At 31.0% G+C, this 288,358-nt stretch overlaps 1 protein-coding gene across 1 annotated transcript; it reads left to right on the top strand.

Moving 5' to 3' along the window:
* The first annotated feature begins 54,038 nt into the window (after positions 1–54,038).
* LOC142318315 (uncharacterized) lies at positions 54,039–286,572 on the top strand. Its single transcript, XM_075354888.1, has 6 exons — positions 54,039–54,174; positions 171,412–171,617; positions 178,853–178,988; positions 219,571–219,704; positions 273,111–273,318; positions 286,209–286,572. Exons 1-6 carry the CDS (start codon positions 54,096–54,098, stop codon positions 286,292–286,294), a joined length of 849 nt encoding a protein of 282 aa, XP_075211003.1. The 5' UTR covers positions 54,039–54,095; the 3' UTR covers positions 286,295–286,572.
* Positions 286,573–288,358: the final 1,786 nt, after the last annotated feature.

The following is a 288,358-nucleotide window of genomic DNA, read 5'->3' as shown; positions in this document are numbered from 1 at the left end:
AGGTTACCATGAGGTGTCTTCTTTCAATCTGAGTAAATTTTGTTTAGGTAATTTTTTTGTATTGTGTGTAGTTTACGAGAATCGCCTGGGGCGATTAAAATGAAACAGTACATTGTATATTTAGTAAAAGTGATTCATATTTAATATAAAAAATGGCATACATAAAATGTGGAAAAACGTCTTCAAGTTGTTGAAATTTTGCGTGGTGAAGAAAATAAAATTGCACTGGAATTGTAAAGGAATGAAAGAAGCGGTCATATCAAATAAGAGACAGAAAAATGTAATGGAAGGGGACGCTATGGCTCAACGTCCACGTTAGGGCGTTTACTAAGAAAATGACTATAAGATTTACAACGCCAACTCCACATGGTTTATTGTACTTGAGTCACTGAATAAATAAAATATTCAGTTTGTTGAAAAAATTGTTAATTTCTCGAGACAGATACAAATAGTATCTATATAAAATATTCTACTAAAGCATTTAAAGTAACTAAAGTACTAAAAGAATATAAAGTAAACAAACAAATAGTTTTTGGTTCTAAGTAAATTTTACATTTTTAAACTCAATTTCCTGTTAATGTAACAGTAAAATAAATTAAATGTTCTAATATTGACTTATAAAATGTTTTAAAATTCTGAGGTTATCCTTTGCATTGTTCTTCAGAACTACACCTAATTAAAGTAAATTATAAATTTTTTTCCATTAGGCTTCTATAATTATAAAAGTATTATAGTCTTATATAAAGAAAATACTAGTGCATATTTCAGGAATTATAAACCATTAGAGATTAATTGTGATATATTATTTAAACAATTTTAACAAGCGGCACCGGTAAACTCAAATGTACGAGTGAGTTAGTTGTTATAAAAGAAATGTTTTTTGGTTTAAATTAAGGAGATTTTATATATAAAGAGAGGGTTTCACGCTTGACTTAGTAAAATACATTTTGACTAGACAGAAATCTGTATGGATTATATAGGTATAAAACCGAGGATGCTCAATTTCCCTTTCATATATTTTAATAACAGAGTTTTATAATCGGATCACTCTCATAGATTCGGCAAATTACTTAGTGATAACTAGTATGATATAGTTGTATGTTGTTGTTTTTGAAAAATACGTTTGGAGTGAAGAATAAAAATCTCATTTTTGATTTTTGTGGAAGACGTTGTTAGTTTATTATTACTATTATTATTAATAGACCGTCATTGCACTACTGTAAAACTAAATCCTGCAATTTCAAATAATGAACCAATTATATTGGATACACTCAGCCATTAATTTTCAGTTTCAACAGATGGAAACAAAAATCTTCGCAGGAAAGACACAGTGATCTTTAATACTATGAACTAGCTCATCGTAGATAAGATATCTTGCAGCATCCATGTAGATCTACAACCTCTTTATAGGAGAAAGGAATATATTTCAGATAATTTTATGGCAACTAAATTTTTTTAAATTTTATATATTTAAACACGTTTGTATTATAAATTCAATGATTTCTTTATATTTATAATTACCGACAAGTCCTTTTCAATCAATAGCTTAAGAACTCATTGAAACACAAATTAAAACTGAAATAATTATACGTAAAATTAAACAATATTATTAAATAATTTATTAACGCTCAGAAACGTTCATTGTTAGGAGTTTTATTCATAAAAACCAAAAAAAAAACTTTCTGCATCAACAAACAAAATAAAAGAATATTTTATTTGAATAAAGTATAATAAACCTGACTTTGAAATACACGACCCTGTCCTCTTAACGATACACTTCCTTACACTCCACGCTATAATTATTACTGACTGTTAAATATGTTTCTAAACGATTCACTGGCGTTCATAATATTCATTCATAATATCAATACTCATCCTTAATATTTTAAATTACTACATCTTGACGATTCGCGTTACATCCGCCGTTAAATTATAACATTTTTTCTTATAGTATACAAATCAAAATTATTCGTTCTTGGCAAAATTACAGCATTCAGATCTAAAAAGGTCATTTGCATTAATATGTATCCCACAATTAATTAATAGATAATTTGTAATGAACAAACTCATTTTACAATTACAATCACAATTGCGCGTATCTCCCTTTTCTGTAAGTAAAGTAAATGAATCTCACACCTGGTACTTAATGAATTTATATTCTCTACTTTTTACTTGCATGATAATACATTATTAAAATTTCAAACTGGAAACTAAAGGAGAGATTAGCTCTGTTTCCAAGGCGTGAGATGACCGACATACAATTTCCAGTAAACAAAGAATTTTTAGTCTATTCTTTTCCGTAAGTTAAATGTACTGTTAAATCTGTGTAACGTGATTTATGTCAAATAATAGAAAATAGCAGTGAATATTTTGTTTTGAACATTTATTGATCCACTACTTTTGAAATCATCATGGATAATATTGTATGAACCCTCAAAAGAATAAATAGATGTAATGCTGACCAAAAGTTGAATTAAGAAATGATCAAGGAATTTCAAATTATTTAAAACGATTGACTGGTTGTAACATTTTCCGTCTGTTTAAAGTTAATATTTTCTCTTCATGATAAAGAGAAAACCGAGAAACCGAGAACGTTCTTATTTCACCCACAAATCGCTTTTCTAACAATCATTGTAATATAAATTCATTAATATAATTTTACTAAGCAAATAATGAATTCTAAAAGTAGTACGGAACTAGGCATACTGGCGTCAAATCCAAGATTGCGGACTGTCCGCCATCGTGAAACGACGCTAGAAGCCCGTCAGTGTTGCCAACATGATTTATTCTGTCAGTGTTGTCAACCAGGTTGTATATTTAAATTATTGAAGTAATATTTCAAAGGTTGGTAGCACTGTCGAACAGCTTTTGTGTTGCGGTCTGCTTAAAATAAATAAACACATAATATTTGAAGTGAAAAGATCTGGTCGACTAGGAGTCGAACCGTGTGATGACGGGTCGGAACTGACTAACGCCTTAAACCAATCGGCTACAGCGGCTCCCTGATGTAATGAGTGAAAAATGTTCTACATCAGCGGCGAAATGCTGAATTGTGAATTTTAACGTCACATCAGTCTGTACACACACACACCCACACTCCCCGGCACAAAAAAATACACAAACCCACACCCACCCAATACCTAGCGACCAACAGTAGAATTAGTAACGCAGTAACAGCTCTCTGTGTGTGTATGTGTACAGACTGACACCCTACCGACCAATCCCAACGTCGAATTCATTTTAGGCTACAACTATAACTGAGACCTCAAACCAAAGATATAGTTTCGTCAGCAGACTGATCTCTACAGCGACAGCCCTCTTCAAGGTACGATAGACTCTAATGATAGCGGGATGTTTTCCTTTAAGAAATTCCTACATTTTGGTGAATTGTGCATGTTAATCGGTTCGTTGCACCAACATCTTATGCCCAAATCGTTGTAGGAATTGTAAAAACCGCTCTTGGACAATTTACGTTTGTATTTTCAAACGACATCAAACGATCCGCTTCTCTTGTCAGAGAAGCGGAAAAGTTTTTCCGGTACTTACGCTTTTAAACTGGTGAGAAAATTCGTAGTCGTTTCTTAGAATTACATTTTGTTACATGATATGCCGTTTCCGGTTATTTACGCTATTAAACTGGTGAGAGAATGCATAGTCGTTTCTTTGAATTGCACTAATCAGAAATGTTCAAGGTTACTCGTAATTGATACCAATTTATTGTAAATTTATTTCATTACTTCTTAAGACGTTGAAGTGTTATCATCGTTGTGACTGCAGCAGCAGCGGTGGTGTTATGGAGCTAATTAAGAAGGTTGTTGTGGTTGGTAAACGACAATTGTCGCCGATGTGTTTCAAATTAAAATACATTGTTGATCTAAGCCGTCATGTTTTTGATAAAGATTGTGATAATGTAATTATAAAAATGTTCTTCGATCCCATGAATGATGATTTTGAAAGTTTTTATTTTGACTATGAATGTAGGGACAATTCAATTGGTCTTATCGGTAGCAACGAAATGGTATTTTCTGGTTTCTACGGTGGTTGTTAAAAAATTATCGGGTAAAGGCTTTTAAGTTAAATGATTCCTTGAATATGCAGTTGGATAAGATTACTTTAAACCGATTATCTACGTCTTGTCTAAAATATAATGTTGTTGCCGTTAACGTATATACCGCAAAGGACCGAAGACGATTCACCACTTCTTGTATTGCGACCGATGGATGGAGAGCTGCTTGTGATGAAACTGATTATGTTGCCGATAATGTAAAACATGAACCTCAACAGAAACAACCGCTACTTGTTGCATACGATACGGAAGAAGATTCTCAAATAAATTACCACAAGAGTTATCGGTTTGAAAGGGAACGGTTTTTAGAATCGATTTCTTTCATAATGTACAAAGACAATTTAAAACGTCTAGTACATTCACTTACATCCAGGAGGAGGAGGAGGAGGAGGAGGAGGATATTTTATTAAGAGTAAATAAATAAATAAACAGGACACATTACACCTACAGCATACAAAATGTAAAAATACATAAAATAAAACAATCTAAACCCCCATTCAATAATGTAACCTAATTGTTTTTTTCAAAAAAAACAATATTCAGTTATATGTATTGAATGCAATGGTTCCAAGGTCCGTTACATGATCTGGTAATAGATTTATCCAATATCAGGTTATGTGACAAATGGTGAGGAGAGTGTTTTATAAATTTAGTTTCTTTTTTGGGTTGGGGAATACACAATCTTTAAAAATAGAGAATTTTTTGATTTCTGTTCAGAAATTTCAAAGTTGCTCGTAACTGATACCACGTTATTGTAGATACCAGACACATGGCTTCAGCGTCGGCTTGGGTGTGGCACTTTAGGCGGTTTCGTTCCTATTAATCGTGACGTGTGTGTGACTTCAAGTTTTTTTCCTTAGAATTACCTGATAGTAGTCGTTACTTGGAATTACACTTTGTATAACATGATATGCCGTTTCCGGTTACTTACGCTATTAAACTGCTGAGAGAATACGTAGTCGTTTTTTATAATTACACGATAGTAGTCGTTTCTTAGAATTACACTGTTCAAGGTTACTCATAACTGAAACATGGCTTCAACGGCGGTTTGGGTGTGGCAATTTGGCGCATGTGTTCCTATTAATGGTGACGTGTGTGTCTGTGTGTGATATCAAGGGCAATTTACAGGTAGTTGTTATTTGTGTATGATAGATGTTTTCCGGTAACATATACCCCCTAAACAAAACTGAATTTAACCTGTTACAACTAACTTGGTGAGGTTTTTCTGGGTTTATACGGTTTTAAACGTTGACAAATAAAACAATTGATTGAATTTTTCTTAGAATTTGTATTCACACTGTAGTGCGAATGAGAATTCATGCGCCGACACGAATTCCAACGTCACGACCGGGCGTGGCACTTTGGCGTGAAACGCCGCGCCGACCTCGGATCGCGGTGGTCGGTCGATTCTTCGGTCGAGCGCCGCCATCGGCATGGTAAACATCCCCCGTCGCTCTGTTGACATACGCACGCGAACATACGCGTAGACGCCGCCACCCGGTGCCGGATCTACAATGACCAGGATCATCTCGAGGTACGTCTAAATTTTTATTCACACACACACACACACACAAATTAATCAAAAAACACTTTAAACCACCATATAGCAAATGTGTACAGGCTATTGTTTTGTTTAAAATGATAGTCTTAACAATTACTATATATAGTGGTTCCAAGGTCCGTTACATGATCTGGTAATAGATTTATCTACTATCAGTTTATGTGTCATATGGTGAGGAGTGTGTTTAATAAATTAGTATTTTTGTTGTTTCCGGGAAGACACAATCGTAAAAAAATAAGTGATTTCCGATTACTTCCGCTATTAAACTGCTGAGAAAATTCGTAGTCGTTTCTTAGAATTACACGATTAACACTGTTCATGGTTACTCGTAAAATGAAAACAAAACAAAAACACTGGCTGCAACGTCGGTTTAGTAATGGAACTTTAGACGGTTGTATTCCTATTAGATGTGACGTTTGTGTGTGTGTGATATCAAGGTGAAACTAATCGTTGTGTTTGTGTATGGAAGTTATCCTGTTCATACATGTTTGAGGTCAACCGGATGCGTAGGCATTGTAGGAGAGGATACGAAGGCCTTGTATCTGTTTTGCGCATGCGCGATCGCTTTGAATCCGACGTTGTGATTGGTCGGCAGGGTGTCAGTCTGTATACACACACACACACACACACACACAGCTGTTACTGCGTTACTAATTCTACTGTTGGTCGCTAGAAGTGCTAGTGTCGCAGCGGCCAGCTCAACCTTAGGTCATGTTCGTCAGCTGTTCTTCAGTCACGCGTCACACTTCGAACTGTAAACAACCTGCGCCGGTACGTCAACGCACGCAGCCGCAGCCGCCTCCTGGTGAACAAGCCACTTCTGGGTGCTGGAGTAGCGTGGCAGTTGCAACCTCTCGGTGCAACTGCCACGACGACCAGGATCATCCTCAAGGTACGTCCATACTTACTTAATGGTGGTGGCAGTAGTAACGGTCTACGTTATGCGTATGTGCGGACGCTTTGAATCCGGCCTGGTATATATTTATACCTCTAATTATTTTTCCGATCTATAAAATTGAAAAAAAGAAATAGTTTTATTTATTGAAAATAAATTTGTGAGATAATTCTATTATATATATATAAATTTACTTTTCATACAATTATTTAAATAAACTTATTAATACTGCATAAACTCAAGGTTTTTATTTCTTATTCGATTAAATAAAATTAAAAAAAAAATATAAACTATAAATTTTTCTTCTGTTACAATGATACATGTTAGGTATCACGTTTATATTACATTTGGGAAGGGTGTTAAGAAGCATTTTATTTTTGCTTAACAGATTTCAATTAATTGTTGCAAACTTTGTGTTCATCATTTATCTTCAATTCCTAGGGGTAAATTTACTACTTTATTTGTAATAATACAAAGTTAAATTATAGTGTGTGTGTGTTTGTGTATACGTGTGTGTTGCGTGAATCTACTGATGATCGTGGAATCGATTAACACACACACACACACACACACACACACACACACACACACACACACGAACACACCTAGATATTTTATTTTTTATATACAGGCATCATATAAACGATTTCTTAATGCCGAATGAATGTTTACGCGATTTATTAGTGAAAGTTTACGAACACACACACACACACACGCACACTCACACACAGTGAGAGTGAGCGAGGGAAAGAATTTGGCATTACGATAATTTAGCACATTCCTATGTTTGTGATTAGTGTTAAGTTTTAATTTACATATAGGGTCGTGTCCGCAGCGGTGGTGGTGGTAGCAGCAGTAACGGTCTACTTGTTGCGCATGCGCAACCGATTTGAATCCGTCGCTGAGTTTGGTCGGTAGGGTGTGGCTCTTTTCGCGCCTACCGCTCTAACGGATGTTCAAAATAGGACGCTAAACCTTAGGCCATGTTCGTGAGATGGCCATCCGTAGCGCGCCACACCTCGCACTGTCAACAACTCCGTGCCGCTATGTCAACGCACTCACACGCAGCCGCGGTCACCGCCACCTCCTTGTGAACGAGCAAAGTCTGGGTGCTGCAGTAGCGGGTGACGCCTCCCGCTGCAACTGCCATGACGACCATGATCATTCTCGAGGTACGTCTAAATATTTATTCACACACACGCACACATACAATGATTATATATTTATTTTTTCACAACACATTTCACTGAATACAGAAAAACGAAGAAAAGGAAATTCCAACGGTGAGAAACGGAAAAGGGAAATTATCAAGGGGAAAAAATTAAATTCCCACAGGGAATAAAGGAAAATTGAAAAGGAAAAGTGGAAATTTACACTGTGAAAAGGGGGAAAAGGAATTTGCCACAGAAGGGAAAAGAGAAATTTCCACAGGGGAAACGGGATATTCCAAAAGGGCCGACGGCGTCATATTGGAATCCAATTTGGTGGACTGTCCGCCATCTTGGATTTTGACGCCGTTCTCCTACTTGCGTACTACTGTGTGCGTGTATATATATATATATATACACACATATATATATATATATATATATGTGTGTGTGTGTATGGGTTTGGATGGGAATGTGTGGGTTGGGCTTTTTGGGGTGTGGGTCATGGGTAAAGAGTGGTTGGGCTGGTTGTGTTGGGGTATGTGGGTGCGGGTGGGTTTAGGTGGAACGTTAAAATTTACAATTCTTCATTTCACCGCTGATGTAGAACATTTTTACTCATTACATCAGGAAGCCCCTGTAGCCAATTGGTTAAAGTCGTCAGTCAGTCGCGCCCCGTCATGACACGGTTCGAGTCCTAGCCGACCAGGTTTTTTCGGTTTAAATATTATCTATTTATTTAATTCAAGCCGACCACTACACAACAGCTGTTCAACAATGCTACCAACCTTTGAAATATTACTTCAATAATTTAAATATATAACCAAGTTGACAGCACTGACACAAAATAAATCAAGTTGCCAACACTGACGTGCTACTAGCGTCATTCCAGGATGGATTTGACGCTAGTATGCTTATTTCCGTACTACTTGTAAATAAATGTACTCCTTTTGTCTGTCTGTAAAAGTAAATTACTTATAAGAGTATAAAAATACTGGAGCGTAAAAAATACTCTAATAATGTCCTATTAACTGTAAAAATTTTAATAATTTCTTATTGAACTCACCTAGTTTTAGGAAAAAATTATTTCATTTTGGAATGGTTGTTTAAAAAGGAAGAAATAATGAAACAACCCCTAGTAAATTCCTTTTATTAACTGTATAGAAAAGTGCGTCTATTAATTAGAATCGGCTATTAATACAACGTCACTGAAATAATATTATTAAACAAAAGAAATTGATTAACTTTTTTGTGTTGGAGCGGACTACTTTAAGCACTACTAGAAAAACCTTCAAAAGGAAGGAAAAAATCTGCAGATAGGCTTAATAGAAAACTGTATAAAGAATCCATAAAAATAAATTTTAAAAGATCATGCTATGATAAAACTGAATATACTAGAGTTTTTTTCTTTTTTAATAAGTGAAAAAATACTAAAAAAAAAAACAAATTATATACGAAATATATATATTTATATATATATTTAAAGGAGTTATTAAAAAACACACAGTTCTGTAAATACTGGCACAGTAAGAAAGAATGTATAAAAATACACCTTGAATAACAATAATAAGAAGAAGAAGAAGAAGAAAAATCATATATATTTTTATAAAATAAACATTATATAATATATTGTATATATATATATATATATATATATATATATATATATATACATACATATTGTTATACAGAGTGTCTAGAACGTATTCCCCGAACTACAGGAACTGATCCATAACACCAAAATGAGAAAAAATTTCATATCGACATAAATCCTAATTTGCTTTGTTTTCCATGTGGATGCCATTTAGTGATTTCCAACAAAAATATAATTTCTCAGGAATTGGTAAACGAACCATAATTATGTTTGGCAAATTTAAGACTAGTTAATGTCTTGTCCTACAAAATAGAAATTTTGAAAAGTCACCTTCAAAAATGTAGAATGGCCGTCAGCATAATTTTTAATCTTCAATATCATTGTTACTATTTGTTTGATCGAATTTTTACTTTTATAAAATTTATTAAGCATTTTATTTTGAACAAAATGACACCTCACATTTTAAAATCCTCTTACAAACAATAGAGTTATTGTAGACAATTAATTCTGTTTTTATTTCCTCTACTAAATATATTAAACATTTATTAATAATAAGTAACAATAGTAAATGAGTAAATTAACGATAATACAAATTATCAACTTGAATTTTGTTGTGCAATCGTACTGCCAGGTTAATTTTCTGCAATAACTCGATTGTAGTCAATGGATTTTTACGAATTAAGTAGCATTTTGTTCAAAATAAGATTCTTAGTAAATTTTGTAAAAGTAAATATTTGATAAACAAAAAATTACAACGATACTGAAGATTAAAAAATTAATATGGCCGCCATTTTTGAAGTTTTTAAAAGTGACATTTTCAAGATTTATTATTTTTTAGTACAAGATGTGCAAAATCTAATTAAAATAGGTTTACCTGTTCCAGAGAAATAACTTTTTTTTGAAAATCACAAAATGGCGTCCGGAAGGAAAACAAAGAGAAATAGGACTTATGCCCATAAATTTACGTATACTTCTTGTCGCTAAATATTTCACCTCTTATTTCAATATTAAATGATAACGTTTGAAGAAGAGATAAACTTTTCAAACTTTTGATTGCTAGTTGAACATTAATAATAATATTATCACAAATATGAAAACAACCAGTGTACTACATCAACTTTAAGTCCGTTACCAGATATTAGAATATGGTCTAAAACCTACTGTTTTATGATTTCTGTACATTTAAGTTAAAATTCCAAAAAAAACCAATTTATTCACAACACCAAATATGAAGAGATATACTTGTACATCTTTCAAACCTGAAAGATCTATAAAAGACAACTTTTCTCAAAATAAACTCAAGTATTCATGCTCTACATAGCATGGCATTATATATATAATTATAATATGTTCATAACAATGGGATTCCTTTAAATGTGTTTCGTTCCAGTGTGTTTCCTTTAAACCGAACAAACATTTAACAAATTTCTTACCAACTGTTATTATCTAAAAAAAAAAAAAAAAAAAATTGTTCGAGTGAGTCTCCCTTTTTGGTTGTCCCACTCTACTTCTACACGGACGCTTTTTTCGTCGATTATTGAGAACTGGCTATTTACACTGAGCAACTTCGGAATCCAAGATATCTGATGCATATTTCTAACTTTACCTATTCTCATTTAATCAGATACTGAATTTAAGTTTAACTCACAATATTTTATTACGTGTTTTTACGTGGTATCTATATAATATTATATTAATGTACTTTGATGTTTTATTTAAAGATTAGTTAAAAATAAAATCAGTAAATACATTAATCAATGTGGAGAATAAAACTCAGACTCACTTGGGTTTTTATTTAATTTTATCTCATTTTATAACACGGGAGGAATCTGGGTAATCAGAAGTGAAAATGCACGAATTACTATTAAAACTTACATAGTTTAGTTTACTTCGTATTTTTGTTAAACAAAAAGTCTTTTTAAAACACAAAACAAGAACAAGCTTTTATGTTTTAGTGTTGACGAAATGGAAGGATATACCTTGCTGTCCACGAAGAATTTTGTGAGAGTTTTCTTAAACCTCCACCAACCTGTCAGCATTTTTGTAACCTGAAACTAAAACTTGAATGCACTGGTGAAATTGGAGATACTTCACGATCGTTGTATAATCATAGAACTAGATGAACTTTAGAAAACAAACAATTTGTAGCTGAAATATTAATACATTAATAAAGAGCCTCTAAATATCACCCACAAAGGCTTTCTTGTCCAAAAGGGCTGAAAATATTCAGTAAAAGTTTACAAATGATTCTAAAGAATCCGTTTTTTTAAATGTTACCTGCGAAAATTACATCGTAGCGTTTTGTATAAATTTTTGTATTTACTGTTCTCTTATTAGTAATTAGTGAGACTAATTTTAGTCGGCTGGTGTTTCACTAAGCAGAAATAAAAGGATAATATCTGGTACTTCTTACAGAAAAAAACAGTTTACCGTATTGCTTTATTTGACTGCTTCAAAAATTTAAATTTAAAAGCTATGGGAAAGTAGTAAAAATGGCTTTTCAAACTTCGGTTTTAAAGTTAAAAATTTCATAAGATGATATTATTTTTGGTTATGATTGTTTACTGGATTATAGGTAATTGTTAAAACGTATTTGGATATTTTACAACATTTGTAGTTAATAGTTTGGAAATAAAGTGAAACTGAAAATCGAATTAAAACATTCTAAAATTTAATGTGATATGACAAGTTTGGCTTAAACTTGCTGCAACACACTGAATCGTTGTTAATAAAATACACCGCTTTAGATCAAGTGGTGCATGAATAAAATTCGGAAATATTTCTGAGTTAAAAATTTAAATAATTTAGTAGTGACCTAAAGCTTAATTTCATTATGATAAATTTTAATTTTTAAGTTAAAATTTATACCTTTGTTTTGTTATATAATTGATTTGATTATATAATTGAATACTTATACGTTCAATGTTTCTAATACCTATAAAAAAATAAAATTACGTAAAAACTAAAAATACAGATTTTTAATCACATAATACTTTTATTAGACACAGTATAGGCGATTATACTGTGCAGTATATAAGGGTAATTTTTAATGAATTCTGAAAAAGATATACACCTTTTTCCGTACTGCAGCAATGAATATGTTATAATTAATTATTATTCTTGTTTAATTGTTTGACATTATCTTATTAAATGCTCTGATTAAGTTTTGTTACCGTTCATATTTCTTGGCTTAATTTCTACAAAAAACTTTGCATTCTTTAATTCTGTAAATATTTAAGTTTAGTTACTTTTGTCTATTTTAGTTCTGACCTAGTTCGTATTACGACTTTTTGTCTCCATCTTTGTTCTGAACTTCTTCAATTTATTACTTTTACTTAATTCTTAAAAAAAGACCCAAATTTAGCTGTTATACACGTGATAAGGGAGCTTCAACTTAAAAAGTCTCTTTTTGTCATTCGTAAAGCAGATGCAGGCTATCAAATGAATTATTGAAAAAAAATTGAATTAAAAATGAATTAATTAATAAACTTTAAGCCTATTTAAGGATTCACAACTAGATTTATATATTATAGTTATGTTCGAGTGTTTAAAGTTTACAAATAAATAACTAAAAGTTATCCGGTCGGATAAATTTATTACATGTGTTACGTTCAAAATCATAAACTCCTGTATACAGGGTTTGTTTGTGAGAAGAATAAAATAAGTTCACCAATAAAGTTCTGTGCAATATAAATTGCCACTCTACCCTCACAGTCTATATGGAATCTGTCTGTTCCACACATGTACCTTTCTTTTAGATTGTAATTCAACAATAAGTTATAGAATTCATATACTACATTAAATAAAATTGGTTCTGTATCAGATAAAATTATATTGTCCTTGAAAAATAGTAACACTAGTGTTATGAAAATATTATTGCGGTTTTTATTATTACAGAGTTACTGAACCCAAATGCGAGATGGCGTATAACATTATTAAAACTTTGTTCTAAGAAAAATTAACCGGGATGGGATTTAATTAATTGTTTTCTTTATCCCATGAAAATTGTTTTATTATGGACCAGTTACGTAAATAGGACTTCATATTGCTAATCAGCCCTACTGCATATTTTATTTTGCTTTATTAAAGTACTCTTCCTTTGAATAGAAGAGTAACATTCGATTAGTTGTAAAACGGGGAAAATTGTTTGATCACTTAATTAACGTCCAATAAAATCAGGATAGAAAAGGGATATTACTTACGCTTTAGTTACAACAGATATTTTGACTCGCAGTATTTCATACTAGTAAATAGTATACTTTATTCGTGCAATGTGTTTTTAAGTTCTGGAAACCGGAAATTTTCTCATTTTATTTTCAATTTTATTTTCTCATTAGTGAAGTTTTTTAATCGCTTATATATGCTAATGTATCCAAACTGACTAACACTCTTTATCATTTATCTAATCGCAGTACATATGTGCGTTTTGTAGGAGAAGAAAAAAGCTCTTCCAGCAACCGTTTGCCCGCGCAAGACGGTAATGTTGCGCTTTCACCGACTAAATATCTCCCCCTTAAACAGGAGACCGGATATCCCCTTTCAGCAGAACTCATGGCCTGTTGTTTAATCCACAGGCTTCTTGTTTTGTGGTTCCTTGTGTTTTCTTTCAACTCTAGTCGTTCCCTTCTCTCGTTTCGGACCTTCTCAAGATGGGTTAGGAAGTCTCAAGCACCTCATCAGCAGCGCCGATCCCTAGGGGCTCCCGACTAGGCTCCTTGCCAAAGTTATCCTTTCCCTCATCTATTCTTATTTTTCCGGTACAGCGCACAGGCGATCCCTCTATCCTACGCCTGTGATCTCTTACAGCGGATAATGCTATTCACCATACCGGAGATGGTGTTCCAAGTCCTCTCATTTTGTAGCATCTTCTGGACAACATTATCAGGCGTCAAAAGGCCCAAATTACCGTAATTATTTCTCAAAGCCTCCCTTCTGTAGCAGTGGAACACCACTTGCACTACATCGTCAGGCTTGCCGCAGTATTGGCACGAGATGTCATCTGCTCTTCTTCAATAGATTAAATACTGTCGGAAACAGCCGTGGCCCCTCATGAACGGCGTGAGCTCATAACTGAACTCACCAAAACCCCTAAATACCCACGGCCTAAGTTTCTCAATAAATCTACGTGTCCATTCTCCGGTCATTTTGACGTTCCATCGTGTCTGCCAGCTCTTTAGTAAAAGGTCACATGAGGCCTGTCTGTCCGCACCCGAATACGTCCCACACCGCTTCTGGGCAAACAATCCAATGAAAGGCGTGTCTGCGAGGAGAAATGCTGCCTCCGCTGAGAGAGTTCTATAATCTGTACAGACTCTCAGAGTTGTACGGCTCTGTACGCTCTCTAACCGATGGCAGTTCCTTGCAGCATTCAAAGCTTTGTGCCACACAGATCTTTCATACAATAGTATAGAATTCACTAAACGGAAGTAAACTCTACGTATGGACATTTAAGGACCTCCAACTCTACACAGCCAACTCAGACCCCGAATAGTGCTCTCAGCCTGATTTGCAACTTGATCGACATGTGTGGTAAAGGAAAGCCGTCGATCCAGCCAGATGACCAGACACTTAACTTCGTTTTCCGGGACGACGACATGTCCATTAACCACAAACTGAGTCGGTTAGAGATGCCTGCTTCTCGCCAATATCACCGCTTTGGTCTGAGGAGCCAGGCGTAAACCCTGCCTAGAGAACCACATATTAACCACGGCAATGGACCGATATGATATCTGCCTCTGCCTTGGCGACAACAACTAGCGCCAAGTCGTCAGCAAAAGCGATGGAAGAGACTCCTTCTAATTATGGCAATTGCAGAACTCCGCCATACGCGAGATTTTGACAGAGAGGGCCCAACAACAGAGAACTTTTGGACCCTACACTTAAAGTCGAAAAACAGCTTCTGTTCACCCAACTCTTAAACAAATTCCTATCTTTTAGGTATCTGACTGCCTTTTGCTTTACCAAAATATATACACACTTTTATTTAAAAAAATAAAAGCAGCTGTTTTAAGTAATAAGTTTGTTTACAATAAGTGTTTTGTTTCAGTGTATTACTCTAAACAATGTGAGTTGTACTAGAAAAGTTAAAAGGTTATTATTTTAGATATTTACTTTTTATTGCTTAGTAGACATTTTCTTTTTCCCAGTGTTAAATCGATGGTCGGGTTAACCTCTAATCCTTTCGGTAACGGCTTCATGTATGTATCAGCTTCTGCTCTACCCTTCCATGAAAATGGGTCAACAAACGGTAGTTCCGGCGCAATGTCATATAGAAAGCATGGATCCTTGTCGGCTTCTGGTAGAGATTAAAGAAAACAGTCCCGACGCAGACTTATCAAGGACGATATTCTATTTGATATTACTGATGACAACGAATCGAAATTAATCACAGACCCGCATGTAATACCTGTACATTGCAGATTTTACCGGATTTGCGAGGTCTAACACATCTCAGTCCTATGCATCAACTGATGATTTACCTCTATCGAACCGATTATATGATTTCGCAATGGAGGAAACCAACGCAGAAGCCGATCAGAAGGACGCAATTAAGCCCTCACCTACAGTCCTGTATGGCATCAATGATGTTATGAGGCAATACGAATTGATGGAAACAATAACCGACAAATGCGACTACAATATTAAAATATTCAGCCCTAAACAACTAAGCATTGTTTCAAACGAAGTGGCAAACTATAATATATTAATTTACTTGGTGAGGAAATACATTCACTAGGAACGATGACAGAGCCTTTCTGGACGTAATTAGGAACCTACATTTCTCTGTTCCATTTGATTTTATCAAAGAAGAACCTGAAAATTTCGGTCACGCTGTTCGTAACATTGTCAACGCGAGGTAACGAATTACAAAAGAGCCATAACCAAATTTCTTTGTAAATGATGAACCGAGAGACAACAAGCAGTCTGAGTTAAAATATATTGCCAATTGTGTAGCTGTCATTGAGGCTCAGACGGTTTCCAATGCTGGTGCAGTGTGTGATTGTCAATTGTACGACTATACAAGAAATAACTGTATGCGGTCTTACTTATTTGTGAAATTCATTGAAATATACTGCTGATTTTACTGAAGATAGGATTACTCCAGCTGTTCGCATACTATGTTGTAGCCATTCGGCAAACTACCTGTGATGGAGGGTTTACAAGATATCTTTGAAACAAGAGACAAAAGAGAGAAAATGGGTTACATCGATTAGATAAATTACTACTCCTACTGGAATTCAAAATAGGCAGGCTACCGTCATCAGTTTGGATAATTTAACCTTCCCATCGTTAGGTAGGAAAAGTGTGGTTTTTCAGTCACGAAGTCCTCTACTCGTCCAAGATATTACACTAAGGCTCTTGGTAATGATGTCAGAACATATGTGAGGACTAGCTACGTATGTTAAAATCCAATAATAACTAATAGAACTTCTTACAAAACTAATTACCGAACCCTGTTAATAGCTAAGTTCCAGAGAGTTGTAATGTGGAACATTAATGAACTAACAGGTTGAAAGGAAAAACTAGAAGCTTTATTGGTTAGTGACTCCTTAAACTTTGTCTTTCGTTTGGAAACGCATTTCACTGATCGGAGTTTCCTTTGAAAGCGAATCACGTGAAATACCGCGTTTATCATTGAAGAGGTCGTACAGCATCATCAACTGCCAGAATATATAACACATCACACTGAAGCATGCTCAGTAGATATCCAGCACCGGCTTGGACCATTTTGTAGTATACAGTACACTTGATACTTGACGATGGTTGCCACTTTGTACGACTTCATCTTATCTCCTGGTTCACGTTTTATTATGGGTGGCGATTGGAATGCTAAGCATCGTCTCTGGAGATTTCGAGTAATTTCACCTACAGGCAGGGCTGTGAAGGACTGCGTAATGAACATGCATCTAAGTGTGATCTTCGGAATGCAGCCTACTGACTGGCTGCCGAATTCTAATATGATTCCTTACTCGTTGATTGTTTTTGTCGACTCGGGAATTTCACATTACATCGAAGTTCATAACAACATCGATTCAACATCTCACCACTCAGCTGTTATTGTTACTGTCTAATCGTTAGTAATTACGAAGGCGATGTCAACAGTACTTTACAATAGGACATACTGGATTCGTATAGTGGCTGGATTGAAGATGAGTTGGAAGTGCCTGTTCGGTTGGGATCCTCAGATGATATCGATAACCCTACGAAATGATTAACCTCAATCCTACGGGAGACTGCTTGGCGATTGACATCTGAGGTTAAAGGTGAGGTTTGAATGAATACTAGCTTCCTGTGGATGGTTTTAGACCTTATTTCTACAAAAAAAGATCAGGTGAATGTGGAAACTTTACAGCAGAGCCGAGGATAGAACGTTTCTAAACAGTACTGCTCATTAGTTCAAACCGCGGATAAGGGAGTGGTTGCCTTCTGATCCACCTTTACGGCGTTGTAATTCCGCAAACTGAGAGTGTGAGGGGCGTAGGTCTACACTTCGATCTTCGACTAACGTGGAAAGTTCCCATAAGAGAGAGGAGAAGGCAACTTGAGAAAAAGTTCCAGGAAATGTTCTAGTTATTAAGCAGAAGTTCTCGTTTGTCCTTGTCTAATAAGTTGCTGCTATACTCAACAATTCTCAAACCTACCTGGACTTATGCGATCGAACTATGGGGCACCTCGTGCAGAAGCAATGTCGACATTTTACATTGGTTTCAGAATAAGCTTGCAAGGTGTTTATCAGAGGCAGCTTGTTTCAAAAGGAACAATGAGATCCAGTATTATTTAGGATTTCGATTCGAGCCTGGAGGAAATACATTGTTTCAGTTCCAATTACGAACTTCCGCTTAACTACCATAGAAATCACTTTGCAGTAAACCTTTTAGACAATGGAGAGACATTAGAAACTTGAACCGATTAATGATCTAGACCTAAGTATCCTTACAGTGTCTTAATGAGTCTATAGTAACCACAAATTTGATTACTGTGTATTATTTATTCCACTCTTAATATCCAACTTATTATATACAATTTTCTTTTTTATATTACATTTTTATTTTTTTACTTATCATCTTATTTTATTTTGTTTTATATTGTTGTATTAGTGTTGAGTGCAATTCATAAATTGGTAATTCTACGGGCTTGGCATAAAAGTTTTTGTTATACTTGCGTGTAATTTTTTACCATTTTCGCTGAGGATTCTTTACCGTGTGATTTGGGATGTGATCCAATTACTAAATGTTTATCTAAATGTAACCGATTGTGAATAGGCTTTGAAACTTTAAAAAAAACGAGATATTTGATGTAATTTTATTGCTAAAGTAATTAAATTTTGGAACAAATTCTTTTATTGAAAATTTCATGTCTGTTAGAGTATTGATTACGATTACGATATGAGTTTACGGAAACACGTTTTTTTAATTTTATTTGCTGTCACTAGTTTGAAAAATATGTCTTAATTTTTATTTAAATAGTCACGTTACTTCTACAAAGTCCCTATAATAGATAGATCGTCTACCGGAAATATTCCTCCGAGACCTTCTCAGCAACTTTTACAACACACAGAGACACACACATATTAACAAAACTAACGTTTGTATATATAATCGTATTTACTGCCATTCCCTCTGATAAAAATTATTTTTTTATAAAATTAAAATATTTTAAATTGCCTTCTTAAAATTTTTATAAAAATCTTTAAATATTCATTTGAATTATTAAAACAAAATCATTTTCATAAAAAAACTACTGGTAAGAAAAACTTATATATAATTTATATTAAAAAGTATTCGTTCTATATTACCATATGCTATACAGTAATTACATTAACCACATATATAACTCCGTAATTTTGTTTCCTTTCTTACATCTTCATAATAGTAAAACTAAAAAAAAAAAACAAGTTAAAAAGGTAAAGTTTTATTTTTTAAAAAAATTACGAGTATATAACACATCTACTAAATTTTATAATTTGGTTTCACTGTTTCAAAAGCGTACTGTTATCAATGATTTAAAAGATTTCAAACTCCCTTAATCCTTTCGGACCCCCTGATCTAATCTTATAAAATAATTATTAATGAGATATTAAAGCTTTTCTTTTTCACCATGCATTTTATATAGAAAAATATGCCCCATAGAATAAGAAGATCAGGCACCTTTTTTTAGCAACAACCAAGCACCCAAGTTAAAAGAAAAGTTACCTGCAGTGTTTCAACTATTTATTAGAAAAAACTTACAAACCACTAGGATAAGAATGTTTAGTCACCCCATAAACTGCTCCATAGTCCTTTCAAGTATAAAAGTGGAGATATTGCAATTTAAATTTCTTTCTTATTATCAAAAAGTGTTTTTAGGGGTAAATCATTAAAAAACAAGACATAAATATCTTACGTCTAAGATATTTTTGCGCCATATTACCCAAACGCCACTTACTTTCTAGCCCTCTTAAACAAAAAAAAAAAATGGATTATTGCCATATTTAAATTATTACTTTTCAAGACTTATTCTACAATTATAACAGTTCCAAAAAAGTAAATACTGAGATCATCATGGAATGTAACCTCTCAGAAACTCGATTAATAAACCGTGAATATCGTAGTTTTCTGACCATTATTTCCTAACTTGATTTACATTAAAAAATACTTTACAAAAGGTATTGGTGTCAAAAACATTCGGGCTTCGTGACTTCCATGAGCATCCATGAGCATATATAGACCATATAAATTTTCAGAAATTGGAATAATACAATATTTTTTCAGACAGGTTGTACCCAAAAGTATATTTAAAATATTTAAGAAAAGGTTATTCAGTTTCTGTCCTCCAAACATCTAATGTCTGCTTACCTTCTTAGTAATCAAATATTTAAATATTACAAAATTAGAATTGATCTTTTTAATAAATTGCTTTCAAAAAAGTGTAAAAAAGCCATCCAAGGATCTTTAAAATCATTTAATTTTAAATATAGATGATGTTATTGTTTTACATCCTAATTTTGTTTACGATCATGTTTTTGGAGTAGGCAGTAAAAACATTAAGTACTAAAATTTTGAGCCATTTTGCACAACCATAATAAATTACGAATTTATTAAGCTCTTTATTGTAAAAAAATTGATTCATTAATATTTTAATTTTATTAGCAATCAAGATATATCTTCAAGGAGATATAAAGAATCTCACTGATGGCAAACTAAGCAATATTGATGATGGATCCCCGGGCTGTCAGGCTAGTGTACCGGACGAGCGAAGCGATACTCGATCGGTTACTACATATATAAAATCCTATCGGTATGGTATCTGAGGATTAAAAGAATTTGATGCAAAAGAAGTCTATTTTTATTAATTTTTATATTTTTATTAATATAACAACAGTAGTTATAATAGTATAAAAATTGCATAGAAAATTAATGCCATTCATTAACTATGATGAGAATATATTCTAATTTTTAATATAAAATATATAATAGTGTTGATTTTCAAATTTTCACAAATGGAAAAAATTAAATGTTTTATGTGTGTGGCAAGTGTTATAGAGAATATTTATAGTAATCTAAGAATTATTTGGTGATATGTCTGATTTTTAAATATAAATAATTTTTTTAAATAAATCTATTATAGATAAGTTTTCGAAATTAATAAAAAACCCGCTTTTTAAAAGAGTATCATAGGTAACCTTGTACATTATCAACTTGTCTACAGCGAAAGAAAAGGCAGTCATTTTTACAGAAAAAAGTAGTATTACAAAATATAAGCAGAATTTAACTAATTAAATAAAATATCTCATATATTCCTGTTATCAAAACTAAAAATTTAGATTTATTTCTGCTAATTCCCTTTTTTAGGAAAACAATTTGCATGACAATTAATTTAATACATTTTTATTTCCATGGTCTGATACTTGAATTAATATGAAATTTGACTATTTTTAAAATGTGTTTAGTTGTATTAGAAATATAATGCGATGTTTGTTTTATGATTTCACGCAAAATTATAATCTCTGTGAGAAAAAAGCGTATTTTGATTTTAACTGAACTCAGCTACATTTATCTACAATATTTTAATTAAATTGGTTTTGTTTATGTATTATATTTTTAACTTTATTATTATTATTCCTTGTGAATGCAATTTTGCAGTTAACTAAAGTTTATGTGTATTTGCCTGGTTTGTTGGGTTTTTAATTAAAAACGAAGTAGTTTACTTGTTTTTTAATTTAGCTTCAAATTCGTATAATGTATACTGAACATTTTATTTTTTATAATGTCAATAATTTCTTTAATGTTTTATGTTTGTAAAATAAGATTATCTAATACCTTACCTTACAGATACATTTTAATTTCATCCAATGGATTTCCTTATCAAAATGGAGATAAAATAATTTAAATTTCCACTTACCAGTCAGATTTTATTTATTCTTAAGGTTAAATAACAATACTCAAATAATTTATCTGTAGATATTTCTGTTTTAAAAGGAAGTTTCAAATACCTTCATGGTTTTGAAATTGGAAAATCATATTGTGAAATTTTTCAAAAGATTTTTCATTATATATAAAAAAAAAAAATAGGCGTATAGTGTGCGGTTTCAAGGCGGCAAATAAAATGACTAGTTCTTTGAAAAACACAGTGGATGCGCCGTCTGCCAAGAAATTATGCAACAGTTATTAACATCACTGCAAGAGGATGAGCGTGATTGCTGCTCGCTCTAATATATTGATCTACAGAATTTTTTCGGGAGAAGAATCATTTCTAAAGTTTATGACCACTAAGATCTTCTTATCTGACTATTTTAGACTTATTTCTGTAGAATTTTTTAAAAGAAATTGTATATAGGTGCAATCCACACGTTCGGCAGGAATTGAAGACAAAAATTGCCAGTGTCATCCAGGAAATAGAGTACAGCTAAAAAGAGTAACCAGGAACATGGTCAAGCTTGTTGACAAGTGCATAGAAGTGGATGGTTGTCATTCTCATCACCTCTGTAAGTTACTACGTAAGAGTTTGCCAACAAAATATTATTTACAGAATAAACTAAATGATGGAGCCCCTTTAAAGTTGTAGTTAATGTAGTAGATTAAGCATAGACGAAAACTGAAAATTTTATTTATTTTCCAGTTTACTGTAGCAATTTTTTGACTCGTACTGTTTTGTATAAACATACGTGAGAATCTTAAAAAAAAAAGTTGATACTTCATGTAAAGGGACGCATCTTCCTACCAGACCAAATTGACGAAACTTTACAAGATATCTGAAGATTTCCAGAAGATTTCTAATTAAAAATAATTGATAAAATATAACCAAATTTAATTTATTGAGAACAGCCTACTGTCTAAAATAAAAATGATCTAATTTCTATTTAAAACAAAAATTGGTTAGAAGACTGAGAATTTTTGATTAATAGATAAGACGTAAATGATCAGTTATGGTTAAGTATAAATTAAAAGAGATGGAATGGTCCTCAAATGTGAAGAAAATTCTATTAATCACTATGATGATAAAAAATAATAACAAAAAACGAATTTACTGTGATAAATTCTTACACCATAATGTAATTATAATCTGATCAAGAGATTTTACTGAAAAAGAAAACTTAATCTGAAATTGGTTTGCAATTTGATTCAATTTTATATATATTTTAGGAACACGCAGCATGAGGACAATTCAACAGGATTCTTCATTTCCACTACTACAAAAATTTTTAAGTGAACATTAAGTAAAATTTAAAATAATATGTAAACATTATACTCGTATGTTACTAATTTTTGAAATCGTCTTAAGTTTTTATGAATAATTTCAGCCTGTTATTAAAACAAATGAGAAAAATCCATCAATGTGTGCTGAATATTTTCAGACATGAATATTTTATAAATTACCAGCAATTATGTTTTTGAATGGTAGGAGAATTTTCAAATGTCAACCAAAAATTTACTTATGAAATAAGTCAAGTTGCTTGAATACCAAATGCACGTATTAAATATGTCATAGAAGGCGTAATTAAAAGGTAATATTTATATTTCAGTATAGGTGAGTGGTGATTATCTAAATTGTTGGTAATTGCTGAAGTTCACGATGAATTTTTTAAAGAAAAGTTATGTGTACAGCAGGGACCTGTAAAGGGTGATTCTATTTGAAAGAAAGTGGTAACGTAGAATGGGGCTAGAGAAGCATACTCGTCAGCAGGTTAAAACTTTGCGCCTTGTTTACGCTGCTTTAAGTTTCATCCTAAAACTTCAACGGAATGGTTAAAAGAAAACATAAAAGAAGATCTTATATCTAACAAACTTTAAACGGAATATAACAGTTCTTTACAAAGAAAGTGAAATGGTTCTCTTACATTAGACGAAATTTAACACGTACCTTTAGCTGCTGAGAAAATCATTGGCGCTTCTCTATCCATTTTTCATCGGAAAATATTCTTCTTTAACTATTATCATAACATAAATTCTCATATTTTCATCAAATCATCCCATATATATATATATATATATATATATATATATATATTAAGAAATTAAATAGCTAACTTTTTTATTTATTTATTATTGATATTATTACTACTATTATTTTTTTTATTTTTTGAAGCTTCAGGCGCATCGACTGTTGTGGTCATTAGCCCCTTCCACAACAACAAAGAAAAACATACTCTTCCATCCAGGTTAAAACAGCTATAAACAAGAAAGTCAATAGACTTTTCTTGTCAGTAATTATCATCTATCAAACAGACAACAGACTTCTCATGGAATTAAAACCCCAAAAGAAACACAAAAATGGCAAGGATGTAAATGGTCTTTGCCGCTTAAAAACAAAACCATTTCTTACGAAACGTTGTCAAACAATCAAATTTTCATCAAATAACACTGTGAAAATCATCATTACAAAATATTAGAAAACACTGATATAAATATATAGTGTCAAATACGTAATGAAGAGACTGTAAAGGCCCTTGCCACTTCACATCGCACATCTTTTACAATAGAAGATGTAAAAAAGACACATCAGCATACATACATTAGCAAAAAGACAAATCTTAAAATTTCACAAATAATAAAAAATAAAAAGACAAATTATATTAAAATAAATTTTTTATAGAAGTATAAAATCGATCTGTTGTTAAATTTTATCGCCTCGATTCCCCTTTCGGCCATCCTCTTTTACTTATTCTCTCCACCTTCAGAAAGGCATCGATGTCGACATCAATTGTATCTGAGTTCTCAGAGATGGCGTATTCATTTCTACCGCTGTAAGTCTCGGATGATCTCCTGCTGCCAGGGTCGGATGACACCGGTTCCGCTGACGCAGTCAAAAGTACATCGCAGTCCAGACTGGATGTACTCACTGCTAGAATATATGGACGGTCTAAAGGCGGTCTATTTTCTCGTCCTGTCCGCTAAAGGCCTTCGTGCTTTCCGAGGCTCCACTGTTGGATTTTAAAAGTCTTCCTTTTCCAGAATCATTACTTCTGGTTTCGCAGATCCTTCGGCGAGGATCTTTACCTACTGCACTTTTACTTATTTAGATCAATCTTCCTCTCAGTTACTGATTTAATTGTAGGCTGACTTTTGTACTATACGGGACTGTTTTCAACAGATCTTTCTACTTTCTTCTGCGACAGCTTCGAACGGATTCCTCTTGATGGTCAACTCTTCATTTTATCCTCAATGATACGTTCGATCATGTTAGCTAAAGCTGGTGACAATTCTGACAGCATATCTTTAGACTCTATAGTAGCTGCAGGAGCAGCCGCAACTTGCGCGCATGAAACTGTCCTTGGCGTTCTCCCATGCACAACTTTCCTTGCGTCAAAGTAGCTGACTTTCTGTGTTGTCTTAACCTCTTGGACAGCTACTTCCTGTTTATAAAAAGGACAATTGCTAGACCTTGCAGAATGGTGTGCATGACAGTTGAAACAGAAAGCAGTACACTGCACGGGTCATCTGGATATTATAGTTCACCGCACACACATATTAGCTTCCTTATACAACGCGGCGCCGTTTATCGTTGACACCCAAAGCAACGCAAAGTTGTTGGGATAAACAGACGCACATCCAACCTGTGAAAACCAACTTTAATCTTCTTCTCCAGATACTTTGATTTATTGAAATTTAACACATGTAATGGGAAGGGTTGAACTTCTACGTTCCGCCCCACGTTTAAGCGACCACGCAACCACACCTTGTTCCAGGAGTTCATCTACTATCTCCACTTCAATGAGTTTAACAAATCCCTGCATACAATAACGTCCTTTGAAGTGTTCAAAGTACCATGAAAAGGTAGCTCAATGTCCATAATTCTGATCTTCTTGGCTTTTAACAATCGCAAAGATTGGACGTCGCTGACTGTTTCTACAAAAAGTCCAACTGCAGTTTTCCGTGTCTCATTTACCAATCCTCCAGAAGGTTCCATGGTGCCACAAGCTATCACGAAACGACAAGTTTTCGAAAAATCGTCGACTTTCTCTTTACAACTAAATACTTCGGTACTGAACCACCACTATTCTTTGGTCTAAACTTACGTGTTTCCTTCTTTTTTTCCAGAACTATTACTCCTTCTATATCACTAAATTTTACTCTCTTCCTTCTCTTTGAAGAGCCTACGGAGAGTTCTGGAGAGCCTACGAAAAGAAAGGCTCTCCAGAACGAGAGTTTTTACGTGGACCCTCTGCCACTGAAAGTGTGGATAAAAAGTTGTCCATACATCATGTAATACGCCATTTATGATTTCACAAGGTGCGGGCGGAGGGACGGTTGGACGTGCCCCAGATCATTGATCCTGTCTGGGTTCCCCCAGTTATCCGCCTTCCACAAATTTAATCCGAGCCGGGGATTTAGGCAGACCTGACCCTCGATACCGACATTGCAGGGCTCGCACGTAGCAGTAAGGGCTCCGATGCCCTTACCTATAAGACAATCCCTGTCAAGAGCCGAAGAGTCTGACTTACGCTGGACGGCGCAAGACTTAGACATGCAAGCTCACAGAGCCCAACCTCAACCCGGCATCGCAACTGAGAAGAGGGATGGACACTCTCCGTCCGCATTCCATCCAGTGTTGGCAAATATATCACGGTCCTGCCTCCAACCCCCGCTGTAATCAGCGAAACCGAGAAGCACAACCGCAACCAGCTCGGAAACCTCGGAACCGCCAATCCCGTACTCCATAGGGAGCTCCTGAGCAAGATAATTTTCTTTTGGCCTACATAAGTGCAGGTTTCGAAGTAATATGTCACTGCACGCCCCGGACATGTGCATAGATATTATTTCAAAGATGTGGGGATAGATTTATGCGGGACATTATTGTCAATTTTATTGTTTTATTATTTTTTTTGTTACATGTGCATCGAATTCTACCGTCATTAGCCCTCAAAACATTCATTAAAATAGTAAGTAAAACACCATCAGTTTTGTCCTATATAAGGATCTTAAGGGCCCTTACATTTTATTTAAAAATTCCAAAATACACAAAACATTTAAACACAAACACTGATAACACTTACAGAGTGAAAATGACCCCGATATTAGAATTAAAAATAAATAAAATACAAAATATAAATGAAAAATAACGGCTTCACAATACCGACATTTCTTTTTTTGTCTCCTTATATTATTTAAGCACTCCGGCGAAACTGGAACCACCGTTAAGCAGCACATCAGTCACCCTAGGATGCCATGGCAGTTGACTCCCTCCTACAAATAGTCCCGTAGGACGTAACCCATGTGGGTCCCCTCGCGTCAGGTTTGTAGTCCAGTCAGTCCAGTCAGTTTGTAGACTGGTTTGTAGTCCATTGGTGTGTAGATAAGAAACTATTTTTTCTTCTTTCTAACTTTCCAAATCAGCAGCAGTATTATTTATTAGTCCGAACCTCTTTCTGAGGTCCTCATATATGTGGTACACATTTACATTTGATGCTTGACTCTAAGTGCTTTATTAAACTATATCTGTATTACTTACCATATCTGGCAGTTTGCAAGAGTGGCCTTTTCCATTTACGTATATGGAGCATCTAACTCCGAGTTCGGTTTTTGAACCGTCAGTATATATTTTAATATATTCTTCATAAACACTGACGATTGATAAAATTTCCGGATGAATGATTAGTGTTGGCTTCTCTTTATTTTTCCACAAGAAAGAACCAGTATTTTATTTATAGCTGGTAAGAGCCGTGGCGGTATTTCTCTTGTAGAAATTGCTAACGTCTCTTGTAAAGAAAATTCATATTTTCTTGACAATTCATGGTACCTTAGTCCTACTGTAATAGAATAGGTAGCAAGACGTTCGTATAATGCAGGCAAATGACAATTGTTCAACATTTTATTAATTATATGGATAGGAAAGTCCCATCCATATATTTGTCATATATCTTAGCAATAGGATCTCACTTTTATAACGTAGTGGCATTATTCCGGCTTCCAACATCAGACTAATCGCCGGTGGTGTACGGACAGCGCCTGTGGCATATTTTATTCCGCTGTTGTACACAACAGCGGAATAAATTCCCATTTAAAGCGAAAAATTCCCATTTATAGGATTTATCTAGTAATAGACTTAAAAATCGGATTTATCCTTGTATTCTATAGGATGATTGTCGATGGTGAGAAATTCTCTTCCAACAGACGTGTACACAGCACGTTTTCTCTGGTGAAAATATAAAACCATTATTCCTCCCAACTTCTTTGAGAGCTTTTATCGCACGTTGCAATTTATACTTCACCATAGCTGTCGTGTTGATTGTATATACAATTGCCAGATCATCGACTAAACACTTTTGCTAATTTCTTCTAGAATGGCTAATAGCAGTTTATTAATAGGGATCGTAAACAAGGTACCGTTCGACATTATATGAATAATTTATTTCAGTTCTGAAATTTAGTAGACCCTCAAGTTCTGTTTTATTCATTCAAAAATATTCATCGTAGTTAAACGTCTTGCTGGCTTCTCCAAAATGATTGTCTAGTAGCTTTGCAATTTCGTTTGGTGTACCTTTAATGTCATTTTCATATTGACGGCAAGTTATGGGAGCAAAGCTTGCACGCCTACAAATCGCCTTCACATTCTTCAAAACGTCTGCTGTAGTTGTGTTTCTGTCAGTGGATGACATGTATTGCTGCCAGAATCGTTTTTAAGAATCAATCATAATTCTTTTTGCATACATCCTCTATTTTTTAAAGGAAATAAGATTTTCTAGTATTGGCCGTTTCGTAAAAGCGTTATACGATTTTTTATTTCTTTTAATATCTTCACATTTTCATCGTTCTACCACGGAACGGGTCGCTTCTTGCGTTTCCCAGATGTTTTGGGAATATTTCTTAATGCCGAATCAAGTATGGCATTATTTATTGCTTCGATATCTGCTTCCATAACTACAGTTGTTTCATGGAGTATCGTCCTAGCTGTGAAGCTTGTCCAATTTGATCCTTTTCAGAAAGATCCTCTAAATTAAGGAAATTATCCTTCGGTACTCTCGATCCACTTATAAATGTTAGTTCTATACAGGACATCGTTCCATCTCTGGCACTGAAAAAAGTTCCTGAAACTTCATTTAAGATAATAAATCAGAATTCAGCAGGAACTTTCCAACTTTCCCGGAGATCTACTTGATCCGACCCCCAAACAGAGTTACGTGCATTAGTCACCCACCAATAGTATGGGTGGCAGAAGCTGAGGAATTAATCGTGTTATGTCATCCTTCTTCCAATAAAAATTCGGCAAGTACATGATGCAGATAGGGAACTGAACCATTCTGATTGTGACCGCTTGCAGATTTGTGTTTAGATCAACTTTGGTAGCCAAAGATACAAAATGTATTGTATCTTTTTGATACTCCATTAATATTTAATTTTATTATTCCATTAGTATTTAATAAGTTTATTGCCTGGGTTTGCCATTCAGCCATATTTTTCTCCCCTTCTTTTCCATTTTACCAACAGTATCGTGTTTGTTAAGAATGTCATCACCCGCATAGCTCCCGGTCTCCAAGTCGGAGACCATTGAAGCCTTGGACGAAGACAGACATGGATCGGAGCTTGGTTTAGGCAACGATTGTGAGGCGGGAACCTGGGTGACTCCCGCAACAGGTGCCGCACCAGGTTGCCGCCTCAGGCAGGAAGAAAACAGACTCCTTAAGTGGTTTTTTGTGGTCTCTGTGGTTTAAAGGCCACCTGGGTTTTAGGAGGCTTGAGAGACTGAAAAACAGTCACTTTCTTTGAACCATCATCCAGTAGGTCACACAGACGACCACCGTACTTAACGTACGTAAACGTACTTAATGTACGTACTTGAACGTCCACCGTAATATCTGTCTTCTTGTTAGTGGATGTGCTGTTGGTCCAATTTGAAGTATCATTAGGAAGCTGTATTTTTATCAACACTTTGCGATTTATTTACAACTGAGAGACTTCATTTTCGTTTCTATATTTCTCTCAGTCATATGAACCAAAGTGAGCCCAAGTTTACAAAGAAGCTATTTGCATCGACAACAGCTGGACCAGGAGCAGGAACAGCAGCCACAGCCTGAGCATAAGATGTGGCTGCTGTAGTCCAGCGGGCGTTTACAATTTTCTTTGCCTCTAAGTAGCTGACTTTCTGCAAGGGTTTTGACTTCCTAGACACCTGCTTCATCTTTGTAAATAGGACAGTTTCTTGATCTGCACGAACTTTGTCCTTTACAATTTACACATAAAGAATTGTCCTTGCATAGCTCCCCTTAATGAACCTCTTCACCCAAGAGGGTTCACGGAAAAATCCCTCTGAAGAGGGTGTTTCCGTGAACCCTCTGCCACGTTTGGTGATTTTTACGGTTTCATGATATTTTATCTCTTCTGTAGCAAGGCAAGTCCCCGGGGAACACCCCCATTTCAGGTCCACCAACCTTGGAATTCCAGTCCGGTTCTCCGGTGCAACCGGCATATGTCCTGGCAGAGAGCGGATGCACAGTCCCTGCACTGAATCCAGGCCCCTACAAACTTAAGCTTTCAGGGCTCCTATGCATCAATATACATGGTCACCTTAACTACAAGCGTGCCACCACAGGGAGTTTGTAGACAGCGGAAAGGGCTCCGCTACGCCTGTAATCACTTCGACCCTGGCCGCCAAATCGCCAGCTCTAAAGATGGTGTGAATCCATTTCATAAATCATTAAAGTTTTTCGTATGTGCAGATGGCCGAAAATTCCATCTCCGAGGGAAAAACTCGGTGCTCCGTTAGCCACCATTAAGAATAGTACATATGTGCAGCTTTTTTCGCCCTGAACGTGGAACGTAGATGTTATGTTCTGGACCTGGGGATTATCTACCTCAGGGCATTATAATTTTTTATTTTTTTGAAGTTGAAGGGCATCGACTGCTAAGGCTATTAGCCACGTCCACATCAAAAAGAAAAAAAAAACAGAAAAAGTAGACGTAAATCTTGACATTTCGCACCAACTAAACCCTGTTACTTAATTCCTGATTATGCATTAAACAAATAAAGAAATACGATCACGAAAAAGGTTGATTCTTGAAAATACCATTTTGTTTTGGTTTCCTTCTAGGTTTTCCTTTCGGCCATCCTTTCTTGAGTCTTTTTTCCATCCTCCTTACAGCTTCTATTTCAGATGAAAATGTATCTGAAGCTTCGGACATGGTATCTTCCTCCCGTTCAGATACCAACGATGCTCTGCGGCTTACATCTGGTGATGAAAATTTAGGAGTGGTCAGCATGGATGTTACTGAATCCAAACTTGATTCAATCTGTAGTGGTGTACTTGCAGCGGCTGGAACACTCGTACTTGCCTTTGATGTTCTCTGGGGTTTTAGAGGTTCTGTAGGTGCGTCTTCTATAGTGTCCAGGTCAGGTACTATCTCTATTATTACTTCCACCTCCGTAGGACTATTTTCACGCTTTTTCTTCGCCCTTGCCACACCCTGCCACGCCCTGTGACTGGTCAAAGGAGTGATATTTTTGGCTTTTTCAGATGTCCCCTTATCCTTATACACAACATAAATTGGTGGTACCATCATCGCGGGTTTTTCTGTTTCTTCACGAGTTCAATTATATCCTTTCGCTGACTAGATCCAATCACGGTTTTGATGATTATTTCTATCAAATCTGCAAGATTTGGTGCAAGCATGGAAAGAGACTGCTTCACCATAACTTTGTTGACGATGAGGCAGCAGCTGCTTCAGCATAAGTCGTTGTTGGTGATGTGTTCTAGTACTAACAATTTTCCTCACTTCAAGGTAGCTTATTTTCTGCAACGTCTTGACTTCCTGAATTGCGCTCTCTAATTTGTACAGACAGCAGTTTCTTGAATGACAGTTATGATGTCCTTTTCAGTTAATGCAAACTGGAGGATATTTAAACGGATCGCCTTTGAGTTTCAACTACGCACACACAGATTTCTTGCCTTACACATCTGACTGCAGTGTGTCTGAAACCTTGGCATTTAAAATATCGAGTAGGTTGCGGGATAAATGTGCGTACATCTAGAAGATGGATGCCCTCACGTATTATTTCAGGCAAATTAGGCCTCTTGAAGGTCAAAATATGCAACGTTGAAAGAAGAACCTCACCATTTCTCCTCATGTTTAACCTCGGCATTGAATTACTCCTTGATTCGACATTTCCTCTACTATTTCTTCTTCCGTACAATTAAGAAGGTCACGCAAACAACGACTACTGATGAGTTAAGGGTACTGTGTGGTTGAAGAGACACAGAGAACTCACCGATCTTGTTTAAAGCTGGAACCTTTAAGCTTTGATTCTCGTTCACGGTTTCGATATACAAACTGTTAAAAGTCTTTCAAATCTCCTTGACAGGATCACCAGTATAATTTGTAATTTCTCGAGCAATTAGGAATGGACTGACTTTCTGGAAGTCATTCTCTCTCCATCCTCTCTCGTTATCACTAGATATCTAGGTTTCAGCTCGTTGCTGCTGAACATGGCTTTTCACAAATCTTTTTTAATTTTGTCAGTATCTTTCTTAATCCTTTCAGATTCCTTACTGCATTTCCTCTTCGCTTCAGGCGATTCGTCTGTTGCTAAACGAGGGTGTTTACGTGCACCCTCTGCCTCGTTGACTTGTTTAAGATCTTCCACTAAATTTTATCCTTTCTGTAGCAAGGCTAGCCGCCGGGGTACAACCCCACTCACGAGCTACTAACCTTGGCAGTCTGATCCGGTACTCCGGTAGAACCGACTGATTTCCTGGCAGAGACCAGATGCGCAATATCTCCACTTATTCCAGGCCCCTACTCTCCGAAGTCTTTAGAGCTCCCATGCACCGACATACATGGGCAGTTTCGCTACATGCTTGCCATCGCAGGGGGCATGTGGACAACGAAATGGCCTCCATTACACCTGCAATATCATTGAACCTAGCCGCCACATCTCCAGCTCTAAATGTTATAAGTTCATTTCCAAAAAATTAACTGTACATGGTCTGCAGGTGGCCGAAAAAATCTAATCCAACTTGTTGACCTGAAAGTGTAAAACAGGTCAAATAAAAGAACACATTTCCGAGGAAAATACTCGCAGCTCTGTTAGCCGCTATATTTATTGTACGTATGTATTGCTGTTGCCGCCTTGGCGTGAAACGTAGGTGGTGGGTTCCGGTCGTGGGGATTATCTACCTTAGGGTAGATAATCACTGATATATAAAGGGTATTATTATTATTAATTTTACGTAGGGTTATTTTTTATTAATTTTACAGGTATTTACTAAATTTCACAGTTCATTGTAATTTTTCTCATAACCAAATAGTTTTTCACAGATTCACCACGTAATACAAAAATTTCACTAGAGGAGTTTAAAAATTTAAAACTTTTACTGAATGAATACCGTATGTTTGTTGTGTAATATACAAAGTATTAAATGAAAAATTTCTGGATGCAGCAGAGATTAAATTTACTCAAACGCAATGAAAAGCATTGCATGTATACCATATTTATTTATTCCAAGCTTCTGGTTTTTTGGTAATAAATAATGCAACATTTGGCATCGTAAATGTGGTTAACATTCTACATTTATTTTTTTACCTTTATTTTATTCATTGATTAATTACAACTTTTTTGAAAAAAGTACTTTTAGGCCTACTATTTAAAAGCGAAATCTATCTTCTCTATAAATGTTTTACGTTTTTATCGAGTAAGAAGTTTGCTTATATTTTAAGTACGGTACATTTATTAACCACTTTAACAACTTTTATTTATTAAATAAATAATTTTTAAACCACAAATAGATTTAATCACTTGAATTACTTCACATAAAAAAGGTTTTTTACCCTAATGTGCTTTTATTGTTGATATTTTAATATCCGTTCTATAGTTTTCATGAAAAGTTTCATTTAAAATTTTCATTCCATCTTTTTTATAAGTAAATTTTTTTTTAATTAATTTTTTATCCCATAGATAAACTAATTCATAAGAATGATATTACATTTCCTTAGGAATATATTAGTTAGGCCGTGATTCAGAATTTAAAAACTTTTCCGTTCTAAATTTGTTATATTTTCTCTTTTTAACTTCTACACACAATAATAATTCATTTACTGGAGAAAATTTATATAATCATTTTTATTTATCTTTTCCATAATATAAGTATGATTTTATATAAAATTTATTTCATATTTATATTTTTAATCTTTTTCTCTGAGATTATGAGCTTACTAGCAATTATTGTATTAAATTTTATTAAAACTAACTTAATGAGTTATATCTAAAGATCTATTATACAAATTCCGATTAAACTTAAATTAAGCGTTGATTTATCTTTATTATACTTAGACTTTCATATTTTTTATAGAATGTTATATACTTTTTGTTTTTAATGCCAGTTATATTACCTTCACGTTTCAGTGTCTAAGTAAGCAAGCAAGATTGTAAGTGGAAAAAGAAGAACAACTTTTACCTAATTACCCCCGAGCTCCGTGGTGGAGTGGTAGTGTCTTGGCCTTTCATCCGGAGGTCTCGGGTTGGAATAAATATCAGGCTTGGCATTTTTCACACGCTAAAATATTCTATTTCCATTTTCCACGCTAAAGCTTGAACCTTATTTGACGAAACCATCAAACCAAAAAAAAAATTATCTACATATTCAAATGGTGAATAGCAGGTTAAATATAGCCAAATAAGTCACTAACGATACTTTTTCTTGATATTAATTTCATAGTTTATATAATTATTGTGTCTCACCTGTAGTGAAACCCAGAACCTTACGGATGAACCTTACGTCGTTACTACTCTGTCTTGGAAATCACCCTACGTAACTCTTTTTCATTTTCTTATTAATACAGTTTAAATATTTCATTAATTCATGATACTAATAAGGATTTTCTATTAAAGAAATACTGTTTTTACCGTGATAAAGATTTCTGAAACTTATTTCTTCCACATCGTTTTCTCCAGTCTCCATAATATGCATGCAGAATACAAGCAGAAACTAAATATCGTCATATAAATTAAATATTATTATTGTTATTATTATTAAGTATCAAGTGGACAAGTATTTATTTTTTTTTGGATACTTGGTGAGGTGCAGTCGTTTTAAATAACAGAACAATTGTATTACCAGAAATGAAAGAGAAAAGCTTTTGAAATGAAAAAAAAAATAAAAAAAGGAGACAGTACATTGTGAACAAGTTTCCAGGAAAGAGCAGGAAGGAGTAAATCTACGTTTCCTAATTTTGATTTATCATAAACTGTGGTATGATCAACGAATCTGATTAGCCAACCCGATATCTATAAACATATTCTTGTTCAAAATAGCTCATTTTAGCAATATTTGCTAAATGCTGTTAATGAAAAGTTATTAGTATCTCTCTACCTAGTTTTACACAGTCAAGGATAAAACCTACAATTATTAGAACTCTTAAGTAAGGAAAGAGAGAGTGTAGACAAATGAAAATTTCGAAAACCTTTTTCGTTTTCTGGTAAAAAGTTTAATTCAACATTTTTTTTTTTTTAGAAAATCTGAAATTCCAGAATAAAATAAATACTAATTATGAAAATTCTGTTATAAAAATAGTGGTATAATAAGATAGGATTATTTATGGCTAGTCATAGATTACAACAAAATAAATAAGAGGAGGATACGTACTCCTCTTAATAATTTTGTTGTAATCTATGAAACTTATGACAACGTTAGATTTTATTAACAAAGTTCTGAATAAAAGTGTTTGATTTGATTTTGTGGTCCATGAAATTTAATTACCCCAAGGAAATTTATTATCTAAAAATTACACCCAGAAATTTCGCAATGGGGACAACAGGAGAGTTATCATTATCATTAATAGGAATACTGTCTACAAAATTAAAAGTATTATGTATTCTACCTGAAAAGCACAATGAAAAAAGTTTTTCCACATCGAATTAACAGTTTGTAAATGTTTTTCAGCTGTTAACAGAAAATTTGGTTATAATTTTAATTAATATTCTAAGGAAATACATGCATTTATAACATATGGAAAAAGTGTAACGTGAAAGTTTTGTATTTTGATGCATCATACGGAACATACCATCTACGATCCACGTCCAGGGTAACAACAGCTTTACCAAAGTACTATACATACAGCTGACAAACGGGACACCGAGTATTTTTCTTGGAAATGAGTTCATTCATTTTGACCTGACTTGCATCTTTAGGTCACTGTTTGGATTGGATTTTTTCGGTCATCGGCAGATCATGTACTTTGGAAATATGTTTGCAAATGTAATTACATCATCATTTAGAGCTGGCGGTTTGGCTACCAGGGTTGATTTCACGTGTAACGGAGACTCTTACGTCATTCAAATGCTCGCCGCGATTGGCAGGTATTTGTATCTATGGTGCCTGTGTGTTGGTGTATTGTAGCCCCGAGGGCTTCGGTGAGAAGGGACCTGGAGTGAATGCAAAGACTGAGCAGCCCTTCTCTGTCTGGACACATGCCGTTTCTCTCGGAGAACCGAGCTAGACCTCCATCGTTAGTAGTAGTTAGTAGTCCTAGAGTGGATGTGTACCCTAGCGGCTAGCCTTGCTAGAGAAGGGATCAAAATTCATGTCCATTCTTGAACTACTTAACGAGGCAGTTGGTGAACGTAAACACCCTCGTTTAGAAACAGCCCATTGTTCAGAAGCAACGATGAAACGAAATAAAGAAACAGATAGACGTAGAAAAGATTTGGGAAGTCGACAAGCTTTCTGTAGTAACAATGCCCCCAGACGAAGACATGTAGTGATTACGAGAGACAATGGAAACTTCCAGAAATAAGCCAGTTCTTAAATGTTCGGCACATAACAAATGGTGCTGGTGGTTTTGTCAAGAAAATTTGCAAGACATTTAATTGTTTGTACTTCGAGACCATCATTATTTATTGACGGTCTGATCTTAACCGATTGTAAGTATGTCCTCTAACTGCATGTGAACTAAATGTTTTGTCCGCAAATAACGGTACTAAATTGAATGATTCCCTCAGATTGTAAAAGGGGGGAATTTCTTGTCGAAGCTGTTTGAAAAGGATTCTAAAAGTTAAAAAATACTTTTATCCCTAGAAAACCTTTTATTAAAGTCATGATGTAAAGGTTTGCAAACAATAATGTTTTGTAAGAACTTTTAAAAAAGATTTTTCCAAGTTCATTAAAAAATATGAATTTTTATAAAAGTGGTCCATGATTAAATTATGATCAGAACTCTATTTTTATAGAAACGAACTACGAAGCATAAGGTTAGGAGAAATACTCCTTTGTTAAGACTTTACTAAATTGATTACATCAATTTTTATTCCTCTACCATTTATAAGAGGAGCAATTATAGGATTTACGACCGCTTTTAAAGTAGGTGTTGGAATTTCATTTATACCCACTGAAAGTATTAAAAATATAATTCCCAACTTCTTCAGTATCAATGGGAAAGATTGTAACAAGATCATTATAACTGACCTGAGTAACAGATTCCTTTCAAATAAAAGGAATGAATGAGAAAATATTTACGAAAATAATCCAGAAGGATACTAAATGGGATCCATTTCTCAAGCTAACCGGTTCGTTTAACAATTGTTCTTTGTTATACTGTGCACACCTCCAGCAGCCGTTGTTTGACGAAAATGGTTACCGGACCGTAATAGGAATTAATGGGAAAGTTTAAGGGACGATGAGAATTCTCATGCTTCAACAGAGTATATAAACACTGCTCGGATGAGTGGGAAGAAGAATATGAAGCTAGTATAGGCAAGCGCTGCGAGGGGTGTTCGACATGATTGTGATACGACCTTATTAGTCAGCATATAGTAACAACGAATAAAGTGACGTCACAAGAATTCCAGTGTGGACAGGTGTGAATACCTGATTTTTTTCAGTGAGTTAGTGTTAGAAAATTGTGATTGACAGTATATTCATTCATAAATTGTTAATATTATTAATTGTAAATAGGAAAGATAGTTGTAGTGAATAGAATTGTATGAAGTTAGATTTGTCTAATCTTATCTTGTTATTAATACAATACTAATTGTTAAAGGTGTCAATATTAGCGGCCATTATAGTTTATTTAGTCAGTTGGACTGTATGCTGGTTTTTATGGTTTTAAATAAATCCTGCCCTTATTTGAAATAAGATTTTGTATGTAATTTATTATTAATGTTATTATTCTTTTGTCATTATTATTATTTAAGTATTTATTTAATTTTCCCTGTTCTTAAACTATTAAATTGTAATTAAATAAACATTTGTATTTGTTTGTCTCTCAATATCCTTTACGAGACACGAACTCGCAAAAATATGAGTTTTCAACTGAACTGTATAAGGTGAATGTCCTTGATCTAGATAGACAAATATCATTCTTATTTGAAAAATTTTATTAAAATATTTGATTCCCAGAACAATAGGAGTTGAGATAACTATCCCTCTCAATGTACTTTTCTTGATGTTGATACTAGTACCTTTACCCAAAAACCACTTTCTCTTTTCCAACCTCTTCCTTCATATTTTCCATCATCTAATTAAACTCGATGATAAATCGTTATTATGTAGCCAATGTTTATTTTTATTACAAATAAATTCGTTTGTAAATTTTCAAATAATTCAAGAAATTAACAAAGAAATTGAATATTGAAATTTCAAAATTTTTCATTAAAGTAGGTTTTATCCGTAATAATCCATGTATCTTTTATTTTACCTTTCTTTAATGTATAATGCATTCTGAAAGTATTAAGACAATAACTAATTACGACTACTTTTTTTTTACTTCAACTAGGGTTGATGCGATTTATTCCTAATCTCAAACAAGAAGATTTTCTAGTTAATGTATAATAATTTTCATCACCCTTATAATAGAAAAAAATGATTTTTATATCATCCTGTGGTTTTGTGATTACTAATCTTTTACCGTCTTTTTCAGTTCTGCGGACGAGAACTGTATAAAAATTGAACAATTATCATTAATAAATAATTTTGAAAAGTCATTATTTGTGGTGATGGAACAGATATTTGTAATTTTAGATATTAGTAATATTAATCGCTAGGAAGATACAAATATTTAGTCTCCTAATTAAAATGTATAACAGCATATTCATCAAAAGATTAATTAATTGTGTATAAAGTTAACATAAAAATTGCTACATACCGTGACATTGAGTTTATTAGGAATCTTCAAAAGAGTTTCTGGCTGCTTATTTAGAAAGGTATACAAAAAAAAAAAAATACGTTATCATAATGAGCAATCTTTTTTATTTCATTAGGCATTTCTGATCATTTTTTTTTTTTTATCCAGTACTAAGCTCAGGTGTTGACAAATTTATGGTAATGTAATTAAAATAATTAAAAGGAGAATGTTACAGTTTAAGGTAAAAACATTCAAAAGTAAACCCTATTCAACAAATGTGTTTTGAAAATCGAAAAAATAAATTAATGAAGCGATTGTTTTATGGCTTGTATGAAGATATGAAACGATGAAAGTTTTTTAGAAGATAAGTTAATAATTGCAGATGGAATAAATAAACACTACCTCTTGCACCAGGGTTTAGTATTTGAAAGTAAAATTCACATTAACACTGATCATATTTGATAAACTACATTTGTATTGTAGGGTATTACGCCAATAATTTTATTCTCACAGTTTCTGCAGTGATAATAAAGCGTTCTGAAAAATTACAGAAGTAGGCGAATATTTTATAAAGATTACAGTGGCAAAAAGAACTCCTACTAATAAAAATAATAATGCAAACAAAATATTCATTTGAGTTCAAATTAATAAATTTTTAATTTTACTTTATCAGTTTTATCTACTTCATAAAAGAAGGAAGTTATCAATTCTAGTCCTACATGACCTTTTTTTACTTCCTTGTATGAAGTAAAGGAAGTATTGTGATCACGAAAAATTTTGGTTTCAGAATTCAACCGAAATATCCATCTTGACCATCCGTGAATCCATTTTGACTAGTTTCAGCGTGACGTCTGTCCGTACGTACGTATCTACTCGCATAACTCAAAAACGATTGGCTGTAAAATGTTGAAATTTTGGATATAGGATTACTGTGACATCTAGTTTTTCACCTCCTATTTGATTGCAATTACTGGATCAAAAGTTTCCAAAAAAGTCCAAGATCAAAAAGAATTTGGATTTTGGACTTTTTCTTAACTGCAGTAATAAGGTTTCATTCAGCACTTTTCAGCGATATATCATAAGTGGTATATATGAAAATAATTTGATTTTCATTTGAACCAATGAAAATAATTTCATTGGTTCCACTGTTATAGCAAAATAAAATTTTGCTTAATGAAATATTTGAGTCATAGAAGAGAAAGGAAGGCACATCGGTTTGAATCACACTTTGAAACACATCTTCTATTTTTTTTTTTTTTTTTTTTATTATTATATTTTTTAATTTAAATATACTGATTTATTAATTAACGTCTGATTGTAAAAACAAATTACAATAAATAATAATCCAATAATATAAATAAAATAAAAAAAATAGAAAAAAATATCAGAAGTTATTAATGAAATAAAATTTAGTGTACTTTTCATTTAAAAAAATACATATATGTAATTTAGTAGGCGTACAAGGAAGTCATATGATGTCCACATCAGATTTTTCTAATGTATGTTTAAATTATAAATTTCGTAAAAATTTATTGATGTCAATGATTTTTTTTTTTTTGCATAGAACCTTTGGGCAGTCATGCTTTAGATAATTTCTCCATATCCTAAGTGGAAACATTTAAAAAATAAAAACAAAAGTTGTTTTCATTCAAAATTTTTTGATTTTTTCAAGTTTTGTCGTGTCGTATCTTCTTACTGTATTGTTGTATAGTAATAATAAAAAGTATTTTCCCCTGTAAATAAAAAAAAAGTTAGTTGAAACATACATTAAAATATAACACCCCCATTCAGGATATTCTTACTGCAAGACTTTGGTAGGAGTATGTTTATCTCATTTCTCTGCCTTTCTTTTCTTACTTCTATCATGAAGCAGATTTCTGGTCATTGAATTCTTTAAGATTTTTTTCCCGCTGCTTTTCCTACAGGCTTATCCATATTTTGTAGTCATTTTTTTCCTTTTAGATTTTTGGTTTTTAATTCGTTTTATATTTGTATTTTGTTTTAATTAAAAGTATTTAAAGTAATAAAAGTATAATTCTAATTCCCTATAGCAGAACAGTTAACCAATCGTTTAAATAACGTACATCTTAGTAAATTCTGTCATTTGTTTATTGTTAATTAGGCTCTCAGTACAAAATATTTCGCATCTCGAGGATTCCAATATTAATGTAATATTAACTTCGGTGTATGTGCAGCAAAATAATCTTAAAATATTCAAATAATTAATATGTATTTTGTCTTCTTATTTGTATATCTCTCTGACGCAGAAGACTTCAGAATTTGTAGTAATTTACTGAAAATATATTCTTTCGTTTAAAAACAGCTGCTAAAATCATAATCGTTATAAAAGCGATATCGTAAATGTTACTGAATGATTCTGTATTTTTAAGAGCTGCTTCTTAAACAACTTTTATGTTCAGTAGTAATATTAGAAGGAAATTAAATATACAGTTAGTAATACCAGTAGTCTGGTTTCGCAAAAGCTTTGATAATATTACTACTTGATAAATAATTTCAATATTACCGGTATATATTGTCAATATACAGTAAGGTATTAGGTTACTATAAAGTAAATAGAATTTAACTAAAAAAGAGAATGAATTTATTTAAATTGAATGTTGCCGTATATTCTGTTTGGAAACACGTCTTTATAACATGTTTGATATTTAATAATTTAATACAGATTTTGGGCTTTGCAATTAATTGAAAAAAAAATCAAGGAAATTTGTGTACTTATTTATTTATAAAGAATTTTAAAATCAAAATTAATATTAAAAATTAAATTAAAATGAAACTTTTAATAATTTAATTCCTTGTCTTAATAAAATATTTTCGTTTTAAAATTCTTAATTGAAGCAAAGAATTTAATTCCTTTATTTAAAATACTGTTTTCTAAAATTTTTCTTTAATAAAAATAATAATGAATAAAGCGGTTAATCAATGATGTTATAGAAACGGCAACAAGCAAAAATTTGTTTTAAACTTGAGTAGTAATAACATATATATGAAGTAAGAAATAGCTTCAGGGATGGATGGATCGGTGAAGTTCTTAATTGGCGTACCTCTACTAACATGTTAACACAGAAAAGGGGAGCTTTAATTAGGCCAGGCTTTTCTTGTTAACTTGCTTTTGTTAAATACACAAAACCCAAGAGAACTGCGATACTTAGTTCAACTCTGCTTATATTTTTCACTTAAATAAAGTCTTCCTCTCAGCCGATTAACTCGTATTATATACAGAGTGAAGATGTAAACGCATATCATAGAATCGTACTTCTACCGTTCGCGATTATTACGTATTATCAATTTTCACCTTTTTATTTATGTGATTGAATATGTTGTAATAGATTTTCAAAAGGCTTAGTCTTTTTCCGTTTGAAAGTTAATATTAATGCATTTAAATTACATTTTAAAATTACGTTTGATAATCTCAGCTTATTCCTTCATGTTTAAAATATAATTTTTATGTTTAACCGTAAATATTAGTGAACCTTAAAATCACTTAAATCAGTCAACCGGTGTAATATTTTAATTCAATAAAATCTTATTAAAATTATTTTGTCAAGGTATCTTTTGTTGGAGAAATTTAACGGCTGATAAAAATTCACAAAAATAAACGATTCATACCGTGTACACCGTTCTACATTAGATGGAATAATATTATTATATTTTCCATACAAAAATATACATCTTTTGTTGTATACAATTTAACAATTCCGAAATGTTTTATATGAAATAGTTTAAATTTTTTTCATTTCTAACTGAAAATATATAAAAAAGGATGTACACCATTTTATCTTACATAAATAAAAAACAAAATACTTATGTGGACATCACATGACTTCCTTTAGGCCTATTAAATTACAAAGTGCAGATTTGTAAAGTTACATTAAACTTTATTTCACTAATAATTACTATTTTTTTTCATATAATTTTTTATTAGAATTGAATAATTATTAATTGTAACTTTTTTTAAAATATGAGCTTAATAATTATTAATAAATCATATATTTAAATTTAAAAAAATATAATTAAAAAAAAAGGAAATGAAGACGGATTTGAACCAGTGTGCCTTCCCCTTGTAAAATACAAATATTTCATTAAGATTTCGTTTTGCTGTAACCCTAGAATCAATGAAAATAAGTACGATATTATATATCGTTGAAAATCTCTCAATAAGGGCTTAATACTGAAGTTAAGAAAAAGTTCAAAATCCAAAAAAATGGATTTTGGCCTTTTTTTGGAAACCTTTGTCCAGTCGAATGCAATTAAAATGGGAGGTCCACAACTAGATGTTACAACAGTCCTAAATCCAAAATTTCAAAATTCTGCCACTAATTGTTTTTGAGTTATGCGAGTACAAACGTAACGCCTAAACTTGCCAAAATGGATTCAGGGATGGTCAAAATTGATATTTCCGTTGAAATCTGAAACCAAAATGTTTCGCAGTTACAATACTTCCTTCATTTCTTACAAAGAAGTAAAAAGCTTTATAGCTTCTTTTTATGTCTATCACATAACTTACAGGAACGTTTAAAAAATTACAATTATGAAAACGCACTCTGATAATTGTGAGCACTCAGCAAGAGTCATTAGTGTTTGATAGTCATGCAGTCATAAACTTATTTACTTTTTTTTTAAATTATTTTTTCAATTTGTCTAATTTTTATAGCAAAGCCTTTTGAGAAAAATTACAAACTATGCAATATAGTTTTAGTTGTTAAAATTAGACCTCCAGGCGCTACAAAGCAAGATAAAATTTTATTATTCTAGACAAAGACTTCGGAGTATGGCAACCAGTCCACTGTTTTAGAGCAAAAAAAAAGACTGGCGATCTTCCTGTTTCAAAGAATATGTGAAACTTTTGTTGTCTACCACGTTAAACCCCAAGGAACATTAATTTGATGCGATGCTATCAAATTTTCACCTCAAAAATAGTAAATTGATGTAAAAGAAGGTATCCGAAAATAAAAATAGTGCCGACATTTTCCTTTAGAAGCATCTTAAAAATTTCACAACCATTACCAGACATATAGAAAGCTCAACATCAGGGTTTCAACCCTAGAAAACATTTTCTGTTTCAGTTTTGAATTTGGTACAAAATTTTAACACCAAAGATATTCTTACTAACTGAAAATCACACAGGAAATTAGTATAGCTCAACCCATAAGCTGCGGATAATGTTTTGAGCAAAAATAAAAAATCTTTTAGCGCAATATTGATGAAAGCCGTTATTGATCGCTAGCAAGGAAAATTTAATAAAAAATAAAAGATGATAGACAGCAATTCCCAGCTGAGCTAATTAATTTGTTTAGTATTTTATAACTTTGGACTTTATTTACAAAAAAAGGTGCCCTCACAGAAAATGAGATTATTAATATTTTCGATGTCCTTTAATGTTTTAATATATATATATATATATTTGTTTATTTATTTGATACTTTGATTATGTGTCTTTTAATGTCATGCATATTTTTGATAACGGTAAAATGATTCAAAAATATCCTTTGAAATCATTTTTTAGTGTAATGTTTCTGTATTTTGAGAAAATAACCATAAATTTATTGTTGCAATTACAACTAAAAAGAAATTAAAGATAAATAAATAAGGAATAATATAAGAGTATTAATAATTTAGGAATGAATTTAGACTATACTAATATTTACATAAAATCTTTGTATATTTAAATACAAGAAGGTTTCATTTTTTTTTTTCTTTGGTTTGGGGAGTAATTCCATTTAAGGACAAAGTGTCGGGCTCGCTAACATGTTCCGCAGACGTTACAGCGTATGTAGCCTGCGCCCTACCGACTAAACCTCCATCTAACCAGCCCCCCTCCCGAGGCCGGAAACCGCATTTAAGCATTAGTTCGCCCCAGGAGGTGCCTTCGAGTTCATTGTGTTCAGAGTCGTGCATCATCACTGTTGCCCATCCATGCAAGCACGAACGGACGTCAGCTCTGCAGAGGGCTGTCTGTCCTCCCTTCGCTCTCCAGTCCGGTATCCTACGCCTCAATTCTTGAGGTTGTCGCTGGTCTTCTGTGTTCTGCTGGACGGTTTGCATGTTATTATCGGGGAGCCTCCCCTCCTCATATGAGCTGAGTAAGCCATGGCACACTAGATATGGTTGCATCCCGTTTCTTCTCACTATCTGTTCAGGTGTCCACCCTGCTCCAAGAAGATTTGATTTAAAACAACATAAATTACAAATATTTTCAGCATAGATTTCCAAGCTAAAAGATAACCATATAATATTGCCTTATTATATATTATTGCATTGATATAAAACTTTTTTTACATAAAAAATTACTCCAGCATTCATTGCTAAAACCCAAAAACAAATTTAATTTAATTTAAACAAAACTAAGCAAAAAATCAAGTTCTCAAGTGGTGGTAGGATTGAAGGTCAAGTTACTGACTGTAAGATATAATTCATGTTAATATAAAATTCAGCAGTGTAATTGTATCTAATTCAATTTCTTGTTTTTCAGATAATATACGAGCGCAATACCACTTCACGTTTTTTTCACCGAAATATAACCTTCATATATTTTTTTTTTTGTAATTTTCAAGTTCGAATTTGAAACGTTTAAAAATAGATCATAAAAAAATTTATGTTACTATTGAACACATTTTTATATTCAATTTTTTATTTGTAACTGCTGCACAAACTTTATCTCAAACTAATTAGTTTTAAAATTTAGTCAACCTGCTATGACCATAAAAAAAAAAATTTATGGTCATAAAATAATCAAAAAAAATAGATCATAAAAAAATTTATGTTACTATATGAGAACACATTCTTATATTCCATTTTTTATTTGTAACTGCTGCACAAACCTTATCTCAAACTAATTAGTTTTAAAATTTAGTCAACCTGCTATGACGGAATAACCAATCATTAACAACAAAATTTTGCACTCAATATTATTATAACCTGTTTATAAACGGTACATCATGGAGACATTTGTTTAACCACGCTCTTCTAAATTTATTAAATAGCTTCTGAAAAATCTTTAGTATACTAAAATTCTAGCTATTTTGTTACTTAAACCGGACAATGTTAGGAAATGAATCGAAGCTAATTTCATTTTAACTGTGAACTTGTCTGAATGTTCATATTTAGAATTTTGTGAGAGTACTCGAGAGTAAATTTTTATCATGCAAATGTAGTGGTCATTCGTTAGCATATGTCTGAAAAGGAATTAGACGTATAACTAAAAGTAATGTATCTAGCATTGCCTAGCCTTTTCATAGCAACTGGTTACATCGTACCAGGTATTTAGATAATATATATATATATATATATATATATATATGTATAATGTATATTTATATAATGTTTATAATCCAAAAAAAAAAGTATAATGTTTGTATATCTTAAAGGAATATGAATTTCCGTAACGATTGTTTACTTTATTACTTGTAACGTGCAGAAGCCAATACTATAAAATCAATTATATTACGGTAAAACTATATAATTTGATTAATTTTTTATTTATAATTCATTTAGCTTGCAGTAAAAGTTTGCTTATTTTACCAAAAAAAAAGAAATACATAAATAAATTACAAAAATAATTAATTGAAGAAATGAAATTATTAAAAAAAATATGTATAAAACATGATAAATTTGCAATATGAATAGATGGAATATAAATAATCAAAATATCAATTACTAAATTATTATTTTAGCTCTTATTTTTTCTAAGCCAATCAAATCATCCTTCTTATTTTGAAACGATCCCATTCTCTAATTTATATGAGAAACCTTTTTTTAGCACTTTGATTATTGTTTAATGCTGTTTTGTTTGCGATAAATAATTTAATCATTATTTTATTAGTCGATGTAATAAATTATTGAGAGATTATACTCTGTTTTTGTTTGATAAATTTTAGTGGTATCTCCAATTTCAGCCTACAAGTGAGAAGCTGTTGTAATTTATGAACGCAGCTATGATTTATTTATGAAGGACAGCAGTTAAGGAAATGAAGTCATCGTAAATGACATATCACTGCAATAAAAATAACAATAATTTCAGTTCAGATTATTCCATTTTATTGCAGATGATTATTATCAAAATCATATTGAAGAGTGGTCTGAAAATATACGAGTATAGGTATACTCGTATATGAAAATATACGAGAATTTTTATTATTTTTTTAGTGGTTAGACTCTTTCAAAAATCACTATATAAATAACAAGCTAATAAACATGTATTAAAAAATACAAACTTAAATCTGAACGAATTCAATATTATTTTGAATGGTATTTTATAACATTAAAAAGAGATTAGCGATATAAATTGTGTTTAAATGTGGAAATTACTGAAATATTTCGGTTAATTAATCATATAAATACGAATTGGTTTCTTCACGGTTGCAGTATTAGCAGCGGAAATGAAATAATATGATCTTCTAAATTTAGCTTTATTCAACTAAAAATTACACTTGCATTATATATTAACATAAAAAATATACTGGCTACATAAATACTGATACCGTCCGTGATTAATGATCAATAAAAATATATGATAGGATCACACTCAACTCCCTAAACTTATTTTCTTTGATAACTTAGAGAATGGAGTAAGATGAAGCAGATAGGTTCTGAACTCCATATGATGGTTCTGAACCATCCTATAGACGATTGTTAGCTAATTATTCCGATTGTATTCGGAATTAGATTCAGTTAGTCTATTTCCAAAACCACTGAATACCTTCCAGATGCACAGATTCGTCGGAACATTGCTTTCTCCCAACATTTAATACATATCCAACTAGTTCACTGGTTAAAAAATGGTAAAATATATGTAGGGCGTCTTATTTTCGGACAGATGATAAATACACTTGAAACTTTGCATGAGTACTAATAGCCTGAATACTCATCCAAAACAAATTCATCTATATTTACCTGGACAAAAACTCTATAATATATTCTTCATTCTCAGTAACACGGTTTTCCATTTCGTTTGCCGACAGAAATCTGTGACAATACAGTGCCCCAGTGGGTAAATATTTAAAAATATTTCTTATCCATTTTCAATAATGTGTAGTTGTTCGAATGGTCTGTTTTAATTTTTTTTATGTTTTTGAGCAAATTCAAAGAGAGCTCTAAATGATCAAGGTCGGGCTTATTAATTCCCCAATTTTAAATCCGAGAAATTTGAGTTAGTGTAATTAAAACGTTTTTCAAAGCTTCACGCATTATTACTGGTAATTAAATCATACTTCTAAATTAATCAATTTTGTGAACCAACATCAGGTTTTACTTGATTTACTTTGCAAATAATAACTTTAGTTAAATATATTAAACAAGCATATGAACTTTCTCGTTATATTATGGAATTTCTTACCATTTGAAAACGACTGATGTATTAATTACAGAAAGTTGTATAATTCTGTGAATACTGCAAAATAAAATGGTTTCTTCATTTACAAAAAATGAAATTCCCTTGATCGCATCGGATTAAACTTATTAACTGTCTTTAAATAATCAGTCACCAGTCATTTTTTTTTTTTTACTGGGTAGTTTAGCGTCAGATTTTTAAAACGCATGGTTTAGCAGATCATATAATGTTACTTATTGGAAGAGCTAATTCACTTTAACATACTAACGGTCTTGAAATTGTGGCCCAGCAAAGTTCTATGCACCATTCTTGTGTTGTCAAAGCCAGATTATCACTGTATAGTCTCATCATTGAAGTAGTTTTAGTAATTACACAAACACTTTTTTTCATGTATTCGGACTTGAAATCTAATGGCAATAGAACCTGAAAATTTATTTTTTCCATTTTTTTTAACACATCCACATCTCTAGCTTGAAACAGTTGTCAGTTCTTCAATGTCTCCGGTAAGAAGTCCATTAAACTATAGTATAACTATTTCTAAATAAACCAGTAGCTGGTCTTCATCGTCAAAGTGAATGTTTCTTTCATCAATATTTCTTTTGTAGTCGGAACATTATTTTTTGCAGGATTTAGCTAATTATCCAATCAACTGATATTTAAAACAGATTTTTTCTTTCGTCAGACAAGCACGGCCAAACAAATGATCGAATTGACAAATAAACAGGCCTTTTTTAATCAGGAATAATTTACATGCGGCCTTTACGATATCTGAGCTGTAAGGTTAAAATTATCCTTAAATTATAGAAAAAATAAAAATAGTTGAGTTTGTGTTAGATGCACAAACTCTTTTTTTATCAAAATTTTAACTCAAAATTTTTATTGAAATTAGTATAATCTCATAGACTTCTAAGAAAATTTCAGTACTTCTAAAGCAATTTCACTAGTTTTCTGTAATATTATTAATTTATTTTCTAAAATTGTTGCCTAATTTTTCTGATTATAAGTTAAGAACAGATTCACTCTAACACGATCATTCTAACAATTATTGCATAACCCATCTTTTACTAAAAGTACGTAGGAAAAATTTTTTGGCAATACACTCGTCATATTGTAATCGTCTGCATGCAATGAAGTGGACTCAAGGTAAAATTTTTAGATTGACATTAATTATTACCATATTATTTGAAAAAGAGATGTTTTAGCAAATATTTAATTCTACTTCAAGGTATTGATAATAGAGTCCGAAGAAATCTTAAGACTAATTTGAGATGAAAGAAATTTGTGGTAGAGTCTTGTAGAAGGAAGAGCAAGGAAGGTGGTGGATCAGACACTAAGACTTCCTGAGTGAGTAGAATTGATTCAAGAAAAACCAAATATAGAGGACAAAAACGGTAAATAAAGACGAAAAATAGAATACATGAAAAAGATGAAAGTTACGAGAACTATGCTGAATCAGGTAAGTTATAAAGGAAAATATTCTTTACCAAAAAACAAGTATTTAGTCTATTTTTTTAAATGGCAAATCGGTAATTTTCATGTATACGTTATTATTACATTTTTCTTGTGAAACTATTAAAATTAGATTGCTGGAAGAAGAAGTAGATCCTACAAAACGTTAAGTTAGCTATATTTAAATCGTTTTTCTTGTACTGTTCTGGCAAAAATTGACTACCGCTTTATACGAAAAATACCTTGGATAAAATCTTTTATATATTTTGAGCACTTAGATTTTATAAAGATTTGTTTTAAAATAATATTTTTACTTTACTCACTACTTGATGTAGCTACATATTCTGACGTACACGCACACACACACACACACACACACACACACACACACACACACACACACACACACACACACACACATATTATATATATATATATATATATATATTTCTTGTGTGCGTGTGGATGTTTCTGAACTCCTCCTAAACGGCTGGACCGATTTTGATTAAATTTTTTGTGTGTGTTCAAGGGGATTCGAGAATGATTTAGATTCACAATTTGGTCCACTGGAAAATGTTTTTTTAATTAATTTTTTATTTATAAGTAGTTGCTGATTTTGGAATGTTTTACATTGGATCCGGCAGACTGCGCTACCATCGCAGTATCGAATATTCAATAATATTCTATTTTAATTTTAGTTTGTCCCGACAGTTGGTGCTGCAATCAAATTGAGAAAAATATTTCGTAATTTTGTGTTATTATTGTGTTACAAAAAATCGCGAGAAAACAGTTTTTTAATAAATAAGAGGCTAATAAATCAGATGGAAATGTAAACAAAGGAAAACCAATCAGATCAATGCAAGATGGCCGCTGATAAACACAAGGACCAATCACAAAGAGCCCGTATGGCCGTTGCCAGTGTAAACAAAATCACAACTGATTAAGTAACAAGTAGGCAGCACTGCGATCGCGTTTAGAATTGTGCGCGTATTGGGAAATATGATATTACATTATTATTTATTGAAATAACGTTTAAAGTGTAATTAAAAAGTATACATTGTGCAAATTTGTAAGGTGTACAGTATTGAAGTGAAAATATTTTTTTAAATTTATTTATGTGCTGTTGATCTTGGGATGGTTAAGGTTCACAATTGGGCCCGGTAGGCAGCATGTGGATCCGGTTGGCAGAGCTGCAATCGCGTTTTAGAAGTTTTTTTTTCTTCAATTTTTTGTTTATCAGTCAAACCCGGCAGTTGGTGCTGCGATCGGATTCTAGGAACTTTTTTTATTTTGTTTCTTTTTCGCATATCAGTTACTTGGGTCGTAGCTTAGTGTTGCTCTTACATTAAAATTCGTATTTTTAACGGACTACTGTGTTTAGAGAATAATTCGGAATTAAATCCGATAGGTAGTGCTGTTCTGACAATTGGATTTATTTACATTCTCAATTTTATAAAGATGAAATTTTATAAGGTTCCGTAATGTTTTGTAAGTTTCTTAATGTTCAGTATTAATTGTAATGATTTTGCAGCCACAACACTTCGTTAAAAAATTGTTTTCCACCGAATACTGTGATTAGAGAGTGGTGTGAATTAAATCCGATAGGTAGTGCTGTTGTTTTGCCATTTGGATTTATTTATATTCTACTTTTATAAAGTGAAAGGTTAAATTTTGTTAAATTGCTAATGTTCAGTTTTGTAAGGTTTTATGAAACTTTCAATTGTTGTCATTTAATCTGTATGTATACTCAAATCTAGCAATAGCGAAGCATTGCCGAGTCTGCTAGAATTGCGCGCTTATTGAGAATATTATATTATATTATTATTTATTGAAATAACGTTTTAAAGTTTAATTAAAAATGTACATTGTGCAAATTTGTAAGGTGCAGTATTGAAGTTAGTATTTTGCATTATTTTTCATGAATTTTAATGATGTACACACGTGAATTCAATAACAATCAACTTAACCTACAAATTTAAATTGTCAGTTCTCATTTGATTCTATGTAGTATTGAACGGCTCTTTGAAAATAAAAATTTGTTTGTAAAATAAATTATAACATTTTAAAATTAAAATATAAGTTACTTATAATATAGTTTAAAGTATATTTAAAAAATTGAATTTATAATGTTTTAGCCGATTAATTTTATAAATTTTTTTTTAAAATTATTTTTAATTTACAATTATCTAAAATTTGGTAAAATAGATGTTAAAATAAAGAACGAGAAAAATGAACAAAATTTCTACTAAAATTTTAACTACGTTGCTTTTTTACAGTTCTTTAATTTTTTTATTAATTGATTAATTAAGCTGTTACATGGTTATGAAACATCAAAATTTTTAAATAAAAAAAAAAAAAATGTAGGAGGTACTTTTTCAGAATGATGTTAAGTAAAAATTAGTAGTAATGTGTATGAATATTTATTAATTATACTAATTATTAATTTTACGACGTTTCGATTTTTTAATTCAATTTTCATCGGACATCTCAATATTTAGTGAAAATAAATATTAACCATACTACACATAATTAATCAATAAATCCATTACAATAATACAACAATCACAAACTAATAATATCATACTAATAGTCATTTTAATGAAATTTAGAACACATTCCTGCTAATTTTAACTTAATTAAGTTACTTATATTTATGTGTGTGCATTTATTACACTCTAATGCCGCGTCAGGACAACGTCTGACGGGTCCGCTAGTATATATATATATATATATATATATATGTGGTAGTTAATGGTAGTTAAGCATAGTTTATTTAATGCATGTTTTATTCACAGCCTGTACTTTTAATTTCATTTGATGGTTAAAAATCTCAATCATTTCATCTAACTCGTTTTTCTCATTAAATTGCATATGAGTATGACCATGCTCACAATAAAAAAATATTATTTCAGCTATTTTAAAAATATTAAATAAAATAAAATAAAAAAAATTCGCTTGAATTATAGTAGTTGTTTTTAGAGTATTAGTGAAAATCACCTCCTGAATCGATTTAATAATTAACTCGTGTATTCAATGCAGTGTGGTTTCTACAGCATGGTTAACAGATAATAATCGCGAAAGGCCGTATATGAAGTAATTCGTTGCTGTTCGTATTAAAAATCGACTGATGGGATTACATGTTCTAGTAAACATTTTATCACCTCTAACATGAAACCATTAAAAACCAATGCAAATTAACGAAGTATTTGTGTATAGATCGTTAACAACATTTTTCGAATTATCAAAATTTCGCTATAAATGTAATCTTGAAAATATTTGTATTAAAAATTTCAGTAAAACATAAAGCTTTTCAGCTACATTAAACTAATTTGAATTGAATATGATTTTTTTTTTGTTTTGTTTCTGTCACCATTAAATGTATAAAACTATACTTTGCAAGAAATTAACTTCCAAAATGTAAGAAAATATGTTTTTAATATTACTCTAAAAGAAAATAAATAGACAGGACATACCCCATATAAATTTTGTGCATAAACAAGTTTTCGTATTTGAAATGAAAATTATTACAAAATTTAAATTTTTTTAATTTCTTACTCAGTTATAGAACCTTTTTTGCTGTTGATGAGGATTATTTAAATGCTTAAGGATAAACTCTTTCTTTAATTCAAACCCAACGCGCCGAATGAGAAATCAGCATGCTAACTGCTGCACCAACTATATTATTAGACATATAGGATGCAATAATTTGTACTCATGAAATGCACTTTCATTCATTTAATGAAAACATGGAGGACTTCAAACATTATTGAATCTTACATGTAATGAAATTATGAAAGTAATGTACAAAAAAGTTTATTCTGTTCAATATAATTACATCTTAATACTGTTGAACATTAAATCTCTAAACTTTTACATACATTTGAGAACATTATCTTCAGTGATCTAAATTTATAAATAATAAATCGGAAAATCAAAATCGGCGTTATGAACTGGAATTTTTTTCTTCTTGTCTTCCTTCAACAATTTTTACAATTATATAATTCATACAATTTTTACATTTAACTAAAATCTAAATTTTTGATTAAATCAGTTTACATTTACCCTGATAAAATTTAAATTAAATCTATATATAAACTAATAAAATCCTCTCCAATAAATCTTAGTAGAAGAATTTCAAGAGGTTTTCAGTTTAATATGTATGTTCTAAAAAAATAATTATAAATGAGGATCATTTTACTAAAGTAGATTACGAGTATGCAATATATTTTTTACTAAGCTGAATATAGAATTTGTGCAAGTGTTACGCACGTTTAGCTTAGCCTAAGTAATTCCTCAAATATAGAGCAATTAAGAGATAAGTTTTCTTTCAATATCCTAGTAGAATATATTATAAGAAATATAGAAACTTGTGAGTTCATGGTGTGAATGTGTGAGTTGACCGCGCGCAGGCGAGTGTGCGCTTTGGTGAGTCATAGAGTACGCCAGTCTGACTCCAGTTTCCCAACTGACAACTACTTTCGTGCCGCGGGCGATCAGCCACATGTGACATGGATGTCGAGGTTTCTAAACGTCTTTTGTTCAAACAATTTTTACGAATTACTGTCATTTTTTTTCTCATCATTAAAGGTAAATATTTGTTTCATTATTTTTAAAGCAAAAGATGATTCTAAAACAAATTATTTTCCTTTTTTATGTAATAATCAGAACTTAATTGCAGTACCAACATTAGAAAATAAAATATTTTTACCATGTTATCCAAATGTTAAAAAAAATGTATTTTTTAAACTTCGTACTGAACTTTCAGATAAAATAATGTACTGAATATGTTGTGTACACCATTTATATATGGGTACAAGATTATATTAGGGACATTTAATGTAGCAAAAATTGCGTCGCGCGCGACACACACACACTGAGCTTCTGTGAGCATACTATATGCTATTATGTATATTTGTAATAAATTATAATTTTATAATTATACTATTATAATATTTAAATTACAATATAAATTAATTTAAATTATAATATTTAATGTGGAGGAAATTACCTTCCTGAAGCACGCAATTATCGTTCTGGTGTATCAATGTCTTACGTGATGATAAATTTTTTTTCTCGAAATTTAAGTCTTATTTTTTTGTTAAACCTGGCAAATTTTTATAAATTTACCTACAAAAGATATAATTTGCAATTCTTTACGGTATTGTTTTTTTTTTTGAAAAATATTTTTATCAATTTGCTTTAGTTCGGCAGATTTGTTAACGTGTGTAATTTTTATAAAAAGCAACCGTTTTTTCTGAAGCACCCCTGAAGTTTTATGTAATTGTTTAGTAGAAGTTAATGCGATAAAAAACTCTAAAAGAAAATTCTGATTCAGAGTGTAACATCGTTTTCATTACTTATTTTTCGCAAATATCTATTACTTCGTTCATGCTTAATATAGATAAAAATGATTAAAAAATATGATAATAATAAAAATCGTTTCAATTGTCATATGTACCAAATAATAATGAACTGTTCTTCCTTTATCATTAATTACTTAAAAGGCCTGTTTTGATTTTTGTCACCTGAAAGTATGTTTACACTAGTATATTTATGTTTAGGAATTGTTGGACGTTGCTAAAATTTAAACTACGGAACAAGTAAATTTATCTCCAACATATATTTACATCTAAATGATATATTTATCTATTCTTTTTAATTTGGCTAAATTTTTCTAGAGCTATTATTTTTTTCAGTTAAAAATAAAATAGATTGCATGAGATTATCTCATGACCTTGATTATCTTATGATTTATCTCATGTACTAGATTACTTAATTGTCTAATATGAGAAGTTAATTATTATCTAATATTTATTGTTGTAATTGATGTATTATTATATATAATAATTAATGTTATTTATGCACTTGAAATAGTTTTGAGTCTCATGTAATTTTACATCCATACTTTATTACGTATAATGAATGTTTTTATTGCGTTAATATTACATGCTTAGATTTTGTAGGAAATGATTTGAAGCCCCCTTTAATTAATTTGATTTTAGTTTAAACAAAATGTAGTAGATTTTTTTTTTGTGAAGGTGGATCCTAAACTAACCGACCAATTTGTTTTTAATTGTGTATGTCCCACCAATTGAAACCAGAATAAATTAACGGTTCTAAAGAAAAAACTGACAGGTCAGGTACTGGTTTGTAAATCAGCAGAAAACCTTTCAGTTTTATTTTGTATTTTTTGTTTATAACAGCTAAATAATTAATTTCTAACCAGCCAGTAACAAAAAAAATTCTCCTTGAAATACAGTAGGTAGTGTTGAAGAAAAAAATCTCAAAAGCACTGTTATTAGTTAGTTCCTAAGATTTAATTATTTACCAAGTATGTTCAGTTATAAGAATCATAATTTTGAATTTGCTATCGGAATAGTCTATTTTATAAAAAAAAAAGTTTTTATAATCTTTAAAATAAAGAATAAAAAAATTTCCACAAATCTATATTTTTTCATTCAGTAGTTTAAATCTCTATTATCGCTATATGATCAAATGAGGTGTATACTTTCTACTTGATTTTCTTGTTATTTCTTCTTTTTATGTACTTTTCCTAATTCATTTTTTTCTAATTGTCTGTATTCTACTATTATTATTTTATAAAACTGTAAATTAATTTATGCGTTCCCTATCTTTCTTATGTTACCTTTATGATCCCGTTATTTTTTCAAGTAAATTGCTAAACGGAAAAAATGAAATATAAATAATTGATTGTGGTCGTTAATATTATGACGTACTTTTTACTGAAAGGTATCATTTAATATTAACACACTAATTTTATATGAAGTCTCTTAAAAAACTTAAATGTATTCTTGAAATTTTAAACGTTTTTAACATAAAAAAATAATTTTTATTTAATTTGTATTTTTTTTAATAAAAGACTGAGAAATACAGTTTTGTTAAGCGGTGTAGTTCCTTTACAAACCGATAATGTTTTTTAATAAAAGTTTGTTTAAATTATGAAATAGGTTAATAAATCCGTACAGAATGTTTTGAAAAGGTCTACCATAATACGTATGTGAATGAAATGGAAAGATTTATGTCATCTTCCTTTTCACAATTAAATGATTTGGTACAAAATATATAATGCTTGATATATTTCATTGTAATCATTACTTTAAAATTAAAAGTAATAAGAGATAATTTTGTGTTATAATTTTATTATTTTTTTATTTATATCAATAGATATTCAAATATTTAGTTGTTGTTGAGGTCCATTATATTGTGACGATTGTGTAGAGTGGTAAGTACTGTTTGTAGCGCCTAAATAAGTTGAAAGATTAATTAGGAGTAGGTTACGTACGAACAATTTCAGTTTACCGTTTATCTAATTAATGATTAAATGTATTAGATAAAAATATTAGTAATCAACAGAAATTTATTTTTTATTGTTAACCGATTTTTTTCTAATCTGCCAAAACAAATTTTGAATTATGAATTTCCTCACTTCATTTTGAAATAATATCATTTTCAATCGCTTCCTTTGCAAATTTTTGTTTATTTTTAAATGGTATTAATTCGGAAGAAACAGAAAATGCAAAGTAAAAATATTGTTAATAACTGGGTGCGCAGTCATACCAGTTTTACTTTTAGTTAAAAGAATAACAGAAAATATAAGTATTTAAGTCAAAAAAATACCAAGGTTTCAGTTTCAGTCATACAACCTATTTGACAAATAAAAAAGTAGATTGATTATTAATTCTGAACGTTTTTCGTCTATTGTAGACTAAGATTACATTCAGTAGTCTCCATTTTCAATAGTAATTCAATAATTTATATGATAGAATTTTAAATATAAATCCAGTTTGATCAGTTCGATTAGTATTAACTGAATGAAATAATTACGACAAATAAAATATATTAGCAGCGTAATTAAATTTATTAGTGTAATTAAAGTGTCCGTTTCAGAAAAATGTAATAGGTAATAATTTTTTAGAAACCTTTCTGTACTGGAAGAGTAAAAAGTAAAATAAGAATATCTACAAAACAAAATTCTATAGAACAATCTTCACATTTACTTTTTTAAGTGAAAGAAATATATTCTTATAATGTTATTTTACTCCATTGTTTTCTCTTATTATTATATTACAATGTTGTAAGATCACCCCTACAGCTAACAGGAAGATTTAGGAATTGTGTCGAACTTTTGATCCAGCTGTCCCTTATTGATTCAGACATTATATAAAATTAAAGCAGAGATTTTCTGTAATATCTCGTGGAAGTTTATCTAATATATAATATTGGCTTTTCGTTTTTCAGGAAGTACAAAATACATCTATTCTTTTATTCAATAAAAATGTTAGATAACAAAATACCTTACTGAAACTAGATACTACAAAAATACAGTTGTGTAAACAAACGTTGTATGTGATTGCCCTAAAGTTTGGTCCGATGGCTAAAGTAGTTTATTATGGAACAATATTATATTTTCGGCAAAACAGTTTTAATTTATCTACTCTTGGAAAAATTGAAAGGAATAACGGCAATTTATTTAATTCGCATATTGATAATTATAATAAATTTTGTTTACAAAAAACATTTGTATTTCTGATTTACGTTGTTTTGTTTTTCTATTCTTAAAATTGTCGATTTTAAATTAAGTTAAACAATTTTTTTGTGGTTTGTTTCTACTTAAAGTTATCCAAACAACATTACTGAGTAAATACAGTTCGCATGTAAATTTATATATGTATATACTGTATATATGTATTAGAACTGGAAGGAAAACAAAGAAATTAATCGGTTAAACTAAATTTTAAATTATAATAGAGTTCTCGAGTATTAAATAACGCAATAAAATTTTCGATTTTCAAGTAGCGATGGATTTATTGCCAGTTTATGATTTGTGACAAAGAATTTTTTTACGTTTTAAATAGAGAGCAATGGTGCTGTTTAGGAGTTAGTATGTCAACGTTTTATAGTTCTACACTAATATTTTTTAGAATGTATATAATTATAATCGACAATGGAATATTGTACAATTCATTAGCCTTCTTCAACAGTCGGTTAAAATACATCTTATGAATATTTAGTGTTAGGTTCATTTTAAGGATGTAGAATGAATACAACATATTTAGTGAAACGTAAGAAAAAGATTTTGAACATAAAATATGTCAAGTTAAAATATGAATTTGGGTAAACGTGAATGTTGTTTTTAAGGGAAAACATATTTCTTTAATTTATGGTTTACCTTTGGTGAGATATTTTTGAAGGTAAAATCGACTGTTATCCAGGAAAATTAGAATCTTCATCAAAGTAGTAATAACATTTCTTTTTAATTTAAAAAGTTTCCTTAAGGATTTTACTACTTTACGTTTGTAACGAAAGTCCTAATTTAATTAACGTTACCTTGGTTGTTGGGAAAGTTGCAGGCCTGACTTTTTCACAAAAGAAAATGCAGGAGCATTATTATGGTGAAGGAGCAATTTCTTTTGGGCAGATGTTGAAGTTAAGTCTAAATATTATCCTTCAGCTGGTTCTTTCCTTTCTTTAGGAAGAGTTTGAGCTTCACACTACGAAAATCCTCAAAAACCACTGCCACGACTTCTCAGGTGTACTTGTTTTCTCTTTCTTTGGCGTTTTAAGAAACAGTTTGTTTTTAGAAACAGCGGAAATTCACAAAAGTAAATCTTAACACCCTTGAGAAGTGTTCAGTCAAATCCGTTTTTGGTCAACTATTAACAAGCGCTTGAACCATCGTGTAAAATTTACGAGTATTATACCCGGTCTGTCAAGATATTTAAAAAGTCGCGTATCTTCTGTCAGCGTTTATTTAATGCGGTATTATAGAATCTTCTGAGGATTTCGTTGATGGTAATGGTTTTTAGGAGTCCTAAGTGTTTACATCTTGGATGGATGTAAGACCACGTTTAAATTCAAAAACTTTATCTTCGAAAACAAAAGGAATATCCTCTAAAGTGGGATATAAATTAGTTGTTATGTTCGTCGAAGTTAAACCTTATCAAATTACTTTATAAGACATCGCGTGTGAATTAGATTCATTTTTCTTAAAATGTCAAAACCGACTTGCTTTACTCGATCCCCGGCAGTACGCCATTTAAAGGAGCGTACTCGACAAATATCATAGTCATTTAGTCATAATTGTGCCATATCTATGTCAAACCAAGAACTTTCCGAATTACTCTTACTACTATACGGTTTGCTTTTATTCATATGTTAACTAATAGATTCAACGTAGTTTACTATTGGGGTACTCAAGCCACTGAAATATTCATTTGATAAAAGTGTTATGTAATTTACATTGGTTTGCAAGAGTGTGTTTGTGTGGGTATGTCATTATCATAAAATATTCAGTAGAATGAAAGATGAATTTCTTTTAGACAATAGGAATTGCTGTTTTGAGGTGCCTTACAATTATTTAAAGTTTTTTCGTTTTCAGCAAATACAAATTCTAATTGAATAGTTATTAGGAAAATATTCGATGACCAAAATCTATTCATCCTAAAATCCTGATTAATATAAAAGAATAAACTCAACTGTAAGTTGTCTTTTATGATTTAAGATTACATTTCTTTTATTTAGGTTTACCTTAAAATTTAAAATGACTAATAGTAGTGAATTTGTTTTTTAGAGATGTTTCTAAAATAACTTTACCTACGTATTTTTTAATTACATAATAGTATCTTTTTCAGCTATTTTTTACTAATAAAAATAAAAAAGCTTTTTTCCAATGCAAAGGGGTCATTCACAAATAAAGTAATACTAGAGAAGGAGTGTAAAGATTTTCGTTACAAAATATAAAAAAAAATTATCATAAATTTCTTTAACACACTTTACAACCAAACTTAATTTGATTTTTAATCTTATACTGCTAGCCAGGACTCACGTAACGCTAGAAGGGTTATAAAGATATGTCAAAGCCTCAATCAAAGTAGGAGTCCAAAGTGGAGTAGAAATTCGTTTCATCACTTCGAAAAATCACAAACTTTTATTAAAAAAAAAAAAAAAAAAATGTTAATCTGTTTTCTTTCTTGAATATACAATATCTTGTAATTTATCTTAATTCTCTCTCACACAAACACACACACACACACACACACACACACACACACACTTACTAACAAATTATGTATGCAGTTTATAATTTCATGTATATATATATATATATATATATATAAATATAAAATATGCTTGAAAAAAGATAATAGTGTTATTTAGATGTTTTCTTTTTTTTATTTAAAATATTATCGTGATATTATTTTATATAATTTAAGAATTTATAATTTTTTTTTTTAATAAATACCCTGTAAAATGTTAAAAGGTAACTTTTAAAAGATAATCCTCTATAAAGTTAAGAGGCACAATAAAATTAATTTACCAAATTTTTTTTCATAGAAATTATTGTTATATCTATATATCTTTTAATTTTTCTCTTTCTGATTAATTTATTTGTTCGCAATGAAATACAAGAGTAAATAATAAATGAAATATAATTTATACACCACATTTAACTAAAGAACTGAAGAACTGAAATAAGTTACAGAAGAACTGTGTTTTTAAATTGTTACATAAACATAATATTACCTTATACCGCTCGTCATTAAATGATCGTGTGCTCAAACGTAAGTCCGTTGCACAGTTTCTGCTCTCCATTCTATTCTATTTCCTGCTAAACTTCAAAATTATTAATAGAGTCCATTTCCCTTTAGATCTTCTATCATTTATTTTATTTTCCGGCCTTTCTCTTTAAACCGTCTTTGGAACCTTCTAGTACTGAGTTCATTAATCGTTATACTCGTATGATAAGTCCTAACCGATCAACTTACTATCCTGAATTGATCTGAATAAGATTCTGTTCTCATTGAAGAAATATGAAGGCTATATCGTAAAATTCTAATTTTGCAGTTGAATAAAAATATTTTTATTTTATTATTCAGTTCGTAAATTATATAAAGTTTAGTAATATCTAAATAATTTTTATAAACATTACAAACAACCTACTTTTTTTACATACATATAATTTTTTAACAATATGCGTTAAAAAAATTATGCAAATATTCAGTTGATTTAAAAAATATATATTTAAAATTACAAACACTGTAATTATAGCGTATAATAATCATTAATATTCACATAGGTAATATAAACAGATATTTTTTTATATGGTTTCGAAGTCAGTTTTTGATTTCAGGAATTACAAAAAAATATTATTTTTCTATTTGTTTCACATTAGTTACATAGAAAAATACAACAAAAGTGGTATTTTTGAAATGTATAGATTATATAAACATTTACTGGGATTGAAATCCAAGTAAGGAGCATTCTTTATGTGCAATCATGTGATTGCACATAAAGAATGCTTATTAAAGGTATGTAACTTTAATGAACTAAATTTATTTATGAATATATATCTGTATCTAAAAAGCAACTTGTCCTGACCGACTGACTAACAGATTCATCAACACCGAACAAAACTACTGAAGATAAATTGATGAAAATGTTTAGACGTGTTCTTACAATGTAAGTACCCACTAAGAAAAATTTATTGAAATTCCCAGTTTAAAAGTTAAAATAAAGTAGCAATGCTATTAACTATTTTTCTAATTTCTCGGTAATAAATGAAGATATCAGTATAGTTTTTAGTTGCATGGTAATCATATGGCTATCTAAAAACTAGTTTGTAGATTTTTGAAATTCCGAGTTTAAAGGGATAAAATATATTTATTTTTTGAATTTTTGATTTTTTAAATATCTCTGTAACAAATGAAAATATCAACTTGATTTTTGGTGCTGTAAATTTCATGTAAATATATAAAAACAATTTCTAGATTTTTCAAATTTCGACCTTAAAGGGATGAAGAAAGGTAAAATATATGAACAATCATTGAAACATTTCCACGTTTCCGATAATACAGATAGAGATATTTACTACAATAAAGTATGCAAATGCTTTTAGGATTAATACCTAAAAGCAATTTTCGGTTTTTTTTTAAATTTAGACTTTTTAAGCGCTGCGTTGGTGTACGTCGTGCCGATTCAACCAACACATCCCTGTTACTGTATGAGCAATGCGACTGGCTGCACCTGCCTCCGGTTGCTTGATTAAAACACATAAAATAAAAGTTATTAAAAAATTGATTAATCAATTTTGAGTTGTTAAAAAAATGGGTATTTAGTTAGTTATAACTAACATTTTTAAGATGGAGCCTGACTGTTTTGAAACCCACATTCTTAGATCACTCAATATTTCAGGTCCTGCACTAAACCAAGTGTTGCTCTGAAGAAATTACAATACACTTGATAGTTTTTATAAACTAAAACTACTTATTCTCTAGATTTAAGCTTAAAAATATTCTTCAAATATCTAAAACTATTTTTGGGTTTTGTGAATATCTATTTTTAAGGGGTCCGGCGGTGTACGGCTCAGCGGCTTAACTAACACTGCCGCTGCCACTGTTACTGTGTGTGCATCGCGACTAGCTGCACCTGGTTTCGGTTATTTGATTTCAAAACTTAGATAACAAAAAAATTGACCGCAACGGGAGTCGCCATTAATGACATAGAGCGGGTGAAGCTGTGACGGAGATGCTAATAAATAAATATATATATATATATATATATATGTGTGTGTGTGTGTGTGTGTTTTTTTAATACAAGTATTGTTTACAGTGACAGAATATGTCCAGCGGATTGTCCTGGAAATTTCCGGAGCATTTAATAGTAGCCTTCTGCTATTTACCAACTCCAAAAAAGCGAATTTGCTTTAAGTGAATTGCAAGTTCTTTCAGTCGTCGGGATATGCTGCTCCACGAGGGCATCCATGAGGTTGCCAAGACGCTGTCCAAAGGATATCCCCAGGTCTGCGTGTTGGGTTCTTTATTGTGGGTGGTAGAGTTTTATTCTTTATTGCGGCTGAGATTGCCCAGCGGATGTTTCATCGTGGGTTATGCTAATTATGGGCTCCTGCTGGTCGAAGGAGGCTCGCGGAGGGAGGTTAAAATCCGAGCCACTTAAGCTTGCAGGGTGCTTGAGCTGTGGACGTCATATGACCCATCAACACAAGATGACGTTTAACCCGGAAAAAACTACGATGATGCTCCTCAAAAGCCGTTTGGCAGTGAATCAGCGAGTCCGTGTTTCGATGGCAGGTTAGCGTATAAACTATGTTCTGCTTCAAAAGTACCTCGGGGTGTTTCTTGATGAGAAACTGCAATTTAAAAAGCACCTTCAATGCGTCGCGGAGAAGGCTTGCAATGCCTTCGGTATTCGACATGTAGTCAATCCTGATTGAGGTCTTAATTTTAAATTTTCAAGCATTCACCATAAAGGCTCGTGCCTTTATATTAATATGGAGCGTCTATTTTGTTGGATAGGCTAAAATACAAAAGTTATCGGAACATATTATTAACGGCTCAAGGCCTAATATTGTGAACGGTAACGGGTAGTTACCGTACTATTTCACGGAAGGCAGTTTAGTTATTGCAGGAGTGAAACCGATAGACTTGATTACGTCTGAATAGTAGCAGCGTATGTTGCTATGAGTTAACTTCGGATAAAGTTAAAAAAATTGAACAATATGGCAATGCCTTGTGGTAGGCGGAAAGAATGAGACAGAGGATAGGCGTTATACGCATTATCTCCTTCTAAATGTTGTTAGTTTGCGGAACGCCTCTTGGTTACACGCTAATAAATATGTGACGCAATTTCTTTCCGGCCATGTTGCTTTTAGGACAGAATACAGAAATTCGGCTTGGTAGATTCTGGGATGTGTCTTCAGTGTGGACAATTGGATGACACCTACTATGTTTTTATGAGTACTTGAGGTACGAGCTAATGTGCACGGAGACCATCTGTTGTACTGATCTTATCGGGTCGACGTTGGATTTCCGTGTCAACTGGAGGAGCCAGGCCGAATGGGCAATAGTGGAAAGTTTTATAGTTTACTTGGCAAAGGAGAGGACTGCAGAGTGGATCAAGAAACCTACTTGGATTTCTCTTATATTTTGTTTCTGTTGATATTATATTTTATAAATTGTGTCTGTTATTTTTTGATATCTTTTGTTTTACTTTTTTATTTTTATTTTTTTATTAAAAATATTTTTGTTGTTTTTCTCCTTTGTTTTGTTTTGTTACAGTGTTACTGTGTTGTTGTTGTTCCGTATAATATTTTTATATTTCTTGTTGCATGTTGAACTCACTTTTGTCTTCTACTGATAGGTAGAGGTAGAGGTAGGTTTCAGCTCCTTTGTTTCGTTAAGTCCTTTCAGTCTTACTTAAGACTCGGTAAGATGCTACGAGTGACATTCCTATCGGTGGTATCCAAGCTGAGGCGGACTGGAATATGTCAAAAGCCAAGGATTCGAAGATGACCTCCGGTAAAGCCCATAAGGGCTATTAACGGATGGGGTGGCAGAAGGTGACTTCCCCTTCGGGGGTTAGGACATCGGAGATAGCGATCAAAACTTGTCTCTGGGTTGGTTTAGTATGCTGTTAATACACAAATACAGTATGTATATTGTTTGTAATTACATCGGTTATAGTGACAAACCGGTTATATGACTTATTTCTTCTACTGCAATGCAACATTTTATCGCTTAAAATATCGGACCAAAGTGACTCGTCAGTAACGTAGTATATCTATTGTAGCTACAGAAATATTTTGACGGTTAAAATGAGTCACCTTTTCCTTTTTAACTGCATATGTACTGTAGTTCTGGTTTTTCTTGTCTTCTTCCTGTACCACATTAACCTGTACCAGTAAACTAAGTAGCCACATTCAGTTTTTATTAATCTTTCGCTGTGAGTGTAACATACCGTGTAGGTACGGTACATTATTTTACGTATCCTGTGTAATTCATTTAATAGTGATTTAATTATGACTTCGCGAAAATCATTCACGATAGAGGAAACGGCGTACATTATCTGCCAATTAGAGAATGGTGAAACTATTAAGGACATTGCCTTAGAATTAGTCGTAGGTCATTCGACAATGTCGGTGATATGGAAGAACCGTGAAAAAATTAAGAAAAATGTTGATACAAATTCTATGAAATAAAAAAATTAACGGCTTCCACAACATAACGATGCAATCCAAGCGCTGTTAAAATGGTTATATACTAGCGGTCTAGTGATATCCCTATTAGCAGCCCTATATTGCAAATTAAGGCGAACAATTTTCCTGAAAAATTCGGTAAACCACGTGAAATAATTTCAGCTTGGATACAACGGTTCCGCCATCGTCACGAAATTGTGTTGGGAGAATATGCTGCGAGGCCGCAGCAGCACCAACCGCAGTGTCAGAAAAATGGCTAGAAACCATTTGGCCAAAATTAAAAGAAGGCTATTTGGACGAAAAACCTGTAATACGGATAAATCTGATGTTTGTTTTTAACTGACGGCAATAGTGGAGAGTTTTGTAGTGTACTTAGCAAAGGAAACGATTGCTGAGAGAATTTAGAGCTCTGCTTGGATTTCTCTATTATTCTATTTTTGCTGATGTTTTGTTTTATAAGTTATGTTTTTGTTGTTCTTGTCCTTGTTTTGTTTTTTTTTTCCCAGTGTTATTGTTCCATGTAATATTTTTTATGTTACATATTTGTTGAACTCCTTATTACCTTCTAAGGGTAGATAGTTCAATTCCTTTGTTGGTTAGGTCTTTTCAGTCTTGCTTAAGACTCAGTGAACAGTGTGGGATTGTTTTGAGTTCATTAATTAGTATTACACCGATGTGAATGTCACTCGTGGCATCCTGGCCGAGGCAGACTGGAATATGTTAAAAGCCCAGGTTTCAAAGATGACCACCGGTAAAGCCCATAAGGGCTCGGAACGGAGGGGGCGGCGGAGGGTGTCTTCCCCTACGGGGTCAGGATGACGCCAGGAAGAACCCTTTGGTTTAAAGGCGTAACGTGTTTGGGGGCAAAATTATTAAAGAAAAACTAACAGTTATAATTGCTGCAAATATGACTGGAACTACAAAAAAAACTTCTCGTTATAGGTACAAGTGCTAAACCCCAATATTTCAAAAATTTATAATTGCTTTTATTATGTACGAAAGTAACAAGAAATCTTGGATTAAAAGTGATATCGTTACATCTTGGTTACAAAAATGAGACTGTGAATTAAAGATTGAAAACGACAAAATACTGCTGCTCCTTGACAACTGTCCAACTGAGCCACACTTTGAGAATCTTTCGTGTATAAAGTTAGTGTTTCTGACCACCGAAAAAAACAGCAGGCTCAAAGCCATTTGATCAAGTCGGTAAAAGTTCACTACAAAAACACCTAATTTTATAAATGATAAAGGATTTAAATCAAAAAAAGAAACACAAATAACTATTCTGGATGCTATAATTATATTAAAAAGATCATGGAATGAAGTTTCTTCGCTGACTGTAAAAAATTTGTTCGACTTGCAGGAATTTTACCACAGGCTGGCAAAATTACTGACATCACACGCGAAGAAGAATTTTTAGCGGAATGGGGGGCAATAGTCTACAAAACCAATCGTTGTCAAATGCATTTTTGAAGATTATTAAGAGGATGACAAAGATTTAGAAACGCATGAAACTATAACAGGTGATGATGTAGTTGCTTCAGTACTGGCAGTAATAGATCGGGACGTAGGTAATGACAACGAAGGTAACGATAGAGACAACGACGAAGACAGTAACTCGCCAAATCTTCCAGAAATTTTAGCGCCAATGAAAACGCTTGCCGGTTTCTCAGTTTTACAGAAACTGCTAATAAAGAAACAAAGAGAGTTTGTTTTGATTTAGAAAAAGACCTTCAAAAACTGTACTACAACACGAAATGTTAGAAATAAAGCAAAATAACCGACTTTTGGCAGAATAAGTAATTTTTACAATTTTTCTCTATCTTCTTTTACGCTAACATATTTTATTTATTACTGCATATTTTTTTATTTTTTTTTTTACTTTATTACGGAAATAACTTATTATTATTATTTTTAATGATCATTATTTTACTGCATTACAATACCCTTGTAGATGGCATATTAAAGTAGTACCAATAAGATACCTAAACATCAGTTATTGTGACTATCGGTTATAATGACCTAAAATCGTTGGTTCATTGGAGGTATAAACGATATTTACTGTGTATGTAAAAATATTTATCTTAGAAATAACTTTGATTACACTTTAACTGAAATTTAAGGGAGAAATATTGCAAAAAAAAATAACCGTTTACGAGCAATAAGAAGTTGAATTACGAACAAAACACAATAAATTTACCAGTATCATTATAAATGGACAGATTTAACAAATTGATAAGCGTAATTTTTATGAATAATAATTATAAATAAATATAATAAAAAAAGTAATATATTAAGTATTATATATAAAAACATAAAAATTCTTTACATGAATAAATAACTAATATTTTATTGTATTTCATAATATATTAATAATTTTGTGTACGGTTTTAATAATTTTTATTTTTCAAATTTTATCTCCTGCCGAACCGTTGTTAAGAATGTGTCCCCATATTCTTAATACGACTCTGCATATTTTGATATAAAAATGTAAAGTTTATACTTTATTCAAACTCGTAATAAAAATTCAAGTAAATTAAAAATGAAGCAAAAGACCAAAAACATAAGATTTCCCGTTCTTTGTTACCTTATTTCGTTATCAATGCAGTCTTCTTCGTTGGTCCTGAATGACTCTTCAGCAATTATTAAAAACATTATTATATTAAATAGTTTTGTTTAAGACTGAAGTAGTTAAACATTCCTATTACTAGCATTAGATGTAGAAACTCATTTCTAACTCACATACGCTATATCTAATTATGAATATGAATAGAAAATTATTTTTACTCATAACATAAATTTAATTATAAAAATTGTGACGCAAAGAATTCCTGTTGCAAAATAATAATTTCAAATAAACTTTCCCTTAAGTTTAAAGAAAATATTTGCAAAGTCACGTGTATCTTATAATCTAAATATATTTGCCACGTAGTAGTCGTATTCGTGATTTCCTGATCGACATCCTGCCAAACCGGATATCCTTGATAAAAAATTTGACAAAGTACATTTTCACAAACATTTGCTGGCACAAACTTATTAATTGCAATTATTTATATAAGTATATTAAAAATTAGGAAATAATTTTTTGAGTTACGTACTATCTAATAATTACCGTTATTAGTAAATTTGTTTGCAATTTTTATGCTTATGTTAAAAATCAGTGAAACTAAAATTTTCACTCCATTATAAAAAGTATGGTATCGGTATTGATTTCAGCAAGTTTAATTAATCTGGGGGTATCTCTTCATTAGTCTACCGCGTAGGACTTCCCGTTAAGGTATCAATGCCGTTTTAATAAACCTATAGAGCAAGAGTTTCATGATCTTTTCCACCATCAAAGGCATGCCATTCTGTTGTATAATAATACTACTTTCAGGTTAATTGAGTAGAAGACAATCCAATAAGCAAGTAGTGAACTGGAAATGCTATTTTAATGAGACAATATTTAAAGGAAGATAATTCAAACTTCTGAGAGTAATTTAATTGAATCGTCAAAGTAAAATAGATGTAATGTAAAACTTCTAATTAAATAAAAATATTCCTTGCGACTGAAACAAGTTGATTTTAATAAAATAATTATAAACCCTATATTTAAGAATATGAGAGTTAGAAATTAATTTTTACATTTTTTTGAAATTGACAGTTTAGATCTATAGATTGACAAATTAACAAAAAATAATTTGTAAAAATAATAGTCAAATAAAAATATTAGAAGATAACAGGAAATGAAACATAAATCAATTAGTATAAATGGTATAAACAATGGAACACATATTGTATTTTATTTTATATTTCTTAACAAAGTTAAGAAATATAAAATAAAATAAATTGATTTATACTGAACAAAGAAATAACTTTTATCTATTTTTACTTTTTTATCTATTGAGTTTTACTTTAACTAATAACAATTAGTACTCAAAAACTTTTCTTTTTATTAATATAAAATCTCTTTTTTTTTAACTTCCGTTCTAACATTTTCGATCTTAATTATTTCGTAGCCAGCTTTAAATATATATTTGTTATATTACGCTGTGGTCAGTATAATATAAAACACTAATGGCTTCATATTTAATTTTGGGTGAAGTATCACTTAGCATATCAAAGTATTCCAAATGGTATCCAGCTGCTTTCACAATGGTTCTTAAACAGAAAATAATTTTTGTAGGTTCCAAGTTTTTATGTTTGTTTAATGTTACAAAAATACCGTTTTAGATTCTATTTTGAGATAATATTGGTCATATTTTACCTGAACCTTCTTAGGGAATAGATATTTCTCCAATTTGTTTGACCATAAAACAAATATATCGTGTAGTTTTAAACACATTACTAATATACTTACAAGTAAATCTATAAAACCAACTGAGATGTTTTGGATGAATTCCTAAAATGAATCTCTATTTATAGAATATTACTGTACTTTTAAGGTTCGACGTAAGGGTAATAAAATAAAAAAATGAAAAATCATTCTATATTTAATAAGTCAGCATGTATTTTTATAATAAATTAGGTAAAATGGCAAGCTGACTACTGTTATTTTTTTTTTTCTAAAACGCAATGTGTTTAGGTAAAATGTTATTGCACTCCATGATCTGTTCAATATAATAAAGTTTAGGTGAGGAGTAATTGTGCGATGTTATGATTATATTTTAGATAAATATAGGTAAGTAAATTTTAAATGGGGAAACAATGGAGGTTTTAAGTGTGGTGGATAGCGTGTGAGTAAAGTTTTTACTATAAAAAAAAGTATGATTTTGTAGAAAAATATCTCTAATCGAAAACTTGGGTCAGGATTAATTAGTTTTCAGAATTTTGAAGGGAGATGTTTTTGAACGTTTCTTTTGTCATCTGGTAAAATCTTTTGAAATTTTAGTAGATATTTTTTTTTAAAAACAATTATACGATTTATCTTTATGTATTTGATTTATTAGGTGTTTTGATTACTACACTTTTGCTCTCGCCAGTAAACACCGAATCTTTACTTAATTTGGTGTGATCAAAGCTCACTTCGGGTTCCTCCTCAGTGTCAGTTCGGCCAATAGGTCCCATTCTATTCCTTCTCTGAGGCCTGAAATAATTGAGTGCTCGAATACCCGAGTACTGGTCGTTCTAGATGAGAGAAAAAGGCCCTGGTACATTATGATGATTGACTGAAGTGAGGGAGATGGCAAAATCATGGCAAGCCATGAGGAAACGCTGAGGGAATACGCATGCATAGACTTTTCTATGATCACGGGTGCTAACTATACTAATCTAGTACCACAATTGTGTAGGTTTACCCCCATAATCCTTCGAATACTTTAGAGTGGGCTTCACGGGAAAGATGTGGGAGGAACTATCCTGCCGGATAGTCTAGACCAGGCTACCTCCGATGTACGAGGTGCTAGGTGTGGGTATGCGATGACAACGACTCACAGGGTTATAGGATGCTTTGCTTCCTAAATATATATGGATAATTGTTCGAGGCTAAGCTCTAGTAAGGAGACTGCAGGATGTGATTGATGTGCGCGGTAAAATTTCAACGGTGGTGATCTATGATCCAGTTTGGTGCTGTGATCAGAGTCACCACGTTGCTAAAGGGGTCGATTTGTTGCGCCAGGAACAAAACAAGGTTGCCAGCGATTTTTTCCTGGATGTCAGGATCACAAATGAACAATCGATCCTGCAAACAGAAGCATAGGAGTAAACCGGCCTATTTATGAAGCGTTGTGCAGGCCTCTCTTTTGAGTAGGAAAATTAATGTGATAACGCTAGATCGGGCTGTAAAAAGGGGTGGTCCTCAAGGTTTCCTGTTTGGACCACTGTTATGGAACATCATTTTCAACAACCTGCTCAGGAAGGAATGGTTAGAAGGTGTAAAGCCTGTGACGTTTGCAGACGATTTGGAGTAAGTGGTCTTAGATAAATTGCCCCACGACCTTTTACCCTTTGGCCAACAGGTTGGTGGAAATAGCACTGACATGGCTAGAAGACAAGGAGTTGAGGTTGGCTTTGGATAAGATGGAGAACCTTATCCCGGCCGGAAGGACGAAGCTCCCTTGTATGACCGTACGTACAGGCTGGATGGTACACTTAAGTATCTGGGTGTGTGGCTGGACCGTAGGATGAAATTTACAACCCATGTCCTCAAGACGTCTGAGAAGACAGAGAATTTTGGAAGTCAAGGTCATCTAAAAGGAAGTTCTTATCTATCGTAGTTGAGTCGGTAGTTGAGTCCGTAGTTACATAAGTAGCCCCGATATGGTAAAGAGGGTTGAACTTCTCGAAATGCAAGCAAAATTATTCTAAATGGAATTCAGAGAAGGATAGGGTTGAGTTGCTTCCGCTTATAGGATAATATTCAGAAAGGTAGTATTCTTGGTTTCAGGTGTACCGCCAAAGGATCTTAAAATCCGTGAGAGAGAAAAATGAAGTGGCATCCCGAAACAACAAACCTGAGATCTAATGATAGAATGGTGGCCGCAAAGAAGTGATGGTACCTCGTCTGGCCGCTGGACGTATGATATCACCCCAAAAGTAAGAAGGCTCTGCCGAGGGCAGAAGAAGATCAACTTTTCACTCACACAGCTCCTGAGAGGCCATGGAGCTTTTATTGCCCATATGCCTAGAAAGAGATGAAGAGATGACACCAGATTTTATATTGTGGCTTGTAAGATACAGTCAGGCACACCCTTTTCCAATGTGTCAGGTGGGCGGAAGATAGAGGAAGATGTAAAATCGTGACTGAAAGGTTGACCGTAGATAATCTCATCGATCTAATGTTCGAAACGAACGATAAATGCCATCTCAGATATAAGCAGGTATATATTAAAAAAAGAAGATGACAGAAGAATCAGAAGAAGAAGAGGTGGATTATGGGTAGAGAAATAATAATAAGAACAGAAATTTAACTGCTACCGGATATAGGTGAGAAGAGGATACCCTGAACAAAAAAGATAGTTGGGGGCCCCTAGCTGTCTTTACTGTTGTTGATGTGTCCAAAACACTTCGAAACACACATAGGAAACCTGTGAGTTTACAGCATTCTCTGTGTAATGCAGAAACAGGTATCGGGGTATGCTGTATAAGGAAGAGGGGTTTAGTCGGCGAGAGCTCAAAAGTGCTCTTCTGTGCGGGCAAACAGCGTATGGTAGAGTATTCCCCTCCTCCGACGAAAAAAAATATGTAAGTTTTATATTTTCTTTTACATTCTAAATTTTGGAATAATTATTCTACAACTAACTGATTATATTATTATGACATGTAATATCAGAAAGAGATTAATATCAGAATTTTTTTGTAACAAATTTTCATTGTTGAACCGTAATAAAATATGTTAAAGAAACTTTGCTGTTTATTTTTTTAAGATAATTTTGATATCTATAACTGCTTGAAATTCAAAATAATCGTCATAACGAAATACTCAAATAAACGTAATATCAAACTATTTCTTGTTGAGCAATTAAATTTTCTTTTCATTATTAAGCGTTTTCCGTGAATAATAAATTCCGAAAGGTAAACTGCACTTGTTTTGAAAGTAAAATTATTTAGCAATCAATAATTTATCGGTCATCATATATTTCTAAATTCGACCTCAAATTATTGTTAAAAATACGTAGACAATAAAAATAAGTATAAAAAGATAAATAAATAAAGATTTATAATCATAATTACGTTTTTGTCAATAATATTTTTAAAGTGAATAAAGAATTGCTTTCAGATTAAAATTTAATCGGAAAGACTCAAACATACATTGTAATAAAAATATAAAATGGTTGTCTTTTTAAATCATCATGCTTGAATGAAATTTCTTTGAATGGTCATTTGTGCTTTCCTAGTTTTCGCCTAACTGTCTCCTGGTAAGGAGGAAAGGAAAAAGGTTGAACCAGTCGAGAATGAATGGCGTCGTCGGGCTTTTAACTCCAGCTTTCCATTGTGCTTGCAGCTTAATTAACTACACTTACTCTGCAATCCTATTACTCAGCGGAAAGCGAGCAAAGAAAAGGGAATAAGAAAGGAAATATTTCGCTTTCCTCCAAAACTTGTAAGAGAAAAGCTCCGCCACGATTTGCGACTTCTGTTTTCTAACACTTGAGATTTAGATCATCTCATTAATCATTACATTGTTTAGATACCGTTTGATTTTCACTTAAATGTATTGAAAGGGAATAGTTAATCACTGTTTAAAAAGGATAGAATTATGACTAGAAATACTACTTTTTTTCACAACATCATGTTTATTCTTTAAAAAATCGCATTTATTTATAACCTAAGAGAAGAGTGAAAATTAAATTTTCCAAACGAATACTTCATATGTTACTAGTCTCTTTATAGTAAATTTTAAATTCTTACTGCGGTTGTAAAATTTTGTATTATTATTCTACATTAGAAAATAGAAATTTACGTTACTATAATTGTGAGAACAAAATGAAAAAAATAAACTCTTATATATAAAAGTTCTTAAGTACTTCTTTTTTTTATTGTATTCTGGATTTTCATGAATTCTAGAAGTTCTTGCCGTGTCACAGTTGAATCTGGGTTTATTTGCATTATTTGTTTTCCAATATGAAATTTAATTGAACCAAGAGGTGTAAATATATACATACTTTCCAGGCATTCGTGAAAAATATTTGAAAATATTCAAATTTAAAAAATGAGATTCATTTTCTCATGTTTGAGATATCATGAGTTATTTTGTGATTATAAGTGAGTGATAAGCATTGTAGGAAATATCAAAAGGCATCTAAAGACTGTCAAGGAGCTCAAACAATTCTAATTGTATGCAAATACTGACCGCTTTAAAATTGGCTTCCGCACAGAAGTAGTTATCCTAATTGTGTAAGCATCCACTTCTGAAGTTTATGGTGACCTCCTCGTCACAAAGAATAAATTCTCGTCGTCAAAGGAAAAATTTAACACGATATACAAAACAACTCCAAAATATATTCTATAATAAAATTAACATTTTTATCTCAAACAAGTTTTCAAACCTTAGTAAATAGTAAAATTTTGTAGTTCAGATTAAGTGTCTGTCACCGGTTATTTTAACTTGGAATATCACAAATATCAATAATCACTTGATGAATTGCATAGAAGTTTAATTCGAGAATAATTAATGTATTCAACGATCCATTTTCTGTTATTAAATTTGAGTTAAAACGCTGACATAACATTTTCCTAGGAAAACAATATACTTTCTTCGCAATGGTGTTACATTTATATATTGTTGTTTAAAACGTTTTACTACTTTTACTAAGAAGGAGGTAATTTTTTTTTTTAACGCTTAACTCCTTTGTAACCGAGGCTCTGATAATTACTCTAATGCAATTCCTGGCCACAAATTCTCGTTTTATATCTTCAATAAGAATTTTGTGATACGTATTACAGAAAATAATGAACAGCAGTCTATTATGGTAACTAGAGTAGAATTCTCTAATGAAAATAAGAAGAATGATGCAAGTTTATTAATAGGAAGAAATAATATAATAATAAACAAGAAACAAGTTCTTTTCATTTTACCACTTAAATATAGATCCGATCACAGTGCAGTCGATTTTATGATGAACTAAATTGAATAGTTTCAATAAAATTGATAACTCAATTTGTTATGATTGTAGCTCTCTGATTAAACACAAAACATATTATAAATTAGTAATAAACGTTTTTCGGTTTAAAATATGAGTTATATTTACTCTTAGAATCAAATTTGGCGAGTTTATTGTGTTTTTCATTGAACATGTTTTTGCATAACTGAAATTTATTTTTTTAAACAAGAAATTGTATGAAAAAATTACAAAATTTAATGAATCTACGAGAAACTGAGTCATTATTAATACAGCGTAATGCCCACTTGCATTATTATGAATTACACGAAGTCTTTTTTTATGCATGGCATGAAGTTTTAGAAGGATGTGCAAGGAAGACACGGTTATTGTATGTGGTACGTTTTAATTATATTTGGTTGCGAGAGTGGAGGGGATTAACTGGTGCCAGGTGTGCGCGGTACTAGCTGCCTAATCTAAATGCACGGACAACCCTTGCGAACAAAGACATTGCATTAATTAATTATACAATTCTCATTTCACTTCAACTATATGAAGTTTTATTTCTATTTTTTAGGACAAATTAAAGATGATACAAATGTAAATATACAGTCTTAACGGAAATTTAAAAATTCAATGTTTCTACGATGAGTAAAATTTTTTGTTATATGTTTATTTAATTTCACCGAAATGAAATCACGAATGTTAAATTGGAGTTAAAACTTTTAATAGACAAACAGTTTCCAAGGGAAAACAGTTAATTTTTAATAAAAGCAATCAGAATATGCTGAAGCAGTGAAAATTGTAATGTATTGGAAATTATTTCTGAATTTTTAAAACAACTTACTGTAAAAAAAAATAAAATTTAATATTAAAAAAATTACGATTATTTTATTTTATTTACTCTATATATTTTAATACTTATTTTTTTTCCAGCTTGTAAGTAAATTAAATATATACGTTCTCGTTTTGATTTATATATTTTCCTTCAGATCTAATAACTCAGTATTTACAGGTTTAAATTTGTCTGATAATTTTACTAAAAGCTGCATTTTTTACTGAAAACAGCATAATGTACTGTTGCTTAAATGATTACCAAAGTAGATATATATCGATTCATATTTAGATATTGATAGGGAATATTACTATAAAATAATACCCTTATGTAGAAGTAAAACTAATCCTAGATTCACAAAAAAGTATAAAGAAATTATTTTGGTAAATTCTAAAATAGACAGAAAAAAGTTTACTTCAGTGTTAATAAATATCTTATTTGTGCTGCTTATCATAATAATCTATAATAAAACCAAAGCAAAATTTTAAAATTAAATTAGTTTTAATATTACCATATATGGTCATTTGTTCATTAGTTTTCGTTTTTACCCCATTAAAGTTACAATCAAATTTGAACCTGACAAATTTTCCTATTTCTTTTGATATCTAGTTCTAAATTTTATTTATATAATTTACGTTATTTTATAAAAATTAAGTACGTTCACAATTATTTTTAAGCAGTAATACCTTAATTAGTACTACTTTAATTAGTATAAATAAGTTAACGAAAAAGACAACATCGCTGAACATAAAATCTTTGCCTCCAACATGTATTAAACCATGTTCCATTTCTACTCACTTGCTGGAGAGCAATTTTAACTTTTTCAAATTATATTTTTTAATCTCTGTTGCTAGACGTTTTACTTAAACAAAACAGTTAGCTGATAATTGATTACTTCAATAGGATAAGGCTGTAAAAAATGAGTGAATTTTTTTATGGCCAAAAGAGTGAAACATTTCATGGGCATATTTTGTACCCATGTATAAAAATGGAATGTATAATTAACGGTTTTCTGTGATAAGAAATATTATAATACAACCTATATTAAATATAATTATAAAATAATAAAAATAGTTTTTATTAATAACAATTAAATGATAGAAGTTTTAATGATAGAAATTTAATTTTAAGTTAAATTACGATTATTAAGAAAAGAAAATTGAATTGCTATATTTTTGTTTTGGTTTTTAATTTCACTTAAACCAAAATTGGATATATGAATAAAAGTTTTCAATAAGCTGTCTAGACAAGAAAATTTCTTCTTTTTTCTTACGAAAATTTGATAAATGGGTAGAGAAGCCACACTTATTTAACAAAACTGCGGATATATTATGAATGAGATTTGTAAATAATCTGTTCGATAGTTCTTCGTATGGTTTTATACTTGGTGAGTTCCTTCCATATTGATTAAAATGTAGTAACCCACCTGGATTATTGCTGTTTTTATAATATTTTCTATACTACTTTTGATACACTAAGGGTATTTAAAATCATTACTTTTTACGCTTAGGTAATGTAATATGCTAGAATTATTAAGTTGCGACTTTAAAAATTATAAGGTATAAGAACAGCCATCCCCTGATGGCTCTGAAAGTCATTAAAAATGTTAATCATTGTAGAGAGTAGACCACTTTGGCTTTGAAATAATAATTACTCATAATTATACAGTAAAGTTTAGAAGACAGGAAATATTTTCAATTCATAAGTGATATCAAGTAAATATAACCGAAAGAATTTTCTCCTAATTAACGATTCTTATTTACTTTAAACTACTAATCTTGTCCAGCAATCGATTAATTTTTCAGACTTTTAAAACGTAATTCTATTATCCTAATTCGTAATTTTTTTTTTTTTTTTAAATAAAAGTAATTATTGAAATTTTTTAAGGACGAAAAATTAATGGGGAAAGATTTATTAATAAGTTGGAATTTTCTGCTTATGACTAAATTTCACTAGTGGATTTTTAGGTTAAATGTTAATACAGTTAATGTACATGTATGTTATGATAACATAAATGTACATTTCCGAAGATTAAAACAACACGCTGCTACTGTTGAAGGTATATAATGCGGATGGTTAGTGCTATACTTCTCTTGCGACAGGTTGATAATTTGAGGTTGAACTTGCCGATACTAAATTATTGGATTCTAAATATTCATACACCGGCCTCTGTGGCGCGAGTGGTAGCGTCTCGGCCTTTCATCCGGAGGTACCGGGTTCGAATCCCGGTCAGGCGTGGCATTTTCACACACGCTACAAATCAGTCACCTTCATCATCTGAAGAATGCCTAACGGTGGATCCGGAGGTTAAATAAAAAAAAAAAAGAATTCTTACAACCTGGCCTGGATCCATAGTTATATCGAAGTACAGATACAACTGATTACACTATCAAGACCGTAGCTGTCTATTTGTTACCGAGTGAAAGAATCTGCAATAAATATCTGGAGGCTTCTGGAATACCGTAAGATTCAATCATTAGTACTGAAGGAGTAACTTCTAGATACAATGAAACATATGCTAAATGTTTATCTATTAGATTTATTCTTTTCAGACGGAAGAGTATCAATTAATTAACATGAGGAGAATAATAATCATGTTAACAAAACTCGTAGGAATTGCCTTTTCTAAAAAGGCAAAGTATCTGAAAGGAAATCCTGCTGAATGTTTTTATCTTATTTATTATTAGGAACACTGGTTATTAGAAATAATAATTGCATAAACTTAAATATATATCCCCCGAATAGAAGAACTGTCTCTACAAAATGACGCATGTTACTTAGAAGTATTTGTTTGGGTACGATTTAATGTTAATGTGAAACAATCGACGCAAATATTTAATATGATTACCGAATAACTTAAATAGTTTGATTATTTCTTTTACAAAACAATAATATCACAAAGAAACAATCTGATATAAACACGTTATTGCTCAATTTAAAGCTTCTGTAAATCTACCATCAAGTTCAGGTTCATAAAACCTAGCCGTTATAACAATCCTTAATGCTTAATTAAATTTACAGTCTGTTGCATGCCAAAGTTAAAAAAAAAACTCAAACTAAGTTTTTGAATAGCTTCAGAAGCGTCAAATTAATAATATTTTTCCTACAGATTTATTCAAACTTTTTGGTTGAAAATATAAATGTAATCATTTTTATCGTTAACTATAGGAATAATTTTCGATCTTTGTGGTCTGCATCTCTAATTTTTTTTTTTTTATAACGCAGTTTTTGTTATTTTCTTGAACTTAAAACTCATGTACAATAAAAAGAAATATATTAATTTATTCTAAAATAGTTATTTCATATTTGTTATTATGATAATTTTTATTATTTGTCGTCGTCATAGATTTGTAGTTTATGGCGCATAAATAACTCAAAATAGACTTGTTAAAACACCTTAATAGTAATTATACACATATATCGTGAATAAAACGTAATCTATTTCATATTTTATTATTCTGAATCAATTTACTCTTATTTTCTTATTTTAACCAAAAACACTGGGATGAAATTAAACTAAACATTCCATTACCGCCAAGTATATTAGGCGGTAACCGAGATTCCGGTTAGTTTTGTACAAGCTCAGGTAAGCCTTGGTAGCTTGCTGCGTAATGCGTTCTGCATACAAAATTAAGACTACATTGTCATGCCGGTGAACGCCTCTATTTGCTAATCTGAATATTCTGTCCTAGTCCTTATTCGATAGCGGCGTCCATTGATATCTTTTACAAAACTTGCAACTGAAATCGGTCGTGTCGATGTTGCAGGAAAGCTAATTCCGTGGTGCGACTGACTATTTAGTACGTGTTTCGACGTTCACGTAAATTCAGCTACCGTAGTTTCCATAACTTATACAAATAATGGGAATAAATTTAAACGCAGTTATATACTAGTAATTTCCAAATACAACAGGGAGATAAAAGGAAAAAGATTTAAACCGTAGAAATACTCGTAATTCCACAACCGAAAGTTATGTTAAGATTCGTATCCTATGGATTCTAAATTAACAGCTCCATGTAACATAGAAAAAGTAGTAGCTTCAAGATTATCTTGATTTTGAAGTAGACTATACCTAATTTTTAAGTGTATTTTTCAATTAGTGAAAAGCAAAAGCTTTCTTAGTATTATTTCTAAGAAGGAATCACTTGATTTAAATTCTTTTATACTTGTAATAGTACAAAATAGTCCATTTTACCTTTTTGTTATCATGTTACTTCATTTGTTTTTTGTAACATTAAAACATTTTATTGTTCCATATTCTGTTATCATTGTAATTTCTTGTTTACTATTTATACTTCATTAAACGATTAAAATCATCGATTTCGGTCGATGATTCTGGAGTCAACAAAAATAAAAAAAGTTCATATAATTATAAGTAGAAATCGGTTTGTTAGCGAGTTTCGGCTTGGGAAGCATTTAGTCCTGTTTTCTACTCCCTCTGTGAAATAAACCCGTACTAAAATTCTTGGGATACAAATCGAGGAGTAAATTTGGTGTTTATTTTTCGTATATGATATAGGAAATTGAATGAAAGTAGTCCCAGACCTCTATCTCACTAAGGTTTATAGAAAAACTGGGTAAAACACGAAAAATGTTCAGCAGAAAATATACTTTTTTAGAGAATTTAATATTGAGAAAATTGATGTAAACATCAATTAAAATTCAACACAAACTAAGAAATTCAACGTTAATAAAAAACAAAACACACACATACCTCAAGAATTTTACTACGGTTTAATTTCACAGAAGGAGCAGAAAACAGGATTACATGCTTCCCAAGCCGAAACTCGCTAACAAACCGATCTCTGACTTACAATTATATGAACTTTTTTTCTTTTTGACTCTTGAATCATCGACCGAGATATTGCCATCCAATTTAGAATCATTCTGTATGCAGGTGTCTATGTGTGTACGCGCGCGCGCGTGTAATTTTAATTGTAAATAAACTGACTAAAGGAAATATAATAGCATTTAATTAATGTTTTAATATGTTCTATGTATTTTTTTTAAATAAAAATTACTGAAAAATATAATTGCAAAATTTTTAATATTAATTAATTATCAATTTTTGCAAGAAAAACCTGTTCAATATTTAATAAATTTTAATATTAAATTACTGTTTCTAATAAAGATTTTAAGCTCATTATTGAATAGTAATAACAAATTTTGTTTAAGTACATTTTTCATTTTTTATAAGCCAGCAATTTTTTTAAATGTAATTGGAGGTATTAAAAAAAAATTTGAATAATAAAAATTATTTAACTTGGTTTACCAGCTTAGTGTTCAACTTTTTTTCGAAGTTTTTTGAAGTTACGGGAAAGTGTCGCACAAACTAAATTATGTAGTTTTTATTTAAAAATAAAATAAAGTATTCATTTACTGTAATAATTAAAACCCTCCTACGGAATTTTGAATTTTTAACATATCTTACTCAAAAATTTTGTTTTTGATTAATTACAGGTTCAACAATGTATATGCTGGTTTTAATTTTTTTAAGTAAAATTAAGTTAATTGTGATTTAGGTTATTATAAAAATGAATAAAATGTCTGTTATGATCAATGTCGCTGTTATTGCCAGTGCATGATTTAGGTCTGTTAAGAGCTATATTGCCAACCGTTATACATGTAATCATGTAACGGTAAACCTGATTTTATTTTTAGATAGGCACCTGATGTTATTTAATAAATTTAATCGCGAAGCCTGCTGACTTAAGAAGTCTTTATTATATAAATACACAAAATAAGATCGCAACGACAACAAACTGCGGCATATCAGAATTCCAAACGCAACGAAATTCGGATAATAACATCGAACTCTATAAGTGTAACCCTTACTTTGTTCTGTTTAGTTTATATAATGTTTCTTAAAGGAAGAATTTTAGGTTTTCTGTTTGGTCATGCCTGTACCTCAGGCGATTTATTTTATCATAATCAGAAGAAAGGACTGGAAAACGATGTAATGAATTTCTCTAGTAACTGAATCTCTTTCTACTATGAAGCTAGCATAATAATATGTTACTACTGTCTCTCTTATAGCTAGAATAATGGTAAAACAGAAGTAATATGTATACTATTGGTCGTAAATTTCAATTTTGTTTCTCCGTATAATTCTACACATCTTATTCGGACTAACTTCTTACTGAAATTAGAAAATATACTAGATTTCTTTTAGAGCATGTATTATATATTTTGGATCACAATGAAATTCCATGCCTTCACATAAGTGATTGATTAAAAGATACATAGTATTCATTCAGTCGGTTGAAATCTCTATCTATATTAGAAATTGGTGGAGCGTGCAATGAAGGATAATTTCTGAAAGATCTCTAGTTTACGGCATTTTTACGCTTGCAAGTTAACCCGGGCAAGTCGTAAACGTAAAAGAGTCCGGCACACTGCTAGTGACTGTAAAAGGGTCTCCTACCCCACTTATAAAAGAGTTGCCGTCGACTGTTCCTCTCATAAACCTCTAAGAACCTATATAACCTTACCTCTTTTACCTTTAAATGTCTTTTTTGTTTTACTGTAACAAATAATACACGGTAGTATGATTTCTTTTTTCATTTAATTCCTTAAAATTCTGGAAACAGGTGAAACGGAATAATTTCCACGCTTTGTAACAGTACAAAAAGACAAGGACCTTTATTAAAATTTGAATGATGTCAATGTAAGGATTTAGTTAAAAACGTAATATGAAAATCAAATAAAAAATTGTACTTCTTACTTACCGTCAGTTTTAAAACTAACCAAGTTATAGATTGTCCCCATTCCTGTAATTTGTACAATTTTATTCGTATGCGTATTTCTATTTTCATTGAGTTAGAATTTTTCAAAATGTCTATGTTTCACGATAAAATTCTGCATATAAACAAAATTATATATATTTAGGATTATTGTTTAAATTTAAAAACTATTGCATTTTAGAGACAAAGATACGATGAACAAAGTAAATGACCAAATAAAGTAAATGAGTACCTAATTTGAGTTAATTTCGTGTGGGAGTGTAGATCCCACGATTCAACTTTTCACTATCGCTAGTGATTGACAGTTAGTTATCAGTCTATCATTGGTAGGAAGCTGATAAACTAGTGATAAAACTTTTTAATTGTATTAGTTTTTATTATGCAACGAGAGATTTTCTTTAACGTCCATTTCTTTATTTCTAAGCTACTTTGGCTTTCCTTCCAATTTTTTGTGTTTAAATTTAACTTAAAAAAAGTAAGAAAGTAAGTAATTAATATTAAATATAATAAAAGATAGAAAATAGAAAATTTTACTCATACTTCTGAGCAGTGAAAATTAATTGGTCATGAAAAAATTAATTGGTTTACAATGTTCCTTTCATATGTATTAGATTTAAAACTTGTTGAGTACAGACTAAGCTTAATAATTATCAAGCTAAGACAAAAAGCATTTAAAAAAAAACATGGAAAGGGAGAGGAATGTGTTGCGTTTTTTGGTAAAATACATTTAAGAGAAAACGATTTTAAATGTTTTGCATGTATGTATAAAAAACAATATTGGAAGTTAAATACGGTAAATATTTTAAAGGATACATTTGCATCTGTTGTGTATTCGCAGTCTAAGCATAAATTTAATTAATCGTAAGAAAAGTCAGCTGTCAAATATGAACGTAATAATCATAAATGTTCCCGGCGGAAAATAAATAGTTGACTTGTTTGTTCACTGTTAAAATTCATTATAAACTTTTCGTTAGCCCCGGTGTGATTCTGTTTGCTGACATTAATTTCCATTTAGGTTTTAAAAATAGTTATTTGCCCAATTCTACAAGGACATCTTTCCTGTTTCGTCCTAATAATCTTACTAGCTACGTAGATCTCATAATTGGTAGGATTTTATCACCTCGCCCTAAGCTGAGTATAGATAATACCTAGATGGGAATTACATAAAGTACAAGCTATATTTTCATGTGTTTATTTATGAAGTAACGTTAATTTAAATTAAACTTCAGACGTAAGTTCCATTAACGGTTTATGTTAAGTTAGATATGATAATTTTTCCTACGGTAGAAATGGAATGTTACAATTGGTAATATATCGTATTTCTTAATTATTCCATATTGCACTCCATGCACTTGTGATTTGATCCGTTCAGTGTATGATCTACAATAGTTTTTTATGAATATGTGATTACTTTTTTATCAATATACAAAAAAGGTAAAATATTATTTTGCTTAAGAATTACTTGGTTATTACATCGTTTTTGAGGTAAGAAAAAACGGAAATATCTTAACGAAATAAGAGAAAATTTACGGCTAAAATTTTTCACGAACTTCTTTATGTAGATTCATATATTGATAGCAGAAGAGGTTTTACGCGTTTTTTTATTATCTAATGATCTTTTGGCCAGCAGACCAAAATTTAAACTGAAAACGTGATAGTGTTTTATTAATGAAGAAAAAACCCGTTCTTATAGATATAAAGTTGTTATTAAAAGTACTTTTTTAACCCTAATTTGTATTAAAAACTAATTTTAATCTTAGTATTTTTTGTATTGTTTGCTTGTTTAACCTCCTTGTCCACAGTCAAGCAACTCTTTTTGCAGAGGATGAGATGAGTGTTTTGTATCGTGTGTGAAAAATGCCATTCCTGACCGGGATTCAAACCCAGGACCTCCGGGTGAAAGGCTGGGACGCTACCACTCACGCCACGGAGGCCGGCCAATCTTAATCTTAGTATTTAAATCTTCCAAATCTCACATTCAATGTGTAAACTACGCCCAGAATAGTGTTGAATTTGATGAAAAAATGAACGCCGTCGCTAAAAACTCAATTTTTACTTCCTTGTACGAAGTAAAGGAAATCCTGTGATCGCGAAAAATTTCGGTTTTCAGATTTCGACGGAAATATCAATTTTTTCCGTCCCTGAATCCATTTTAACTAGTTTCGGCGTGACGTCTGTACGTACGTATGTAGGTATGTACGCATGTATCGCGCACAACTCAAAAACCTTTAGCTGTAGAATGTTGAAATTTTGAATTTAGGACTGTTGTAACATCTAGTTACGCAGCTCCCTTTTTGATTACAATTAACTGAATGAGAAGTGTCATAAAAAGCCCAGAATCAAAAAAAAAAAATGGATTTTGGACTTTTATTTACTCCAGTAATAAACCCTCAGTGAGAGATTTTCAACGATATATCGTAAGTGGTACTTATTTTCATTGGTTCAGAGTTATAGCCAAATTAAATTTTATTTAATGAAATATTTGGAAGTTACAAGCGGAAGGCACATCGGTTCGAATCAGATTTCATGTCCTTTCTTTTTAATTTATTTTTTTTTATATTTAAATGTATTGATTTATTAATAATTATTAACCACTGATTGTAAATAAAATTGTTACGATAAATAATAATTCAATAATAAAATCAGCGGGCCTGACGGCGGCTGGCAGAGCTTTTTCCTCCCCATTCGGAAAAAAAATAAAAATACAAACAAAATACGGAAAATCCGAAGTTATTAATGAAATAAAATTTTATGTACATTTCATTAAAAAAAAAAATCTGGTGACCACATCAAATTTTTCTTCTTGTATTATAGATACTGGGTTTTTTTTTTGTTAAATTTAAAAATTAGTATTTCGTAACACTCTTTTTACTTTACTGGAATGCCAGTTTATTGAAAAGTATTTTATTTATTTTTAGTTTATTTAAATAATGATCGAAAAAAATCTTCACTGAAATTGTTTTTCCTTCAACTATCAACGGTAAATAACCGTAGAATGAAATCGGGTAAGTTAAACAGTTTGTTCTGATAGGATGTTTCCTTTTATATTGCAAGAAGTTTCAGTAGGGTGAGGACGATAAAAGGAAACGCCCTGTGATGGCTTCATGGCCGGCAGCAGCCCTTTCTACCTCCTTTTGGTGAGACTCTTTATGCCTCAAGTTACCGAGAAGCGAGACCGATCTGCTATTCATCACTTGTGTAGGGCCTGCATTAAAACTGGGTTGCCTCCCGCTCGTTCACTTAACTTTACAATAAGTACAGAGAGATTGATGGCAATATTGTAAAACCTATTTCTCAAAAATCTCTTTTTCCTTTGTATTATTGAAGAATTACTTGAAATAAATCTTAACCCCCTGATTTGGAAATGGATTACAAAAAAATTAAGAATAATTTCTCAGTTTTTAAAATGTTTTATCAAGACGGCTTTTAAATGAAACTATTTTATTCCTTTTTATCGCCCTCATACAACGATTTAGGAACACGTTTACCTAAATTTAACAGCAGCCGACACCAAAAATTATTAATAATAAAATATTATTTTTAGATTCTAAAGCAGCAATAAAATAGAATCACTTTATTAAAGTTAGTTTCAAATTACAAATCGACTATGGGAATCAGACGGGTTTTAGTTGATATTTGAAAAAAAAAACATGATAAAATTTAAATATTAATTAATGCAATATTACATGCAATTGTACTGCAAATTAAATATGCTATAGAGAAACTGAACAAAATTTCATAATTTTATTTAATTATGTAAAACAAAATGTTGAGTATCTAAATGGACAAAAGTATAAAAGTAAGTAAACAGATGTAAAATCCAATTATTTAGATTGTGATGTGTTTTAAGTTTACAAAATTGCTTTTAAAGTACTGCTTATTTAATGACAGGAAATATAATTTATAAATAAATAGTTATGTTTCTAAACTTTAATTTTTTAAGTATTTGGGTTAGGTAACCAAAATAACATATGGCATGACATAGGTCATACGTGCATGATATGATAAAAATATATACATAATAAAAAAACAATATTATGTTATCTAAGTGCCGACCTCCGTGGCACTAATGGTAACGTCTAGGCCTTTCATCCGGAGGTCCCGGGTTCGAATCCCGGTCAGGCGTGGCATTTTCATACGCTTCATTCATCTCATCCTCTAAAGTTTTTTTTACTTCCCGGACCTCCGTCATGTATACTTTTTTTACTTCCAGGGCCACCATTATGTCCCCGGAAGTAAAAAAAGAAAAAAGTTTACCTAAGTGAAAGTCTATTGTGACGAGATTCAAGGAATGACACAGTATGTGCTCATTTTATCCGGAACTAGTTATAAACGAATGAGCCTATTCATACCAGAAAAATATCTTCTCCTTTAAATACATAGTAAATAACTGACATTTGGTATTAAAGAACATATCGTTGTATAAGAAATCTGCCAGAACTTAAAAAAAGGTTTAAAATCATATTCCATAAAATTGTAAGCACATACTTACTGTACTTGCATAAAAAATTGTAACCTAAACTTTGTGAGGAGATTATTTCGAAATAAAACACTGTACCTTGAATTACTTATACTTTAATACTGTACTTAAACACACTTAAAAAGTTTGATCGGTAAACGCAATACTGTAAGCTTAGCTAGATAGAATGTTAAGTCTTTTAACCTTACTTAAAAAAAAAAATTGTAGAGTTACTTTCTTTATATTTTTATTCCTGAAATCGTCAAAGCAATTTTTTAAACTAATAATTGTTTTATAGAATCCTCACTGATATTATTTCTTTAAAAAATTTCGTAAACTGCCTTGGAGCTGAACGGACGGAAATGACTGGATTCTTACTGGACTTTCGGTAATTAACTTATCGTCGTTAGTATGCACGTAATAATTAATTTACAGCCGTTAAATACATTTTTGGAATCAATGATTCGAATCCACTCGGAGAGTGGTAGTTCGTCTTCTGGCTCGTAATTTTCTTTAGTTGCAACTGTAGGAAGACCAGATTTTTTTAAATAATTTTGAATTGTAGTTAAAGATATATGCCAACCTCTGTTGATTATTCTGATGGCCTCCAAAACTTTTGGATTAAATTCTTTTTGTTCTTCTTAACTGTCAAGTTGGTGAAATACAATTAAGCGTCTGAGGCGATTTTTAAAAGAGTAGATAATTTCTTGATCCAATGGTTTTTGCTTTACGTATTGTTTGTTGGGAAAAATAAAATTTTTATATCAGTGAGATTTTCCAGTACTGCAGTGCTCAACAGTCATCTATTAACAAAAAGTTTTTTTCTTCTTTTTTCTCAGTTCGCAGACCCAATTATGAATTTCAGCTTCAAAGAGTCTAGAAGACATCCACGCCTTTGTATCTTTGTATTTGTTAAGTACTTAACCGAAATTCTTTTTGACGTTCTTAAAACAAGGAGCGTCTCTTGATTCTCTACTGATCATCAGTTTTCTTTTTTTTCATTTCCAGTTATATTCGATCACAAAAGAACAGTAAGCTTTACTTTTGAATTCATTCAGCTGACATATTTTTCCTTTAAATTTAAATATTTTGTCACGTGTTAATTTATAAAATAAGGTTGTTATAAGCGACTTATTAGCATGGAAATATTGTTTCATATTCATAGGTAAAGATACAGAAAAGATATTATGCGTAAGAAAAAATAGAAACGACTCTTGAATATTATATCTATCTAGCTTATTACAAATATTTTATAGAGATGTAAGACAATAAAACAAACTAATTTTCCGAGAAATTAATTTTACATTTTTGTTAGAAGTATTGCTTTAAAACACAGTGAAGTTGGATTACAACAAAAATTGTTTTTTATTTTTAAGTTTTCTTTGAGATCTTTCTTGAAAATTAACACAATATTTTTGTTAAAATATAAACATGGTCTTTCTGTTTCTTTAATTTTTTGGTGGAGGTGGCATCAAATTTAATTTACACAACCATTAATCTTACTATTAATATTTTGTTTTCTGATGTAATGCGATAAGATTGAGCAAATTTCTGCGAGTGATGTAAATTGCAGATTCTAAAAAATACACCTAAAAACCTTGATGACTGTTTATCAATCTTTCTGTTCATACAATTTAATTGCTAAATTATTGACAAGATATATGCAACCGATAAATAAACATGATATTCTTACATTTACAATACCTATGAATATTACTTACAAAAGTTGTTTATATAATTTTAAAAAAAGAGGGTGTACTTTTATTGAGTTTTACTCAATAAAGGTAAAATATATTTTAGTGTATTGTGAAAATTAATTATTTTGTAAAATTGTTAAAGAAATTTTATTGTAAAGAAACAATAATTATTGCTAGTTTCTTTCCCTTAAGAACAATTTACAACTAAAACTGAACGATACAGTACAAAATTTCCTTCTACTGAGTGAGTAACTTATTTACGGGAACAATAAAATTGCTAGAAAGTAAATCAACAAATTATACTGGATCATGGATAGAGAATTTAGTTTAGAAAAAATAAACAAACTATTTTTTTTTCATTGCCATATATAAAAAAAATTAGTGAAGGAAAACGAGTGAAAGAGAAGAATAACTAACTGTGTGCGTGAGGGTGAAACGGCTGAAGCACGTTGTATTCATTACGGTTCAGTCCATTCACATATTTGTTTTATGTCGTCACTCACAACATATATCTCATGGGGCTGGGAAATATTACATTTGAAAAAGTATTTTTCCTGTCTACAATGACGAGCAAGTGGTCAGACTAAATGAAAGTACATTATTCGAATTAAAAAAATAAACTGACACACCCTTTCGCAGTAGTAGAACAAACAGTGGTTCTGTTGTTTATTAAGATTAAACTTAGCTTATCTCTCACGCAACCATCGCTCAGTTTTGGATCCTGCAATGTTATACGTTAGATTGATAGATGGAACTTTAATTACCTCGCGTTATCCCTTGGCTGTCATTGCTCTTCAGTGGTCATTAACCCTGACAAGTAAGTTTGTCCTAAAACAATGCACGTATTGCACAAAATTTTAATGAAATTCTAATGAGTTAAATATCAACGGGATGATTACACGCAATTACTATCACAGTACTCTTGTTGGAATTATTAATGAAAGTATTACCAGCTGATGTGACACAGATAATTTTACACTGTCTAACTCAAACTTTCTTGTAATATGTAATCTAAAACTCGTAGAAAAGATTTATCATATTCTAATTGAAAGTCCATAGTTATAAAAATTAACTTTTTGTATATATTCATTATCATGACCATACGTCATTAACTTTGTTTATATACTCTTGTTAAACTTTACATCTACTAATTGATCATCAATTAGTAGCAGAATCCGATTCCAATGTAACTAAAAAGAACAATGATCCTAGACGCAAGGAACAGTGATCAATCTCTGATATGTTTTCTTTAAATCTTTTAATTCATTATACACAGTTTTTGCTACAGTTTTCAGCAAAAATTCAGAATCAGAGTTTTACTTGTAATAATAGGATCATGCAGTAGGTCTTACTGGATTTTTTTTGTGTAAAATGAAGGAACTCCAGCTATTGTCATATTCGGGGTTATCTTTTATGAGAAAAAATTTATCAGTAACCTTCATAAATTAACAAAACTACTAAAACACAGATTACACGTTGCACAGAAGGGAAACTGAATTGAAAATTACATTTATATATATATATATATATGTACACTCTCGTCTTGTGGTTATATCAAGATTATTGGAAGGTTTTTCGACTTTGGTAAGAATTTAAGTATTTTATTGTTTATAACAACCAAGTTTATTATTAAATTCATGAAAAAAGAATTGTAAAGTATTAAATCAATCAAACTAATTAAAAAAGAAATATACTTACTTAAATTTACACAAACATTCGAACGTACAATGTGTGCGGTTTATGCATTTATGCGGTTTATGAAACCATGCCATAAATCGGCACGCGTTATTTTGCAGTAGAACAAAAATTAACAAGCTATGAAAAAAAATCGATAGGTTTTAACGGCATCTGTTGAATGAATTCAGTAACTAAACTTTCAACTAAATTCAAATGTTGCCAACAGCTTTTAAAATACCGAAAACGAATCTTGAAATACTCACTGCGCATTTTAGAAACTACAATAAGTCGGTAATGTTAATACTCCGTTGAGACTTATGGCAAGATTTCTTCAGAACTTGTTGCGATAAAAGTACTGTAACATTTGTTATGTTAATCCATTTTTACAATACCTAAAAATTATTTTTTAAATAGAAAAATATTAATTATAAATTTCACTAAATTATTTTCCACAAATTTTACTACTATTTTCCTAAAGTTAGTAACGACAGTCAGATTCTCCATTTCTTGTTTACATTGTATATAGTGATATTCGTGATTTTCTAGGTAATTTTTAATAATAAGTTGTGTGGTTTGGTTATTAATTTTATTCATAACAGTTCTTTCACTTTGCATTATTAGTAATTTTTTATTTGTTTCTTTGGGTTCAAAAGATGAACTGGCAAATAGAAAATTTAGGACTTGTTGATATGAAAATAATATAATTTCTTCAGAACTTCCAATTATTCTTCTTTAATTAAAAAATATTAAAATTATTCTGTTTTTTTTTTTACTTCCTTGTACAAAGTAAAGGAAGTATTGTGATCGCGAAATATTCTGTTTTTCAGATTTCAACGGCAATATCCATTTTGACCATCTCTGAATTCATTTTGACTAGTTTCGGCGTGACATCTGTACGTACGTATGTGTCTCGCATAACTCAAAAACGATTAGCCTTAGGATGTTGAAATTTTGGATTTAGGACTCTTGTAACATCTAGTTTTGTACTTCATTTTTTGATTGCAATCAACTGAACCAGAAGTATCAAAAAAGCTCAAAATCCAAAAAAAAAATTAGATTTTGGACTCTTTCTTATTTGCAGTAATAAGCCCTCATTGCTACCTTTTCAGCGATATATGATATGCAGTACTTATTTTCATCCGTTCTAGAGTTATAGTCAAATAAAATTTTAAATAATGAAATAGTTGCATCTTAGCGTAAGGCACATCGTGTAGAATCATCCTACAACTTTTTTGTTTAACTTTTCTTTTTAATTTATATGTATTGATTTATTAATATATCTATATTAATTATATAGATTATTATATATATATATTAAACTTCTGATTGTAACAAAAAATTTTACGATGAATAATAATGCAATAACAAAAAAAAAAAAAATAGTATATGAAAAAATATCAGACGTTTTTAATGAAATAAAATTTTATGTACTTTTCATTTTAAATAAATGTGTAAATGTAATTTAATAGGCGTAAAGGAAGTCATGTGTTATCCACATTAGATTTTTTAGAATATATAACATAATTCAACACAAAATTCTGAAACATTACTATAATATTCTCATGGAAACATTCTTTCTTTCCTTGGCTGTTAATTTTACTTCTCAAAAACTTCGAAAACATTTTCCCGAAAACCAACACAAAACGGATTTGAAAAATCAATTAATATCCAATTATACAATAGAAGGGTGATTTTAGTGTCACAATTTTCAGAATGTTGTGTTTATTAGAAACAGTGAAAACCAGAAGAATGATTTTTCCTACTTATGGCATGGTTTTTTAGACCGCATCACAAATATATATTGTAAATTATTTTTTTATTTATATTCCAGACGTGAACGGATTAAAAATACATTCTCTAAAATCAGAACAATAAAGATATTTCATAGACTCATAAAGTCATTTTTAGATGTATATTAAATAATAATAATTTATTTATTTAACAGAAATACAAGAAAAGCCATTATATGGTGGGTTAATAAATACAAAACAATAAAAACAATAATACAAAACATTAATGAAAAAATAAATAAATATATATTTTGATTTAAAAAATATTTTTTTTAAAATCAAAATTCCATTATATATTCCTAATAACTAATTATTTATTTTCGTATTCATTCCAGATAGTTATAGCAAACAAATTAATAGAAACTGATTATATATAAAATAAATCAAAGATGTAGTTACAACATCAACTCTTATCCTAAATCACGAAATTGATTAACCTCGGTTTTAACAAGATTATACGTTAAAATTTATAACATTATTGCCTCATTTTATATAAATATTGTTTTTTAACTGTTTATTGATAAACAGTAAATGTTTGGTATTAAAACAACGCTTATATTCATTCAGTTTGTATCTTTTACTTTCCTTTAAATTTCCATTACCGTTAAACTTCTTAGGATAAAAATAATAACATTTTTGTAATTATAATTAAAAAAGGAAAAAATAATAACAATACAACAGATATAATACATAATAATAATATATATATATATATTATACTACAAAAGGACTCCGACCCTAGCTCATATATAATAATGCCTATATATCTTCCTTCTTAGAATAAATAACCTAATTATTGGATATTGAAAAGCAGTGTAAAAAATATTTATGTCGTTTCATGAATGTTTTACAAAATTGATAATAATTAAGTAATCAGATAGTTCATTTTTAATGTGTCTAATGTATTGCTATAAACATCACAAAAATATAAACGGCCTATACACAAGCGTTTCCGTTGAATAACTACTGTTACATTTTCAGCTTGAAACAGTGTTTTAAATGAGCTGTACATGACGTTTTGAAGTAAAATCTCCACCCATGATAATAAAAATATATGAGATCCCGGTCTCGGTTGTTATTTAGAGGAGTTGGTAGAGGCTGTTGGAGCGGCGGGTGAGGAGTGTGTATATGCTAGTTTGACAAAATGCACGCATGGTTGCCCATTGCAATATTCATAGCAATTGCATATTCACTGGCACGAAAATCCATCCTGTCCCGCTTGCCTCTCACTTTAGCTAACTGTATGATAATTCCAACGGGAAACCGAGTTTATATTACTAATAAATAAAAAATGCTTATTATTGGCATGAAACGTTCCACTGGTAACGTATTTAAAAATTATTTCACATTATATTTTATGTGGACAACATCGTAGCATCAAATCAATTTTTATTTTACAGCTTAGGTCTACTGATTTAGTGTCTTAAAATGACAAATAAGGATTGAACTTCTGCAATAAAATTTATCATTAACATTCATTGTTATAAAATAGCGTGCGTAATGATTACTACTGTATAATTACGTTCTCACACATACGACGTGTGGTTTTATTCTGCTTTTAGACAGAATTTTAACACTATGATAAAAATGTTGCCACAGTGTTTCTATCAATGCGTATGTAAGAATGCATAATGAAATTCTAGTATATTGACAACTTAACGCCTTACTAACCCGGTAAATACTTGAGATCATATATTCAGCATGTGAAGGTTTTAAATCTTATCTCGTAAAAGTATTATGTCACAAAAGTTGTATATATACAAAAAAAAAACTACTAAAAAGAGCATTTTTCTCAATTTTCAGAGAATAATGGTTTTTTTGTAGTTATCTATTAACTTAGTTAAAAAGAAAAAAAAATATATACAACTATTGAAACGTCTGTTACATACATACTTGTGTGTGTGTGTGAGAGTGCGTATTTGTGTTATCGTTATAATAATCGTGCCTGGTAACCGTTGCTGTATAACTCATTAGAAAAGAAATCCGCTGCCTTAAATATATGAAAACTTTTTCATTTTAATTAGGTCTTTAATTAAATAAATTCTAAATAACTAAATTCTAGCTTAAACTTAAAAAATTCGAAGGCATGTTTTTAGCATTTATATATTTCCTACAGCAGAAAACTCGTCTTATATTGTAATGATAGTTTTTTTTTTATATTGTCACATGCGCATGTATATACTCGACGTACTGCAGCGATCGCACTAAAACTAAGTCATTTATACAGTTAATCGTAGTATAACATCATATTATTCCATTAAAGTATTTGATTTCTTTTCGTTTTAGTCTATGTTTCTTTCTATAGCTAAGAAAATATTTAGCATTATTTATTTTTATGTTTGATTGCACATATATGGAGTACTCGATCCCGAAGATCTGTAACTGAGGGAGAGGTCATATGACCTCAATCTTTCGGCATCGGGGAAGAAAACGATTGCAAGCCTCCGTTGACGTTGATATTATGAAGTTGTGGGAGAATATCTATATTCTTAAGAGTGCTGTGATGTCTGTTCGTAATTTATATTTCAGCAGTTCTTTTCAGAATATTGAGTGTGGTCGGGCTGCGAGAGTTTTCATCGGTTATCAAATCGAGGCACGTTCTCGTGAATAAGTACTATAATCTCCCGTCAGTTCCGTTGAATTGGGAGAAGAAATACTTAACCCGACGGCTTAACTACCATGACGTCTAGAAAAAGAAGGCGGCGAAAGCCTTAGTCCCGTTCACTTCTTTTGCTTGCGGCAGGCATGCAAGAGACGTGGCCGGACTTATGTAGAATCGTTTGAGATCAGACAACTCTGTGACTTCAGTAGTTAGGCCGGAAATCACCTACATTTTGTACTACACATAGGCGGAAGATCTATGTCAGGATTTTTCTCTGACAACGATATTTTTATATCGGTGGTACCAATGGTTTTGGTAGGCATCTAGTGCAAATTATCGGTGTTGAGAAGAAAAGATCAGGAAGGTAAGGCAAACAAGGCTGTTGCACACCGACATCCTTCGCGAAGTGTATGACACTTTGGTGTTTGAAGCAACCCGAAAGAATGTGAACAGTCAGTCACATATGGGGACATATTTATGCTATGTCACATTGTTCAATTATGATCCAAATGTGTCTCTCACTAACAGAAATACGCAGGAGTTACGTGCTACATTTATATCCGGATTTTTACACAGTTTTCTATGAAGACCTGTCGGTAGAATTTCTTATGAAGGATTTTTTTAATTTTAGGTGGGATACACTTTTCCTTTTGAAAGTAAGTTCCTTCTTAAAGTCTTGTCGTAACTCCATTACAGAATTCCATTTACCCGTAATGTAACAGAATTAACAGGTATTTGCCGACAAACATGGTAAACTCTAATAATATTAAAACATACCATCGGCAGCAAAGTGATCGTAATTTTTTTGTAATGTCGATTCCTGATTACTCCTTTCGGAAAACTTTAACACTAACATTAATGTTACACAAAAACAATATTAAATTCCTAAAAAATAAGACCGAAGAGATTGAACATTTTTTTCAACATGACAGATTTTTCCTATTTTTTAGAACATTGGTTGACCAACACAGAAGCCAATTCAGCCTTCGTAATTTCAAGATTGCCGAAGGTATTTATCAAGCTTATCATAAAATATGAGGAATCTCAATTTTTTTTATAGACTACCGTTAAATAAAAACTTCATTTTTAGTAAAGTTGAACTTTACTAGATATTTAAATATTCTAATCTAAAGTCGAAATTGATGATAATTTATGAAATATTTTTCGGTTCTTTTGAAACCTTTCTGAAACGTATATAATCGGAAACTCTCTTTAATATTCTTAATAAATTCAATCTTGTAGTATGCGGTGATATAATGTTAACTCCCACACAATTCTAGTCTTGTGACAAAATATAGTAGTTTTTATCAGTTTGAGTTTGCAAGTCAAAATATTTTGATGTTCTAGCCAAATAGAATTACAGGGATTTTAGACACCTGTAGAGACAATATTTCTTTGCAAATTTACCAAAAGATAGTTTGATATTCTCTTTTGCCGATTATCTTCTATTACATTATAACTGTCGTTTCAGCAGCATAATTTAATTATGAAAACGTAGAAATAAAACAAGAAACATTTTTATTCTTTCAAAACCTTATTAGATTCAATTCAGGTTTTCAAATAACTTGAAAACCTTTTTGTCAGGAATATATCTGAGATTAATAACAATATCAGCCTTCATGAAAAATATAACAATCTTCTTAACAAGTTTCAGAAGACGTTCTTTCTAACTTGCCCTTTAGTAATAAAGAAACAGCCTGAACATAACAAAAAAAAATCATATATTACTAAAGGAATTGTAAAATCTAGCTGCAAACTAATAAATCTTGAAATTTTCTAACGTAATTTGTTTGATAACTTCCACATTTATTTGAAAGATTACAAAGGAATTTACACAAAAATTATTTGTACTGATAAATGATTGTATTATGGTAATTTAATATCGTATTCAATAAATCTAAAACTATGTAGACAGCTATCAAAAATGAAAGAAAATTTGGAAAGAAAGGATACCAGATAAATTTCGCCTAAATTATATTGGGTCCAATATAATATCATCCTGTCCTTAGGCAGGAGAGGATTAATAAATATGTTTCGAGTATTTAATCAACAATAATATTCCATTTCACATAAAATGGTTAAAAAAATGGATTTACAAAAAATGACTATGCTAAATTTCAAACAAAGGAATAACCTTTCTTGAAAAGTCTACCATATGAATAAACCATGTTAAACCTAGGTTTTTGAGAAGTATTTTACATTCTTTAGAAAAAAAAATAATTTCATTTTCAATGTTTGTTTCTACAGGTTTAGTAATGAAAACAAGTATTTGAAACTGCATCTTATGATAATGATTCACACGTAAAAGTTTACTCTTAACTTCAACTTGTGGACAGCGGTGGGCTTCAGGGAAGTGTTCTTGGTTTCTTGCTTTTATTTGTTTATATTAATGACTTCTCAAAATTTTGAGCTATTCATTGCAATAATTTTTCCAGACGACCCGACGTTTTATATATCTGAAGATGATTATTTGAAAAGAATTGAAAATTATACAATAGTAGAAAAAATATATTAAAAATATCACTGCATGGATTGTAGCAATCTAAATTTAAATATGCATTAAACTGTTGCTTTCTTGTTCATAGTTTAATTTGTTTGTCTATTTAAATAATTAATTTGGACTTATACCGCATCTCGATTTTATTTTATAATTTTATCTAAATAATATAAACTGATCTAAACAGTTTATTATTATGTTGCTATTAGAATAAACATTTATTTATTCATTTACAAAAATTATAGTTATAATTTTTCGGATATTTGGAAAAAAGTTTTTTTGATTCCAAATTGGTTTCAAAACCCATCATAGAAATATGCATTGTAAAAAAAAAAGTTTATATTCGTTGGTAATTTCGTGAAGGTACAGTTTTTACTCCATTGAAACTTAACAAGCAACTAATAACATAGTGAATTGGGATTATATTCTATTAGCAAGAAGTCCGATTGTTGATGCCACACTAATTACTTTAAAATGCTGCCATTCATTCTTTTAATCTGATTTTATGCAACTAGCTGGAATAAATGTTTTTCAAATACCATGCTTGAGCATACAATTTTATTTTAGTGTTGCGAAAAATACGAGCTCAGGTTTCAGATTTTTAGATTTTTCAGGTTTTCAGATTTTTAAACGATACATTTAAAATGTATAATTTTAAATACTTTTGCTCTTAAACCGTATTAAAAAAAGAAATTTCCAACTAAAATTATACATTTTGAACCATATGCTTATAATTAATTTTTTATACAACAAAATAATACTGTTTTCTATGTTTTTGAAAATAAATACTTATACGGATAAGACTTGTATAGACTGAGAATGTAGCTTATATCAAGAAACGTAACTTTGGTCATGGTAGAATTTAAAATAAAATCCACGTCCGTTTTATGCGTTAAATCCGTGCAAACTCTATAAAATAAATTGGCAATTATTTAATAAAATTCTGCGACACCGAAGAAGTACCATCTTGACCCCGTAGGGAAGACACCCGCTTCGTGATGGGTCTGCCCGTCACACCAATCCCTCTGTACTTAGTCCTTAGAGGCTATGCCGGAGGTCATCTTCAATAAGCCTCAAAAAATCTTTCAGTTTGGCCTCGACCAAGATACCACCGATGCGATTGCGATTATGGTGTTCTCTTTCATCCTATCTTAAATGAGGATTTTCTGCTTGATAATAAATAAAAACTCTGTAAGAAATTCTTACAAATGCACCTACTACATCACGCACTACTTAGATCTCATCTAACCCTGCTTTTCATCTCACATTTGTTTAATTTTTTGTTAAGGTGGTACAGACGGCCAAAAATTTTAAACCACTCCTTCGAGACCGTATTGGCCGTATTTACATAACTCACCCAAACTTGTTTCGTGGTCTTCAGAAATAAATAGAATAAAATTAAGCCATATGTTAAACATCGAGGAAGGAAAATTTAATAAAAGCGACAATAGATTTCTTGAAAACAACTCTACAAAACACAAAGGTATTGGGATTTTCCAATTTGTGATGTTGGTTCTTTGTTAAACTTTTAACTATACTTTAAATACTAATTTTTTAGAGCAAATTTTAAATGTACTTATATATATTAATAATATAAATTTACTAATTGCCCTACCTGTGTGTGTATTGTTTTTTAACTTTGAAAGATTAATATATAACAAATACATTAACATACGACTATGTTAAAAAACCGATGAAAATTTTAAAAATTGTTGGATCAAATGAAGCCAAATTGATTCTAAAAGAAAGTATGTGCTTAGATAAATTACCCACGATATGATACTGAAAGAATCAAATTATAAGACTAAAATCAGATTATGAGGCAGGATGGGACTGAAGTTCACAAGATTTTAATAAATCGTTCATTTCAGAAACATAGTTTATATTTATTTCACGCCTGCGAGTGAAAGAGTGTCTTTGGTTTAAACACAATGTTTTTAAAAAAAACATCACAAAACTCCCTCTGAGACCTTGCTGATGGTGACAGAGCTTGAGTGCTCAGAGAGGCAGAATAGCTGGACCGCAGGTGCAACCAGATCGGAGAAGTATCTGTTGAGAGCTAGAAGGACTTAAACGGCCATATCAATATCTCTCAATCTTCTGAGTGCTACGTATCTGATAGCAATGGAAAACTGCAGCTGCTTTTTTCCCAAGAAAATGTAACTCTCTGTAGTAACAAAGATGGAGGCGCCTACCTTGGTAAAATATTCCGGAGGTAAACAAGTCCCAAGTTCGGATCTCTGGGTGGGGACTAATAAGAAAGGGGTTACCAGAAAATTAAAAAAAAAAAAAAAACATTTTACGAGTCGGAGCGTGGAATCTTAGCAGTCTAAAAATGGTTGATAGGTTAGAAAGTTTAAAAAAATAAATGGATAAATTAAATGTAGATGTAGTAGAAAGTAGCGAGGTTTGGCGGGAAGAGGAAAAGGACTTTTGGTCAGTTGATTTTAGAAAAATTAACACACCTTCAAATAAAGGGCAGGCAGTGGTAGGTTTTATAATGAACAAGAAGATAAGGAAGAGATTAAGAATATTTCAAAATGTATAGCGACAGAATCATTGCGATAAGAATAAAATCAAAACCTAAGCCGACGATTGTTTACGTCTATATGCCTACAAGTGCCCATGATACCCATGATGAGGTAGAGTGTGTATACGAGGAAATTGACAAAGCAATTATACACGTTAAAGTAGATGGAAATTTAATAGCAATTGGAGATTAGAATGCAAGCTCTGGAAAAGACAAGGAAGGAAATATTGTGAGTGAATATGGGCTGGGCAAAAATGAATGAAAGAGGAGACCGACTTATAATTTTACACAAAGTATAATTTACTAATGGCCAACACCCAGTTTAAAAATTATAATAGAAGAATATTCCACTGGAAAAATCTAAGTGATGCTGCATAGGATACTTACAGAATTACTGCGCTCTGCAGATTAGGAAGTGATAGATTGATGATACTAACCGGAGTGTAATATTTACAAAAAAGGGGAAGTTCCGTCAGACTTCAAAAAGAGTATGATTGTTCTGACACTAAAGAAATCAGGAACAGATAAATGTGAAGAATACAAAAGAATTAGCTTCTCATTAACTAATCATGCATCAAAAATCTTAACAAGAATTCTGTACAAAAGAATTGAGAAGAGAGTGTGTGAAATGTTAGAAGAAGACCAGTTTGGTTTTAGGAAACGTATACGTGTAAGAAAAGCAGTTTTAGCGCTCAGATTAATAGTAGAAGGAAAATTAAAGAAAAACAAACTAACATACATGGCATTTATAGACTTAGAAAAGGCATTGCATAACGTAGACTGGAAAAATCTTCAGAAAAAAAAAAAAATTAGGGTTCAAATATAGAGATAGAAGAACAATTGCTAAAATTTACAGGAACCAAACTGCAAGAGTAATAATCGAAGAATGTAAGAAAAAAGCCGTAATAAAAAAGGGAGTCTGACAAGGATGTTTCCTATCCCCGTTAGTTTTTAATCTTTACATAGAACTAACAGTTAATGATAAAGAAAAATTTAGTTCCGGAGTAACAGTGCAAGGTGAAAAAATAAAAATGCTACGATTTGCTGATGATACCGTAATTCTAGCTGAGAGTAAAAAAGATTTAGAAGAAACAATAAATGGCACAGATGAAATCCTACGCAAGAAATTCCGCATGAAAATAACAAGAAAAAACGAAATTAATAAATTGTTGTAGAAATAATGTAGATGGATCCCTAAATATAAAAGTAGGAAGAGGAAAGATTGTGAAAGAAGAAAAATTTTGTTATTTGGGAAGTAGAATTATAAAGACGGACGAGGTAGGAGCAATATAAAATGACGACTACCACAGAAGAAACGAGCGTTCACTAAAAAAAATAATTTTCTTACATCAGAAATTAATTTAAAAGTCAGGAAAACACTTTTGAATGTATATGTTAGGAGGGAAGCTTTATATGAAAATGAAATTTGGACTATCGATGTACCTGAGAAGAAAAGGTAAGAAGCTTTTGTAATGTGGTGCTATAAGAGAATGATAAAATTCAGATGGTTAGATAAAGTAACAAATGATGAGATTTTGCGGCAAATTAATGAAGAAAGACGCATTTGGAAAAGTATAGTTAAAAGAAGAGACAGACTTATAGGTTACATATTAAGGCATGCTGGAATAGTCGCGTTGATATTGGAGGTATATGTAGATGGGAAAAACTTTTGCAGGCAGGCAACGTCTGGAATATGTAAAACAAATTATTAGGGCTGTAGGATGTAGAGGGTGGTCTGCCATAAGTATAAAGAGAAACAGGGATAAATTGACGAGGACACATAGAAAGGTGCTGTTCGGGATAGTTTCAGCATATCGAACGGTCTCGTACGAAGCGCTGTGCGTGATGGCCGGAGTACCTCCGATTGATCTAACCACGAGACTACATGTCGAAAAAACGCATGGAAAGGACGAACAAGAGGTCAGAAGCGACGCAATGAATAGCTGGCAAAATAGGTGGACGGAGGCGGGAGTAGCAAACTGGACAAGGAAACTCATTCCGGATATCAGAACATGGATCGAGAGAAGGCATGGCGAGCTGGATTTCTTCATTACTCAGTTCCTCACGGGGCATGGAAATTTTAACAATTATTTACATAAAGTAGGAAGACGTGGCGAATCGACGTGCATGTACTGTGAAGGACTTGATGATGTTGAACGTACATTTTTCGTGTGTAATAAATGGGCTACCCATAGAATAAACGCGAATATCTCAGGAAAGAGTCCTTGCAATACAGTAAGAGAATTGATATCAAACGAAACTCAGTGGAAGAAGGTCTCCGACTTCATAAGATAAGTATTACTACAAAAGAACGAAGACGAGAGAATATTGGGTTTCTAGTTAGTGTTAGGGAAGGGTGGATAGCCTCATCGGGGAGAGTCGGCATGTCGAGGTGTATCGGTCTTGATGAACCGCTCAGGACTCCAAGGGTTAGATAGGTAAAGGCGAATACAAAAGAACCGACACCATGCCACGACGTACATGGTATGGCGTGGTGTCAAAAAAAGGGCAACATAGATAATACTCTCAAAAGAGCTGAACCGGTAGCCCGACCTGCCATGCCGGTATATAGCCGGTAGGCGGGAAGGCCTATTAGAGTCAAAAGACACTCCCCTGGGTGGCGCAATACCAACAAGTCGGACCGGCCCAGGGGGAGGAAAAAAAAGGATGTAGAGGGTATACCAAAATGAAACGACTGACACTAGATAGGGAATTTTGGAGAGCGGGGTGTGTGCATAAAATTACTAAAGACAAAAAACATTAAATAAATAATGTGCTGTTTGAATTTTAATTTGAATGTGAATCACCTCAAATTTCATATACTTTTATTATATTTAACACTAAAACTCCCTCTTAATGATAGAATTAAATAACGTTTTCCTCTTGACAGTATGGATCATATATTCTTCATTTAAACACAGAATATTTGCTTTAGTAAAGATTTATCGTTAGTTAAAGACGTTCGATTTTCAAGTCCCATTTTCTTTGCACATTTTTTTCTAGCATGTGAATTTTTGGTTTTGTGTGGAATACGAAGACATCAACAATATTTGTTTAGTACTCATTTTTATGAATATATATTGAATATATAAAAAAATGAAAGCCTGCTTTGTTGAGCGGGAAGTTCAATTTTAATACTTTGAATTATTAAGTGGAAATATTTATTGAAAGTACTAATAAAAAAGGTTTTTGTATATTAAGATGATGCATAATTTTTAGTAACGTATAATGTCTAAAAAAATGTAGATGATAAAAATGTTGTTACCATTATTGCAATTTATAAAAATTAAATTAGGCAATTTATAAAAATTAAATTTAAATTAGGCAGGAGTAGGTTTCATAAAGAACAAGAAGATAGGGGAGAGAGTAGAGTATTTCAAAACGCATAGCGATAGAATCATTGTAATAAGGATAAAATCAAAACCTAAACCGACAACGATTGTTAACGTCTATATGCCTACAAGCGCCCATGATGATGATGAGGTAGAGTTTGTATACGAAGAGATTGATGAAGTAATTAAACACGTAAAAGGAGATGAAAATTTAATAATAGTTGGAGATTCGAATGCAAGCGTTGGAAACGGCAAGGAAGGAAATATAGTGGGTGAATACGGGCTGGGCAAAAGGAATGAAAGAGGGGACCGACTTATAGAGTTTTGCACGAAGTATAATTTAGTAATTGCCAACACCCAATTTAAAAATCATAATAGAAGAATATACACTTGGAAAAAGCCAGGCGATACTGCAAGGTATCAGATAGATTAAGCAAAGATTTAGAAATCAACTCGTTGACTGCAAAACTTACCCTGGAGCAGACATTGATAGCGACCATAACTTGGTGATAATGAAATGTAGATTGGGGTTTAAAAACCTGAAGAAAAGGTGTCAGATGAATCGGAGGAATTTAGAGAAACTTGAGGAAGATGAGGTAAAGAAGATTTTTGAGGAGGACATCGCAAGAGGTCTTAGTAAAAAAGATAAGGTAGAAAATGTAGAAGAAGAATGGGAGAATGTTAAAAAGGAAATTCTTAAATCAGCAGAAGCAAACTTAGGCGAAATAAAAACAACTGGTAGAAAACCTTGGGTTTCAGACGATATATTGCAGCTGATGGATGAACGTAGAAAATATAAGAATGCTAGTGATGAAGAAAGTATGCCTTAGTATGTGGCCTATAAGTCTGTCTCTTCTTTTAACTATATTTTTCCAAATGCTTCTTTCTTCATCTATTTGCCGCAATACCTCTTCATTTGTCACTTTATCCACCCATCTGATTTTTAACATTCTCCTATAGCACCACATTTCAAAAGCTTCTAATCTTTTCTTCTCAGATACTCCGATTGTCCAAGTTTCACTTCCATATAAAGCGACACTCCAAACATACACTTTCAAAAATCTTTTCCTGAGATTATAATTAATTTTTGATGTAAACAAATTATATTTCTAAAGATTTAAATGGCAGAAAGGCTCCTGGAATAGACGGGATACCTGTAGAATTACTGCGCAGTGCAGGTGAGGATGCGATTGATAGATTATACAAACTGGTGTGTAATATTTATGAAAAAGGGGAATTTCCGTCAGACTTCAAAAAAAGTGTTATAGTTATGATACCAAAGAAAGCAGGGGCAGATAAATGTGAAGAATATAGAACAATTAGTTTAACTAGTCATGCATCAAAAATCTTAACTAGAATTTTATAGAGAAGAATTGAGAGGAGATTGGAAGAAGTGTTAGGAGAAGACCAATTTGGTTTCAGGAAAAGTATAGGGACAAGGGAAGCAATTTTAGGCCTCAGATTAATAGTAGAAGGAAGATTATAGAAAAACAAACCGACATACTTGGCGTTTATAGACCTAGAAAAGGCTTTCGATATCGTAGATTGGAATAAAATGTTCAGCATTTAAAAAAAATTAGGGTTCAAATACAGAGATAGAAGAACAATTGCTAACATGTACAGTAACCAAACAGCAACAATAAAAATTGAAGAACATAAGAAAGAAGCCCTAATAAGAAAGGGAGTCCGACAAGGATGTTCCCTATCTCCGTTACTTTTTAATCTTTACATGGAACTAGCAGTTAATGATGTTAAAGAACAATTTAGATTCGGAGTAACAGTACAAGGTGAAAAGATAAAGATGCTACGATTTGCTGATGATATAGTAATTCTAGCCGAGAGTAAAAAGGATTTAGAAGAAACAATGAACGGCATAGATGAAGTCCTACGCAAGAACTATCGCATGAAAATAAAAAAGAACAAAACAAAAGTAATGAAATGCAGTAGAAATAACAAAGATGGACCACTGAATGTGAAAATAGGAGGAGAAAAGATTATGGAGGTAGAAGAATTTTGTTATTTGGGAAGTAAAATTACTAAAGATGGACGAAGCAGGAGCGATATAAAATGCCGAATAGCACAAGCGAAACGAGCCTTTAGTAAGAAATATAATTTGTTTACATCAAAAATTAATTTAAATGTCAGGAAAAGATTTTCGAAAGTATATGTTTGGAGTGTCGCTTTATATGGAAGTGAAATCGGAGTATCTGAGAAGAAAAGATTAGAAATTTTTGAAATGTGGTGCTATAGGAGAATGTTAAAAATCAGATGGGTAAAGTGACAAATGAAGAGGTATTTCGGCAAATATATGAAGAAAGAAGCATTTGGAAAAATATAGTTAAAAGAAGAGACAGACTTATAGGCCACATACTAAGGCATCGTGGAATAGTCGCTTTAATATTGTAAGGACAGGTAGAAGGAAAAAATTGTGTAGGCAGGCCACGTTTAGAATATGTAAAACAAATTGTTAGGGATGTAGGATGTAGAGGGTATACTGAAATGACTAGCACTAGATAGGGAATCTTGGAGAGCTGCATCAAACCAGTCAAATGACTGAAGACAAAAAAAAAAATTAAAAATTAAAGCTGCTTGAATCAAGTATTTAGATAGTTTGGGGAACTATAAAAAAATTACTTTTTCATCATTTTAAAATTTTGTGTAGTTTTAATCTGTGTATGCTACAACGGTTAAAAAACCTTTATATTAATTTTCTTATAGAAATTTATATTAACCATTTTATCGTTACATAATTTTGTCAGACATTTGGAATTTTGATTTATTATAAACAACTATAATGTAGTTAGCCATGATTTATTGATTGATTGATAATGTTATTAACAACTATAACGTGGTAAAAACTACTATTTTTTCTTTAGTGAAGACTGATGTTTACGTTGAGAAAAGAGATTAACTAATTATGCTTTCTATATAAGAACATTACTTGAATACGTATAATATAAATAAATAATTATTGAGTCCTCACGCAATCTTTTTATTACCATCATTATGGTCTTTACATACATATATATATATATATATATATATATATTGCTTTAAATGTACTATGCTTGCAACTTTTAGGCAGTGCTATTTTTAAGGTAAGCAAAGTTAATTTAAATATTTTAGGAAATTGGGATTAAAGTTCATTTTATCCTACTTCATTTTTTAAGTTAAAAAGACTCTGATTGCAAAATTTACTTCATCTAAAATAGGAAGTCAAAAAATGATTTTGTCAAAAATTCAAAAAAATATATATCTTAATACCATTTATATGTTAAATGAATTTTTTAAATGTTACAATGGTAGAAACACAGGTCGTCTTTACATTAAATACCGAAAAACTTGACAAGTACTTTAAGAATTCTAATTTTTCAAAAAATCAATTTAATTACTATACTACGCGTATATTTGTTAATGATAATTCTTTGTAGTTATAAACTTATAATAGATGCTTTTTGCGAAACTAACTATTATTAGCTGCTTCCTATGATCAAAATAAAACCTCTTTTAAAACACTATTAAAAGCTTTTTATAAATCACAAACAATATTTTTATTTAATCACAGAAACACTTTCATAAATTCAATCTTTAATTGTTTTAGTGTTAAAATATCTTTAAATAATCTTATGTTATCAGTATAGTGTCGTCCAGAAATGAATTGAAAATTTTGTGAATTGCATCCTTGTAGGGAACTCTCATTCCCTTTCTTCCACTGACCAATAATTTTAATACACACTTCTATCTTTTCTTGAAAATAGATATCACTAAAAATTCTTCCGTTGCTTTCGAATTTTAAAACTATACCGTACAAACCTTATAAAATGAATTATTTTTACCAACCACTAATTTTAATGGTGGTTTTGAAACATTAAATGGTGTGATATGTATTATATTTTTAAGGGAAAATGGATTTCTTAATAGCAAATGGAAACGATGGACACAGCTGAACGTGCATGTTCACCTGATAACTAGTGAAGAGAAAGGTGTATTAGAATCGATATGAGTACTTACAGAGAATTTATTTTACATATTTTCAGTATTTAATTTACCAAAAAAATGTAGAAATTGAGTTAAAAAATTTGTTTTGGTGGTAGAGAAAAATTTGTTGATTTTAAATCTGGTTATGTTGGACTTAGACGTAACTGTAACATGAAACAAACTAGCAACGATTAAAATGATCAAATGAATGAAAACGGTAATCTAAAACACTTACAAACTATGTGGAGCTTAAAAGAATTAGTTGAATTGAGAGGAACGGTGAAAATATAACGCTTAATGCTATATAAAATTTTAATTATTGGTGAATATCAATGTTTAATTTTAAAATTGGAATATTATCCCTTACTTGTATTTCTACCGAGGTGAAATTTAAATAGATTTCGAGTAATATCAATCATTGAATAACTTCGAATGACTATTAGGAAGAAGTCATATTAGTAACGCAATCATTAGTGAAGTTTTTTATTAATAAAAAAACTACAAAATATATAATTTTTACTTTAAAAAAAAGGAAATATAACAATTGGAATTAACACATCTTTATTTTATCCTTTCTTTCATAAAAATATCTTAGCGAAACAGATAAAAGAATTGGGAACAAGGTTTTAGCCAAAAAAATTATTTTGTCAACGAAGAAACGACATTTTATTTACGTCTATTGCTAAAAATTCATATAAAGGTAATTTCAAATAATTCATTTGTTCAATCATATAACCGATTTGTAAATGTATATAAATTTTCCTTTTTTAATGGTTGAATTTTTTTAATCTGAGGAAAGAGTTAATTTAGCATCTAATTTTTATTATATTTTTATATTTTTAATTAATTTATTTATTTTTTATTAAGTAAATTAAGATTAATCACTTTCTCAATAAAAGCTTACTGTTACTAATATATTATATAATATTTATAAATAATCTAATATATATATATATATATATATATATATATATATACAATAAAACAACTTGTAGTTTGCAAAGTCTGATTAATTGAACTTATTAAATGAACATGATAAGTAAAGCAAAGTAAAGTAAAGATTAAGTCAGAATAGTTTATATAGAATGAGATTTCTGACAGTTAACTTGGTACTGAAACACTTCATTATCTTACAGATCACTAAAATTAATTCAGACAAACGACTGAATAGTTCTTAATTTTTTATTTATTTTACAGTTTATACTTAGTAGGAATTTTTACACAAAAAAATTAGTTGTAATGCAAATAAATCATTTCGTTGAAAAATATATATGTACAGAATAGAAGAAGCATGTTATTTATTAAGGAATAAAAAGTTTATTGTTATTATTGTCATACATTTATTTAATCGATATTTCCTTCTTATTATAAAGGCAGTAGAAAATTTTCAACGTACAGAAATAATGGGTGTATTCGGAGTTTTCTTTTAAACTACTGTACCTTGTATCGATATTTCCTAAAACTTCATAAAGAATATGAAACTTTTGCCGAACGAAAAAGAATACATTATAAAACTGCGTAAAAGTTTAGCTACAATATTTTCAAATAATTTGAGTTATGCAATGAAAAAGGAAGAAAAAAATACATATAAACAGAATTTAAAAGTATAGAATTTTAAAAAAGTTATTATTAAAAAAAAACTGACACTTTTTATCTGTATCTTATTTATTGAAAAGTACCATTTTTATGAAATAACAACTTTTTTAAAACCATTCATTTAGCTAAAATTCTGATTAGTATAGCTATTATAAAAAAATATTTTAATTATATAATTAAAAAAATAAATTTTATACAAATTATCTGACTATTAAACATCTCGATAAGCATTACTTGCACTAAATTATTTAGTTCAGTAATAAAAAACATGTACAACATTTTGTAATTAGTAAGTAAAGCACTGATGATCTAAGCTAATTAAATAAAATTTATCCATTTATTAAAATAGTTAAATGTAAATTATATTATTGTTGTTAGAAACTTTCTTAGAGTAATAAATTTAACTCTCTTCAAAATAGCAAGTGCTTTTAACAGAGCACAAAAATTTGAGTAATAAAGTATGTTAATTTCGGTTTAAAATTTCTAATTTATTCATACATTTATGCAACAGTCAATCGATTTTTTTTGTTATTAATATTACGTAATTGTGAAAATAAATTATTATGATTGTAATATTATAATTTTATTTCTTTATAACATTACAAATAATGAAATTTTCATCAGAAAATTATGTATTAAGTTTGAAGACAAAAATAGAGGAACGATGAAAATTGTTTTTATATTCAAGAAAAGCGAAAGGGTAAAATTTCAAACAGCAGAAACCATGTTGGTGAGACAGAATTGGGTTGGCTTCTGCTAAATTGACGCTGCACGTTCAGGAATAAGGTCAGGAACAGATATTGGTAGCGTAATCTGCTGTTCAAGACATCTTCATCCCATGGAATGTGTCTGCTGTAATTGGATTGAGGATAACCTAGTCTCCGTTACTTCGTGAATGGACTACTTTAAATCTTAAGACAATTACTTCCACCTTATTTTCTGTTTCATGCCTTGTAAATATTCAAAAGCCAACTTGCACAAGCAACATTTTAGATTTCCACAGTTCCACATTTCCTGTAACTGCTTAAATTTAACTTAATTTATTTGAACGCGATTATTGTTAAGTAGACCAAGAAACTATTTCTAAATATTTTCATTGTAACAATTACAATGAAACGCCTAACTGCACAAATTAATAGTATATGCTTAAATGAAAAGTATAATTAATTTTTACCTTCCTTGTAACTCAAATTTTAATAAATAAAATTATCAGTACCTATAAGCAATTTTATTTTAATGTTAGAGTTAAAAATACTACAATCCTACTTTTTATCTAAATCTTATAAAAAAAAAACTGTTTTTTTATAAGATTTAGATTGCCGAATTCGAAAATTACGTTTCATTTTAATATTAAATAAATCGTATGGGAATGATTAATAACTACACTAATGTAAATATATATAATTTTTAAAACAAAAAATTAATTTATCCCTTGCCATTATAATAAAAAACATCTCAAAAAAAAATACAATTATTCCGTCTAGAAAATAAATGCCTAGAAAATAACATATACTCATATGTTATAGAAATATGAAACCTGTTTCTTTAATATGCATATTACAAATAAGTAGGAAATGTAAGTACAGAACGATTGGAAATTAATTTAAAATTTCCTATTCCCTTAGACCAATCTGACGGATAAATTTTTTACCTAACAACTTCCAAGTATAGAGAATTGTTCCCTGGCATTTTATTTACACATTCCTTTATTCCTTTAAATTTTACGTTACGGTATATTTCCTCGAATATCTCTTTATTCTTACAGTATATTACATTTTACGTATCTATTATTATAATTCTTTTATAGCCTTAAATCTAAATGAGTCTTATGTGTATACTTTACAAATCATTCCGCAATTCTTCCATTCTCTGCTTCATTTAGATACATTTCATATTTATTTTCTCAATTCACGGATACAATTTCCATAGTTATCATGCAGCATTAACTTGCAAAATCCACTACTCTTTTCCTCTGTTACGTATTCATTTCCGGGCAATAATACAACGGATATTTACAATCCATAAACATATATGACAAAAAATGTCTATTTTAAGGTTAAAATTATTGAAGAAAACACAGAACAAACAACACAACAGACTATTTACATTGTAAACTAGAAGAACCCTACTTAGATTACTAATTAGATTATTTTTCCTTTATTACAGCACTGTAGTCTCCTAATTTAGCTTTAAACGACATCCTTTAATTCAAAGTAAAAATTAATTCAACAGGTTTTTTTCTCCACATTTAATATTATTTAATATAAATTCAACCTAAATAATTCTAACTGTGTTAAAATTATTTATATTTTCGGTTCAGACATTTTTCCGTGTTTCATTTTTCACGTCCGTTTAGAGTTTACACTTGAACGTTTTTGAAAAAAGTAATCAAATGAAAAAATTTTCAATTTTCAAAAGAGATTTAGTGTATGCGAAGTAAACAGATAATAATATTTTCCCTGTTGGAATTATTCTCATCAGTGATTAAAACCATTTGAATGAGAGTATATTTTACAGCAGTATACCTGTATAATTTTTCACACGATGTAATTTTCTTAGTACATCCTTCAGAAAACTAGTATAATTGAGAGCAGTTGATATAGTAACTATCTAACGATAACGGAAATAAAAAAATTAAATATATATATATATATATTTTGTGTATAAATAGTAAATTATTAATCTGGTGGTAATGGTTTAAAACACAACTTTCCTACTTCCATTTTATTTCGCATTGTTACTTTAAAAATCTTATTGTTAAAAATTTTGAAAATGAGAAAATCTGAGAAAGTTTTGAAGATTTTGTTTGCAGTTATTCTAAGCTTGAAAAATTGTTTTATGTTTGCATTATTTCATATGTTAGTATATAGAAAATTTACGTATTAGAACACCGAGAAATTAAATGAATCTTTCTATTTCCAGTATTTTACTATGGGAAAATTCATTTTTATAATATTTTACTCCATTAGTCGTAGTAAGAACACAGCTATCGAAAAGAATTAACCTAAGATTTTATCAGAAAAATAAACTGTGTTTATTTTATATACTATATAATCCATTTGCAACAAAATCTAATTTCATAAAAACATCTTATTTCCTTTATTATAGCACATTCTTTTAATGAGGAATTAATGTAACAAAGTAAATAAATTTCGTTTGACTGTTTCAATTTTTTTATGTGTGTTTAACCAGTGATTACAATACAGAAGATAAATATTATATATTAACAGAATGTATACTAGTACAGTATAGAGGAACATCATACGGGTATTTATTAACATAAACTAAACAAGGAATTATTTACAAATAATAAATAAGCAACGATTCAAAAATTAAATTACATTTTTAATAAGTTATTGAAAATAAAATAACATGCTTATTATGCGAACTCGTATCTAGAAAGATTAGTTCTTTAGAACTAATATAACAGAAACAGATAAGAATAAATATACGTTAATGTGTAATATGAAATAGGACTATATTTTTCTTTGTGATTAATAAAGAGTAAAAAGTGAAAAAATTTATCGTTAAATACGGATTAAAATTTTGAATTGTGTCTAAAATAAGGTAATTATATATATATTTTTTTTAAACTAAGCATTTGAATATTAAAACCACCAAAAACTAAATAAATATATTTATACCATGTGCTTTTAGGTTACGTTTTAGCTGAAATATTGGAAAAAAAACATTAATTCTTATCGATCAGTCACATTAAATGAACTCTCTCTTTTTCTGTTTAGCCTCCGGAACCACCGTAAGGTATTGCTTCAGAGGATGAATGAGAATGAAATGTATGAATGTGTGTAGTCATGTACAGTCTCAGATCGACCACTCCTGAGAAGTGTCGTTAATTGAAATTCACCCACCAAAGAACAACGGTATCCACGATTTAGTATTTAAATCCGTATAAAGGTATAATAAACCTTTACTGGGATTTGAACCTTAGAACTCTCGACTTCGAAAGCAGCTGATTTGCAATATTGAATTAATCACTAGAACAGCCCGGTGGGCTACAGTAATAAAACTAGAAAACATGAAACGCCTGTATGTCTATACAGTTAATGTTTCAAATTGCTTTTTCTTCAGATAAACGAAAATTAGAAGAAAACTCGTTAAATTTTAAAACAGCATTCAAATCCAAAGATATAATATAAGCTGAACCTAATCCATTGAATACTATTTTTAAAATGCTTTTTATCCTATTACACAGGTAGATAACAGACCTATAAAAATTTATTTTGTTGTATTTAATTGGTACTTCCTATACCTATTTAACCCTACCTTTATATGGGACTGTATTTTTTCACAGTGTAACCCATATTTAAACAGTGTTTAAAAACTTACTGTGATTAGAATTTTATAATGTAAAAAAACATAAAAAAAAACAGTTTATTCTTATTTACTTTTACTTTCCCATCTATACAACAATATATCTATATAAAAGAAAAGTATGATGATCGGTCAAAATTGGGCATATTAGGTTTTCATCGAATCGATGATTAACTTCTAAAAACCCCAGAAAACCGAACAATGGCATCGCCTGATATCTCTAGAACCACGACCGATTTCACAAAATTTGGCTATAATATTTCTGTAGTAGGAGCATTGATTAATAAAGTAAAGAACGTTTGTGAAAAACGTTTTGCTAATTTTCAGCCCACCCACAAAAAATGGTTTTCGACGTTGGCCTATGATTCACCTTCTATCTCCAGAATAACTCAACAGATTTTGACCAAACCTGGCGAGATCACTTCTATATATGGGGCATGGATGCTATTAAATTTTCAATTCAAAACGTCAGGTAATGGAAGATACAGGGAGCAAAACGAAATCATCTCCATATTTTGCCTAATTAAGATTATATGTATTTTTTTTAGTAATTTTGTGAATATTAATATATAAACAACTTTTATAAAAAAAAGTCTTCTGCTAAATTTCATCCCCACCCCTAAAAATGGCCTTAATTCTGAAAAGTTATAAAAGGTAGTATATAATAAGTGATTTTTGTTGAATTTAAAAAAAAAAAAAACATTTTTGGGAACAATTAATAAAAAAAAAAATCTTTTTTGTAAAAAAAAAAAATATATATATTTGTATATATTGTATAAGATATATCTGTTATATTGCATTTCCATTCCAAAAATTAATAATAATGTTGAAACGTTGTAGAAGGGAGTACAGTAGATCGATTTCGTTGCAGGTTTTTCTGTTGCGATTTCGTTAGATCCAAAAATTTGTTTGACCCCATCAAAGTGGGGTCTTAACCCAATTACCCCCTTACATACCCCACATCCCACTTAGTGGTCGGATGACTGCTGTAGTCATCTGCTATGTTGTGATATTACAGGTGAGTAGAAGAATTAAATAAATAATATTTAAATTGAAAAAAATTATTTAAAGTGGCCGCTAGTACCACCACACCCGCGCGAATGAATGACAGTATGAGCGTGCGGTTTAGTTTCGATCTTTGAATTAAATAAAGAAAAACTATTGTATTTAAATAAAATGATAAATATTGTAAATTAAGTTGTGTGACTATATGTGAGTAAGCGATGCGTGCATCATGTTGTAGGAGGTTCGGTAAGTACCCTACCGAATTAGCAAATCATCTGTGCTGGACCTGTTTGCTGAAGTTTCTGTATTACAGCGCCGATTTGTTATCGCGGTGGTGAAAAATATAACAAAAAACAACAGTTTTTAATTATATTTCTCTTTTGTTGTTTATGTAGTTATTTTAGTGATTTTCGTTTCGTTTTTGCTGAGTTTTTGTTAGTTTAGTTTACATTTTTCGTTTATTCAATCCTAACCTAGCATTGCTAGGGATTGTTTGTTTTGGTAACCAAGTATACATACATTTGTATTAGTTTTAGGTTGTTTTGATTTGAGGGGTTTCTGCTATGTCTAAGGACAGTGAGGGTAGTGAAGAGTACGAAAGAGATTTCCCACTGCTTACGAAGGAATCCGGTGATGAAATGAGATCGGGGTGGCAAGGAAAAATTCTTCGGGAAAGCGGAGGTTGAGACTTTCTCCCCCGGTTGTGTAGGAGAAGATAAAGCTGCAGGTAGGGGGTAAAAGCTCCTTGTCATCTAGTGACGAGGTCCTCGGATAGGGAACTTTGCGGGACACGCCGGGCTATGTCCTGGATAGAAGAAGGAAGTGAGACAGCGGAGATGAAGTTTTTCTCCTTCGGAGTAGGACGTTCAGGGGGATTTCATGCATGACGTATATGAGGCGACTGACATCATTAATGAGCTGCGTACCCTTGTTTGCTAGAATCCAAGCACGAAGATTGCGATAAAGGACTGTTCGAAGGACTTAGTAGGGTTAGTCGGCAGTTTCAGTCGACTGTGTGGGTTGGTTTCCGTGACCCTACAGTTCTGGCGGATAGAGCCACACAAACGCGAATGCGGTTAGTAGTTGCAGGCGATCTTAAGAACATCCCAGACTCCTGATAGGGGTCTAGAAAAGCTGGGACCTAGTCGGGTGATGAAATCCGGCAGGCAATTGGGTATAGTATCGCTGAGGGGGTACTTGAGCGTTTGGTTCTGTAGGGCTAACTAATCTTGCCCTTGGGATTAATTCGGTAGCTCGAGATCGTGAGGTGGCCTTTGTCCTTTGTAGGTCTATTCTTCCTCAGGTGTAGAAGTACGAGAAGCGTCATCAGGTGATCTGTTTTTGTGGACCATCCGAACGAGTTGGTCAAATGTTGCGGCGTTCCATCGAATATGCAAGTAGACGGATAAGAAGAAAATCTTTTGTTCACCTACTTCATTTATCGTAAGCGTTGTTGATGAAGGATGCCGGTAAGAAACGGCCGGTAGGCCCACCGAGAACCAGGGTGGTGGTCAAAGCTCAGGGGAGGGCTTACTCTGGCCTCCTCCATTCTGATAAAGGGGTGCTGTCGCCAGGTGAGGCTGGAATCCTCTCTATACGTAAGGGCACGGGGAAGGATCTCCACATCCGGTTGCGGTCTGATGGAGACGCTGCTAAACAGCTCAGGAAAGAGGTCTCTGCGAAGTTAGAGGGCGCCACTACAGCTCTTCCGGGGAGAGGCGGTCAGAGAATCCACATGCTTACCAAGGATGTGGGTGTACTCACCACGCAAGAAGAGTGTCTAACGGAATTACGAGTCACGGGGGAGCGATGACGATATCGAAATTCTGTCTATGCAGCCGGCCTATGGTGCTACACAGGTGATCACCGTGGCAGTACTTCCCATCTTTCCGGATAAATTATTGACTGATGGGCATATTCGTATTGGATGGGTGGCCTGTAGGGTGAAGAGGTATTCCTCTAAAGATCTTGCTTCCGTTGTTGAAGTCCGGACTATAGGGAAAATTCTTGTAGGGCCCGGATCGGAGTAACCACAGTTTTACCTGCGATGAGTCCGGTCATCTGCGGAAGAACTGGCAGCGAGAGGCTCGGTGTGCTTCCTGCAGGACGCATGGGCATACACCCGGGGGGTCGAGGCTGCAAGGCTTCGCCTACACCATGAACGTGTGGTGCCTGCTCAGAAGGGAATGGTGTCTGCAAGGAACAGTCCCGTCCTGGAAGAGTGGAAGACTCCGGCGTCCCACCATCAATGAACGAACAGAGACTTTTTTACAGTGAAACTGAAGGGATGTAAGACGTATTCTCAGTGAGCGATCCGTTTGGGGGTTCCCCATTAGAGGCTAGGCGTCCCGTTGGGTGATCCCTTTGGGGGTACCCTCATTTGAGGTATGGCATATAAATAAAAAAGGTCCCGGCTACTTAGGTGTGACCATGAGTTCCTGCCGAGACAATTTGAGGCAATATCATCCCTTGGAGAAGAATTTATGCTTACTTGCGGGTCCGGCTCCGGGGTAATTAAAAATGATACAAAAAAAGCCGTACTTCATAAAAAAGCCGCGTGACGGTGATGTCCTGTTGTCAGCTTTTTTTAGAATATTATTGACAAGTTTTACTGGTTCTTTTCTCATGGAAATATAATAAAATTATTAACAAATAATTAAGAAACTGGTTTTCTCAGGCAAATAATAACCTGGTGATAATATCTTTTCCGTCATAATAAATATTTTAATACCTTACTTACATGTTATTTTACTTGAAATACTTCATAATAGTAGTTGAATTGATTATTATGATGATTGAAATATTTCGTACCGTTTAACATTTTTAACTAATGTTATATTTTATATAAGCTATAATGTAAAAATAATAAATAATTTACAAAATCAGTAATCGAAATGTGTACTAAAAGAAGATCACTTTTAAAAATAAACTTCAAAAATACTCTGGAGGAGAATACTAAATTTTTCTTTCGATTTATATCAAGTTATGACAGTGAACATTTTTTTTTCCACCATTTTTTTTTCCAACGCCATTTTTTTTCCGGAGATTAATTTGAACCACCTAATATTATGTCTAATAAAAATATGTAGTATACAACATGGTAACATCGTAAATATTATTTGATCATCTTCCTTGACAAATTATTATTACAATATATATGGTAATATTTAAATACATATAGATATGTTATTTACGCGTCATTCTAAATTAACTGATTCTTAAAAATTTTGAACAGAAACGTTTTTCACTTCAATATATAATATGTCGCCCCTTGCTTCAGAAATCCTCTGAGAACAGAGGTAGAGTTCGGCATTATGTTTCATACTTTTATCGGAAGTGACGTCCCGTCCAATAGAATTGAACTCAACTGAAATAAAATTATATCACTTTTTCTTCGACTTTTAAAAATTCATTGCTATAGTAAAAACATTAACATTCTATGAAAAATGCAAGAAACTTTTATTTATTATTAATTTATTTAAGTTATTATTTAACATTTGTAGTGTTCTTTTAATTAGTATCAGTTTTCTTTAAGAGATCTATAAACATATTTATTCACAAAGATAAACTAATTTTCATGTATCATGTTGATAAATAATTTACAATTAATTCTATTCAGTAAAGGTTATAATTATTAAAATTTTTACCGTCAAAAAATCTTATGTATTGCGATTTAAAAATATTGTTATACCTGTATATATTATATGTTCTTATCAAGTAAAATAACTTACCGACGGAAAGAAGCACGATCTTGGACTTTAAACTCTTTATTTGATGTAATTTAATCACTTTTATGATAGACAAATTTAAACCATTGGTAATTTTGTTAAACATTACAATCGTTACTGTATTCTGTCATTCAAATAACTTTAAATAAGGCGTGCATAAAGGGAAATAAGCGATTTGATTTAAATTAAATTAATTGTTGGAAATATATCTTCCACTAAAATTGTTTTAATACACTAACTGCAAACTAGAACAAACATATCCGTTGTAGTAACTAAACCAAACATATAAATTTAAAGAATATAAGTTACTTTACAAGGCTAATTATTTAGGAGATATCAGTCAATATTCATTGTTTTACCAAACATTTATCCATGTTATTTAATTAAGATTTCGAAAATACTGTAATAAGGGTTTTTACATAACAGCTACAACACTACCTGTTATACAATATCTAATATTTCTGGTACAGTCAATAACCACTTACTTCTATCAACATGATAAAATTGTGTATGCTAATTCGAGCAAGATTCTTGGAACATCCTAACCCCGTAGGGGAAGACACCTGCCTTGTGACGCTTCACGCCCCCCCACATTAATAGTTTTGATGGGCTTTAACGGTAGTCGTCTTGAACATTTTATATCTCATAGTAATAAGTCTGGCCTAACGAGGCCAGACTTTTTCCATTTCCATCGGTGGCATCCCAACGGGGATGCCACCGATGGAAATGTCTACCAAGGCGATATAAATGCCTTGGTAGACGTTTCCATCGGTGATTTATGAACTTAGCTTTTAACTTCACTGTAGGCTTAGTCCGGACATCATGAATGTCCTACTTCATTTCCCTCTGAACTAACTAACCAAGTTCATGGAAGCACGAACCCTGCGCCTAGTTCTATTTTTATTGAACCAATTCTGTTAATATCTCCAGATTAGAGGCAAATTTATACACATCATACCTCCAAAAATGTTGGTTGGAACAACGAAATTTAATCCTAATTCTCTTACTGAACCAAACTTTAGTTTAAATCCAAGACTTAGGTTAATTTATGGACTCCGACCAGGTCTACAAGGGAGAGGCGGACAGACCTCCTACTCCCACTCAGCTCCATCGATGAGTCCCGCGTGACATTCACTTGCTTTCAACCATCGTCGAGATACCCCTACACTTCAAGGCTGCATGGGATCCATGCCCTCGGCAGCGCAGTCGCCATCCCAACGAGAGTATTGTGTGCTCATTCAAATCTGCTCTCGTCAAAATACCGCTACAACTCACTGCTGTATGCTACACTTCACGGCTGAATGGAATGTCAGTGCGACTGCACTGCCAATCGGCAGTGCAGTCGCCGTTCCGCCGAAATCTATACAATTAAATAATCATCACAATTCTAACTAACCGTGGCTCGCTGCCAATACGCCTACCTTCAACCAATCAGCTGCCCAGGCTATCCCCAGCCACTCGGGGTGCTACTCTACTAAATACTCTCGGCCGTCCTGCTCAGGGCAAGGAAGCGGAGGAAGCCAGCTACAATTGTCCAGTCTCTGAGAGTCTTCCTGTTGACTCGCAGGTAAAAGAAGGAATCCACTCTCTCAAGTTTCCTAACAACTTTGGTACGTTCAGCTTCGTACCGGAGACAAACATACAGGACATAATCCACAGTATCATCAGTCTGGACACTAGCCGGAGTCAACCAAACCAAACCTAGCCAAACTATTCCTAAAGGCACCATGTCCTGAAAGGAATTGAGTTACAAACCGATTGGGGAAACCCAACTAATTGCTCGCAGCTCCCTAACATTTGGAAAAATACCATGCATATATCGACCACTGGAAGAATCACCCAGCTTTCCAAGAGTCATAATCTTGGTCTTCAATTTCTCGCATACGCCCTAAAGTAAGAGAGTCATTTTTCTTGGAGATATACCGTATGGTACGATCCGTAGCTAAATTATCAAGGGGTTTCATGCCGATGATCACAGTAACTGCCTCTCTCAAGACAGTTCTGTAGCCATCGACAACAGCTAACAATAAAAGACATTGGGCTCGCAAAAGAATATCGCAATACCAATATAACCCTAATAACATCCCTACAACATTAATATAGTAATATCCCTATAACACTGGAATTGTAAACGAAGAGCAGCGTACAACATTATGGCCTCACAGACACCTTTGTAAAGAATACGCATGGTACGGTAATTCAACCCCCAATCGGGATGGTAGACTCTACGGACACCAAAGAAGGTATCGATGGCCTTTTTTGCAACAAACTATAGGTGCTCCTTGAATTGAAGCCTCTCATCAAGAATAACAACAAGATACTTCTGAACGGTAACATAACTAATTGGAAGGCCCTCCATCACAACCCGCAGGTGACGAGTTGCTGCTAGACGACCAATCAGAAACATCATAATTGTTTTCTCTACACGAAAAGCCATCTTATGATGAAAACTCCACAACCTTAATACTTTACATGCCTGTATCGCTCTTAGATCTATCTCGGCATACAAATCGCGATTGACCAGCACCAACCCATCGTCGTCATAAGCCACGATGCGGCAGCCACTGGGCTTCTGCAATCGCATGAGAGAGTCAAACTCAATGACCCAGACGAGTGGACCTAGAACACTGCCCTACGGACAACCTTTAACAGGGTCTTTCCTATCTCTGAGCTGCCGTCACGAAGGACGACAGTTCTGTCGCTGTCGAAATTTTAAATAAAATTTCAATTTACATTTCGAATCAAATAAAAATACATTAAAGAACGAGTGGTTTCAATGAAGATTGTATGTTCACGTAAAATTTGCATGTTGAAATGGTTGATTTACTGAAAAATTCGTAGTAAAACATACGTAGAATGCAAAAAAATTCGAAAAAACAAAATTATCTAACAACACACTTCTCTACACGGATAATTCAAACGAAAAAAAAACAAGATTTGACCTATGATTTTTCAACGCTTGGTTGTGTTGATGGCGAGTAAGCAATTATATTCTCATATATTATTAAACAATGTGTGATTGTATTAGGCTTGAAATTCTCTCCGGTTTCAACTTTAATTTTCGAATCAATAACGCCTATTTTTACAGATTCATTTTGTCGCGAACAATCAATCACATATAAAGGATATTTATTTTTATAACCTGAAAATGTAACCGGCAAGTAAATTTTTTTATATTGATATTTCATACTTTATAAACATATACATCATCATACGATTCTCCTGTAACTCTTCATACGGATATTGATCTGAATTTATCATTACTTTAATACTTTTCACTTTACATGAATCAAACTCTGACGCGTCTTTCGTAGCTTTATCTTTCCTATCAGTTTGAATCCTGCAATAACGAATCGCGGTTTATCTAATTATTACGATATTGTCACGTTCCATATGAAAGAACTTTATTTAGGAACTGCTGAATTTTCTTAAAGTTCCTAACTTTTAAACGTCATACGCACCTCTTTATTTTTGTCTCTCAATTTAATCAATGCCAATTGATATTCAATCGGTGGTTTTAAATACGGTACAACCCATACGATTTCTGTTAGTTCTAGTTTAGATTTATGATCTGGAACTGTAACATGTATCGCATTCAAATAGTCACTACGACGTCTCAACACTAATTCTTATCTATTATTTTTTTATAGTCTTCAGGGAAATCCAACAACATTAATAATGGTACACAAAAAATAAAATTATCATCGTCATTCACATCTATTTTATTATTAACCATAACCCATCCAGCTCTTTCAGATGATGAAATTAAAGAATTTATCATTGAAGAACATTTTTAATGCCTACATTTAAATTTAATGCCTACATTTCTTGCCGTGGCTACTACTCGCGCGCTAATATTATACTGTATCTCATCGAATAAAAATTCAACCGCAAAATTAACGAATTCTGAAGTTGTTGATTTTTTGCCGTTTTCACCTACAAGCCTTCCTGAAACAAACAGAAAAGTATCGCTTGGAACAGCATACACATCCGATTGATTTAATGGTATTTTAATATCTTTCTCAAGATTATTAAGTGGATAATTTTTATTGGATATTGTTTATATGTTAACGTCTCATCTAAACACGCGACTTTTTGAACATTTAAATAATTCATATGGAATCTATATAAAAATATTTTAATTTTTCATTTGAATAAAGTATTGGTTTTAATTTCTCTTCATTATCAATTTCAAATCCTAGAGATTTTAACATTTTCATGCTTTCTTCGATCAATTTGTAACGTTTTTTAACAAAAACCCCCATCATCACTTAAAGATATAAACGGAATTTTTATCTATTATAGCAAAATAAAAATTCAATTAAAATTGTTTATTTACATTGCGCCAATACTAACGACATGCTCACTCGTTCGCCGCGTAGATTTAATAAATTATCATTTTCGTCAGTCATCTGTATCACTAAATCGTAAATTTCTCTCACATCAACGGCTAAAAGTCAATGATTTTAGAGAGAAATTTATGATTACTTTTTACGAAAGAAAAATAAATATACAAATATTTTATTTTATAATTTTTTTTTTTTTAATTTATGAATAAGGTGGTGATTCTTCAATCATATCAGCTGGATCTACACTTAACGGGAAATCATACAAATACTATCTCGCTTTTTATTTTTATTACACCCCGAAATAATATTATATTTTACATGTATTACAGCAGGGATATTTATTATTAGATCTAAAAGATGTGTTAGATTTGGTTTGAGAAGTCTCAATCCGTAACCCAGCAGACTGCCGATATTACAACCTTCATCTGAAAAATCTATCTCTAGAATGTTTTTAATTCCAGTCCGTAATGTACTGCTGTTCGCCTTCAAGGAATTTTTTTTTTGTTTTTAACTTTTTTTTAATTTTTTCATTTTATCCTCTATATATTCAGTAATATTTTCGCTATGTTTATGTAATGTTTTAGTTATCTCATAATTATAATTTTCATCTTTTTTAACATCTTTATCAAACGCGAAACACAATTTATTGTTTTTAATAGTATGTTTGGAATAGTATTGGCCGTCATCAACCACTTTAAACCCAACTCATATTTCCAATCGGATAGATTGGAGGAAAAAATGATTTTGATCACTGAACTGTTACCATCAATTGATAATAGACACAACATAGCTATATAGGGGAAAAAAATAAAAACAAACATGTAACTTATTCACGTAATCGCCCGCAAATTACATAGTCGTCGGTTTGATGTCTATTATAATTGTACCTTACATTAGATTCTCCACCCAAACACATCATCAATTGTGTAAGGGGATGTATATTACCTATACTTTCTTTTTCCTGGTTAGCCTCCGGTAACTACCGTTCAGAAAATCCTTCACAGGATGAATGACGATGATGTGTATGAGTGTAAATGAAGTGTAGTCTTTGTACATTCTCAGTTCGACCATTCCTGAGATGTATGGTTAATTGAAACCTAACCACCAAAAACACCGGTATCCACGATCTAGTATTCAAATCCGTGTAAAAATAACTGGCTTTACTAGGACTTGAACGGTGGAACTCTCGACTTCCAAATCAGCCTATTTGGGAAAACGCATTCACCACTAGACCAATCCGGTGGGTTACATTACCTATACTATCAAAATAGTCTACATTTTTATTGGTTTTTTAAAAAATAAACGCAATGCGTACCGCGACAATTTTAAGTGTCTAAATTAACTATAGCGCATTAATTTTTTCTAATATTTTTCAGCGTCCAGCATAAAAACACCTCTAAATTGTGGGATTTTCAACTGTTTCGCGTACTCAACGTATGATCGTATAAAGCGCGTATCGATATTGAATCTAATTTTTTTTTACTAGTTTTCTTAGCAGTACCGCTCCCACTTTCTTTAATTTTAATCTACTTCCCTTTTTCAGTTTCAGTCTACAACTAAATTTAGATTTAACTTTCATCGTGTTAGTTACTGCGTAAGCCGCCACTCTCAGCCAAACTGCTATCCGGCACGATTACGCGTTTCCAAGCGGTTTCGTTCGGCTAGTGTTTTATCAGCTTGAGATTTGGTTTTATTATCCGATCATTTCTAATACGCTATAACGTGCCACTTACAGATTTCATCTATTTATTAATGCCTTTATCACCCCGCTTCAATCTTTTATCTAATTTCGCAACGGGACCGCAATATTTCTAACCCAGAAAATGAGCTTCAAACGGTAATAAATCTACCGATTTGTTAACTATAGGACCGATAATACCGAGTGCCTTCTTTTTATTTTTTCTTTACCTTCATATCTATGTAAATAAACATTTATTTTCCATTCAAATACGTTATTAATATAAAAATTTAAATGATTCTTATATATCTAAAAAGCGATTAGTGGGATTTTACTTTTAACTAGCAAATAGACGAGACATACACATCTGAATTGCAGTTTTTAACTAGGAAGAACCCGAAGCGTGACTGGTCGGAATTCCGACTAGCCAAAGTTTCTGAATAATGATTGTTTAATGTATATCAATTTTGGCCCCACAGATTTGCTGGACTAAAATATTTCATATAAACCAAAAAATTACAATAAACTTATCAAAAAAACTTTTTATATTTAACTAATACACTATGATTGATGAAGTACTTTTAATTTTGTCTTTGTGTTTTCGCGAATAATCTCTGTAACCACAGATTTAATCTCATTTTCTTCTTGTACTTTGATGTTAGCAGTTACAAGATCTTCTGTAATGCGATCATTTAACTCATCATCTATATACGTCCCAATTTTTGTTTTAAAAGGCTCGATTGAGATGTAATGTTCCGTCTGCAGTCTTCTGTTTTTCAATCTCTGTATAATTTTTAATGGATGCATCATAGCCTAATATCGCTTGATTTAACCTTTCTAAACCTACAAATCTTTCATTGAGAGTGTTTGCGTATTTGTTAAACATTTGTTTAACCTGTTTAAAATTCAACGCGCATTTCAGTCAATCGGATCAGATAAATTACACAATCTATTTTTTTGTGTATCATAATTGCCTTCGGCAGTCAACGAGAAGCCTTCGCCTTCAGGGCCTTTAAATTTTTCATTGAGATCGTTAAACATGTGTTTAGCTGGTTTTAAATTCATTGCGTCATCATCAAAAATCGGATCAGATACATTACACAATCTATGATTTTTTATATCCTAATTTCCTTCGGTCGTTAATGAAAATCCTATCCCCGGTGGAACCTGTTTTCCTTTTCTACCTCGTTCTTTACGACCTAATCTTAATCGTAACAATTCTATATATATATATATATATACAGAATGATAAATTAAACAAATAATCTATTTAAATTCAATGCTTTTCAATTCATTAATTATGCATATGATTTCATTTGAAACAATCTTGTTTTCAGCGTCATATTCGCCTAGAAGTGTATACAACTTATTAACCAATTCGTCTAGATCACCCCCAATGTAAATAGATTGGATTATAATTAAATTGAGCATGCAGTAGTCCGCTACGGTTAAAAGATGTGGATGGGGTTTTATATGGTGAAATTGATCTATTTATTCATTTTGAAGGAAAAATCTTCGAAATAACTTCGTTATATTTAAAAGATTTATATTTTAAAGGTTTTTACGGTACCGGGATCTTTCATGTGCGCACCAGTTTGTTTCAATATTTGCATATCTCTTTTTTGAACTTTTTTTAGGTCTAGAGTTTTATAGATTAACAACTCTAAAAGACCAGTTTTAGCTAAATCTATCAAATAGATTTTATCATCTAAAAATTTAATTTCTTTATTAACTAATGTGCACGTATCTGTATTTTTATGATATTTTACACCATATACATGATCCACTGATATTAAGTGTCTGGCATTGTAAATGTAAGGCGTTTTTTAGCACTTTGAATTTGTTCAGATGGTAATGATTTTTGTTTAGATAACATTGTTGAAGAGGCTACACTTTCTTCATCATCTGGAAATTCTAAACCTTGCTCCAACAAATTTTGTTGTTTACACATATTTTGATGTTTTTTTTTAAATGACCTGAAAATCTATCACCTAATTTGTATCCACTCTATCTATATCGTTTAAACGACCTATATCGTATTTACTCTATGCATAAACATTTGGATCTTTTTCAATCAAAATTTTCATTTCCCAGCATTGTTCAAAATGTTCATCTTTGGATATAACTGAGTGTAATAACGAATCTATCATTAAAATTTTTATGTATTCATATCCGTACCTACGTAAAAAATGATTGTAATGATAATCGTACATGAGTTTAAGTATATATGTTGTTTTTTAACACTGATATTCCAACCACATGCTTTCCATAAATATAATGATGTTTTACTCTTGGACTACTGTTTAATTTTTTAAATTTTGATTTGTCATTGATCAAACGTGTATCGATTCGTTTTCATACGCACTGTCGAGTAATAGTTTATAAACTTTTTTTTCTGTCTCATCTTTTCTACGATACTACGCATGGAAATCTTTCTCGACATAATTTTTCAGCGTTGAATATTGATTAAAACAAACGGCTGTATGTATTTTCAACAACACCAAACCCTGTAGAAGATACAGTTTTAATATTCTGTAATGTAGAACGTATTTGTGTTGTTTATCTTCCAAATCACACAGTAACCTTTTACACTATAGGTTATTCATCGTTGAGAAACGAAGAAATCATACTATTGGAAATGGACTTTTCCTCTGGGACGAGAGGATATTTCTATGTGATTAGTGTAGATGTTTAGGATAAGCTAGATCAGCTTCTAAAATATAACCCGTCCCGGCATCATCTTTCACATCGTTTAGGTTACTTAGCAAATATTCAATTTCTTTTATATCACACCATCTGAATCCGTCTACAGGTAACCGTTCCATCATACATCCCCCGTAAAGAGGATCACACATCATAATATTTAATTATTTTTCTTGATTTATTTTTATCATAAATTTCATCGTGAATCGGAACGTTTGCCACAGCATAACAATTGGAAGTCATTAATACGCCGCCGCGAATACCTTTATCAAAAAACAGATTCATATCAGGATCTGTAACTGGTTCTAATTGTACTTTTTTAGCCTTGAGGGTGGCAAACCATGACAGCTGTGACGCAGGTATAAAATAAAAAGGATAAACATTGTTTATTTTCATTATTTTATTACGAAAACTCTCAAATTCGTCAGCCAACATCATGACGTTCAATTTCATATAGAAATCAAGCTATTCACGGAGCTTGTTAATTTTAAAACGATTCCAGACGTTCTGCGCGTGTTCATATCCGATATAGAGATGTTTTCTCTCTTTAAATTGTTATAAAAACCATCAGTGGGAGGCAGTTTTGTTTCATCGAAAACATATGCCGATTTAATATACGTATATTGATAAACACCTTTTTGTTGTATTAACAACTAAACATATCTATTTTTTTTTACTACAATTTTTTATTATATCACTTAGCAACTGTGAATAAGTTGTTTTAAAGAATATATATTGTATATGACCGTCTGACAATTCACAACAGCTATAAAATAAACTTTGCACCAGTTCATCAATCTTATAAGATAGAAATTGATATGAATCTATAAATCGATACGATATTTAATTTTGAGTGTTATAGATATAAGCTTTTCACTATTGTTTGCTAAACAAGAAACATCAAATTTACTTTTCTTCTTGTTCATCGCCAATACGATATGATTCGAATCATAACCCCTTAGGTTTTGAAATACAACCGGTATATATGTTACAAGTTTAAAATTTAAACTGCAATTTTCATGTGCAGCTTCTATAAATTTACCACTAGTATGAGAATGGTGTCTTACAGGTTTCTCGTTGACAATATCCAGACGGTTTATGAGTGTCTGTTTTTGTTGTATAATAGTGGCCGGTTTAGGATTTGCGAAATCATTTGGAAAGAAAAACTATTCAAAATCTGCGAATATAACAAAAGGTACGCGTAACGTTGAAGAATAATCTCTATTTGATATATTATTATATATATATTACCACGTCTACGTTTCTCTCCAACACCAATCCATTCGTTTGGCATTATAATTCTCTGAACCTTTCCTTGCTTGCAATCTTCAATATGTATTGCAGGTCTTTTTTAGCTTCCTTTTCACTGGAAAACAAATGCATCTAGTATAACAGATTGAACCGTTGTAATGAACATACGGTATTGCTGTTAATATTTACTGAATATATATCTACATCTATAAAAATGTATTTTACATTAATAGAAATCAAAGGTCAACCAGATATTAAATGAATGGTTTTCAGACCGGAATCCTCATGACGTCATCAGCAGTATACAGTTAACATTATGAACGAAGCGTCTAAAACATATGTTTTACTATGAATTTTTCAGTAAATCATGTATTTCAACATGTAAATTTAACATGAACAAGCATTCATCATTGAAAGCAGCCGTTCTTTAATATCTTTTTATTTGATTCGAAATGTAGATAGAAATTTTATTTAATATATTGAATAAACCCGTGAAAAGAGAACCTTACATTCAACCATCATTTTGATTGTAGTATTTTATGTGACTTTTTGAGGATAACTCAAATCTGTGTTTTACTATATATTTTTCAATAAATCCACTTTCACGGTGTAAATTTAACTAGAAACATATGTACATCTTGGAAAACATGACCACACATTCAACGTCAAAGAATCATTACATTCATTGAAAGCAAAATGACGGTTGAATGTAAGGCTTTTATACTACTTATTACAAAGCTAATTTTATCATTTTTACCTTGTAATCGTTATCTTGTCAGCTTCCGAACGATTTGCATTACATTCTGAATATGAAAGTTGAATCTTCTTCCTATATTTAGAGAACATAATATTTTTCCTAAATATACTGTTTTAATCTGCACCTGTGGATAACATTATATTACTTTACTATCAATAACATTCAGGCGACAAAATTACAATCAAATTATTTAAAATTTCTTGTTAAAAAACTCTGAAAACATAATCTTCTTTTCTACTGTTAATAGGTTTTGTAGGTAGCGAAATAAGTAATTCCAGTGAAAATTTATTTAATTAAAATTAAATAAATAGCATTTTAAGACATAAACAGGGTGTACAATAAAATATTACCTGGGTTTTGAAGCTATTAATATCTCTTTAACTTTGACTTACAGTCATGAATCACAAATGAAATGAAAGATTATCTCTTACTTGATTTACGTACAAGTGTTCAATATGAGCCAATTTTGTTATGCTGTACACATCCAACAGATGGAAAAGTTTGTTCCTTGCTTTATCCAGCCTGTCTGGAGTGATGAAAGCGATAACTACTTCAATCATGTTCCTCAAATTGAGTAGATTAGAAACTACTGGACATATAATCTCAAGAGATTTTATAAAATCAAACTGGAAATAAATCACATGGGGGTTAGTTCGGTGTTCTTGAAACCAACTCAAACAAGCTTTGTTATCGTGCCCAAGCAAACTAATCCAGCGGTTGGGAAAATTTGATCCAATAAATTAATTACAGGGTTATGCCAGTGTGAAGATCTTTTTACCAAATTTGGTTTATCGTGTAATTGAGGAAATAACTACTTATGCAGCATATAAAAATAAGCAACTCCTGTTACACTTACTTCAGCAAAAAAAAAAAAAAAAAAAAAATAGACTATAAAATTGTCATTGAGATAACTCACAAAAAGCATTTTATTTTTGGAATTCCCTTCAATATTGTAATATTCCTGGGGATTCTCCTACTCCCCAAATAAGGACATAATGTGTGTCTATTAATCCACTAAGACGAAATGATAACTCATCACTATAAAGTTACGATCAAGAGAATCGTTAATTTAATGTTGCAACATTTCGATTGCAAAGTTGGCGCGTATGACTAGTCAGAATTGTTAATAGAATGGTTAAATATGTAAGCGTTTCCTTAAAACATTTCACTTCGCAATCAAAGGCGCTAGTTTGTGGCTAGCGTACGTATCACATCTCTTAAGACCGATTCGGCAAAACTCCCTGACCCATTGAAAATTCTCTTGACATACTTGGTTGACCCGTACTCTTCCCTTTACACAAGGGTCCAGTCGTTTCAAACTGATTATGTAGTCGACGGATGTTATTTTCACGATTAAGCTTTTCAAAGGACGCACGGTAAACTATAACCATAGATTCACATTTAATTAACTGAAAAACACAAAAGGCTTTCTGTACCGGCGTTACATCTTTGTTAATGATACTTTCTCAAGCGGAAAGATAGGGAATCTTTGCACGGCCTTACGAGCAACTAAACTGTTTTCTAAATTTGATTCAAGCCTTAGGTCAACAACTGTACATCTCATCCAAGAGATATTATAACAAATTAAATCTATTATATTTTCTTTTTTTGCGACCAGTAAATTAAAACAAAAAATTGAAAAAACAAAAATTGGTTGAGTATTTATTAATCACATATTTATCGTGTGAAAGTAACTAATTTTTGGGTGTTATATATAAATAGGATCGAATCTTAAAAACGTTTAAGAAATACTGTTTTTCTAAGTAATTTTTACACTATAAGTAGTTTTTAGGTAACTACTTGGAAACGACAAGAAATATATTTTATACACAACTTAAAAACAAATCTAATTTATTGAGTTTGCAAAATTCACTATTCTTATCAAGCGTCATGATTTCAAATAAAACTTTCAAGAAACTCTCATTTCATATTCTCTACTAAGTTTTATGGATAATCAAGGGAATACACTTGAGTTACTGTAACTTTAATATATTTCAGTGTAACTCATTAAATCGTTGATAACAAAATTATGTAAATTTTCTTACAACTTCATTATCGTTTTATGCATCATATAGTTACAATCAGGTAAAAAAGTATTATTATTAAGAATAAATTCAAAATTCCCCATCAATAAGTTCTTAACAGAAATGTCCTACTTTACTCAAAGCACTTGGAGTAGTAAAAACACTATTTTCTGCTTCCCTAATGATTGTAATCCCTTCTTGTAATGGCAAAATATTATTTATTTTTGAAGAATACTTTAAATTCTTGTATTTATTACTTTCTAATTTTTTTACTTTTCATGAAGGTTGTGAATACGTTGCAACTTTTATTAATTAATTTATTTTATTAATTTGGTAATTTGTTAATTATAGTTATTTTTCCCCCTCTTTTATGCTGAATATGTTTTTCCTTCCATTGAATGTAGGTATCTCTAAGCATGTATCCATAATCTTGCAATAAATCGCCGCTTGCTTTTGTTAATGTTTGAATGATGATAGGCGTTTTCGGTTTTTTTTTGAGACATACAGTCTTTCAGTTTAAGAAAGCTAAGAGAATTTATACTCTTGCATTGTAGTCCCCCGCAATTATGTTCTAATAATTCTTATTACACTTCTCCAGAGTATCTTGCAATGAATTATAGAACTCTTCCAATTCTTTCCTTTCCCCATCTTTTGGAGCATATATGCAAAATATGATCACCTAGCCAGACTCTTTCTAGTTTACACCGAACCCACATTATCCTATCCGAAATCCAACTGTAAGAATGAACTCTACCTTTCCATTTTCTATTCAATATCATAGCCATTCCTGATGCTGCCCTGGAATCGAAATTCACTCCGCTATATGATGTCGTTTGACCATTTAAATTATGTATTCCCTTACACCTCTTTTAAGTTTCCTTAATGAAAGCAACATCAATCGCTATTTCCCTCAAGACTTCCCAGAGTTCCAGATCCCTTCCATACATGGATCTAATTTTTCATGTGCCAAGCAGTAATCTTTCCAATATCCCATAATTTTTAAATTGATGTTTTCAAGATTTTGCCAGAGTTCCAGTCCGGTTATTTTACTCTAGATTATTGAAAGTTTTTCAGTATCCCCGAATGGGTTATTAGCCCAGATGGGAGTAATTCCACTGATAGGAATGCTATTTCTAAGCCCCTGATAAAGGATGTAGCTTTAAATTCGTCGACTCAACTCCTAGGTTCATCTGCCTCTCCGCCATTGAGAATTTCTTCCTCATCCGCCGATGAGACCTTTGATCATTTCCTCTTCTCCACAGTTGATCCGTGAGGGCTTATTTGGTAAATACCTAAATTAACCTTATTCACACCTGTCCTGCATATTTGCAGGAGCATTCCCTATGATATTCATTTTATGAAATTCACAACGATAATAAAAAATAATCTTATAAAGGGAAAAAAGTTTGGATATTGAAATATTATTAAGTAATGCAACTCGCCAAATATTAACAATGTATTAAAACATTTCTAACAAGGCTAAATTTATATACCAGTGGAGTTAAGCAATGTCGATGTTGCAGTTTAGTATTTACTGAAAAAAGGTTTTTGTAAAAAAGACAAGGTGATTGGATTATTGTGCTTAAATAGATTTAGTCATTAAAGAAGACAGAGTAGATACGCGGGAACTGACATATCAAATATTTAGAGTATCGCTGACTTAAATACACTAGCTAGAACTATTTTTTATACGTTTATTATTTGGTATTAATATTAAAAGATAATAAATTAATACTTTATACATACTTTACATGGATGCGAATTAAAAACAAAGCCATTCGATAAGAGATTAGAGTAAAAATTATGAAACCTTTTAAAAATCTACAAATAATGATAGTTTACTTTTTAATTTGTTTTATTTATTAAGTAAAAAAAAAAAAAAACAAACAAATCAAGTCATAAAAGCACAAGAAATTAGTCGGTTGTAATAAATGAAAATTTTTTTTATTCCATAGGATAATTCATTTCCTAGGTTTGGAAGAGTCTTTTTACCTCGCCAAAATATATTAACAATGATAACGGACTGAGATCAGAAAATATATGTTTCTGGGTATTTTAAATCAGGACAAAAATACTCATACTTTATGTTAACAGAATGTAAAGTTATTCTTAATCTATATTAATCATATATTATAAATGTTCAATATCTCATAAAACTTGTCATAAATTAATTATTCAAAATTCAGAATTATTATTTATTATATTATGTATATCGCTGATTTTGATTTTGATTTCTATGAAGGTGAAAATGAACTCTAGTAAATTAATATATCAGTACTTACTAGTCTATGTCTCATACCTAAACCAAAATTAATATCCAGTATTTAAAATATATATTATATTTGATATTGTAAGTAAGAAAATATAATAATAATTAGACATATTATGATTGCTTTTATTATTTACCGCATGTATTCTAAGCGCCGCGAAAATTACCAGACTATGCCTTTCCGTATTATATAATAACATTTGTGCAGGAATTTAAACTATTAAGAGATACCTTGTTTTTAACTCTAGTTGAAAGGCACGATTCATTTTTTAAATATTTCACATATTTCGGTAAAGTTAGCCACATGTTTAGGAAATTAAAATATTACCGCCTAACTAAACAAGGAAGTTTCATATTTTACTATTTAAAAATCTCAAATTAGAATTCTAGTTTATAACAGAAATTGATCGATAAAATAACATTTTTTTATCGCTCTCATGTTTTGAAAACAAACTCGTATCCACAAAACAATTAATCTGTGAAAAAGAAAGTAAGCAGAAGGTACCCTAATATTTTATTTTTTCATTTTTATGAAATATTATATCTATCTAGAAATATCCATTTGTTTAAACGTCATTAAATGGTAAAATTTGTTTTTTAACCGAACTGATATTTAAAAAAAAAATCAAATATCGCATGTATCAGCTGCATACTGAACCATCAAGATAGCAAGTGATTTTCTTGATGTCGTAGTTCACAATTAAATTTATATTTAATACTCAATTAAAAAACAGACAAATCTCTCTTAAACTGATCATACACTACAACTTCCTTACCTTTAATATGAAGTTTGAATAAATGGCTACACACGTACACTCCAGGATTATGGGCTCGACTCGTGGGTAAAGGTTCGGAGAAAAATCTCGACTAGAATGCTCACATTAGCTAGTATGCGATGTAATAAAGTGCTCGCTTTTGTTAATGTTTGAATGAGGATAGGCATTTTCAGAATTTGTTTATGTGATCTTATTAGATCACATACAATCTTTCAAGCTAAATAATTTATTTATTTTTTCTAAAATAAACTGAAAAATAAACTACCTATTGAATAAAAATATGTAACAACGTGCATAACTAAAATTGCATAGGATAAAGAAATTAAATCTTAACCAAAGAATATGCTATCGGAAAATACATCATTTTTGCAACATTATTTTTTATAGAGATGGAAGAAACCTTTTGATTCATAAGAACGTAACAGATATAAAGAGTCGATAGGCTCTTTGATAATTTTTCAGAAAGATACGAAAAAATGCAATAGATTTCATTTTTGGAGCAATTAACGGGTGTAACATTTTTTGTTATTTTTAAATATAGTTTAAAGTCATTACGTTGTCAAAAAAGTAAAATATTCAAGGAAACATCAAATATCCAACATAGTTAATACAAAAATGTTGTTTTTCCGTTATAATTTTTGTAGCTAAATCTTTTAAGATTATTTATGTTATTTAACGTTATTTTAAAACAACCTCCTACGTGGCTACCACCGTGTTGGGAAAGGCACTCCCAATCAATTAAGTGGTGAAAGTTCGAGCAGTCATGTGGAAATTACGAAGAGGCCGGGAGGCCGAGGTATTTGGGATGCGGTTTCGAGCCGGGCCAGTACCGGAGCGGAACGGTGATCGCAATGCACCGGATCTAAATTTCGTACAGTTGCCCATCTTGCGGAAGAGACTGCAGAGCTTCGTGATGGAAGCATGGCAGCTGGAATTGGATACCACGACTAAGGAAAGATCCTTGTTTAAGTTTATACAGGATTTGGGGGGATGGTATGCCTCGAGCTCGTCTTTAAGGGCAACGGGTGACCGGGTACTCACCAACCACACTAACTTGAACCAATATCTGTTTCGGTTCCGCCTGCCAGCTGATGAACTGTGAGTCTGCGGGGAGGTCCAGGCAAATGAACACCTGATGTTTCATTGCCTTCCTCTTGGCGGGGCCAGAGACCGGGCCACCCTGTAACTTAGAGGTCAAGAGGAAAATTGGCCACTCAAAAGCGGTGAGTCAATGTGGTAATAGCCGCATTTTAGGACCGTGTGGAAGTTCTTAGATGCGGTTGCTTTGTTCAACCGGCATCAGTAATTTCCTTAAGGGAAAGACTCTTACACCATTACCGTGGAAAGCTAACCCTGAGTATGGCTGACCAAAAGCCAATTATTATGGTTCCAAGCGTTATAAAATGACGGACAGGTACTTGCTGGCATTCATTGGCCTAGGAGTGGCAGCGAATTGCTGCCTTGACGAAATAAATTTTATTATGGATGTCATATACCTTTTTAGTAGTTGATGGGGTAGCCTACCCATTTTAGTAAACATATGACAAGTGAGCGGTTGGGACACGTAAGTCGGTGGTGTATGGCACCATGCTTAGTCCGCTCACGCTGTTAGGTAAGCTCTAGGGGCTATTTAGGACAGTGGTCAGTAAACTGTTGCGAGGCTCAGTAGTTTGTGGCACAGACATTCGGTCTTATGCTTTAGAGCGAACTTTAGGGTAGTTGCGAGAAAACTGGCAAGCAAACCAAAATAGCTAAATCTTATCACAAATTTTAGCTTATACTTTTTCTTGAATGCTAGAAGATTTCAGATCAATCTAAAGGAGGATGAATTTTGTATTTATGAACTTAATTTTTTTCATCTATGCATCGCCGCTTGGTTTTCACGTACAATTTATGTTATCAAACATTTACGCAAAGGCCGATAAAATGAAACAGCTTAGGGACTGTTTGCTTAAGGTTACTTGATTTCAACACGTATGTAAGTAGCTGTTTTCTCCATTACAATTCAAACTTCTAAACTGTAATTTCGCACCCAAGAGTAGTTAGTGTAGTGATAGTATAGCTTGGCAGATTTCGATCAGTTAGTGTGTTTGGCTGGTAGTCAGAGAGAACGGGTGTTTTTGGATGGCTTTGTAGCCTATTGTTTATTTAGGTGTTTCCTTGATGTTTTTAGGGTCTGTTTTTGTATGAATGTGTTTATTTAAGTACTGACGTGAGTTTGGGAAACTTTTACATGTATGTTGTGTTTAGTATTAGTTTTTTTAGAGTTTTTTATGTACTAAATCCTGAACAGTGAATTAATAAGGTTCAGTTTCACCTGCTGCTGTCGGTAAAAGCGGTAAAGACTTTTATCAGTTATCAAGTTTTTCGTAAAATAACAGTAGATGTTATCTTCTGATAGTACAGACTAATATTATTAATTGGTTATCAGGATTAATTTTAATTTTAATTTAGATAGTGGTTATCTCTTGATAACATTGATTCGCTGTATTACTGTGTTATTGTGAATTGGATTACAGCACTGATAACAGTAAGACAAGATGCGACATCGTAGTTCACTCCCATCAGCTGAGAAAAGTATTCCTTGGAACTAGGAAGCACATTCGATGCGACAGGAAAATAAGTGGACGAAAAACGTTCGGCTGGTGTCATTTGAAGAGGAAGACCCTGTTACTGGAGGATTGAAAGACTTGGAAAACTAGTTAAACCTGGTGATTTATACACTGCGTCAGCATCTGGGTTCGGGGCTGGGTAAACATATTACCCAGCATGAAAAGGACCTAGTCAAACTTCAGAAAAGCCTGTAGGAGCTTACCGAGCTACCCCTACTATATCCTGGTTTTCATAAGCTACACAGACAGAAGAACCCAAAGAAGTTAGCATGGAAGATATTCTGTCGGAGACCCTTTCCGATGACGAGTTCATTGATATAATTCCTCACAGATGGCCTGCGGGTATTATTCAGAAGGTGAATATAATCAAGAACCTGTCCCTGGAATCAGGGGTCAGATATTTTAGAAATCTGTCCCGGACGCAGTCTGCGGGTGACGTCTCAGCCAAGGAGTCTGACATCAGACCTGGCCCTGTAGTCAGAAAGTTCACGATGATTACTGGGAAGGACTTGAAGGCGGCCTCGAAAAGTAATAGAAAAGATTCCCTTTTTTCTATTATGCAGGCAGTGAAGAGGGTACTTGGAAGTACAAACATATTGAACTTTATCATACGGGGAGGGGGAATTAATGCGTCAATTAAGAAAATACTGGTATACCTGACGCGTGATCGGGAGGTGATGGTGAAGGTGGTGATGGTTCAGTTGGACCCGGCACAAATCAGTATGCAGCTAGCGTTAAGAAATCGACCCCGCCCCCAACGGTGATCGACAGTAGGACTGTAGTGGTTAGCTGCAGGCAGATTGTATGCGGACCTGCTTAGAACAATGAAGACTGCTATTGCACGAGATGAGGCCGGAGATGTCTTAGCTTTGCGAAAGGGTAATCAGGAGGAGCGGCATGTTTGAGTAAATGGTTTGCAGAATACAGAGCGCTTCACCTCGTTGTTGAGAGACATAGCGGCTGACTTGCAAGTTGGAGGATGGGTGGTGGTCCACATCAAGGATGTCGACGCGGATAAAACGGAGCAGCATGTTTAAGAAGCTATCGTCCGTATCCTTGGTGATACTGATGAGTTCCGTATTATCAGTGAGGCCCGCATATGGAGAAACAAAGAACATCACGGTGATCACTACCTACAGAGCTGCAATGTAATTGATTGATGAACACATACGTATAGGATGAGTTCTCTGCAGGGCCTATATATGGGATAATCAGGATCGCTGTTACAGGTATTGGCACATGGGCCACCGAATTTCTGATTGTAGAGGACCGAACAGAGAAAATCTGTGCTACAATTACGTTGCAAGGATCATAAGGAAATACCTGCAGCGAAACTCAGATGTGCTTGGAATGCGGAAGCGAGGAGCATTGTACGGGAGGAGTGCTATGTAGGAAATTGCATAATGCTTAAACTCATATTATGGAACGCTAACAGGAGTGTGATCTCTTTTAATCTGTCGGGGAAATGGCGAAGACATATGATGTTGACTTGTGGTCGACTTATATGAGTGCAGGTCTGAATTTCTATGTTGCGTAAGATCATTTTGATTGGTATGACTGAACTCTAAACTCGTTCGTTTTCTGAGGCATTCACAATCACAGATGTGCTGTCAAATCTGGTCTAGGCGAGGGGTTGGCCCTTCTGCAGTTTCGGTCAGTTAGTTTGAGGGAATAATGTTAGTTTGGATGTGAAGATGTCCGCTTGAGACCTACGTGGAGAAGAAATTTCATTTGTATTTTACTGATGCAAGTGTCTGCCGAGGCATTTACATCGTGGCAACCCGAGCGACGCCTGGCTGATGACTGTGTGATATAATCAGTTAGAGGGTCTTAAGACGACCTCAGGTAAAGCCCTTCAGGGTTTGAACGGAGGGGGTGTTGTGGCGACCGGTAACGGTAAAAGGTGGGTGTCTTCCCCCTACGGGATTGGGATGATCTAGACATGGATCCCTGGGTGCATGCGTATCGCACCGTCACCAAGTGGTTTGATGATGTCTCTTGATGGACGAGATAGCTGGGATGAAGTGGCGAGACTTTTCCCCTGTGGTGAACAGGAGACGATCGCACCCTGTGAGTTTGAGAGAAGACTTCTTACACTCGGGGTCTGTAACCGCCGAAACCCAAAACGGGTGTCTGCGGTTTCAGATATATGAGGAGATCCCGCAGGGATCAGTACTGGGGTCCCTCCTTCGGAACAACTTTTAAGATGGTGTCTTTTGTTTTCGTCTGCCAGAGGATACGAAAACTATTGCCTTCGTGGACGATCTGGCTGTGCTGATCAGCGGGAAAACAGAGTTAGATCTGCAGGAGAAAGACAATCAGGCCTAACAGTGATTAACACTTGGATGAACGGACATGGCCTCACCATTGTACTGGAAAAAAGAGAATTTATCACCCTAACGGGTAACGGTATTGTTGGCTATATTGCCTTAATGATAGGGGAGTACTGTTTGCGATCTCGGACTATAGTCAAATATCTAGCTGTCAGCATCGATAAGGCGAGTCAGTTTAGCAATCATGACCTAGATATTTGTGATAAGGTAGAGAAGACCCTGTTCTTTGAGAAGGCTGATGACGTTGCAAGTTGCTCCGAAGGCGTCTAAGCGCAAGGGAATTTTGGTAACCATGATATCCGCCCTGTTATAGGCGGCACCGGTTTGGGGAGTGGCGGTGAAACGGCGGAGAAATCTTCAGCAACTGCAAAGCATTCACCGTAGGCTTTGTTGGGTGTGATCTCAGCCTAGAGGACCGTTTTGTATGAGGCGGTGTCTGAGCTAGCATCCGTCCCCCTGGTGGATCGTATCTGTTGATACGAGTGCGGATCGAATGACATGGTGATACTTACAGAGAAGAGGTGTCAACGAATACACTGCGTATTTAGTGTGACATGGAGGACTGGAGGAAAGACAGTGTGGACGAGGAGAGTAATGCCGAACCTAGAGACATAGTTCAGTAGGCGGTATGGCGAGGTTACATTTTATACTGCGCAAGTGCTGTCCGGAATCGGCTGCTTTGAGACCTACTTTCATAGTTTTGGCCGTCAGGATTCACCGTTGAGCATGTATTGTAATGCTGAGGTCTCAGTTGAGCATACGTTGTTTCATTGTCCGAAGTGGAACTGCTATCGAGCCAGAGCGAGTATCGTTGGACTAGCACCGAAGGACTTTGTGGCCCACATGTTGAACTCTGTTAACAACTGGAGTGTGATGGAGGCGTTTTCCCGTGAGGTGCTTTGGGCAAAGGACACGGAGGGCAGAAATCGAAGTTTTTAGAGTAGCGGAAGGACGGACACCTCATATCGCGATGGTCGTCATCCAAGGGAGGTGTGACGGTTCCGATGAACGGCTGAAGGGGACTCCTGGGGAGTTAGGGTGGTGTGAATTAAACGGCCGAGTCCCGGTTACTGGGTGGGGATCCGGGAACGACACATTCGGGCCCAGTTCCCCCTCCCCAGTGTTTAGAGGCAGGCGCTAAGAGAATAGACCGAGTGCCAGTTCCTAGGGGGGAACGATATAGTGGGACCTGCTTAGACCCTTTCAAGGATTAGAGACAGGCGATAAAAGATCCAACCGGCGGGCCGACCTCTCATGCCGGATGTAATTCCGGTAGGCGGGGAGTTCCGTTAGAATTTTAAGGAAGCCCTCTTGGGATAAGCTTTACTTAATTATATGTCCAGCCCATACGAGCAGGGGAGAGGAAAAAAGGTCTCGATCAATTCAAAAATAATAATAGGCAGTTACTTTTATACGGATTTGAGTACTAGATCGTGGATATCGGTGTTCTTCGATGATTGGGTTTCAATTAACCACACAACTCAGGATTGGTATGCCTGGGACTGTAAAAGACTGCACTTTATTTACTTTCAAACATACATCCTCATTCATTCTCTAAAGTATTACCTTACGGTGGTTCCGGAGGTTAAACTGAAAAAGAGAAAGAGAGGTTTAGATCAGTTGATATCTGTTCAGAATCGTGGAATGTCTATCATAACAACTATTTCTTTTACAATAAGATTCTATCTTAAAAATTGTTAAATGAAAGCGTGGACATGATCGAAATAAATACGTATAAAAAAAAGTTATCTTCTTTTTCCCATAAAAAAGATTGGTGCTTGGGTTTTTTTGCTTGTTATATGTGCTCACATTTTTATTTTAGCTATTTTAGCTTTTATTTTTAGTTTTTTTATTTTGACACAGAGTGGAGCAATGGTCGTGCGGCGGACGGCTGCGCGCAGTACTTAAACGATTCATTCGTTCGAATGATTTATACTTTTTGAAAGATTCATTCATTCGAAGGATTTATATAAAATTAGATTTGTGTTTTGGGGAAATCATTGGGATTAGAGCTGTGTAAAAAATCAACAGCTAAAAATGTTCATGATTCTGACACTCTTCGTCGTATAAAGCTTTTGGTTTATGTTACGTAACCTACTTTTGGTACGCTAAATTCATAAACGTTATTTAGTTACAATTGGCAAAAACATTGAACAAAATCTAGACCAACCCGGTGGGCTGTTCTTACGAAACGTAATTTTTGAATTAAATAATTAGTAATTTTTCCTTTAAAACGCCTTAAACAAAAGCTATTTTTTTTATCATAATTTAATGTAATTTTTAAAGTTTTACAAGTTTAAGTGGAAGTAACTGGTCCCCTAGCTGTTCAGAATTAGAAGAGAGCCTTTAGTGGGTAAGCCCTTGACCTTCAAACTTTTATAATGTGTATTTACATACGCTCAACGCGCAATCGCGCATACACCCACACACATTAAACCTTTTCTTTCTACATTTTTTTATAAACAACTTGTTTAAATGGCTGTAAAATATCCTTTATATTTATATAAGTAATCCAAAAAACACAATGTTTATGCCGTTTTATTTTATATTGTTCTTAATATCCAAAACGTCAATACAAACTGATTTAATAAAATGTACCTTAAATATTTTCATATTTTCTTACTCTATCAAATTTAAAACTCTATCAAGGTATTGCATCACACTGGTCGTTCATTCAACTTTGACCTTCATTCAAGATGAAATGTAATTGATCTATTTTACTAGTAATTTAAAAAATTCATTACAATTTTGGGATAATGGTAGAAAAGAAGAAGAGAAGATAATGAAAAAATAAATTCATCTAGAAACATTCAAGAAACTGTCTAAAATAATTGGTAACAGATTTTCTTTATCCATTATAACAATTTGTCCCTATTCGCTGATGAAAACATTAGGAAACATATTATAATTTAAAGTTTGTTATTTGGATATGTCGATGTAAATCGCTTGTAGTAGTTTCGTTATTTAAACGATATTAAATCGGTTTTTTAATCCGTTTTTCTATAAGTTTTGTTTTTCTTTATGCTAGGAAAAAAACATCATTTTCATACTGGTACGGGTATCGATGTTTTATTCTGCCGATATATTCAGTTCATGTACTTCTGAAGAAAATAAAGTTTTCGGCTCATTTGCTTTCACTCTCCTGTAGAGCTCTTCTTAGTTACGTTCTGTAGAAAATCATCTGTTCCAAATCGTCAGGGTTATTCATATATGTTAACTATAAACGTTTTCATAGTTCTAAACATTTTATAAAACGAATTAACTCATAACTATTTAGAAAAAATAAATTCTAATATTTATTAGGAGCATTCTGATTTTCTTTAAATTACTACTGATATTTTATTTTTTAAGACAAAGTGTTAAATTAACTATCATGAAACTAGTTTAGTTTAAAGATCTTTACTTTATTTTTTTGAAGAATATTTTCTGAAAATTGATTTATTTAAAACTTAAAATAAAATAGTTATCTTGAAATTTAATTTTTCGTCATAAAAATATTCAACATATATTCAATATTGTATAAATTTTCAGAGTTATAATAACTGATTTAAAATTAATTTCTCGATAAAAATTATCTCTGATTAAACTTAAAAATATGCTTAAATATCTGGTTGTCTTTTTTGTAAATTTTGTAATGCATTACTCTGAGTGAAACGGAACACAGAAATTACTAAATATCTGCCTAACTCAGGATTAAGGGAGAAGTTACGTTGATAATTTAAACAAGCTTTGACGATTTATGTTATCCCATTGAGTCTACACCCAGTTTAAGGTTATAGTGCTATTAAAAGATGAGATTACAGTGCACAGTAGACAAGGAAGATGTATTGACAAGGCGGTGCACTGGACCCCGGACACCAACTGTCATGCCTGAACCACGAGTGATTTGTCAGCCGCTACAATGTCTCTTGTTCACCACATCAATAACACTCCCTCCCTTTTCACTCACTCTCTTCCCCTTCAACACTTACCCACTGGATTCACCGTATTATGTCATGGTATGTATTCAATATAACTGGCCGAATACCGTGTAGATGGATATATGTCCTAGCTTGCATGTCAGATCACGTAATTACAACGCAAAGTCCTTCTGACTGACCGTAATTGGTATGAGATAATATACCTCTAATTTCACTAGTTTACAAAAAAGATTAGGTACATATTATACTTTACTATAAGAAATATAAAATGGAACATATGGAATGCTATATTACAATGTAGGAAAAATATTACTGACAGTAATATTTTCTGAACAGAATCAATATTTTGAATTAATCGTCACAATTAAGCGTACCTGTTTAAAAAGGAGATATTACCACTTAATTCATATATTTGAACATAAATTAAGGACGTTCACGTACAATAAAGGTTGTCTATTAAAACTTTGTTCCAATGAATTCAAAAAATCATGTAGAAAAATAATAAATTAAGAACCGAATCCTCTAGCTCTCGTTCTCTTTAAACAGAACTAAGTTAATTTATTCCTGGAGAATATAATTTGTTTATATTTTACATGGTTATAACTATTTTTTAACGATTAGCTACTTTATGATGATTTTTAATTTGTACTTACTGTGAGTACCACAAATTTTATAATTACTATATCTTGATTTACTAATTGATAAAGATTTTAGTAATTTTTCGTTAATAAATTAAATTTCGTTAACATAATGCAAAAAAAGCTACGCTTTATTTGCATTATGTTATATCGAGCGAGATAATGCTTTATACTGCATACCATTATGTAACTCTAGTGCGTTCAAAGTAATTTAGGGAGAGTTTAACTAAATATATTCTCTGAAAACAGAATTGCATCTTTGGAAATAGATCAGTTCATTTCACATCCAGTCAATGAAATGATGGTTAACTTTCTTAATACAGTACGATATTTTATATAAAATATAACACTATAAGCGGTATCAAATAATTAAGTAGAATTTAGAAAATAATTATTTTCTTTTTTAATATCAGACATATTTGTTAAGTTTTTATTATCAATCAAGTTTCTAATAACCAATCTTTATTGTTAATTAATATTTAAAGTCCTTACTTCCATTCAAACTACATTGAAGTCACGCTTCGTGTTTTTATAATTTATGGGAAGAAATATAAAATTTAAACTGAACGGTGAAACAAATTTAAAATAGGTTACAAATTTTATTTTCGAAAATATTACACTAAATTGAATTAGCTAAAATTCAATTTATACTTTAAAACAGAAATACTTTTAATCAAATTATAAGGACTGAAGGTTTCTTTTTACTAAAATATTTGTGAAATAGACAAAAAGTTTGTAGTAGTTTATTTTGGCATTAACTTTACTTCATTCGACCTTTTGTACAGTTTGAAACTCATTTTATGCACTTTCCTTTATTACTTTAAGTTCAACCAGACAAGATGGCCGCATTTAATTTGATTTTGTATTTTAATGTGCAAAATAGAACATTTTTTCATCTGTTGTTTACACAGATGTTTCACCTTCTTATAGAAATGTTTACAAATTTCATTAGTTGTTCACATGAGTCACCTTCATCGTATTCTATATTGAAATTACACTTTCTCCTTTACAACTTATTAGTTTTTGTTCACAAAGAAATTAAAACTTACTTATATCTCTATAACTAAAATAGGAATATTATTCCATTAGCAATCTGCGATGAAAAACAAAAGTATTGTTTCCATTAGCTGTAATTATTTTACCCTTTATTTTTGCAAATTCTTCCTGTTTAGTACTGATGACCTACGTGATGTTTTTCACGATCTTAATGAGTTCTTATTTTTGTAGATTTCGTATTTTGTAATTTATTTTAACTTCATTTTAAAACGGAATGTAAATACAATACTGAGAGTATGAAAATGTTTGATTGTTCTTTTCTATAAGTTTACTAGATAATGCAGTACCATTTTTATTGTGTCAGAAACCTTTTTTGTGTTGCAGTTTATTTCTTTAGGTAGAATAGTAATCAAAGTAAATTAGAAATATCATTATTGATAAGGTTAATAAATTACGATAAGTCATTAGATCTAAATGATGCATATTTAAAAATAATAGCCAAGTAGAACACTATCGTTTTGAAACACTATTTATTTATTAATTGTTCATGTAACTAATTTCCTCTGATTAATACATATAAATGAAAAAGTTTGTTTGCAAAATCATCACGCGAAAAACCAACCGATTATTTCAAATTTTCAGGGTACATTTGTGTTATCCCAAGGAAGGTTTTAATTTATACGGATTTGAATACTAGTCCGTAGGTACCGGTATTCTTTGGTGGTTGGGTTTCAATTAACTACACTTCTCAGAAATGGTCGACCTGAGACTGTTCAAGACTACACACTTCATTTACACTCATAAATATCTTCCTCATTCATCCTCTGAAGTAATATCTTACAGTGGTTCCGGAGACTAAACAAAAAATGAAAGTATTTGGGCTCAGGGACGAGGGCAGTTGGAAACCGCTTCACTTCCAACTTTCATTCGTAAGCCGAAGCATTAAACCCTAACTGTTCAAGACTCTCGAAGAGTAATCTTTTTCTGGGTGAATTGAGTCATGCCTGATAATCTAAAACCATCAAGTTTGAAAAGATTTTCTACAATTTTTATATTGATTATAACTTTAAAGTATGTCGTACTTTAGAGTAAACGTACGAAAATTAACTCTGTCCTACGTTTGTACAGTGGAAAATAATTCAGTTTTATTTGTAATTGACCGGTTAGTGAGAAGGAAACAAATAATTTTATTATAATTTTTTTTCTTGTAGATTTATATTTTGTATTTTCTTAATTATTTTGGATGAAACGTAATTTTTATTTTAACTTATAGGAATAACGTTTGAAAAATATTGCTTACAATTAGGTCAAATTTTTTGAAAGGAAATGTTTTTCTTCCTTACTTATTTATTAATTTTTTACTCGTTTTCTCTAAATGTCTTCCTACATAACACATATTATGCATTGTATTTCCAAAATATAATTTAGTTGAAAGTAATTCCTTTAATAATCTCAAAGTACTTAAAAAAGAATTCTTGTATCTTATTTATGATAGAAAAGTAATGTTTTCTTTCTGAACACCTACGGTGTTTATTAAGTTTTATAGAACATTAAAAGTCTGTTACAACGTTGTGTTAGACAAAACGGCTTTTGTATTCTATGTGGTGCTATTTGCCAGCGAACAAAACTTGTTCGTCCAAATCCATCAGAAATAAACTGTAATGGAATATATGTCGTTAAAACACCAGAACACAAAAACCGGCGGCCAAAGCCTTGTTTGAATATCGAATCGAAAATATTAGCCTATTAAATTTGAAATAAATTGTATATTTTTCCCTTGATAATTATTAAAAATTTAAGAATTTGTACCGCGCCATGAATGATTTTTAGAAGCAAGGATTTCGTAAAATACCAAATTATAAATTTTGTGAAACTTGTACGATTAAATAATTATTTTTTGTTACTGATAATAAGTACGAAAATCTATAACTTATTTAAAAAAAAAAGATTAATCATATGAAAAATAATATTTTTGGTTGTTAATTGTTGAATTTTGTTCATTATTATGAAAATCACATCAAGATTATAGGTAGACTTCACAACTTGATTATCCATTTCCTTTTATTTATTTCAGTGTTAACAAATATTACAATTACTATGATATCTATCTATCTATCTTACTAAATTAAGTGCAACACAAAGCAACTTCCTCTAGGTAGTTGGATTTCTCTAAATAAACAGAAGTTTCATCGGAAGTATTACTACAGCAAACATCTGTTTATTTAATACATTCTGTTTGGTGTATTATTTCCTTCTTTATTGTATTTAAGTCGCTTCAATATCTTCTGACTGTATAATTAATTTTACAGACACTATCATTCATTTAAAATTGTTTTACATCAATAATATTTATGGCATAAAATATAACTTATCAGGAAAATAAAATTACAAAATAATAGCATTATGAAGTAATTATATTTAATTTTGATAGTAAGAACGTGATGCAGGCTCATTACCCCTCTTATATTGTAATGAAATTGGTTTTAATGATTTGTTTTTTTAAAGAATGCTGGATAATAAAAGGCAATTTTAGTATTCCGGTACCTTTTGAATCAAGAAAAAGATATTAACTTAAGTTTGGGAATCACAACTTTAGATTGTCATATCCCAGAAAACAACTAATAAATGAAAACTTAGCCAACTTGCGTTCACTAAAACGTGTTGGGTATTTTTCGTTAAGGATAATATTACAAATAATGTTTTAATCTATGTATTAATATCCAATCGTCAGGTTTTTCACATTTATTCTTCCGTATTAATTCTTCTGATCTAAACAATTTTCCAAAAAGTAAATTTATTTAATATATATCCTTCTTTTGTTGTTTTGGTTTTTTTTTAAATTCTTTTATTTGTTAATAAATTGTATTAGAGGACATAAATAAATCTCTTTGAATACAGTGGACTTTCCAATGAAAAATAATCTTTATTGGATAAAATACTTCAAGTTGATTTTAAAATATTTATCCGATTGAAATAGTATAAATATAATACAAAAATAAGAAGATTACGTATGTTTGAGTATGTTGAGTATACACTTTGTAGTAATAATAATTTTTTTATAAATAATTTTTTATGAATAAATTTTTTATAAGGTTTTTTGAGATATTAACTGATAAATTAAATAATAATACTACCATAAAAATTACAAAATAAATCGTATAGCCGCTGCATGTATTTCTATTTATTATAAGTCCTGAATGCGGATTAAGCATCACATTCATATTTGGAAAATTTTGGATTCATATAATAAATAAACTGATTTTTTATAATAGTGTTATTGAATAAATATATAGATTTTAATTTTTAATTTTTTTTTCTTTCAATAATATTCAATGATCTGTTTCTGATAAACTTTCAACTATACTTCTTAAACTAAATTTATCTAGTTGTTTCCGTAAATATACTTCACGATTGAAGTTCACAAACAAAATAAAAATCCACTTCAATCATTCATTCCTTTCCGTATAAAAACATTTATTTATATACATATGAAATGATTAATTTTTCATTTATTATATATACATTCAGTCTTGTTTCTTCATTATATGGTATCTTTTTCTTACAATTTATGAAATAATACATTTTTTACTGTTTGGTTGTGAAAATTAACCTTTATTACAGTGTTTCTGGTAAAAAAAAAAGGAAAAACTACACGACAGTATATTGTAATGCCTATGACTTTTGAGATATATGTTATAGGTTTGTGAACAATACTAACGGCTGAAGTAGTGTTGAACTCTCTTATAAATCTTTCTTTAGTTTTTATGTTGTTTCATAAATAAAGAGGAAAAACAAGCTAAATTTTTCTTCTTCTTCATCTACATTGTTTACATTTGATGCTACTATATTACGTATTTAGTTTTGTGTGAATGAAACAGTTTCTTTTGATTATGTTTCTCTTGTCAGACATTTATTATACGTACTTAATTATAACCAAAATAAACCGATATTAATAGACAAGATTAATAGCCGATGATATGAAAATATCATGATGACTTTGACATGGTTCATCGTCTACCAAAGAAGGAGAAAAGCAGTTTTCCACCGGTTGTTATAGTGAAAAAAAAAACAAAACAAAATTTTATCAGATAATGGGGATAACAGTGTTAATGTTTATTACTGACAGTAGGAAAATCAAACACCCGTAAAAAAGAAAATTAGTTTGGTTAAAAATATCAAATCAAGTGATGTAAGTATAATTTTTTTGGACTAATTAAGGAAAAATATATCATAAATGAAGGAGATAAATTGTTAAAGAAATAACAGAAGCTATCTCAGAAAAATTATATTCATAAAAGATAAAGGGTTTTTACATAACAAGGCCTCATCTCTTAGTTTAGCCTGTAAATAATAGTTTATTGGGAAACACATAATGATTTCCACAAGGTGTTGAAAATAATTTCTATTCACTTCTATTCACATGCCCAAACGTTTGACTATCTTACCAGCTACTCTTGTTTGCTGTACCCTGTTTATTCCTTGATGGGACTGGTAGTGTTTGTGTTCAATTCGTGCAGGGTGTGGGGATTGGATCTATAAATTGTCTCTTTTAAGTATCCCGCAGAGAGAAGTCTGGACTAGTCAGATCAGAAGATCTTGGTGGCCACAATCGAAATAATTCTTCCATCGAAAATACCTGTAGCATCTTCGTAGTAGATCGAGCTGTATGGCAAGTGGCAACCAGCAATTACGCTCATCCTTTTACAAAATGCTATAAAGTGTTGGATAAATTCATTATAAATGTCAGCATCTGTAGTTTTTTCATAAAACCAGGGTCCTATTATTCGTCAAATTTAAATCGCACCCCATATGACAATTTTTTGTGGGTGTATGGGAGATTCAAATAAAATTTGCGGATTTTTAGTACTCCAGGTTCGGATGTTCTGTTTATTAACTTACCCACCAAGGCGAAACCGCGCTATATATGTGAAATATAGTGATCTAAAAAATTTAATTAATATTAATGAAATACTTCAACTATTGCCAGTAGTGAATCCTTTTAGTATAGTCAGAGTTATTTAGCTCACCGAAAACCTATATTTGATAAGAATAACATTCAAGTATTTCCCTCATTGCAGTGTGGGCTGAACCTAGTAAAATGTTCTTTTCCCGGCTTATTCGCTTATCCTCCGCAAAGATTTATGAGATCTTGTAACTGTCGCTTTAATGTACTGTACGTCCAGCATCGTTAAAAATGACCTGTATCGGGCATGTTTCTGTTCTAACACCGATCCTGACTCATAAAACGTTTTAACTAACTTCTGAATTAAACTTTTCACTGGTGGTTTCTTTTCAAATTTCTTCCAGAACTTTCGGCTACATACAACATGAGATTTCGCCTATAATTAAGTTTCAATAGTTATCGCATTTTAAAAAACAACACACGATTTCGCAACCTTGTTCAAAAGCCAACGGGAGGAACGTTTGTTTTCTGCAAATGTGCAGGCAATAAACAGTCCTCATCACTACTGTTCCAGTCTACCAACATCTTCCATATTATTTTACTTATCTCACACGATTACATGATATTTAACAAAAATATCAATTTAGTATAAACTACTGAGTGATGTGGCATCTTTTAAGTTGAACGCCCTGAAGTAATGAAAATCGTTCACAGTGTTCTTCTTCTCAAATTTTCTGATTCGTTTATTCGGTTTTTACGGCTTGATTAATCAACTTTATTTGTTGTAAGATCATTATTAATTGGTGTTTCATTTCTTTTTCATTTAAAAATATTTTTACTTAAAACATTTTCACTTCAGAATGTGAACTTATTTTCTTCGAAACAGAGAATGCGATAAGCATGTCTGTACTTCACAGGAATGTAATATGCGCTTCTCCTGCCAGTTGATCTTTGTTTTTAAATCTATGTTCTTATAAAATGAATACGCAGCCGCAGGATAATATTGAAGAAACAAAACTATGGACCGTTTGTTTCATCCGAGATAGCCTATACGTATATTTTTATATATTGTGTGAGATCGTTATCTCGCCATTACTACGGTTGCTCTTGTGTATTCATATTTAGTATAACGACAGCATCTTTTTATTACTTCTACTTAAATTATATTCTTTTCTTCGAGAAATAGCTGTAACAACAAATATCCTAAATTGGTCATGCTATTGAATTTTTTATTATACTAATATCTGGTTTTACTTTGTAGTTCAAACCTTTGTAGTACTTTGTAGTTCGTTGTATAATTTATATCTGAACTCTTCTATTACTTGTATTTTCCAAATATATCCTTCGCCAAGGCTTTCAAATATTTACTTCGTATAATTCTAATTAAAATTTTGTCTATGTTCTGTATTTTTATTTTTTTTTTAATTATATAATCGATTTATCTATGACCGTTCATCCATAATCGTTTATTCTTAATGATTGAAATAGATAATTCTACAAAATGTAATTTTGAGGAATTTACTTTAACCGACTGAACTAACAGATTAAATGAATTACGGTATAACCTTCACAGTATGTTAAATTTCAAGATAATACATTTAAACATAGAATCAATTAACTTTAACGCTGATTAATCTTATTTTCCTTTAGGAAAAATAGATATTGACGCAATAATTCTAACAAAAATATGCACCAATAATGAAAATGATCATTATTATCATGCTCCTGTTTTCAATCAATTACATTACATCAGGAATAGTAGGAAATATAGTGGAATTATAGCATATCATAAGTTAATATTCTGCTACAATTCTTTGATTATACCGTATCGGAAGCCAATTTCGAGCATCTTTGGTAATTTACGATTTTTATGGATTTAATTTTGGTATTGTCTTAATTTTCTTTTGCCGCCCTCGGTCACTTAGAATCGTAAGTTTTAATAAACAAATTCATGTGTTAATTTTACAAATTCCAAATAATATTCGGTGATATAAAACGTAATCCTGTGTAAAAAAAGACCTCTCATCTTGAAACAATACTGCGTTTTCTGCGATGTGTAGACGTTTATCTTCGATGTATATCTAGTTACAATAGGGAAGTAGTTATAATGGCCAGTCTTGTATTGAAACATTTTTATTGAGGATAAATTTAACTTATTAGATTCTGCAGTCCTTAAAACTACAATATCAGAACTACGGTATCGGAATAGACATATTTTTTGTGTCGAGTACCGACAACTGAGAGTTTGTAACGGACAAACAACTGAGCCTTTCAAAATTTGCGATAATGTTAACAGCGCGAAAAATCGGTTTGCAAATATTTATAAATTTTGAGTTTTAACGCCATATAAAGTCATATTATTTTCAATATATTTAATAAATTTTTATCAAAATTTCCGTCAGTAAATGAAGTTTCCCTCCATCCACATATGAACAATTAAAAAACTGATAAAAATAGCTCATTTAGGAAAGCTCGAAATATCAATTTATTTTGAAGATTAACTGACCGAAACCGATTTTTTAAGTAATTATTGCACATTATCGTAAACCATCCTTAGAAATAAATATCTAAGGAATTATTAACGATCGTAAAGGCCCAGTAGCTGCCAAAATTCGTTTTAAGAACACTAAACTCGTACTGATGTAATTAGCTCTGCAATAATTATCATAATTAATCGTATGTTATCCTCTTGTAGTATTCTTGATTTATGTAAAGAATCCTTGATTAATCCAATTTTCAAAAGAGGAAAATTAAATGAAATTTAACAATTACCACCCCATATCTACATGGAATTATACGTTGAGAGAATTCAGTTATACTTAAAGAAAAGTAGCATAATCCGCCCTTCTTAATATGATATGAATGAAAATTGGGTCTAGCGAAACATTATGCGATTTCTCTGCCGTTTCTAATAATTTATACAAAAGTCATCATGTTTAGCTCCGTTTCTTGACTTCTCGAAAGCCTTTCACACCTTCGCTCATAAAATCCTTGTAGAAATTTTAAAGATTTATGGTGTGGCTGGTCAATCTTATAGTTGGTTTAAAAGTTTCTTAAATTCTAGAACGACAACTGCAAAAGTATATAGAAAATGTATAATAAATATATTTATGTATTTATTTATTATAACGATATATTCTATCGCTAGTTGTATATATATATATAACTGTGTATAGCGATATTCATGGCTCAGATAGCGGGGTTCTACAATACCCATTTTAGGACCAGTTTTGTTGAACATAAGTTATACATGAATAATGATTCCCAAAACTACAAAGTAGAAAATCTTTAAATATGCTGACATCAATTTAATTATAACTTTCCATAAGAACAGAAGTGAAATATTATTACCTTTTGATTTTAGCAATTTTATTAAGTAGGCACAGGACAAAAAAATTATTATTAACACTAAAAAACAAAATTAGTTTATACACGATCAATTATGGTCGGACCAAAGCGAGAGATAAATCTCTTCAGTCGCATGTGACGAACATATGTATATCCTGAGCAAAAAACACGTGCAACTCTTCAAATAAGGTAGTGTTAACAAAAACATCTTCACCACGTTAATCGTATTATTTATTTTTCTTTCTTTTAATCTCTCTTAAAATACGATATCGAAGCATCGAGGCATGATACGATTTTGAAGCAACTGTTACATAGTTAGAACATAATTTTACAGACGCAAGCTTTAAAACTGTTACATTTACCAAATGTAAAAAATACATTATTATAGTCTAAATTTAAACAGAAAAAACGATGTTTTTTAAATTTTTGTTTAGGATTTTTTTTTTTTTTTTGCTTTGGACGGTTTAATAGCCCAATAGCTTTGGGGTTGAACGGTCAGCAACTTGAAAAACGAGATTTTGTATTGCACAATTATGACAATAAATCAGGGAATTACTCAGAGCGTATGCTGTACTCTAATTTGAATACGCAGTATACTCTAGTTTCTTGCCACGGTGAAGATAGATATCATACCACTATTTCCTAACGTGATCCGAAGACGATCTCTGTAGCCAGTTACTATTCTTATTGTATCATTTAGGTTTCTCAATTCATGAAGAACCCAACCGTTATTCATTTGGCAGTCAACCTTAAAAACGTTCAGCGTGTGTTTTGAACTTCCGAAAATTTTGCATAAAAACACTGAATCCTCCAGTTATCAATTTACTTGCCTTTTTCGGTTATAAGATGAATTTTGTTCATAAGATGAATTTGCTAAACTTACCTTCATGCTGAAATTCCCTTTTACTTTTACTGGAAAAACGGGACATTTCTTAAAAAAAGTAGGGGAAGAATGTCGTAAGATGACAAGGAGTGGAAAAAGATCACGCATGTGGAAGATTTTACACTGTTCACCGAAATATTTCTGAATGCATTTAACTACGTCTGTTGCTACATGTGGTTACTGGGTAAATATCATTCGCTGATTTAAAGACTGTCCATGTTTTACACTATCAAATTTTTTTATTAGCATGACAATCTCAAGGATTACTGCAAGATGACAACCACTAGTAGAACACTTTGGAAGAGGCTGCTCTTTCTAATTCTCCACGCAGACTAAGAGAACTATTGGTACTAACATTAATGTTTTGTCAGTTTTTGGATTAGGCTAATTTATGGCGAAAATAGAAAGACAAAGTTTCTGGAGATATCGTATCAAATATGGAAAGTAGTATGCAGAGCTCTAGAATAAAGACATTTTCTGAAGAGGCTTACAATTATTGACTGGTTATCATTGAAGAGGCTGAGTTGACATTAGAACAATGTTTGTAACAATTCGTCTTCCTGCAGTCCAAAAGGTCTGGAGAGGTTTCAGATTACCTTAAATACTTGCGAGAAACAAACTATGACGCAACTACCTTGGCCGTCATAATTTAGATAAAAGAGACGTGTTTAACATACAAACAGCGTGTTATTTACTAATCAGATATTGGTAGAATTAAATTAGGCAAAATTAAAATCTTCTTCTTGGACACTCCAGGTGGTACTGGAAAGACATTTTTTTAGAAAAATGTGCAAGTACGATGATCATAGCATTTGCGCCTTAAGAAATTGTAGTAACCTTGTCAGAAAGTGGCATGACAGGACATCCTGCATTCGAACTCTCTCTTAATCCTCTTCGTGTAAAATCACTCATTTGTACCATTTCAAATGTGCAGGATGTCCTGCACATTGGAAAGCCAATTAACTGTACCATGGTACACTTAATTGGCTTTCGCTTTTATTAAAACCCTTACAAATATCAAGGACAAAAATTATATCATGGGAAAAATCACAGTTCATTTGGCAGGTGATTTTCCCAGTTAAACAAATGGGAAATCGAGCTGACAAGGTTTAGACGTGTGGAAAGTCCTTATCTTTGTGATTCAAATAACGAAGTTATATCTTAGTAAGATCCTGTAAGTGCATTTATGAGGGATTTCTCTACTCTAGAATTCTCTTCATTACTTTGGCTAATTTGTGACGGAAATTTCCCTTGGAACGATGGTAAAATAATAATTCCGATAAAGATCGGATTGCCATAACAACTTTGACGGACCTCACTACTAAAATATACTCATATTGTGATGTAGAACGAATCAAGGAGAAATATGTGAACTGGCCGCGTAAGCGAGCTACTCTAACACCGTGAAAAGATAAGGCAGCTGAAATAAGTGAAATTCTTATACAATCATTTGAAATTCAAAAAAGGAATATAAGTCTATTGATTCTGTTTTAGAAGCAAAAGAGGCTGTCACTTTCCTATAGAGTTTCTGAATACCTTATTTCTACCTGGCTTGCGAGCCTATAGGTTTGTCCTCAGATTAAGAGCAATTGTTATATTTCTTCGAAATCTCAGTTCACCAAAATATGAAAGAGGTGACATTGGTCACCTCTTTCTTGGTTTGTACGGATAAAAATATTCTTTACCCGGTTCTTGAAACCCGGCAAGCATGTACGTCACATATACAGTAACAGGGCTGTGTTGGTTGAGCTGCCCGAACGTGCACCGTCACATCGCTTAAAAAATTAAAATTTAAAAAAACTCGAAAAAGGGATTTTAGTTATTTATCTTAAAAGTATTTGTAAACCTCAATCTAGTGAATATTTCGTTAAGTATAGTGGGATATGGGGAAAATTTTCAATCATTGGTCAAGTTTTGTTTACCTTTCAACACTATTATGGTCGAATTTCGGAAAATCTCGAAATTGCTTTTTAGATATTTACATGGCAATTACACACACCAAAAATGAACTTGACATCTTCATTCGTTACCGAGAAATAAAAAAAAAAATAGTAAATTTCATTGTTACTTCAATTTAACGCATTAAACTTGGAATTTCAAAAATTCCTTTCTTAGTTTGCACTTTGATATGCTCCTCTTCATTCACATAAGAAAACCACGTCTACAAATTTTCATCAATTTATCCTTAGTAGTCTTTACTACTAAGATTCAAGTTGATTCAAGGTGATTCAAGTTGCTAAGTTGGTGGATGCCTAAGTTGCTTTGTAGATACACGTATTTTAAATGTATTCTACCTTCAAGATGCATTTTCAACAAATAAATTAAATGAATTATACGTAAATGGATTTGGTTTTGCAATATAAGAGAAAAATAGCAATTTGCCTTGCTAATGACTTTCAATATTATGTTCTATCTATACGAATGAACCTATACACAATATCACTCACATTGCATCACCTCTTTTGTTAGTTAGCTATTACTTATTTATTTTTAGTGTTGAACATATTGTTTTCCAATCATTACGCCTTCTTTACTCTGTATAGCAAGATTTAGTATAATCGTAAATTTTGACCCTAAGAAGATAATTTAAGTCAAATACTTTATTTTATCAACTACCGGATAACGTTGGAGAGAATTGGATTATATGCAAAATATGAAATATTTTATTGTCTTTTTCAACAAATGAAATGCAACATTTATATGGGCTTAGGTCGTATTAAAAATATAGGCTTATTACTATGAATTCAGAATAAAAAAATTTATTGGTAATATATAATAAAATGGACAGATATAAAAATTATTGAATATTATTTTTTGGAATGATTATGGTTTAAAGTAACAACAAGAAAAATATTAACAACCGTTTTGTGTGAAAGCATGAAATCGTCTAGATCCGGAGTTCTCAAACTGTGCTACGCGTAGTGTTAAGGTCATATGTAAGCAGACAGAATACAGAAAACCTATTATAATAAACAAAATTCAGAAATTTTGTATAATTATTTTATAAAAAGTTATTAGTACAACCTATTTTTGTTATTATTAATATAGTGGATGAGTGGTTCTCAAATATTTTTTATATATTGTAATACAAAAGTATTTTATCATGGATTTCCGTTCCCCTTATTTTGAGAAAATTGTTTGCGTATACAATAAGATTATCTGTTATTCGGCTAGCCCGAACAAATACACAACGCCGACGGTTCTTACATGCCGCTGCGCACATGTAGTGACTTGTCCATCTACGTATGCAACGGCATCGTACATGTACCAACAAGCTGCTTAATGGCCATTATAAAAGGATTCCTGCAACAATTACGTGAGTTGTTCGTAGTTATCCTACAGACAGACGGATACAATTTCTTCCGGTGTTTTAGATACTCTATGATAATTTGATTTGAAGATATTTTTGTCAAGTTAACTTTTCATTTGATAAAATTGGGTAAAGTTCTAGTGTTGGCAAACATACATAAAAACGTACTTTTTTCTTATATAGATATTTATTTACGTACTCGGCATGAATTAATTTGGTTCAGTTTAGTTGACAAAATATAGATCAATAACGGATACTTATCTTAATAAAGCCACGGCATAAAAACCTCAATTAGAAACCCTGTACTATAGAGCTGTACTTCAGAATCAGAATTTAAATTGAATGAAGATCTTTTTCCTACTAAAATATGAAAAGTTGTATGAAACTATGTTCCTGAGTTCATTAATATTGGGTTAGCTGACACGGATGTAAACATTGAGTCAAGACCCAAATGTATAATCTGTTTTGAAACACTTTCAATCCAAAGCATGAAACCCTCTTTGTTGAATCCACACCTTAATACTAAACATTTAACGTTAGAAAAAAAATCTAAACATTATTTTGTTTGGAAATTGTCAAAGATAAATTGGCCAAAGGAAATTAGATCGTATTTTAATAGTTCAGTGGTATGCTACTGATTTGTAATTCTCATGAATGACATGTATAAATAGAGTTTGAGAACCGCTGGTCTAAAGAAAAATTATTTATTCTTAACTAATATTTTTTTTCATTGAATTTTTATATTATTAATAAATTTCTTTTTTTTAGTTTTTCTTCCTTTCTTTTATTAATTTCTTGCTGAAAGTTGAAAAAAATATCAATTTTATTGGTCTGTTATTCAAATTTTTAGTGTCTAAAACAATTATTTATATAACTAAATTGTGTGGTAAAGCTAAAAATATTCTAAATAAATAAATTATATTACATGAAAATCATGTAATTCTTTTTACTACTACAATTTATAGAACCTACTGACGTAAAATACAATTGTTGCTGCATTAAAAATTGGCTCTCTCTTTTTGCAATCCATTAATAAATCACTAGATTCTATGCAAACAATGTGGGTTTGACTTAAATACATTTACGTTGTTTGACTTAATAGTATGTTTATTTCATAAGATATTAAAGTTGATCTTTTTATTTTTTTTAAATTATCAACTCGCTTAATAAGATAAAAAAATTGAGGAGCTCTTATTTTTTCCCTAACCTCGGGTAAATAGAAAAACCCTTTCCGCCATTTTTGAATGATAGTTACCTAAATATTTACGGGATTATATTTCACATAAAACGTTATCATCAATATCTGAATAAAAACTAAGAAATGTACTATTTTTTATCACTAGATTAACCTTCTCGACAAGAAACTATCCAAACACTAGACTAAAGGTAAGTGACATTCGTTTTCAACAACTAGAAGTAGTTGTTTCATAAAATTAAAAGAAAAAACCGTCTCATGGATGAAAAAAGTTCAGTAAAGAGATAATTTTTCAAGTAAATATAGTAAGAAATCATTTGAGAATGTAAAATAACCTCTATTATGTCGCAAATGAAGTAATTTTTGTAATATAAATAAAGATGTATGTAATAGCTGCAGAAAAATTTTCGTACCCTAATCCTATTTGGAGAAATCCTAAATTAAACCTACCTCTTCTAATTATGTATTCGTTAGAATATATTCTGCGCTGTATAGTACAACAGCTCTATTACATGATTTTTTTTTATTCAGTTTGCTAAACTAATTAATGGTTTATAAGTTTATATTTAAAAATAAACATCAATGAGTGAATTAACTTTTACTTTTTTACGAATCATAGCTGATAAAGTATTTAAAGAAAACCTAAAATCAATGCAATTAAAAAATTTTTCTTGTTATCTTATTATTCGAATTTTTTTAAAAAATCTTAATTTTAATTTTTTTTTTTAAAGAAAAGTTTGATTAGTGTAATTAAATTGCATAAATTAGCAGAAAATTGACTGAGAAATAAAACAAAAAATCCCCTTCAATTTTATACAGTTAATATGAACTCCATTTCACATTGATCAACAAAAACAAAACGTACACTGCCAAACGACAAACACTGCTTTTTATCTGTTTAAAAATTTAATTCGAATATCATATTTCATTCCTTTCTAAATTAATACTAAAATACATATTTATATTATATTTGTAACTATATTTTAGTTCAAATTAAACAAAATTTTGGCAACCTCCTTTTGGAAGCTGATAAATTGAATTGTTTTACTATCAGTTAATGAATCTCATTAAGTATGTAATTATTTATACATGTAACTATGTAATTTAGATCGTGTACTTTTCGTTAGCAATGTTTATTGATGTGAAAAAAAAATTTTTGTTTGTAGAAAGTTTAATATAAAAGACGCAGCCCTGGAAGAATAATTATTGACAATGAAAATGATTTAATTGCGCTTAACCGGCTGGAAGTATTCATCCCAACATAAGAATTTATACGCCATAAAATTTATTTAACTTTTTTTCTTTGTAGTAGAAGCCAAATGAAGCTTAAACGAATAGCAAAAATTAACAAATTTATTAAAGTTGAACCATTAATTACTAATATCACTTTACCTTCGAATATTATTAACTTTAATAGTAGTGAATATTAAGAATATTTACTTTACTTTTTTAAACATAATTTTATTAGCCTTGTTTATATTTTTAGATCTACCGGATCAAAAATCTGTCACTAAAAAATATCTACTCGTCCAATATATTAATTTTATTTGGAAAAATTAGTATATCTGTATTGTAATATTTATCATGTGTTAAGTAAATTGTGGTTGAAGATTATCAACTCGCAACAATTAAGCGTCTTTAAGTGACAATTTAGTGTGTCTTTTGTCGATTCATTTCTTGACATCAAATCGTGACAAAAGCTGAATTACATGAAATTCGATATATCTCAATCGCATCAGACAGTTTTTGCGAATAAACTCTTTAAAAGGTAAAGTGTTTTTTTAAAAGGAAAAGCGTCTAATCGTTCACATGTCGGGTGTTTACAAGACGTGTCATATTTCAATTAGCTATAGTTTTGCGCAATTAATCTAGTTTAAAACGTCAATATTATCTTTTACATGTTTTCACGAGTATCAAAATTCTTACAGTTTAGTCATCGTAAGGATCTTAGCAAAAACTTTGCATTAACTTGTCATTAATAAGTGTTCTATTTTGAAAAAGTCAACCGAGCGTAGAACTAATTTTCATTTAACCATTTAATGAATACTTAGACTCAGAGGGAAATCGCGTTAAAAATCTTCTAGGACGCACCGTTCTCGAACTACTTAAATTTTTTAATTTTTGGATTTTTGTAGTAAATAGACGCTTTGGTGGTGAGAATTTAACTGAAAAGTGGTGGTCGGTCTCGTGAAAAGAAACCTCAGTGGATTCTTTAATGTGTTTGAATAACCTGTTCAGGTTCAAGCACAGGTGATGGTGGAGGGGGGATTCTTTAATGTGTTAGAATAACATGTCCAGGTTCAAAAACAGGGGGTTGTGGTGGGAATGTGCTTGAACCTGGACAAAACATACTACTCACTATTAAAATACTTCCTTGTATTTATACAATACCTTGTACAGTACTTCGTACAAAAGTAAAAATATTGAAAATGACGATATGTAAAATCAGTCATTTAAAGAAACTGTAAAAATCTCCAGAACGAAAAATATGTAACACAGAACCCATACTGAGGAACACTTAAAATGAAGTTGTAGTATTTGTAAAAATTTGCAAACATGATGGTAAGACTAATAAAAATTTTATCATTACCTTAAAAAAACCCTAAAAAGCGGATAAAATGCACTACAGATAATTATTCTCATGCCACTTTAATATTCTAAAAGCGAATCTTCCTCAAAGCAAATGGTTGTAAAAATTACGGGATTTGTTAAAAGTAAAAAAATATTTTTTTAGTATATAATACGCATACATTTAATTTTATTATTTTGCATTTTATATATAAGAGAATAAAACCATTACTTTCTTTCTAATATGAGTTTATTTTGAATGCCTTTCTAAGCATTTACATTACATTTATGGGATTTAAGTTACGGCATCACTTATTTATGAAAGTCATTATTACAACAAATCAAAAGTGTACTAAATGAAAATCTGAACTTAAAAAAAAAAAAAAAAAATATATATATATAAAAAGGTTTTATCATTATTGCATGTGCAGTGTTTTTTTGTTAAATAATTCAATAAAAGAAACATTCAGTGAAATACCCTTTTCTGATTATTTAAAGTAATAAGTTTTGAAAACCAGCCGTCAAGGACTGCAATAATCTAATGAACAATTTTTGCATAAAAAGACGATTTACAATCTTTTGTTGGTAAGAGTACAATTTAAGTTATTATCCAATAAAATTCAACAATTGACTTATAATCAATGTAAACTGTTCCGGTTGAGTATTTAAAAAAAACATTGAAGAAGAAAATCTATGTCCTAGGAATATTGTATGAAAAATTGTTCACATGTTTAGCATACGACAAGCCCCATCTTACAATTCCAGCAAACTGTGGTCATCGTTTGCGGGAAGGATTGGTCACATCAAACATTTTTACAGACAAAATTTGTAGGTAATGTTTAGAGAACTAACGATCACTTTAAACCGATTCGATGGTGTGCCTATTAAGGAAGGTAATGAATTTTTTGTGTTCGAAACCCCATTTTTTCCAACCACTGGGCTAGTGGTTGGTGATATCAAAAGATTTTACTCAGTAAGTTACTCAATAAGTTTTAGGGCCTTATCCAAAGAATAGGAGAAACTTTAAACTAATCTGATATTTTATTTAAAAAGAACGTTTTAGCGATATTTTATTTTTTCGAAAAAGCAACACCATTTCTACCCCCACGGTGAAATTTTGGCCGTTAACGAACTCGACAGAGATTTCGGGTCGAGTTATTCTTAAGGAACAATTTGAAAGTGATTGGCGCAAAATTACGGCAGTTATTGTGTCCTCAAATAAGTGAAATATATATACATATATATATATATATATATATATATATATATATAGTATATTCGGCGGCTCGATCAGGATATTGAGAGATTGTTGACAAATTAGAATGTTTATATAGTTACAGTTTACTGATCTAAAAATATTCAAATTTACAACCAGAAAAATTAATAATAATGACAACGGTGATAAGTACAATAATGATAATAATAAAACAATAAATGAACACAAATATTAATATAGTAATTACATCCACAATAATAATCAGGATAATAGCACTGATTACAGTAGTAAACGATGTTAATATTACATGTCCATAACAGCACATCAAGCATAAAAATACATAACTAAGTACATGAAATAATACATAATCAAAACAGTGAGTATGACATAAAAAAAGGAAAGTAAGACATAAAAAAGAGCGTAATCAAGAAAGAATAACAATCAAGATATTATTCATTAAATAGTGATAGATAGTAAATAGTTAATAAGTAAATACAAATAACGCACCAAGACAGAGTTAAAAATAAATAAACGATCGGAGTTTATTCTAGGTAGAGAGCTAGACCCATTACAAAAAATAACCGCTAGTCTTAATCTGTTTAACCACTATTCTTATATTACAAATAATCGTATAGTGTTCACTTGAACATAAATCTGTAATATGGTGCATTTGCCCTGTTTGCATGAACCTAAACGTTTCTCAATTTAATAATTTTAATGTATTCCTGTAACCAGGAATCGCAATGAAGTCATTCGTAATAATTCACTTTTGTTATTCTTAGCAATATGATGAGCACATATACTTACACAGTGATACTCTTTTCAGGTAATTTATTATTTTTAAAAAGTGTGTAAAACACAAATAATCATTGTAGGAATAATAATGACTTAATAAAAACCTAGAAATACTATTAAATATTTACCCAACTTTCTCGAAAAAGTGTGCGTTATCATTCATTTAATGTAAAAAACTGATTTTATTACCCACAATACAAACATAAAATTTCAAGAGAAAGCTTTTTCAATATTTTCAAAGCTTTTTAAATAATTTTTAAATATATTTTTTTTTTATATTCAAAGAATAAGAAATATTTCCTTTTCCATATGTCCATAAGTCATAGTAGTAAATTGTGATTTCGGAACCACTTTGACCGGAAAAAAATTTGTGGTATTTTTCTGTTGTATTTTTAAAAAAAATTTATTTTACAATTACATAGATAGTAGAATTTTCTAAAAAAAATTGGATTCATAATCAAAAAATCTATATACCAAAGCTGCAGTTCAATAAATGGTATCAGCAAGTGGAAATTGTAACGATTTTTCTGGTGCTATTTTACAGGTAGCTTAAGATACACTATATAGACGATTATATTTTATACAGTGTATTTAATGAAACGACATTTCTAAAAAAAAAAATAATAATTCCGGTAGTAAACCAAATACAGTATCACACAAAATGTACCAGGTTTATTTTCATCTCAAAACTCATTATAGTTAAGAAACGCGTTCACCACTAGACCAACCCGGTGGGTTACTGTGCTTGAAACTGTATCTGTCTGTGCTTGAAACTGTCTTACAATGCAGTGCGGGGCATATTGGGTTGGTTCCTGGGTAAAAGGAATCAGCAGCGTTATCACAAGATCACAAGCACTCACCGTTAGCTTACAGCTTAACCGCCTAGTCCGGCGTATGACATCTCTTAATTACTTTGTTTTGTAAACAAAAATAAGTAGAATTAATATTTCTGTAAGTCTTGTTTTATGATTCATCATCTTTCATTTTTAACACATATCTTTCTTATTAATCATTCTTTATTATTTCTCAGCGAAAATAAAAAATAATCAATGCAACTGCAGCATATTTAATATACTGCAATGTGATTTGCAGTAATTTAATTTATTCTTTTCTTCGATCCGTTAGTGTGGTGTTTCGTGGGAGTGAAAATTCTTATCAGTGTGTCCCTTCTATTATACTGACAGTGTTTAAGAGGATTTATTACGTTAAGTAGTTCACTTTTTATCATTCTGACAATTAACCTGGACATTTAAAATCAGGGTTGTGATAAAATTGAATCTGATTAAGTAATTTTAACAATATAGTAGGCTACATTTATTCTGAAAATAATAATTAAAAATTTTTAAATTCTCATAGCATTAAATTAATTTATTTTAAATCCGTTTCATGAACTCGTACAATATGAAATAGAAAACCGGTAACCAAACCTCCGTAATTTGGAATGTTTACTCCACAAAAATGAATGATGGTGTGTAATTTACGTAAAACGACATTGACGTGTAAGTAATCATCTACAAATTAAAAAAAAACAAAAAAACACTTATTATGCAAGCATCCAACTATAGAATTAGGAAACGTCAATACCAAATATCTCGCGAGTAACGTCGTAGAAAAAAGTGTAAACGATAATCCTGTAGAAAACCTATATAAAACAATTTGCTTGACGCGTAATTCTGAATTGGACTTAATTGTGAACCTGGAACCTCAGTCACAAGTTTTGCATCAATGGTAAAATTTACGATTAATATGTTCACCTTTGCTATCTACCCTAACAGTTTATGGATGAAGTCTGTTGCATTATTTCTTTGTTACATACACTTAAAGTTTTATTATAACTCACTGATAGTATTTCTTGTATAATTGAATTTACTTGTGGCGTCACCTTAATCGTATCGAACTGTATATTCTCCTCGCCGGACTGACGTCTCGTACTCTCGTCTCGCAGACTCACACCTTGTAACTCTCCTCGCTGGACCGTCGTCATAACGTGTCTCTGTACAAGTTTGCAGAACTCTACCGAAATCACAGAACTCGCAGCCACTCCTCGCAAAACTGCCCTTTGCGGGATCGACGCCATAACGCCTCGCAGACTAGTTTGCAGAACTCCGCCGATCTGATATTTAGCTAGTCTTCCAGAAGTATTTATAGTGCTAGCCTCTTTACCTGTCTAATCGGACCCGGTTTTTGTTCACATGAATTCCAAAACTGGTCTCTTCTCACCGAACAACAGGTATTCATTGTGTGTCATCGGGCAGTATAACAAAGGACGATTGTTAAACAGACCTATACTTTACAAAAAGGGTTCTCTTTTTTGTCCCTTTCTGGATTCTTCCAATTATTATATTAATTATTACTTTCATAATAACTGGTATGAATCCGTTACACAGGCTTGCTATACTGGTCTTGTTACAATATATGTATATATATATATATATATATATATATATATATATATATATATAAACTGTTGAGCTGACGGTGGTTTTGGTGTCTGGGGGATTTTAAACACGATATGTCAAAGTTTTCCGGAATTGGAATCATGGTACTCATTACAATACGTAGCTTTCTTACGAAATCTACTGCCACAACATTGTTACATGCAGTGTCTTTACTGCTGAAAATTCCGCCGTTTTGATTTTGCTGCTTTCAACTAAAAAATTTGTTTATTTGATGTACATTATTCAATAAATCTTCAAATCCCTTTAATAATCATTTGCGATTGTATATTTATGTAAAACATCACAAATGAATAATTATAATAATATTAAATAATAATAACAACGGAAAATTAGTCAAATCCTTAATTATTATTGAAAAACCTTCATGTGAGGGGGATAGAATTAGTTCCAATTTATGGATTAAATATAAAATATTAGTAAATGAGAAAAATTACATCTACTTGAAGTAAAATATTTTTCAATTTGGAAGTCATAATTTAAAATTTGAAGATGAATAAAATGAAATGAGAACACGTTAAACATTACTGCAGAAATCTTTGACTATATTCCTAATATTAACATTGATATATCTTCACCACCATGCTAAAGTAAAAAATCGAAATTTTCAGATTCGTCAGTTTACGAATAATCTTAGCGTCCTGGATCGTGTGGTAAATTATCCAGTGCTTATCTGTTTTGGGAAGGCGAGTTTAAACCTTTTCACTTTTACTAATATGTCTGTTTTGTGGCATTAATAATTACGACTAACGAATTAATTATTCGGTAGTTTACACTAATACAAAAATCCCCTCGACGCAATCTTTACCCTGCATTTTAATGAATAACTCACATTCGTATATTTGCACTACTTATTATATATTCTTCTTGTAAGTAATTATTTACATAGTCACGAATCTGTCATATTCATTTTTTATAAAGGTACGTGTTGTGGTTCGTTTTGAACGTACGACTATAATATTTCAATAGTTCAAATAAAGTATAACAGAATTAATAAATACTTCTCTTTTCACAAGTCTCCATGTGATTCTATTCTGGAAGAAGCGAGGCAAGAAACATAAATCATTTCCATTCATTAGTGAAATACAAATCCAACGTGAGTTTTTCATTCGTCATACTGAAATAGAAAATCCGGGAAAATCATTGAAAAAAGTACTTCTTTTTGCGACTACTTGACTGGATGGCAGAGTAAATTGTAATAAAATTGTTAATTAATTTAATGCTATGAGTATTTAAAAATTTGAAATTATTTTCAGAATAAATATAGCCTTTTATACTGTTTAAATTACTTAATCAGATTCAATTTTATCACAACCCTGATTTTAAATGTCCTGGTCAATGGTCAGAATGGGAAAAAATGAACTACTTAACGTAATAAAACCTCTTTAACACTGACAATGTAATAGAAAGGACACTGATAAGAATTTTCACTCACACGAAACACGACACTAACGGATCGAAGAAAAGAAAAAATTGAAATAAAGGAATTGTTTTATTTATATTGCAGTTAGATAGATTATTGTTTATTTTCGCTGAGAAATAATGAAGAATAATTAATAAGAAAGATATGTGTTAAAAATGAAAGATGATGAATCATAAAACCAGAGTTACAGAAATATTAGTTGTACTTATTTTTGTTTACAAAATAAAGTAATTAAGAGACGCCATACGTCTAGGCGGTTAAGCTATAAGCTAACGCTGAATGCTTGTGATCTTGTGATAACGCTGCTGATTCCTTTTACCCTAGAACCGACCCAATATGTCCCGCACTGCATTGCAAGACAGTTAATACAGTTTCAAGCACAATAACCCGCCGGGTTGGTCTAGTGATGATCGCGTTTTCGGTAATCAGCTGATTTCGAAGTCGAGAATTTCAACGTTCAAATCCTAGTGAAGGCAGTTACTTTTATACCGATTTGAATACCGGATCGTGGGTACCGGAGTTGTACGGTGGTTGGGTTTCAATTAACCACATATCTCAGAAATGGTTGACTTGAGACTGTACAAGACTTATCTTACACTAATACACATCATCCTCATTCATTCTCTGATGTAATACCTGACGGTGATTCCCTGTGTCTAAACAGGGGAAAATATTTCAAGCATAGTGCGAAATTGTACCAGTTGTAGCCCATATAACTTTTTCTGATTGTATTTAGTATCAGTTACGAAAGGTATCAAATACTTTTCAGTATTATATCAACCTGTATCAGATACAGAAAAATCCTGTATCTACCCATCTCTACCACAGGGTCTGTTTGAATAATTACCCTCGATGCTCTCTCAAAGGATACTCATGCTGCTTTCTGTTGGGTCCCAATAACTTTATAAGCATTGTAGTCAAAAGAAATACTATGTTGCATACTATGAAGCTACAAAAAATAATGTACAATTTCATTGGATTTACAGTGTTTTAATACTGCATTAAAAAAGTTTGTATATCTTCCTGAATGAAATATTTGCTCCCATAACCTGGTTACGTGAGGAAATATGAAAGCCGTAGATATACTACAGTGAAGAGTTAAGAGTTCAGTTGAAGGATTAATCTAAAAATTTAAAATTTAAATGATTACTGAATATTCATGAAAACAGAATAAAATGTCTATTAATTTTAAACCATGAAAAGGAATATTTAAAAGAGAAAGATATACAGATTCTATAAAAACAGAATATAAAAAAAAATATATAAATATTTTATTTCATACAACACTTTGATAACCATTATAAAGATTAATGTTAAGGGGGACTTGTATGGTATTTATATTTTGCAGTTTGGATAACACATTAGTTCAAATAAATAAAACAAAATAGTTAGGATTGGTATTCATGTCCTGGAAAGGAATAACCTTTAAAAATTCAATAACTTAATTAAAACATTTTACCAATAAAAATAATTCCGAAAAGTAACAACAGATTTTTAATGAAACTTAAAAAGATAAATAATAAAAAAGATGAATTTTTTAATTATATAAATTTTAATTCTTTGTTAAGAAAAAGGAATATTATTTACTGATTCTTACCTCACATTAGCGTTTTTACCGTTTACATCATCTACAGTCCTTAATTAAAGCAAACTAATTAGTTCTACACAAGTTTGAATTTTTTTGAGGACACAGATATGCTCATTTAAACATTACTATAAAGTGAGTATCAGTAATTCTCCATGTTGGTAATTAAGTAATATACATACTCGTAAATAAATACGCTTAATTTTACCATTTATCTTCAGCACGCTATTTTCAGTATATTCCATGTGGTATTAAAATCGGATATACAAATTCATTCATTTATTGTACACATTATTGCTCATTACATCACAAGCTTATTGTTACCAGGATCTGTTTTTGTAATGTTTGGAGATTATAAAGAAAATCCTGTTTGGGAGAATTCTAAGTAGAAATAATAACAAATGTTTCCAACTGGAAATATTTTTAACGCATATTTAATTTATTCTTTATTTATAAACACAAACGTTTTATTATATATTACATTAATTAAATTTTAATTTACGTATCAAACACGAAAGAGAATTAGTGACTGAAAATAATGAAATGTATAAAACAAATTAATGATTATAAATTGTTTATGATAAAATCCATTTTTTAACAGGTACTAAACATGTAAAACAACTTAGATATAAATATTTTCAATTTTTATAACCAATGCAGAGAAACTAACATTGTTTAAACTAGGTTATCATACTACATACTAAATATTTTATTATATCTACCAAAAATAGTTATGTAGTTATTAAAATACATTTTAAGTGAATAATTTAAACTGTGTTTAATGTGTTTTGTTTTACTTCTTTGTACGAAGTATTGTGATCGCAAAAAATTTCAATTTTCAACGGAAATATCCATTATAACCATCCCTGAATCCATTTTGACTAGTTTCGCCGTGACGTAGTACGTATCTCGCATAACTCAAAAATGATTTGCCGTAGGATGTTGAAATTTTGTATTTAGGATTTTTGTAACATCTAGTTGTTCACCTTCCCTTTTTATTGCATTCAATTGAACCAAAAGTGTCCAAAAAGGTCCATTATCCAAAAACAAAATTGGATTTTGACTTTTTTTAACTCAAGTAATAAGCCATCACTGAGAGCTTTTTAAAGATATATAATAAGAGGTAGTTATTTTCATTGGTTCCAAAGTTATAGCGAAATAAAATTTTAACTAATAAAATATTAGGATCTTACAAGGGGAAGGCCCATTTGTTTCGAATCAGACTTCATCTCTTTTTTTAATTTAAATATATTGATTTATTAATTATATTAATAAATATAATATATATATTATAAAATATATATATATTATTAATAAAATAATATATAATTATTAACCTCTGATTGTAAAAAAAATTACGATAAATAATAATTCAATAATGACAATAAAAAAAAAATAATAATAATAAATATCAGAAGCTATTACTGAAATAAAATGTTATGTACTTTTCAAAAAATAAAAAATAAAAAAATTGTATATGTAAGTTAATAGGCTTACAAGTATTCCATGTAGTGTCCACGCCATATTTTTTCCTTAATATTTTGTATTATATTAGACGTCCTCTGAATTGTCTCGCGAAGTCTTTCCAAACTCTTTGATAGCTTAGTCTCACTCGTCGGTTATTAATAATTTTTATGTTAAAGAAAAATTTCTTCCATTCTTATGGAAATTTAATTACTTAATAAACTCTGATGGAGTCTTGAAGCAAAAAACTAAACTTAAAAAGTATTTTGTTTGAATAGGATTTTAATGAAAGAAATGGAAAAACAACAGATCGGTTCATATAGGAAAATCTCATATAAAATAGAGAAATTGTTTTTAAAGATTTCAAGTTAAAATAGTAAAACGCATATAAGACAGAGAAGTTGTTTTTTAAAAACTTCAATTTAAAACTAATAATTTTAATGAACTAGGCTTTAAATTTATGGTTTACATTCTCTAAGTAATGGTTGGATGTATTCAAAGCGAGGAGATTGTACTTCTGTTTCGATTAGTAAAATTTGCTCAATATACATTTAGATAGTTACATAAGTTTTATTTAAAACGTGTTTACAGTGCGAAAGTTTAATCACAGTACATCATACTATTATTATTTGTAACAAAATGAATTTTAATAATTAATCAAAAAACTTACCTAAAGTTTTTCCTGAACCTCCATCATTTGAGTATTCTAGTTAATCCACCTTCCCAAAATTTTTAATTATATTTAACATTTTTATTCACCCAAATAGGAAGGGCAGTACCATATTCCTAATAAATTATTCCTTTAAGAGACCTAATTTTATGAAAATTTACATACCATTTCAATTAAATCAGTTGATTCAATACAAGTTATGAAGTAGACAACATTTTAAATGAACGTGGTTGTCTAACTAAAAAATCCGCCGTACTGTATTGATCTCGGTCCCATAGAACTGATACAAAACAAATATAAAATTAGGTCACGGCAAATGATACCACTTAAAATATCGGTGACTTCAAAAAAATTTTTAATGAAACGTTCTCCTGGATCACTATAATAAAAACAAACTTTAAGAATAAGTGGCAGCCTATGAAAAAAAAAACGAATTCAAAAAATTGTTTTTTTTTTAGTTTTTCATCAAACGAAATTGAGTTTTTCAACAAAAGGATTACCGGTAAAATATCTATACACATTAGAATCTAAATTTATAGACGAATTTTCGGAAATTATACAAATTTTAGCGATCCATCTATTAAGCTGCCTGCCTATACATATATTTCGATTGATTTATTTATAGTTAGTTAAAAACAGAATGTATAAAATTAATTTTTGTTCAAATATTTGTTTCTGTTTAGTATTTCATTTACAATAGCAATAAAATAAAAAATTATGTTTAGTTAGTAACGTAATATTTTTACTATAATATATAATAATTTAAAATTTAAAATTAATTTCTTTACAGTCGCTAAAATACTTGTAAAATAACAAAATAGTACTCCAAATTAAAACTTCTAACAAACTTCAAAATATTTCAACTTTCATAAAAAAAAATTGAAAAGTTAGCTAATAGTTAAATTTGGTACTCTAGTTCCGTCAATAAGAAAGGAAAAATTATTCTGTCTATTAGACCAGCTGCTCCGTAATCGGTATTAGAGCTGAAATATAAGCAAAAATAGTATTAATTTTAGTTAAATTAATCCATGGCACTTTGTATTATTTTCACATCTTGCATATCAGGGTACTAAATAGGATAATTTATTAGATTAATGTCTTCATTTATTTAGGGTTGAGTTCAATTTTTCAAAGTACTTTTGTTACAATATTTTTTAAAGAAAAGAAGGACATCTAACCACTTAATCGAAAAATGATGATTAAAAGAATTTGGTACTTACCTGCAGTTATTCAAACAATTGTTTTCTGCTGACCGTTTAAAAAATACGAAGATTGTTTAGGTAATAATTTAGAGCAAAATATCAGCCATCGGTTTATAATATTAATTCAGTAATATTTACTTATTGTAATAAATTTTCGTAATTTTCACAGGAGTTTTCGGTCTACATTACGTTAACATTGAGGTTCCAAGTGAAGTAAAACGGGGCAGTGAAGTCACATTACGATGTTTATACGATTTACAAGAGAAACCACTTTATTGTGTAAAATGGTACCGTGGTACACATGAATTTTACCGGTATTCACCAGGAGAAGCACCAACGAAGAAATTGTTTCCGTTTCCTGGAATTACCGTTGATGTAAGTTACTGGAATTATTTACAAAATTAATGAATATAAATATATATTTTGGTTAAAATAATTTATCTTTAAGTGATTATTAATGAAGTTTGTTTCTATAAATAGATTGCAGAAGAGTAAGACATATGGTTAGTATACACGTTAAGTTTAGAATGTCTTACTCGAAATGTTTTTAGTTTAAGTATTTACAAAGCGGGAAAAAGTTTGATTATATTAATTGAAAAAAGTAAATCACTTTAGTGCACGATTTTAATTTAGTATATAAACTAACCAGACACAGAAATGTACACGATAACCTTAGAAACGCAGTTTATTTCTTAAAACTGTCATATCTACTAATCCTCAGATCGGCAAGTAGAAAATCATCCAAATAAACCAGCCATAGTATTTGGAAATACGTAAAGGTAATTGACATTGCTTGACTGATGTAAATATTATAATTTTTCATCTGTAAAGTTAACTTAATCTTATATTCAAACTCGCTGAGGAATCAAAGGATTTAACATAAATCAGTTCTAATAATTTCATAGGGTCTTTTTATAATTCTTGTAGGTCTTAACTCAGTCTTTCGTCTAGCTGAAATTTCGTTTTTCAGTTGGATATTTGTACACGACTCAGATATTTTGGATGAGTAAAACTTTAATTAAACCCGACCCTAACATTTGATAGTACTAATGGAAACGTAAATTATGGTGGCATTTGTCTAAACAGAGTTAAAAACTTCGATTGATACGGTTTGCATGTCTTGGAAAAAGATACTTTGATATTTTGAAATACTAGGAAGTAAGTGGATTATTGGATGGAGCCTTGAAACTCCAAGAACCTCAATTTATTCGTCCCAGGGTTATGGAAGACTTACGATGAATAACAACTTTATTTTATTCACTGTTTATATGGAAGTGTCTCTACCTATGGACCTATGCAGAAACTATTTACTCAGATAGCTGTATTTGCTGTTGACATGCTATTCGCATAAAATCTGGTAAAGCGGCTTCATATTGCCGAGCAGATTCTACTATAACATTTATTGTATAATGAGGTCGGTCAACGTAGGATTTTTATGTAAGTATCATTCATCGACTGTTTACATTGAACTTTTTAGTTCATCAAATTTCTATAAATGATTTAATTTTTAACTACCGCGATAGTTATTCAAGATCGTATGTATTAACGTAATGTTAGAATTTATACACTGGATTTTTCCAGTTTATATACTATAAACATATTTATACGGAACACTTTCGTTAAGTAGATAATTTATTTATTCGATTTACTTACATTCTTTCTGCATGTTAAAAAAAAGTCAGTTGTGGTAACGCACAAAAAATCTAATTTATTACTCTATAAGCCGATACATAAGAGCAACACGGTGCTATGTGGTTAGCGTACCACAAGATAAACAGCTCTCTATTGGAAGCCATGTATACAAATTCACGAGTACTCGCCCGTATGGTCATATCAGCGCAGCTGCAACCTGCACTTCGTAGTACTGAGCTACCGAACCCGCAGTGTTAATAGCTTTATAACGATGCGGCCATTGAATGCAATCCAAATGACATCATGAAAAGTTGTACGATCAGTAAAACCCTTCACCAATGGTTAATCACTTCAATAACACATTTTATTATACCATCTGAAATTATTTGTATGAAATTACGCTTTTTACTTATACATGAGATTTTCACAAAATATAATCGTATGTATAGAGTGTATATAAATTTATATGATTTTCCGGTTAATGAGATAAAAAAATTACAGTGTAAACCATTCATTTATTCAATTATTATTTAATTTTTTTAACAATTCCCTAAGAAATGTTTTTTTATTTGTTTTCATCTAACATGATAATCGAGAAAGTTTTTCTGCTTCTTTATAAATGATGTTCCTGGTGATTTATAATTACACCAATAATAATATTATAATTATTATCATAACAGCTGTTTATTCGTTGTATAAACAAGCGTAAAACCGGACATTTAGTGTCATATGATATTTTGTTAATACATTAATTTATATTTTATTGTGTAATTAAATTACCCTACTCAGTAACAGATCATATGGGTATTTCAATTATTTACACATTTGTTTCTATTATTTTCTAATCGCACTATTTTTAACTTATTTGTCATCGGTGTTTGGTCCGCAATCCTAATTTTATTTAGGGAATAGCTGTTCCTTTTTCTTAAATCTGTAATTTATCTTTGAAACATTGTCAGTTTGACTTCGTATGTTTCTGGTAGTTGCTGGACTATTTTCATCCTTTTCGAATAGAAAAACATTGTCAAAGAAATATCGGAGCAAAGAAATTCTTCTATGACAAAGAAATCGGAATACACTGTTAAGACTAGTTTAAAATTTATCAGTACCGATATTTTATCATGACCGCTACTGCACTGTCGCCATGTAGACTCCGCCAAATAGTACAGTCAATTTGTATTTTTATTTTAAAATCCTTACCTACCGATTGCTGTTTTTTCCATATGTTAGGGGTGATGAACGAAGCTTAACTCCAGATTTTCAACATCCCCCTCCCATAGATTTTTTAAGAACTCAAAAAGTTTTTGAAATGCATTTTTTTCTGAATCTATGCATTTTAGAGAAAAGTTTTTCAAACAAAAAATGTAGACAACATTCTCCTCTACAATTAATGTTTTTAAAGTTATGCTGTATAATTTGAAATTGAAATACTAGGTGGCGCTGAAGTTGTAAAAAACGTGTTTATCGGTTTTTTCACCGGAAAAAATTGTTTCTCGTCTGTATTGCATTTGGAAAAGTTGTTAATCTAAAAAAAAATACAACTTTTATTTAAATAATTTTTTGTACAACTTACCGTTTTGGAGCTGTAGCTTGTGAAAGTGTGAAAATGTTGTGAATTAGGCACGTGTTCGAAACCGGTCTACTCGTTTACAACGTTTTTTACAACGTCAACGCCACCTAGTATTTCAATTTCAAATTATACAGCATAACTTTAAAGACATTGATTGTAGAGGAGAATGTTCTCAACATTTGTTGTTTTATTTACAGTTTTATATTTCTAATTCAGCTGTGCAAACATTTTCAGTATACAATCCCTTAGCCCAACTGAAACTAAATAAGACAATTTCACATAAAGGGAGTTTAGAACTTCAACTTAACCTTCTTATTTGTTTATATTGTCCACTGTCTTTTTGGAACAAGTACACTTATCACTGATCTCGTACCATTGTCCTTAAAGCCATACACGTCAGCGATCAGACTTTCTCGGCTTATGTAAATCACCACGTTCTTGAAAAAAATGTGTAGTGGCGTTATATTCTTGAACACCTTCGATTAAACGAATGAAATTCCCGAGTACAGGAGTAAAACATATACCATAAAAATTACAAGAAGGCCTATGATAAGCACAGTCTGGAAGCAAAACACAACTGCAGTTTATTACTGAAACTTGAAACACTATGAGAAATCATATCATATGGCTTATATGTAAATTACTATTGATAAGTAAGTTAATTTGGTTTGACTGTTAAAATAATGACACGTAACGAAGATCCCGTAACTATTCTGCAACAATGAATCAAGGCAGTCTTTTTTCATTCATTCTATAGTTCTAACTTACACGAAACGTTTGCATACTGAACAGTCTTCACAATGAAAACTGATCATAAATGACTGATGAACGATAAAAATATCTTCATAACAAACAACACAACATATGACTGAGAAAAATGCAAAGAACAGCATCCGATAAGTTTGGGGCCACATCTTAGAAAAGATGTTATTTTTATAATATATATAATGCTAAAATTTATTCAGTAGCGATACCTGGTAATATCGATGTTGGTAACTTTACTCATATTCAAGTTTTATATATTTTCTAAATAATTATTTTCGCTCAATGTTGATTGGTAGTCAAAATAATGCATTTAGAATATCAGTTCTGAATGGGCTAATTAATATACGCGTAAATCCATGTACAACATACAGGCTAATTTATTTTATAACCGTCATTTCAGATAAAATTGTGCGCGTTATGTATGGGGTGTATATGGTAGTACATAAGAATATTTCTTTATTCGTATTTAAACCAGTGTCAAATTCTTTGGTAAATAAGTATTTTATAGTTTCTATAAATTGATACCTAAACATTACTAGTGATTTTCTAAACTTTTAGCTACAAAGGTATAAACACATTACCGATAATGATTGTATCATTTTGCAATTCAATGTGCTTAAAATTTTCTAAAAAGACATTATAAGGATCAAATAGAAATGTTAACGAATTTTTTTTAATATTTATTTTTTTATAAGTATACTACTAAGTTATATCCTTAATAAACATTAAATTTTCAAAGGAAGATATGAGTTTACAATTAATTAAACTTTGTCGGACATAAAATACCACCAGCAAATATGAAAGTTATATTTGCTGGTAGTATAGTTTTATTTTAAATTATTAGTTATTTTGAAGTAAATTAGTAATTTTTACACCAAAACCTTTTTTTTTTACCTATATCAAAATAGAAAAGTGATGATTTCTTTTTCTTTTATTCTGGCCTTTGCTTTGAGTTGTTTCTTTTTGTTGATTTTCAATTTACAGATTGCAATAGAAAATGGAAATAATAAAAATAAGTGCGAATTTAAAATGGAGATAATTTTTTTTTTCTTAAAAACACCTGTTAATTTCTCGATGTATTCTTTGTAGCGATTTGAAGGTCTGATCGAATTTCGTACAAATGCTACCATCTTTCGATCGATCATATGTTTTAACAGTAAATTTGCTGTATTTCATAAATTATTAATACGCTTCTATATATCTTTAATCTGATATATTTTGAATTACTAACCCATTGTTTTCTCATTTCATTATTATAAGAGCAATAAACTTTTATATTTATATAATAGTCACGTAAACGTTTTTATGATGAAAGAAAAATTACCAACATAGCGTTACAAAAATTGACTGCCTCAAAAGTTTTAATAATGCTTATTGACGCATTATCAAGATGCATAAAGAAAAATTAAATTACAGAGATACAATTTTAGAACAACACAATTATCTTTTATTTTATCCCCCAAAAAAATAAAGAAAATAAAAGAAAAAAATTGAGGTAGGAGTAAAAACCCAGAGAGAAAAAACAAAATGTTTTGATGTATTTGATTACAATTTTCCTCAAGCTAAAACTAGATTATGTAGAACTTCGGTTTCTGAAAGACGTGGAGTAGAAATCTAGTTAAGATCTAAAATTGTGAGATATTTATTTCAAAGCCAGCTTGCTTTGCAGCTAAGAAGACTAAAAAAGTAACAACGTGCCTAGTTATAGTCATAAAAGTCGTTTGAAGAAAACAAAGCTATATTTACCGAATATTTATGGATTTTCTGAAGACATTATTTATTAATGTAGAATAAAAAAAAAATATTTTTGTCACATAACCTATTATTTATTTGTATTATCCATTTAACTTCATTATTTTAGGGTATGAAAGATATAATTTCATTTCTTGGAGTGAAATTTAAATGTAGAGATGATAAGGAATTGAAAATAAAATTTAAATTGAATGTAACATCGTATGATTATAAAATAAGTGATAAAACAAGTATTTGCATCCAATCAATTTGCTACAATAATTATCCAAAAACAACCGATTGAAAACAAATTTTGTTAAATTAGTCATCATACGTAACGAAAAAAATTTAACTAAAATCTACTGTCTAACTCTTTTCGTACTGATTTACTTAGTAAATATGCTTAGATGAGCGACAGTAGATTAACTATAATTATACGCACAGATACCTTAAAAGTTACAGTACACACACATGTGAAAAACGTTGCTACACAGAAATCACATTACAGGGAAAATTAAAGAAGATATCAAAGAAAACAAGGAGAAATTTAATATAAAATAATATTCAGTTAGATCTTCTCGTAAAGTTTTATTACGCGATCACCCCTACAACCTGCTTCAAATGAAGAGGCTGGTGAAAAGTCGTCAAGCTGGTGAATGTTCTTGAATAGTGTTGCATATAATTAATATATTAGATTCAATTCTTCTAGAGTGGTTTATTGAAAATAAATTATCAAATCGATTAAATAATGAGAATAGATAAAGAAGCTAGAAAAGTATCGTAAATAAGCCAAGTAGAAAAAATATATCAAAAAAAAATAATATCGAACATATTATATTAAACAAAAAATTATATCAATAATTAATTAGTTTATTACGATAAATAATTAAATTTAATAAACCGGGTTGAACTGCAAATCTATTTCACGTGCGTCATTTTTAAGGTTATCTTTTTAATTCCTACATAACTAAAAATTTAGTTCAATCAGTTTTATTATTATATTGAAAGAAAGTTTGGAGTTTTTTATGAATGAAAACAAAGCAGATAATTTTTTTTTATGATTAAATATTTTGAGATTAGAAGTTGCATAAACAGGAGTAATATAAATTTAAAATTAATGGATATGAAGAACAATTATTCCGGTTAAATTAACTGATGATCTAAACAATATAAATTCCAATTGAAATCTTAACCAATTTTATTGTTTGGTATTAATAATACCATCAAATAATTTAACTTTTGGTTTTTGTTCACTGAATCTTTCTTTAGAAAACCCTACCCGTATTATTGGCAAAATTACCTAATAGTTAATATAATAACATCGATTAGTGAAGGAAAATTTCCAAACAAAACTTCTAGTTTTTCCTTTGTTTATATTTCTTTTACGTATTATGAAGATCACGTATTCAGTACAATAAAATGAGAAAATAGATGATTCATTGCAGGACATTTTTCTGCATACAAAACTTGCTTACACAGCTTACTTTTTTTTACACAGCTTTAAGTTTTTTTTTAATAAAATACTAACTCATCATATAGCATTGAAGTATGCAAACGGTATTAATATGTATACATTTTTGTAGTAGTATATGCAATAGCCAAACTGACAAAATTCAGACCTTCCTAAAGAAGGACTATTACTGAGGTCACAAAATTAAATTTATACCCAAATCCTAATCACATACTTTCATCTTACCGAGAAACAACTTATTTCGTGACTTTTAATTAACATTAAACTAAACACTGTACAGAAACGGTCTTTAAATATTCTTGTAAAAAAATGATATGTATTTGACATCTCTGTTAACAGACAATTAACCTAAAATTAAATTTTAATAAGATAAGAATTCACTGTAAGGTAGTTTTAATTCTGTCGTGATTTAACAGTGAATCACTGTTTTAATTTTTTCAGTTGTCGCAGTCCAACGAAACTCAAGTTGTTTTAGAAAATGTAGGACCGAATCTTTCTGGAAACATAAGTTGCGAAGTTACTAGCGAGGCGCCGAATTTTTCATCTAACACCGCATCATCAACGATGTCAGTGAAAGGTAAGAATAAAGATATTGCCTTTTTAATTGGTGTATTTTATCATTTGTGTTCATGATAACGCAAATACTATAAAATTTATAATTAATTATTTATTTATTTTTATACATTATATCTTGTTCCAGCTAAATTTGAAAACGCTTGAATTACCATTTTATTGTTAAAAAAATTGTTATTTCCTCGAACAATTATTGTATTATGGTTTAGAGTTATGATACCAATTTTATATAGGCATATATTAACTAGTATTTTATTTTGCAATTAATTCTGCACATATGCTCGAAACTTGTGCCGTGAGAATGTGAAATAGAAATTTTGTAATGTATGATAATTGCATGCCTGCTCGGGGCTTCCGGATGAAAAACCGAGACGTTATCAATCTGCCATGAAAGTCGACTCCTTCTATTCTTCAAGAAACCGTATTTATTTACACAAGTTTAGTTAATACATTCATGCGATTACGAAATACATTTATTTTCTATGCGCAAATATAGGAGATAAGTAATTCGAATTTTTTTTTTATTTTAAATTGAAATTTTCTGCCCAAAATAAAACTTATTGTGGTTTGGTATAATAATTCTGACTTGAATTTGTAATATTTTGAATACATGAGATATTTATATTATTCTACCAGAGGTTATATCTATTCCTGCTTTAGGTAAATCGAAAAACGGTGGTATTTCTTTCATTAACAGGTGTTAAATTATTGTCCGTCTGGGATAATTATGTACCATTGTTACTTTTTAAACAATGTAAAATGGAATTTATTTTGTATATACTTAAGAAAAAAGGCTATATCTTTTTCATTATATAATCAAAAATAGCTTATAACACGAAATAAGTATGTAATTTATTATTCTCTTGATACTTTCTAATATAATATAATGATGAAGTAGAACAACTGATGAAAAGCAAAGAATGATAAATGAATATTATGTTCTGGTTCTGTCACAGCAGATTTTCAACTTTGTGGAGACAAGAATGGTTTGGGTGACAGCCGAAATTTAAAGCACAGCTTGTGGAATTACGCTTTACAACAAGCCAGTATTTGCAACCGTGTTAACAAATAATGCACACCAGCAATAGAATCGACTTTTACTAACCCATTTAATGAAAAAAAAAAATTAAAATTACAAAATTATTATCATTTTTTAAATATAATTCAAAAAAAGATTAAAGAAAAAAGTATGCTTTGTTATTATTCATGAATTGAGATAATATCCTATTCACTATAATAAAAGAAATACTTTTATTAGCATAATAAATCTGAATATTTACTTTCTCCAAAAATGAAAGTGTATTTTTCTTTACATAACAAAATAAATTCCAAAAAAATAAGTCCAATAATATCATCATAAACTACTTAGGTCTGATATGTTCTATTTGTCCAAGCGGAATTTGAATTGTTTTTTGTGGATTGGTTTTCAAATTTTCTGCCAATTTCAGTTATGTTAGTGTGGAATGTTTACTTTTAAAGATAAAAGAAAACCAGTTTATTCCTTATGATAAGCTGAGAACAAATACAAAAGTAATAATGATTATAGACCGTTAGTCTGTGGTGAATGGACCATATTTGGGATAATAATCTGATTACATATTGAGTATGAGTAATATACAGTAACACTTGCAAGTAAAACCATTTCCCTTACGCGTGAAATATATATGAGTATTTGTCTTTCACAAAATAACAATGAAAACTCTGGGTTTAAAATTTTTGTTTACTTTACATTAAAATTTGTGCAAGAGAAGATCGGTTGAGTTGAAAGAATAAGGTAATGGATTTAAGTAGATTATTTATTGCATTAAAATAAAGATGGCTGTTGGATAGCTGTATTTTAAGGTAATTTTCTAATGTCAGAAACTTTAGCTATGTTTGTGAAATATTTAGCCTTCTTGAGTTTGTCCCTACTTTAAGACTCCCTAAAACACTACATTACAAAGCACATTATTAAATTAAAACACTTAATTAATTTTGTACAAGCTCTTCTTAACAAAATCAACAAAGGAACCGCATAGCAAATGTAATGACAATTTTGAAAATTACTCTTCAACATGATGTAATTTTAATATGCGTATCCGAAAGTGTGTGTATGAGGGTCTCACACACACACAAACACATCTCTCTCTCACTCTCTCTGTCTCTCTATGTGTGTATATATGTATATACACACATACACAGAAATATATATTTACATACAGAGAGAATGAGAGTTCTACGAATACGAATGTATAATGTATAAATGTTTATTTAAACATGTACATATATGTTAAACCTTTGTTAATGTGTTTTTGTAAACAAATACATTGTGTTCAAATAAACATAATAACAAAATGAAGTAGAAAAACGGATTTTTATTATTGCAAAAAACAAACTTAATTCATTTATGAATGTCAGATGTTTTTCAGATAAATAATCATCGTATTCAAAATAAAAGAGAGAAAAGAAATATTTAGAGAAAGCAACTGTAAATTAATGAAGTTAACTTATTTCAAAATATCAGACAAAAAAAAAAAATGTTGGGTGATCGATTTAAACACTACTTATGGTTATACATTCACAAGTTTTTTAAGGAGCTTAGTTATTTGAAAAATAATTATCCATCCATAGTTTAGTACCAAAAAATATTTAATTAATGTATCTATATTTGTATTACATTATATTAGAATTTAAACTATCAAAACACCAACGTGTTAGTGAATCTCCCTATAACAAAAACATTATGAAATCAAAAAAAAAAAAATTGTGAATAATACAAATCCTTGAAAAACACTTATGTGACGGTATCCATAAAAAAACATTATTTGACTCGATTCCGAAAAAAAAATTGATACATTTAAAACAACACAGGTTCACTCGCCATGACACAGTTTCTATTTCCAAAAAATGAATAGCTAAATAATGCTAATCAAAATGAGTATTGGTCTTAACTTTTGAATAGCTTTCTTGTTTTTTTTTTTCGTGTTTTGTGTAAACCAGTTGTTTATTATGTTTTTAAACAGCTCTATGCATAATGAAACTAAATTTTAAAAACATCAATTGTTTTCTGATTCGGGACAAAAAATGTTTTTGATGGATACCTTCGTAATGTTAAAACTTTTTGGGAGTTTTTTATTATTTATTTATTTATTTTTTTTGAGATTCAAAATATTTTTGTCATAAGGAGATTCACTAGCATTTTTACGATGAAATTATTTTCTGGTGGTTGAGATATCGGTTATTATGGTTTTAATATCTTTCTTCACTTTCGTCATGACTGACTGATTCATCAACGCCAGCAAAAAAGACTCATGACAAATTACTTAAAATTTGTAACATGTTCTTCTTACGGTGTTAGTGCACACTAAAAAAGGATTTTTTTCTTATTCCGAGTTTAACGGGTTAAAATGAAATAACAATGAAATTTATTATATTTTTTAATTTCTCTGTAAAAATTGAAGATGTCAACTTGATTTTTGGTGTGTTAATCTTTGTGTGAATATCTAAAAACTAATTTTTGGAAATTCGACCTTGAAAGAGATAAAGAAAGGTGAAAAAAATAAAAGATGAAGATAAAAAGAAAAGGTGAAACTTGAACAATATTTTCAAATTTTCCCCATTTTTGACTATACTAAACGAGATATTCAGTAGATTGGGGCTTGCAAATACTCTTCAGATAAATATCTAACAACTATATTCAGATTATTTTGAATTTTGTTTTGTTTAGTGGTGCGATGGTGTATGGTATGGCGGCACAATCAATATAGCGATTGTTATTGTACGTATGACGCGACTGGCTGCACTTGACTCGGGCTACTTAAGTAAAAAACAAAATAAAGTAATAAACAATTTAAAAAAAAATGAGAAACGAAGTTCGGTCACCCCCTAGTGGTGTTTGTCAGGTATTGCTAAGAACCGGGCAAAATTCATATTTACCCCTAAGAAATACGGATTAACAGTTATAACTAATATGTTTAAGATGGAGGCCGACAATTTTGAAACCCACATTCATAGATCACTCCAAGTTTCGGGTCCTGTACTGATCAAATTGTTGCTTTGAATAATTTACAATACACTGGTATTTTTTTATAAATGAACTGGCTTTAATTTTTATCATTATTGTTCTCACATGCATGAGTATAATGAACACAGCGGGATCCAAGAAGCAGAGCCCTCTGCTTAGATAGGAAGGGCGACCAAAGCGAGCCATGAACGACTAAATATCCTCTGACCACGACGGGAAACACAAGTACCCGTACAGAGCGGCGAAGCCGCAACGGAGATGCTAGTTACGTTATATGTATTATTCCCATTTAACTGGTAATTTACTTGTTATAAAGCTGATGATAATTCAGCCGAAACTTTACTGTTGAACCTTCCTCTAAATAATAAACAAAATTAATAACCATTATTGTTATTTTTCAATAATTAATAAATTATTCGTTAATTCTAATTTATATAAACTTTATTTTTTATATAATTGTTTAATTCATAACCTATTTTATTTTTTATATAATTTATTGAAAAGTTTTTTAATAATCACTCTTTCATACATCGTAGTATTTCTTGAATCTTGATACCTTGCGCCATATGAAGGAATTTACTCGAAAAGATTGATGTCTTTAATTTTTCATGACGAGAAAGAGTATAAAACATGGAATTGTAGCCTGCGCCACCTGACTCAAATATAGAGGAAACAATTTGTTTTTTACAAAGTCACGTTCGTTGGTAGGCTGTCGGAGAAGAGTAAAAATGGTGAACTCAGTTTGCTGATGAAAGATTTTAAAAACATGTCGATAATGAATATTTAATAGTTTTATACAACTCGGTACTACCGGTTATCATATTAAATTATGTTTTTAGTGAACAATTTTTTTTTTTCATAAGAAAATGTGAAGAATAACAGCCGTTTGTCGTTTTCTTTTCTGTATTTTTATCAATATTGGTTTATTCCGAAGACTCTCAAACGGGGGTATTTATAATTTTTTATACCAAAATAAAATGTACATTTTATAGTAATACGGAATTAAAAACATTAATTACAAACTCTGCGTAAAAACTGCATCAAAACCTGTAGAATTTTATTCTCAATTCGGTTATCAAAAAAAAATATATATATTTTTATATCAAAATAAGTTTTTTACTTTTATATTAAATTTTATTTATATTATTTTTTTCACGTTTAAACAGCAATCTAATCTGCCAATGGTCCTTATATCTCTGCTTATTTCTTTGTCTATCATCATATAATGCCAAAAGGCTGGAAGAAATTTTTCAAAATATTTTTTACGTTTAGAACGTTTACAATTTTGTTTGTTTATAACATTTTCCCAGAGGTCATGTAATAAAGCAGAAGACGAATGCGTATGGAAAAGTCTGTCAAACTCCTCACTAGAGAATTTTTCTGTTTCCTTTATCTAATTCAGTTATGCATTTTTTATATAACTGATTTTAATTAATGTTAAAAGCCCACCGACTGCAGAGTCTTTCAATTGTTCTTTTTCGATTTATAAATATCTCTCCTGGGAAAAAAGCATGTTATTAGCTGAATGCATCCTATTATGCTAGTTGATCATCGAAGTTATTCATGGTTTGCCGTGGTCTTGTTGCTCTATTGAAGCAACTAAGGAACTCGGAAATAATTGCAGATGTAATAAACGTCAATTTTTTTCACTTTTATACAACCGTTAAAACTGTTTATGTTAGATGCTGTACATCACGTAGGTTATGCTTGATTAAGTCAGATAAAAAACTGTAATAAAATGTAGAATTTTGTTTCAAAACACCAATTTATAGATTTTTTATAATTATAATAGTTAATAATGCTCTAGTGAATAAAAATCAAAATCTAACTTTATAAGTAACTGTTAAAAGAGAATAAGGTGTTATTAAAGAAAAATAAGACTGAGAAATATGTACCTTGGGTTGAAGAGTTTGGCGGTCGCGAAGGCACACGCTTGATTACATCCAGTTAAGTGTTACTATAAGTTTACAGGAGAGTTAACTAAGAAGTAAAGTGAACTTAGTTAGAAATTGAACAAGTGTTACAGGATAATAGGCAATTGTGAACCAACAAGTTCCAGAATTAGCGCAGAGGGGTATGCAATATAATTTTGGGAATGATACAGTTTCTGATATAAAGTACTTTAGCTGTTAGTGAAGTAAATATTACCGTTATGTAGTAATGAAACTTTTATTATAGAAATATCTTTTTACTACCTAAAGTCAGTATGTTATCAGTGCTTAATTTTTAATGTAATTTTCAAGAACTTATAAATAATCTTTTATTTGCAATTTCAGAGATAAATAATCTCTTCAGATTGACGTTGATATTGAAATTTATTAATAAATATGTAAAATTTAAGGCCACAGTGTAATTTTTCGTGGCAAGTAACTTTTTAATTTCTCTACTATAAACGTCTTAAGATATATTTGGTGATGAAAATTAACAAATTATTAAATATTTTCCCAAGAAAAATATTTATTTAATAACCTTTGAACAATTAACTGCTATTCTTATTTTAAAAGGTCTTCTTACTAAGTAAAAACCTGAAAATTTTAAACAGTATAGGAATATAAGTAATATATTTTTATTTTGCTAAAATTTTCGATTTGTATGTTATTACGTTGAATTATTGTTTATTATGTTTGGAAATTGTCAAAAAACTTGAAAACTATAGTGTATGAAACAAAATCCATTGAACAAAATATCATTCTCAGTGTAAACTTGAAATTATTCTTAATTTACTGTGATTATTATAATTGTAAATATTATTGTTATTATTTCTAATTATAATTGTATCAATTACCGGAAGAATACTTATAAAAAATAAATATATTCAGCCTTGGAGTAAAGTCAATGCCTTAGGTTTTCAAAGTGATTTATCTTAAATAAATGGTGATGGAAACACTTGATTTAAAAAAACAAAAAATAAAGGTCTGCGGTAGATCGAAATAACTTTTCATATCTAGAGTGGAATTAAATGACCACATAAAAATGATAACAAAATGCATATCTCGGAGAAAATCTCAAATTTTAAATTCTTTGTAGAATAAATCGAATTATCAAATCAGTCAGAGAAGATAATTTTCAATATTTATAAAGTTTTAATTGTTTTTGGTAACTTTCAAATGAACTTCTATTCATGATGGTAATCTCTTTTCAAGATTCGTATCTAATATATCTCTCTTTGTAGAGTGAACGATTATGTTACTATATAGTAGCATTATTTGATTATTTCAAAATCTTTTATTGCTTGTACTTATTATTTCTTAAAAAAATAAATACTTTTTTCAAGTTTTATATATATTTTCTTTGTAAATTTCTTTTTAATTTCATAATAGAGAACACATATTTCCGAGATATGATAATAAATTAAATTAGTTTACTTTTTTAAATTTAAGTTATTGATAATCGATTAACTAAACAAAGTAAAATTATTTTTAAACGTAAACCTTCTTTTCTCAATTCGGTTAAGGAATATATACGATTATTTTGCATGTCCTAAGTAAAAAATTTTAAAAGCTTGCTGATGGAAACCATAAGAATTTCTTCAATGTATTTATGTACAGTTAGGTACAGGACAAATGTTGCTTTTTAACAGAATGAAAACTAATTGAAACATACGAGTTGAGAACTAGTTGAAACGAGTTAGAAATGATCATCTTTTACTACAGCTCGGTGCTGCTCCGTGGTAAGAGTCAAAGTCGAATGTGTCCGTGTGATTTAATACTTGGAATATATTATTACATGTAATATATTACTGTGCATAGATATGTCATTCATCTATAACTAAATATACGACACTTATAGCTGAGTTTTCGAGAGAATCAGTTAAATTTTCATGTATACCCATGAAGTTCGAAAAAAAAATTTATTTCTACCAAGAATGTAATTTAACCTCATAACCACAGCAGTACACGAACTGTATAAACCATATCACACTACTGTGTGAATTCGAGGATGTTGTTATCTGTAACATTTTATTTTATTTATAAATTTCACTCGCCACCCTGTCACCACGCATTTCTAGTGGTCACAGAATTCATCTCACTAATACCTGTGGAAATTGCATTTTAATTAACCAAACAAAAGTGTATAAAATCTATATGCCTATGGCTTTCTTTTACTATGCAACCCCCAAACTAGGTAGTTCTAGGTTTACTTTTTTTTACGTGACTTTTTACAGCAAGTGGGGATAAATTCAATAAATAATAATAAGTTTTTATAAAGTCACTCGGTTGGGTGATCACAATACGTAAACTTATAGTAACAAAATTAAATTAAATTTTTTTCAAAAAATTTTAAATGTTTTCAACCAGTGTTACATTCATATAACTCCAGAAGTAGCCGATAAGAAATGCGATTAGATTTCTAAATCACATAATTTGTAGAAAGTAAAATACATAATTTTATGAATAAAATTAACGCAATCATGAATTAATAAATTGTAATCAAATTTCCCCAAACTTTACATCCATAACAAATAAATATGTTCCGGTTTATAGTACTTCTAATTATCTTTCATGTTCTTACGTTTTATTTAATTACAGTTTTATTTTTAAGATTCATTAATGATTTATTCGAGAACAGCTAAAAACAATGCGCAAAAATTGCAGTGATCTTAATAAGAATAATATAGACATTGGTAACACATCATTTTTAAGTAATGCACTTCACTTAAATTACAAGATCCAATTTTCTAAACTTAATTTCTTTAACGCTATCTTTTTGAGTTTTATGAGAAATTTAGTGTTAATCCAAATAGCTACATAAATAGATATAATTGATTTGTTTTAATTTTTATTTAAAAAATCAATTATATTCATCGACGTAGATATTTGTATATAATTATTCATAATTGAATATGGTAATATTTTAACTCCCGATTAAAAATATCAAACTCGTAATGAAATCTTGTATGAATATACAAAGAGTAGATAAAATTAAAACATGTGATTGTAGTTCCTGATAATTCTTGATTATGAAAATAAAAGATTGTCTGAAATTCTTTTGGTATTTAATTTCTCTATAGGGGTGTTCTCCCTCTCAGAATCATGAGACCTTGCCGATGGTGAGGGGCCTTGAATGCTCAGTGATACAGAGTAGCTGAACCGAAGGTGCACCCATATCGAAGAGGTATCTGTTGAGAGCCAGATTAAGGATGAGTTTCTGAAAGAGGTCACTCAGCGTCAAATAAAGGACAAGCAGGAGTAGGTTTCGTAATGAACAAGAAGATTGGGAAGAGAGTAGAGAATTTAAATAATTTAGCGATAGAATCATTGTAATAAGGATAAAATCAAAACCTATGCTGACAACGATTGTTAACGTCTATGCCCTACAAGTGCCCATGATGATGATGAGGTAGAGTGTGTATACGAAGAAATTGACGAAGCTATTAAATACATAAACGGGGAAAAAATTTAATAAAATCACTTTCACTATCAATCTCATTTTCAAGCAGTACAGCATTTTCTGATTTCATAATCAGGATTTTTTTTGCCATAATAAATTTGATTCACTTCACTGATATAAACAGTTATACAAAACACAATTAATGAATCAACACTAAATAAATTACAAAAAAAATAAATAATTGAAAAAGAAAAAAATACCAAACAAAGAAAAAAGAAAAAAAATACGAACACAATCAGCCAACCGTGTAGAGGAACGACGTGATCGGCAACTGTGTAGATTGCTAACTACACTGAGATGGTGTGACTCTGTGTTGTCTAACATTGACGCCCTCCAATGAATCAACATGCAAATATGAAGGCAAATAGTGAGAAGTAGTCATTTAGGCATGCTGGGGTTTGAGGCTTGTCAGTCGCAAACCAAATAATTTCCTTCAGAATAACTTTTATCGTTTGCTAAATCTAACAGGTTGACCGATCGAGGGTTAAAGAAAAGTGTTCAGAAGTTGAAAGAGAAATGAACATTAGTAAAATAGACGGAGCATACAGAAAAGTTAAGGAGAGTTATGTGGTAAATAAATTGAAATCGAATAATTTATTAAATAAAGATGGTACACCGATTTATAACACAAAAGTAAATGTCGACGGGTGAGTGAAATATAATGAAGAGTTATACCGAAGAAATGATTTAGAAACTGGTGTTATAGGGGAAGAAGAGGAAGTCGAAGATGATGAAAATGGAGATAGAGTAATGAGATGTGAATTTAATAGAGCATTAAAAGATTTTAATGGTAGAAAGGTTCCTGGGATACACGGGATACCTGCAGAATTAATGCGCAGTGCACGAGAGGATGCGATAGATATGTTATACAAACTGGTGTGTAATATTTATGAAAAAGAGGAAGTTCCGTCAGACTTGAAGAAGAGATTTATTGTCATGATATCAAAGAAAACAGGGGCACATAAATGTGAAAAATACAGAACAATTATCTTAACTACTCACGCATCAAAAATCATAACTGGAATTCTGTACAGAAGAATTGAGAGGAGAATGGAAGAAGTGTTAGAAGACCAGTTTGGTCTCAGGAAATGTATAATGACAAGGGAAGCAATTTTAGCGCTTAGATTAATAGTAGAAAGAATTTTAAAAAATCAAACATACATAGCATTTATAGACATTTGATAACGAAGACTGGAATATAATCTTCATTATTTAAAAAAAAATATTTTTCAGGTATAGAGATATAACAATTGATATAACACAGAAAACATACTGCAGCAGTAATAATCGAAGAATATAAGAAAGAACCAGTAATAAAAAGGGAGTCCGACAAGGTTGTTCCTTATCCCTGTAACATTTTAATCTTACATAGAACTAGCAGTCAATGATATAGAACAATTTAGATCCGGAATAACAGTATAAAATGAAAAGATATGGATTATACGATTTACTGAGGAAATAGTAATTGTACCTGAGAGTAAAATAAATTTAGGAGAAACAATTGACGGCATGAATGAAGTCCTACGCAAAAACTACCGCCTGAAAAAAAAAACAAGAACAATACGAAAGTAATGAAATGCAGTAGAAATAATGTAGATGGATCACTGAATATAAAAATAGGAAGAGAAAAGATTATGGAGTTAGAAGAATTTTGTTACTCGGGAAGTAGAATTATAAATATGGACGAAGCAGGAGCAACAAAAATGTCGAATAGCACCAACCGAAAGGAGCTTTCAGTCTGAAATATAATTGCTTACATCAAAAATTAATTTAAACATCAGGAAAACGCTTTTGAACGTATATGTTTGGAGCGTAGATGTGTAAGTGAAACTTGGACGATCGGAGTACCTGAAAAGAAAAGATTAGAAGCTTTTTAAATGCGGTGCTACAGGATATTGTTAAAAATCAGATGGGTGGATAAAGTGACAAATGAAGAGGAGTTTCGGCAGATTGATGAAGAAAGAAACATTTGGAAAAATATGGTTAAAAGAAGAGACAGACATATAGTCGCTTTGATATTGGAGAGACAGATATTTGGAAAAAATTGTGCAGGCAGGCAACATTTGGAATATGTAAAACAACTTGTTAGGGATGTAGGACCTAGGGGGTATTCCGAAATGAAACGATGGCACTAGTTAGGGAATCTTGGAGAGCTGCATAAAAACAGTCAAATGACAGAAGACAAAAAAAAAAATATGAGTACCTTTGTATGGAATATATAGAAGTATAATAGAAAAATAAGTATTTTAAAATTTTTTTATATAAGCGAGTGATGTAATTTTTCGCATCTCATACTATGTATAATGTTTTGTTAGTAAACTTGTAAACATTACTAATTTCTTCAATATTTACTTAACTTTCCGTTATAAAAGTGATTATCATAAGCTCATTTTCGGATTTGCGCTTATTGGTACCTTAGTTTATTATCTTGACTTTTGTATACCTCTTTTTGTTTATAATACATATGTAAATAAACATTTTAACGAAACTCCCCGAAAAATTACCTGAAACCTTTTCTTAAAGTTTAAGTTTCCAGTAACCTTTAAAGTACTTATAAAAGAATTTGCACGTTAAAAATTAAGTGGTAGTTGTACTCCCTTCCATTTGATACATTACTGCTAGCGAAAGCTGATAATCCCAGAAACGTACTACAGGATATATTTCAAGGGAATAAGATGTGCAATTGCATTTGGTAAAAAAAATTCAAAATGGTTATCATGTCATGTTTCCTTATATTTCAAATTTCTTTTTTCTTCATAATAAATTGTAGTACATTTTATTAAAATTAAAACTTTAGCACAATTTCCTAATGATTTTTGTTACCTTGAAAGCTAAAAATAAGTTATATATTCAGTTCTAGAAAAGTTAACATTTATCATGATTTAAAGTATACAAAATTGTATTAAAATAATTGTTTTTTAAGTAAAAAGAGTGACATAGTGTTGTAACCAAATTGTAGAAGATATTTTTGAAACTTCAAAAAGGGGTTCCATCCTCATTCTGGCGGAAAGAGATTATTGTACAAAATTGATTGGTAATTCACAACATTTCTTATTGATTGTCATATTTATTAGTTTCTCTGTTACATTTGTTTTTCAATATAAATCAAGTTGTAAGAAATCAGATGGTATTACTCATACATTAAAGTGTCAAAGGTTTAACAAAGTTTATCATGATTTTGGAAGTACCCGGGATAAAGTAAAAAAAAAATTATTCATTTCAGTAATAAAACGAAACATTTAATATTTGAGATCTTAGTTAATCAAATTTTGTTTGATTAAAAGAGAAAGAAAATTGTTGACATGAAGTTTATTTTATTTCTATAAGGAAAATTTATTTTTCCAGGAATAGAAAAAGTAACCTGGGTTTTGAACGCCAGTAGTTATATCACAGCAGGGACACAGGTGCTCTTCAGATTTAGTACTTATTTAGCTTGGGCTTCCCTACACGAGGGTCCGAGGCGATGTCAGCTGCACTGAAATTTTTTCACGCCATTAATCCTTCACATCACTACAGCACTGATCTTGCCAAACTTTATTACAAACTAGATTTTTTTTCATGTTTTGATGTTATCTGTATTAATTTTCGTGATTTTGTTATATTTTTCTTACTGTTCTATTTTTATGATAGAAATAATTCTTTATTCAGGTATTTTTAAGCTTAAAAATTAGTTGCAATACCATAAATAACAATGTTAATTTCGGACTTCTCTAAAAATATTATATGAATACTAAAAATATAGTGTAGGTTTTATTTTTAGAGCTTTAATTTTATTTCAGAATGATACACAGACTGATATATCACCAACATATTTCAATAAAACTTAAAAAAATTATTGCTTACCATAGTAATGTTTTTGACTAACCCAACGCCGGCCAGTTAACTGAAGGAAAATACCACTCATCCAAAAAAATGTTTTTCATTTTAGTAACTATTTATGACATTACTACTCTTTTTAGATGAAAAATGTTGTTTTGCAAGTTGAATTTTTATGAAAAAGTTTAAAAGATAATTTATGTCTCGTAACAGTTAGATCTTACGAGACATATTTCAAGTCATATTACAAATTATGAAAGCAAAGACAACAAAACAACTAATCCATGACAACAGGATAGATTAATTAAGATCTCGGTGCGATCGGAGGTGTTTTTCCTGCTCTGTATTTCTGTAGTTTTCCTCATTATATTATAATTTGGTTATTTTTTCCGTTTTGTTGTTTTATGTTACTGTTAGTCGTTTTGTTTCGTTCTTGTTTGTTTTAATATTTATTTCCAGGTTCTGCCTTCGGTAACCAAGGACTGATTGATTGGTTAAAGAGTTGTTGGTTAAATAGCTGTGTATTCAGTTTGTTTATACTCGTTTGTAAGTTTTATTTCATTTTAAATTACTTTTTATTAATTTATGTTTTGTTGTTAGACTATGACCGAACAATATCAGTCCGGAAGCGCATCTCTACCTGTTGGAAGGGATTTTACTTCCGCTGCTGGAAGACGGTCCGGAAGGAGAGAGGATTCTCGGGTTTTGGTACGTGAGGTCCCCTCAGACAGCAGCGGGACTGATAGCGGCGGAAATGTAGATTGAGGAATTTCGGCGTGAGGAGTGACTGATGGAAAGACACAGAGAAACCAAAAAGAAATACCCGTCAGCTCGGCGGAGGGGACACGCTGTCGCTTCACCGGTTTTAGCCGCTGCGGGTTTCGCAGATGATAGCGCCCTTGAATAGGAAATCCTGCCTCTTCCAGTAAGGTCGGATGATGATGCGGAAGTGGGGCAGGGAATTCCAAAGACATCTGGGAAAAGGAGATTGCGCCTTTGTCTACCGGTTGGGGAAACCCATTGGGGAAGACACCCGCCTAGTGTCGTTCCGGTCACCACACCAAACCCTCCCCCGTTACAAGCCCTGTTCGCCTTTAACGGGAGTCGTCAATCGCCCTCCGACTTTTAACATCTCTTAGTAATAATCCTGAACTCGTTGGGGTGACACCGATGCAAATTCCTTGGTACACATTTGCATCGGTGACTTATTAACTCAGATTTTGCGTTCGCTGTAGGGAACGCAAAAGTTCGTCCGGACATCTTGAACGTTCTACATCGTATCCCTATGAACTAGCTAACCAAACTCAGGGAAGCGCAAACCCCACGCTTAGATCTAATTATTATGAGTCAATTTCGTGAATGTCTCGTAATTTGAGACAAATTAACACAACATACCACCAAAAATGTTGATCGCAACAACGAAATGTAGTCCTAGTTCCCTTACTGAACTCAACTTTAGTTCAAACCCCATAAAAACATTTTACCTTACATAGATTTTTACTTAAAATTATTACTACTTTAACAGACAGATCTTTTCGTTTACCAAATAATTTAATCGAATTATCATTTAATTTTATATGACATCTTAAAGTATTTTATCACGTAATTATTTTCATTATTTCACATATCTATTATTGATACCTACATTGATTGGAAAGAAATAAATATAAAAAAATTCGTTTTTCTCGTAAAATATTAGCGCACAACCACTAATTATAACATGAATACTGAACGTAAGATATTCGAAATTCTCGCAAAATCAGAAATTTATCAGAAAAGAGCAGATACATGAAAATACATATAATTTCTTTTATATAAACGTGGATATAAAATAAAAAAAAAAACAATAAATGTACTGAAAAATTCCAAAGAAATAATTAACATAACACTGTAAATAAATGTTAATCATACTGAGTACCGACAAGAAAATTTGATACATGTATTACAGACCTTGAAAAATGAGCAAAAAAAGCGTGATAAGTTTCTGAAAAATCATTCAGTTTTATTTATCAAACACATAACACTAAACCACAGACACAAAGAGAAAGCTTACTATTTAATAGAAAAGTTTCAAGAATCGTTTGACTATTGAAATTTGTGAATGTAAAAGTTAGCCATCAGTTAGGAAAAACTACCTATTAAAATGGTTAACAAAGAATTATACCATTTCTATGTTTCTATTAGTTTCCTTCGTTAAATTTTCTCGTAAAGAGTGAACGATGTTTTACTCATTGTTTTTAATCTCATTTTCAATATTTGGAATAATTTTTCCTTAACCAATCAGGGAGACATGTTGCACAATTATGTTACATGCTGCATAATTTATCAAATGATCACCCTCGGAAAATTTACACTCTGAGTCGGAAAATAATATTAGATTATTGGAAACGCTGTGGTCGGGTGATTATTTACACCATGTTGGTACAGACTAGTTCTGTAAAGAAAAAAAAAATTAAAAGAGACCGGGTTAAATTTGACGATTTTACCGATGTAAAAGCCGTGCTATCCTTAATAATCGTAACTAGAAACACCAAAGAGGTTTTTATAGTTTTTCTTAGACTTGTATTTACTGGAAATTTATTACATAGATTTACACAAATATTAAAAAAGTGGTTTCGACTGTAATCTTATAGTCTTTAAAACAATCCTCGCGGAAATTACTGGTGATATAGTTTTGCGATTCATTCTTCTTCCACTTTATGAAACAAAATCACTAACCTTTTCCTACAATTTGTGTCCCAGTAACTACAGTTTGTTTTTTTAATTGGGAAAAAAATATCAGTGAATTTACAAAAACGGTCCTTACTGAAACACAACGCGTTTCCAATTCTAATTTTATAGGACCTGTATTTTTTTTTATTTTCACCATTAGTATGGACACTGAAATTATATCCTTTTCTTTGTTGGACATAATTAGTTAATCTTTAAACTTTACAAAAAAAAAAATATATCTATATATCTGGGTCAAATAATTAGAATAATAATTATTATTTTCCCCTAGTTTTATTAAATATTTTAAATTGATATAATATAAATCTAGTCTTAAAGAATAATCTTAAAGAAAGACTGATATTTAAATAAAATGTTATTACTACGAGTAATGAAGATTTGTTTACTTAAAACCTATCTCGATGTTTAAAATCTGTATTACTAATCTGTGAAAAATATTCTTTAAAGTATTTGATTTTGACTTTTGTAAAAACGTTTTGAAGTTATGATACAATAGAGCATGTAAAACTAATTGATCCAATTTTCAAAAAATGTTCAGTATGTTTTAGAGACTATTTTATCCACATCCATTGCTACATTCATTCACTATCAACCAAATTCAATCTGCTGAAAAGGCAGCTCAGCAAATTATCCGTTGTTGTGGAATTTATTTGTTGTCTATTTGTCACATGTAAGCATCGACCACTGAAACCGTTTTCCAGTGTTCAAGCGAAATTGAACTGCTTATTTATGTACAACTGGATTTCAGTTGTAATACTAAACATTAGTTAACATATGTGGCTGTATCAATGATTCTATAAATATGTTTTACGCTTGTCCATTCAAAGCAAAATTGTTTTTATTACACATCAACCTATTCAATTTTGTTTACATTATTTGTAAACAAATAACTTATATATTCCCTGATAAAAACATGTTTTAGTTTTACTTTGTTTTTATTCAAAGTTATATTAAAGGATGTATAATCGGAAAGTCGAATAGAATTACAGCAGATATTATTTAAATACAAGCACGTATAAAACCAATAATTAAATTTTAATCGGGAATTATAAAAATCTAGCAAAGCGACTTAAAAATACATTTATATTTTTTTTTTTTTAGCTTAACTTGTTTAATATTGTTTAGTAATAAAAATATTATATCCCCAATATCCTCGCTTGCATCAGATTAAAATCACCACAATACCATATCTCTGTAATTGTTAGTAAATGCTCAATTAAGCCCACTGAAATTATTTTATCCTTTAAATTACAAGTTCGTTGTTTGTGTTTTTATCAACAAGATCAATACCCTTATTTGATACTAAACTACGTTAATCTTAATTAGTTTCATTATCTATACGGAACTTCAATTTAAATGTATAGTATAGATTAAAATTTATTTATTTAGCACTCATTCAATTAATTGCATATGATATTCGATAAAAATTTAGAAAATTTTCCGAATATTGATCGGAATTGTTACAGAAGAGAGAATCAAATAAAAAATACTATAAATATGTAAAAGATCAAAAGCAGCAATGACTAAGTACGCATTTGGTGTAATGTAGTCGATATTTTGAAGTAACATGGAGTTTAAGACGCATAATATGAAGAATTATGTTTGGAGTGCTTCTCTATATGGATTTAAAACATAGACACTTAGAAGAATAAAATAACATAAATACTGGATGCATTTGAAATGCGGACATGGAAGGAAAAGATTAATTAACACGACAGAGGAAGAGAATTAAAACGAAGAGAGATTAATCCAAAGCTAAATTCAATGCAGGAAAGCTAAATGGCTGGAACACATCTCAAGAGGAGAAGGAATGGTTGAAACAGTCCTAGAATGACAAGAAGAATTATATATATATATATATATATTTTTTTTTATACATTTATTTGTTGAGTTGTTCAGTGACTTATTTATTTTCTAGTTTATACTTCTAAAAAAATGAATTAACTTCTTTTTGATAAAACGTGATGAGTACTTTTATTAAACAGTGTCTGTTGCCTGGATGATGCTAAATAACGATCATTTTTTAACTGTATTATAAAATATTACCAAAATATTTTACTTATTAATTTTCTTAAACTAATAAATTAAAAAAAAAATTACTGATTCAGTTTCTGTTTATCCGTAAATAAGTATCAGTCAATGAGATCAATTAATAAGTCAGCTTGTTTGGGTACAGCATAAACTGGTACACTTTTCCCATCATACTGATGAAGTAATATACATATATTCGGTATCAGAGACTAAGATACTGATAAATTAAATTTTTGGTAACTGGATATGAAATTTGATAAGAAAAATTGTGCAACACTTTTAAAAAAAAAAATTATTATTCGAAATATTCCTAATATTAACATCTAATCAGTTATAATAAACCAGTAACGTGTTCAGAATTCAATATTGTATATGGGAAATAAAAAGGACGATGTATTGAACCATGAGACGCTAAAGAACATTAAACATTGCTGTAAACTTTATATTTTGATGTAAAATTGAATAACATGCGGTATACCACATTTTCTTTTTGTAGAGGTTAATATAAAAAAATAAAATTTTCAAGGGTTTCCTTCAGTTTTCAGGCAGATCCTTTTATATACAGTACATATATATATACACACACGTGCTTGTGTGTGATACTAATATCTAAAAACGTTGGAAGCAAAATATGTGAAGTTAATATCGCATGCAGAAAAAATAATGCTATGAGTTACGAATGGAAAGTTGATTACAAAACTGGAGGAGAATGCTAAGAAAGAAAAGTTTGGATGTCGAAAAGAAGTAAGAGAAGCTGTAGTACTGATCAGAATGACTGGCGAGAAGCGAGAAATGTTTTGAAAGAGGAAGAGTATTGAAGTTATGTTTTATAGATATGGAAAAGCTTTTGACAGAGTACAATGGGAGAAGTTATTTGAGATTCTGAAAGAAAAGAGAGTTGATTGAAAATGTAGGACTGATCAATTTTATACATTATAACATCGTAAGCAAAAAGCAGCTGTGAAATATAAATGAGAATCTCACAAACTGATTAGAATTAGCCAGAGTTAGACAAGGTTGCTGTTAATCACCAACACTGATCACCCTTCATATCGAGAAAATGTTGAAAGAAATATTTGATGGCCAAAAAGGAGTAAGCATAGGTGGAAGAATAAATTGTGTCAGATTTGCGATGATCTGGTTATTGTAGCTAAAGACACTCATATGTAACAAAGAAACATTGGAAGTAGGGATGAAGGAATAGAAGATGAAAATAAATGTGAGGAAAACAAAAGTTATGAAGATAAATGAGAGTGAAGATATGAATGTTGTAACAGTAGGAAAAATTTAATTAGTAAAAGGTACAGATATCTCAGGACAGCACTAACTGAAAACTGGAGGAGTAAAGAATAGATTAATACGAGAATTGAAACGGCAAAGTAAGCCCTTTTTAGAAAAGATAATCTGCTCTGATGCATGGATCTGAACCTGAGGAAGAGATTGATAAAATGCTATGTTTGGAGTATACACTTTTGTGTTACAGTGAAACATGGACTGGTGAAAAGTAAAAAGATAAGATCGAAATTTCTGAAATGTGAGTCTGGAGAATGATGGAGAAAATAAAATGTATAGCCAGAGTAAGTAACGTAGAAGTATTAAGAAGAATAAATGAAGATAGCACAATATTGGCGTCTATCAGAAAGAGGAAAGGAAACTGAATAGATATATAATTAGAGGAAAAGGAATAATATCTACAGTTTTTGAAGGCTCCATTGAAGATGAAAAAAGAAGAGATAGGAAAGTGAAGGTTGTAATGAGATGAAAAGAAAAGTATGAGACAGAAAACGTTGGAGACCACAAAGGTGCCAGGAACCTGCCAAGGGACAGAATAATGCATGATGATGATATATATATAAAACTTTTATTATAAAAAATTCTTTTAAAGGAGATATATTTCGGGACAAGTAAGCTTAAATTGTTACAATAATTTCTAGAATTTTTTTAAGGGGTTTAAGAGTTATCGTGGTTCAATTACAAACGACGTTTTTATTTACACTGTATATAACTAGATTAAAGCAAACATAGTTATGTAAACAAGAGTGTAAAAAATACAGAGAAATTTTATTGGAAATTTACAAATTAAAAGTTCTAATAGTTCATTTACGATATTAAAATATTAAAATTTTGTAATCATTATTAAACTCTTTAAATTTAATGAATATTTTAACACTAAAAATTTCAATTGTAATAATTAAATTATTTGATTATTTACGAATAGCCGCATTAAAGAAGCAATTACCACTAGCAGCTTGTAAAAAGCAGTGCATCTTCTTTTGTAATTAAACAAACACTTGTAAGTACCTGCTAGTTTTTTACGTAACTATAAACTCAAAGATTATAACGAAGTAATCTTGATTTCGTAAAATTCATTTTTGATATTGGTTGAGCAATATAAACAATGTTTTAAATAATTGCTGGCGTCCCTAAGCATTCAAGGAAAGATAAGCTTAAAATATATAATGATATTTACAAGTTTGAGAACAAAAACAAATTATGCTTCTTGAATTTTGCAATATATATTTAAAAAATGACAGGTTTTCGATACACAGTAACTTCACCAGATGTTCTTAAGACGTTTTTATAGAAAACTTACAAAATATTTATTGACCGCTATCATTTTTGAAATAAATCTGATGAAAAAAAAAATATATATATATATATATATTTTGTTTTCATTTTGCTGTTTGTTATAAATTTTCATCAAGTAGAGGAATTCCATCGACTATTACTATATTTGTGGTGGATTAGCAAGTGCACACAAAAATGTTTTGTTGTAAGATTTTTTTAGATGATCAAATGATTAATTTTTCCACACCATTTGAATATCATCTTTTCTACTGGTTTAAAAATGCAGTACCAGTGGATATATTCCATTGTATGTAATTATTAATGTTTTTCCTATAATGTTGTTAAATGAAAGGGTTTGTATAAAAAATTTTTTTTTTTGAAGGCAATTTAATAATTTGATGTTTTCTTCGTTGTAGTTTTGTGGTTTCCATATTTGTTGTCTACGTAATTAGCTATTCTCCAAGATCGATTCGTATAAATTATAAAAATGTTATCCAAACCTTCAGTAGCATATTTACCGTGCACAACTAGGTGTAAAAATGTAGCTAGTGTATTCGCTTATTAACTAAAACTGCATGATCCACAAATAAGTTTATTGTTAGATGAAAGGAATTTGTTTAACGTAATTATATAAATTAATTTTTTTGTATAAGTAATATGAGTTTAAGTAACATTTATATATTTTTTGAAGATATTCAGCTACTCTGTGCAGGAATTGTATTTAATCTTAAGTTTTGTAATACAATATTTATGAATATATGATCTGAAGTATGTTGTAATAATAACTATTAACTGTTTATTGTAACATCATGCAATAATATAAATTTTAGGCATTTCAGAAGTTAAAATATTTTATAAGGTAGACATATAAGTGGGATATTTTGATGGGTTTAGTTTTGTTTACATGGGGTTACGTAAAACAACTCTATATGAAATTGATTTCTATTTAAAAGTCACAATTGTAGCAGAATGCCGGCCATAACAAAGTTTATCAGATTTTCTCTTCTCGTTTCTATTATTCCCCATACCTTTAGTGTAAACACGGCGCCGACAAATGAATTGCCCCCACCGGAAAACATGGAGGTACCACCTCTTGCAATCACAGAATTCATAACATTCCTCGGATATCTAATGAAATATAACTTTAAAATCAGGCTGCAGCCTACCAAGTAGAGAAACCAAATAATTAAATGGAAATCCAATTCAGGATGCTAAATTATTCAGGCCGAAATGCAATAACCAACTTTTTTACAAATCTTTTTTGTGATAAATGAGATTCCTCTGTAATGGCAACGACTGCTGCCTGTTTTCTTTCAGGCTTCTAATTAAAAATTATCATGTGCATTTCACCAAATAATTTACGATTTATTCAAAGAGAAAATAACATTTTCTCTCTGTTGGAAAATAAATATATTCCAATTCATCACAAGCATTCACTTCATTTAATTCATTTTCATATTTCAAATTTGCTTCCTTAAAAAATTATTTAAAAAAAGTCAGTATTAATTGACGAATATTTTCCTGTTTTTACCCAATTATTGTGTAGTTATGTATACACAAGTTCTAATTTTGTTTACTTGTTTTTTAAATTGTTATTTTCTTAAGATGTAGATTGACACATCTGACTTTATTAGTTAAGTTTAACTAGCGATTATTTTTTTTATTTTTATTTTTTTGGGGGTGGAGGGTGATGATTAATTCACCATATAAGCCTTTAAGCTCTTGCATCTGAAAATTTTCTATTTTAAATTTAACACAAGGCAGCTGTTTAGAGTTTAGAGGCATATCATCAGTCGGATGTTATGCTGGTTCAGAAATGTAGAAGAAAAATAATTCTGAAACTACGAAGTTTCAGATATTATTAATTTCAGATATAATTAATTATAATTAAATATAATTAATTATAATTTCAGATATAATTCTGAACTACTGAAGTACGATTAGAGGGACCATAACTTGTGCTGACTTTTAAAATATTTCTAGATCATAATCAATAACTTTTCTCTAAAATAAAAAAAAATATATTGTTTCATTCAAAGATACTTGCCATTTAGTAAAGCATTAAATCTTATTATTTTTCAGTTACTGTTATTATTATCGCTTATGAAAAGAAAAAAACTTTTTATTGCGAAATAGAATTTCTGTTTTCTGAAAGGTACATAAGTAAGTATACTGTCAAAGCTAATAACATACTGAAGAAACCATAAATTTGTGTCTGGAGTAACAATCCAGGAAGAAAAATACATGATAATAGATTCGCACATGTTCTTTTCATTTTAATGAAAATAAAAGTAACATTAATTCGTATTAACTTATAATTTATATTTGTAATCTATTAAAATATTTTTATTTTTTTTTTTCAATTTTGATTTATTTTTTTAATGGTTAATTTTTAAGGTAAATATAGTAGTAAAAAATAATATTTATTTACTTTTGTTTTAAATAACTTATGATTTTGTTTTCTATTTTTTTTAATCAGTAACTTCAGTTAAAATAACAAAGTAGAGTAAAACAAACCAACTATGTTACTAAAAGCAAACTTTGTTTATTTCGAGATGAAAAGATGTCTGCAATCATATTCATAATTTTTTAAGCAAAGCTTAAGAAATTATGAATAATTCAGGGAAATATTTCGCTTAAATCAGAATTTAATTCAAATAAATACTTCAAAATAACAGTTACCGATATTTTACATCGATAGTAAAAATCCTGAATGATAGAGCACATTAAATTACGAAGGTCAGTTTTGTTCAGATTTAAATGGTTTTAAGACGAAAAAGGGAAAATCGTACATAATCTTGAAAAAGTACTGCTTTAAACCCACACCTTATTTCATCTTAAATATTATGAATGTTTAAGGGAAGAAATAGGGAAGTAAACTAAAATCTAGAATAAAATTATCAGAAAGTTTATGAAGCGAGATGCAGTAAGTATATCCGATAATAATTATATAAATTTTTTAATATAAGATTAGCTTTCGATTCTACTGCTCGTTTTAAATGCAACAATTTTCTCTGGAAGAAATATTTTTAAAAATTGATTCTTTGTAACCAGGCAAATACGTTTTGAAAAATTACTCTTTTATTTAATATCGTTTACTTAATTTTAGTTTAATTATTATTATTTTTATATAATTTCAAATAAAAATTTACTAAAGAAACGTCTGTTACTTTCTTTCAGAAACCATTTCAGAAACTACTTTTTCAGTAGATTCATAATTTGTTGCCAGTTATTTATACGTTCTATTTTAGGAATTTAAATTCCTTCATTTATCATTTCCTAAACTTGTTCAATAGAATTCGCTTACTCAATCTTTCTATCTTTGTTATCGTTATTTATTTTCAAAAATTTATTTTCATAATGATTATGTTTTATCAAGCAAGAGTTTAAATTACTTTAAAAAAAGATCGTCTTCACTCGTCATAAAACATAACTACCACAATTAACTACCACACCGAAGATTTATTTAGGATTACAATTATGTACAAATTTATAAAATAAATTTTAATACAAATTTTATAATGAAAGCCAAATGTTAATAATAAAATATTGTACTAAATTTTGTAATATCTGTGCATTACAGTTGAGTTATATTACGTATAATAAATAATCTAAATATTTCCTTTAGGATACGAAGGAAACCACGTATTTAAATGTTAAAATCAGAAAACCTAAAGGCTTCGATTTATTTTAAGGTTTTACCCATAAATCCTGAAACCCGGTAGTTTCCTGTAGGATAAAAATAAATAGTCGTCGCTTTACCAGTTCTTAATTTATACCAGCATATAATTTAAATTTTTTATTCCTTTACACAGCTAGTAAGAGAATCAGCCTGAACGAACAATTTCCTTAGCAATTCATTACAGAGGTTAGCTTGTAGTTAGATATTCCACATAGAAGAGTTTTTACACGGTAAATCCGGTGCCAGTTAACATTATTTCCTTACACGTGTAACAATATTTTTTTCTTCTTATGCCCTAAACGGTAGAGGCGCGGATTTTAAACCTATATTGTTTATGCTGGACAAGGAAATATTTAGAGCTCCAGATTTAGTTATAAAACGTAATCCCAACTTGTAACTCCATTAGGAATTCGCATTCTTTACTAAAAAAAGTATTCTAAAACAAGATTTTTGAAATTTAAGAAAGTAAGGTCATGATTAGCAATGAAGAGCCATCCAGTTTTCCGAAAGTATTTATTAATAAAATATTAACGACATCCTTTAAATATGCCTTCCCTAAACCATATTTTCACGTCATCAGGTGTGCTTCTACCCCTGGAGTTTCTTTCTGTCCTTGCTTAAAAGCAAGGCATGAATCTCTTTGTCAATTAACTGACGGAATGTCATAAATTTTTTGGCTTATGAAATTTGAGGTTCACGGTGATAAATTCTGGTGATAAGAATATATCATCACTATCATTCTTGTTTATTAATTTTATGAATTTATTAATCTTATAATTTCGTGGTTTCATGTTTGCTCTAAATAAAATTCTTCAATAAATTTTAAAAAACCATTTTCATTACGTGAAAATAAAAAAAAAAAAATAATAAGCAACCATCATCTATACAAAATATTTAGTAACGATAGTAGCTCAAGGGAGACTCAGAGGTAGTTATTCCCTCATCGATATCTTCCACCTACTTGGATCAGATGATCTTAATCAGCATCATGTACAACGCGAGCCACGATCGTTCGATCTGAAGCGTAGTACCAACTGGTTAGAATGGCGGATTTTCTCTTGCATGCTTCCCTATGATGCAGGAACTGATCGCACACGAAGACCGTACGTTCCGTGCTGTTCTCCACCTCGTACTAATCACAATCCGTGGAGGGTTTCAGTGTCCCTGCGCAGAAGTACGCCTTGAAACATCCATGACAGGTAAGGAACTGGGCCCACTCATTACCTAGTTTCCAGTGTTTTTGGCACAGCAATCTCTGGGGGCCCGGGTCTGTAGGGCCATCTGTCTTCGTCGACTGATTACATCTCTCCTGCTACTTTCGGATAAATGATGCCTTCGAATCCGCCTTACCCGTTCTCCAATGGCATCTAATTGACCTGCACTTGTAGAAGACATATTATAGGTGCTAAGACCGCCAGTTGCCTGCATATTTTGGTTGAGCCGGTTAACTAGCAGCCTCTAAAAAGCTTACTCAGGTACGTTACTGAGCAAGAAGATAGGCCTAAAGGATGCTGGTTCAATACCTTGCATACCCTCTTTCCTGAGAAGCACTAGACGGGAGACTTTTCAGGAGTCGGGAACCATCCCTATAATGGCATATTTAATCATCAGCCACGGATCACGGATCGAGTTTTGCAACAAGCTCGACTGCCTCCCAAGGCACGCCGTCCAAGTCAGGGTTCCTACCGCGCTTGATATTACAGCTGGCCACCACGATATATTCTGTTGTAATGAGTGGGATGTCAACACCAGCTATTTCCTCGCGGTTTGTCTCACCATATTTAGGAATGACAGCTTTTGCGCAGCTCATTAGCGTAGCCCTCCCGAATACGGGAAGACGCCTACCAATAATTTATATGATGATTTTGCCACCGTTTTCCCAGATATCCTTGTCGAGGGCACCGCAGATTCCTTCCACTTCTGCTGTTAGGTCCTGAAGATCTTATATTTCAGATCCTGCCTAGACCTTTTAACTTAGTCTCGGGTGTAGGTATGGAGTTCGATATCATCCCTCCTGTTGGCTCTCTGTAGGCATAACCTTGCGTTCATGCAAGATTGTCTTAACCTATCCTTCTAGGCAGTTCACCAATTGGCTCGTTTCATATAGTGGCCTATCTGATACGTATGGCCTATAGTGGTGCTATCTAATAGTTTACATCCAGATATTACACATCGTATCTCCTTGTTGTATGATATATTTCTTTATAGACCTTATTTACATTCTGTATTCGGTTTTTATAATTTTCAGATGTGTATTTCGTCGGGATAGTCATTAGTAAACGTTTAGAATCTTATATTATTAAAACATTTTCTGCGTAACAATCTATATGTAATATTAAATTGAAATCCTTGAAAATTAGTTCATGAATTCCAGTGTTAAGTTCTTTTGAGTCCAAACCATTTTTGAAGAGGTGGTTCGAGGCAAGACGGGTGTTACGAAAGAGCGGAAAGGAATATAAATAAGAAATTCTAGATACCAGACGGAAGAAATTGGGTGAATTGTGTGAGCAACTGAATAGTGACATACGGGGATCGCCTTCAGGATTGTCAGTGTCGAATTTGGCGGGGCGTTACCCTCACTGTCAGTGGACTTGCTCGAGAGATGTGTGGCTCTTCTGTTTCAAAGAATGACATATGGTTGGCGGATGAGATAACTGCGGTTGATATACTGATTTTTACACATTATTTAAAGAGAGAGTTGCTGCATGCGGAGTCCAGGGTTAGATGGAATCCCTGACGAAATGGTGCTCCTGCTAGTGAAGGTCATACGTAAGCAGGTGCATTCAGCGTTCAATAACATTCTACTGGATGGAATGCTCCTACCCACCGGGTTGATCTAGTGGTGACCGCGTTTTCGCAAATCAGCTGATTTGGAAGTCAAGAGTTCCAGCATTCTAGTCCTAGTAGAGGTAGTTACTTTTATACGGATTTGAATACTAGATCATGGATACCGGTATTCTTTGGTGGCTGGGTTTCAACTAACCTTACATTTCAGAAGTGGTCAACCTGAGACTTGCAAGACTACACTTCCCTTACATTAATACATATCATTCTCATTCATCCTCTGAAGGAATACATGACGGTGATTCCCGGAGGCTAAATAGGAAAAAAGGATGGAATGCTCCTACGTGAATGGAAGCGGGGAAAACTGGTTCTTTGTGGAAACCCGGTAGGAAGGTCGATGATCTGGGAAGGTACCGACCTCTTTGTTTGCTTACCTGCATGGTATAACTATCTGAGAGATTGATGTCGTAGAGACTCGTGGAGGAACTTGATCGTTGTGTGGTGACAGGATTGTCTCAAGGCGAATGAGTGTCCGGGGTTCAGGAAGTCTTAAATCGTAATCCACTTATAACTTAAGCTAAGAATGACGTTTCGGAAACTTAATTAACTGTTACTATATATATTATCTTCTTTTAATTTTAAAATAATTGTGGTCAATGTTGTATGTTATTCATTTCGGTTAAAATCTTATATATATATATATAAGTTAGAAAATTGTAACCATTAAGAGAGATGTAACCGTGGTTAACTGATTGCAACGTTTAATATCATTTACAGAACGTTTACCTTTTAATAATATGAATAACAAGACGGAAAATTACAAACACCAATAAATTAATTGCTTAAATTAAATTAACTTATAATTTTTGACATGTGTTAAAAGAAAATCTTATTTAGAAAAAAAAGAATGTGAGTTATGCTTAAGGCAATGAATAATTGCTTATTCAGTAAATCTGCCCATGAAGTCAATTTAAGAAGAAGTAATGCATTATAGTAAAAAACTGAGATGAGAGCAGACATGACATGACAAGAAGAGGAGATCCTGAAACACATGAGAGATTGCCTCCTGTAATTCTGAATGATGAATGAGACTGCTGTAGAAAAGATTTCACTAAACCGCATTGACTTTCCAAGCCGATATCTTGTAAACTTTGTATAAGTTATAAATTGCTCTGACGTCATTTTACGATTTGCTTTTATCCGTGTTTTTATAATATTTCTCATTTTCCTACTTGCTGAACATTAATCACTGTTTTCAACCAAAGAAACATTTCTTTTCAGATAACTAATAAATATGCACTTTTTAATGAAATTTTAATAGCACTATTTCTTGAGAAATCAGTTTGTCACAATTCATATATTTAACTGAAACTTAAGGTTTGTATGAAGAATAGTTATAGTTACTATAAAATTGAATATTAAAACAGTTGATTCTCAATATGAACTGTTTATTACATTATAATAATCTGAGAGATTATTTCAAAATTGTACGGCTTGAGACAAATTGTATCCAAATATCCTTTCAGATATCTTTTTCAGTTACACACAGTCCATTACTACATTAGTATGTGTTTGAACCCGAAAACGTCATTCTATCCTAATGAGATCTTTTTTTAAAGATGCTTAATAGTAACTATATGTTGGTTAAATTTTTCCTGTCCTGAAATGTAATACAACGTTAGTTTTACATTTTACAGCTCAAATGTTATTTCGTGTTCGAATTCAGGAATCATCATTATTATAGCTGTAGTGCTTAGTAATTTAAAAAAAAATAAGCGTCTATTTTTTTCTAATTACGTTTGTATACCTTTAGATTATTCTGTTAAACTTAAGTAAATCCTAGAAATTTTTTTGAGGTTTTTTAAGTAGTCCTTAAATTGAAAATGTTGTATGGTGGGATAATAATTTGAAGTTCCCAAAACTAGTAACGGTTCCGAAAAAATTGTCCGTAGATTTCCTAGCGTTACCTTAGGTTCTGAAATTGCGTCAAAAATTGATGCCTTAAAAGACCGTAAACTTAAAAGTTATAATGCAATCAAATAAAATAATAGAACTTGAACAACAGAAATTATGTTTAAAGCAACTGGAAATTAATCTTTAAGAATGAATTCATGTGAATTTTTATGTTCAAAAGAAAAAATAAACAGAATGTAGTTGCATTAAAATAAATATTTTTATTTTTTTTGTTAGGAATCTACGCTTAAAAACTGGTAAAAGCAGAAAAAAGAGTAATTCACTTTACTACATTGTTGAGTAATAAAAAAGTTGCTTTTTATGTGAATGTCATTTTTCGAGACTGTAATAATGGCTATATACATTAAAGATTATTACAAGATAATGGTATCAAAAAATGGTGTATCACTTCAGAGTGATCTATAAGTATATGATTTAAGTATCTTTGAAAAAAATGTTAATATTTAAACTTAGATATTGAGATAGTTTAATTGCATTGAAATCCATTTGTTGGTTAAATATATATGTATCAATACAATATATCAAATAAAATTCAGGAATACAGAACGGTTGTGTTTGTTGAAATCAAGTCTTTTAATATATACCAAAATCTGGGTAAAAGAGGTCAATTAGTTTAGCTCGATGTCGTTACAACTGTGCAAATCAACTTATATTCTCGCCACGACTCTAGGACTTATGTCTTTTCACCTAATTATCGCAATGTGAATCTCTATACGAGTGATAAGTTGTTGAAAGGCAAAGGTAGTCGTATTATATTCGTGTGTATTATATTAGGCGTAATACAAAGGAAATTAGAAACTATTACTAATCTTTTCTTGAAAGCAGCGCTAGATTTTTGTTTAATACGTGAGGTTACTGCAAGATCATTAAAGGGGACACCGTAACTATCTGAAATAATCTCTCATCGCTTTGATCTTTGACGTTTCGCAAAGTTGATGTAATCGTCTAAAAAAAGATACCTTAAAAACCAATCGTATGACATAAATTTCACCTTAAGATATTGTAATATATAACCCTTACCAGGCTTTCTAGGAAAACTGAGTAGTGAAATGCTTTCACGTTACCTTCATCTTTGAACCGAATGTTCCTCCAAGAATCTTCTACCGAAGACAATCTCTACTCAGGGACATTCATCTTTAAAAATGACAACATTCAAATCGATGGTCTCAGAGAAAGAAGATATGATTAGAGCCTTTCTATTTCATATGCTTTGCATAGGTCATAACTACAAAAATGTAGAATAGATAATCTAAATCAATAAAATAAAATTCGGATTTATATTAGAGAAATATTAAACAAAAAACTTCCCGTGAAGAATTTGAAGATTTTTAAAAATTGTTTTTTCATTATCATTTATTTTGTTTGATAAATGTAACATAATAATAAATATCCTTCTGTAATTCTGATTTTTTAGCAAAAATTCTAGAAAACTATTGAAAATCATAAATCTAAAACTACTTTTGTTTCAACATTCCTTAGCAGATACTCATCATAATTCTCCTTAGGTACTTATCTGCTTTCTATCTTATTTTTATCAAAACGCAGTTTTCCTACCTTTGCATTATTTGAAAGATGTTTATTCATCTGTAGGTTTTGTATATCTCTACTAATTTTAAATAAAAATGAAAATAAAACTTGCAGAACATATAACTTTAAAAGAGATAAAATTTTTAGTCTTTTTCCCTTCGTCTGCCCCTTGTAAAACTTGACTTGTAAAACTTTTTATTTATTAATGTATTATCTTATCCTAATTTTTATATGCTGCTTTACAAATGTGTGTATAATTTTTTATTAGACCTGCTGTTACTTTTAGATTAATATCATCCGAATGAGTTTTTTCCTTCTGTCGTTTCTTTTCTGCTGAAGATTTTACTTCAAGTTTTTAGACATTATTACTTTCATTTTGAAGGATTTAACCAAATGATTTTTTTTTTATACTAATTTTTATATTCAACTATTTTTCAGTTTTTTTTTTTTTTTTTTTTTTTAGTTATATACTGTTCCGGTCAACATGAACCGATGCGTATTTTATATTATGTAACGTAGTTTTAATCTAGTGTAGATGAGATGGGTTGGGGATATGTGGTTGTCTATTACAGTATAATGTACCTGTTGTGGAAGTTTGTTATTTCTGAACTTGCACATATTAAATCTCAACATCAATTATGAAACACTATACAAGTGAAACAAATGATTTATGAAAAGAGGAAATAAGGATTATTTACTTGAATGTGTTTACAAATTTTACATGACTGTTGTAATTATGCATGTCTCAATTTGAATGTTTGTAATTTCTGGATATGTCACTTGCTCACGTAACAGACAGAGTACTATAATACTAATACTTCAGTCTATTTAGTCTGACTTCATCGTTTTATAGAGTGCAATGTAAGTATGGCAAATCAAACGGCGGAGAACAGTGCGAAGTTCAAGAAAATATACAAGTTTTTGACTCTAAAGAAGAAGTGACAGAGATTAAAAATTATACAAGTACTGAGTGTGATAGTGATAAGTGTTGACTCTGACGTAGATAAAGGAGCAAGACAAGAAAATCCGCAACAAGCTGAAGTATACGTTTTAAGGTGGGAGAGATTCAATGGAAGGTGGAGCCTCATTAACATCATTGACGACAAGCTGTCCAAAATAGTATCAAAACTGCAACTGATGTCACAAGATGCATCTTCCACGATAACATACTTGGTGAGTTCGTTTCGTCTTATTTTCACTTCTATCGAAAATAAAATTATAAAAATGACTAAAACAGAAAGGTCTTGATTTTATGGCAGAAAAATGGAAGAATTTAGACAATATCTCATTTCAGGCATACTGTAGATTATGGTTACGGGCAGGGGAATTAATATAAATCTCCGGGAAATTAAAAAAATGGTTATGGGATCCAGATATTGATTGTCCCATATAAGCAACTACCACCCTTTAAAATTTTCTTTTCAATATCTCGAGTTTATGCTTTGATAACAGATTTACATGCCAAGAACGAAGGAGTATAGATAAATAAGATCCTATGCGAGAAGTCTTTGAAAAGTGGATAGAAGTTCTAACAAGATCGTATTAAACGATCTATACTGATGAAAACGAAATAATTCATGAACAATTAGTTAGTTTTCGTTGCTGTTGAACTTTTTTTCATTATATATTTCCAGCAAACCTGCAATGTATAGTACAAGGATATGGAGGTTATGTGATTGATAGTAATACTTCTTATGCGTTGCAATTGCAGATTTATACCGGAAAAGAAACAGGAGGCTAGCCAGTGAAAAATCAGGGAATAAGAGTTGTGTGATATTTCACTACTGGCTTTTAACTTTCTAAATCTTAAAACTTAGGACTACTTCATCTAAGAAGTAAAATAACTATAGATGTTATCGAAGAAAAAAATAGGAATAAATTGCTGGTAACAGTGGCAAATAAAGTTGTTCACAGCTCATCTTCGTTTTTTTCTAATAACACAACAGTAGTGAACTATTTTCAAAAAAAGAACAACATTTTTGAAATTATGAGTGTTTTATATAATAGAGATTAGGTAAGCGCAAGGACTGAAAAAAATATCATTTTACATTATAACGGTACTAAAGGTATTGTAGATAAGCTTGACAATCTCGTAGCCAAACACACTTGCAAACGCAGAACTAACCGGTGGCCAGTGATAAATTTTTATAACATGCTTGATTTATATGGATACAATTCATATGTTTTTGGACATCAGTAAATCCAAACTGCAATAAAAATTAATAAAAAAAATTATGTTTACAAAAATTGGGAAAATCACTTATTTATTATCAGAAATTATTGATAACTCAAGATAAAATTTTGCCTTCCCAGGAACTTTTGACGGGGAAGTTACAGGGATAAAAAGCGCACGCTCCAAATTTCGTCCTTTAAAAATGACAATAAAACGAACATTATTTATCCTCAATGTAATAAACATTTATACAAGCAACACGTGCCTTACTATTGTCTTAATTGTAAATAGAAATATTTTTGTAAGTTTGCATTATATTTATGTACTGGAGTAATTTCTCGTGAAATTTTCATTTTATCACCTATTTTTTATTTAATTATTGTTTCCATCCATTACATTAAGTATTTTAATTTTATTATTAAACATTTAATATCTGTAACTCTATAAAGAGTTGTAACATTGTGCTTTGAAATTTGTAAATTTTAGAACACTAGGCTCTTTAACTAAATGTATTTGTATTTATTGTCATTGATTTCATTATCCAATTTATTTATATTAAATTTCGTGAATACATAAGTATCATTATTTCCTGAACTATGTAATTTCAATAATAAGTAAGTTTTTATCCGAATGTTGTTATTTTTATACACAATACGGATTATTTCATAACGAAATATTACACAGGCCATACTGACCTGAAAAATATCTTAATACAGTAAATGCAAATAAAACATCACTTTAAATATTTAGTAAATTATTTAATATATGTATCTTCGTTTGTATAAATTTGATAATTCTGTGGTTGACATCATCCTACCTAGATCGTAATACGTATAAAATAAATCAACTCCCTTCCGCGTTAGGTATTGTTCTAACAAACGTAATTCAAATTTGTATTCATTAAAAATTATTTCTATATTTTAAATAATTATATGACAGTACTTTTTAAATTTCTGTATCATCTTTTGCTTTTATGGAATCTTATTATTGTTATTATTTTACAATAATAACTGAAGCTTCTGAAAAATACCTAATCTAACAACTAAAAACATTATACTTTTTCAGGTTCTTTTTAAACTTTTTGAGTAGGCAATATAGACGATTAATAAGATGGTGGTAGCTACCTTGAATCGAGTGCGAATTAAATATTTCGAAATTTAAAGATTTAACCTTTTTTTTTTGTTTAGCTACTTTTAAGTAAATTTAATTATGAAAATCTTGTTTTATCATTTTAATTATATTTTACATTTTTATTTAACGTAAATTGAAAGTACAATATATATATCTTATATATGTATATAAGTACAATATATATATCTTTATATATAAGTACAATATATATATTTCTGGTGTGCGTGTGTATGTCACTGAACTCCTCCTAAACGGCTGGACCGATTTTGATGACATTTTTTGTGTGTGTTCAAGGGGATTCTAGAATGGTTTAGATTCACAATTTGATCCGATAGAAAATGTTTTTTTAAATTTACTTATGTGTTATTGATCTTACGATGGTTAAGGTTCACAATTAAATCCGGTAGGCAGCGCTGCGATCGCGTTTTAGTTTTTTTTTTTAATTTTTGGCATATCAGTCAGAACCGGTACTTGGTGGTGCGATCGGATTATAGGATTTTTTTTTGCATATCATATCATATTTATTTTGCATATCAGTTACTTGCGTCGTAGCTTAATGTTGTTATTACATTAAAATTCGTATTTTTAACAGTCTACTGTGTTTAGAGAGTAGTTTAAATTAAATCCGATAGGTAGTGCTGTTCTGACAATTGGATTTATTGACATTCTGACTTTTAGAAAGTGAAAGGTTAAATTTTATGAAGTTCCGTAATGTTTTGTAAGTTTCTTAATGTTGAGTATTAATTGTAATCATTTTGCAGCCACACCCTCTTTGTTAAAAAATTATTTTCCACCGAATACTGTGATTAGAGAGTGGTGTGACTTAAATCCGATAGGTAGTGCTGTTGTTTTGCCATTTGGATTTATTTACCTTGTGACTTTTATAAAGTGAAAGGTTAAATTTTGTGAAGTTCCTAATGTTCATTGTTTTTAAGGTTTTATGAAACTTTCAATTGTGTTCATTTAATTTGTATGTATACTCAAATCTAGCAATAGCGAAGCATTGCCGAGTCTGCTAGAATTGCGCGCTTATTGAGAATATTATATTATATTATTATTTATTGAAATAACGTTTTAAAGTTAAATTAAAAAATGTACATTGTGCAAATTTATAAGGTGCAGTATTGATGTGAGTATTTTACTTGATTTCTCATGAATTTTAATGATGTATACACGTACATTCAATAACAATCAACTTAACCTACAAATTTAAATTGTCAGTTCTCATTTGATTCTATGCAACTTATGAAGTATTAAACGGCTCTTTGAAAATAAAAATGTCAGTTTGTAAAATAAATTATAGCATTTATAAAATTAAAATATAATTTACGTATAATAATTATAGTTTAAAGTATATTTAAAAAATTGAAGTTTAAATTTTGTAGCTGATTAATTTTATAAAAATTTTTCTAAAATTTTTTTTTTAATTTACAGTTATCTAAATTTGGTAAAATAGATGTTAAAATAAAGAATGAGAAAAATTTCTACTAAAATTTTAACATCGTTGCTTTTTTTACAGTGTTTTAATTTTTTATTAATTGATTAATTAAGCTATCACATGGTTATGAAACTTCAAAATTATTAAATTTAAAAAAAATGCAGGAGGTACTTTTTTAAAATGATCTAAGTGAAAATTAGAAGTAACGTGGATGAAAATTTAGGCATTTACGTATTAACGCCACCGCAGCTACAGCTTTATTTAAAAACAAAGTAGTCAATCGGATTTCGTTGGAAAATGAACAGTCGCTTTATTAATTTTAATAAATGGTTATTTATACTTATTTATTTTATAAATATAATTTATCCAAACTTAACCTACGCTCGCTAACCTTCACTAATAATTAATTTTTGAGTTTTTATTTAATAAATTCAGTAATTATTGCAATTATTTATTATTTAAATAATCAAAACACTCCTGTTAATTAGTCAAGGTTAGCGAGCGAAGCGAGCGTAAGTTAAGTTTGGTTAAATTATATTTATAAAATAAATAAATATAAATAACCATTATTAAAATTAATAAAGATACTGTTTTGAATCTATGTTACACTCTATATCGGCCCATTTTCCACCGAAATCCGATTGACTACTTTGTTTTTAAATAAAGCTGTAGCTGCGGTGGCGTTAATACGTAAGTACCAAAATTTATTAATTACACTAATTATTAATTTTACGACGTTTCGATTGTCGTCAGATATCTCAATATTTAGTAATAATAATATAATAAATATTAACCATACTACACATAATTAATCAATAAACCTATTAATAGGTTAATTAATAGGTTTACAATAATACAACAATCAGAAACTGATAATAGTCATATTAATGACATTTCGTCCACATTCCTGCTAATTTTAACTTAAATAAGTTACTCATATTTATGTGTTGTGCATTTATTACAGAACAATGCCACGTCAGGACAACGTCTGTCGGGTCGGCTAGTATATATTTATATATATAAAATAACAAAAATAAATTTGAAAAAAATAAATATAGTTCCTTCTATGCATAAACTCATAGATGCAAAGGACAATCTTTTTTGGTACAATCAAAAAAATAAATAAATAAATGATAGTTCATTAGAATATTTCGTAATATTATTACTAAAAGCGCATAGACCTAATGAACTACACAAAACGTAATCAAATCTCGCTATATCGTGTAAGTCGATTTGCGATCGTACAATAAAAAAGCAGTATTATATTGTGAACACTTTATTATATTAAGCTAACAGCACGGCAGAACTTAATAACAATTAATATTGTGCAGCTGCATGGATAATAGAGGATGAGAAGGAATAAGTTGATAACCAAGAGTAGTAGAAGGAGATGGAAAGCATTATTGTAAAAGGTAAACCGAAGTTAAATTGAGCTTGAATGGCGGAGGGGTGCAACAACACAGTTCGGTCTTCTAAATCCCCTCTCATCACTCGGTACAGCCGCGTACGGCTCGTTTCTAGGCTATACGGATTAGGGTCGGCTGCTGATTACGGTGGATTTATTGATGCTACTCAGTCCAATCTGCATTTTTATTCAAATTTGAACCATAGTGAAAATGAATAGAGCTATATTACGTGAGGAAAAAAATTCCCTTGAAATTAGTTCATACAAGTACGAAAGCGTTTTCCCCTAAGATATTCATGATAGATTATACTAAAAGTTACTTCAATCAAGTTAGTTCTCGAGTATAACTTTTCAAATATCAGGAACTTGCAGAAACCTTATTCTCCTGAAAACAAAATATAATGTTAATAAAAAAAAAAAAAAATTCTAATAACGAAGACATAAATTGCCGATCTCCGTAGCTGAATAGGTAGCGTCTCGGCATTTCGTGTGAAGGTCCCGTGTTCGAATCTCCGTTAGGCATGGTAGCTTTCATACGCTACTAATTTCTTCGGCGCTGATGACATATAGCTGTTGATGCCCGATCTTTCATAAAAAAAAAAAAAAATAAAAGTGTCTTCTATACTGGCACTACTATTACTAGATTCCAGTACTGTCAGTGGAGTTGTGTTGTTATTACAAATTTTGTGGTTATTAGAATATTTTTGTTTTTAAAATGTTTATATTGTTCTTTTTGTTTGTCAATTTTCCCGCGAAAGTCGTTATTGGTATTAGTTATTAATAGTTTTTGAATTCTTCTGTTATTGTGTTTTGGTGGTTAAGTTGTTATTTTATGAATTTAATTAGTACCGTGGTCAATATATTGATGAATTATTTGTATTTCCAATATATATAGAAGGTTTTTCTTTTTTTCTTTTTCTTATAAGTTTATTTTTATATCCCCTCAAAATATCATTTATAAGATATCAAAAATATTAAATACTTAAAAAATAATTAAATATTTGATAATTTATAGAGTTCTCGAAGAAACCAAGAAGCAAAATTGCATCGTATTTATTTTAGTAAAATTAGTGTGTAACGAAAACCTTATTAATTTAGCGATTATGTTGTTTATGTTTGCTAACAAAAGTAAGTTAAAAACATTAGATTAATCTATTTAAATACAATGCCGAGTATGATTTACGACAATTGTTTTTTTTTTTTTTAGGTTTTTAGGGGCATCGACTATTTTGGTCATTAGCCCCATCACACTTAAAAAAAAATAAAAAAAAAGGTTCGTTAATTCATATTTTCATGAAAAAAATGTTCAAAATTTCACAATCTTCTAATTTCAAATCCAACAAATTACCGCCTAGGCTTTCCTTTCGGCCATCCTTTCTTGCGTTTTTCCATTCTGCGAACGGCCTCAACTTCCGATGACAGTAGGTCTGAGGCTTCGGACATGGCATCGTCTTCTCTTTCTGATGCCAATGACGTTCGCCGGCTTACATCAGGTGATGAAAGCTTCAATGGTGCTGTGAGCATCGCTGCAAGTGACTAAACTCGCAAGCGATGCACTTTCGGCGGCTGATGAACTTGATTCAATGTCTAAGGCTGTGCTTGGGCCGGCTGATACAGATGCTCTCGCCACAGCTGTTCTCTGAGCTTTTGGATCCTCTGTACGTACAGTCTTATTATGGTCTATGTCTGGTGCTTTTTCGATAATTACTTGCACCTCCATTTTGGTTGACTCAGATTTTTCTTGAACTCTTGTCTCAGTATCTTTAGCTTTATGACTCGTCGTCGGAGTGATCTTTTGTTCTTTGTCAGATAAATCAAGACTTTTCTTCATTACGTCTATTGATGGTGTTATAATAGAAGGTTTTGCTGATTTTTTAAACTGCGCTGGTACGGGTCTTATGTCAACGACGTCAGTCCGGGAATGAGCCTTCTCATGTTTACTTAGTTGTGTCTGATGAGTCGATTCGATCTTGGAATCAATGATTCTTGCTATCATTGTCGCGAGACTTAGTGCCATCGTATTAAGCAACTGCTCCACGTTGATTTTAGATGTGGGGGGAGCAGCAGCTGCTTCTGCGTATGTACGATAATTGTTATTCGCACGTATGTATTAATTGTAGGCTGAAGTAATTGAAAATCGAAGAGTTCTATAATACTTAACAAAGAAGCGTTAGTTGTCATTGCCGTGTTTTATACACTGTAATACTGTAATATCGATTACAGTGCGTAAAACGAGTGATAAAGCCCGAATTTGAAGCAAAATTTTTCCTCATGCAGTAATCTATACAGTATGGATTCATCATGGTTTTTAGATTGTTCTTTCTCTCTCCGTAAGTAATTACTCAGCAATATCGTCAACAGAAATAAAGAGCATTAATTGCCTTTTTTTTACATTTCATCCTTATTATTTAATTTAACAGAATCAGTGTGAACTTATTTTTTAATGAATTAATTGTGGTCTGAAGTCGTATAATAAATAATGTTTGTTTTCTATACAATAAACCTTAACACTAGTGCCAAGAAATGGTTACCTAAGAACTTCTTCTAATCAAGAAATAAGGAAAAATTATTGATGAAATTAATTGAAAATGAAATAATAATAGCTATTATTAAAAGCGTTTGAAATAAACTGCATTTTCTTTATTTATCTTTATCGTAATATCTATGCGTTTTGTCTATTATATACATATTAAATTGAAATGTATAATAAATAAAAGTAGTATTGTTAACTAGTTAGAGTAATTATAATAATATTCTGTATTTTACCAATGTTGTATTTAGTATAACAATTCTTTATAAGTGTTCTGTATTTCTGTTACCACTGATAAGATCAAAAATATGACAATGCTGAAGGTTTAAGTGCAGGTGTCGCTACCGATGTTTTACTTGGTAATCCAAACACTCATATCATTCAACATCACACCGTATAGAATTTTTCTAAGTTTTAAATTAGATTTTTGTTTTTTAAACATCTTACGCTTTACAATTATAAAAAACAATTTTTTCTTCGTAAATAAATGGAAACAATTGTAATACATAAATTTTATTTTCTATCAATTTGTTATTTACAATTATTTTCATTCAGCTTTCATATAATTGTTGGTAAACAAATGATTTCTAAAAGTCTATAACTTTTCTTTTATAAAACTTTTACTTTATTAATGACATAATTTTAACCGATAAAAATCTAAAATATAATTGTTTAATAATCAGTTCTTATAAATAGTATTTTTTACTTTTTATATTTACCATTGGAATGTAGCCTACATAGTCTAGAGTGGTGGTAGTAATAGTATAGATATAGATTGCTTCACAGCTACAACAAGCCTTTGTGAGATTTTATGCAGAACTCATAGTACGTGTAGTGGCCCACATATTCAAAAATACGAAAAAAATAATCTTTTTCTGTTTTCTCAATATTTATCAATCATTCATGGAAAATCATCAAATGTTCCACATATTTGTCTAGCATACCTATACTTTGTTACTAATTCAAGGATGAACCATTTTCAAATAAACAGGCGTTTGAATCATATAGCTGCTATACGTCAAGGAAAAGGAAATAATAGTTTTCATATAACTTTTGTATGTCAGGCAATCGTATGAATTTTAATTCTCTATCAATATTTAAATAATAATCATTAAAGGATTCTTTCAAAAAACACTGTAACACTTTATGATGATGAGTCTCTATCCTTCTACTTCTTATTCTGAATAACATATCTACAGAATAATGTGTATTCCCTCTCTTAAAAAATGGTTATATAATAGCGTTGTTTTCATTCATTTAACAAGAGTGAAACATCAAGTAAAAATCTGTTCTATTATTATAAAATAACTCTACTTCAAGGCCTGACGATAATGTGAATACTTCTCCAACAAAGCTTAGGGAGTCCTTCAATATTCCTAACTAATAGATTAATTTTGTTCCAGAAATACCTGAACATGCTCCAAATGTTGAAACAGAAAAAAAGAGCTACGACGTTGGAGAAATCTTAAGAGCAAACTGTACGTCTCCACCTGCATCACCTCCAGCAACTCTAAGTTTCTTTCTCAATGATATGCCAGTAAGTGGATAAAGTTCCTTTTGTTCTATGTGGTTGTTTTGTAAGTTCATCTTCGTTAGAAATTCTGTCATATTTTAGATTAATTCTGACCCCTTAGGGAAAGACACCCACCGTATGACAAGTGCAGTTGCCATGCCACCCCCTCCATACCTAGCAATAATGGACTTTACCAAAGGTTATCTTCAAAACCTCAGTGAGAGGTATCTCTCAGCCTTGTTCTTGCCTCAGTTAATTTCACGTTAACATACTTACATTAATTTAGTGTTCCTCAGCAGTGTGAGAGGAACAATAATAAGTAACACAGTAACCAGCGCCATATTTAATTAAAATTCAAGATAATTTAAGAGGTCCGGCCAATGGACTGCCAGTTACAAATTTAAGTATTAGAGTGAAGAGTATGTTAATTTCTTGAAGAAATGTACTTTTTAGGAGAGTCTTTGTTCTAAGTATTTTTTGATTTAAGCCGTGTCTGTTGGTTTAGTACACAATAATGTTGCTTCATTTAATTAAGAATAAATAAGTTTAGTTAAAATTAGTAGGGCAGTTTATTCCATTTTCTAAATCGGAATAAATAATCATATCACTAGTTAACACAAAATTTGTATCTAATATGTTACACAACTTTTCTCACAGTAATTTCGGTGCTGATTTCAAATTTGCTACTGAAATTGTGTTACCACGTAAAGGCAAACAATTTTATTTAATAATTTGTTTTGATCAACTACGTGTTGCAATTAAGAACAGTTTCTGAATTTTTACTTTTAAACAATATGGATACATGTCTAATAAAGAAAAACAAGTAAATATATTCACTGTATCATGAGAAGTAGACACGTACAAACATGTCTGTATGATGACATCATACAGACATCTGTTGTTGCATACTACTACAGAGCATAAAATGTTTCTAGTATAGCTTCACTCGTCTATCCTGTGCCTACACTTTGAATAATGAAGCAAATGAAGCAGCAATATAAATTTAACATTATCATACACTGATCTGTAAATTGAATTCATTTACTGCAGATTAAATATTTTGTTTAAAAAGCACAATTTGTGTGCTTTTTAAACAATAATGAAATTAATTTGAAAAATACTACGCTGTTTAATAAAAAAAATGTTTTGAATTTTTTTTTATATTTTAATTTGAAAATTGCTTAATAATGTTACCAGCTAACTCACTTCAACTAATTGTCTAAACAGCAAATAATGAACAGTATAAACTAGTTTGTAATTTCTGCAATGAAGGTTTTATATTCTAGTCAAATCATAGAAAATAAAATTACATATTCATTAATTTATACAGTCTTCTACTGTAGCCATGGCAGTGCGACAACGCAATTTCATACCTTCCTGAAGTTCCTTCACTCCACCCTCTTCATGATAATCCTTGAAATGGAACAGAGAAGAGCAGATCAATATTAGTTTATTATAAAAAAAAACAAGAATCTGAATAAAATTTTGTCTTTATGAGACATGGAGCTTATACAGTACTAAAATGGTTTTGCTAGTCAGCTGATGTGAATACTAATGCTTTCATTTGAATTCAGTCATGATTGTACTTGTATTCATATATTATGAGAAACAATGTCTTCATATACTGGTCATTTCTTATCCAGTACTTGCTATTTGTTAGATCAAAAATTCTATCAATAAGATTCTGAATGTACAACAACAATCTAGATGTAAAGTATTATATTTATTAGGATTGCCAAAAGTTATCTTAAAATTTAAAAGAAAAAAATTGATCAGAAGTTTTCATGGGCCTGCAGTTTTATATTTTATGCCAACAACTAAGGCTTATATGACTTCCTATATAAAATTATAAAGTTACTTCTTCCTGAAAATGAATACTAGCTATATATAATAAATGACGATAAAAATTTGTGGAAGAAATGGTACATGGGAAAAATTTTACGTTACTAAAATACCCCTATGGCAATGTCATAGCATGAGATAGCTCAGTGTAAGTTGTAGCGAAAGATGAGAGAAAATGTAGAGACTGAGGATTCCCCAGTTTTGGTGTTCTTGTTCAAATAGTGTGCAAAAAATATTCACATGCACTACAAACCAAATTTACATTTGTTTTGTACTGTGACTTTTAACTTAGTCTATTGTTTAATATATTAAACAATATATTGAATATTGTATATTAAATATAAAAGGAAATTCTTAAATCAGCAGAAGCAAACTTAGGCGGAATAAAGAGAACTGGTAGAAAACCTTGGGTTTCAGACGATATATTGCAGCTGATGGATGAACGTAGAAAATATAAGAATGCTAGTGATGAAGAAAGTAAAAGGAACTATCGGCAATTAAGAAATGCTATAAACAGGAAGTGTAAACTGGCGAAAGAAGAGTGGATTAAAGAAAAGTGTTCAGAAGTGGAAAGAGAAATGAACATTGGTAAAATAGACGGAGCATACAGGAAAGTTAAGGAAAATTTTGGGGTACATAAATTAAAATGTAATAATGTGTTAAACAAAGATGGTACACCTATATATAATACGAAAGGTAAAGTCGATAGATGGGTGGAATATATTGAAGAGTTATACGGAGGAAATGAATTAGAAAATGGTTTTATAGAGGAAGAAGAGGAAGTTGAGGAGGATGAAATGGGAGAAACAATACTGAGATCTGAATTTAAGAGAGCATTAAAAGATTTAAATGGCAGAAAGGCTCCTGGAATAGACGGAATACCTGTAGAATTACTGCGCAGTGCAGGGGAGGAGGCGATTGATAGATTATACAAACTGGTATGTAATATTTATGAAAAAGGGGAATTTCCGTCAGACTTCAAAAAAAGTGTTATAGTAATGATACCAAAGAAATCAGGGGCAGATAAATGTGAAGAATACAGAACAATTAGTTTAACTAGTCATGCATCAAAAATCTTAACTAGAATTCTATACAGAAGAATTGAGAGGAGAGTGGAGGAAGTGTTAGGAGAAGACCAATTTGGTTTCAGGAAAAGTATAGGGACAAGGGAAGCAATCTTATGCCTCAGATTAATAGTAGAAGGAAGATTAAAGAAAAACAAACCAACATACTTGGCGTTTATAGACCTAGAAAAGGCATTCGATAACGTAGACTGGAATAAAATGTTCAGCATTTAAAAAAAATTAGGGTTCAAATACAGAGATAGAAGAACAATTGCTAACATGTACAGGAACCAAACAGCAACAGTAGCAATTGAAGAACATAAGAAAGAAGCCATAATAAGAAAGGGAGTCCGAAAAGGATGTTCTCTATCTCCGTTACTTTTTAATCTTTACATGGAACTAGCAGTTAATGATGTTAAAGAACAATTTAGATTCTGAGTAATAGTACAAGGTGAAAAGATAAAGATGCTACGATTTGCTGATGATATAGTAATTCTAGCCGAGAATAAAAAGGATTTAGAAGAAACAATGAACGGCATAGATGAAGTCCTACGCAAGAACTATCGCATGAAAATAAACAAGAACAAAACAAAAGTAATGAAATGTAGGAGAAATAACAAAGATGGACCACTGAATGTGAAAATAGGAGGAGAAAAGATTATGGAGGTAGAAGAATTTTGTTATTTGGGAAGTAGAATTACTAAAGATGGACGAAGCAGGAGCGATATAAAATGCCGAATAGCACAAGCTAAACGAGCCTTCAGTAAGAAATATAAGTTGTTTACATCAAAAATTAATTTAAATGTCAGGAAAAGATTTTTGAAAGTGTATGTTTGGAGTGTCGCTTTATATGGAAGTGAAACTTGGACAATCGGAGTATCTGAGAAGAAAAGGTTAGAAGCTTTTGAAATGTGGTGCTATAGGAGAATGTTAAAAATCAGATGGGTGGATAAAGTGACAAATGAGGAGGTATTGCGGCAAATAGATGAAGAAAGAAGCATTTGGAAAAATATAGTTAAAAGAAGAGACAGACTTATAGGCCACATACTAAGGCATCCTGGAATAGTCGCTTTAATTTTGGAAGGACAGGTAGAAGGGAAAAATTGTGTAGGCAGGCCACGTTTGGAATATGTAAAACAAATTGTTAGGGATGTAGGATGTAGAGGGTATACTGAAATGAAACGACTAGCACTAGATAGGGAATCTTGGAGAGCTGCATCAAACCAGTCAAATGACTGAAGACAAAAAAAAAAAAAAAAATTAAATATATCTATCTATCTGATCAATTAACACTTTTTTCTTCTAATTTAACTGACGATTTTTCTGAATTTACTGACCTCTCTTAACATCCATTAAAATACTGTTTTTGTTTTTCTAAATAAAATCTTTTAAGATGTATTTCTTAAAATCTTTTTGTCTCATATTTTTAAGAACTCTTCAAGTGTCTTCACTATGCCTTACCCCTCTTTTATGAATCCATTGACTTGCAGGCTGCATTTCATCAATTAATCTCTGCTTTAGCCACTGTATTCTTCATTTTTGTACTAAGTTTACTGGTATTCTTTAATATCATTAAAATCTGTATAGTGAATCACATTACAAGATGATCTTTTGTAAAGTAATTACTCAGTACATTTTATGTAAACCCATTGTTAATACATTTTTAAGGAAAAAGTATTTTGTGTACACAGTAATCCTTGTACATAACAACATTATAGAACTGAACAAATGTGTGCAATAAAGATAAAAATTAAAATAACTTCATGGAAAGAAAGTATTTTTCAGAATAATTTAGTTATTTTAATCAACTGTATGCCACAAGAAGAACCTGCTTTCTTTGTCAATAATCTCAGAGGTTTGTAACTGAATTACACAATATCAAAAGAATAAACATATTTACTTTTTCAGCTATGCATTTTGTGTCAGATAACATCTATGGTTGAATAAATTATTTATAATCCTCAGAGGCAAATATACCCTCATCAATTAGTTTTCCTAACATCAGTTACACCTTCTTCTCCAAATTCCCTGCAACTTTATTTATTTTCAGTCTTTCTTCTGTTCCATGCATTGAAATATGCTACTTGCATTACTTCATTTTCACGGATTAGCCTGTTACATTTCTGAGATCATTACCCCCTTCCACACCGTAGAAAAGACAATCACTCGCCTTGAACGGTCATGGTCACCCCTTCCATTTCTAGGTCTGAAGGGTTTTAATGGAGATCATCTCTTAACCCCAGCTAAACCTGATAACTTATCATTATCATAAGTTTGGCCTCTGTCAAGATACCACTGATGCAAAATCCCCAGTAGACATTTCCATCAGTTTATTTGCACAGCTTAATATAGCCTTCGTACAGCTTCCTACAACCAAGTTCACCTAACATAAATTAAAACCCACAACTATCAAATTCACTGATTTCCGGAAGTGCGATCCGCACACCTTCCTCTAACACTGAATGTTTTATAGGATAACAATTCCCATACCTAACTTCAATTACAAAATACACTCAGATCATACTCCATAGTTTCTTTCAAACATAAAACATACTATTCTCATACCAACAAAAAAAGTGTTCATAACAAAATCAACAATTTTTTTCTACAATTCCTATTTGTCAATGTCCTCTTTATTTAATAAAAAAAGAAGAAACAGATTAACAACTTAATTAGCTTCTAATGAAAACATTCCTTATCACTCTCTGTTTTGGGCCGTTTTCGGGAATGAGGTCAATGCCTTCACCCTCCCACACAATGCTCCATTACAGAGTTCTCAACTCATCCATTCTCATCCTGAGAGCAAGTATCTCAGCTAACCAGGGTTCAATGGCAAAACGCTTACCTTGGCAAAGTAAGCACTCAAGCAGTACCCTATCACCTGGGTTTCTATTCTACAAGTATCTAAACATCAATAACAATATCAGACCTCCTCAGCCATCCTTCACAGGGCTAAGAATCTCAGGAAGCCAGCATCTTGCTCTCTCTGTTCTCTTCTTTTTTGATTTTCAAATTAACTTCCAGATCAAAACCAAAATTGATCCTCGTAAGCTATCTAACTAGTTTTCTACATTCATCTTTATACCTGCGGAACCATAAAAGATATGGAGCATATCATCAATGCTCCTACACTATGGACAAAAGCCTTAAAATAATGAAACCAAATCGAACCAACGTATCTCAAAAGCACTATGCCATAAAGAAACTAAGTGATATGCTGATTGTGGGAAACCCACCTAACAACTTGCATACTTCTTACATCAGGAAAATTCCATATGAGTAACACCCATACAAAGGTGTTACTGCAAATCTGGGTTGCCCTGAATCTGATCTTATTCTTTGAATTCGGATGATGGGCTTTTAATGGCTGAAGACCGGTAAAAGTCCATCATCCACAGAAACGATGAGGTGATATCCACTCGATAATCTCAACCGCATCAAAGAATGGTATTGAACAACCCAGAGCAGAGATCCCAGAACACTTCCCTGTGGGCAACCTTAATATAGAGTCTTTCCTAATTCTGAGACACCGTCTCGAAAAAATGACATCTTGATTACTGAAATTACTATATAATCTTATTCTGTTACAATTTTGCTTCTCCAGCTGAAACTTGGCAAAGGGTCATGACAGATTATTAAAGCTTCCTGATATGTCTTCTGGTGAGTCTTAGAACACCAGAATAAACAATGATCATAACCTTAAGAATAGCATTTTGCTTACCCCTACTTAGGGGAAAACCACACTGATCATCTGACAAGATTATTCTAGAATTCAACTTATCACTAATACGAATATAGAAAACCTTCTCAATAACCTTTCCAATAACTGGCAGGAGAGTTAAAGGCCTGTAAGAAGAGCTCATTGTAGAATCCTTATCACCACCTTTAAACAATAATTTAAGAAAACCAATTTTCTAAAAAGCGGGAAATAGCCAGCTAATGGCATCCTATGAAAAACTGTAGTCAAATCACCAACACAAATTCCAACAGAGCAGAGAAGGAACTGCACAGGGATTGCATTGAAACCAGAAATTTATTCCTACCAGAACTGAAAATTACATGACGTACATCTGCCTCTATAATTTTCACAGAAAACATCAGAGGAAAAAGCAGCAACATCCACTTGACTTACAGGTGATACAAGATTTCAGTAATCACATCAAACAGCAGTAAATCGTTCAATAGAATATTTAAAATATCAACTTTGTCAACACCCTTTTGGATGAGAGAGCCGACAAAACAATACTTTTCTTATTCTTAAGCCCTAGAACTCTATGTAAAACATCCCAAAAATTCTTATTTTTTGTTCTCTAGCAAAAGAGTGCCAAGAACACATCTTTGATGTTCTAACTGATTGAAAATAAGCAGATTTCTGCCTTTGATTGACATCTACCAATATTGCTCATCTGATGCAGCTGAGCTGCTCTCCTGATATGGTTCATGGAGTTTTGACAAAGACAATTCTCTATTCCACCAACAGTAATTCTCTCTCGATCCGAACTACAGGGAAGCAAATTCTCAGTGGCATTGATGAAAGCTAGAGAAAATCTTTCTGCTAGGTCTTCTAGTTGAATATGTCCCAGACTATGATAAGGAGTCTAGCAGAGAGAATATTAATAAATTTAGACAAGATCACCCACATTCCTATCTAGGAAGTGTCTTTGCTAAACAGGGATATTGATGTATAAGTAACTCGCAACTCCCTAACTAACTCAAAATATAATATCATTTCATCATTTTGAGAATATTTTGATAATATTAAAAAAGTTGATTTTGTGAGAAAATGTTACATGATGGAATTTTTTGACTATTTTTCCTAAATCCAGCACACAAAGACTGTAAGAGTCAGTTATTAGTTTTCAACCAACGTTTCCATTATTGATCTATGTAATTAACTGATGATCAGTAGAACAATCAAGAAAAACAGACCAAGAATCAACCCTACCAGGAATATTTGTGGCAAAAGTATTATCAATATTCGTTCCACAAAACAATCTACTTTCATCTACCATTCCAGAATATGTTGATAAACTCACCAAAAACATTAAATACCTTTAATCTATACTGCACAACAAAGCCTTGAACTAATTCACCTCTATTATCTGTGACTACTACATCAAAAAATCAATTTCACCTAGCACTATATGAATGTTACAAAGACCAAGACCAGGAATTTTATCCCCTCTTTCTAAATGTTTCTCTGTGGGATCTCTGTATTAAAAATACGAACTAACAACACAGAAATGTAGATCATCAGTAACAGGTTTAACTACAACATGTTGTGTATCAGAACCTACTTCAAAAAGATAAAATCTAAAGTTTTCCTAAAACAAAAGTGCTGACATACTGCTACTTTCTGTATAAAATCTTTGCCAACTTTTAAAACATAGTAGATCTTCCTGTACCCCATATGGATGTTGCAGAAAAATTATTATCGAGGAATTTTCTTTCAGCTTCAATTTCAACTTACTCGACCTGATCAATGTAAGCACCTTGAGAATTTATTTGTCCAAACTTAACCATGAAAGAAATAAAATAAATCTCATTAGCTTTCAAAATAAAAACAAGGTTGATAGTCATTACTGTTGCCCAGGGGCTTGCAATCCTTGCGCTATCTTCTGCAATTTATACAAGTAGGAATCACAAGATGTTTTAACACTTTTCACACTTGTGACCTTCGTCACTACAATGCGCATAAAGTGATGCAAATTGAAAGAATTTGTTCCTGTGACCAAATCTACAACATTTGATACATCTCTGAACATCAGTCTACTCCTTGACTTTATAAGAAGAGAAATCCGCAAACAAGCTACCCTCATTAACAAACTTGTTAAACTGACTAGACTTTGAATACATCATGATACCTTTGGACATAAGGTCTACCAGTTTTGAACAAAAACCAGCACTCAGACTTGATTATCCTTTATATAAGTTGGTGTTTTATTCCTGAATGAGAGACACAACCTCTTACACAGCTAAGCAATGAACTATGACATGGATAATGACTCGAGGCCTTCTTTTATATTTCTGGTCAAACTTGACCTACCCTTTTACTAACAACAGATTATGAAATGACTCTAATTGTCTCCTTGTCTTTCACTATGACAACCAGACCTTTCCTAATATTATTTATATTCCTGTTTCTCAAATCTGACCTCTTGCCTCAAAGGGATCCCTCTAATTTCTTTAATTTTTTTTTTGTGGAGCCCGCTCACCTGTTTAGAAAGATGTTCGCTGGCTGCTTCCCTGCTAAGCTGGCCTCCTGCTTGCCTTTAAGTCTCTCGATTATAATGTCTTTGACTTCAGTTGGGTTTATGGCAAGGTTCCCAAATCCATTCTCTAATGCAGAGAACATAGCTTTAAATTCATTAAGCCTTGGGATCACTCGTTTATAGAGGAGTTTCAAGGGATTTTAAGTACCTTAATATCTGCTCATGTTGTTCCTCAAATTGAGCTACTATAGAGGCAGAACTATCAGCTTTGTCCCCATGCTTGCTGGAATTACTTATCAGACTACTTTTTGATACCTGGGTGGACATACCTGCCTGACTAGCTTGCCTTTTCTCATTGTAGGAGAAGATCTCTATTTCTAATCTGACTTGTTTTTTTCTAAGACTCACCAGACTCAACTTTCAACATCTTAGCCAATGATTCCCAAAGTAAATAAGGTAAGGTATGTTAATCTATCTACATACTCACTGTTATCTCCTTAATTTTTTCAAAATCTAAGGTTTTTGAATGATATAGCTTCTATAATAAAATTGTCAAAAGAAGAGAAGATTATTTATGTTATACATATATATACATGTATGTATATTTTAACTTAAGTTGATGAAATTTACATTTGTATACATAAATTTACATATTTATATATTTATGTTTTGCATATAGTTATTTAACTCAATTCAATCAGTTACATTCAATTAAAAACTTAATAATAATATAAAATGAAATTATTATCATTAGGTATGTAAGGTACAAAAGGAACATTACTTTCAGCTACTAAAGCATGAACACAGTTAATCTGTAGATTATCTTAGGCTCATAAAAATGTCTGAGAGAAATCGTGCACAATAGTTATAATAATATCATGTATGTCTTAGGTAAACCCTTTCAAAGTGAAACATTTATGTCTAATTCTAATTTATTAATTTTGTCATAGAATTATCATAAATAAACCCTATCATCAATCTATCATTGGTGATAAATTGAGCTGGTGATTAAATTCATTGAAAAAAATGTTGGCAGATTCTGATACATCTTCTTGTCCTGGTAAATTGTCTGGTACGGTATGATTTTTAGTGCCCATTAACTGTTCTGGAGAATCTTTCAATTTTTTTTCTTTCCTAGCTTTTATTTGTGATAAGTAATTAGACAGGTAAATAAAAAAAGTAGTAATTTGAAGGTGAATAATAACAATAATTTGTAATAATAATAATAATAATAATAATAATAATAATAATAATAATAATAATAATAATAATAATAATAATAATAATAATAATAATAATTAATTAAATATTAATTAATTATTAGAATAATAATAATAACAATAATAATTTGTAGGTGAATTGGAATGTATTTTTTATGCAGAATCTTAAAATGAAATAAGTTTTTCTTCATCACCACAGATTTTTAGTTATGACCCTTTAAAATATTGAGAAACTTCTTAAATAATAGAATACAAAAATAATAACAATAATAATTACAATTAAAATTATTACATTTATTTTGCAGACATTTACTTTTACCTTAATTTATTTTTTTTCATATTTTTCTTTTGTGTTCAGTGAAGTCTTCTCTTTTTATCATCCAGCAGCAGTCAGTCATTTTACATTCATCCCATCTGTCTTGATAATGTTGTTCCATCTGCAATACATCTTGTTGGGAACTTTTTCCTTGTTCATTGCTGATGTCACCTAACTATAAAAAAATGAATTTTCAGTGACATTCTGCGGCCTAAATTTTTGTAGTTCACTAAGAGTTCATTTATAAGATGATCATAGTTTTCATCTTTTTGTTTCTAAGAAAACCAGAAACATCTTTGAATGACTTCCAGACTGCTAGTTCTTTAGGATTCAATTTGCTGTCAAATATATTTTCACAAATTAATTTTCTTCTTTGTTTGGCCAAATGAATATTCCCTATTTTAATTTGGCTCACTTAACTGTGAAAAAATCTCAGCTAAATATTTAATGCCGTCATGATCTTTACCCAATGCTTTTATAAAATTCTGCATCAGGCCTAGTTTTATCTGTTAAGGTGGTAAAATAATATGACCTGCTTCGACAAGGAGATAATTGAGAATATTTTTGTATCCTGGGGTAAACTGATTTCTGTTTGGCCAGTCTTTATCTGTAGCCCGATTATCTCAGAAACAGATGAAACACATTTATTTTCTAAAGCCACTCTGGAGCCTGAGAAGAAGTCCTATCACTTTCAGTTTAGTAATGATTCGCCATGAATGTTCATCATACTTAAAAGCTTTTAAAATTTTTGATATTGTTTCATATGTTTCTTCATTCCTACAGCTTGTGCTACTGGCATGAAAGAAAACTTATTTGAGTTATGCAACAACACTGCATTTAACCTTCTTTTTGATGAATCTATAAATAAACAACAATCACGAATAACATATCTAATGTCCAGTTCCGACATTAGACCCTCACATCATGGAAGAAACAAATTAAACCTATGTCTTCTGAAGTATTTCAGTAAATTTTTGTTTTGATTTCTATATACTGGAATTTTACCACACTGTTTAATAAACTCCATTCTATAAGACATGAATCTAGAAGTTATACATGTTTTTTCGACAAATACAAGTCAAGAATTAGGTATCTCAGTTCTGCTTTTGTGAGGAGACAAGATTCAGTATTTGATTCTTCTGGAATGTAATTTATACCTACTGAAGTTTAGTATTCATTGGTTGAGTGTTCTGGGAAATCAGAAATTTCTTTCCAAGAAGTTAGAGCGATTGGAAACAGTAAATCAACATTATGAAGTACTGGTCTCGTAGTTGAACAAACATTTCGGAATGCGATATACCTTTTATTATTTGAAATGAAATTTGTCTATTACAACCACACCCATGTCATCAGTGAACCATACTGGTTCGACCCCCTCCTGCTATTTCAATCTCAAGAAACCAAAATATGCTATGTTCCACAAGAGGAGTCCTGCAGTGAGACTTGTGGCACACCTCTTTCTATGGTAAACTCCACAGGTTCTTTTTCCTGTGATGCATTTATCTACTTTTTGGAAAATAGGCTTGCACCTTCTGTATAGGTATGCTGAGATCCCCTTCCTATCCAGCTCCTCCTGGATCGCTGACTATTTCATTTCACACTGATAAAGTCGTTCCTAACATCCAGGAATACAACAGTCAACTTCGTGGTGCCTAGTACCACGGGCCACCTCCTCAATAAGCACAGAGATCCTCTTCAGTGCACCCACTGTGAATCTTCCCTTTCTGAAGCCATATTGCTAAACTGACAGCCCACCACAAAAAGAGATTTTCACTTGTAATCTTTTCACTAGTAAAGCTTCATATAATTTTCCATAGGATTTAAGTAGCCAGAGACGCCTATATCCCGTGAGATCGTTGTCCTTGCGTTCAGCCATTTTTAAGCAAGAGATTCCTATACTGAGTGTTTTTATACGTATTTTCTTACTTTCAACAATTGGAAATATATTATGTAGTCGTAATTAGACGACCTGTCTTGCTCGTTGACAATACCGTCTGGTATTGGCAATCTTGGAAGACCACCAATAAACCTATTTCCTGTACGGGAAACCAGGACCAGCAGTCTGGACCGACGGCACGTCTTCAACGTAACATCGGCCAGGTCGTCCGCCAGAAGAGTTCCTTCTGTCTTTTTCTCAGCGAATATCTTAGTAAACCATATTATACCAGGCATATTGATGTCATAACTTCCTACAGTGCTTTAGTTAAATTACTATATCACTAATAACTGATAAAAGGTATCCAATCTTGGCTGAAAATGTTGGACTTGATCATTTTATTTTTAATACAAGTCTTCAGTATTACTTAACTTTTTTTACAGTTTCTTTAAATAACAATCTTAGCTTCTTTAAAACATTTCCAATTATTTAATTATTTCTATATCGAGATTTTTCAGAACAAACAATCTTTTTAAAGAAATACATCTTTTCGAAATAAATGTTCTATTTAAAAAGACAGAATTTTTTTACGAATTTTAGTTTAATTCAATAGTAATAACATTGTTTTTAAAAAAAGATAGCTTAGACAATAAGTAAATATTCTGAGAAGATTTTTTTAACGTAAAATATTTACTTTTAGGAATCAGTGAATTTGTTCTGGTTTTCGTACATGTAATATACTCGTACTTACGAACTGATCTATTTATGTACGTTTTATACATCTGATGTTAGTATGATTAAAAAACAATTAAAACATGTTTGAATAAAAAATAATCAATAAAAAATATATTCTTTAGAGAATAAAATAAACAAAAATAAATGTAACAATCGAACGGAAATTCAAATATCTGTTAATTCTTTTAGACAATATGTTTGAACAACTGTATATTTAGTCAGAAAGTACCTGTTTTATTCATCGCTACACATATTTTTCCAGACGCATCAGAACTCGACTATAATTTACAAAGAGTCAACTTTCGGGAATTCGCAGACTTCTACTTAAAATTCAATATTTCATTAGATTTTTTTTTTTAAGGTTTGAAACTCTTAAAGCGAAGAATATCTGTTATAGATGCGTAGAATACTGGTGGTATCTACTCAAATTTAAATCATCAGCTTGAATTTTTTTACATAGTAAAACAACTATCATCAAATAACCGTATTTCGGTAAACAAAAAATTATAACAAAACATTTTTCAGGCAAAAGGAGGAAAAATGATGTATTGTTTTTATTGCTGTTTTAGTAATGTTTTTACAAAATAACAAAACTAGTAAATGTCCACATGAAAACTAAACTACAGAAATAAATACTTCATTCAGGCAAACCAAAATTACAGACTAGACAAATATCATCAAAATCCAACAGATTTAGGCAAATTGGTAAAGAGAATAAGGAAAAAATTAATTTAAGCACTTAAAAAGTTGATTCTGTTAATTTAGATTTTCCTCAGATAGGTTGATTTCGATTGTACATACAGTTACTTTTTTACGCCTCCCCCCAAAAAAAAAGTATTTTATATATCCTTAATTTATCCTTATTTATCCTTATTTATTTATATATATATATATATATATATATATATATATATATATATATAATTTAATTAAGGATAAAATTGTTTTTGGACTGATAAAATCATGAAAATCAATTTTATGTCTGTATATTACATAAGTTTTGACTTATGAACAGATAAATCATTTTACATATCATTAAGAAATTCATAAACACTATTCATAGCCAGCAACGATTTTTAGCGGATATCAATTATACATCCTCTTCATTTTAACAAATCGCCATGATAAATTCATACAGCGTTTCAGTTAAATTACTATATCACTAATAACTGATAAAAGGTACCCAATCTTGGCTGAAAATGTTGGACTTCCTTTTATTTTTAGTACAAAACCTTCATTATTACTTAAATTTTTTGTACAATTTCTTTAAATAATAATTATTTTATATAATAGTACTGAATATCAGCATAAACTGACGCAAGTTTCTACAAACTTAACCTTTGATTGAGGATGAATATAGCTTTTTGTAACTGTTTTGTATATTATTGAATTGCGACTATATTTTAGGAATAACATTTTTCTTGCGCAACTAATGTAATTCTTGCGGAGCAAAATAATTCTTACATCCAGTCCAAATAGAAGTTGTACCATGAAAAAATTTATATTAGAAATGATTAAAAATTAACAAATCCATAACAGAGGTGACAATTACTTATTTTTCACACGTTAAAGTCCTCTTCAAAAAAAATTTCAATTATTATTACAATAATTGAATTTTTTTTGGTAATTGTCAGTAAAAGTTTATTGGGTGTATATGACCAAGGTATTTTTTGAGGTTAAAAATAACATTTGTATTTTGGTTTTGAGGTTGATCAATAGTAACATTATCTCCTTTTTTGCAGTACGATCCTTTGATTCCTAAAATTGTTTATACAATTAAAAAAAAAAAAATTTATGAATTTTTAAAGTATAAATTAGATTTATTTTTATTTTAAAATATGATCATTGATACGTGTTTGGAATCAGGATTATTTTTTCTGCACAAAGTAATTTTCAATGTACAGCTTTTTTAATTTTAACTGTAAGCGAATCATGCAATTTTTTTATTAAAATTGTTATTATATAAGTTAAAATATTTGAATTCCAAGTACAGCAACTTTTCTGCATTTATATTTATACAGTTTTTTTACCTGTCAAAGAGGTGATAGCGCCCATATTGGGAATTTACTAATCTTAATAAATCAGCTAAATTAATAATAATTTTAAACAACAACACCAATACAAAAAAATTACTGGTAGACAATGGAGTACATAAAAACACGATAGGTTTGACGCTCAGCTGTAAATAATGACGCGTTGAAATCTTTCAACAACAGCGTAAATAGACTTCAGCATTTTTTATTTTAAGTGTTGGGAATAAAACGAGTTTTACATTGTATATTTTCATTATTGTTTTCCTTTAAATCTGAATATCAAAGGTAGAAATTACGCTACCGATTTAAGCATTATAACGGTTGGATTTATATGATTAATCAATTTAAAAGTTAAAATTGAATTGCTTCTTATTTTAGAAAGTTTTTCATTTCTAAGTTTATTTAGCTGTTTCATGGATAGCAATTACATTCTTAATGTTTTATGAATATATTTATTCATCCATTGTATTTATTTTCTCTAAATGTATATTTTTGTTACGTTTTATTTTGTTTCAACCGTGTACTACGCGCTATGACAAAACAATAGACCAAGCGCCTTGAATATTAAATGGCGTATAAATTATAATATCAAAGGAACATTTTTCATTCATAAATAAAACTTCCCAGAGTATTTTATGGTGAGCCTCGTATTTTAAATGAGATGGAATAAAAAATCAAAGAATAACTTTGTTGTTCAATAAAAAAAATAATAAAAAAACATACATTTTTATTTATTTACATATTAAATTTTAACAATAGACTGACATGAATAAAAAAAGTTAATTATTAAAAAAGACTCAATTTAATTTAATTACTTTTCTGAAAATACACGTATCTTAATTAACTGATGAAACTCATACAACTTATTTACGTTTATTATTCTCATTATTCATTACTTACAAGCGCTGTAATTACAAATATATTGATTACAAATTTGAAATATACGTTTAGATTTCCTAAAAATTTAAGTAATTATTAACAGCATATATTTGTTTTATTATTACAAACGCATATCAAGAGATTTTCTCGGGGAATGAAAGGCTACATAAAATTTTGTGTTCGTATAATTTCGAAAAATTTCAGTATTAATTAAGCTAAGTTATCCAGTTCAAAGTTCCAAGTGTTCCAGTATTGAAAGGTTTACTTGATATTTAGTACACATCCATTCCTCTTACTTCTCAACGTTCTTTTTCAGAATCTTTGTGCTCATGAAAATGGATTTATTTTTATTTTAACTGCTAATAAAAGTATATAAGTATGCGGGTCGCTATACTCGTATTTATAATATATGATTTTAATGTAACCAGTTGTATTTACAAAAATTATGTATAACCAAAAACTTTTTTAAAGTTTTGAATTTTTACAGGAAAATTTTTATTATTGATGAATGAAGTTAATAAGATATACAGTTTAATTCAGTTTATTTCCGTTTTCACCTTGTCTTTTTTAGCCAATCGCCTTCATGCAACTATTTTGATTGTCTCCATCTTACCATCTATTTATTTCTATCGCTATTCAAAATTGTTTACACTATTCAGACCTAAAAAGCTATCGGCCAACACCAAACATGTTATCAGAATACTCGACAAAATTAAAACAGTTCTTTTCTCACAATATCACCCACTAATGTGTTAATAATTATTCTGCAAATTATTTACTCTTTATAAAGTGTTTTCTCCTATAAAATAATCTACTGTAAGAGCTAACATTCTTTTACTTTGGATTTCATAATTCTCCCATATTCTGAAGCTTTATTAAGATACGTTGATATAACCTGATATATTGTTTGTATTTGATTTTAATTATTAGTTAGGCTGTAATTCACGCATGATAAGAGATGTTTAATATTATATTTTTAACTTTCATAAAATGTGAATTCAATTCTTAAACGAGGTTTAAATATAGATTTACTTTTCCTTGACTCGTAGTATAATTAAAAAAGAATTATTTTTATAATAAAATTTTTCATTAAACCAGCACATAATAATAATCTAGGTAAATTATTTAAATTATTAATGGAGTTAAAATTTGCTTTGTATCTAATGTCAATCAATGATAACTTTTAGATATTCATATAATAATTGTATTGAAATCAATGTCAATAATTCAGTTTGTACTCTTGCTATAGATATCTGTCCGTGAAAATGCTGTCAGTCACGTACCATTGATGTACCCTGTTTGCAAACACACCACAGAGTTAATTCTGACATCGAAAGTTCTTGACATCATGACTGTGCTTATTGGACATTTACATGAACAAAGGGTGTTTATATTATATTATTATCATTTGAGTTAAATCTTTATCATGAATAATTAAAAATATTGTATTTATTAACTTGTTAATCAATAAGTGAATTCATTAAGTTACTTTTTGTGTCTCGCCAGTCTTTTCAACTAAGCATTCTACCCAGTTTTAGAGGTGATGGTAATGAAGAAAAATGATATTCTATTTTATGTAAAATTTTAAACATAATATTTAAACCAAAATCTTTGAGGATGAAGGAAAACCCAGGAATGTTTCTGGAGATATACTAAACACATTAGTGATAAATATATTCTGCTACAAAAACCCTAAATTTATTTTTAGACTGCAGAAAGAATTCAAATTATCTTAATGGATATAATGATACCTTTAATTTTTTAAGAGAACCGGATCAATTAACAATCAATGTAACTCAATATAATTTTTTTTTAGTAATCGCAATGACTCATTTATTGCCGCTCTAATCTTACTACTACGTTAGACAAGTCCGTTTATTTCTTTATCACGAAAAAGAGATTTAAATTTCTGAAGCATTAAAATTTTTGCAATTAGTTAAGATTTATTTTTAAAACACTTCTTAATAATTTTTTGCGGAATTTTTTTCGAAAGATTTATTTTTTTCAGCAGGATAAGTTAGACATTTAATTTATTTTTGGAATAAAATTAAAATTTTCAGAATATTCATTCATTGATAATTATGTTTTTAAATATCTCATGACCTTTACATATAATAAGAGTTAGTTGTCTCCTCAACTTTGAATTGGTTGTGACGGATCAATTCGCAGGCTACCTCGAGCCCCTGACGTTACGCTACTAAATTTCTTTATTTTAGTGTTTGTTAAGGACAGGGTGTAAGCAACATCGTTGCTAAAAAAAGGCATGATTGGTTCTCTTACCTAAACCGGAGCTCCCGCCAGGGGAGGAGGAAATATTTAGACCTATTTTTCAACAAAATACAGTGGAGAAACGGTATGAGATCATGATAGCCGAAAGAATTAAAGCTGAGTTGGCAGGAGTGGAGGGACTCTCCCCCAATCAATATGGATTCACAAAAGGCAGGTCTACGCTAGATGCAATTAAACATGTGGTAGCGTGGGCGAACAATCGTGCGGTAGGGACATGTTGGAGGAGGAGGAGGTGTATTCCACTGCTGGTCCTCTTAGATATCAAAAATTGGTTTAACGGCGTCCCTTAGCGTGTAGTTAATTGATGAGTTGCGAAGGAGGTCTCAGTGACTCCACCCTGTCAGTCATCAACAATTACATTAAGGACAAACTTATTAGGGCGGATACTGAGGAAGGAACAATTGTGTTTAACATGTACGTTTGGGGGGGGGGGGGGAGTACGCAGGGCTAAGTTTTAGGACTGTTGATGTGGAACGTAGGGTATTACTACCTCCTAAGAATGGAGCTTACAGGAGATGCACAGGTGGTCGCATACGCCGACGATCTAGTCATCTTGGTATCAGAATGCACCGAGGACTTGGTGGAGAGGACGGCCAATGACGCAGTGGATAGAATAAATGCATGGTTTGGGAAAGGCACTTACAACTAGCCCCATAGTCCCGTAGTCCCATATACTGTTGTGGTGACCCTAGCGAGAATACGAAAATTGCGGAGAATGAAAGTTCAGGTTGCGAAGGAGGTCTCAGTGACTCCACCCTGTCAGTCATCAACAATTACATTAAGGACAAACTTATTAGGGCGGATACTGAGGAAGGAACAATTGTGTTTAACATGTACGTTTGGGGGGGGGGGGGAGTACGCAGGGCTAAGTTTTAGGACTGTTGATGTGGAACGTAGGGTATTACTACCTCCTAAGAATGGAGCTTACAGGAGATGCACAGGTGGTCGCATACGCCGACGATCTAGTCATCTTGGTATCAGAATGCACCGAGGACTTGGTGGAGAGGACGGCCAATGACGCAGTGGATAGAATAAATGCATGGTTTGGGAAAGGCACTTACAACTAGCCCCATAGTCCCGTAGTCCCATATACTGTTGTGGTGACCCTAGCGAGAATACGAAAATTGCGGAGAATGAAAGTTCAGGTTGCGAAGGAGGTCTCAGTGACTCCACCCTGTCAGTCATCAACAATTACATTAAGGACAAACTTATTAGGGCGGATACTGAGGAAGGAACAATTGTGTTTAACATGTACGTTTGGGGGGGGGGGGAGTACGCAGGGCTAAGTTTTAGGACTGTTGATGTGGAACGTAGGGTATTACTACCTCCTAAGAATGGAGCTTACAGGAGATGCACAGGTGGTCGCATACGCCGACGATCTAGTCATCTTGGTATCAGAATGCACCGAGGACTTGGTGGAGAGGACGGCCAATGACGCAGTGGATAGAATAAATGCATGGTTTGGGAAAGGCACTTACAACTAGCCCCATAGTCCCGTAGTCCCATATACTGTTGTGGTGACCCTAGCGAGAATACGAAAATTGCGGAGAATGAAAGTTCAGGTGGACAGCCATACGCTTCAGGACATCAGAGGTGCTAAATACCTGCACATATGGCTGGACAAGTCAAGAAGCTTCACCCGCCATGTTAAAGAAGTGACACTGAAAGCGGAGAAGGTTCCAGCAGACTTGGAGAAAATAATGGCAGCAAAGAACGGACCAGGAGCAAGTAGGAAAAGTGTGATAATGTTCCTTGGCCACCTCCATAATGTTGTACGCGATCTCGGTATGGTACGATGCGCTTTGGGTGAAGCGTACTGTAACGAGAATGGCTTCCTTACAGCGCCGCGCAAACGTGCGAATTATCTCAGCCTATCGGACCATATCGGGTGTAGCGGCGGAGATGATCGCTGGATTTCCACCGATCCACCTCCGGGTGCTGGAACTCAATCGAGTATATGACGGTATGTCGAAAGCGGAGGCTATGAAGAAGAGAACAGATGAATGGCAGACAGAATGGATGGGAACGGAAAAGGGAGCCAGGACGAGGAGGCTAATCCCAAGTCTGGAGCCGTGGCTTGGGAGGGGGGTTCGGCGAATTGAATTACTTTAACACCAAACTCCTCTCGGGGCACGGGGAATTTGGTTCCTATCTGCTTCGCTTCAGAAGACGAGCAACACCAACATGTATCTACTGTCAAGAGGAGGATACTTCGGAACACGTAATTTTTTTACTGTAGACGATGAAGGAAGGAGTCAGGAGACTCCTGGGACTATTATGGATTACCACTGATAACGTTGTAAATTACATGCTCCAGGGAATGCGGCAATGGGCAGAGGTTGCGTCACTGGCCTCTCGCATCATGACTACAAAAGCGAGAGAGACATAACTATAAGGAGTAGATTGACAGGTAGAACACCTGACTGCAAGACAACCATCAAGTCTACCAGGTACTCGGAGAAGGAAATTTGTAAATATGTAGATTAACTTGTAAATACTGACTTCGTCCATTTGTACTTTATAATTTTATATACTGACTGTAGCTAATAAAACTATACTGTGTGGATGTCAAACTCCACTAATGTGAATTTGAAAAAAAAACATTTCGGCGGGAACTGGCAAAAAAGCTTCTGTCACCAGGGATTCAAATCATGGATACGTGCAGGGCTAGGGAGGCAGCCTCTTTGTTGAGAGCGTTCGCGTCTAGCAGATGACTGGATCAGGACGTTCTGATGACACATTGAGAACCCTCGAGATTTGCGAGGCGCGCGATTCACGGGGGTTATGCTTGGTGTGCATACCCGGACCAAGACAAGGTGATTGGGAAGGGAAGTGTAGCCCTCCAAAAAAAAGATTCAAAAAAGATTTGGGGAGAGTCACCATGGCAACTGGGAGGAATGACGTGATGTCTCAATGATCCAAAAGGGATCTCGTCGGGAGATCAGCTTCAAGCTACACTAAGGGGGGGGCTAGTCTTCAATCACTTGGGACCGACTGAAGTAACGTCTTCTAGGCGGTTACCGGTTGCTCTCAAATGGTTAAAAAAAAGGGTGTAAGCAACAAGGTTGTCAACATTAATGAAATAAAAAGAAGAATGGAAGATATAATTAATAGATTAACATCAGATATTCTTCGTTATGTGGGAATGAAATTGAGTACCGGCTAGACTTCTACGCGCCACAAAATTGTTCATGTGGAACTAGTTTGAAGTTAATAAATAAGTGTTGTAAACAAAACTGTTTGAAATACCGTATTTATTCAAGTACCCCCCGCACCACGATTTTCCGGACCGAAAATCTAAAATCTAAAAAAAAATTGAGTATATACCGATATTTTAAAGTGCAACAGATATGATAAAAAAAAAAAGACGTAAATACGAAAATATTCAGAAAGTAAAGCATTTAATTTGTTCATTTAAATTACAATATTAATATTACATTAATAATTAATTACCCTAAATGCTAGTTTAGTTCAGTATCATTTCAGTCCACTTTTTAATATGGGATTTTATTTTTAATTAATCACTGTCAATGTCTGTAGAAGAGTTACCCGTAGTCTCCACGTCACTCTGCCAAAGGTGATCGTCTTCAATACCATAAAGTTCATTAGATATTCCGCATTTTTTAAAACTTTTCATTACTAATAACGTCGAGATCCCAAGAATCTTTTATCCAAACATAAATCTAGTTAAAATTTGGGCGTTTGATTATTCCTGTAGGCGTGAGAAAGAAATTTTCATTAGCCATCCATCTACTGTACAGTTGTTTTAATGCAGATTTGAACGGTTTATTAATGTAGACATCTAGTGGTTGCAATATAGATGTCAATCCGCATGGAATTACTACTTGGTCAGTCATACCCTTTTTTAAGATGTCTTTCACTTTATTAGTCGTATGCCCCCGATAACTATCCATTACTAGCATACCGGTATTTTTTTTAATAAGTAAATCTCCTGATCGCTTTTGCCATACACATCTAATCCAATCTAAAATTAAGGTTTCGTCCATCCAACTTGATTCCTGTGCTCTGATAATAACTCCATTTACCTACACGGTAGGAAAAGTTTTTTTTATAAACAATGTACGCAGGTAATTTTCATCCATCAGAAGTAATGCAAAGCATAACACTACACTTTTGGTTTTCAATACCACCAGTGCGTATCGTAAAATTTTTTCACCTTTTTTTGTTTACGGTTTTATTAAATGGCATTTCAAAATATACGGGGATTTGATCAGCGTTTCCTATTTGAGAAGGCAAATAGCCTTTTATTTTCTAAGATTTATTATGTATTTGTGAAAATGTAATACTTTTTGTTCATAAGCGTCTGGAAGTCGTTGAGAAATGGTCGTCTTTCGTCATATCGACAAATCACTTCGTGCAAAAAATCGTGTTATCGATCCACGGCTTGCTTTAAAATAAACTATATTCAATGATTTAGCGATTTCACGAGCATATGATTGGCACATTTCTGTCGTGACAGCATAACCCCATTTCCTTTTTTCCATAACAAAGTCATACAATTTTTTTTCTATGTCTGTGTATTTTGGTTTTAAGCTACAGAAACCTCTTTTATTACCAGTGCCTTTCACCAGAAGTTGTTTCTTCTTACGCCAGTCTCGAATGCAGCTTTCATCTACGTCACTTTTTTTTTCTGCCGCCCGATTTCCGAATTTTTCAGCCTCTTCTATAACGCACAGTTTTTCATTAATTGTAAAAGATCGTAGACGCTGTCCTTTTGTACTCATTGTTATGCCGTAATTAAAATAAATCACCGTAATAAACTTTACAAGATAAACTAAACAGATAAAATGCACATAAACGTCCACATATACAAAAGTACAATGACTATGGCGAATAGACAAGACGACGATGGGTAACTGATACTGTAACTGTAGTGTCATTAGAACCGGATGCAGCCTATACAGAATGAATCAGTTTTATGAAAATACCGTAACTTCGTTCCTATCGATAATATGAACAGGATGTTAATAATTAAGGATGTATTCTGTATAAGCGGTATCCGGTATTGATAACCAAAAGCCTAATATAACTATATTTAAGTGATTGAATTTAGGTACTTCTAAGAAAACGTTTACTTCATAAATTATCCTGGCTAAAGGCTATGTTTCGAGTGAGTCCCGCACTCTTATTTTTTCTCTCCAATTCCAAGAAAAAAAGAGCGGGGGTGCACAAATAAATATGGTACCTTGTTCAAAAATAAACAGTGAAACGTGGATATAAATACGTTGCGTCGTTTGCTTTTTTATCACCTAAACTGCGCTAAATAATATATAACCACACTTAATTTTTATAAAAATTTCGAAGGAAAGTCTGAAATTATTATTATTATAACTTAATTTTGTTAAAAAGTTTTTAAATCAGATTTTACAAAAAATCATAAATTTAAAAACAAAATTCTAGTAAAGTTGTTTTAATCTGAAGTTCAAAATCTCGAAGTTCGTAAAAGGATGGTGTGCTCGGTGTTTTATCTCTAAGTAATTTTTATGACTATCAAATTTATTATTATAAAAACTTTTACACAAATATACACTAAATTCTCTAAATTACAAATCGATTTCTTGCATTGCAGCAGCCATTACTGAATAATCGCGTTTAATAATCAATATGTGTTGAATTTAAAAAATAAAATAATATTTCGAAGAAAAATAAGTGAAATGTTTCAGCGTTAAGTATTGGAAATAATTAAGTGTGTTGTGACGGCAGGATAGCTGCAAAATAAAGCTGAAATTTGTGCTATACCTGTGTCGCTCAATTCATTATGCTGTTGAAGTACATCACGCTTTGCAGTGGTTATTATGATTTTTAGTGTTATTTTTTATAATGTTATTTTCCATCTTATTACATAATTTTGTAGCTCATTCAGTAATTGTCAATCTCTCTATCTCTCCTTGGAAAAAAATAAGATCAATCTCTCTGTCTCTTTCTTTGCCTATCCCTCTATTTATGCTTCTCCTTCTAACTATTTATGTATATTAAAATAGTTCTCCTAGTGTTTTGTTTTGAGTAGCCTAAAAAATAATATTTCCTTCATATATTAATCTTACACCAAATATGGAATTGAATCGATGATTGCTTCGTAAAAGAAAAAAAATTATAAACATAATTTTTTGCAAACGCGGAAAAAATTTTGAAGCAGAGTTTAACTGTTGTGTAATAAACATTTATATCAAAACTGGAATGAACAATCAATAATTGGAAAAAATTAAGATGTAAAATTATAAAACTTATAAGTAGGTACGAAATATTTTAAATATAATCTTAAATCAATGTGATCATTATAATCAATTGAATAATTATGTATTTTAATCAGTATGATTACGTATTCGAATTTTATAATTGTTGTTATACAATACAACCTTCGTGAAAAACCTTTTGAAAGAATGTTCCAAAACCTATTTTAATATAATACATAATAATAGCAATAACATATAAAATAACCTAAATTATAAAAAATTCTACGGAGTCCACACTGCGTTGTAACAATAAGAATGCTGGATTTCGAGTTTATTGTTTTTGCTGGTAAGTATAAAAGTTTTCCTGTACTAATTATTAATTGTTCTGGTAAAGCAAATATGTTTATTGATTAAAAATCATTAAACTGGAAAAAACTCTTTCTTTGCATTTTGTAGATAATCTTTTCGGAATTTTTTGGTTTTCATTATGAAAGCGCATTACGACTTAAAAAAAAAATAGAAATCAGATGAAAATGTTTAATTCCTAATTTTTACGTTGAAATTTGTTTATCAGATCTGTTGCAACTCCTCCATAGCCCAATGAGATGATTATTGATAATGAGGGAAGTGAATAAAAATCAGTAATATCTGGTCAAGTATAATAAATACTGATTAAGCATAATATACTTAGAATTAGGAGAATAACATTTTACTAATACTGATAAATAGTAACTAGAAGGGGAATCAGTATTTTGCTGTTATGTACTGAATTATGTTTAGTACTTACAGGGTAAAAAGATTCATTTTCGCGGACCTGTCTCAACTCGTTTGTCAGTTAAGTCGCTACGTTAACTTTGCTGTTTATTCCTGAAGTTTTTTCTTCTATTTGGAAATTGTCCCTTAATTGATATACATATTTAATATTAAAAATGACTAGTGACAGCGAGAGTGAAATGTGATTTGACGGATCGTTAACAAAAGCAGAACGCAACAGAGCTGCATTTGTTAACACACTAATGATTACAATTGTTTTGAACAGATCGTTATCGACAAAAATAGTTCTAGACAAAGAAAAAAGCGTGGATTGAATTAAAAAATGATTATGAAAAAATATATGAGAAACTATTCTCGTAGAAATAATAAATAGTATCATAAATAACCTAACAACTGAAATAAAAGGAGAATAGATAAAAAGACAATAAGTAACAAATGTATAAATATAAAAGCACGGGAAAGTGATTTTGAGAAACCGGAAAATATGAAAACCCTACAGTAAATAATTTACCAGGCGCAATTGGTGTTGAGATTGCTTAAAAACAAAAACGTCGCTAATCAAGTGTGGCAGATGAAGAATCATCACCGAGCACGTCTACTGAAGTTATTAGTCAACTTTCAGAAAAGGAAAGAGCTATTCAGAAAAGGAAAAATGATAGATACGAGACTGAAGGAACGGTTGCTTTATCCACAACTGAGTTACAGCGACTGGTTATATCAAACAGCTGGACTGAACACAGAAGAAACACTAGGAATTAAAAATGCAGCTTTAACAAATGAAATTAGAAATCAGAAAAAAATTACTCTCTCCCACACCAAACAAAGAGACGAAAATTTTTCATTATCAGATTATCTTGTCTTGAATTCATTTTTCTTACTGTATTTTACCGTATTGTATTAAATAAAGAAATAAGTAAGTTTTCCCGTAACAATTTTCCTGAAATTAAAAAAACATACAATAAAAATAAGAGAAAATTATGACAGGGCCAACAACCGTCTGGTTGATGTGGAACGATCCATCCATTGTGGCCTGTCCATATAATAAGATTGACTAAATCGACCAGATTAATCTATTTTGCAGATCGATCTATTTCTTTTTATTTTGTCTTTTTTTATTTTGCGTTTATCCTTTATTAATCCTTTTATTTTTGATTAAGTAAACTTTAATATTACGTAAAATTAATTAATAATTGCATAAATATACATGACAAACAAATGTTACAACCCGATTTCATATAATTTTTGAACTTAACCAAATTATATGAAATCGTTTATAGTAGTAATTTTTAAACTATTGGTACCAAAATAGCCATAATTTTATTTCGCTTTGCCTGTTCACTCTTCGTCGGAACTCTACATCTGCGATTTCGATATCGTCTTCTTCAACTACAGCTTCTTTCTCTTTATCCTCATATTCTTGATATCCCTCTTTATTTACGTTTAATTGATCGCGAAGGGTTTTCCTATATTCTGCAAGATTGCGTAAACAATAACTAACTACCTACGGAACTTTTTTCAGTTTCATTCTAATTAAATTGGCTGATATTGAAAATCGCATCTTCATTTAATTTAACACTTTCCACCGTCTCGCTTTTTTTTTGAATGCTGTTCTTTAAAGTCTTTTCTGCTATAGACCGTCTGGTCTGTTTTCTTGAGCAGAAGTTTGCGTTGTATAAAGTCTTTTTGAGTGATATTTTTGAGCTGATGGTCGAGTGAGTACCTTCCCCAGTTTCACAGTCTTGCTGTCTGAGAACTGTTATGACTGTGCGTCCTTACTGTTAAGACGATTCATACCCTTTTCACGGGGATTCAGAGAATTTGGCGAACGATTTGCTGGAGCACCCGCCTCATCGTAGCGAAAAGAGTGACAACGATTCCTGGTTACAAGTCCCTGTTACGAGCAAAGGGGCCTTTACCCTTAGTCCTGCTCGCACTCTTTTAGAACTGGAGCCGTAATCTGTAACAGTGTGTAAATCTTTGATTTCACAAATTTGATCCAGTAGCGGTGAAGAGGTGCAAAGAGTGACAGGAAAATACAGAAGGTTTCCACGTGCCCGTGGCTTGCTACGGGTACAGCATACCATGTATGGTATATACTTGTGGGCTTGTGCCCAATATATCGGGATTGAAGGAATATATCGAGCAGTTTGTTCGTATACGGTTAGGTCAGGTAATCTCCGACAATGACCGACTTTAGAGAGTCAGGTAAGAAGCCTAGCCGGAGCTTTTCCTTCAACCTCCTCAAACACACGTTCTGACAATTATGGTTCAGAAGTGGATATAGAAGTGACCACCCGAGTGAGAATGAACCTACTCATTGAACAGTTTACTCCATCCGCGGGCAGGCGTGGCAGCTCTGCCCCGTTAGCCCGATGTTTTGACGACACTAAATGGCTTTTTCTCCTATCTAGCAAACCCGAAGATTACCAGTGCAGCTACCAACGGGAGACTATTGCCTCCTCCAGAATTCTTCCGAGCGGCTTTCACAGCAGTCGCTGAGAGTTTTGAAATTCTGGCCTCGAAGTCTAAGGAAGTAACTGCAGTTCATAAACCGTCCCCGGCACCAATGCAACCGCGTAGGTATAATGAAGTGGTTATGGGCAGACGTGAAACCAGCTAGTCAAAGAAACCTGAGGTTGCGTTTGTCAGCAGAGCGGAGGGCTTGACTGTATCCAGCAGTCAGCTGAAGAAAGTCATCCAGGTTGCTCTTCGGGGTGACCAGAAAGGTCTTAAAATCAGGAACATCAAAGAGACCGGCAAGGGATTAGTTGTGGTAGCGGATGATGCAGCGAGATTCAGGCAATTAGAAACTCCACGGCGGTTAAGCGATTGAATGTAAAAATAGAACCAAAGGAAACGCATAGGCCCGGTATTATAGTCTATGATATTGACCGTAACCTTACCGATGAAGAGGTCTTGTCCCTCACTAGGAAACAGAACACTGATTCGGATAAAACTGGCTTCTGGCGGGACTGCAGGTTGGTCTTTAAAACGGGTAGGCGTGATACCGAGAACTATCACGGAGTCTTTGAGTAAGTTATGGTCACTTTCAATACTACAATTCTCAGGAAATGTTGACATGAATTTGTTCAAGAGTACACATTTAGCGGTATAGTTAAATTACACTGATAAGTCACTAATGACTTTTAATTGTTGATTCGAATACAAAAAAAAATTATTTTTTTTTTATCAAAAGAAATAGTCCTGTAGTTTGTCTGTTACAATATCATAGACTTAGTATTTAATCACTTATGGACGTCGAAATAATTGTTCTGATTGATAATAATTTAGTCATACCAACTGAGTTTGTATTTTATGTTGATATAGTAGTAATATTATTTTTGTTGCTAAATTACGGGTGTCACCACAACTATTTGAAATATTTTTTTTTGATTTTATTATTACTTTTATTATATTTTGTATTCTGTGAATAACTTTCATTTTGTTTAATGGTTGTTAGAGTCAAAATATCATAAAAAAAAGCTTATGGAAAATTAATCACATAAAAATCATACATTTTCTCAGATTTTTCATAATTTTAATAAAAAAAATAATTGTAAAAATTAAATAAAAAATAAAATTATAACTCTTTACCCAACTATTTTTTCAAATATAGATTTTCCATTTCTTTTCCACAAATACTTGTAGTTTTTCTCTTTTCTCTCCTTAATAACAGCTGCAAAGTCTTGAATAAACCCAGAAAAAAGTTATTCATTTATGTAGACTGGTTTACACAATCTCAAATTCATGTGTCTCTGGAGAAATCCCTCTTCACTCTTACTTTATTTAAGAATTCTTCCTTGTTGATTCTCTTTGTGAATTTAACTACTACAGATATCATTTCCGTAATATTCGGTTTTTTTTTTGACGCGACATGCCTTGATTAAATTTATTTGGAGTATTTTATACAGTGATAAAGGTATATACGTTTAATAACTTGAACCTAAAATAACCATTTTTGCGAATCTCAAAAATCTCAAATTAATAACTGAATAGCATCTGAAAGATTTTCTGCTATGCAAATCCAGTTCCATCTTATGTCTGTTGTAAATTTGTGAAGCAGTAAATTAGCAACCTATGAATGCAGTATTGTGTAGCTGTACATTCAAACAAAGTTGAACAGTTTTCTATCCCTACATTCTTACGGAGCGTGTTTTTTTTTGCAAGAAAGTATTTTCTTTAATTGTAGAAAATACAGAAGGAAAAAATCTTTTCCTGCCCATTTAGTGCTAAAAGAAATTATTTAATAGTAACTTTAAAGTAAGGTCTTTAAGATATTTTTTTCAAGTTATCCTTATTAACAAGGATATTGTTAATGAGGATAAAAAGGATATCTTTCTTAAATGAGGATAAACAAGATTACGTTAACTTTAAAATAAAACAGATTTATTATTATTTTATTTGTTGGCAGTTATGTTTAAATACTTACTCAAAATATAACCTGTTAAAGTAATTATTTAATATTGTATCATTGTACGAATGGGTCACCAGATTTAATATTTATTATTATTTGTTTATTGCTATTATTACAAGCTTATATGAACTCATGTTTTCTTTAAAACTAGCTAAAATACATTATAACAGTGTAATATTCCTTACTTTTATTGCGGCTGTTCATCTCCAAAAATTAAATACTTTATTTTTTATCGTTTTATCTTAAAAACAGATCATGTTTTTTATATCATGAGTTGCAATAAAGTTTTGTCATTTTCATTTGAGAAAGACTATTTGCTTAGACCTTCTGATAGCAGTGTAATTCAAACTTTAATATTTGAAATCTGGTCGAAATAACTTACTACTAACATTTGCGATACAATGTCGGAATAAACAGAGACTTGTTTGTATTTATCAGCAAAACTTAAAACAATTTATTCTAAGAAATAAAACATATATTACATGTTCAAATGGGCAGTAAATGAATAATTAACGGTAAATGTAGTAATTATAATTCCTACATCTGTCGTAGCCTATTAGATACACTAGAATATTACTATAATTTCTGTTCATTAATTGAAGAAAGAATTTATATCTTATGTTGTAGCCTTCACAGATAAGTGAGGTACATTTATCTTCCATATGATGAATTTTGAGCACACAGGGTGTCTTATGCTTCTGTTGCTTGCGCTTCAACTTTACTATCACAAAATATGATTTTTTTTTAAATGTCAAAATATACCAACATTATATAAATTTTTCTAAATTTTATATCATTCAAATAACAGAAGTTTAACCAATTTCAATTTTGTTTAACCGATCCGGGTTCATAAATGGTAATTTAAATAAGTTACTTTTACAGATAATTTATTAATTTTTTTGTTTATAATATTTTTACAAATAATTTTTAGTCTTTTAAAATTACAGTGTATCATACACTGATCATTATAGATAGTTAGAAACAGATTTGTGCGTCAGAACATCATAGTGTCATTTACTTAAAAAAGTTTTATCTTGATCCACTTTGTGAAATACTTTCAGAAATATTTCTTGATGCGATTAAAACTGTATCGGTAAAATATTTTTCAAGATACATTTACTAACACATTACCTGAACAACCATAAACGTTAAAACATATGATTACTTTACACCAAGGCTGCCCCGAATAAATAGTTTTAAATATTTTTTTTTTTTTTACTTTGTACGTTTTAAGAAAATATGACAAACAATAAACCAAAAATGGATAAAGGTGAAATAAAGTTTTTCGGTGATGATTTGATCAAAACTGGACAAATTATTTTGTAAAAAGTGTTAATTTAACATATCCCGTAGGAAAGTGTAAACTGTAGTGTTGTGGCAGTTAAACATGTACTTTTCTGTGTTATTGTTGAATAAGTTAAATAAAAAAATTAAAGATAACAAAATTTCTTAGAATTTATTACTTCTGCAGTCAGTTGTTCACATATTACGAGCTTAAAATAATTACCGAGATTTAACAAAAGATTCAGTGCTCACTGTTTACTAGACTGGAGACGATTGATTCACTTCTGCTATATCACTGTCTTATTACTAATTCCTTACTTATAAGATAATTAAATTTGTAGTATTACTTGAACGTGTAGGAAATTAGATTTGATTTAGTAATTCCCATAATAGATCATTTTTAATGCAAATAGTATGCAACATTTATTCATTTTCAGTACTTACGTTAATATTAGATCCCGAACTGTGGGTTCATGTATTTTGTTAATACTCTTCTCTTTTTCTTTTTTTTCAACATTTTTAAGCTAATTTAAGTAATTTAACCCACGCATTCGTTATTACCTATCAGATGGTTTATGGTTCCTTAAGAAACCTTACAGACTGTATTTCAAATCGCATTTGTAATTATTAAAAATAATTTAGTTTTAATATTTGAAAACACAGATTTGAATGAGTCATTTTCGATGAATTGTTTAAATAAATAAATCCGCTTATACTAACATCAACCGATTCGATACGGGTACTTATGAACATCAAGGGCTGAGAAGTCCTATCTTTTTAAAAGCGACGAACACTTAGTTGAATTTGTGTTGCAATACAATTTGTCCTTTTATTCCATTGTTACTGCCATGTGCAGAAAACACAGACATTTATTTCATAGTACAATCCATTTTCACAGTCTCTAGCACAGGATATAATAAGTAAAAGAAGATAACCTTAATAGAACATGGCCAAATTGAAGGGAAATGGGAAATAAATGGGTATAGTGTGATGATACTGTACAATTTCAGGTTAACACATATTTGTTAACAATAATATGGCGTTCGGATGGACAAAAAAAGAATATCTGGGTTTTTATTTTGTAATAATATTTCTGGGATGAGATATACAATATTGATTTGATTGAATGATGTATGTTAAATCTTTTCTCATGCTCAGTTTTTTGAGATTGTTCTCACTACTCAGGTGCCTAATATTTATGATTTTCTATGATAACAGAAGAATAACCGTACTTAACCGTAAGCTTAAGTGCATTACTTGAACTGTATATGGATTTAGTTATGAACTTAAATATTTCGAATATCATAATTTAAGATAGAAACACAAAAATCACATAGAAAACGTAATTTTATTTGGAAATTATTTCATTTCCGTTTACGATTTCTTCCTCTCACAGGACTTAGAAAGAAAAATTGTCCAACTAATACATTGCAATAAAATATATTTTCAGATACCTTATATTGGTCTCATGTTCTTAGTACCCAGTTAAAAATGTATCTTAGTATAATTGCACTTTTAATTTGTTTCCTTAATAGAACTTTCTCTTCTTTTTAAATTGTTTAAAGAAAATTGAGATACGACTAGAGCAAGTTTAGTAGAAAATAAAAAATGATTAAAGAATAGAAATTCAAAATATCAGAAGAGAAGCGAAAAGGAATATCAGTGATCGTGATTAATATCAATAAGAAAAAAAATTTAATGAAAATATATTTTAAGAAAAAAGGTTGAGAAAAAAATATTAAAAAATTGTTGGTTTAAACCCACACTAACATACTGCAAAAAGAAATGGAATGAATAACAGATAAAAAAAAAAGAAAAGAAAAATAGGCTTCAGAAACATATGATAAATGAAACACTACGTAGAAACTATATCGAAGGAAATGAAGAAATAATCAACGATTAGATATGAAATTACCAATAGGATAAGAGGAAATATAGAGGATCAAGCGTGTATGTATGAACAGATGGTGAAGGCCTAAGAATTTTGACAAAGAAACGAAATTGGAGTAAAATTTATAGGAATAAAGCTGAGAAATATAGAAAAGAACAAAGACATTAAAAAAAAAAAAAAAAAAAAATGAAGGAATGGGAAACAACCCGACTTAAATAGGTAAAAGAATTTACCAAAGTAAATAAATAAATTTAAAAAAACAACTACTTTATACTGCTTCTAAAAAAAAGGTTTGAGAACGTGTAATTTCAAAAAAATAAAGAAGTAAAAATTCCAAATAGATTTTCAAAGGAGGTGAAATACTAAAAAAATAAATATAGGAAATTTTTAAAAAATGCTAAAGAATTTTTATTACCTAAAATACATCGGTAAAATAAGCACAAAATTGAAGTGAAGATTCATTAAGCGGTTTGCAAATAACATTCCTGCCGACATATCTCCAGTAAGAGGGAAGTTAAGATAAATCAACTGACCTGGGAAAAAACGAAAAATTACTTCACTTCAACACTGTATCTTCTTTTGATTGTAGATAGGACAAAACTTAAAAAACCGTATTCAATTCACTCACGATGTAGCCAAAAATTAGTGGTCCATAACTACTTGATCAAAGAGACAGATGACCATGATTATAACTTGGGAAACAGAACTTTAAATGTTAAAAGCTATTCACTACCATGTATTTACAATTAGTTTAAAATGAAACCAATGTAAATAATTATTCAATTATGTGGTGGCAAGACCTGATGTATCATTATTTCCTTGTATAGTACAAGGAAGTATTGTGATGGCGAAAAATTTCGGTTTTCAGATTTCAACGGAAATATCTATTTCCAATCCAAAATCCAAAAGAATTGGATTATTGATTTTTTTCTTAACTCCAGTAAAATGCTCTCATTGAGAGCTTTTCAAAAATGTTTCATAAGTGCTACATATTTTCATTGGTTCCAGAGTTACAGCCAAATAAAATTTTAATAATAAAATATTTGAATCTTATAAAGGGGAGGCACATCGGTTCGAATCAGACTTCATCTCCTTATTTTTTTTATTTATTTTTTTTTTATTAAATATATTGCTTTATTAATATTTATTAATCTCTAATTGTAGAAAGATTTTTACGATAAAAAATAATTCAATAATAAAAAAAAACAAAAAAAACATGAAAGAATAATAGAATTTATCAATGAAATAAAATTTGATGTACTTTTCATTAAAAAAAAAAAGTGTATATGTAATCTAATAGGCGTACTAGGAAGTCATGTGGATCTACATCAGATTTTCTTAATCTTTTTTTAATTACTAAGTTTATTTCTAAAATTTTCTTCAAGTTAGTTAAAACATTTGATATAACAGCAAATAGCAAGTAATAACGTTTGGTATTAACAATTTAAACTTCGGTACTAATTATTATTACGTAAATGAAAATTTATTTGACATGCTTACACTCTTTACATGAAATTTTAAATTATTTGCTAACAAAAATGACTAACTGATTGCTGTGCACATTGGTTATGACTTTTATTACATTACGTTTTGCTATATAATTGACAAGTACTTCTAAAACATTTATGGAACAGTTAAAAACCGTTGCTGTGTTGTTCTTTGGCGTATGGACTTTTCTCTAATAACCCTTTACATTTTTGGTAAGTGAACGATGCTGGCTACGGAAAAAAGTTACTTTGCCATTTTATCCCTCATTACTCAGTTCGTTCATTATTACTGAAAGCTACATGGTATTATTTTGCAGTGTGACCATCATGTTCTGTTCTACCTTATCCAACCGCTGGGACAGAACGACGGACTATTTTCTCGCTCTTCTTATATTCTATTTTGCTTCTTCAGAATCCTGTTTAGTTCTGTTTGCATGTTGACTCTCTCATTTCTCATACTGACCGACTAAAGCACGTCGCTATCCGATTGGATCAGGTATCAACTGGCAACTGTGTTTTAGGGGAGTCTATTTCATTTTTTCTACCAAATACTGCATAGTCTATCACACCAATGGCATAGTGGAATAATGATTTTGTAGACCGAGTATATAAATTTGGATTTTAAGAACGCGTTATCTTATTAGTTGCAGTATCTACCATCGCTGGATAAGAATATTTATTACCTAAATAATCTGCAATATCGTAAGCATTTTATCAAAGTTCCTCTGCCCAGTATTCTTTAACAACTAAAGCAATATAGATTGCCGATTTCCATACATTTTGAATCATGTAAAATTGTTTACGTTTTAATGCCATCTGATTAAGAAAAATATTGATCAACGTTATAATTTTTTCTGAAAGAAAAAAGTAATAATAACAAAAATTGTCTTTACTTCAGTAAACGCTTTTTAATTTGGGAGATTTAAATAAGTATGAACCTCCATTTGACACATATGACTTCTCAACTCAACGTTTTTTTCGTTTTGGAAGGTCGAAAAATTTTTAAGCAAACCCCAGAACCGACATATTTAATTTAAAAATCATGGTTACATTTCCTATGGGTTTATTTACAAAACTCAAACAATATCAAGATTCGTTTGATTCCTTTTGTTTTCATTTTTCTACCCGAATTAAGTCATTACTTACACAATAAATTAATTACTGAACATTATGCAGCAAGTACAGTAAATACTTTTTTTGTACGTACAGTGGACCAATCAAATTAGTTGTAATTATATAAATATTTGATATTTCGTTTAGTTCAGATAATTTTATACGTAAATATTACAAACAAAGTAACCATGAAATATTATAATAAGCTACCCTAGAAAAATGTTTTAAATCTAAGAATGAAGCAAACGTTAACATATTCCTTCCTTCAAGATGTAGAACATAAGAACTGCCACATAAAAAGTATGTATTCTTTTATGATATCAAAATTACTCCAAGAAGAATTCAAAAACCGTAACTGACGATCACAAAATAGGAAATTTCAGAGTAAAAGACATTTAACTCTGAAGTGAGAAAGTGTTTTTAAACACTTTCATTCATAAAATGTCATTCCAACATAACCTACCGGTTCTGCAGCGGTTACGTTGTTGGTTCGGTTTTATATAGCTCACTCTGTATATTGTATATAAAATAATTTCGTAATTCTTGTTATGAGTAATAGTTTTTAACATTTCATCTTATTCTGCATTATAAAAATCATAATTTCATTCCTCTATTTTCTCAAAGTATGGAGTCTGTTTTTTTAATATGCAAAACAACAAATGCAAAAAAAACAACATAACTATTCGCATGAAAACATCAATATATGCTGCATTAAATAATATAATTGCTAGCAAGTATTAGTGATAACGTAAGACAGCTCTTGTTATTGAAGTAAATTTAAAAAAAAAATAGAAATCTTAAAATACACAACACATTCGTTTACTGTAAACGTATTTTGTCTATTGTACGCATTCTCTTTATCTACCAAACGCGTAAGTCATCAATGTTGATATTTATAGTTGTTTAAAGATAAAATCTTTTAAAACTATCAGGCTTCTGTAATTTTAATTTATTTACAGAACATTAAACGTAGAGTATAACCATAATTTGTTTTTTCAATTTAATCGTCCAGCAATACAGATATAATAAGAATTCGTTATAAAATATATATGTAAAATATGTATCTAACATATCTTTAATTATTTCAGTCAATAGAAATAAAATCACAGTTATTCATACTTAGAATTAAAAAAACAACTTAGATGAGAATTAGTCATTTATCATCCTGGAATATTGTAAATAATTAATATATATAAATATAAAATTCAGTAAAATATGTGTTCAATAGTGAAGATATTTGTTAATAGCAACAAAGTATGAAAGAGGTTATTCAAAACTAGCTAAATAACGCAAACATATTTACATAGATATTGGATAAAAATCACAAATACAGGTTATTAAATAAAATTTAAATGATAAAATATGAAAATAAAAATTTTACATTAATTAAAATATAAATACATATTTGTATTTTTAGGTAAGATTAAAAGGATCAAGTTGCTTTTTATGGCTTGAAAACTTGTCTTAACTATAAACAAGCCATTCTTTTTTCCTAAAAAAGATCACTATCAAAAAAACTGACAGAACCCTCTCTGCATATCTATTAAGTGGAGTTAACCTGGAACAAATGTTTCAAACTAAACTTAGATTTATGTATATTGAAACAGATAAATCAAAAAGACTATAAATAATCAAATAAAATTCTGTTATTATAAGTACTTTCTGCAGTCTCTATTTTCGTGAGATGCAAGACCAAAGCAATAAAAGGCAGAGAAGTAGTTTACACAATTTTTATTTAAAAGATTATCCTTTAGAGGACAAGATAAAAAGAATTCACTTGAACTATTTTACATCAACAAACTACAGATGTAAAATAGTTCAAGTGAATTCTTTTTATCTTATCCTGATAAGATATTGCTTGAAGTGAACACTTCAAGCAATAGTTTTACAAAGGGATATAGCGTCCATTTTAGCGTAATGCTTCATGACGGACATATCGTTCATAAAATAAAACCATAAATCAATAAAAGTAATATTAATTTTCGTCATTACGTATACAGTATAGTCACCATATGAATAAATTTATAAGGAAATAAAACACCAAGCTTGCAATTTCCAACTTACCTTTGACTTTCCATTTAGCAAATACCGTGATTTTTCTTTCAAAATACAAAAGTCAAGTCTTTCTAAAATTCATGAGCAGCCTGTATTTCACGGTCAACAAACAATACGTAACCTATGTGTTGATATCTTTGGCAAAGTCAAGCTCTGTTTTATATGTCAGACTTACTGAACATTTTCAAATCATTTCCATGTAACTATAATACCTAAGAACGTAAGCTGCCACACGTATCGTTAATAAAAAAGTATAGATATTAGAGACCAAGAATGTATTATCTGAATGACAGGTTATAAATATACTTGTTCATATATAGAACGAGATTGAATTTATATACATATAAAATATTTATCTTATTAATTTACATTAAAATAGATTTGGTTTTAACATTTTATTATGATTATGAAAAATAAAGTAGCACATGTATTGAATTATATTATAATTTGATGATGCTATGAATTTCTACCTATCGACCTAAAGCAGTAATAGCGTTTCTGCCTTTCATCTGTATATTCCGTTTCTCAGTTTCAGGCAGAGAATTCAGTTTTCTTACGCTAAAAAATAAAAAATGGTCATCCATCATTCGGATTTGGAATGCAATCCATAATTGCATTAATTACACTTTAAAAAAAAAATTAATGTTTCTGTAACTGTGATAGCATTTCTTGAACTGTTTTTTGGCGTACATTACATATCTGTAAATACAATTTTTCTATTACCCTTAATTTTAAATAAATTACGCTTCGAACAAAGTTAAGGGAAAATATAGTTAAAATCTATAAAATTGATAATTTTGCATGGCCATACCTGTGTCAGAATGATTTCGCTTATGCTTTTCTTTTATAAATAGCCTCAGGCACCTCCCGAATTAATGTCCAATAGTAATCGACTAGCATGTTAGTATTCCATTTCCCTTTATAGCGGCTTTTCATATTTGTGCAATAAACCAAATTATTTTCATCAATAAACTACTGAGAAAGTTCTTTGTCGGCTTCCGAAATAATTCCGAAATTTTTGTATTTTTTAAAAGTAATTCCAATCTTGCAATCTTGATCCTAACAATTCAGCTTGATTTTTTGATAAATTTAAATTCCTAACCAAGTCATTTAATTTACATTTTGGTATAAGATGTGGCTTATTGGAAGATAATTCAAAATCAAAATCATTGTTGTCTTCTTCAGAAGAATCAGGCATTAGCCTGATTCTTCATCTCTGCTTTCGAAATACACATTCACAGTTCGGGTCAGGAACTGAAATAATTTCACTGTGAGGTACAGGCCAGATTGCAGATTACAATGAAGGATATTTTACTGTATTTTTAGATTTTTTAGAAATTCCAGACACAAATAAAAGTAACAATTGGTTACATGATCCTATGGTTCACGCCAAACCACAGGTACATATGTCATAATATGTGACTATGATATGATTTAATTCTTTGTCTAGTATTGTTTATTTATTGCTTACAAATTACGTTAAGTTAAACAGTAAAATATGAACTAACAAAATAAAATATAGGAGCTTCAAATGCTAACTATACGTTAAAAATGAAAAAACATTCTTTAATAAAAATTTAAAACTTTTTCAAAAACGGTGGGGGATAGAATATTCTGAGTTCATATTCGTTTTCAGTATGAAAAATAGATTAAAATCATGTATCGTATTTAAGGAAATAAAAATTATGTTTATCAGTGTTTAATTATTGTTCCTGTTTAATTAAATAACTGAATTGTCTATCCTAAAATAAAATAATACAATACCAGGATGAACAAAGTTATATGAATTCTGTATCTTTAATTCAGTTAAGTTTGAATTGGATTTGAACACAGGACTTTCCAGATGAAAAACAAATACTCAATCGTTCATCAGTATTTTGATGAAAATATACTGCCATCGCTTTTGAGAATTTTTGTGAAAATAGCAGCTACTTAATTTGGTAATATTATGGCAAATAGGAACAGTAAAGAAAAATATGATTATGAGTTTCTTGACTTTAGATTTTCTTCACCGTGAGCAGGGAAGAGAACACTTTGTGACCGACTTCCTAAATCTAGTTTAATCTTTACACTTAAATCTGAAATAATTTTTCTACACAACACGTTCAATGTCGTTTAAGGTTTGTGTGCTAATATTAAATTAAAAATTTAATCGAGTTTCATAGCTGAAATTTTTATATCGTGAACTGAATAAATTAAAGAGAACGTACTATAATGTTACTGAATTGTAGAATCGGAGGAAAATAGTCTAGTACTGCAGTGAAGACTAGATCTGTATTTTTCACTTCAGTAATACTTTTTACAATTGTGAAAATTACCTGTTAATTTCTTATGAGTATATTATACATAAGTTTTCTTGATTGTGTTATTTTTCATTAACTTATATTTAAAATTATTAGTGTTAATATTTCAAAGTAAGGCCGTCTAGGCACATAAATTTAACTAGGTGATTATTAAAATTTATGTAAATTAATGGACTTTAAGTTTTTATTTGGAAAATGAGAATTCTACCGAACTCGTAAATTATTTTTAACCAGAAAGTGTTTTTTTTTTTCAATTAAATTTTAATTAAAAGAACTTTTAAAATAAATTCATTTTTTTGAAATTTTGAATTTAACTTCGAAATTATTTAGTTAAACGAATTTAAGAATGGAAAACTAAATAGATTTATGTTCAATTAAATTTTAAATAGGGTATGCAATTTATTTTTTTGTATCCGACAATCCATTTATATTACTTTTTTACATTGTGTTTTCGTGAAAATTAATAAATAGAGTAACACTTCTGTGTTTTCTTTTGCGGAAAGGCATAAAAATAATTTAAAATCTCAGAATAGAATTACATTTTATTTATGCATTTTACGAATCAAGAAAATAATGTTAAAAGCCACTTAAGTTTTCGTGAATATATTAAGTAATATAAAAACAAAAACATTTTGAATTATTACGTATGATTTAATTTTAACAGTAAATCACGGTGATGTCTTTATGCGAACTTTCTCCCTGTCACATCAAACTCAGTCATTGTACTGCGCTACGTATATATATATATATCCTAGATCAATGTAATTTTCAATTTTGTTTGATAAAAGCCGACAGAGAGTAATTTACCCAACACTGGCCTGAATACAAAATTAATTGTTCTACTGTTTTTGGGCCAGATCCAACCGTTCCCCTCCCGGCGGCACTCTCACTGTAGCAATTAGCTAAACACTCATTTTGCTCCGCCCCAAGCTCCACACTTAACCCCTCTTACTCTTCATTCACTCCCTCCATCCTTCTCTTTATTCCCTGTGCTGTTACAACAGTCTCCCTATCTAACCTACGTTAGCATCTACACATTGCTGTGGAGCTAATTAACGTTTCCGCATAAATGTGTTATAATGCTATTAGGAAGATTCAGTTTATTCAATGATACTTGTCCATATATGTTTTTCCGTGTTTACTCGTATCTTTTTTCATTCACCTTTGAAAGTCTATAATGCAATTTACTCTACCAAGCTACTTCTACGGATATATACATGAATACGGCATACCTAAAAATATGACTTTTAAAATACTTTAGACACGATCAATTAAAATTACATCTAAAAATATTGAATTAGTAATTAATACTTTTGTAAATTTTATGAAGAATTATTGTTCTACTTTTTGTAATAATTAAATAACTTTTATTATTAGTCTTCATTTTAGTTGTACAAGTTTATTAACAAACAATACCCTTTTAATAATAGGACGTAGATTTTCTAATGTAAATATCTCCAGTCATTGACATAATTTCCCAGAAAAAAATATGTTATCACAATTATTCTTAAAGCAATCATCCTTCTATGCTATAAAAAAGAAAATTAAAGCAGTATATAAAGAGGAGAATATCACTTATTTGGACTTGACAATTTTTTTTTGAATCTGCTTGAAAATATCTCGAACAATGATTGTTCGAGATTCAAAACTGTTAAAATTAAAACTCAGTGTGGATAGAAATATTGACACTGTCAAAAAAAATGAAGGAATCGGTTTATAATATTAAAATATATATATATTTAAAAAAAAGTAATGTTTTTGATAGTTTATATTAACATAAAAATGATAAGATAAACAGTGGTGTAATACGGTTTTAAAAAAATGTTAAATGAAAATAAACAAAAATGGTAAATAGCCTAAAATATTTTTCTATTTATACATATTTGCTAAATAACTATTTACAGTGAAGTTTAAAGTTCTAGATATATAAAATGCTTTTTTAACATTCAGGTCAGTTTATTATATTGATTTAATTTTAGAAAGTAAATATATAATGGTTAGATAAAAAAGTACGCAAAAATAGTATTTCTTTTTAATAAGCGTTATCGTTATAAAGTTGAATTTTTTAGAAGCATATTTAAGGAACATGGTTTTTACTTCCTTGTAGAAGTAAAGAAAGTATTGTAATCACGAAAAATTTCAGTTTTCAGATTTCAACAGAAACATTATTTTGATCATTTCTGAATCCATTTTGACTAATTTCGGTGTGATATACGTACTATGTATGTATGCATCTCGCATAACTCAAAAACAAATACCTGTAGAATGTTGAGATTTTGGATTTAGAATTGTTGCAACATCTAGTTGTGCACCTCCCCTTTAGATTGTAATCAACTTGAAAAAAAATGACCAAAACAACCCAAAATGAAAAAAAAAATGAGTTTTGGCTCAATACTGCAATAAAAAGCCCTCATTGAGAGCTTTTCAACGATGTATCATAAGTGATACTTATTTTCACTGGTTCCAGAGTTATCTATGTAAATATAATTGTAAATATTCGTTTGTTCAAAATCTTAAATCTCTGAAAGTTCTTCACCGATTGCTATGAAATTTTGACACAACATTTCATTCGAATACGAGCGTGTTTTTATAACCTACTATTTATTTACCTAAAATGTTTCACCTGTGACAAGTAAAAACATGCTTTTTATGAAAAACAGCGCTGTCTGCTGGAGGTAAAAACAACAACCGCTACCCTAAACATTTTACGATGCCATTTCAAAGTTTCCGATATGTGTGTCCGCTGTAGAATAAAAAACTGCTGGACCGATTTACGTGCGGGGAAAAAGGGAGAAAGGGAAAAATCGGAAAAAGAAAATGGGAAGAAAATAAAAAGGAAAGAAGGAAAATGGAAAAAAGAAAAAAAGGGGAAAAGAAATGAAAAGGGAGAAGGAGAAAAAAAAACAGGAAAGATGAAAGGGGAAAGAGGAAGGGGAAAGGGGAAACAAGGACAAGAGAATTGGGGAAAGGAAAGGGAAACGGAAGGAAAGAGAGATAGTGAAGGTTCCTTTCTTCATCGGCCCTTTTTCGATTGGATTTAGAACCTTTTCAGTAATGTAATTCTCGGGTAATAATTCATCGTTTTCGGGAGCTTGAAAGCGAACACGACCAGGAGCTGGTTTTATATACGGATGGCTCTAAGACGCTTGCTCAACGATGCGTACTCAACGGACTCCTTGGTGAAAGTAATTCTTGCACTGCTCCGGGTGCTAAGCAAGAAAGAACAACAGGGCACAATGATGTGGATCCCGGGACACTCCGGTATTGCTGGAAACGAGGCTGCGGATGAAGCAGCTTGAGCGTCTGCTGACGCGCCTGTGTCCGAGGAAATTTCCGTCAGGCCTATGTTAAGTGTCACGTGTCGGCTTATATCAGATGTGAATGGCACAGTGTTTGGAAAGGGCAAAAACGAAACTTAACGCCGTGAAGGACTCTCCTTGCAAGTAGACCAATCCCTCTGCAATCACGAGGAGAGAACATGCTGTTATAATAAGGCTGCGAGTAGGACATACGAACCTAACTTCGAGTAATATGTTAACTGGCAGCAGTCAACCGGTTTGTTAGGAGTGTCAGAAACCATTGACTGTCAAACAACTACAGGAAGATTGCATCATATATGGAGATCCGTGTCGTCAATTTAAAATAGAGGGAGAAATAAATAAAATTTTGGAAAACGAAGAATGTGCTGTTAGAGATTTGCTGTATTTTCTTTATCCAGCTCTTCTAATGTATTTAAATTTAATTTTTAAAGTAATGTCTTTTGAATAGTTTCTATGTCCAGAGAGGATATTTAGATGTTCATTGTGTGTATTTGTTACGTCTTGTTTTACACTGAATAGGACGTTTTACATCTCATCCAGTTGTGGAGCTTTTATCAACGATTAAGTGTATTCAACACATGTATCGTCTAAAGTTATGTATACCAAAGTGTTTCTATTTATATGATTTTTTTTCTTTTATACTTTATTCTTTTGTTATCCTTTCAAGCTCTCAGGGCTTTTTACACCCTAATCAGTATTGTGTTATCTTTTATTCATAGTTTTGTTTTAGGCATTGACGAGGGCTAATGACTTTGGTAGTCTATGCTCGATAACTGTAAAACAAAAAATAATAAGCATTATGACCGACTGATGAAATCGATATATCAATTATGCATTACATATTCAGTAGGAGAGATGTATATTAGCTGTGGTTAAGTATCTTATCTTGCTTGGCTCTCATTTCACCATAATATTTCACCTTGTTTTTATCACAAGAAAATTAACTGGTAGTGTATTAAAGTTGTTACCGAATAACCAAATAGGAATTCATTAAAATATAATTTTTCCCATTTTTTTAATACCCAGTTTACTCGTAGTAATTCATAATTCATTACCGTACTTTAATTTTGTTTGGTTCTTGACATTATAAAATTAATGAAATTTATGAAGTAATTATAACTCCACTTGTATTTTAGATGTGATTTAATTTGAAATTTTCAGGCAAATAGTTGCTAAATAACAAAAAGTAATAAGGATCAAGGACATTACTCTATGTTACCAAACCATCAAAATATTTAAATGAGAACCCATTTTTTATACAAGAATTAAAGCAAAAAAATTTCAATAAATGTTGTCCTTTCTTATAGTGTATTTAAAAGTGTAACCGGGTACATCAAATCATTATTATTCTTTTTACTCTTTTGGGCTGTATTAACATTAGAAAATATAAAATATTATACTACACACATTGACTTAAAAAAAGTCAAAGTGAGTAACTGGTTTTTATTCTCTTCAGACAGAAATTGACAAGAAGAAATGTTAACGTAATTTTTACTGCTAATGTCCAATTGATTGTAAAGTAGCGAACAGCGGTATTTTTGAATGAATTGTTAAATGTGAGTTACTTTCACTTAACTTTTTTTCTCTATTATAGTTAAGCCAAATTTACTCTGCACGTCAAATTTTACCGTGCAATTTGCCGGTAAGTTAATCATTGTACTTCTAGTTTTACTCGCGTTTCTAATAATTGTACCCTCCGGGTAACCTTATTTTTATTTTAGTTTTCATTCGGGAGACTATAATTTAAATTACAAAAAATTATATCATTTAATTTTTCACACACACAATATAAGTGTAAGAAAGAAGGGAAACAAAAGTTGTTCATTTACACAAGCATGATTTTTTGTGGATAATTGCGTGTTCAGAAGTTCTATATTTTATGAAAGATTTCAACCTACCTTATCCAAATAAAATTTTCATTTCTTTTTTCAGGGATAATGAATCACGATCTTCCTAATCCCAAATTAAACTGATGTCAATATTTATCATAAAAACATAATATTTTGTTTCGTATTAATCCTGTGTTATATCTTAAAATTATATATTTGTATTACGTATTAGTATTATATTGTGCTAGTTTATTTTATTATCTATTCTATAAAAAATAGATATGTCTGCCAAAGGACAAAATTTAACTGACAAATCTTTCGCCAGTTATTTTCCCTGTAGTTTTAAGACTTCTTTTATTATTTTACCTCCAGAAGACAGGTTCTGCTCTAAATTTACAAATATATCACTTATCTTTTTTCTCGTCTATGTATTCTTCAGAATTTATAAAAAAAAACATTGTTAAACTGACTTAAAAAGTTCTTGCAAATATAATAAAACTATACTACACAAAATGATAACATAAACCTGAGATTAAACATGATTTAATAAATGTTGGTCTTGTGACACACTCGTTTCTTAGGTTTAAAAAACATTTTAATATTATAGAGAGAAAAATCTTTACTCAATTTTTTTTTTGTGATCTGAATCGTGTATTCAATTGTTAGTTTCACACTCTTTCTTAGATAAAATTCAATTTTTTGCATCACAGGATCTACGTGGTTAAATCCATACAATTTTTACAGTAGGCAATAGAAATTTTTTTCTCTATGAATTCTTGTATAAAAAATGGGTTCTCATTTAAATATTTTGCTGGTTTGGTAACATAGAGTTATCCCCTTGATCCTTATCACTTCTTGTTATTTATCAATTATTTATCTGAAAATTTCAAAACAGTAAGACGTAAGTGATATCATCACTATAAATACTGCTATATCGCCATCTGCGTTCGTAGATAATTGTTTAAAAGGACTAGTATAATAATCTTATTGTTAATAATACTAAAATAAATTATTAGAACAAATTTGTGAATTTTTCTGTATTTTCCTATTACGTGTACAGGAGATATATTAAATACATTTTTAATTTTTTTAATTTTATTTAAATAATTTTATATTTTTATATTTTTCTGCAACACCTTCTATGTATTTGTTGTGCTTCTTTAGCGTTTATAATTATTTTATTTTGAATATATGTTTTAGTTTTGTTTATAAACATCACTTTAATAGTTTCATTTACTTGTTAAAACTGTTCTAATATTGGGAAGATGTTTATTTTCATTACAAAATCTTTCATTAATTTAATTAGTGGGATACTTTTCTAAAATATTGATTTCATAATTTCGTTGGTCGTGGAAAAATGTTAAATTATTACATTTTATTATCGTTATTAAATATAATAGTATTTGTGAATGTCGTTAAAATATGTCACTTTAATTATGAGTCATCAAATTAATTATTATTTTTATATGATTAATTTTTTAAAAAGAACGTAAAGACGATTAAGAAGTTAGATTTGAAGTATAAATATAGTAAAAAATTTAACCTAGAAATATAGGAATTTTGAAGGTAAAATTTTATATTTATAAAATTAAATGACTTTTGTTAATTACACTGAGTATTTAAAATATATATTATTTCATTGTTTTTCTTCCTTCTATTATTGTTATTTGTTAATGTTATTATTTAGTTTAATTGTTATAGTATTTTCGAGAATGACTTTGCTTCTTTAGACGTCTACTTTTCGGTTTTAGCATCTTGAGGGAAAATAAATTGTAAAGCACTTAAAACTGTATAAATTACCCTCAGAAACAAAAGTATTATTATTTTCTATTATTATTATTTAGTTAACTAATTATTTAAAACTGATATTCATACCAAAATTTTTAATGAGGCCGACCGTTCAAATATCAAAGAACTGTGACACTCTTATTTCAGTTATTTAAACCCTTAAATGCGTATCTTTGCAATTCTACAAAGGAAGTTTTATTCTTCATTATTTTTATTAACAATGAATTACCATGCTAGGTTTTCTCCTCTGCCTATCGGTAAAAGTGTACATTTACGTTCAGTTTACATAGTTCGACGCTAGAATGCATTAGATTAATGTTCACTCTTGTCTGAGAGAATGCAACAGGTGATTGTGACTGTTGTGGATTTCGGCATTTGTTATGGTGTTATTTTTTATTTGCGGTGAGTTAGTTCCTGGAAAATTATTTTCTTGCTTTTTTAATGTTTATATTTACATTTTAAAATAAGGAAATGTTTAGTTTTGTGGTATTTTTGTTATAATTCTCCGTTATACTGACTTTGCTTATCTGCAAACGTATTTGGTTATTTTTGTTTTTTTTTTTGTTTTCTGCTTTGACTGTCACTACAATTGTGTGATATTTTAAGCTACACTTCGTTATAAATTATGATTTATTTATTGTATAAAGCGTGTAAAATTTCTGAATTATATATTAACAGCAGATTTGGTGAAAAAATAATTTATAAAAATCGTTTACTAGATATAATATACCATTCTGATAGTGAAGATAGTGAATTTGACTTCAGTGATGAAGACCCAGCAGTTAATTTTGTGAATATTATTGATAAAGAAAGTGATTATATAGTTTTTAGTAACAAAATAATTACATCTAAAGGTAAGTACCAAAAAATTTCTTCACAAGCATGTGATGAAACTACTGGTACTTCACAATCTCTTGCAGTAAGTGGAGTGAAGTAGTAAAACACTTTGTGAGCCTGCCAATTCAGAAAATAAATCTGTCTTGTCGAAATTTCAGTTGTTTGGGAAAAGTGGCCCCAGAAGTTTATAATAATTTACTGGTGATACCTGTCTGCCTGATGTTATAAAAGAATTCAAACGCCTTATCAGTACTTTAGGTAGGTTTTTGATGACACAATATTACAAAAAAATTGTAGATGAAATCAATTTGTGTTGTCATTAAACTGATATCGAAAAACAAATTGATATAAATGTTTCTGAGTTGAAAAAATATTTAGGCATTTGCATACTGACGTCTGACTCCTGTTTACCAAATGTAAAAGATTACTGAGACGTAGTAATCGGTTTGGATATAGTTGTAGAAACAATATCCTTAAAATCATTTGAGTTGTATCGCAGAATTCTACACTTAAATGATAATAGAAAACAGCCATCTACAAATGACCGAAACAAAAAAAACTTTATAACTTATGACCAGTAATTAGTCACCTCGATGAAAATCCTTGTCTGTGGCTATGAACGAGCACCATTCAATTTACGAGCAGATATATCATACCAAGATTTGTCATCATTTAAAAATCTACATGAAAGATAAGCCTCATAAGTGATGCTATAAAATCTTTGTATTGTGTGTATATTTGGTTTGCTTGACATTTCTCCCGCCACCACCCCATTCGGACGCCCTAAAGCATACGACCAAATGTCTGTGCCAAAAACGGCTACTAAGCCTCGAACACTAGCGACCAGTATCCTAACTAGCTCCTAGAGCTTACCTAACAGTGTGAGCGGACTAATTGCGGTGCCATACATCACCGGATTACGTGTCCCAACCGCTCACTTGTCATATATTTACTAAAATGGGTAAACGCACCTCGTCAACTATTAAAAATAAATATTATATCCATAAATAAATATTTACTTTCTCTAGACAGCACTTCGCTGCCATGCCTTGGTCACTGAATGCCAGCAAGTACCTCTCCACCATATTAAAGCGCTTGGAGCCCTAATTGGCTGGTGGTCAGCCATATATCTCAAGGTTAGCTTCCCACAGCAGTGCGTTAGGAGTCTTTCCTTTAAGTAAACTGCTGATGTCGGTTGAACAAAGCAACCGCATCAAGGAACTCACACATGGTCCGACAATGCGGCTCTCATCACATTGACTCGTCGTTTGTGAGTGGCAAATTTTCCCCTTGAGCTCTAAGTTTCAGGGTGGCCCGGTCTCTGGCCCCCTCAAGAGCAGGGCAGTCAAACATCAGGTGTTCAGTTGACTGGACCTCCCACAGACGCACAGCTCATCAGCTACCAGGCGGAACCGAAACAGATATTGGTTAAATCAATATGATTGGTGAGCAACTTGGCACCCGTTGCCCTTATAAACGAGCTCAAAGCACAACCCCCCCCCCCAGATCTTGAATAAATCTGTACAAGGATTTTCCCTTAGTCGTAGTGTGTCATTCCAGCTGCCATATATCCATCGTGATGTTATGCAGCCTTTTCCGCAGGCGGTAGATGGGAAACTAATTTAAATTTAGATCCGGTGCATTGTGATCGCCATTCCGCTCCGGTACTCGCCCAACTCGAAACCTCCTTTGAAATACCTCGGCCTCCTGACCTCTTCGCAATTTTCACTTAGCTGCCCCAATTTTCACCACTAAATTGATTGGGAGAGCCTTTTTCAATACGATAGTGTAGCATCGTAGAATGTTGTTTTAAAAACACGTCCTTTGTGTACATATAAATTTGAAATATGTAATCAGCATGAAAAAGATTACAGATTCAGAAGTAATGGGGAATCAGATCCTGGGGCCAGCGGGAATGATGTGAGAGTGTCTCGTGAATTACCGTGGCATAAAAACCATAACATTTTTTTTTATCGCTATTACACTTCTTTAATTGTAGTTATATATTTAAAATCTCTTGGTACTATAATGATGAACAAAATTTCTAACTGTAAACCTTTTACAGACGAAGAACTAAAGAAAAAATCGCGTGGTTTTTCAGAAGAGTATTCCTGAACTATAGATGAAGTAAATGTTAGTTCTGTTTTATTTAAATACAACAATCATGTTCTATGCTTGTCTACATTTGTTGGTGAGCTTCCAAAAGAAACAATTGGGCCATGTTATGATAGGAAAGTAAAACATCATGCAGAGATTCCTAATCCATCTACAGTTGTCGAATGTAATACACATATGGGCTTTGATGATGCGCTAGGTAGTAATATCGGGAAATGCCCCATCAGTGTGAAATCAAGAAAATGGTATTCTAGGCTATTTTACCACACAGTTTTTATGCAGTTTTAAATACATGGATGTTATATTGTAAAATCAAATATGATGGTATAGAAATACAGACAATAACTAAATGAACACTCCGGCTTCAGTAGCGCAGGCATTATATCAGCTGGTCGAAAAACAAAGTGTGGACGGCCAAGTTTGGAAAGTAATTTGATAGAACAAACAAGGAAAGTATAAAGGGACTTTCTTATCACAGAAAGATGCCAGAACTGATGGAATTGAAAATTAGCCAGTTTACAACGCAAAACGACAAAACTGTAAATTTCCTACTTGTAAGGATGTACATTAATATCGAGTGAGAAATGTTCAGTAAATCAACGTGTAAACAAAGAAAAAAATTGCTTTAAATTATTTTATTAGAATAAGTATATATTTTAATTATATAAATAACTGTAAATTTAATTTAGTGGTTTATTAGTAACGTAAGTGATGCGATAGATAGTTGCAAAATTAGAGGTTTAGAAATAATGTTCTTTGTATATGTAAATAAACTTAAATACTAAATACCATTTTTACAAGTAATTTTTAAACTTGTCGAGTCATAAATCAAATATTCTTTATTTAGTGTGAGCTGAATAAAATTTATAGCTGATATACCAATTATATAAGTTAATATCGATAAATGTTGTATGCATTAAAGGTAAATAATTTACATTTGAAATTATTCTTGTTTATAATAACACTGTATAAGTAAACAATAAATAATTTTATATATTATTTTCCGAATTTGACGTATCCAGAAGTATAATTCAACTTTTAACCTTTATCCAAACTTTTGCAGATCAGCAAATCGAAATGACAAGCTAAATTTGAACTCTACTGCACGTTTTTGCATATCTACAAAATGAAATTTTCATCAGTTTCCCGAGGAAAATAGAAATAGATATTTTTAAATTAGGTTTTTCTATCACATGCCTTATTTTAACTAAAAAAAATTTACATGTTTTTAAAAAGTTGCGCATTTATGGGTTTTAAACGGTAAATTTATTACGTATGGGAAGTTTAAAAGTTGTTGGTTAAAAAAACGTACAACCTAGTTATTCTTCAGTTTCTTTCTATTTTGTAAAATAATTTTACCTGTAAGTTTAAAGTTATTTTTTCAATTAAATCTACGATATTGTTTTTCACTTTAACTTGAAATTTTTAATATTATTCAAAAAAATAAATGAATGTTATTTCATTGATTTATTAATTGAATTATTAATTTAGTATTTTATTAATTTTTTAATAACTGGAGTATTTCTTTTTGATTAATTAGTTCATTACATATAATTTATACATTTAGTTATCAGTTTATCTATTAATAAAGTACTTTTTCAATTATTAAGGGAGTCGTCGGTTTCATTATTAAATATTGTCTTTTTCATAATCCCTTTAATATCAGAAATTTTATTAAATTTTGTACTCTTCTGATGTAATTTTTGCATTAAGCAAGTAGTAATAAAGTATTTTTTTTGGAGTTTTTAGAACACTGCAATAGGAAAAAATTAAAGTTTTTACGCCATACCTATCTGATCGGAGGCCCTCAAGAAGAAAAAGAATGTTAGAAGGTTTTCCGCCCTTCAGAAGAGGGCCACAATTACACTTACTGTAGCGTACAGGACGATCTCCAGGGGGCAGCTGAGGTCGTAGCGAGCGTACCTCCCGTTCACTTAAGAGCCTACTGGTTAACTTGGACTCATGAGGGAATGATTAAGAATGAGGCAAATGACTTAATTATTCAGGAGTGGCAGGCTGAGCGGGAAAGCACGTAAAAAGCTGAATGGACTAAGAAGCTGATCCCAGATTGGAGCCATGGCTCGGTCTCTACCCAGCGATATCTCTCCGATACGGAGAGATAGGCTTTCACCTGTCATAATTCTACCGGTTTGGGACCAGGAACTCCCAAAGGGTGCATATACAGTGAAGAAGAGGATACACCTTGGCACATACTTTTCGTCTTTTCTACGTGGATCAGACAAGAGAAACCTCAGAAGGGACTAGATCAGAGAATGCTTACTGGAAAAAATGAAAGGCAATTAATAAAGGATTACGTTGTGAGGATTACACAACACAAGGAAGCAGATCAGCGTGTGTGGTGGTTGTATTAGTTTGACTGCTGACGATTGAATAGTCAACCGAGTCTTTGGTGAGGAAGAACAGAGTACCTGGTAAAAGACCTGTGAGACAGATGGAAAAAAGGACCGAGGGGATAAAGGGCAGCCCTCTGCGGAGCCGGCGTTCGTCCACGCTTGCGAAGATGAGCGTCGGTAATGAGGTACTGAGACTCCTGACCTCCTGAGCTCAAAGGCACCCGCCGGGGCTGAGTAATGCTTAATTGCTGGACCTACCTCTGGAAAGGGAGTATCGGTGAGATAGGAGGTTTACTTGATAGCGCGCAGGAACATATACGCACTCTTAACAACATTGTGCGGAACCTTTTAGCGAGTCCGTCACTTTGTCCTAAATGGGTTCCTCCGACTCAATGAAAAAAAAGATATAAAAAAATAATTACGCGTATATAATAATGAAACTCCTTACTTCTCATTTTTTTTTTTAAATATTGAAATAATTCTATTTACAAATTATAATCATATTGAAATAATTCCAAATAAACCGTGTTTTCTAAAAGCGCTCTCATAATTTTTTATTATATGAATACTTCTTTAAATTAATTCATGTTTTTAAGAAAATGAACAGTTTTTAAGAAAAAAAAAAGTTTGATAGTATCTTTTCACAAATTATTGCACATCTGCAGTAAACCCATAAAAAAGCTAAGGGTTTTGAAGTATCAACGAAGATTTCTTTAACGTAAATATATCTTTTGAGTTGTATTATAATTTTACAGGAAATGGGAATGAAAGGTTTGAAATATTATAAAGAAGAAAACAATTTCGTTAACAAAAAATAATTGTACACAAATATTACTAACACCGATATGTTTAATTTTATTGTAGAATATTAATATTATTTTATATTTTACCTAATTAACATGTTCAGCAAATTATAATTTAAAATGTTATGTGAAATTTTCAAACGTTTTTAGAATAGATTATTCTGTACGAATGTTATTTTGAATATTTTCTTTGATACAGGCCAAAAATAAATTATAGCTGGAACTTTCGTAAATTTACTGATAATAAAATTCAAACAATCACCGTTACTAAGAGAATTTCACTTTTATCTCTTCGAAATTTAAAAAATAATTAGTTGTTGCATGAAATAATAACGTTCTTTGTATCCCATTCCGCTAATGACAATTTATTATTCTGTTATAAATACATATATATGGTTGGCAGGTGGGTGAACCTGATGCGAGATGGTTCAAATCTATCCCTGATGGAACTCTGCAATGGAGTTTCCTTTCTCTCAATTTGCCACTAGAGAGTCATCATTTCCAGCAAAACCAGCTGATACTTCGGTGCACAGCTATTGTTGGAACACTCTACAGGCAGTCCTACGAAGTAAGCCTCTCTTCAAAGCAAAGAGAACCTGTTCCTGAACGAGGTGAGATTTGCATTCAGTTTTCTTACTTAAGTTTTATTGTACATTATTAATAAATTATAATGGTAAAATTAATCATTCTGGGACTGCGTTGTGTGGGAAACTTATTTCACTATTAATTTATATTTTGTAGAGATATATGACATCTATAATTTTTTTTAAATAAACCTGTAAAGTTATTAAAGCAGGTTTCTCTTGTAATCGTTAAATGCGATGTGAAATAAAAATTATCTACTGCCATAATTTTTATATTTCAAAGAAACTTATATATTTTTTAAAAAGAGTATAATCTTTCCAAAAAATTGAGTGTTTTTTAATTAATTTATTAGCTTGGAATACCCAAAATACTAACAATACTTTCCAAAAGTAATCAACGCACGTTTGTAGTACAAGTTTTAAAAACTACAGCTTATATAAATATATATATATATATATATATATATATATATATATATGTATATATATTATATATTATTACATATATATTATAAAAAAAGGAAGGGGTTTTATTTTTTGTTCGGTATAAAGAAAATAGTACCTTGTAAAATAGATAAATAAAATAGTAATTTTTATCCATATTCTTTGGGATAACTGGGCAGGTTTTTAGATATATTTCACCTCGAAAACACATTTAAAACTACACTAACAAACACACATTAAAAATATAATGCTTTACTGCTTGCAAAGGTAGTATGTTGACTCCTCACTAGGCGGCGGATATTGGGGAGCCGCTCCCGTTGAACTTAAAGATGACAGTTAGGCCCGGATATGAAAGGTGCTGAGTGGCAACGTGCCGGATACCAGCAGCCCATGCCACACTGATCGTACAGAAGGGCAGGATTAAAATAGGAATAGTCTCCTGCAGGATTGATACTGTAGATCTGCCTCAACGCTGTTTCCGTTGCTTGGAGACGGGACACATTGCGAGGCACTGCAAGGGTGAAGACAGAACTGGTGTTTGCTTCAACTGCGGAGGTGCAGGACACCATGCTACTGAATGCAATGGAAAGCCTCAGTGCGTGACCAGTACAAAAGAGAAGCACCGTACGCGCGGTTTGGCATGCCCTAAAAGAGCCGTAGAAGGGCACAGTAAAGAGAACCGGGGGAGGACCGTGCAGAATAAGGACTGCTAATGCAGATAATTCAGATTAATACAAATCACGCGGCCCTCGCACAGGACATGCTAAAGAGATTTATCTACAAGATGGGTGCAAACATAGTGTTCATCTCGGAGCCCTACGCTCCGCGTCCTTGCCCAGGGAGATATGATTGAAGCACTGAATGTAATCTGTCTAAACACGGGAAGCACTCACACCTTTAGGAGGGGTGCTACTGGTTCAGTTGTAGATGTGTCTTTTGCCATCCCAGACCTGGCGTCCAGGATCCAAGGATGGAGAGTGTGGGAAGGATACACGGCTAGTGATCATCAGGCTATCGTTATGACGATTTCTAGTGGTGAACGTGGACGAGACCAAAATGCCAACGACGGCTGGAGCACTAGGAACCTGGACCAGGCAGCATTCGCAGAGGGACATTATCTAAGAACAGTCGGGGAAACTCCTGCGGCCGAAGAGAAGACTGTACGCCTAGCGGACTGTCTGTGGGAGGCCTGCTACAGGGAACTACCTAGAAGACACCAGATAAAAGATCACCCTCCGGCGTACTGGCACAACCCAGATGTAGGCGCAATAATGAAGGAATGTCACCATCTCAGAAGACTGACAACGAGGCATATCATTGCGCCACCAAGGCCCTATAAACAGCACAATATAAAATTTGCAAGAAAGAACTAAATATATTAATAAGGGAGTCAAAAAAAAAATGTTGGATCAAACTACTAGCCCAAGTAGAAAATGAACCGTGGGGGAGACCCTACAAGCTTCTCATGATAAGTTCGTTAAAACCCAGAGCTCCTGCTTCACGAGAGGAATCGGAGATTAGACGCATTATAGAGGGACTCTTCCTACACGGGGATGCACTGACGGAAGATATCGAGACAGGAACGGTAGCGTCGGGAGCCGTTCACCGATATCGGTGAACGGCTTCCGACGCGGTTTACCGATGCCGAACTCGCGGCGGCAGAAGTCCGCATATCAGCGGACAAATCTCCTGATCATCTGCCAAACTCAGTTGTAGATGTGGCGGCCCGAGCTCGGTCCGATACGATACTGAACGTATACAACGCTGACATTGTTACTGTTGTGCATACAATGAATAATCTCATTACCAATATTTATCCATAAATTAGGAAAATTTACAAAAAACTGTACGAGTGGCTTTCCGAACGATTTATCATAACTCCTCGAAATATTTATGCATTTAAATTAATAATGTGATTATAGAAAAAGTTGAAGGGCAAAGCAAGGAATATCTGTAGATTCTGTAATCAATACTGAAGATGAAGTCCACTGTCCTTCAGAATATTTAAATTTTCTTAATTCTGTTGGTTTTCCAGCTCACAGTCTCAATCTTAAAATGGAAGTTCCGATTATTTACTACGAAACCTTAACCCTCCAAGGTTATGTAACAGTACGAGATTACAAATCATAACTACGCAAAATCACATTTTTGAGGCTACTATTTTGACAGGTCCAGCTACAGGAGAGCTTGATCTTATACTTCTCATCTCAATAATGTCAACAGACTTACCATTTTAATTCAAGAGGCTTTAATTCCCTATAAAACTTTCGTTTGCTATAACAGTCAATAATTCACGAGGCCAGACATTCAACACATTAGTATTGATTTACAATGAAACTCTTTTCTCATAGACAACTATATGTTGCACTTTCCACTTTCCAGAACTGGTAATTCGGAAAGCCAATACTTTCAAAAGAAAATCACCAATCACCAGAAAATCTAAACGCCACAAAAAATACAATATACCCGGAAGTTCTATCAATTTAATACTGTTAGAAAATGGGTTGCTTACATTAAAATCTCGCGTGAAGCCGTAAAGGTGGATGCTATGTACATATATATATATATATATATATATATATATATATATATATATATTATTTTATCTTTTGTTTTTTTTTTTAATTTCTCGGAAACAAATGAAGAATCAACCTGATTTTTGGTGAGTGTAACCTTCATGTCAATAAACTAATTTCTACATTTCTGAATTTCAACCTTGAGGGGTGATGAAGAAAGGGAAAAATACTTTGAACAATGATGGAAAATTTTCCCACTAACGACTCTAGTAAACTAGATATTCTGTAGATTTTGGCTTGCAAAGACTCTTATCGTAAATATTTAAAAACCATGTTAGGGATTTTTGATTCCGATTTTAGTTGGTACGAAGTTACACGGCGCTGTGGCTCAACCACCACTGTCACCGTAACCGTATGAGTGACTGGTTGCACCGGTCTCTGGTTATTTCCTGTGTAATATATATATATATATATATATATATATATATATATAAACACGTAAATTCTTCTGATATCTTATTTACACAACAATTATCCATCGGAGATTAATTTTCAACTACCTCTCATAGGGAGGTACGAAGTGAAGTTACAATTACTGCCCCATACAAAAAATATCCTGGTTATTGATTGTGTTTCTCTACACTTTGTTGTACTTCTATTCTTAGAGATTGATTGGTGTTTCCTCCTTCTTCATTGTCTGGCTGAACTACTACTTTGTAGATAGTTTATTGGGTAGAGTGTGAGTTTAATCCAGGTATTATTCAACAGAATAACTTAAAGTGGAACTTTAATTGAGACGTAACTAGCTCGAATTCCGAGGAATGTGTTCTTTTCGTATCCTTAAAATCTAAATTTAAGTAATTCTACATCATGATACACAGTTAACTGAGGTAGTGAAACTCAATAGCAACATTAATTGCTAGATTTACGGTCTCGGTTTCAGTTCTCAGAGACTGCCTGAATTTTCACAAAAATAGAATTAGATTTTCAAATCTTCCAATCAGTAAAAACAATACGAAAAAAATCAAGGGTATAAAAACTGTTTAAAGATAATAAGTTACATAGATATGGTTTTAAATACGAATTAAATTTACAAGTTTTTTTAATAAACTACGTAGGTAGTCAAACTGAGTAAAAGTCCGAAACTTTAAAATGGAAGTTGCTTCATAAGAGCGCTTAGTTCTTGATGTTAAATTAATTTTGCTAATATTCATTTTGCCAGTGATTCATTCCTCTTGCATAGTTGAAAGGTTAGATAAAACTATTCAATATATTTCTTCCCTAGAAAAACAACTGACTACTAGGCTTAATACATGTACTTTTCCGCTACCAAGAAAAAAAATATTTTTTACCTTTATTTTATATTTTTATGTTTATTTTTATACATTCTGATGAAAATCTTCATCTCTAAAATTTATTTAACACAAAGTGCAATTATTTAAACTATAAAAATAATTGTTTTATACAAAAATTCGTAACTATTTGTTTATATAAGCAGTAAATGAAGGATAAAAAGATCCATAAAACCAGATTTAGCAGAAGATAAAGGACTCATACTCGGTTCTCTTGTGGAAGAAATGAGGTAAAATAGAAAACAAGAGATCGTGTCTAATACTTGGACTCTTCCTAATTCAACAAAAAACATATAACAGATTTAATGGAGTTAACTCTGACACGTTAGCTGTATTAAGCATTAGGAAACGTCTGCAAATGAATTACTATAAAACGTGAATAAGTAAAAAAAACACAAGAACTTAAATCAACTAAAAATACATGCTACTAATTTGACTGGTGTTTGCTTAACAGTATTCTTTAAAAAAAAATTAGAGCTTATTTTTAGATAATAAATAATAGGTTTTGTTTAATTATAAAAAAGTACATAATTAACTTCTTTTTACTACTGTAATAACTGTAAAAAATGTACATTAACATTACATTTCAAATTCAGGCTACTTAAAAAAAAAATAATAAAAAGTAATTATTTTCATCTATAATCAGTTTTGGTGTAAATTTAATTATAGTTTGAAAAATGATGCATTACAGCTATTGTTGTATAACTGAATCATATTGCAATAATAAAACATTTTTTAAACAGTTCAAAATTGAGCTACTTTTTAGTATTGTGAACTTTTTCTTTAACCTCCTCTTTTTTACAAGGAATTGCTATATTTTTCTTACTGTACAAATATGCTGTCCCGAAATTCTGAAGCTGAGAAAATTTGCAAATTATATTTCTATAGAGATTTAGGGAAAATTAAATACGTATCCTATTTTCTTTTTCTTTTTTTGTTTTGAGGGGGTATAAATATCATTTGATCACCAGCTACTCATGAATTAAACGATCATAACTGATGAATTAAACGATGAATTAACGATCATAACTGATTCTATTTTTCGATATATGTGTTTTGGTTGTTCAGCAATTTTAACGCTTATTTGCTTAATACAAGAAAAATTATGGCCAAAATCAGTCCGGCGTAGAGTAAAAATTGAGAATTGAGAAAAAAAAGAGAACTAAAAATTGTGTAATTACCTCGACGATATTCTATTATAATTATTCTAGTTGGCAGACGCTGCATATACCTAATTTCTTTTCTTTGTGAAAATTTGAAGAATTAGATCTACTTGTAACGAACGATTTTCAAGTTGTACAGCATAATTCGTGGCCTACAAGCAGGTCAAGAATATAGAAAATACAATTGTTAAATACAAATTTGAATTATATTCAAATTACTTAGACACTACTGATATAAAGAAATTTAAACAGTCTCCTTTTTAATTTTATAAGACCTTATTATACTCTCCATTAATAGTAAATAATATCCAAAGGAATTTCCGATGAACCTATATAAAAATAAACTAGTAATTGTGTTTTTATCTGAGAATATCACTTTGAGGATGAGTAAATAATAGGTTGTAATCTTAAATTTTTTTTCAAAAGTTATATTTAGATAAAAAGTTATGTTTTAAATATTTCCCATCAACTTGCTATTTTATTATTAATGATTTTATTAAACTCATCTTTATACAAGAGCATCGATCAATTTTGATTTGGCATAAAACATGTAAAATATTGTGATATCTATTTATAATACTTATGTTTTGACAAGAAATACGTTTTTTTAAATCGTTAATTATATTTAATCCTTCTCTGACCTAGATGTCTTTTGAATAAAGTAGAAACAGTGGATGAGTTTTTCGTTTCTTTTTATTCACGTTAGGCAGTCCTTTCCACTTGATATGTTATCTATATAGTGCACAATTACGTTCCAAATATGAACAAAATATTTGTTTTTATAAAAGGTATTATTTTAGAGTTAATTTTTTATTTTATTTCTTTAATTTCATGGAAATATTTATTAATGTAACATATTTGTTTTTTTAGTACACAAGCCATTAAAAGTAGGAGTAAAACAGCACTTAGAAATAAGAAATACTGGTCAGAATTATTTTTTCTTACGAATTAGTTATAGAAATTGGAGGGATTAGAAAAATGTGGACTGATGAACCAAGGGATGTATAAAAAAATTGTGTTTTGAAAATTAACTCAAATTTGTTCGCTATTATAAAATTGTGTTTATTTTCTAACTGTTAATAAAACTATCAAATATTAATTCTGGCATCTCTTCAACCCTTTCATTAGTATATGTTAATGTTAGACACTTTGGATTTAAAGAAATTTAAAAAGTCAACAAGAGTAAAGGAAAAAATGCAATCCAATTTATCCATTTTTCACAATACTCATTAAGAATTTAGGCTCTAAAATATAATCTATTAAATAAATACGATTTTTAATTTATAAACAACGCTATATTCTTCTATCTTACTTACAGTGTTTGAAATAGTAAAATAGTATTAGAGTGTTAGCAGTGCTTGTAGTTTATATTTGAAATGACAAAAATTTATTAAACATTAATATGATGCATCCAACCTGCGTGTATCGATTTTCAAATCAACTAGGAATTGTGGGCTGGATGGATGCCTGAGGTGCCTGAGGTGGTACTTAAAAATCTACCTTAAGTTGAGCCTTTTTTCGCAGTCTCTGTGTGAGTAGATATTTCCTTACTATCCACCCCTTAATATTATTTTTAATCCACACTTACATTATTCTATAGAGGTCTACCAGAGAACTAATGTTTTAATTCTGTCTCCTGTGTAACAGCTATAATTTGTCACATGACAACCGCCATCTTGAAAATTCCGTTTTCCATCTCAGTGTTGCCAGCCTAATTATATTTACACTTTAAACATCAATTATTTGATTATTCTAATATTGAATGTTTGGGTACTAGATAATAAGCTACTGCTGTCGTCTGCCAATTGTTACGTCACAGGTTGATGGTAGAATTAATTAAATAATATTTGAAGTGTAAAAAAGAACTGGTCTCAAACTCGGTCACCCGGTATGTATACAGTCAGTGCTTTAAACCTCACAGCCACTGTTACCCGCAACGTCTACGCAAATTGCGTTTTACATAAGTGGTGAAAAAATCGTCAAATAAAATAATGGTAAAATTAAATATAACATTAAAAATATTAAAAAATAAATTAAATATAAACATTTTAAAAATAAGATTAAAAATATAAATAAACAATAATAATAAAATTAGATTTAAAGTACGAAAAGAATTTAGAAAATTCAACGTACAATCTGCGTTATAAAATTGTATAAACTACTCGTGCTCCGCACAAGACACGTTTTCTATATATAAAGAAAGTACGATAACTAATATATTTAATAAGTAGTTGTATATGATAATTGTGTCACAACAGTCAGGATCGATCTGATCGATCCTGATCCTTGTGGCTGCTGAACCGGAAGGTGGCGATCGTAGAACGCGGTGTGCACCCTGAGTTACGGACGCGCGGAATATCTAATGCGCGGAATGCCTGCTAATGCTGTCGGACGAATGAGGGCGCAAAATGGGTGATACACAACTTGTAATGACGTTTAAAAAATTGATTTCGCTGTAATCGCTACTCGACTTAGTTAGATTAGAAGAATATCTGCATTACGTCAACGTTTTTTGTGTTTGGCACACGGTGATCGCAATTGGACTTTCATATTACGCTCACTTGCCTGAACACCAAAAAAGGTGCCATATATTTGCAATATATTTTACTAATTTTTTGGGAAATTTTGCTGTATGTCTGACGAAAATCGTACATGCTATTATTCTAAATTATGTTTTGCTTTTCGCAAAGAGCATCGAAAATCATTACCGAAAAGTTTCTAAAAAACAACCTCTTGTTTGTTAACTAACTATAAATAATTTATACTTTTTATGTCGGATAAAACAGTTCTTGCAAAACCTGATGTTTCGGTTAGTAAATCGATTAATATTGTTAAAATGCGATTGCATGTAAAGCGATTTACATACATTGTTAAAATGCAAACCGTTGCGGTTAAATATAAATTAAAACCCGCATTCGTCTTCCCACAGTTTGAAGGCCATACAACTTGTCGCCGAATGGCTTTGACGACACGAGGCAACTTAAAACTTTATAGTAGCCCTGAGAAGGACTGTTTGAGGTTTCTGGAGTGGTGGCCCAGAAAAGGGCCGCTTTTGCGTTAGCTTTGAGAAAGAGTGTTGAATCCGAAAGCAGGTCTCCAGCCAAGTCGACTCGGCTGATGTCGGGGTGTTGCGGCTCAGACCGGGCTTTCCATTAGCGGCAGTTAGGTCCCCACTACAGTGTGGCAGTAATACCCCCAGATCGCTGATAAAATTTGTAAAGGGTCCATGAACCGCAAAGGACCGATTGACAGCAACTGAAATCGTTCAGATATGTTCGCAATACACTGAATTTTATGATTTTTGTCGTCCCTGTATTTTCTAAGAGCCTGAACGATGTGATGGTCGGCATTACAACGTAGGTTGTGGAAATGTACTGAGATGTGTTTTGTCTGCATTGATGAGTTTAAGTTACATTAGTTTATGAGAAGTGATAAGAAATTGACCGGTCGTGTGTGAATGATGGTGCATCCATTCGTTAAACAGTCGTTGATCACACAAAAAACAGTATATGACCTCGTTAAAGGCTACTTAATTTATTTTTGAGTGTATAGTGAGCACGTAAATCGGTTAGTAGGTTTTCAACCACTTTTTCACTCATACTGGTTGCTCGGTCAATACAAGACAACAACCACCTTCTTGTCCACGATTACATTATAGTAACACGACGATAAGTGATTGGCCAGCCTTCTTTGTGAAACTGGTATGTTGACAGGATGGGGATAACTGTGTCGTTCAGAACAATAAAAAATTTGAAAACAGAAAAACTGTATACAGTGCACGGAGAGTGAAATAATAGTTGCAGAATCGAATAACACATTCCCTTTCATTTATTCAAGTTTTTATTTATATCAAGTCATGAGATGGTTGCAATGAGTCCAGGGTCCACTTAAATGGCGTTTCATTCCGCATGCTGACCATGTACAGACCTACATTATCTTGATCTAGATTTGGACTGTCGTCTTATATGGAAAATTAATTTGAGAGAAAAAAGAAAACAGCTTAACTTTACATTTAGAGAGCTGTAATGCTTTCTAGCAGGAGGTTGCAGTTACCATTGTCTAACAAACAGGAGATATAAAAAGTATTTCTGAAGTCAGCATTGACTTACGGTATCCAACTCTGGGGAAAATATTCGAAGCAACATTGATATTATCCATCGGTTCCAGAACAAATTAATAAGAAGGATAACGGAAACGCCGTGGTTCGTGAGGAACAGTGAGATCCATGACTGTCTAGGTTTACCATACGTTCACGAGGAGTTTCAATGATTAAGTTCTAAATCCAAATTAAGACTAGACAATCACGAAAATTATCTGGCTATGAAACTGCAGGATAACAATCAGGACAGTAATCAGTCACAGACGGCTGTTATGACTCTATATGTTTGACCTTGGGGATACTAAGTGAATATTTGTGCTGGAACTTCCTCCTTTAGGTGTTAATGTGCTTTATTTCATTGTTTTGTTTAGGAGTTATTTGATTATATATGGTTTTGTTATTCATTTTTCTGATTTTGTTTATGATTTCTGATTTTTTCTCATATGATTAAATAATAATAAATAACATTATTTAAAAAACGTTGTATGCAGCTTTTCATATATGTATTATTTTCGACTACTACTTATATGCGAATTATCAACATGCCTTTTTTTGAAAGAGTAATTTTTACGTAACTTCAAAGATGGCAATACTGAAACTTTTTCATAAGGATTTTGTTCAAAACCGCACGAAATAATTCAAATTTTTGTTTGGAAATATAACTGGAAGTTATTTCAAAGTAAAGGTTTTTCTAAAAGTAGTCTACCATGTTTTTATTTTTATATAATTCGTATTTTATCAAAAATTATGTACCTAGGTACATGGTATATTTATTTAAAATAACATGCAAACATATGACTACATGTACACATGAGTTTCACGTTACATCTTATAAATACTTTTGGAGCACACCAGTAGTGGGAAACTGGAGAGGGAAGATTAGCAAAGCTTTTAGTCTCCTTGATAGGGAAGTGTAAATACCCCACATTTGCTCTCTATTGCAAGTCGCTCCTGTATTAGGTAGGGAACTACTGACGCCTCTCAAAATGTTGTGCTCCCTCCTACCCTAACTCTAATTGAAATTATTAGTCTTTTACGTAAATTAAAAAAGTTTTGATTCACAGCATGGATAATTGGCTCTGACATAAAACAATTTATTTGGAAACAGGCCACCTCATATCCTGCTGTGCTGGCTGTTAAAATAATATTATATTTCTGTTTCATGTAAAACAAATATCAAATTTACATAGAGCAATTTACATTAAGGAAAAAGCAGTGTATATCTCTTTAATTAAAATCAAAGTGAATAAAATGATAAACACATATATTATGTTTTTCTTCATATTCCTTTTCGATACACACATTTAAAGTAATAGTATACTCAGTAATAACATGGGATTTTCATTCTACTGTACTGATTAATAATTATTTTACAGAATCATTTGTAGTAATTATTCTGTAATTTTTTTTTTCAAATTTGCCTGGTACCTCACCGGGCTAGTCTAGTGGTAAACTCTCATCGCAACTCAGTTGGTTAACACTGATTTTCAAAGTCAAAGGTTCTGAAGTTCAAATCGTAGTAAAAGTTAGTTGTTTTTATACGAATTTGAATACTAGGCAGAATTTACCGGTGTACATTGATGTTTGAGATTCAATAAATCACACATCTCAGGAATGATGGACCTGAGTCTTTACCTGAGTAAACCTCATTCACATGTCAACCACATCATCCTCATCTAATTGAGCCGTGGAGGTTGCTTATTGTTTACAAATTGAACAGATTGTAACGTACGTACAGGAATAAAAAAAATAATAAAATTTACTTATTAATTGTGGAATTGTTTGTTTCTGAGGAAAAAATTAATGACTAACTACTAGGTAACATTTGACACAGTTTATTAAGTCAAAATCTTATAGGATTTATATAAATAAGCCACTAACAATAAGCCAGAATTCTGTAAGTCATACAAAGATTGTAATATACATATTTATATCGTAACTAATTAGTAGAAAAAATATTTGAAATAGGTTGAAACTGGACAACTATTCACTCTTGAAATGCACTTTCACTTTTAAACTTTCGGGTAAGAAGTCATAATTTGGATAATATTTGTTGAAAATTAGAAAATAAAAAATTAGTAATTAATTATTTTACAAAATATTTTAATAAGAGCAAATAAAAGTCTCCTATGTTTGCATGTTATCTGTTATTTTATTATCTTGATCTGCAATAGAAGATTTTTTACTGTAAAGAATAATTAATTTTATCTACTGAATTTAAAGTTCAAAGAGTAGTTCACCCTTTTAATTACAAAGGGCTTCTGGTTTTCCTTTGCGATTTAGTAGTTTCCTTCCGCTTCTGGTTATAGAGCTTATTTAATTTCAAATATTTCATAATGGAATGTAGTATTTACAGTAAATAAATTCATTTTATTACATATGGTCCTTGGTTATTAAATATAGCAAAGTATTATTTTATTTTTTTTTTTTTTATAAGAATATTTAAATTTTATACTTTCTTATTAAACACGGATGATTTAATTTTTTTTTACATAAAATGATCAGAAATTAAGAAAAATATAATTTTTTTTCATCCAAACCTAACCAAAAGTCGAAGAAATAAGGCTTATTTCATCTTTATATTCATTAATATTAATATTAATTTTTTTATGATATTTCTGTCCTTTTAAACGCGTTTGTAGGGATATTAATAAGAATTATAAGGTAAATTTCACTAAAAACCTTAAAATGCCTCGTATAAGAAAATTGTCCTTCACTTCCCCTTAAGGTTGATTGTGGATATAATTTTGAATTAGTTGTACGCCTTAAACAAATAATATTTAAAAAATAATGCATCCAAAATTCATTTTTCAGGTTTTTTGTGTTTATAACATACTAGTGCATCAGGGCTCGCTTCACTTTTCCGACCGTCTAGCTAGGGGGCTCCGCCTTATGTACCCCTGACGCGTTCGTTATCTTCATGTTTGTGATAATATTGTATATTTTATAGTGATTCATTGAAGAAAAAAGCATTAGTCATTTTTACTTCATTATCTTTCTATTATCATGGTGACAGAAATATAAGTAAAAGATTAATTTTTATTTGTTTGCCTAATGAATATCTTTAATATTTCAATCTCCAATAGAGCTATATATCCTTGATCTGCAGCTTTCAAATTTTCCTGAAATAACAAAAGTGTATTCTGAAAATTTAAAGGAATCGGTTTGTTGGTTCTCGCGTGATGCTGTTGCAAACAAACAAACAAACAGAAAAACTTTCGCAATTATGTATAAGATATAATTTTATGGTATAACTGAAAATATATTGTTTATTATATATATAATTTTTTTTTAATTTTATTTATTTATTATTATTAATATATTAATATTCTCTTTTTTACAGTCACATCTCCAAATCTGACGTCACGAACGTCCACTACATCTGTTCATTTAACGTTGTTTTTTGCTGCATGGATGGTTGCTAGATAGCGGAACCGTCCCAATAAAATATTAAAATTCATGGCTCAATAAAGAAAGACATTACTACTACAGTTTATTTGCTGATTTTATAGAGCATTTTGCATAGAAAAAAATGTGTGTAAAATTTACATAAAAAAAAAGCATGATCATTATTGCTTATTTCTTACTGATTCTTTAAGTAGTAAGTTAAATAAAACCTAAATTACATAATTTTAAAAAAATATTATGTTTTGGAAAATCAAGATAAGGTAAATATTCTCTGTATGATGAAAATATTTTGTTACAATTACTGGGTAATAATTTTTCATAGATATTATCATTTATTTCTACTTTTTATTTTAGATTATATTAGTTTAATAATTATTACTATAAATTGTATGAATAATCTTTGTAAATCTCACTTGTAACGAAGTATGTTTTAATAAAGTAATTTAAAACAAAATTAGATATTTAAATTGTGTAGAAAAACTTATTTTAAGTTTTTTTGTTATTTAATAATTTTATGTGTAATATATACTTAAATTAAATATTTATTAGGTTTATAAGCAGAATAAATGTGTAAATGTGTGTAAATATAATGGAATTTTTTTTATTAAATTAAACAAACCTGATAAAACTATTTCTGTTAAAAATTTGAAATGTTTTAGATTAACTACTGGGACTTTTATGTGTTCCGAAATATACTAATTGTAAACTTCAAATGACTAATTTATCTCTCACTCGTCCAGAATTATCAATTCAAAAATCATATGTCATAATTGTGGTTCCAGGAAATTCTAAATTTGAAGCGCATTTTTCTTAAAATCCTAGGCAACTGAATGTTTTATTACTTCAACTCTTTTGGAATAAAGAGTTTAAAAAAATTGTGATAATACGATCAAAAGAGCATTAAAGCATAAACTATTTATTTAAAAGCATAAACTATTTATTTTGATGAAATTCAATGTGGATTAATTATTATAAGCTGTACCTTTTATAGCTAAATTACTCCTGCAACATGAATTAATTCAGAGCGATAAATACATTCAGCTCTTAAACATAATATCTCCATTATTGAAACATAACGCTATTTTCGGTGGTAAAATTTAGCATAAATTATCACTCTCGAGTAAACAGGAAACAAGTAGATTATGCAAAGTTTAAAAATGGCGTCAGGAAAAAACACATTTATTATGGAACTTATTTTAAAGTATTATCAATTTACTGTTTAAGTTTATAAAAATAACACTTGGTTTCAAACTACAGTATCTCCAAAGTTTTAAAAGAAACAGCAGTTTCCAAGAAACTGGTGTTTCAGTGAGATTGAAATTTTGAATGACATTAAAAATATGAATCCGTAATCCATTTATCTCTAATGCAAACCCTATGAAAATAAAAAAAAATGTACCCGCTGAAGATAAGATCATCTGTTAGCGCATTTCTACGGTTAGAATTATGACTGGTCAATATAATTCTCATGGAGGATAAAGTTCTTAAAAAACAAAAAAAAAAACACTTTTGGTACTTTTATTTTTTTTTTAAGTTATAAATTTAATATGTACTAAAAAAAAATCCGTTGCGAGGTAGGGATAATTAGCCAATTTCAAATAATATGAAGGACAAGGAAAACCAAAAAAAAAATCTTTTTATCATTTATTTCTATTAACCTTTTTAGTTTAATTAGGTACTTATACAAAAATAAGATGTATAACTTTATTTATACAAATTAGGTGAAAAGGAATGTCAAATTACAGGACGATAAAATTGTATAATTGATAAAATGTAAATTTATGAAAATTTTAAAAACTCAGTATATTTCAATAATTAAACAATCATCTCCAGTAGATACAAAGGAATTAGTAAAGGGGTATATTAAAACAAACAAAAAAAATTCAAATTAACGATGAAATTTAAATTATAACAAAAACATTTACCAATCCTTACTAAAAAGTACTCCCTAAAAATAGTTCTCTCTGCCTTTGTAAAAAATAACCTATTTATCAATAACCTGTTAATTTTTTATATAAACATACGCAAAAATATATATTTTTTTTAGTTTATGGTAAATATTTATTATTATTATTTTTTTGTTAT

Source organism: Lycorma delicatula, chromosome 1, assembly GCF_047948215.1.
Source record: "Lycorma delicatula isolate Av1 chromosome 1, ASM4794821v1, whole genome shotgun sequence".
NCBI lineage: Eukaryota > Metazoa > Arthropoda > Insecta > Hemiptera > Fulgoridae > Lycorma > Lycorma delicatula.
This window is presented reverse-complemented; position numbering and strand designations above follow the sequence as displayed.

What these genes read in the sequence shown, in the direction of transcription:
- LOC142318315 (XM_075354888.1), top strand. Translation starts at nt 54,096, where the DNA reads ATGGATGTCGAGGTTTCTAAACGTCTTTTGTTCAAACAATTTTTACGA. An exon ending in ATCAACGATGTCAGTGAAAG is followed by an intron (nt 178,989 to 219,570) that starts GTAAGAATAAAG and finishes ATTTTGTTCCAG; the next exon opens with AAATACCTGAACATGCTCCA. An exon ending in TCTTTCTCAATGATATGCCA is followed by an intron (nt 219,705 to 273,110) that starts GTAAGTGGATAA and finishes TATGGTTGGCAG; the next exon opens with GTGGGTGAACCTGATGCGAG.